Source organism: Larus michahellis, chromosome 3, assembly GCF_964199755.1.
Source record: "Larus michahellis chromosome 3, bLarMic1.1, whole genome shotgun sequence".
In the NCBI taxonomy this organism is placed as follows: domain Eukaryota; kingdom Metazoa; phylum Chordata; class Aves; order Charadriiformes; family Laridae; genus Larus; species Larus michahellis.
The window spans coordinates 42,168,681-42,457,038 of NC_133898.1; positions in this window are offsets into that span (position 1 = coordinate 42,168,681).

A 288,358-nucleotide genomic window follows, 5' to 3' on the forward strand; every position below is an offset into this window, starting at 1 on the left:
AATATTAGGTTGAATACTCTGGGAAGAATTCCTACCAATGAGTTTTATGGAATACGGTCTTCAGAGATAGTGGCAGGATCCCCAATACTTGAGTTGTCTAAAGTCAAATTCACCCTCCCCCCAACTCTGAAAACCTGTAGGAAACAGTCCGGCAGCCTTTCCATCCGTAATTGCCTTGATTTATGTACAGCTAGCCTCCATCTTCCAGAGCCACAGAGCTCAAAACAAGCAGAGGCTCTTTTATGCTTACCTCGACTCTGCACAATACAAAAGGCCCTTTGTAGGAAGACACTGTGCAGTACTATATATCCTAAGGCACTCAGGAGCTGCTAAAGAAGCAAAATGTCAACGTAAAATTCAAGAGGAGATTTTTCTTTGGGCCACCCCTATCTCCATAATAACAGTAATTCAGCAAAACACATTTTCATAAACTAAAGAATACCTTGTGGCAGAATGCTTTACTTTCAAGCTCCCTCTAACTTAATTTTTAGAAGGATCAGAAGAGCCAAAGTGAGTGCTTTCAGCATTCCTTTAAATGACAGGCATTTCCCTCAACCGAAAGTGACATAGATGTCTCCTACTACTGAGGACAAGGCTAAAGGAATGACATGTTCCTCTATTTGTACAAAACATACTTCGTCTGTGGTTGGCACATCTGTATTTATTTTAGGCAAAGATGTAGCAGTCTGGATGGCTTTTCCTTTCCTTCATCCCAGAGATAAATGTTCTTTAACTGAAACTTTACCGGCAGAAGCAAACTGATTAATGAAACGGCATTACCAGAATCTAAACCAGAGATCTGCATTTGAGCTGCAATCACTTAGCCAGGGACAGTTTATTTTGGATTTAGCATGGTACAGTAAGTTTTTTAAGCTCTCAGCTGAGCTAGGAGATCTTTGCATGCATAAAGTGGCCTATAAGTGCACTGTTGAGTCTGCTCTGAAGGAAATTAAATAAATGACTTGTTTAGAAGTCAATCTAGCGTACTGTGAAAGGTGAAACACACACTGTTCAGGTTAAGTGTGTGATTTATTGTCATGCCAGGATATGAGGTTTGTTGTTTTGTTTTGTTGTTTTTTTTTAATACTGTCATTTATCTAATGGTAATTATACAGAAAAATATTATTAGCTTTTGCCTTTAAATCATCCTGAACAAGGCATCTCTCTTCATACTTGACACCAGGAAAAACAGTAGCATGCCATAATACACAGGCATTTTTGTTCCCTACTGGAAGCAATGACAGTAACTGCCCCATTGTTTTGTTGTGTTTAGCACAATTAGAGAAGAAAAAGAAAAGTTAAGTATCCAAAAATGCCACATCCACTTGAAAAGGAAAAAAGGAAAAAGGACCTTCTCTTCTACTAATTACTGTTTTCTAAATTTGGCCAGAGCAGCATCATAAGTAGTACAACTGGAGAAAATGGAAAAATCCCAGATGTATATCCAGTGTTCAATTACATGGCAACTCCAGTAGCTTCATTAACACAGCTGTGTCAATACTGGGGGGAAAGTTGGGAGAAGTATCTTTTGGCAATGCTAGTCTCCTGGAAAACTCTGAGAATCTTTTAATATCTAGATGAAAAAGATATGCTAGATTTAAAAACGGTGAAGCGATATTTTAAAATAATTCCTCTTTAAATACTCGAAGGATCTTGAAAACAGTGCAACATCACATATCATGGTATGAAAAGCGGTCATTTAGGTTTCTGAAAGAGCTGTGGCGTCAGTTCATCAATAGTTAAAAGGGTTACACTTTAATGTATCTTTAATTTCTGAGATTCAATGTAATATCAGAGATGGCAAGATGAGACAGAATCTTGGGTTTGGAAGTATGCAAGCACATTCATTCCTCTTAAATATAGTCTTTAACGCCATTCCTTTTCTCTCCCCATCTGGATTACTCCAAAATAAGACACATGCTAGAAATGGGAGTAAACTCTGTGCCTGAATATTTTTCTGTGTCTGATTCAGTCACTAAATGCCACTGCCATGGACAAAGAGTAAAATTTAAGTAAGAAAAAAGTCCACCTATAAATAAGGACTATAAATTTTGTGGTTAATCCTACTCAAGACAGCGTGAACACCCATTCTGTGCTCTATGCCCTTTATGGGAACATATATCATAAGAGCAAGGAGAATCAACGTCAAACTCCGTTCCAATGGATGTGTGTTGCACAGCATAGTGGAGAGGCAACACCCAGAGGTTTTGGCTTCATTTCATTGCAAGTCTCAAGAATTAACTGAGTTGCACGGCCAAGCCCTATGAGCTCTAGGAAGAACCCAGCAAGTTTCCTGAGTCCTCTTCCTTCTCTATGGGGATTTTATCATGGGTGAACACATCATAATTTTTGAAAATCTTTTCCCTAATATCCCAAATAAGTGTAAACTACAAAGCAGTTCAAGTTAAACACATGGATTAGATTCCTTATCAATAGGAGGAATACCACTCGGCTGGCACAGACCCTTTTCCACACTCATTTGGACTAGCTGCACAAAGATAGTCCAATGCAATTACTCAACCTTCAGAGTTGAGATTTTTATTATTGCCTAACTGCATTTCAAGTGTTAGAACGAGCTCAACAGAATATATCTAACTTGAAAACACGTTTTAGACTCCAGGAAGATCAGACTTATTTAAAGAAGTATCTCTTTCTTCTTTCTTTCAAGTCCGAGAAAGTGCAAACTAGATAAATCTTAGAAAAAAAGAATAGCATAAGGATTCTGAAATACCATGGAAGGAGAAGGTTGGCTTGGACATCCTCTGAGAGACACCCCTTAGTACCATTTCTACTCCATCGTCATGGAAATAATTTCAAGGACAGTAAAGGCTTGAGATGACTGAATTGTTAGGTTTGTGACTGCAGCCCTGGATGAAGACAATGTTGCATCCTGGCCAAAATGAATGCACTCTCAGTTACCTGATGGTGGATGGTCAGAGCATGGATGTGTACAACTGCAACTCAAACCACAGTCCAAACGAAGCCTAGAAGGAGAACTAATCTACAAAGAAGCAGTGTCTGTCACAGCCCTAACCCCACTAGGCTGGAAACAACACAGAATAAAGACGAAACTGCCAGCTTTCAGTAAACCCCTGCAGATTATGGATCCTGAAGGAAACTGATAAAAATGAAGAAATCACCAAATCCCTGGGGAAGTGTGGGATTCAAAACACTTTATTCTCAGTATTGCCCTATTGATTAATAGGGCAGCAGATGTAGCTGCTTCTCTCATTAGGGGCTTGAATTTTCAGAAGCTCTTTTTAATTTTTTCATATATCGTGCAGCGAACTCAAGCACCTGGACATCATTCCAGCATAACTCCAAGGAGCAAATGTCTAAAAGACAGGAGTTTCAAGAGTGCTGCTATGCCAGTCCTTTTCTTTTCTGCCTGCAGACCTAGCCCTTGACAGCCTTGAGGTCTGTACGTTAGAGTGAGCATACAGTTTTTACACAGTGGTCATTTCAACTTAAAGTCTCCCACTGCCTTCATTTGTATTTAGTTAAGAGCTTGCGGCTGCAAACAAAACATTGTCTTGGACCTTCTTTTCTCCCTTGTCCTTTCAAAATACAGAGGGGGAATAAAACCTCTGATTTTAATAAATAGTCAATAATTGCCCAGATTACAAAGAAACATAAAAAACCTAAATAATAGAATTTGAACCCATTATAATAATTGTTCTAGTTACAAACATCACTTTATTCATTTGTAACTCTCAGTTGTTTTTCACTTGCAGTGTTGCTCAGTAGTAACACTCAAATGACGCTTTTCAAATACATTGGAATGATAATTTAATGGCACTGCAATTAAACACTTCCAACATATTTAACAACTATTGAAATGGCTTATACACGTACTTTACCTGCTCATAGATGACAGTAAGTCATGTCACAACATCTCATTTCAAAGCAGGAAGCATTTTTAATGGATGATAATACTATGGTAGGAACAAACAATAGTAATGGATTTAAATATCTTAATTATAAAAATTGAAATTTTAAAGCTATGTCCTTGGAAAATTTGCATTCATTTATATTATGCAATGCTTTCACAATAGCCTGCATTTACAGCTAAAACTTATCTAAAAATAAAAAGAATCCTAATTTTATAGCATATTTCACCCACCTGTCACAGCCTTTATAGAGAAGAGGAAAAAAAAATACTTTCCTATTTTTTTCAGCATCCCTTTAATCTCTTTTCTATTGTATTGACATAATTAATTAAAAATTTTGTTTTCAACAAGCTGAACAGGGCCGATCTACTATCCGTAACAACTCAAACCCATTTTAAAAGTAGACATGTATCACCTTTCCTTCTCTCCTCCTATGAGAAGAAACGTAGACAATCTCACTGAGGAACAAAGAAATTAGGCCTACGATAAAAACAAGGCAACACCAACCCATTTCTTTCATTTCTATATTGAAACTATGTTGTAAAAAGTAGGGAAATAATACATTGAAAACAGGAATAATTTGATTTGTCAGCAAGAAGTCTGACATGAGCCCGAACCTTTATTGTTATGACAGACACTAATGACCTCTATGAGAATGAACAGAGATTCAGGCCAGTATCCACAGAAGATAAAAGTGAAAGCCATTGGTCAATGGGATAGTAGAATACTCGACTAATCATAGTTATATACGAAAATACTTTGCTGTACAGGAGCTTAAAATGCATTAAACGGAAACTCATCAGGAATAGGTAGGTTGTTTGTTCTAAAGCAATAATTAATTGTCTTTCATTATAAAGATATTGGAAGTGCTTGTAACCCCAATCATTCTTTGTTCAGCATGTAAACTAAAAGAAGTATTCCTGATTTCAGCTGCAGCCCATTTCTCAAATGGTTGTCTTTCTTTGAAGTACCTGCAGCTGGAGATGAAGCAGCTCTCCAAAGAGAGAAACAGAATGTTTGAAAACAAATAACCTTTAAATCTATTTGCAGTTTAGCTGCTTGGGCAGCAGCATCCTCCTAGATGTAAGCAGATTTAAAAGGTATTTTTAAAACTAATAAAAATATGGTTTTATGGTAATTCAAAGGCAAAAGATGTTATGAGAAGTGTGAAGCATGTCTTATCTTTGATGTGTTTGATTCTTCTCTGGGACTTGTTCTTAAGAACTCCCAACACTAAAAATGAATTATATTTTCTTTTGACTTGATGGGAAGATAAACTATTGTAAACTAGTATTACCATAACTTTGACAGAGGACAGGGTATCGGGCAATATTATAGACAATTTCCTTTATAGTCTGAAACAATTACTGCTGTATTTGCAAAAGTAATAATAGGGTATCTTTGGTATATAAAAATACAAGAAAAAAGGATATAATTTGTTGGTTACCAAAGTATTTGAATTCTGAATCTCAGAGAACAGCTTCCAACAAATCAATTGTTCATTTGGTGGTTGCAGTTGTTTTAAAGGAGAACAATATCACAGCTGTGAAAGACTGGTGGATTAACAGAAGGGTTTTTCATCAAGGGTGAAATTAAGTGGCCAGAAGTAGCTTTGCAAGGTACTGTTTACCCTTTTGTTTGTCTTTTCTGGAGTCATTGTCACTGCAAGTTTCCTAGCTCGTAGGTGTTAATATCAACCCCTTCCTAAAACCTACATTTGCATCGAAAATTACATTTAACTCTTTGTAGTAGAGGATAAGAAGAGAAAATAACCATAGCATTCTTGGCTTTAGTAAGATTTAATTAGAAACAGAAAGTTGAAGGTTTTTGTACACATTTCCCAACTGACTGGCAAGTCATGGGTGTGGTAGCCATGTAATGGGGCATTGGAGGGATGTCCCCACGTGTGTGTGTCTGTATCTCAAGCAGTGAGACCTGACAATGGCCTGTGCAGCTCACTTGTCCCTTCCCAGTGGGGAAGCATGAACTGTTTCTCAAATGTTACATTGCTAAAGTACAGCTGCACAGAGCTCATCAAGCAGCATTCAGTCCAATGTTTTGAATTGTATTTAGATCAAGATGGAAGATATCATTCTCATTTTCTATGTGTCCTTTGTATATGATCATGGTAAGCACCTTTTTATTTATCCATTTGTCTTCTTTTATTATGCTGGTTTAATTCTGTCACTGCCAGATGTACAGCTTAAGCGATACTAAACTCAGAGACACACAGACCCTTTCATTAGCAGAGCTGCAGAGGCCAGAGTATACAAACTGCTTACAGCTTTTAAAGCTGGTCCCATTACCAGGAGAGCTGAGGAGTCCAGGTTACACCTGGATTATGGTGATCTTAAAGGAATATATCATCATTATGGAGGGCAGCCTAAAACTGCAGGGTGACAGAATGTCTTGTCAGCAATACTTCAATGCAGCTTGCAAAGGCTTCAGTTGGGAATGAACTTGATGAGAATGCACTCAATTTTCAAAGGCATCATGTTGTTAATGGAAGCAAAAGTCTCGGGGATAAGCACAGAGATAATAGGAGGCAGGAAGTGCTGGCTCTTCAATATCGGCATTTGCAACACGACTTGCAGCTTCTTCTGGAAAACAGCTCTTAAAGACCCCAGGACAGTGCAAAGGAGAGCTCTGCATAAGTAGTCTTCCTTGTTTCTAAATATAACAGATGACTTTGGGAAAGAATAAGGGCAGAGATGATCCACAAGAGTTTGGCTTGATATATAGCAGGCTGAACTGTCAATTTTAGACTAAAAGAGTGGAAATTATCTTAAAAGCCTGCAGATGGACATTGGCTGGACTAAACATAAGCAGTAAAATAATCTCACAGAAATTAGGAATGGATAATATCCACCTGTCTGAAGTGTCATAAATTTATTCATGTACTCTTTCAGGGGACAAATTCAGAGCTCTACTACTCTCCACACCTATTAGCTCCAGCATATATATTTATTTGTACCTGAAGGATGGAACTGGCCTCTCTGCTGGATGCCAGATGTGTTTGGATGGCTGCTTATAGTTCATAATTTCTCCCCATTTCAGATCTGAATTCCAGGTTTAAGACAGGCTGTCTATACCGATGATCTGGAGAGACTTTTTTAAAGTTTGACTTTCAGGGCCAAATCAGTTTATAGTAGCCTCCTTGTAAAAACCATCTCTGCCCTACTGTGAGTGACATCCCAGGGCTGATGTGCCAGGGCCTGTGTGCACCCATGGGTCCTGACTACCCTGACCAGTGCCACCAGGGCACCCCACCCCCCGGGAACCATCTGCCCCTCACCTGGAAGCTGTGGTGGGGTTTGAGCTGGGTCATGTGTATGCCTGTGGCCTGACCTGTTCTTTGACTGTTGACAGGGCTTTCCAGATTGACATAGTACCTGAGGTACCACCTTGCCTTCATTTGAGAACGGCTGGGCTGTTGATGGGAACTGTCACCCAGAACATTGAGCCATTCTGCTGCACGATGGTAGCCGTCCATGAGGAACTTTCAGTGGCCCATGTTGTGGCCATCCTCAACCACCGGATTGGATCCCTGCCTGGGGTAGCCCTATGGACATATGCCAACTCCAGAGAACCTAGGGTCCTTCCCTCCATCACAAAAACATCCATTCTCTACTAAAATAAACCGCAGCGTCTGGTTGTTTGGCTGCCATAGTGGGTCTTTCCTCAAAGGGTGACATTAAATAAATTAATCGTAGCATTGCTTACCATATGGTCACTGCCACTCTCCAATGCCACAGCAGGCTGTGGGGAATGTGCAGAAACTCTTTGTTAGCAGAGAAGACAATGTCAGGAAACAATGAAATCACTGATGAGTCTCAATGATAACACATCACTTCGCTTGCCTTACTTTTCCTTCTCTTTCTCAAATAAAAATTGTGCTAGATATTTTGAGTGATTGTGTCTGGTCTCCTAAGGTCAAGGGCTTTGAGAATAGATGGCATGCAGGCAACTGTAAATTCTTAAACAAAAAAACCCAAATATTTTTGAGTTATGAGCAGTTTTCTGAGCTGGCTGCACAAACTTTCCACGGCATAAGAGAATACGTGCTTCTCATCTATATTAATTTAAAATGGATTTATTATGTGTTATCCTTGTCACAATGGCTTCCATATATTTACCATTTTTCATACTACCCGCCGAAATATTTATGTAATAGATCATTGTCTTCCAGTCAAGGACTTTGCATTTGAAAAAGAAAATAAAAATACTTATAAATAATTGGGGTTGTGGAGACGACTTGCAGCTCTACATAATGCATTGTAGCAACTCACTTTGTTTTGGGAACAAAAAAACAAACATCAAGGTTTGCTTTTCAGAAACATTTGGCAGAAAATAACCCTTCATTCCCAAAACAATAGAGAGTTATGATTTTAATTTAGTTCTTCTGTTTTACTTCTCTTTCAAAGCAGATATCCGGAAAATAGAGTATTCCTAAAATATATTTAATATTTTAAACTGAAAATGTATACTGGAATATTGGAAGAATGTGGACTCAGTTCTCACACCTGCACACCTCAGAAACCTCAGCTGAGACTCTCTCAGAAGTTGAATTCTACTTCCAGTGGAATGGCTGAAATGAAAACTCACCTCTGAACGTCTCCCTTAGATACTGCATACATCACCGTGCTCGCTAACCCTCCTCAGTGCTATTCGTTGGATTCCCACCAGTATTGTGTAATGCACTTCCCACAGTGTCTACTGTGTTCTCTACTTTTCTGACAGTTTTCCTGCTGAAGTTTTTTTTTTTTTCTTTTCTCAGTAACTCTTTATAAACCCGATCTCCAAAGTAACATGGTTCTCATGTGCTTTCTAAACCTGTTCTTATGTCCTCCCTCTGACTGTGTCAATGTCCAGGATATATTAGCTTCCCATAGTAAGCAGGCTAATATCTTGACCTAGTGATCTGTGGATTATGGGGTTTTTTTGTTGTTGGTTTTTGGTTTTTTTTTGTTTATGAAACCTAATAAATGCCTGTAGACTTGAGAGAGCTGTGCTGATATAGACTGTATGTATTTGGTCTAAAAAGAGTCATTTTCTTGTTCATTTTCTCAAAAGGCAAAATCCTTTGGGGGTTCGCTGTACGCACCATACATGCAATGGCAGATAAACAAATCTTCCTTCAGTATTTCCATCTTTCTACATGCTTCTCCTGTGCGCTTGTCCCAGCTGAACACACTTGTTCAGCAACATGAAATACGTCTCTTCTGGTGGAGGAAGCTCTAGCAGATAGTTTGCTGTGGCACAGGTAATTACCGGGGAGATGCAGGCAGGAGCTTCTCTAACTCCTTGCTGAATTCAATGTTTCATCGTCTACACATCTCACACTTAATTATGCCTTGGTTTTCCCTTTTACTACCAAAGAATTGCAAAACAATTTTTGAGGAGCTGCTAGTTAACCATATGCAAGGACTGCCTACCTCCTTCACTTTATTAGTTTTGCAGACTGAGTTTATCGTGTGATCATTAGTGCTATACCGGATTACGTAAAATCTAGACACTTATGGACTTTTGAGGTGCTTCACCTGTGGAAAAATGGCCTTCATAATTATTTCATCAAGCTTTAGCGATTTCTCTATCCTGGACAACCTTGCAGCAATTTGCCCCCTAAAATGGGCAGTTAGAGCAAAGTATTTGTTGAGCACTTTATGAAAAGTATTTCTTAATAAAGTGCAAGCACTTTTCTACTGCACATCAGGGCCAGAGTGAGAAGCTGTTACGAGGAAAATGCAGCTGCCTTTAGATTTTTTCTTTAAATTGGGAAATTATTCTCATTTTATGTTTAGGTTGTAATTCAAGTTTTATCTAAAAACAGGAGTTAATTGAGGTTAGATGTTCGATATGTAAAATTACTCACACTGATCAGTAGTTAACTGGTTGCATGTGGTAAGTATGTAAGATAAAACAGTGAATAGGTGCCTAGCTTTCACTAATTTTTTTTTTTTGAAGGAATCTTAGAAGTACGGACAGTGTTGTATACACAACTACAATTAAGCAGGTCATTTTTGTAATTGTCTAACTGAAAATCTTTTGTCTCAGAGGATTCTGCAAAAAGTGACCTTTCAAGCTCTCTTTTATCATCCATACTTCTAGCAATGACATTACTTCACTCACCTCAGTGGCACTGGGCTCTTAAAGGTGATTTTGAAATTATTTTCCTAAACACAATCCACGCTCCTAGGTGAAATCAAAGCTGTAGTAAATCAACCTGTTTGCCTGAAACTGGCACATATCACAAGGTACACTGTGAAACACTGGCTTCTCACAGAACGTTTTACTCAAACTTGTTGATCCAGCTGGGGAAACCACATTAAAACATTTACCGTGTTTATGCTTTTCTAGCTTTGTCAATCAGCGCATTGGCTTCAGCACCTTTTTATTCCAAATTACATCAGTTAGTGTACAACAAGGAAGTTTTTATTTGGCCTGATCAAAATCAAGGACGATCAGAGGCGATTTCTGATCATCTGTATTACATTAAGGGCAAATAAAGCTGTTTTCCCCAAAGTGGTGTCTTGCTGAAGCGGTTGATTGATTGAAACTTCCTCCTCACACCTTGGAAAGTGTAGCTTTACAGGATCCTGAAGACAGATGAAAATTACAGAATTGTCTGGTATGCCATTAAAACTATGATTGCCAGTATGTATGATAAACTTATTTTCCTGACATTTTAACAAGAATTTATTATCAAGTTTGACTCATTTAAAACCAGTATAAAAAGCTCAAAACCAAAAATCATAACCCATACCTATGAATTTGATTATCTGAGGAAAATGGATATATAGATTTATATTAAAAGCAGAATTTCAGTTTATAATACACTATATTCACATTTTCTTATGTAAAATAGAGAAAGACATCTTAATATGATTAAAAATCAAAGGTAAAGGAAGTCTTGCAGTTTTTATGCAAAGGAAAAGAAACGAAAGAAACACATCTTCCTTAACCTTCGAAAAGCTAAAAGCAGAGTGGAGAGTTCTTCAGCCAGCTTTTACATGCACTGATACCAGCTGTATATGGCTTTAAAATTACCCTTCTTTCTCAAGATGTTATTGTCTACTGTAGATGGAAGTACTGTATTGCCTTAGAGCTCCAGAAAGAAAAGAGCGAAAATTCCACAACGACTTCTCTCATCTCCAAGAAATTGTTCACAACAGAGTGAGTTTATCATCCACGATACTTTCCTGGGACCTTTTTCCTCTTCCAGACATTTCTGCACACCGTCATTATTTGGGCATTGTGCTCAGCCTTACAGCCTCTTCAGCCCAGTGACCCTTGGGCTGGGGTCAGGTACAATTCCTGGTGGCAGCACTTAGGCATAACCTAAGCTAAACAGATTTACCTTACCTAAAGAAAGATTTACCTTCTGAAAATCAGAGCATGTGACAAATATGAGCGATTACACAGAGCAATTACAAGAAACTGTGAAACACAAGCTGGCTGACAGCCCTTCTCCAAGCAGGCTTCAGGAGACCAGATAGCACTCATTTTTCCCTACATTGGGATGACAGCAGGAAGAGATCCCACAAAATCACCAAGGCAGGAGCCATCATCTAAGAGCCGTCATCCAAGGTTTCCAGGCTGATTAGAATGTATGGCCCAAATTGTGATACATCAGAAAAGTGAATAATAGTCTTCTGTCTGACCCATGATTAAATTGAAGCCATAGAAAGCAGATTGTAGATTTGTGATATAATCTGGATGAGAAAGGAGAGAAATGCTGAAAATAATAAAAGGTGAAGAAGGAAATAGGGCAATAGGAGAATATTTGAAGTAAGTGCAATTATTTTAAAACGTCACTAAAATATTAAATCTACCATCCACAGAGAGCAAAAAAAAAAAAAAAAGATCACTTATTATAACTGGGCTAGGCAGTACATACTTTTAATCTACCTCTCCAGTCACATACTGCCTATCTTTTCAGAAGTGAAAAAGAGCAGCAGCATATTTCAGGGTTTGTGAAGGCCATATTAATAACATTCACTACTCAGTAACTAAATAATGCTTCCTGTGCAGATGTGATTTTAGACCTAATTTTCACATTTAAATGAGAAGACAAATGTTGCCTTCAACAAAAAGCTCAGTTGCCAGACAAGCTACCAGAGTAAACAAACTCGACTTTGTCTAAAAAAGGTTCTGGGAAAACAAACTCTACTGAAGCACAAGGCTGTATATGTAATATCTACACCTCTAATACAGTTATAAGGGGTGTATTATTGTCCACTGAAAACAAGCAGAGGAGGTAAGGAAAAGGGGCCAGATGAAAAACACTGAGAATGGATTTACTAATATAGTCCTAGGGCCAAGAAGACGTAATAAGGTCTTTGCAAGGTCACCCTGAAGCTCTCTGATGTGCCTTTTGTAGGAACATCTCTCACTGACCCTTCAGGGATTGTGATCACTCCAAATTAAGTTTTTGGGTGCTTCAGCTATTAATACCAATACCCTCCCTAACCTACCTCCTAGTGCATTTTTTTTTTGTTGGTTTTACCACTGAGCTTCAGCTTCACAAACCTCTTGTTGCTCTTAACTCTTCACCTTGCCCACGAAGATTGTATTTGAGTACAACCTAGAAAAAGAGGGCTCCAATCCTTCATAGGCCTTGTAGGCGTTACTGCAATAACCATTAAAGAAACTCAACAAAATTATTTCTGATTTATACAAGTGAAATAAGACCCCATAGATTTGTAGGCTAGCTAAGGCTTTTGGGAGGTGAAAAAGCACTCTTAATTCTATCCCACTTATTTCATTGATTTCAGTTGGGAATCCGACAGTTGCATATGTTTTGTGCCAGAGAGAAATGCTATGCCTGGCATATTACTCCACATCCATTATTTATTTTAATTGAACTAAAGTCTTGTATTTCTTTTGGGACATTAGATTTAGAAAAAAGGACTAATTGAAGGATACATGAACTATGAAATGTCAGGACTAGCTGTACAAAATGATAGGAAGTAGAACATTGGGTATTAGCACTAAAACATATGTTAGAAAGAGATAAGATAATACAATATGTACCAGAACACAGCTGATCCAATAAGTTCCACTTGAAATTTCATTGTGATATTTACATACGATGTAAAGTTGAAAACTTATTCTTTTTGCTTATTGATATCTCTAATGCTGTGAAACTGGACATTGGGTGTTTTTCTCTGAAAACACTTAAGAAGTCAAGAGATTATATATGAGCTATATGAGCCAGACGTCTAGCCTTTTGCATCTCTTAGGCTTTCCTCTGATTTAGGCCACTTTTCTCTCCAAACTCTGTTTCTCAGAATTTTTCTAAACTTTTGATTATTTTTATCTTTTGCACAGAAATATAATGCATTCCTTATTTATCTAGTTAAACTGTTGCACATCATGGCCTAAATCAAAGCAAATAGTGATGCAGAGCTGTCAGAAAATGGCCCTGACCAATACAGGTTATACCAATTGTCTGTTCCACGGCCAGACAACGAGGATTCGTTTAAACCTAAATGGTGGGAAAAATCTTGTTAGGAAAGGGTCTTCCCGGCTACGGTGGGATACAGTACAGCTTGATACAGACCCACTGCAGGGTCTTCTCTGTGAAATTTGTGCTCATTTGCTGGACTCGTAATTTAGAGAAATTTCAGGACTCCTGCAAAGCAATGTTTAGCTTCTTTCTGACAGGTGGATACTCCATGAATTTCAGAGATTCGTGCACAAGAACATCAGGTGGCATTAAAGCCTACAGCCGTAAGCCATGAAAGGCTATTTGCTGTGCTGCCAGGATCTTCCACTAACACAGTGGCACATAGAAGCTTTGTCCCTTTGGAAAACCACACCTTCTCTGTGTATAATGCTACTAACCATCTTTTACACTCCACTCTCTATTTAGTGTAGGTCCAGCTGTTTTATTTCATGAAAAATTTTCTTCCCCTTCTATAGCCAAAATGTTTCTGCCTCTGTATTACTGCTAAATCTAGTTTGGTATCTCACAGAGATTTATTTATAAAACTAATAAAGGTTTGGTTTTGTTTTGTTTTATTGCAGAAGACATGCAGTTCTAAACATTTGCATGATAATTCTCTTTTAAAATAATCAATACATGCATACTACTGCATGTAGTAAGCTCCTTTACTATTCTGTTATGGATGTTGCTATATATACATCTCAAGTTTATTCTATAATTATGAATTAAAGTTATGTTAGTGAAATGATGTCTTTTGCTAGTTAGGAATGCATAAGATAGGAAAGGGCAGAATTAAGTTTGGCTGACTGGCCTTGGTGCATGCATTCTCATATGCTCTGTAATTACACGCATAGCTGATATTTTTCCCACAGTATCTCTGCCTTAGCCAGTGGCACAGGCGGTTACACCTGTGCTCATGGATGCAAAATCCAGCGTCAGTCTCCATCCTTCCATACTCCTTGTTTCTGTCTGTTCTCTGGTTCTTCTGTAAATTGTCTCCTTCTCTTATGCTCTGCAGCTCCATTTATCCTCCCTCTCTGCCCACCTTCACAGCAGCTTTAGTTCTCCTTCCTGCATTACAGAATCATTGCTAGGTTGTTGGCATATGTGCTTGACCCATTTCAGTCTATGGTTCTCAGAACACCTTTTTCCTTACCCATCAGTTGCAGATGTTACAGTCATTTTAGTTTACACTATAATTTATAAGCATATAGAGATGCAAAAATCTACATCTTTCAGTACAGAAATCTTCCCAAAGTTATAATTGCTTATAATTCCATGTGAACACTGAAAGGACAGGAAACAAAGAATATTTCTTTGCAAAATATGAAACCCTTGATGAAAAGCCTTCAGAACTATGTACTGGAATACAAAAGTTATCTAATTTTACTTGATTTGACTTAAAATTGGCGAAATAACAAGTTGTTCTCATAATGTTTTTCTGAGAAACGTTCTCAGTTTTGTCTGAAGTTTTTCTCAAAAAGTACAAAAATTGCAGCTTGAAGTGGCACAAAGGGTGAGAATTTGTCAAAATCAAAAGAAAGAGTATCTAACGGTGGAAGGAATAGCTTTATAACAAGCGGTGCCAACACTGCAACTTGTAATACGTTTTCTTATAATCACATATATGTTGAATGTGCCCCAAGTATTCATATATAGAATAGGGGGATAACAATAATATTCAATATTTAGCAGCAATAGTTGAAAAGTAATAAAATAAAAAAAATCTTGTTGGAACTGTTCTCACAACTGTTTAAAAATCTCTCTGCCATTCAGTTATCTATCATTGTTTGGGGTTTTTTTGTTGTTGTTTTTGTTATGAGTATGCTAGGAAGAACCTAATCTCGCCCTGGAGTGATTATTGCTTTACATTCATAACGTTTGAAAAGCCTGTCATGCAAAATGTTGAATACATACATGAATGATGATAGGATTTTTTTTCCCTGGCATGAATGAGAAAGCATAAATCTGGTCAGTCATATATTTGTGCCATGCACATTTTTTAATTGCATGAAAAATAGCTGTAGCTTAAATCATAAGGTAGCTTTAATGATTCACTTAAGCTGATAGACACAGCTTTTGCAACACTGCAGCAATAACAATTTAAATGTATATTGCTCTGCTCATGACTAGGCTCCAAAAGCAGTAGGTAATGGAAAAGAAGAACTGAGTAAATGAACGCTGAGAGAAGAAACAATTTAAAACTCTGTCTTTAAACAGGACTGTAGCTACAAGCTCCCCAGGCAGCCTATTTGACAGTATGCACTGAGAAGTAAAAGAATTTACAACAGCTCAGACCCGAACACCTAACCAATAAGACAGCAAACAAGTCCAAGGTAGCTGACCGCAGTACATACCACCTACCCACGTGTACGATATATGATCTAAATTTAGTAAAGCATATTGCAGTCAGTTGGTTACCACACTGTTTTGCCCTACATAATCACTCAACTGTTGCTGTGTGTTCTCTGTTTATTGGTATAGTCCACTTTAATTGGACTCATTTTCAGTTTTTATACATGCCACTGAGAGAGAATATTTCCAAGCGGGAAAGCAGGATTAGTCATACGCCCTCCCACTCCTGCTTGCAGACGCTGTGCCCATAGCCTACCCAGAGGACAGACGTGGGCTGGGCATCATCTGGGGTACTGCAAGAAAAGTTCATCTTATCTCCTCTGAGACGAAATGAGTGGTATGAAGAAAAACAGCTAAATTCATATCTTCAAAATAAGGAACATCAGGAAATTAAAGAAAGACCTTTTCTGTGCCCTATATGGAAGATATGATGAATACATAACGTACTCCATGCTCTGTTTTGCTATTCTATACCTTTCTATTGTTTAGGATGTGCCTATACATTCTTTTACAAGATAGCCCTGAAGTAACGCTGAGGTTAGATCACGTGCGTAATCCTGCAGCTATTCATGGTGTTGAGTGTAAGCGTAAGTGCTACCCAAAACTGAATACAGTTTCTTGGCTCAGTTGCTGCAAAGAGACAGTTATCTGTATGATCAGAGATCACTTCAAACTCCAGAATGATAACATCACAGAATCACAGAATGGTAGGGGTTGGAAGGGACCTTCAGAGATCATCTGGTCCAACCCCCCTGCTAAAGCAGGGTCACCTACAGCAGGTTGGACAGGAATGCATCCAGGTGTGTTCTGAATATCTCCAGAGAAGGAGACACCACAGTCTCTCCGGGCAGCCTGTTCCAATGCTCAGACACCCTCAAAGAAGTTCCTCCTTATGTTTAGATGGAACTTCCTGTGTTCCGTTTGTGCCCACTGCCCCTTGTCCTTTCACCAGGCACCACTGAGTCCAGCCCCATACTCTAGACACCTGCCCTTTGGATATTGATAAGCATTGATAAGATCCTGTCTCAGTCTTGTCTCCTCCAGGCTAAACAGACCCAGGTCTCTCAGCCTTCTCTCATGAGAGAGGTGCTCCAGTCCCTTGATCACCTTTGTAGCCCTCCACTGGACCCTCTCCAGCAGTTCCCTCTCCTTCCTGAACAGGGAAGCCCAGAACTGGACACAGTACTCCAGAGGTGGCCTCACCAGGGCAGAGTAAAGTGTGTATGCTAACAAATAATAACAAAACACAAGCCAATCAGAAATACCACTGGAAACCTAGTATTACTTTTAAACAGCTAATTTACACCCCACCAAAAATGAAGACAAATTATCACAAAATAGCTCCATAGCAAACATTTTCTAAAATTAAGCATTGGGGTGGCTGACGGGAGTTTGGATAGTGTTTATTTGGAATGTAATTAAAGTATGAAATAAGCAGCAAGGACAATTAAAAAATTTAGCAGAACTAGTTGAAATAAATGAACTCTCAGTATGGCAACAATGTGCTTTAGCTTCAGAAACTAACTCTTTTTTTTATCAATGATTTTAAATTCTTAGTCCTCAAAACCTATTACCTTGACCCTTGTCTTGAATATATTTGTTGTCACACCATTTGTTTAATACGTAATTTAAATTACCTAAGCATATCCATTTCATATAGGGAAAACAAGGTCATCAATTTATTTATTGATCTCCTCTTCTAACAAAACAGGCATTTGTATAACACAATCCAATAAAGCTGTCCAATTACAATTGATTAATATTATACAGTAAATATTCAAACAAGATTACATAAAAAATTATTCTTTTCCACACATGCATGTCTCTATGCTTTACAGATGGGATCAATGCTGCTCAGCCTGAGCAAGAAGCTGCCACAAGGGCAGGATCACCTGGAAAGATAGAAAAGGGATCTCATACCCAAGTTTCATCCAGCTTTGGGCAAAGAAGCCTGAGATTTGTCAGGGGACATGCATCCATTTGCGACCTTGGAGATCGATTACAAATACACATGACCTCTGACACCCTGCAGAGATTTTCTAAAGATCGTGAGTGCACATGGCTTTTTGAAGGTACTGTTTTGGATTGATATCTCAGACAGTAAAGAAGGACAGCTTCTTTGTCGCTCTTCCCCCTTCGAAGAGGAAACAGGAGATTCTTCACATGGCTATTACGTTTTGAGTTTGAGAGCTAAGGCAGTATAGGCTTAAGGTGAAGGCAGAAAATGTCTTACTCTTGTAATCCTCTGGCACTGTAGCTTGCTTTCTTTCACACCTGCTCTTAAACCTTAGTTCAAGAAACCTGTATAATTTAACACTTTGATGCAAGAAAAATGAGCCCCAAAGCACTTTCTGTTAATAAAAGCTATTGGGAGCCGGGAGAGGGATTCAAGATCTTTAATTAGCTTCTCACCATGTTCCTTCTGGGATATCCAATCTGCAATATATTAAACAGGATGATATTCAGATACATGGCACAAGTTGAGTACATAGCTATGCAGACTACTCACCAAACAACCACACACCTGAAAGATGTTTTAGGAAGAAGCGGTGTTAAAGAGTTGACCATGGAAGACATGTTTTCTTTGCTACAGGGAAATTCCCAAACTGTGCTCTTCCTTCCTTCTTGGTGCTTCCACAACAGAGCAAACAAGGGAGCATGGGAGACTGCATTTCTCTCAGTACAGTTAGCAGAGTCTGACTCTGCCTTGACAGTACCAGGCTGGCGATATTTATAATGCAATATAAAAATATTGCTCTTATCATCTAGTGTTCAGCATTGCAAACCTCCCCAGAAATCATCTGACAAGAAAATGAGCAAAATTGTGACAGGCCTGGAGGGAACAAAAGTTTATATGGATGACGTTTAGTTTAAAGGAAATCAGAGAAAGAAAAGAAATAAAGCAAAAAATTCAATGCATTTCTCACAGATTCAGTCTACGTTTTGAGATCAATAGCAAACATGGATGATTATAAGCCATCTGACCATTTGCATTTGAAAAACAATTTTACCAGTTGACGTATCCATGACTTCCATACCCAGCTCTTTTCTTTGCTAAAATCTGTACCAGTAATTGGTGCCACACCTCAAGGATTCAGTGTATTCTCTGCAAGATTACAAAAGGCGCCTTCTCTGTTTATATAAAAGAACGAATCAGAAAAAATCAAATGGCTAAGCATTATGAGGTAGGTTAAATTTTTTTCAATACTTTTTCTACAGAAACTTGGAGGAAAATTCTGATCTATGTAGCATGCAATGAGGTCTTTAACTGTGTTTTCTGAAGTTGCTGGAAAACAGCATTTATGTACTCGTCCAATTACCTCCTATTCAGTTCTCTAACATACAACAACTGTTTATTTACACCATCCCAGTAAGCATCCATTTCAAAGCCATAGCTAGGGTATGGAAACCTGATCAGCTTCTATAGCAGGAAAATGATCTAGGAGCAGACACATCTGCCCTCTGTTTCTCAAATGGCTTCATAGAGTTTGAAACAAAGCTCAAATGTGAGCATCAGATCCACACATGTGGGCAGGGTGGTCAGATTTTCATAAATGATACCATACAACAAACATTTTGGAAACAAAAAATAGTTATGCTAATCCATAATACGTGTTATGGTATATAATAGTTAGGACAAGATGAAAACTCATAATGTCTATCCGAAGACAATGCGAGTAAACAACAACGAAATTATATGGGAAAGTAAGTTAAGAGGAAAATTACATATTTTCTTTCAGTTTTTCTGTATGGCACATTTTCTTGTTCTTGTAGTTATCTTTGATCTGAATTATCTATCTTCAGAATGTAGTTAAGGTTATTGTATTTATTAAACTTGATGCTTAAAACCAGAAAACCAGCACGTATTATTCTAAATTGATGCTGAAGTATAACAGATGTTATATGATTTACACACCATTTCAATTGCAGAGCTTTTTTTTTTAAATCTGGTTATTTTATTTTGCATATAAAGAGTGATTCATTTTATCCAGGGAAGTTACAGGCCCAGAAGAGATTAGCATACTATGTTAAAGAGAGCTTCTTTGAAAAGCCTTTTTTTTCTTTGAAAAGCTAAATAGGTAGGAGCAACAAGGGTTGGAAAGAGGAGCAGGTATGGAAGAAGCTTGATCAAGGTCTCAATTTCAAAGGCAGGATTCAGAATAACACATATATATTGTAATATACTGTTTTGCCCTGTACTCTATACAAGGCAACCCTTTCTTCCCCATAAGACTACAAATACCCTATATGCATCTGAACCCACCAAAGGAATAGGCCTTGCAGTCGGTCTCCCGTATCAGCTTTTTTCCTCTAGCTGCCTTGCTCATCTCATACAGTTTCCATCTCCTTTGAGACAGCCCAGTATATCACCACACCAGTTTGATTTAGACTGTAAGCTCCCTGGGGCAATGATTGCATTTGTGCAGCTGGGGATACAGGGCTTGGGCTTATTGGGATCCTAGCCTAGCTACGATTTTCAGGATGATCAGTATTACTGTTCCATAAAAACAATTATAATTTTTTTCTTAGTTTCTATGGAGTGACCTTGGCATTTCCCATGCCTTGCCTATGGAGATAATATTAATTTCTCTTGCCTAGTTGTTTCACTTCCCACCTTCCCTGTTGTACCTTTGCAAGTTAATGAAGGTCAGAGGCAGATGCAGAGCCAGCGTAAGTGAAGAGGGTTCACTGCAAAGGGGTGTGGTGGTGGGTCAGGACATCAGAATGGACAGCTGGAAGATGGTTAAGGCAGTAACTTAGGAGTTGCTGAGCATCACAAGGAAGGAGCAAGAGATGGTGGATGGTAACACTGGGACTCAGCTACCCTCAATCCTCTCCTTTTTCCCCCTCAGTAAAACCACTCCTAAATGGCCTCAAAAATGGTTCACATCCTTATTACATGTTTCTCTAGGTAAGCATGTCTAGCTCTAAGCAAGCAAATCTAACATTGCTTTCTAAGACACAACTATCTCTACTAGTGTGCTCTGGTCCTTACAGTATATCCTGAATTCCACTCAGTACAAAGAAAAAGGATTATTTTGTTTGTCAGAGTTCCTTCTGCAGCAAGATATTTGTGCTGCATCTTCAACAAACCCAGACTCTTTCTGAGTCATAGAGGATAAACACAGACACAATCCTCCCTTTCTACTGCATTTAAAAGTTGCTGATTCTCATGACATTTCATGAACCTAGGCACATTTAGTAGGGTAGTGTTTTGGCATTTTCTTGTTTGTTTTTTTTTTAAGCTATAAACTCCTGGATGCATGTGAGCATCCATATTAATTAAAAAAGAGCAAAACAAACCAAAACTCTCACAATTACTGGAGGAAAAATGGGCCAAATAAATATAGTTCAAAATCCAAGAGACAGTAAGAAAAAAATCTAAAAAGTTGTTTCTTATTGATGACTTTAAGTCAGTTCTTAGGAATTTTTAAGGTCTGTCTTATATACTTTAAACTATTGGAGTTGTCAGTACTACCTATTTGTCAAATTTGCATCCTTGATAATTTTAAAGTATGGCTTCTGGGTCTGGTCCTACTATAAGCAAGGAAAGTGTCCATTTGCCCTTATGTCATATGCCTGCATGTCAGTTAGCTCACTATGCCTTGCTTACAATTACTAGTTTGGTTTTTTTTAAAAATAAGATGATCACTGTGGGTAAGGTGAATGCTAAAACTGTATTAATGCTGGAAGTAACCTGTGACTGGCCCAATACTGACATCTAAGAGAGGGGGGACACAGAACATTTGGAGATCTTTCAACTGTATTTACAAAATGATGACTGATATTAGCATTGATAGAGGATGAGCGTTCACAAAACTCAGTAAACCTTCTTCATGCTAGTATTTTCTACTAATATACCTCTGTCTTGGTTTTGGCTGGATTGGCTAAGCAGAACGACAGATGGCCTTTCTCTCCTCTCCTCAGAGAGGAGAGGAAGAGATAAGGAGATTTACGAGTTTAGAAAAAGAACTAAACTACTTTAATGAAAATAATAATAAATAAGAAAATAGTAAATAATAATAGAATAATTAAAATTAAAGAAAAAAGTATACAATATATATAAAACTGTATTCAGCTCCCAGGATGATGATCATGTCACCAGCAGACACAGGAAAAGTCCCAGACTGGAGTCAGTGACGGACAGGAGCTGAATTCTGGAACTAGAGTCAGGAGTGCTCGGCTCGGGATCAAAGGCAGACGAACAGACAGGGTCCTCCTCAGATGCCGGCCATTGAAGAAAAAACGAGTCAGAGCCTCTTTGCCCCTTTGATCCTTCAGCTTTTACACTGAGCGTGATGCCTATGGGATGGTATACCCTGTTGGTCAGTTTTGGGTCACCTGTCCCGTCTGCTCTTCCTTATGGGTGGGACTTCTCTGCGCTTCTCCGCTTCCGACCCTCTAACAGGGCAAAACAGTGAAGTTAGCTGACCTTGGTTGTTATAGCAATAAGTCTAAGCAAGAGCCTTTGTGCACACCGTTCCTTGGTATAATCAGGTCTTATCACTCTGAGAGTGAACAGTGTCTGAACAATATGCTGGTAATTTCAGACTTTAGTCAGTTAGAAGAGGCCCAGCTAAAAAGTAAAATTACAAATCAGAAAATTGGTTCTGTTTTACCTCAAACCAGGACAACATCTAATTTTTTTCCCCTGTCTATCAACAAATTGCTCCATAATATAGCACTTTCTTGAGATTTTTACTTAGAGTACTTGTTAGTATCTGTTCTCGAAGGGATTGGCTTCTTACACTTGCCAGTTTTACTTAAAACGAACCTTTTTATACTTATTATTTGATATGGCTTACAGTCTGCTTAAAAGAATTAATTATTTCGATTTTTTTTCCACAGAATTTTCTTATCCTTTTCCCCCATCTATTTAAGGATGCTTTCAAGGTTTGATCCAGTCCCATATCCTCAGGTATTTAACCTAATCAAAGTCTGTACTTTTATGCATTTGGAGTCACTGAATTAATAAGGGAGGCAACGAAGCACATCTGCCTGTTGGAGGATGAGACGAACAACTGAACCGTTAATGTTCACTTTTCATTAGACACAGAAATAAATGTTTTAGTCCCCTTTTTTTTCCCTTCACTGGACTTTTTGTCTTTTCCGACACATGGGCCACCTTGTTGACTCATTTGTGTAGCTACCATTTACTGCTGTTTACTCTGTTCCTAATTGCCCTTTCCAGATCTTCAGTAATAATGTGTAATGAGCAAAGAATAACTTAATTAATTCAGATTAACCAAAGTCCAGATCAATTAGAAGACTGTAACAAGACTGTAAGACTGTCTTGTTCTTCCATCACCCATGACTAGCGTTGAACAACAGAAAAGACCACACCGCTGTTTTCAAGTCAGGGGTGGTCCTTTATGATTTACATAACTGCTTGAATCGAGTGGTCATCTTTGTGCACACTTCACAGTAACCTCACTTCACCACCCACCCCGCTCCTCTTCTCTAGGGCTAGTGTATTAATAATTCACTTCTCACTGAGATGAAAGCTCTTGTAACTTAACTTCAAATGCTGTTTGGTTGAATGTTACAGCAAAAGCTGTAAAACAGCAAAAGCTGCTGAGGAGCAGACTTACTGTGTCCCAGAAAGCAGCTTCACTCCCCACCTTCCACGTCTTGTAAATGGCAGACAGGACTGTCAAGGATGCGTGTAAATATGGTTTCAAATCTCCAGCAAGGGAGATGGGGGAGTTGGAAAGAAGCACCAGAGAAAATCTGATGGTGATTTCTGATAAAGCACTCTACTTGAATTTTGAACTTTGCTGCCCACAAAATCCACTAACCACTCATATGAGGCTTCCCAAGGAAAAATCCTTGCCCAGAATAGCAAGCAAGGCAAGTCGGAAAAGTTTGCATGAGTGAAAAAAGGAGGAAAATCAAGCCTTTTAGTTTTTTAGGCCTCTGACAAAAATGAGATGGTTATACTGCAATTGGAGATAATATCTGGCTGATCAGTTTTCAGATAGTGGTGTAAACTGGCAGCCTTGTCAACACCCTTGCTACAGCAGAACCCAGATGCATGGATCCGAGCCCTACTGTACCTCCCTCTCCTGGCTGTGAGCTGGACTCAGATCAGAAGAGACATATTGATCCTTTAGAGAGATGGGTACGCTACTGTCTCAGAGACTTTTATGTACCCAAGGGCCTTCAAGCACAGAAATAATAAAATCACGATGCATTTAAAGATTAATTGAATGTGCTACATCTGTACAGATTTCATAGATAAATATTGCAAATAAGTTCTTATTTTTAATGCACAGTTCGACCTACGCAGCCTAGGAGACAGTGGAATAATGTATGTAATTCACCACAGAATACAAATTTAACAGCAGAAAACCATGTAAAATAGATGTGGCTGATAGGGGTATTCTAACTGTTGCATCTGTGGGAAACACATCTCTAATATGATCCCACTGTCTGTGGGTCTAGGCACTGTGGAAGTGGGTTCAATAGTCTCATCAGTCCAGCTCCAGGACTTGGGGAGCAATGTGAACCTGATCCATGTTTTCTCAGATGCAGAAATATGAGCCTTCACAGGACCACTGCCTCCAAGAGATGATGCTGCATTAGTGTACATTTGGTTCTGTTTCCAAAACGTTCTCCCCACAAAGACAGCTGGCTAGTGTGGCACCCAACCCCACAGCAACACCGTCAGCACTCCCAGCTGGGACGTATCTGCTCTCATACTGCAGTCACCTGGGGCAAGGACTTGCCATTTAAAACTGGGGTGTGCAATCCTGGAGAGGAACTATGTCTAATTAATAATAAATTGATGACTTATGTGGCTACGTTGGGTAGGGAAATTTTCTCTCACCCATTAAAACCTGTGATGACATTTTTCAAGCTGTATTTGTAGAACTACTGACTGTGATTTTCTAAGCATTGGTTTATTCCGCCTTTTATTTCTTTCTCATTATTTGTAATTTTTTCTCTTCAAGCTGTAACTTAACTGACTTGAAAGCTGTATGCAGCCTTGTATAGTCCATAATGAAAAATGCTGTGTTTGAATCAATGTAGTAATGCTTCCTCCTCCAGCTAAGTAAACTTTCCAGTTTCTTTGGCTCTAAAATTCTCGTTTTATTAAGACTGCACTTAGCATCAGTTGGAAAGTTTTGATCGCACTTAAAGTACCGTCATTCATTTCCTTCAACAGGAGGCCATTGCTGGTAAAATCACTGTTTATCCATCATAACTGTGTTACATTATAATATTTTATTGCATATACATATGCAATATTTTGTGGTTTTTTTTTTTTTCCTAGGAGAAAGGTGTTTATTATTCAGTGAGTATACAGAGTCTGAAGTTAAATAGGCAGCCCAATTCCCTGCTTTTGGTGAATACTTTAACATGGTTGCAAGCCATGAACAATTTTGTAATGCTTGTCATAGAGGCAGTACAGGCATTATCTCGACCCAAACTCATTTGCTTTTTCCCTTCTGCAGCATTAAAGATATTTTTGACCCGTTTGTGAAGACCAAGGAAATAAATTTACTGTCTGTGAAGCTTGAAGGTCTAGATGAACAAATCATAAATCAAATGCCAGCACATGCCAAAACTAGGCATGCTCAAACCTAAAAATGCAGACACTACACTGATGTGTAAACAGTAATTCTCAGGGAGAAAACTACTAGATGGAGGAAAAGAGAGAAAAGGAATGAAAGCAGATCTTTTGGAACATGAATAAAATCAAACCTGAGGGGTTTACAGGTTCATTTGAAGTACAGTATGGTATTTCTGAATATTAATTGAAAATTTCCCAGCCAACAGAAAAAAACAATGAAGGTCCATCTTCAAGTTCATGCATAGAAACATACCTCCTTAAAGCCAGTAGGACTCCTAAGGGTAAGCACATGTATAAGTAGTTGGGTGAGATTGCAGTTTACCTTCCAAATCTCTTCCTAAGACTGATTTCAAGGCCCAGCTTAAAAAAAAAGATGAAGCCTTGTTCCTTGCAATGAATTTTGGGTCAGAGCTTAGGGGGTGGTTATTAATACCTTTTTTTTTTTTTTTGAGGGTTATGGAACCCTTAAAATACCCTACCCAGGGGCAGGGGTATCACGCCGCTGAGCCCAGAGCCTCTTTAGTCATTTACACTAGATCAGCTTGAAGCTCAAGTGCAAAGACTACACAAATACTGGCATTCCAGAGTTGGAAACATTTTACATGCACTTTGCAGAGATAGGAACAGAAAAAAGCAACAGAGATTGGAGTAATTTGTGTTTTTTGGAGTATTGTTTAACGTATTCATCAATGACCTGGACGAGGGGACAGAGTGTATGCTCAGCAAGTTCGCTGATGATACCAAACTGGGTGGGGTGGCTGACACCCCAGAGGGCCGTGCTGCCATCCAGCATGACCTAGAGAGGCTGGAGAGCTGGGCAGAGAAGAACACAATGACGTTCAACAAGGACAAGCGTAGGGTCCTGCACCTGGTGAGGAAGAATGTCAGGCACCAGTATAGGTTAGGGGTGGACCTGCTGGAAAGCATCTCTGAAGAAAAGGATCTGGGGGTCCTGGTAGACAGTAGATTATCCATGAGCCAACAATGTGCCCTTGTTGCCAAGAAGGCCAATGGAATCCTGGGCTGCATAGGGAAGAGTGTGGCCAGTATGTCGAAGGAGGTCATTCTCCCCTTCTACTCTGCACTGGTGAGGCCACAACTGGAATACTGCGTCCAGTTCCGGGCTCCCCAGTTCAAGAGGGACAGGGAACTACTGGAGCAAGTCCAGCATCGGGCAACAAAGATGACTGAGGGACTGGAGCATCTCCCTTATAAGGAAAGGCTGAGAGAGCTGTGACTCTTCAGCCTGGAGAAGAGAAGGCTGAGGGGAGACCTTATTATGGCAGACAAGTATCTAAAGGGTGGGTTTAAGGAGGATGGAGCCAGAGTCTTTTCAGTGGTTCCCAGTAACAGTACAAGGGGTAATGGGCACAAGCTGGAACATAGGAAGTTCCGATCAAATATGAGAAAAAACTTCTTTATGGTGAGAGTGACAGACCACAGGAACAGGCTGCCCAGGGAGGTTGTGGAGTCCCCGTCTCTGGAAACTTTCAAGACCCGCCTGGATGCAGTCCTGAGTAGTGTGCTCTAGGCAATCCTGCTTTAGCAGGGGAGTTAGATTAGATGATCTCTAGAGGTTCCTTCCAATTCTGAAAAATTCCGTGATTCTGTGATTCCATGTTTTTTAATATCTTCTGATTTACGCCTTAATATTAAGAAACTGCATCAGGAAATTGTAATTTTGTTAATGCAAGAAGCAAGATGATTAGTTTGAAAAAGTATGAGCCTTTTAAAATTATTACAAAGTGAAAATTACATGTTCATTATCAAAGATAAGTAGTAAATTCTTAAGAACAGGAATGGTTTAAGTGTGACTTCAGAACAGGAAATAGGTATAGAATAGTTCTCTGTGTGAGGTTGCTCAGAGTCCATCCAACCTGACCTTGAATGTTTCCAGGGATGACACAGCTACCACCTCTCTGGGCAACCTGTTCCAGTGTTTCACCATCCTTACTGTAAAAAATTTCTTCCTTATATCTAGTCTAAATCTTCCCTCTTTTAGCTTAAAGCCATTACCCCTTGTCCTATCACAACAGGTCCTGCTAAAAAGTTTGTACCTGTCTTTATTATAAGCCCCCTTTAAGTACTGGAAGGCTGCAATAAGGTCTGCCTGGAGCTTTCTCTTCTCCAGGCTGAACAACCCCAACTCTCTCAGCCTGTCTTCATAGGAGAGGTACTCCAGATCTCTGATCATTTTTGTGGCACTCCACTGGACCCACTCCAACAGGTCCATGTCCTTCTTGTGCTGAGGACTCCAGAGCTGGACGCAGTACTCCAGGTGGGGTCTCACCAGAGCAAAGTAGAGGGGCAGAATCACCTCCCTCGACCTGCTGGCCAAATGCCTTTTGATGCAGCCCAGGATGCGGTTGGCTTTTTTCCCTTAGAATCAAAACAAGCCTCAAATGACACCTTGTGTACTTAAAGTTTACAAGTCAATAGGAGACTTGCAGCTTCCAAATTCATAATAATATCTCATAGCTAATTGTTTGGCACAATTATCTCTCTGAGCAAGGTGTTCTGTTACCAAGCAAGATCTTGGAAGTCAGGGAAAGCAGAAGGATTGACTCGCCAAATAAAAGTTGCTCCATTCTTAAAAACAAACCAACCAACCAACCAAACAAACCAACCAACCAACCAACCAAAACCCGTCTGAAATCACTTTCACTGCAAAAGTCCTTAGTTTTCTAGCCAGTTTTTCTGGGAGTGGGACAATGAGTTTGGGGGATTACAGATAAAAAAAGAAAGATTGATTATGAGGAAGAATTAAACCTCTCGGGAAAGATTGGATGGGTAGCTAGCTTCTTTAACAGATTCAAGCTTTGTTTCTCAGACATTTACAAGAAAAATGTTATCAAAGAGATCCCCAAGAGCTAAGGCATTGCCAAAAAAGATTTTACCCAGCTGTCTGGAAAGGCTTAGTTTCAACATTAAAATCTCAGGTCTGTACGTTGCTTATACTACTTTACATTAATATTGGGACTATTAAAAATTATCAGTAAAGCAGTGCTCAGAGTCAGCAGACATGGATAAATCTCTCTTCTTTCCAAAAGCTGGCTTTACACTGTGTGGTGCATAAGCCTTGCAAGAATGCATCGTACGTGCTCCAGTCTCAGAGGGTCTCAGGCAGTGCATTAGTACACAAAGTGTAGTTTAAGCTAGAGAGAAAGAAGATTAAAGTTAAATAAGATGAGTTGTCCCTGTCAGAAATCATCTCCAGTGGCCATTTAGGTTCAGCCTTTTGAACTTATAGCAGATAAATATTCCTCAGGATGTGTGGAGACCTATTAAGTCAACTGCTTCATGTAACTCAATGGAACTACACTACCCTGCCCAACAGCATGTGCTGTCAGCATTGAGATAAACAGTCTGCTGCTGGTACGATGTTGTAAAGACATTATTAAAGTCATAATTGAAGCCTGATTGCCTTAAACAATTGAGTAATTCTTGAGAATTGTTTAACAGAAATGATGAGACATGAAGAAAATTGCAACAAAAAATAGAGAGACCATTTTTGGTAGAAAATTCAATTTTCCATCAAAACACATACACAGTAAAATGAAAAAGAAAGTACCTTGTGGTTCATTGAAAAAATCAGAGGGAGCAGTCTCAGTAAGACAAAAGTTCCAAGGTAAACACATTTATCTCAATATTTGGGATATTTCAGAGAAAAATAATCAGTATTGCTAAGAAGTAGGTCATTGTAACTGAAGAACTTTCCAGGATAATACGAAACCCATGAGAAGTATCTTGCTGGGTTAAGCTAATACTCCATCTAGAACAGGATGTGGTTTCTGACGGTTGCAAAACCTGGCCCTTTTCTTCTGTCCATTCTTCCTGTTCCCTAGGACCCACCACCACTGAATTAAGAATAATGGAGGCCACATTCCTGATGTTCCATTTGATACATATTCTTTCAAATTTTTAACCTGCTGATACAATCTGCTATCCTCAGTCTCCAGTGGCAAAAAGTTTCCAGTTTACTACTGTGGTAGGTTGAGCCTGGCTGGACACCAGGTGCCCACAAAAGCTGCTCTATCGTTCTCTGCCTCAGCTGGACAGGGTAGTTGAAATATAGCGAAAGGCTTATGGGTCAAGATAAGGATAGGGAGATATCATTCGCCAGTTACCATCATGGGCAAAACAGACTTGACCTGTTCCAGCGTGGGCTCCTCTCTTCATGAGTCCACAGGTCCTGCCAGGAGCCTGCTCCAGCGCAGATCCCCTTGGGGCCACAGTCTCCTTTGGGTGCATCCACTCGCTCTGGCGTGGGGTCCTCCACAGGCTGCAGGTGGATATCTGCTCCACAGTGGACCTCCATGGGCTGCAGGGGACAGCCTGCCTCACCATGGTCTTCATCACGGGCTCTGCTCTGGCACCTGCAGCACCTCCTCCCCCTCCTTCTTCACTGACCTCACTGTCTGCAGAGTTGTTTCACATATTCTCACTCCTCTCTCTGGCTGCAATTGCGCAGTTTTTCCCCCTGTCCTCCCTCTTCTTAAATATGTTACCATGGAGGCACTACCACCATCGCTGATGGGCTAGCCTTGGCCAGCAGCGGGTCCATCTTGGAGTGGGCTGGCATTGGCTCTATCAGGCATGGGGGAAGCTTCTAGCAGCTTCTCACAGAAGCCACCCCTGTAGCCCCACTGCTATCAAAACCTTGCCATGCAAACCCAATACAACCATCTATTACGTAAAGTACTTTTAAATGTTTTTAAACTGATTTCAGTACCATCCAGTGTCCTCAGGTTTCTGTATTGTGGTGTTTGGTGAATCGTAGATCTGCATTCAGCTTACCATCACCTGCGTGATTTTCTTGGTCATGCCTTCCCTCAGTCTTCTCCGCTCCAAACTAAATAATCCAGACTTTCTAGCCTTTTCTTCTAAGGCAGCTTGTGCATGCCTTGAATTATTTGCACATTTTGTAGTACCTCTACATCTGTCTTGAGATGTAGAGACCAGAACTGCACAGAGGCTCAAGATGTGACTATACCACAGAGGGTCTATAGTGGCAAACTGACACCTTGTTTCTTTTCCCAGTGCTCTCAATCCTTTTTTTTTTGTGTACAATAGAGGTATCTGATATAATTTAATGTAATTTTGCCACATAATTAGAGAAAAGATTGTCATCTTGCCTCAAAAGTCACTGCTGAATTATCTTCTCAAATGAGTACCTAAACTTGCTTAATTCAAAACTAAAACATGGCATGTCCAAGGAAACCCCACACATCAGTTTCAGAATAGTTCTCTGGGGTCCAAACTGTTTTTTCTCTGCATGATGCCTGAATAAATAGATTTTGTACGAAATGTGAATATCAAGCAAGTAAGATGAAAAAAGTCTTCACCAACCCTAAAGGCAGGTTGTGGCGTAGCTTTGTAGCCAATCCACAGTTTCTGCTGGGAACAACCAGGCCAGATAAATGGCCAAGGGCTGCTATACATCTTCCTTACCCAATGGCTTTCACACATGAAATCACATGCTGCCAGTTCAAAACATCACTTACAACATATTCATGCTCAAATCAAATAAATTCACATGGGAATAGACAACGATATTAATCTTTTGCCTGTTGGAGCTTGTTGCCTCTGTTTTTTCAATGAGTGAGAAAATGGCCAGAGAACTACCTCATTCTGAATGGCAGAAAAAAAAATATAAAAGGGAACTGAGCCTTAGATATGATCATTACATTTTGGCAAACTTTTTTGGATCTGGGAGTGAAGAACCATCCTTCGTCTCAGTACTGGCCAGATGAAAATGCAATTCCTGAGCTCAAGCATAGACTTGTTTCTTCACATTTCATCAAGGTGAACAGGGATGAAAAGAAGAACAGACAAAAACAGGATTTACCTGAATCATTCCAGCCATGCAGGGGGAAAAGTGTGCTGCTGCTACCCCCTGAAGTGGAGTAACTTTGGGCTTTTCCCTTCTGTATCTTCCAAAGGCATTTGTGCTTCCCCAAGGCACAATGCGCTCAGGGATGGAGGGCAGAATGTGGAACAGAGCCGTGTTGTCCTCACAGCCCCATTGCAAGACATAACCCATCCCTAAATCATTTATCCATCTCCAAAAATGTAGGTGAAGAACAAGGACACACTGAAAACTTAATCATATGTAAAGTGACTAACTATTTTCTTTTCTCATCCTTGTTATGTAGCCTAGCAAAAGGAAGGTGTATATCTAATTGATCTTACCAGGGCAGAAATTACCCTGATACAATTAGTTGTTTCTATTTCTGCCAACATTCTCTGCACGTTAATATTTTAATCTCTGTAATTTTCACAAGAGAAGGATGTGCAACATGCTTTCTCATCTCCCACAGACTCAAATCCTCTCCTTCCTTCACGTACTGCCTTCGTGCACTCCCCGACAATAGAGATTTCTCTGAATATGGTAGTGTGAATCACTGTTGATGAACAGAAGGCAGAAGCAGTGACTGTTATTTTATTAGTGTCCTGAGGATGTGGTTTGTCAACTGGGTAAGAGAATGTGGGGGAGAAAGATGTAAAAATCATAGTGCTGAGCGTGCCAAAGACAAAAAAATAAGGCAAAATCTGGAAAAAAAAAATCTGAGGAAGTCCAAATATCCTATCAACATAGCAACAACCCACGCTGTCAAATTAGGGAACAAAAGTATATTCATTTCTTCACGTTCTCTCCACGCTTGTGGCTACATATGTCGTACTGCTGCATTGTGCTAACCACCCATATGGCTCTAGTCATGGTAAGGTCTCCTTACCAGCATCCTTAGTCCTAGCGGATCACATCTTCTCAAAAGATAATTTGATTTCACTAATGTGGTTCCATTTTATAATTACATGTTTACTTACAGTAACTAGGGTGAATGAGGGTGATTCCAGCAAAATAATGATACTTGCATCTTTTGAATATCAATGAAATAAAAAAGAAGTTTGGAATCTAAATAGAAATGAAGACTATAATTATGTGGTTGACACATCTCTATAGTAGGCAGCGTTTTCTGACAGTATATGGTCTGTGATTAACAGGGGCATAAATATGGAAATCACCTATTTTTTTAAAAAAAAAAATTCATTTTTGGCATCTATGTGTCCTACCGTATATGCTTCCAAGGAGGCTGTCATTCAAGCTTCAATGAATGTCATTCAAAATTACAGGAAACACAAGATATGGATGTAAACTTTGCACTTCTATAAAACAGGGCAGAAACAAGCAACCAAAATCAGTGCTGAAGGTTTCAAAGCATAAATCCAGCTGTGAATCAGCATTTATTCAGTATTTGAGAAGAACAGGCTGCATTTTTACATGAGCAACTATTAGCTTCAAATATATATACAAGGTTAGGTAGTTCAAACACTACTAGTTTTTCGGATTTTTTTTTTTTTTCAAACCAGCAGACTAGCATAAATTGGTACATATTGAATAGATATGGATTACTGAAAACAGAAAACTCCTCTATAAAAAAAAACAAAACAACAAAACAAAACCAAAAACCAACAGAAAACCTTAATTTTCCAGTTTGAGGAGTTCTGTTCCAAAATCTATGTGAATTCATTTTGGAAATGATAATTTTGCAGTTAAAATGCAAAGGTAAATTGCCTACCTAATGCAGGTAAGCTTACCTATAGAGAGAACATGCCAGAGTAACAATTTTATAAGTGCACTTAATATAAAGCATGGTAAAGGTGTTTTTTTTATGTTGTAGTTTTCTGGGAATTTTATCTGTTTATTTATTTATTTAACTTATTCTATTAATAAGTCACCATGCTGCTTGATGATGGTTTTTCACATAACTTTTCAGATGAACAGAAACATATTCAACGTGATATTTATTCACTAGAACTTTGTTTGTTTTCTGAATCTCATTTTGAAAATGAAAATTTCTCTTACGTACTTGTAACATTAAAAAAAAAGAGCTTAATTTTCTTTTCAAACTTGTCAGCAAAATGTCAGTTTGTCTAGATGACAAGCATTATTTTATTTAGAGTGAAAAATAAAGGCAAAACTAAAATGCATTCCATTTATTCACAGCTTTTACACAAAGGCTGTAATAATGTGCTTCTGAAATTATTGTATTAATGCAGAAAGCATAAATGTTATAGGCAGTTTAAGAAGCAGCAGGTATTGTGCCGATTCAGAATTACTTCTTACCTTCAAAATAATGTTCTTTTGGAATCTAATGCAATGTTCATTGGAATCAAAATGAGTGTCTGAAATGCAATTTTATTTCTTCCGTAGTAAGTGGATGTAGAGTGTCTACGGAAAAGCATGCAAACTAACACTTGAAAAAAAGCAGTCTTCCCTTTCACAGACTTTCCAGTAGTAAATATAAATATGTTTTATGATTTTTTTTAACCTGAATGCATTTTTTTCTCATCAGTTGATAACACTTTCATGTTTGTTCTATACACTCTTTTCTGAAGTTGGAAATGTCTGATCCTCTAGATATTTGATTATCAAGGAGACATTAATTTTCTCATAACATGGATATTTTTTCCTGAACAAAAGTATACAAGTGTGTAACTAGTTTGATACTACTATACAAAACATTGTTTTAGGGGAAAAAAAATAATCTGCTATACTTAGTCCCAGAAAAATTGAATATTCTTAAATATCTTTCCCAATTCCTCCCTCTGCCATATAAACTTCTAATAGCTTAACAGTATTTTACTTACTTCATGTTACCTTTGAACAGGGTTTGGGTTTAGTTTTGGGTTTGTTTGGGTTTCGTTTTGTTTCATTTGCTTTTAAAAAAAGAATAAAAATAAAGAGATGCAGGCCCTGATCCAACAAAGCACTTACTTATACATATAATTAACTGTTGCGATGTCTGTGGCTCCAGGAAAATCAGCGGATGGCTCACCCATGCCTAAATGCTTTGTGGAGCCTGGTCTTACAGTACATTTGGCAGTAAAATATCTGCACTAAGGGAGCTTTATCCAGGGTAAGAATAGGATTTTTTAATACCATTGTGAAGGATGAACCAGGGAACCAGGAGCTTGAGACCATCATGTGCATATCAGACTTCTTCCAGAAAACAGTCACTCACTGTTGAATGGCACTCAAATACCATTTGGTTCAGTTGTGAGCTTAAACGAGACCTAAAAAAATATTACACGGTTACTGGAAGCTAATATGATGTCTACATCTTGATGTCCATTAGAGAGTAGGTCTTGCTGGTGAAAAAGAGTGGTGCTTTTTACACAGTGAGATTCATCAACACAAGCAAGAAACCCTGGCACCTACGCTTACCTGTGATAAAAGCTCAGTGGGGACTCTATGATGAAAACCAACATAGTTCATCAAAAAGCTTTCCTGATTTCCAACCTACAGCAGACATTGTTCTAGCTGCCTAACACTAATTCAGGCTAACCAGCTTCATTGTGAACCTCATCCCAAAACTCTCCTCTACTTTCCTGTAAGGCAGGTATCAGCTTCCCCAAAGGGTACCAGGGAGGAAGAGCTGGGAGCCCCTTGCAGGCAAGAAAACGGCTCCAATGGGGCTCACTGCTCCACTGTAGGGCAAAACTGCGTAGGGCATGCTGCCAGTGAGCTCCTCTCCAGGCACTTTATTATCTCAGTTTCCTTCACAAGGTCTCCCAGATTACTCTAGCTCTTTTTTGGACAACAAAGGTAACACAACATCACATTGCTGGTAATGTGATATGAGCAGCACAAGTCCTGGGGTTAACAGCTGCATCCAGCTCATGGCCCTGGGATGGCCACTCAGACTCCCTGGAGATGTTTCATACCACAAGCCAAGCCGCGTGGCTGTGGTGATCTCAAAATTCCTGCTGAACTCTACAGGGGTCCTGGATCAAGAAAAATGTCCTCGATTGAAAGACAAAAGGCGGCAAATTAACAAATGCCTGTTGTGCATCCTTAAAGAGAAATTTTGGTGAGATGTGACCTCGTGATGCTGCAGTGAACACCCAAGGGCGCTATTAAAAATGTTGACAGTTACCTCATTTTTCAGGCAAGGCTAAAGGTTTTACCTCAAGGCTACATTTTTAGACATTTGGTCTGCTTTATTAATTCTGTTTGCCTTATATACTTGTTATTAGGTATCTTTGTTTAGCCTTTATATGCTGTCTTGAGTACTTTTTTATGGGAAGAGAAGACGTTATCACTATATTTTCATAGACTCGTCATAAGTTTTCACAAGAAATTCCATGCAATTCCAATGGCTACTTGCCTTGTTTTCCATACATGCCTTTTACCTTAAATTATTTTTCAAGTTTTAGAGAAGCAAGAGAATAAGTATCTTCACGTTACAGATACACTCCTTTCACATCCCTCAAAGTTTTAATATGATGCACTTAAATGTGCTTACAGCCAACACTGTAATTAGGAATTTATTTTTTAACTTATTTGTCAGATTTCATAGATTTGAATTTCTTTCCCTTGGGGGAAAAAAACCCAACTCAAACAACAACAAAACCCCAATAATTGTATGAATTTTAAGGTATTTTATAACATAGATAGGAATAAGTATTGTGCATTACTTAACATACAATTAAGTTGGGGGCAGAGAAAAAATACATTCACATATGCTTGTGCCCCCAAGGATAGAAAATTTATATTACTTTAAAACAGATATAGGAAAACAATAGAAAGAATCTGTTGGATTGCAGGATGAACCAGATGTAATTTCTGAGTATGTGGGCCCCCTGACTTGATTTGTTTATTTAACCAGAAAATTCAATAAGCATTAAGGAATAAGGAAAGACAAGGATAACAGCAAAGCATTCGTATGCTAAGAGGGGTTAGTATGTGCATATATATATTTTCTGAATCTTGCAAAGCTAGTTTGCACATACGGGGATAAGGATTTGTGATACAGCTTTCATTAGTAAATTAATTAATTAATGTATCATAACAAAAAGGAGTTTAAGGCAGGATTTGAAGAAGGAGGTTGTTGCAGCCTTGTAGATTAATCCAGTGCAATGAAAATATGCACAGAGTAATGGCACGGAAGAGTGTGAAGCCAGTAACAGAAGGCAGGCACCAAATTCAAAGTTTGACATGCTGGCAGAATGGGTAAGAATGAAAGTTCACGCAAGAAGCTGACACCAGCAGCTGAGCAGCAAGAAACGGACATGTACAACGTCTTGAAGGTTAGTAGAAACACCTAGGATTTTACCAGAAACACAGAAGTGGTTAAAGGGAAGGAGATTTGCCAGCAAGACCGATAAGAAAGAATTTGTACAAATGGGAATGTATGTGGACAGGAAAAGAATTTATGACAGAAGTTTTAGGTTCCATTAATTAATGAATTAATTAGTTGCAGTAATCATGTTCTTAGCTTGAAACCCATGAATACAGAGTATTACAGCAGGGAGACAGGTCATGGAGAACTAGACAAAACCGTCTGTATAGGCGACAGGGAAGAAAGTGCTGGGCTAGGGATGGGAAGCGAGGGTAGGGGGTGGAGACAGTTAAAGCCCTGGAGGTGGCACAAGAGGAAAGCCAAAACACATAAATCAACTGATCTTTCTGGTCTATATGATATTTTAAATGGCTGACATGCTTTCAGAGGAAAGAGAGAGAGACTGCAGTGTATCTGGAGAGGTGAACATGGGTAAGTCCTCAAAGGTAATTGTATGAAGACTATAGTGAAGTTGCAGGAAAGACTGGCCTGTTAAAAAGCAAATGCAAATTGTCAGGAAGAGAAAAGGTGGAAGATCTCACGGAGAGCTGAAGAAGCAGAACTAATGTATGCTCAGTGATGACTGAATGATCCTATTTAGATCAAGACAAGGGAAATACAAGATGTCAAGGAGATGTAAAAGTGTTCCTACCGCAAATGAAAAGTACGTGCTGAGATGACTTGCACAATACTGTAAATACTCAGAGCCAAATTATGGGGCAAAAATATACTGAATAATCTCCGCTTTATTTTTTTAATTGAAATTTATGTGTCCTCACAAAGAACATATTCAGAAATGCAACACTTTCCGCAATCAAGAAAATAAAAGAGGAAAGGACCTCATCATTCTATACCAGGAGTAGGTCTTTCTGCAAAATTTTTGTGCTAATTATGTTTTACCCAGGAAGATTAGAGGCCTTGGCTGAATGGGAAACAAAGCTTGTCTGACTTACATACTTTCACTTCCCATTTCTCCTCTGCTGTGACCTGCCAAAAATATTAACAACACTTGTATGTTCATGGAAAAATAATTCAACCACTACATTGTTGGAGCATTGATATTTATAAACTAAGTGGATGGAACACTACTATTAAAAATATTACTGTACTGAACATGATGGACTATTGGGTTTAGAAGCAGCTTGTAACAAACAATACATTTAAGACAAAGAGGCTAAAACACACTTAGAACAGTGGTTTCAGGGGCTTCTTGGACTAAGACCTAGTGAGGTACAATTTAGTGCAAAGAAAAACTGCAAGGCTTTGAAAGATTAGGGAGTGCTCACCTGTGTTAGGAAATTCCACACTGGTTTTAAGCCAACCCGTATTTCTCATTCACCTTTTCAGCTTCAGTCTTAAATCATTCAGACTGACTTTATAGCATTTAGTTGCACTCTCCAGGGATGGGGTACAATACAGAATGCAAAGTTTTCCCTTTGCCAGCTGTTTTCCAGGCACTCCTGGCCCCTAGGGAAGAGATGTGGACCAAGGGATCCCTACCTGTAGGACCCGTGCCGTAGGCTAGGAGTCCCAAATCCCTCAGCAGCTTGGCAACTGCACTGTACCAGGGTGCAGGACAGAGGCCTGCCCTCACCCCTGGCACCTATACTGGCTTTGGCAGCATTTTCTTTCCCTTTACTGCAGGAACAGGCAACATACCAGGGTAACAGACTCATTCAGACATCTTTGCATCCACAACAGCTGATTCAGATCCCATGACAAAAGTTTGAGCTAAAAAAGAAAGCTTACTTTTTTTTTTTTTAAATTTTATTTTAAAAAAAGCATACACTCCTCTTTGTTGCCTGTTTCCTGTTTCTGGGGTGGCTCCACAACTGTACCCCATCAGCATGAATAAGTTTCCCTTTGGGAGCAATCTAGGGAAGCTCCTGGATGGTTCTTGCTCTAAGAAACCAGAAAGACTCCCACCTTTGAATACCGTTCACAGAAAAGTTAGATGTAGAGACTGAGGCTTAGCATCAGTGTGGTGTCTCAGAGTTGTTTTTAGATAGAAGCACTGACACCAGGAAACCCCTGATTAAAAAAAGAATCGGGTTTAATATGTTTTTTTAAAGCAAGCCTTTGACCTTTATACTCACAGACCAAAGGCTGAAAATAACGCCAGGACAGATGCTAAGGATGCAGTGAAAACAGGACACTCTGAATGAAGTTTTAGGACAAGAGCTCTCCTGCAGCAGCTGTAAAGAATTAGAAAGCATTTCTTGAGCACTCTCAAAGATCGTTATTAGAATACAGAAAACTATTATTGGCCCTAAAGCCTCTCTTCCTTCATTTAATGTACTGCCATGTTTTCCCCAGGGCTCCTACTGCTGGTTTCCTTCTACAGCTTTTAAAGAAATAGCACACGTCTCCACAGATGCCCTCTTTAAACTAGCTCTGTCACTGCTTATGTGTTACAGCTTCAGAGGCTCGCCACCACGGCCCTGGGTTTGGGAAGATATCTGATTTTAAATTGTTCCAGTTCAGTTGTTGCAAACTTCTCTTTATATATTCATGTGCCCCCTTTTAAGCTTTGATTAAAACTTTCTCATCTTGCATCAGAGGATTACTAAATATTGCAAATTGACTAAGCAGGACGTAAACCAGCTTAACCAGGACTGTCTTTCAGTGGCCCTAAGTAGACCAATTCAAAATCAATTTAGATAGATAGCTACAATATTTCAAAGAAGAGGAGCACAAGTAAGGATCCATAGAATTCTTTTAATTTGAGGTTAAATTGCAAGGGGACTGCTAGATGCCTTACTTGTCCAAGTACGGACACAAAGAATATTCTCATATTAGCCTCCTTTAAATAACAGATATGTATAATTCCTTAACTAACCCTTTGAAAATTTTCTTGCATGTACCAGACGCAAGAAAGTCTTCACTTGCCTGTATTTATCACACTGTGACATATAGTATATATTGAAAGGATGCTGTAGTGATTATGGATTAAAAAAAGAAGAAAAAGGGTTCTTGAAATTAGAGCTGACAAAAGATATTGGGAGAGGTGTTAAGGACATACATTGCTGAAGGAAAAGAGCAAGCCCCTGAGTTGAATAGAGCCTTTTATGGAGAGGGTATAACAACAGTGACTGGTAAAAAGAAATGGAGAAGTATTACAATGGATCTCTGGGATAAGGTAATACATATTTTTGCATCATATATTGGTATCTTAATGTGTCAATATATTACTAATTACATTACATGTCTCAACTGAAAAAAAAAAAAGAGACAGGGTAAAAGACTTCCTTGTACAAAAGTAAATTTATAATCTCTCTGACATTTAAGCTTCCAGTACTACATAGCAGACACTCATGGTGGACTCCGCCTTTAATATTATGAAGCAGTGTGCATAAGGAAAGAACTGATGAAGTTCTGAGTGGATCAGCTTGTTTCAGAGAAAAAAAATTGTTTTTTTTTTCCTGTTTACATGATGTCACTTTGAATATGAAATTAATACAGCTTATAGCACCTATTTACATGTTTTCGTATAACTGTGAAATTAATGATTACAGCAGGGAAAGTTTAGTTCTTGAGATAAACCGTATAAATCTTTAAGTAACAGGACTTGGACATTTGTTGGTTGGTTTTGTTGTTTTTTTTTTAAATAATGAAAAAAATACCTCGTGGATATAATTCATTCACATGGCCTACAATCTAAAGAGAAGTTGTGATAAGAGCATTCCAGTACCTATCTGTTTAAAATTGAGTCCCAAACACTGGAAGAGTGATATTTCACCATCTGGTACTGAGTGGCTCGTATCAATGTCTTGTTCAACATCTTTAGACTGTTACACTGCAAAAATTTATAGCGCGAGAGTCAAACACCATCATCAGCAACCAGAATTCCTTTCAAAACACTGGGAAAATTTCACACAGCAGTTCTTCAGTAACTCATGCTGTTCATGGAAAGGACTTTGTTTAAATGCAGTGTTGGTGTTGTTTACGAGATGATCCAAACTTTGTGTCTGGTCATTATGGCCAGCAGATGATCTCCAGTGATTTCACTGGGTTTTCAGCTGTCGGCTGCCAGGAGGCCCCCCACAGTCATATTGCATCAGCATATTGCGTGTAGCTTTCACAGAAGTTTCTTCACCCAGTCTACATCCTTCAACTGCCTCACGCAAAATACCTAACAGTGCCAGCTACAAACTCCTGAAATCAACAGGTGACTAAATCAGGAGGTCAAAGAGACTGCCTTTTTTCCACAAAGTGCAAGTTTGACCTCACAGCATTTTGCTTCGCTGCCAGCTCTACGGGTGCAGATGGTTTGGATGGACGCCCAGCAATAGGCTAAAAGCTGGAACATGCTCACAGCGACTGAGCAGGAAAACACAATGGCCACTGGCACATCTTTGCTTTGTTTTACCAGGTATCGTCTGGTACAGCATCCTGTCAGTCCAACAATGCAGCTTGCAAGGGACCTTTTACATCACACCTTACGTGACAATTTTTCTGAATTTGCAGCACACACTTCAATGCAATGTATGAATCTGTGATCACTGTGAGGTAGAAAACATCTTCTGACAAATACCAATGCTATTTTTTGTTGGCACTACACAGGATACATTTCACTTATCTCTGTAGGTGAGTAATAATAAACGGTGACATAATATTTTTATGATTTTTATTACCTGCTGAATTTTATGCTTTCCTAATATATTGCTATACCTGAAATTTGAGAATTGGAGGTATTTGAGATCTATGAAAAATAGCAGCTTCGGTGTATCACAAGCCCGACTTTTTCATTTGAAATGTGAGCTAAGTGAGCACTGTTCTGTCCTCTTTCTTGTACCTGGGGTGATCCCCGCTGATTTCTGCAGAATTTCATGTTATTGTCACTGTAGCACCCAGCACCTCAGTGAACATCAAAGACCAGCTATTACAGCCAAGGCAAAGCAAGCTTGTGATATTGCCACGCACATACTTCTAGATTGAGAACCAGAAATGTCAGGGAATCACCTGGGACTTCCTTGTTGTACAATATTTCACTCACATTAAAATTACCAGAGAGGAGGGATCCACGAGAAATAAAATGTTTTCTTCAAGGCCTATGAAATGCTTTCCTCTGGCTTCTTTTTTTTTGCGTTTTGTTTTCCTAAAGGACTGAAGGCAATCACGTTAAAATTTAAATTGGGATTGCTTAACTTTGTACGTGCCTTTACATTACTGTATCCTTCAGTCTTGGCTGCTCAAAGGCAGTTAGGAGCATAAATCACATTGATTTCAAAGAAAGATGGACAGCGAAATAACTTAGCAGATCTGGACCTCAGTACCTTTTCAGCAATGCTGTTTGAAGTGGATGGAAAGGGGTGGAAAAGGCCACAACAAAAACCAGAATTTCAGATGGATTAAATGAGCAGTGCTAAACTGTTGTCAATTCCCTTACACCAGAAGAAAATCTGATCCTTTGAACATGAGCTGAGTCTTTAACACTAAGCAGAACTTACTGCTTTCACTACAGAGAGTAATAGCAAAAAAGCCACAGAGAATGAGTTTAGAAGAAAAAAAAATAATCTTGTTTTCAAGTAGCACATACTTCATTGTAAGAAAACAAGTCTTATATTATTGGTTGCTCTCATTAACAGTTTCCAAAACAAATCAACGGAATTAGACCACTAACAATCAGTCATTTTTAAGAGGCATGACTCTTTATATGTTGTATTCCGTATCAGATGCTTAAACTTTTAAAAATACTTTTCAAAGAAACATTCAAAAATATGTATTTTGTTATCTATGGAAAGTTTCAAACATTACAGCCAGTGAAACAGTAAACTATTGTTTATCACTCAACTTAATCTACATGTTAAGAAAAAAGTGGAAATTATATTGAATTAGGAAGCAGTCAGTATGCGTGTGAGAGTGGCAAAAAAATAATTAAAAAAAATAATCACACAATCCTATTCCATTGTTTACGCTTTTCCCCACAAAGTAACAGTTTCAATTATACCACACAATTGAAAGTATGTTTTCTGTTTTTTTCCACATGTAATGAATTTAAATAACCATTTTGTTAGCCTCCAGTTAGCACCTAAAAACCTATTTCAGTGAGGACCCCGAGATTAAATTGTAAATGAGTGGTTGAACAGTCCACAGCACTTCTCTGGGAAAGGGTGATCTTCAGTAATTACTTTTTTATCCCCTATGAGACAGTATGCGTAGAGCTCCCAGTCGAGAGGGAACGCAGCATTCTGCAGACTTCACCAATTTTAAAATGAGCTAATTTATAACAGATAATTCAGCAGACCTGTTGTAGAAGCGAGATTTGCACTGCAAATTGTTTTGCGAATTCTTTTTTTACTAGGGTGGGTATTTTCTTTTTGTCATGACACTTTCATAAACAATGATGTGTTAATATCACAGAAATCTTTCACCCACCATCCCGTACGCTAGGGGGATTGCCCTAGCGTTATGGGGAAGCTGTATATTTTCTCACAGAGAGGATGGGGGCTTGATTTAAAAGCTGCTAAATCTAACAAGATCATTAGCTTCAGTGGATTCCAGGTAAGGAAAAACACGTATTAGAAAATCACGTTACAAAATGACTCCTGCAGACAGAGGCACTAGGAGAAAGCAGTCCTACAGGTTCTCCATGTTCTGCAGCAGGACCTACAGCTGCTTCTGTCCAAGGAGTACAGGCAGTGCAAGGAGAGCTCCTGCTCCTTTTTTCTAAAGGCAGTGGTCAATACCTAACAGAAATAAAATATTCTGCTTCGAGTTCATTTTTGTAACTAATACAGTGAGGAAACCTTGTAAGAGAACCACACTCTGTGCAAGTTATATTTACAGCCAGGTACATCTGCAAGTAAAGGTCTCTGGCCAAGAATCTCCAGGCAAATCCCCTCCGAGTCCCACTCCTTCAGGCCTCTGGCAGCATGCTGATGTCTGATTTCTATCCTCTTTGACACCACTTCTGAATTTGGCATTGTGAGTTGAAGGTGACATAATGTATGCACCAGGGGATAAGTGAAAAGAATTTAACAGTAGAAGAAGCTTGGAGATAATATAAATGGGAGCCAGTAATCTAGCCCAAAGGAAACAGCAATCGTTTCACGGGTATTTGCATCAGTACATTATCTTCAGCATCCTGGAGTTTAAATTCTCCCCCGCAGGTTGCAAATTGCATTAGGAACTCCCCCGCCACAATATACTGTGGCTTCCCCCAGGTGGCTGCCACTGCTAACAAAAGCAGTGCCATGCCTTTTGTGTACTTTTGAAGATTTAAAAATAAAATAAAATAAAATAAAATAAAATAAAATAAAATAAAATAAAATAAAATAAAATAAAATAAATATAATATAATAAAATAAAATAAAATCTCAAAATTAGAAACCATCAAATACTTACTGCGATTACATGTGATTGGGAAGTTGGTGGGACACAGTGCGTTGTGAATGAAGGCAGTAACTCCAGACCATACCTCTGCAGTGACTAGCTCCCATCTCAGCCGTGCTCCCCCACAGCCAGTCTAAGAGACTGTCATCAGTCTTGCCTCTAAATCCTTTGAGGCTCTCAACTTTGACTATTTCCCTTGACAGCCTATTTCCTAGGACTGCATCACTTTACATGGCAATAGAGACTTCTGAATATCAAGCCTACATCCCTTTCCTCAATTTTCACTGCCTTATCCTGCACTGAAGAAAGGTTAATTCCCTAATTCTCTATGAGTTGTCACACACACAGTATTTGTATGCCATTGCTAAGCTTCCTTCCAGGTGCCTTTGCTTCCAAAGTGTCACTGCCAGAAGATACGGAAAAGATCTTTAAGTTCATCTTACTTATCCCTTTGGCCATACAAAAGTACTCCCTGTAGTATATATGCCAGTGCTCCGTTCAGTTCAATTTAAATTGTTTCACACAAAAGGATTTCTGTTCCTTCCCTTGGGAAGCTATTTCACAGCCTAACAGAGCAGTATCTCCCTTGGACCTCCCGAGGAAAAGTTTCTGTTTTAAATGAGTGAACCAGTCCCTCATTATGGCCAGGCAGGGTTTGCGTTTTCCAGTTCGGTTTGTTCCCTGGTCAGTTCTTTCAGGGAAAGAGCAGAAGGAACTCTATGGGAACGCAAGAAAAAGATGCCCTGCAGAGTTGCCCCTGCCCAGATGCCCTCCTATCCGAGGGTGCCTGGAAAGGGCAAAACAACACAAACAATGAGAAGATGTCCAAACGGCAGCTCTCCCTAACCATCCTCTTCTACAAAGCAGTGTTTCAGGAACAAAGCAAACTAAAACCCAAACACGAAACAGGAAATGTGAATTATGAATGCAACTCTAAGCTGTATCTCCTTGAGCAGTGAAGCAGCCTCCTACCTTTCCTGTACCAGGACAGCCCAGGAACATCTCCAATTTACTCTTTAGCTGTAACCACCACTAACAGGTTACAAAGACACCTTAGCTACTCCTCCAGCTGGCCAAGTAACTGGACATTCGTGTCTGAACTGGATGTCCCCACAACAGGATGTTTTGTCACTCAGGAGCTTTTCCTCCAGACCACTCTGGTTTCACTCTCCTCCTGTCCACAGTATCTCCTCCCAGGTCACAGGCACTACCCCTCTCTGCAGCACTCCCATTTTTCCCAGCCCTCATTTCCATGTTGCAACAACTGCTCTTGCCAGCCCAGCCTGCCCTAAAGTCCCTCTCCCACAGCTTTTGCAGCAGCAGCTCCACCACCGCTAGCAGGACTCGCCATGTTGCTTCGGTGTAGCTGTGGTTTTGGAGCGGCTAAACAGGGCTCACAGAGGGATTATGCCAGCAACCAAAGGGCCTGCATTTGGGTATATCCGTGCAGGAAGAGAATTGCTATAGCTAAGGACATTATGATTATGAAGTATCAGTTCTAAAGCTATATACAGACACATATACATTTATATGTAAAATAATGCTAAACAACCATTTAAGTAGGAAAGTTAATTTGACAGTCCCATATCCCAACTAGCTAGATCCGTACGTGTTTTGAAAAAGCCTGAGTTCTTCACCTTCATCAGATTAACCATCCCCTTACTGAATGATGAAATTCAGTGCTGTGTTACGAGAAATACGAGTTAAATCTCGGCTCCCAAATTAGGCGTACATCAAGGTGATAGGTGTAGTCATAGGTAACCCACACAAGAATTACAGTTTTCTGATATAAGTAACTCTAAGTTTATGTCAGTAAATGCGAGAACTGTACTGAAAAAAATATTATAGCTCATCTCTAACTTATACGGCTGACTATCCCTTGTATTCAGCTGTTCTTCTAGATCTACAATATATATATCAGCTTTGAATAGGCAAGTGAAACTTCAGTTTTTGTCATATATATACATATAAAGTTATTCATGTTTCTCTAGAAGTCTGGTCTAAGAACAAGGATATTTTTTTCTCTTTGTCTTGCAGATTCAGGCACAACAATCTTCTCGGTTTTCCTAATTAATCTTGCCCCATCACCTGACTCCACAGGTGATGAGACTCTCCACTTGTCACCTAGGAAATACAGCTTTTGTAATGGAGAAAAGTTTCCATCTGTGAGAGTCTTAAAACTTACATTGAAAGGTTTAAAAGAAGTTCTGTGGACCTTGCCCGTGTAATTGAAGAATATTGGAACTGTGAAGTTTTGAAGTATAAACTACTACAAGCTTTTTTTTTTTAATTTTAATCCAGCCTCATTTTCAAACCAATGTAGCAACAGCTGCTTGAAAAATAACTTTTTTGCCACATGCCATGCAGTCATTTACCTGCAGCATCAGAGTTTTCAGTTAGCAAACTGTCCAGCTTCCTGGAAAAAAGATTGCTTTCTTGCTATCTCCTAATTGAACAGTATGTAATGAAAATGGCTGCATTACTAGACATTTGTTATTTTTCCTATAGCAACCAGAGGGAATGTTCTCCTCAGGGAAATACTGTAAGGATTATTTGCTACAATTATGGTGAAAAGAGAGAGTACGTGGAGATTCATACCCAGCAAGATAAGTTGATGATGAAGCTCAAATAAACCTTTGTGACATTTTGCCAGTATTGATAGGATGTTTTCATTTATCTTCCACCTACGTTGTTCATTAGGAATTGATTTCTAGCAAACGCAACTTGAGAAAGCAGTCTGAATTACCCACAGTTGGAGTGAGCAGTATTGCTGGGGTTTATTATAAGCAGTCCATAAGGTCAGCGTGTTTATTCCATCAGCTGCTTGCTTTGATCAGGGACAGTAACACAATCTGACTGAATCTCTGAAGACCTGACAGTGACAGGGCTGCTGGTGGGTGGTGGAAGCTGTTTATTACACTGTCCGTAGCTGCAATCCTCAAATAGGTTCTTCTTCCTCCCAGTTGTAGCTGTCCCTTCTCCCACCCCTCATGTTGTTTCTCATATTCAGTCCAAACTGCTGTGCCCCCTGGCCTTTGATTCTACCACCCTGGGACAAGGGGCCGAGGGTGCTGTAATATCACTGGTGACAGCCTGGCTTTGCCTTTCTGCTTTAGCACTGCTTGACAGTTTGGTTTTGCGAGCTGAATTCTTGCATGCTCAAGCAGAATCAAACCAAGGAGGAAATGGGAGCAATTATTCTTAGTTAAATTTGGAGGTTTTGGATTCTGAAAACGTTTTTTTTTTTTTTTTTTTTGAGGGTAACTAGGATAATTAGAGGATAACTGTGGTAACCTTATTGGAGCCAGAGTTAAAAATCCAAGGTAGTCAAGAGCAGCTCAATGACTGATCTAAATGAGTCTACAGTTGCTATGTAGAGGACTTGACATTTGCTTGGAGGTCTACGAAGACACCATGCTGTTGCCTATGCTAATAGATACAACAGGGTATGGGCTGTTCAAACCCTGAAGAAAAGGGCAGGGCAGAACTGTGCTCCTCTGCCTGAGCTCTTTACTGTCTCCTCCTACAGACCCCAGGACAAGGTGGCCTTGTATATTCAGCTGGCTGGGAACAATCCCTGGGGCAAACTTATGCCTCAGACGATGCCTTGGCATCACCAAAACTATGCCAAGGCTCATGCCAATAACTAAGCAAAGTGGATGGTCACATATCAAGACTTGAGCCCATGCCCCTTCCATATTTAATTAGTGTGTGTGTTTAGTAATTCAGGCATAGAGTCCTTGACACAGAGGCACTGGGGTAAGAATAGGTAGTTTCTTGGAATACTAAAGGTGGAAGAGTGCTTGAAAAGTTGTTTGGTCCATTTCTGTGCCCCAGGACAGACTGGATACCTACGTGTTGGGGTCTGGGCTAGGCTGGCCACTAAACAAATGGCAGAAGCTCTCTTTAACCTCATTCCCTTCAGAGAAGGGAGATCATCTCCCTTCAGAGGAGAGGAGATACAATGAGAGAAAGAGAACTTATGGGTTGAAAAAGAAAATAAACTACTTATATGAAATATTAATAATAAAATAATTAAAACCATAAGGAGTTCCCAGGATGATGACCACATCACCAGCAAGAACTGGAAAAGTCCCAGACTGAACTCAGCAATGGCCAGGAACCGGATTATGGATCTGGATTCAGAAAGGCAGATGGGCGGAGTCCTCCTCAGATGACGGCCATTGAAGAAAGAGGGTTGACCCCTTTGATCCCTCAGCTTTGTACTGAGCATGATGTAGATGGGATGGAATACCTTTTTGGTCAGTTCTGGGTCTCCTGTCCTGTCTGCTCCTCCCTGCAGGTGCGACCACTCTACAGTCTTCTTCTTCTGACCCTCCAATGTGGCACACAACAAATTAGCTGACCTTGGCTGTTATAGGAATACGTATAAGCAAGAGCCTGTCTGCTACAAGCAGACGCTGTCTGAAAAATATGCCATTAATTTCAGAGAGTTCAGTTAGTTAGAAGAGACTTAAATGAAAAGTAAAATTACTGAAAAGGAAACAGGTTCTGTTTTACCTCAAACCAGGACACTATGTTATTCTCCACCTCTACTTGTCAAATTTGCTCTCAGGAACAAGATCTTTAGTGGTGTCATTACCCCTGAAAGGTTTAGAAGGTATAACCGTTCTTGTTGTTTTCCTTCTTTAATTGGTGCAAGTCCTCAAATTGCAGTACCCAAAATTGTCTGCAGTGCTCCAGCCGAAGTCTTACCGTGCTGAGCAGAGAAAAATTATTTCAGTGGTTTTTTTATACTGCATTCCTGTTTATGCATTCAAGCAGATTTCTTGCCTTTCTCACAAATGCAACAATATTGAGTCCTGTTGAGTTTCTTATTCAGCCCCCTAGATCTCTTTCTGCAGAGCTGATACCCCACCAGTTAATCCTTTACCTGTTTTTGCCCAGCAGATTATAGGTTTCTAAGTGAGGTGTCTCTCTCTTGTCCATATTGAGAAGTATATGACTTTTTTTCAAAGCGAGTTATCAAGATTTATTTGAATTCTAATTCTGTTCAGTGTAGAGAAGTTCTGAAAAATGCACCCAGAAAGCAGTTATCAATGGATTGTTGTTTAAATCAAAGGAGACATTGAGTACAAAACTTCAAGAAAGGTTGTGTGTGTTAAATGTTTACAGTAGTTAACATAGATAATAAAAAGAAAGATGATGGAAACAACACTTTTGAACTGATCTTACCCATATAATCATGAAGAACACGTGTCCTTATTTGCTTATAACAACATCATGTGCGGTTCTCCTGCCCATGAGCACTCAATGCTCTGCTTTCAGTTGAAATTAGACCCGTTCAACGTGGTTTGTGCACAAATCTGTTTGGCTTTTACCCATCTCCTTATTTGCTTTTCAGTGCTTCTAAATGGTCAGTTTGATTATTTATTCCAGAACTTTTCTGGGGAATTAAGCTTACTTGTATGCATAATTCCCTGGCTTCTCCTTTGCTGCTTATACTGTTTTGCGTGTTGGCAAAACGATACCAGATAAACAATCATGTTTTCTACTCCAGAATAAGACTGATCTTTGAAAAAGCTCATCAAGCACAAGAATAAACTTAAAATTAATGAAAATCTAATGGGTGAACCATCTACCCCTGTTCATTTGGGATTAGTTTTAAACATGGGCAGTAATTGAACTAACTAGAAGGGTGTTTTTTGTCTCTCTCTTAAAAATGTTCCCAAATATGACACAGGAATCCAAACACTGTGCCTGCTGCATGTGACTGACATAGAAGATTTACAAGAGGATGCTGCTATAAAGCAAAATCCAGTTCCCTTTGGCAAAAGCAATAATTCAAAATAACCTAAGAAATTAAATTATTTTCTGGATTCTGAATTAAAATGATGAAATAACATGAAATATACTGTCAAAAGATGCAAAAGCAGTAATTAAAAATTGTGGCAGATCTTCCAGCCGTACAGGAGAACAGATTGAAGGCACAGGTATTTTAGAAGAATTGATCATACTACATTTGAAAACTTCATAAAAACAAAAGCAAGTAGAACCTGTAGGAAGAGACTGTTACTTTAAGAGGAAAGCTTAAATGCGCTGCTTAGAAGATATCACTGGTCTTAATGAAAAGCACAAGTTGGAGATTCTATGGAGAAAATAGCAATAAACCTGATAGAATAATACCCCATTGGCTTAGCAAGTGCGCCCGAAGGAACACTGACCAAGCTAACTGAAATTACAGCAGCCATTAAACATTTTTTTCCAGTGTTATGTATTACTCCCAGATAAACAGAGCTCATATCGATGACATCAACTGCAAATTAGAGTTCCCTGTTTTCGTATCATGATTGTAAATCTTTTTTTTTTTTTTTTTTTTTTTTCCCCGATTCTACCGCCGCTTCCTATTTATTCGGGATTCCAGGAAAGGCAAGTCTTCAGGGCTAGATGGGTATCAGATCCATTTCAATAAAGCAGCAAAGCAGTTAAAAGGCAATTGCTCTGTTTCTGACTTTTTTTAAAACCTACATAATGACATTTCTTATATATTATATAAAAATATCTGGCCTGCTGGAGAAAGTTATCTTTAATGTATCATGTAGTGACAGTCAAACCTCATAAGGGTAACGTGTCCAGTTCTTATCAATTCCCCTGTGGCTGGAGTTGAATTTCCTGCACCTAAATTCATTATAGAAGCATTTTTAATTAAAAACAATATAACAAAAACTATTGCCTGATACAAAAACAAGCTGGAAGGGGAAAAGAACAATTCCATATTAAAAAATCGGTCAACATTTAAAATCAATCAGTTTGAAAGACAAGAGTACCAGTTCACAGTAAGGGAATGAGACAAGCATAATTTGACCAGATGGTCATATTTCAGCAGCAGAAATAATTGGATTCTTTATCTGAGTTTTAGTACACTCACAGGATGTGCAGATTTGGGTGATGTGAATAAACATAGGAAAAATAGCAGAGGTTTATTTGTACAAGCAGTGATTTAAGTGTCATAGACCTTTTCATTCTCCCATGCTAGACCCTTAAACCTATTACAGGTTGAAAAGAGAATATAACCTGTGTAGACCATCAGGCCACAATGAAGAACAGCTTGGGCTGACAGGTGAGAGAGGGCAGGGAGAGCCTTTTCAGATGCATATATAGAGATTGTCATGGCCCCAAAAGGATGGGAAATGGCAAGCATCAGCAGCTGGTAGAAACTGTGAGAACCCATAGGAATTTTTCCTTTTTTTTTTTTCTTCAGGAAACTTGGTTAATTAATCCTGATAATTGTTTATTTTCACAAATAAGTTCAATATTTTTTTTCGTTTGCCAAGCCAAAAGCACATTTTCCAAGATTCTTTACCCCTCATGAGAGATTGTGAGCCTCATGTTATTTGACTACTGAAAATATTGATCAATTGTCAGTTTTTTAGCACAGTAAGACAGATACAGCATGAAATATTTCTTCTAAAGAAATAAATAGAAAGAAATAGAGAAAACATCAGAAATACCAAAAGTAAAAATTTTGATAAATCTTGCACTAGGAACTTAGATTCCTTCTGAGAAGCAATGAGGACTATGCACTTCACTTTGCAAATCACCTGGTGCTTCTGAGACTTTCTCTTAAGCATTATCTGTCTGTCTTTTTCTTACCTTTCCTATTAGCACAAGGAGGCATAAGGATGAGAGGAAATGGCTAGAAAAATCTGAAGATTGTTTTTTAGAGATCCAAGGGGGTCCTTACAAAAGGAAAAGACGATGCATGGGAGCGATCACCTTCCATCCACTGCTCACTGCTCCTGTTAGTAATTTCTTACTAGCACGAGCAAAGCTGTCTGCTGGGGAGGGAAATTATTAGGTATTGGGCACTTAGTACTCCCCTCCTTACCTCCCCCCTCTTCTATTATGTGGACCTCAGAAATATTCTCTGTGGTCCACATAAGATATGTGCGTCTTAAGAGATTTTTTTTTTTTTTTGCATTATCTCTCCCTAAAAGCATAAACACATTTAGCATGCTCCCTTCGACATTCCCTTGGAGCTTTTCAATTATCAGTTTCACATTTGGTAGTTTGCCATTGCAAATGAGAATGGCACGTGCTCATTAATGCCTTAAAATAGCTCTCCATTATTTCAGGCCCAACACTGATACCAAAATTGTAGTTACACATTAAAACAATCCATTAATTATTGTTTATTCACTGGCAACTCTATAGTGGAGTATAATTACTTCATATACCACCATTCCCGTGGAATACATAACAGAGCTCTAATTTCCCATTAGCATTTTTTCCCCAATTCAAGTAGCACTGCAAATGTAAGAATACAGATGGGATGACACTCTGGACATTGCAAATACTATATACTTTCCCTGTGTGAGCACAGCCCTGACTGCTGTGAAGAAGTGGCATCGTCTGTTGCTCACTCCTGCACCTAACCTGCTCTCTGCAGTTAAGCTTGAGATGGAATCAGACAAGTGCTTTGACAGACCCTGTGTGCTGACCAAGAGCTGAGCCTGGCAGGAGCCTTCCCTTTTCACCTCCCAAGAGTTTGTGTCGTTTTACCAGACAGGCAACAGAAGTTTGAAATGAAGAGGAAAGGAGAGCAGGCACGATGAGTTCTTCAAACTTCTTTTTCCTTCTGACCAAAATCACTCCAGCCTTTTCAAGGCTGAGATTCAGTCTTTAATAATTTCTTTTAAGAGAGCAGGGGAAATGACCTAGCACATATTTCACGAGGATATGTTCTCTAACAATGTATGTGGAATTGTAATGCATTTCCACTAAGTGCCTCAAAGTATGAGGACAGAAGAGACCTCTGTGGAAACTCCAAGGCTAACGTTTTTGAGAGCTGTGGAAGCTAATTACTGCATGGCATTTTCGTTCTCCTCTGTATTTATTTCAAGGAGTAAGGACCTTGTTGAACATAAGGAGCAGAGAGTACAGGAGAGACATAAGCAGGTAGCTACAAGCGTGCTACTGCCACCCATAAAAACAGGTGGGAGTATACTTGCTTGTTAAAATACTGAAAGTGAGTGGTGGTGTATGGGCAAGATTGATCATGGGACCGGCACTATGCAAGAAAGTTCTCTCCTGAAAAAGTGGAGGTTCGAGATTGATGTTTTCCAGTTGCACCACTGTGCAGATTTTCGTTTTCTGGTAGGACCTTAGAATATGCTGCCTTGGTTTACCTCGGTGATTTTACTTAACGTTCTGCTCAGAAGAGGAACCAGAATGATCCTGGAACTAGTTGTTCCTCACCCAGGATATAACCCTTTTTCTCAAACTGCCCACAGCTGAGAATGCACCTAAAATGCACCAGCCAAAAGTTTCGGCAGCTGTCATTTCTTCTTACCCAAAACCACGTTTCCTCCATCTCCAGGACAAATACAACACATGGAGCATGGGTGGGAAAGCCCCATTTCTGAACTTATTATGCCATGTAACATGGATTTGCCTGCAACATGGAGCCAGGTGGTGGTGATCACTCTTGCTGAAGCTACACGATTCCTAGAACCTGCTGAAATTCATTAAGGAGAAGGCTAATCTGCTCTGCCTGTCTCTTAATACTATTTTCTTGTAAACTGAGCTGAACAGAGTCAGATGATAAAAACAGTCTCCTGTGTAGGTTTTTGTGAGAGGAATGATTTCTATCTAAAATCATTATTTTTGTGCTTTGTTGGAAGTGGTTTGCCTGCTCTGACAATTAAATGTAAAGTGGACTTCTGTACATGCTTTATAGTTTAGAAATGTGTTTCTATAATGGCTTTGGCTCATGCACTTAAAATCTGTATGAAGATTGAATCACGCTCCTATTTTATTAAGATATTTTGTTAAAAAGAAAAGTTCTGCAGCAAATATTCATTTTCTAAAGCATTAAATTGGCATTTTAAAGAGATGGTTTCAGGTCAAAGAAATGTATTTGTAACCTACTACAAAACCACCTCCTTAATTGACTAAGAAGGCAGTATTTTAAAAATCTATCACTGTGTAGCCCAAGTACGATCACTGAAATTTTATGGGTGTAACTATAGTCAGAATTTGGTCTCTCATTTATTTCTCTGCCATACATATGTTTTGCATTTCTCTTAGCTTGGATAACAAGCTTAGACTTCTGAGTTTCATATTCTCATTTGCTGATTTAGTCCAACAATTTTGTGCTTACATTGCAAGACAATTTTTCTCTTAATTCTCTTTCCATTAGAATATCTAAAAAAATGAAATACTTCTGTTGGTTCTAGAGTCCATTATAGGCTAAATTTATCCAAATGGTTAACCAAAACTGACCTTATGTTCCCATTCAAGGTTTAAACATGCTCCTAGGATTGTTTACATTTATGATTCACTTGCTCCCTTATTTGTACATCTTAGAGTTCTCCAGGTTCTAATGGTTGCCTCAATATTGAAATGAATAGAAAGGTTAGCATGGTTCTATTAAGTAATAATTTCCTGAAACGCCTCCCCCTCCTAATATGAATAGTGCTGTAATGTGTTTAGGTGGTGATTAACAGGAACTTTGTCTGGCATTTTAAAAATGATATCAGGTAAGTCCTTAGGAGAAAGTCAGGGTATTTGTATATCCTCTAGTCAGGTTTTCACACGGACATTAATTACTTTTAAGTAGAACCTTCATGGGTTATTGCATTTCCAACTGAGCTCCTTTAAGGGTAAGTTGCCTTCACACAGTCCAGATCCCATTATGGTTTTTAAACCAAGTTAATGTTCTCAGAATTTGAGAAAAAACTCCATTCAAAATACCACCAACACAAAAAACCTGCTTGACGCCCTTCTCCTTTCTTTTCCAGGAGATTCCTCTTCCAGGTACTTGCCTCACCCTTCTTTATGTAACGCCCTCTACATTTCATGCAGTTGCACTCATGCTCTCTACTTTCCCTTCCCAATCATCCAGCCCCTACTGGCTGGGGCCCCATTTTAGCTGCCAGTGTCTGGGATTGGTAAGGAGCAAGGTTTATTCCCGTTGTCTTTGCAACAAAGGTGAAAATAAGCTCATCGCTTTGGCCTCTGAATTAGTCCCATTTATAATACTGCAACTAGACGTGGGTGTTTTTCATAGCATCTATCATGATAGCATGAAAGCGTTTCACAATATTAAAGATATATCAAATGTATTGCTAGGAGGAAGATCTGTCTTTGCTTGTTCTTTTAATCCAGTTTTTTCAAATAAAATAAGCTGCTGGCAGATTCGCTTGTGTTCCATTTGGCTATTAGTTGGCACATACCTGGTTCAGTAGAAGAGTTTTGTTGCGTACACTAAAACTGCGAAGATTCAGGCTCAACCAGATCTGTTGTGGAACTCTGTTCCATACGAATTCTGGTGTTTGTTTTTTTTCCCTCCCCAAAAATTGTCCTCTTGTCTCTCAGTAGGATACAAGCTGGACTCCATCAGACCCTGTTTTTAGTGATGAATAGGAAACATGGATGGGAAGACAGAAAGAGAAATAATTATCCACAGAGATCATAATAAAGAGTTTGACTGGCTTAAAAATCTGATTGGCAGCCAAGGCGGGTGCCAAGCATTTGTATCACAAGCTCGTGCTGGTTAGCATAAGCCTGCATTTGTTGGGAGAAGGCTCTGTATTATGCACCAGACACAGCTAGTGCCCATCCCTGGATGGAGGTCAGTCAAACACTTCCTTACCGTTTCTCATGGGAAAACACAAACGCTTGAAAACTCGAGACAAACAACGGGAAATTACTGGATCAAAAGGCACAAGAAATCTAATTGTACAGAAATGAGCACTCAGTTTCCTCTGGTCCTGGAGTTTCAGAGTGAACTGGGATATAACCTAGCCGCTTTTTTAGGCAGTGATTGCAAGCAGCCATGGGAGTCTGTTCTTCCTCACAAATGCCTTTGCTATGTGCACCCAATGTTTTCATGTGGAATGTCAGAAAGATGTTTACGACAGCACAAAGATACTATGAGGTACTGTTATCTTGTTATAGTAGACAAGCCTCTAAAGGACACATCCCTCTTAAAAATAAAGCTTTTCAATTTGGTTTTCAAGATTGATCTAGGAATTTAATGAAACCTAGTGATCATCACTTTGGTTGCTTTTTATAGCTGATTTAGCTGGAACCAACAAATGAATAGCACATTACTTGTGTGTTTTAAAAACAATAATAGTAAAGTAAAAATATCATCAAGGATATAAATGCAATACAGAAGTCAGAGAAAAGGAGCTACTTTAATTCTGAAGAGAACTGACTAATTTCATTCTCTAATGAACAAATAAATAAAAAAAGCAGGGGCATATGTAGGGTTTGTACTAACCTGTAATTTCTGAAGATTAAAATACTTTAATGTCCAAATGTTTGAATTTTTGTTTAACTTTTATTAGGCTGGTATGTACTTGGAAAGAAGCTGGTGCGCCACCTCAAGGAAACCAGCATTTTTCTAAAAATAAAGATATTTATTCCATCCTCTGAGTTGTTTTCCTTTTTATTTCTAGTTATTCGTTAAAAAAGCTATTTTTCTTTTTCTCTCATCAGATATTTAGGCTTTGAAATACGATGTTAAGAAGCAACAATATTCACTTTTCTGCTAATTCTCCTCTACAAGGGAAAGGCACATCAACTGATCTCTTTCCAGATTTCCAGTTTTTAGTCGTGCATTGGATCAGCTCCTGCTTTACTAAAACTTTTATATTATCATATAAGAAACTGTAGCAACTCCTTTTGGTTCAGGATGGTAACTACAGAAATACAAGGTTTGCAAGGGAGGATTAGACGCTGCATTATTGAACACTGAGATGCTCAAAATTTTGGCCCCTCACTGCCCAGGGAAATTTGTAACCCCAGATTTGGCAACCCATCTGTTGCCTGGAGATTGGTGTGGACTTATAGAAGCAGATACACAGAAGCCAACAAGCTGGCTGCAGAATCAGGTAGTGCTAGCCCATAGGAAATTGGAGAAGAACAGGGACTCAGGGATTTTTCCTCCAAAATGTACTATGTTTCTAATTTTGGACTGGATAGAAATACAGTTCTTTCACAGCTATGAATGCCTTCTTGAACTGAGGTTTCTAAGTTGAGTCAATCTTAATTTTTTTTTCCAGAAACAGAGGAAATTATAGTGGCTGTTGTCCTCCTTTCCCCAAGCATAAGTTTAAAAAGAGAGTTGAAAGTGTTTCAAAAACACGATGGCCTTCATATTAACCTGTGATCCTTAGATGCACATCCCTCCTGCGGTGAATATAGAAATATATTAACAAAGACGAGAAACAGAAGAGGCAAAATTTACCCATCTCACTTCTTAAGAGCAAGGGAAACTTTCTGAGGGATGAAGTTTCCATGTTCAGGTTCCAGCTGCAGACTGGGCAAAGGGGTGTCCCTGACCAGGGGGCTCTGATGCCCTTGCTTTCTCCTCTCCTCTGTTGTGCAGAAGGCTTGGCATGCTGGGGATGGGAGACCCCAGGGCTGGGGTTTGCTGTCAGGATCCCACTAAGGTGGAGCTGCCTGGAAAGTTCAAACATCCAGAGCAGGTTGAGAGGATCAAGCCCAAATATGGCAAAAGCTGGAAAATGCTCCTTTGTGAATCATGGAAATGAGATAAATATTGCCAGTGACAGTTTGTGCAGCATTGAGGTGTCTGTGTAAGTGTTCAAAGGTGAAAGTAAAGTTGCTGGACAAAGTGCTGATGAAAAACGAGCTATCTGTGCACTTAAGTGGCAGAAGTGCGGAGTTTAGCAATTGAACACCTACGATGCCTAATGTTGCATTTAGGGATTAAGGGTCGTGTTTAGAATCTCAAATTCCCCATTTTCTTTTAGTTTTGTTTTTTTTTTTTTTTTAAATGAGCATATAAATCACTCTAAGTAGGTCAAGAGTGAGGTTTTCAGAAATGCCCCGCACTTACTTGGAAAAAAATGAAAAATATCCCACCAAACAACACAAATGGAGTAGGGTCATTGGCCTTTCTGAAAATCCCATCTTCAGCAAACCACAGAGCCCTGGTTTTGATAATACTCCGTATTTCTGTGTCTAACAAGCACACCTGTGAAACATAAATGAAAATGCCTTCCTTTTTGTTTTGTTTAAGAGCAATATATCCATATTTCAATATGCTTTTTCTTCCAGTTTTCATGTAACTTAAAGTCTGACTCGGGAACTTCTTGTCACATTAAACATTAAAAACTATTACTCACCCAACGACCATTAGGACGAGAATATATATCATTAATTATGAAAATTAATCCTTCTGCCTTCTGGGTGCTGAGCTGTTATGTTTTCCAGTGTTGCCACAAAGGGCTGAAAGTGAAGATTCTCATAGGGACAGAGTGGACCACGTTTTGGAATTATAGATTGGAAAAGACAGTCAAAATCAAAGCTGGCAACACTGGGAATATAAACTGGAGAAATTAATTCAGTTATGGGACTGCAGGTCACAATGGATCTTCTTCCAGTAAAATAAATAAATAAATAAAGTGTATTTTGTTTTTTTTTTTTTTTAGTTGGGAGGGAGATCTGCAGTCTATAAGAAGTTAAAAGATAAAGACTATCAAGATATGGAGGCAGAAAATCCCATGTCTCCTCCATTCAAGCATTTTAACCTCTTGTTTGTGGCATGAGAGAGTAAAAAAGAAATCAATGCATGTTTCATTCTCATATCCAAATGGGCAAGTAAGTTCTTCCCCAAAATGGATTGTTAAACCCCAGGAAAGCAGTCTGCGGGACAGAAGAGGTGCTGCCTCTAGCAACTCAGTGAAACATCCTGGGATTCAGTACAAATAAGGTGGAAAAATCCAGTCCACAAGCAGGGGGCAGACAGAGCCAGTTCAGGCTGCACAAAGGGTGAGTCTAGGCAAATGCACCTCCCACCACAGGCCAAATCATTCAGTTTTAAAAAACAACATGTGAGAACAAAAAAGACAACACAGAAAACTGGGCTATTTTTCCCATATCCCTACAGAGTGGACAGTTTCCAATCGTTCCTTCTGGGGAAGGACCTTCTCCATTGCCCCTTGGGGAGAGAAGTTACTTCAGCTACTTACAAAATTATTTTTATTGTTTGCATATTTCTTTATATATACTATATTCTATAAATTCATATTTTAATATTACTTTGGTTTTGACAGCCACTGGAAAATGTCCTCTGCTCTGAAAGAGGGGCCAGTTTTAGAACATTATTTGCCTGAGCTGAGGCAATTCTGGCTAAGTTTGTAGGGCCATTCGGGATAAGAAGCAAGCTCCTTTTTTTCTAGGGCTACTTAGAAACCATAACTACCTACCAAACCTATCTGACGTCCCATCAGATGACTTGAGTCACCAGTTGTGTGAAAGTTTTGGCCACCAACAGTAGCGGTATGTAGCTTTCATTACAGAAAAGGGTGTTGGAAGTAATTCTTTACAAAGGCCCCAGATCCCAAGAAATTCCACCCAATCTCATGAGATCGGCTTAAAAAAGCAAGCAGCTAGTTGTTTTCGTTGACGTAGTCCACAATTTTTGTAATTCTTGTGTTGGCAATGTTGCATTTTAGCAGTTCATGACAGAACAGACATGAATTTATATACTTCTCTCCTTTCACGTACATGTGACACTAAGCTCAGGAGCTGCAGCGTAGCAAAGTGAGGGGTTATTTTCACGATAGTCCTGCAGTCAGCTTATCTTGGGCTGTTAAAACTCTCCAACCTGGAATTCAGGGTTTATTTCCTTTACACATTGTGGACTTGGAGTTTATTCAGTCCCTGGCTGAATTAGTTCCTTTTTAAAAATGAAGCTCTCTTGGCTAATCATTTAAATAAGGAAAGGGCCACTTGAGTGTACAGAATGAATTTCCAGCAGGAAAGCTGATGACAGTTATTTTTTCTGCATGTCTCTTAAGAAGATGACTCAGAAGATAAAGAAGCGCTACGAACCTGCCTGTGCAAAAGGCGGGTAGCAGAGACCTTTTTATTAACAGCATTTACTTCTGCATGGGACCAAAGGAAGGCTCCAAACTGGAGGACTGGGATGTTGCTATGAGATCCCCTTCCACCTCCCCTGCCCTGTTCCTGACTAGATTATTGCAAGGTATTACGGCTAAAAGGCTAATAGTGACACCAAAGCAATTAATGAAGTAGGTTCTTAAATTATTTTTTTTAAAGGTAAGTTGTTTATTCAGGCAGATAAAATGATATTTTTTTTCATTAAAAACCTGTCCAGGTCGGCTATGTTGCAGCTGCGCCATGCTTCGTTTTGTCTGGAGGACCACAAAGACAAGAAGATAAGCAGGAGGTAGGGTGAGGAGTGAACAAACAGCAAAACACCACAAAGACAAAATATAATTATAAGAGCTTGATCCTGAAGCCACAGAAATGAAGAGACTGCAGCATCTTGACCTGTCAATGTACTTCTACTGCCAAAGCCTTATAGTGTTGGCATGTCATACACATGAAATTTGACATTTCTGAAGTAAAAACCTTCAGTGCTTTATTTGTAGATAAGGCACTTGCTGCTCTTTCATAGTGTTCCAGTACAGGCTTCTGACTGATATTTTTTAAATGCTTTGTTTTGAAATTTTAAGAGACCTTCCAACTGGACTTTGGGAAAATGAACCGAGTTACGCTAATTCCCTGTATTTACCAGCTGACAGCTGAATGCCCACTTGATCGTATCATAGAATATACCTCATTTTCTTCCTCTGAGCAATTTATTTGGTTGTCAAAGTCATTAGAATACGCCTGCTAGTAAAAGATGTATTCTCTAGTGTATATGCAATCCTATTGTTTAAAGTTAATACAAGCCTGTTTGAAAACAGCAGTTTCCATAGGAACAGTTTTTCCAAATAAATCTTACATGGAGAAGTATGTCATAAATAATTGGTCCTGCCCTGAGGGAACCGTTAAACACCCTAAGAAAATGCATGGGTAGAGAGAGAGGAAAGAAAAGCTATCAGAAAGGCATAAAATGATGGCAAATTGGGAAAGGTATATATATTTTTTGCCTATTCAGAATTCTTTTCAAAGTAAAAAAAGTGAACGTGCCTTGTTTTCCGAACTCTGCTGACATAGATTAGGAGTCCGTATTTTACCTCTTAGGACCTTAGCTGTGTTCAGGTTACACTCCATGCAAATCTCCTTGAATTATAGTGTGGCATTATTTCGGTTTTTGTTCATCCATTTATATGGCACACTGCCTCTTTAACCAACAAGAAGAATATGTACATGCTTGCAGTATATTTTTAGAATGTAAATTTTAGAATGTATAAATCGTATGTAACATCTTACAGAACGGATCAAAATTATGTCGTAACATCCTCTCAGACTACAATACCTCAGGAAAAAAAATTTGCTTGCATCTAATAAATAACTAGTCCCCCTGGAGAACATGATATAATGGGCATTTTCACTGCCTAAGGCTGTCCGAGGAAAACTGGAAAACATAAGTTTGCTCTCCTTTTAAAGTCAAGGAGAGTTCAGTGGACAAGTACCAAAATCGGAGAAACACCAGCATTTGATCATGCCTGTAATATAACAGGGGCCCTCACTGCTCAGCTAGCAGATGTTAGGTGCCATTTACGGGTAGGGATATAAAGGAAGGGCCTCAGGCACCTGTTTCAAGTGATGCTTCAGGAGTTGTGACTTTGGTTACTTCATTTTATATATACGAATGGAGGTAGTTGAATGTTCTTCTCCTCAGCAACAGGCTTGAAAAGCCTTATCCGAGTCACAGTTTCCAAACTATAAAAAAACTCTGAGCATATGTTTAAGTAATTGTTTGCTTTGAATTATATTTTAATCCTGGTTAGTTTTTGACAGTTAATTATAAGCTTGGTCTGGAAGCCTCGGCAGCGATGGCCAAGGCAAAGAGCTGCCAGCTTGACTAAAAAGCACTGGATAGGATCCAGATCCAGCTAACTTCTGTAGGTAAGTGATTTAATTTCCTGAGCTTTTGTCCTCTGCCACAACTTCAGGGTGGACAACACAAGGGTATCGCTTTGTAAAGATGTGCATCTTGCAGGATTCCCTGTCCGGAGAAAAGGGCATCTCCATTATATGTGAAAAGCTGAGTTTTCTGTTTCTTAGTGATGAGCTAAATTAGGTAGCAAATAATTGAGAAGGAGATTAAACAGGAGTAAAAGTACCATTTACCACAATATCTTTCAGGGCCAGCTGCCAAGGAAATGACTTTTATCATGCTGCCATTTATAATAGTGGGTCAGCTGGCTAAGCTGTCTGGGTAGGTGAAAGAAATTCAGCAGCTCAGTTAAAATATATAACTAGAGTGTAAAGTATCTGAAGGGATCTGTTACTTCTTCCTGAAAACCTTTCCCTTATGACAATGAGTAATGACCATAAATTGTTGAATGTCTCCTCTACTTATGCAGCTGAGGCCTGCAATTATATTCTTTTTCATTTGGAAACTTGACACATTTGGTTAGCCAAAGCTCTAAAAAAAAGTTATATCCAATATAAGGTTGAATTATGTGCTATTCAGTAAAGAATTGGCCTCCAAGATCCTCATTCCATGCCCCTCCACACTGGAGCCTTCACTTGTACAAGGCCAGATTGACTTCATTGGGTTTACACTGATTTGCACCACACAAGAATTTGTTTCCACCTGCTAAAAGCTGTCAGCACCTTTTGGTGCAAAAATATCAAGATAAGCCCCAGGGCAGACTGGAGGAATAGGACACAGGATGTGTGATGTTGGTGGTGAACCCTAGATGGTGGTGCATAAGATGGTCAATGACTGTGCACTCAGAATGGAGTTCGGATCAGCAGAAATATGCCTTTAATATCTTACATTCTCACCCCTGTATACTTCACTGTGACATTAAAAAGAAATTGTTGTGGGTTTTTTTTGCAAACACTGAATTGCTTGCAAGCCCACATACACAGACGAACATGACAAAAACTTCTTTACATACTATGACTGGTTTGTAGCAGGGAGATACAACACCAGCTCCAGAGAACAACACTGGAATGCACTTAAGAAGCCACGCATGGCTATCTGGCACTATGTTACGGTTATTTCTTGTACATATCTAATTTTAAACAAAGAGATTAGGTTTGAGAGCGTAGCATCTGCTTCTGGGAGTGCCACCATCATGGTAGTCCTCCCCAAGATTTACGTGTGTTACGTAGGACATTTATAGGTAGAGATAAGACATGCAGCCTACACAAAATCTGGCAGAAAGATGGTGTTTACAGCTGTAGGTGTCCATGTTTCAGCACTGCAGAATCAGATTCACCACTAAAATCATGCAAGCCTGTGAAAGCAAGGAGATCTCGTGGTACCAGATGATCGTAATGAGCGCAAGAAGTGGTGCTATCACCTGTAATTTGATATAAAAGCAGCACAAACTCTTATCTAGATTCTATTATAGTCTTTCCAGATTATGGGCTGTGAAATTGCTATCTCATAAGCAATGCTGGAGAAAGTGTAACAGAGATGGAATTTAAAACAGACGATTTGGTTCTGTCCCAAAACACAGAATTGCTTATAGGAAACAATAACAGTTGCTAAAAAATGCTACTCGAATGAGAATGATAGCATTTCCTCTACAGGAAATTTTCTGAGGAGTAGAAAATACCTAAGTAGTAAACGACAAAACCCAAAAGCCTGTAAAAATGTTGTTTCTGACAGGGAAACATTCCATAATTAAGATAGACAACATTCCCATAGTCACTAATGAAGCAGTGTACTGTGTGCACACCTAATGAAGGTTCAGACATGAATTTGCTCTTTTTGAAACAAAAATTATGAAAAATGAAGTTGCATGGTCTTTCTTTCTTTTTGCCTGCTCCTTGATTCCCTTCCTCAAAATCTTTCTCTTTTCCTCTGAAGTCACAATCCTTTCACATCCTGCTACCCTCAAATGTGGTTAATTAGTGCTGTGACTCAAACAGTAACTGCAACGTTCAGAAAAAGCACTGAAGATATCCTGCTTCTCCAATTCAAATGTTGCCATCCCTAAAAGCACTTAAAAATCATGAGTCACACTCTTTTCCTCTCCCAGCAGTGATGGTTAAATAATAATGCTTTAGGGATTTCTTATTATTTGCCTTTTGGTTCCTTACCTTGGACTCGCTTCACACGAGAAGCCTTTTTTCTCTATAGCCACAAAAGTTAAAAACTTTCTTTAAAATTGAAAAGCAGGGTCTACTGTAAGATCCTGATTCCAGGAACGGGGACTGTGAGAACTGCCCTGAAGTTGTGAAATCACAATAAAACCACAAGAGTTGGCAACAGCGCTATTCCTCCATGAGGATGCTTTAGTTTTATTGTTAGTTTCCTCACCGTAGGGCTCAGCGTGTGGAAGAGGGGACTGTGGAAAGGGGCTTCCTCCTCTCAAGCCTGGAAAAGCAGGAAAGGTGCCTGGTAGATCCTGTCCCTGCCCTCTCGTTCCTACGTAGGTGGGTGACTAGAGCTATTCCTGGGGAACTTTTCACCCAAAGGTGACGGAGGTGAAGAGCGCAGGGAGGTGGAAGGGGGACTGACGCTTTAAAATGTGAGGGGAAAGGCATCTCAGGTTTCTTACTCCTGGAGGAGGGAGGCGAGAGGAGATGGGTAGTCGAAGGTGAATTCCCTGCGACTTGATCAACCCAGGGAGAAGCCGAGGTCCCACACAGGCCTCGTGCTTCAGAAATGAAGGACTCGGGAAGATGCTTTTTTCCTCCTCTTCAAAGAACAGGTAGTCTAATTCAGCTTCCCTGGCGTAATTGCTAAACATGAAAATTATCTATAAAAAAGTGTGACCTAACCTTTGTTTGCATTTTTTAACAAAGCAGTAAGGGTGAGAGCATACATTTTTATCATTTCTGTATTATTTTTTTTTTCAGCAATAATGGCTCAATAATAACTTAGTACAATTGGCCAGTACTAATGTTGTGACTATAGAGGTGGTTTTATTGTGTAATAGGAGAAAATATACAACCACTTGCAACTTCACTCCCTACTCCTCTCCTGTTTCTTGCTAGACTGAGTTATCTGATGATCTTATTTACCTTGAATGGTAAAGTTGCTGTTGAGCTGTCGTCACTTCTTCTCAGTCAGACAAGACAGACTTTATGTTCTTCAAAGCTATTTAAACTCTTTTGTCTGGAAAGTTCAATTATGTACAGTGTCGTCAACAACTAAACAGAAATATTCTGTCAGTTAATTTTGCCCACTAAAAATCCAGATGTTTATATTTAAACACCATTTTTTACAGGATTTTTTTTTATAATATTATCACTAAGCAGAATCTTTAATTCCTTTTTAGTACTGAGGCAAAAGTAAGAAAAAGGAAAAATAGAATACGTGTTTTTTGACAATACTGTGACTTTCTAGTGACACTACAGGGAATAAAAAAAATATAGAAAGAAAGAAAAAAAGAAACTGAAAAAAGTAATCTGATAGCCTAAATCTCTGCCTAGATCAGAGAGCAGTGGATTTGGCAGTGAAGAATAAATTCACCTAAAGCAGTAGTTTCAGGAGACTGTAATTTTTTGTGAATTTGGGGGATAGCTTTAGCCCTTCTGGAACGGTAGCTGGAATGTGGGGGAAGAAGAAAAGGGTGACAGGACAACTTCTATTTGGATGTTTTCCAAAGGAATAATTTAAACTTTTTTCATTTCAAAATGACTTTTAAATTTTAAAGTCAAGTGTTTTGATATCTTGTGTTAAGGACTGAAGTGATCATGAAGTGAAACAGTTTGTGGTTCAGGTGAAGGGGTTCCAATTTTACATCATCTTTTCCAAACTTTTTTTTTTAAAAAGTAAAACAGTGGGGGAGGGATGGGGATTTGACCAACCAGCCAAAATAGTCCGTTGCTTGCTCACGTCTAGCTATGTCAATACAAGTGTTTTCATTAATCTTATTTTGATATCACAGCCCTATGTAAATTTGTTTATGCTCTGTTCTAGGGGAAAAAGAGGTGATGGTAAGCTGTTTGCTCAGTGGCCTGTGATCTGTTCCCAGCTGTCTGGAAAGCAAGGTAGGGACGCCTTTTCCCCACCCCTTATCCCCCTAGTATAAGGTGAACGTCTTGCCAGACTTCTATAAAAGTGACAATATGTTGAATTCCCCAATTAAAAAGAAAAAAAAAATCACTTAAGGTGGGATCATACTGTTCAGGGAATCATGCCAACATTTCACTTGCATCTGTTCCCTGAAGACTGGGGACAGCTGCAAGATGTGAAATGGTTTTGACTTTCGAGGAATTGACAACTGCCCTTGACGTACTAAATGGCAGGGGAGCAGGTGGCAATGCAATCGCCATGAATGGTTTTATAAGGCACGCTTGTGTGACTGGTTCATGATCCTAATTCTCTAGGTCAGCATCAAGGAGGAAGAGTGGCTTCTCTCCATCGCCACCAGGCTGTCATCACGTTATAACCTAAGTGGTGGAAGGAGGTCAACAGCTAATAAATCTTGTGAGCAGGCTCACCACTTTCAGAATGCAGTCCCTTTAGAGATTGCTGCTGTCTTTTTCCCTTTTCTTCTTTTAGCCCCACTGAACCTTTACATCCTCAGAAGCATTTGGCTTTTTCTGGCCTCTTGCAAGTGGAAAATACTAGACTTTGAATCGGGAGCTGTTGCCAGTTAGTCTTTGAGAGAACCAGAGAAAATACGTTGCCAGATTTTTCTTTTTCTTAAGAGCTCTGAGATAAAGGCTCAGATTAAAGACAGGGCTGTGCAATTACATGAACTTTTTGAAGGGCATTTTTTCTCAGTAGCTTTGATTAAATTATTGAAAGGTTATTACATTAAGAAAATGGTGCCATTTAGCTGTCCTCTCTGTGCTTTAGAGCTAGTTGTGAAAGAGCTGTATTACAGAGTCTGTTATAGTATTGATGGATATGTTCATAGTGTCAGGTTCACCAGTAACTCTGCTAAGACTCAGCAGAAAAGACAGCCTAGAGACTATCACTTTATTCGTTCCTCTCTTGCGCAAAAAAATGATGAGGAAAGTGTAAACAAGAGGTTGCACAGGGGATAATTAGCACAAAGATGTCTGTGAAATCTGAATCCTGAGTTGTTTATGTCTTGAAGCACTTCATAGTAATGCATTATGTTTTATAGTTGCTTAGATTTCATGCTGTATTGCTTGAATATTTCCACTTCATTTTGCTATTTGTACTGCAGAGGCGGTGTTAGGCTGTTTCTTGTTCCAAAACAAAGACCAAACAGAGACCCTGAGACAGCTGGATTGAGTGGTGACAGCCCAAGAAACCACTGTTTTCCCCAGAAACATGTGTAGCCAAGTGACATCCACCTACTGTAGATACAGTACTGCTGCCTTCTGGAGACTAGTGGTGACAGGACAGGACGAGACGTCTGTGCTTCAGACAGAGCCCCACAAGAAACAGGTATCTGGGTGGCTGGAAACATGACTGCTGCATCTGCTAGGGCAATGCCTTGTACTACATACAAAGCCTGAAGGCTGACTTAAGCAGCCATGCTCGTTATTGAATAGGAGATGTACTGAATGTATACTATTAATTGTAGCTATCTAAATCTCATATTTTCCAGTATTTCCTATTATTTCTGGAGCACAGAGCCTCTGTGATGTGCTGTAGCTCGAATATGGGTAACAGTATACTTGCTTTCTGAATAAATGTATTTCTGAGCCTGAAGTAAAAATGTCTCAAAACCAGCTCCAGGTGGCCTCACGCAGCAGCTGTAGGTGGCACGACACAGACTGAGGGCAGGGAGGAGAGAAGAGCACAGTACTCTGTGTCTTTGTTCACCTCAGCACAATCACCCTCCATAAGAACTGCAGTTCTGACATCAGCAGATTAAGAAAGACAGTGCAGAAGCTCTGGTGGTTTGATGCTATGTCTACAAAAAATAAATAAAGCTGGGGAAAGTTAACATTTATTCCATTCACTTCTCTAATGGAAGTAAAACATTCTCTTCTCAGTCCCACGCCACATATGTTCTTGGTCCATTCCTTAAAGGTACATAAACATTAGCGAGCATTAATGTACAGCTCTCTTCTTCAATATTTTTTGAGGATTCCTCCCGTTTGTCATCACAGAAAAAAAATGTCTGTGTCTGTGGGGCCCAGCCAAAGCTCTTCACCAAGACCCTCGAAGCCAAACCCATTAGCGGTTTACACTGTGTAGTATCAGGAATAGCTTTCAGGGCACTCACAGAATTTCAGCTGCTAAAAATACTGAAATGCATCAAGCCTGTAGATATTGAAACTTGTGAGCTGTGGTGACTTCATTGTTTTCTGCTGTCAGGGCAAGCCGGTCACTGGTGCTCAAGAAGTGCAGCTTTAGCTGTCTCAAGGGTAACTTCTGCCTAGGCAGACTTCTTCACCACAGCTTCAGCTGTGGAGATCAGCAGATCAAAATAATAGTATGGGAAAGTAAAGGCACCTTTATGAGGAATAGATATTTCTCATCTCGTTCCAGCATTTGCTCGGGAAGCACAAGTTGTTGCAAGAGAGCAGCAGAACTGTGCAGTAGTAGCAGCAGTAGTCTGGGAGTTTGTGAAGCTATGTGGCTCCTTTCTGTGGGTCCTCTCTTCCCTGGTTAAACATCCAGGAGGCAGAAACCTCCCAGGTTACTTTGTCATTGGTATCTAACTCATTTCCACAGGACTGTGGAGGGTGCAAGCAACAAGAATGAGGGAGGCGCACCAGGAAGACCTTCAGCATCTGTGTTGGGCAACCTCATCCTGTGGCCATCAGCTGAAAAGTGGTAAGTCAAGGGGGCAAATGAGCTGCTTGGCCTAGGGTTTGACAGAGGAGGCATGAAGGACATCTGAGGGCCATGGAGAGGGAGGAACAGACTATAGTCACTTCCGGTTCAGAGTACAAGTTGTGAAGGTGGCCTTTAACACCAAGGTACAACAGTGATCATGCCTATATCTGAAGACCAGTGAGATCTACCGCTGTCTTCAGAAGCCTTACCCCAGGCTTTTTCCCAAAATCCTGCTGTTCAAAGTTACAGGGTTATTGAAGCTTTCTGCTGCAACAAAGCTCATCTGGATGCTGCAGGGCCAAGGCAGGAGAGTCCCCGCAGAGGCTGGCATATGGGAGGAGAAGAGACCACAGCGGGAGTCCGGAGTGAACACCCTCTAATCTAAAGTATGCTTCAACACTTCAAGTTTCAGCAATTTGTCTGTACACAAGGTAATGAAGTTTTATTGGTATGCTGCACCAAAGGGATGAATCCAGCGCCCATTTGGTGGGTGACAGATTAAGGACAATATTATTAATTCCCTTGCTAAAAAGCCATGCAGGGCTTTTAAGTATACTTTCTGCTTCTTCTGTTGTTCTTTAATGGAACTTTAATAACTTAAATTTAAATATTAGGAATGTTATGTTAACCTTGTCCATATATGCTGCGCAGTTTGGATTGTGTATAATTCCTTGCTTAAGTTTTAGGCAAACTCACTGCTGGTTTATAAATACTTACCTCCTAGCTGAAATCTGCTTTAGCTTGGAAAAGATGATGAAAGAAACTAAGACTGTAGCTTCAGAGGCTGTAGGCAGAACCCAGTGCAATGAGTGCCTCAGGATATTGCAGAAGAAGAACAAGCAATGACAACAGCAATTCTCAATACTGCCAGCCTCAGGGGCTCCAAAATGAGTGAGTGTCTGCTGCGTAAATGGGATAGTCCTTGGTCTAGGGCAAGGATTAGCTAAGCTCTCTGGAGAAGGCGAGGCTGGCTTCGGATGTTTCCAATCAGCTTGACTGTTTCAGGCTTTGTATTCATCGCAACCCCATTGTTTTTAGCATTCCCATCTTTCCCTGACTCCATGAGTCTGTACATGTGCGTTGCTTGCATAAGCCCCTGGGTGAACCTCAAGTCAGACCCACGAGAATATACCTGGTGTAACTCTGGATTCACAAACATAACCCCAGTTATAGAGTTGAGTGCACAAATGACCCCTTTATTTGCATACCGTGTAGGCTAATGGCAGATAACACTGTGATATACGGGCATGAGGCTTTAAGAAATTATCCCAGTGCTCTTGGATATTCTGTGTTTTTCTGTTATTTGGTACTAGATGTGACCAAATCCTTAAAATAAATAAAAGATGTGTCCATTAAATGACAATTGACTGCAGAAGCAACTGAAAGTATCGTCGGTACCCTTCTCTTCTGCTGAGTGCTTTATAAAATGTTCCTGTGGCACCATTCAGACCCCAGAAGGATGTGATGTATATGACAAGTAGCTCATTGTGAACAATGGGTCAGGTAGAGTTGAGAGCTCTGAATCCATTACCTTTCAGGGTCGCAAAACACCTTGCACATCATACCACTGGAATTATAATAGGAATGAACAGAGGTGGAAAAGATATATACAAAACAAACAGATACAGTATCCAAGTATTAAACCTCTTGCTGAACAGGAAAAACAGAACAAGAATATCAAAGCCACACTCTGGAAGTTCTTTTACCACTAAAAGCATATGGTTCTTTGAATCACTGTTGTCTGAGGCAGCAGAGGAAAATCTGCAGATAGGAGGAAGAACAAACAACCACAACTGAAAAAAAGAAGAATCCATGTGTCCTTTGATTTACGTACTTTATGGTTCACAGAGCACACTGCACTATCTCCAAGACCATGACTTACATTTCCTAATTTCTACCCCAGACTGCAGGCCAAGGAAGAGTGAGTCAAGCCTGAGCAGGGGATAACAATAACCAGAACACATCAGCTGTGAAAATCTTTAGCCACGAGCAGGCAGGCACGTGGTTTGCAACCAAGAAACATTGGTGCCTTGATAAGGAGTGTTATTCTCTGCACAGTCACCGTCAGAGAGCATTTACTGGGTTGAGGTAGTGCTCAATATGTGCCGTCAACTCTGGTTGGGCAGTGGAGCAGGGCTCTAGCAGCTGCTGCTCTGTATTTTTCTGTCAGAAACATAGTACCAAGAAGGTAGCTGGCTATCTCTGCTCCTCTGCTGTTAATGGAGGTCTCGGAGTTTTTTAACTGATTAGATTTCAGTTCACCATACCTAATTTTAGGCACCTAAATAACGTGCCTAGCAGTCCCCAATATAATCAAAGCCTCTGAGTCACTTTCTGGGGTGCCTCAAAACTGAGTGATCTCTTGCAATATCTATCCCTCCCTACTGATTATAGAAGGCAGACAGTGCAAATAGGGTCCAAATGTAAAAACTTTATTTTAGATCCCTTAAGGTAAACTTCTTGCTCTCTTCTACTTCAGGATATTACCTTGACAAAAGTTTCTGTGATGTCCTACTCCTATTCTTACTTGCTTATTCATAAAAGAGCAGCTCCTCTGTCTGGGGTCCTACACTCTTAAGGATAATAGAAAAGCTGTAGTTGCACTTCGAAGTTAAGCAAGATATATTCCCCTTTCTCTGCTTTCAGTGAGTGATTATGAAAACTTTTTCTTAGTGTCAAAGGATTAATAGATGGGGGCATCAGATACTGAACTGGCTTTAGCTGAAAGCCACACATGTGAAAGATAAGGCCAAAATCACGGAATTATTTACAGTACAAACTTTTACCCACAACACTTTAATAGGTGATCAAGTTATTCTAAAAACAGGCAAAACATAACAGACACACTTGAGAGCACACTCAGACACACTTGAGCATTCCTTCCATTATTACATGCCCCATCTTCTGATACCCAAGCACGCACCACCACAGGTAGGTACTGAAATGACTTTCTGCTCTATCCTTTTCTTAGGTCCCTACAACTCCTTCTCACATCCCTCTCTTTCACTGCTCACAGTGTGTGTCACCTTAACTTGTAGCTTGTCACAGTTCCTGACGCTCTCCTCTCCTGAGCAAAACAGCGGGTGCCAAATTCCCCCCAGTGCTCTGCTGCCTGCTTCCCGGGCTGTGCCTGCCGCGTCTGTCAGCGCGCCCAGTTGAGCTCGGGCAGAGTGGCAGTAGGTAGGAGTACTGGAGGGCAGCAGGGCAGCTCACACCACCTCTGCGGTGCGAACCGTTGCCTTTGCACACCAGAAACTCAATGGCTGTCTCTCAGCATTAGCTTCCCACCATAATACACACATCCCGGGGAGCGCTCTGAGAGATCTGAATTAACTCCTGATCTCTGAAAGAAAAAAATGGTATTACTAAGAAAAAACCCCAAAACCAAAACCCAAAAAGACTAGTTTCCTAATCCAATACAGTTTCTAATAACATCTTTCTGTAGCAGTTCAGGAGCACCCATATTTGCATCTGACTTGTGACATGGGGTCTACCAAGGAGGGTAACTCGCTTAGCCCTGAGGGCAAATGGAGCTCCCCTAGAATACCTGGGAGACAGACAGGGAAGCAAACAGAAGCATTATATGACAATCCTCAGACAAAAGGTAAGGAGTAAAACTAGACTTGGTTTTTTGGTTGACTGTGTTTTATATTTAGAGTCCTATGTATGTTGCCACTGACTGTCCATAACTTGTGATTGTCACTGCTAGATAAAAGGATCTTCAATGAGTGATGCTCACTTGTTATAATGAGGGACATTCAGAAAATCTCTGCTACAGCTACATTTTGACACAAAACACAGATAAAGTCACAGCTTGTGCTTCCTACTTTCCAGGGAACCCGAGGCGCTGTTTCACCAAGTTGGCTGTGACACAGTAAGAGCTGCTCAGATTAGTCTAAGCAGCCTCATCTCGTGGGCCAAAGGTAGTAAACTTCCATGACTGGAGGCACACAATCAGACAACCTTTTGCAAGTAGCTCTTCAACAACCTTATGTACAACACAAGGAAAACTCTTTAATGCACTATTTTTTCTTTTAGTATGATTTATTTTCATTTAGGAAGCATTAAAATATTCCCATTGCAATATTCTGAGAGCACATGCAACGCAATTAGTGTTGTTGCTGTGCCTCTGAACAGGGAAAAAAATACTAATTTTACAGAGCAGTGTGAATATATTTTCAGCAAGGTAAAATTATATCGGTATATTTTGGGGGGAATTCAATACTAATCCCATTTGGACCTGATGTTTTACTGAAATGAGACCATCAATTACTGTCTGTGTTTCCTCATGAGGTAATGTTTTATTTAAATTGTTCCTGATTTCTTCTGACAGTTTAGGCAAATGTAATTTTCATAAAAAGGACTTTTACTGCTTTCAGCTTTTTTCCTCAATATATAATTTCTAATAGAATTTTTGAGGCAGTAGTGATTTCTCTATTTTTATCTCTCTCTGATGTGGTTGCATGCATAATATGGCACCTCAAACCTTTACTTTCTTGAGTTGTGATTAAATGTGGTATTAGTCATCTAGATTACTGCAAATTCAGGAAGTCTTTTTAGATATATCTATATAATTATGTATATATCTCTACCAGAATTCCTCCTTCACTTCTTTGGCAAGAAAAACAAATTACTGTTTTGTTTCCCAGCTTTAGAAGTAAAGGATAGCTCTGTCAGTTATCATCACCAATCTCCTCAAAGAATGGCTTGCTTATAAACAAAGTTGAGCGTCCCCTTGCAGTTGCTTTCTCTGGTACTCTATCTTGTGTAGCGTCCACAAAATTTGTGCAAAGTGTGTGCACACCCAAAGCTTGAAGAGGCAAAATTCAAGAGGAAATGTTTCTGCGCTGGTTATACTTGGTTTACAAGTGAGAACAGGTGATCGAAATGCAGTAATTTCTATGCTGAAAGCAAAATACAGGCAGACCTAGAACAAGTGATTTACGTATGATTTTCCTGTCAGCATCAAAACATCACTTCAGCAATAGATTTTATCACAGAGCGAGTACAAGAAACTCATGAGTGAATGCAAGAAACTGTGCCTTCCAATAGGTTATGTTCCAGAAACGGCCAGAATTCAGGGCTATTAAAGACCTACTTATCATATTTTGGTTATATCATATGGTTATAAGGCAGGAAAACACTATCCTAGTATACTGTAGCATAGTTGAAACTTTCACTGGAGATAACACTCGTAATAATCAGAACTAAGGAAAAATGATACAATAAAAGAAGACGGAAGTACGGAGTCAATCTGGTGGTATCATCTATAAAATTCCCTCTTGGTGCAGGAGCAAGGAGACAAGCACGAAAATTGGAAGGCAGCTGATATAGAAGCAACACAGATCAGTGATACAGATCATCTCCTGATGACCAAATGTGTTCTGCAGCACCCATTGTCACACCTTTTAGTTACAATGAAAGTCACCTTCATCAAGCTTGAACTCTCTGACACCCAGAGGAGAAGGCCTCCATCTTTAATAATTTTCTTAGATGCTGGCTGAAATCAGGGCTGCAACATGCTTTCATGATATGCCCTCTACAATTCCCAAACTTTTTCTGCACTTTCCGTACTTCTGTATCACTTTTCATGCATTCATAAACTCCCTCTCACAAAATAGCCTTGGAATTGCAGTTGCTCTTTCCACTTCTCCTGTCCTGCATATATAGCAAAACTCAGGAAAAAAATTACACCAAGGATCAGTTCTTCTCAGCCTATGTGGAAAACAGAAACACAAATTATTGTCTCTGAAATTGCTAGGCAAAGTCCACAGTGTCACTTGTTTGACCACCTCTGTTTTTCCAGACTTGAAATTAGAGGACATTTAGGAGGGAAATGCTTTCTAAATAAGCAGGATATATATTGATCCTATATCCTTATCCACTACTGTCTGGCCATCATTCATTCATACAGGAGCCAAATTACCAATCAGTTCTGCATCCTGGCTTCCATCATGAATTCTTCACCAGGCACCCTGAGTACACATGGTAGAAGGGTGCTCCACTAATCAAATAGGAACCTTACACTTAAAGTTCACCTTAACCTTACACTTAAAGCTTAACACTAAAAGTTCACCAACCTAATAAAAATAATACAAAATGTCTCAACTACACTTTTATTCACTATTAGCTGAATAAACTGAAGCCACTTGAAGCCCTTTTTGAGGCCTGGAAGAGGTAGTTTTGGGACATATATGAAAAAACACAACTTGAAGTCACACTTCATGAAGACAAGTATGTACCTCTCTGGAGGTACTGCAAAGCACCCTCAGACTGAGGATGTTACTGCCAGGAGAGCTCCAGGTCCCAAAACCCAATTTTATCACAACTGAAGTATTCCTCAACAGGAGTATGAGGGTGTTTGAAGGGTGAGACTGAGAAAGTAGATGGATATAAACCCGGTGGGACCACAAAGGGGAGACAATGTTTGGCATCTAGCACCGAGGACTGGCCAGAAGAGGAGAGGGTGCTGCGGCACAGAGCCAAACACGGAGCCATCTGAAGCTGAAATGTGAGCTGAGGTTGAACTCTGGTCAAATCACAGTGACTTCTAGGGAAGGTATTGCAGGTGTCACACTTCGAACACCGCAAAATTGTTCAGAGCACTGCAGTGTTGAACCACTACTACTCCATGTATTTTTTGCCCAGGAGGCCAAATAATCTCAAGCTCAGCATAATGTACCAAGCCTTATGACTTTGTTTCAGACCTGCTTAACTGTATAAAATGGCAGTGACACAGCTGGTGTTGAACATGATGGCTACCTCAAAAGCAGTACTGCCTTTTTGCCCTTAACATCCTTCCCACTCTGAAAGGTTCAGGAGGTTCCACTCAGCAGGTTACAGGAGATGATAGGAAATGAGGAATGAAGTGAGCAATAACGATTGATCCCCTAAAACCCACCCATATGTCTAAGTTAGAGGAGACATTTCCCAGTTAGATATCTTCTGGATGTCCTCCTCTTGTTTTCTAATTTCACTATTAGGTAAGATTTGAAATTATTGTAACTAATAGTGAAATTGATGTTTTCATGGCAAATTGAATTATGGCGTACTAAATCTCTGACACTGAAACTATCTTACTGTCTTACATTTGCTTTGTCAACCAACGCAATGTCTATTTTTTTTGTGAAGTACACAAGCAAAGATTTATAAAGATGATAAACACATTTAAATGTCCACAGATGTCAGAAAGCATTCAAACTAGTTCCCATGCTAGCTCAGCAAATCAAATAACTTTAAATACCCACAGATGTCAGCGTGTTGCAACAAGTTCTCATGCCTTATCAGCAAATAAAATTTAAACAGTTGTTTTGCAATGGATGTTTCAGTATAATTAGTGCCTCTGTCATGTTTTCATGAACTCTCCTCAAGCAGGAAGCCCAACATGCACAAGCTCCTCTACCAGTTCCCTGCTGGCCTCTGTCTTAGCTGCTCCATTACAAATATATTTCCTTCTCAGAGATGTTTGGGACAAAATAGATATTGACGTATTAAGGGGGGGTGGGGTGGGTGGGTGCCTTTCTAAATCAACTCCAAACATTCTTCCAGTGATAATTTACTTGTCGTTACTATTATATACTATTCATTTGGTGAATTTAATCTATTTGCCAGTTAAGCAATTACCTCAGGGGCTTTACTTCAGTAGTGCCTAGCTGAAACAGACGTGGTTTTAGAAGCTAAAATTAAGGGGCCTGAAAAATACACTGACTTATATAAGATGGGGAACATACCTTGGGGATTATAGCTCTCTAGATTGTTCTGACAGCCCGTAGGTGGCATATACAAAGGAGGAAATTTAATATCTTTCAGTGCATAGATGTCTGAATGCAGCCACCAAGACATAACATGTGAATGTAGTGTGTATGCGGACAGGGAGAGCAAAGAGTCAAGACCACTAGATGTTAATTGGAAGTAAAATTCATCACACCCTCCATCCCTGGAAATATTTAAATGACATGCAGACATCGTGCTCAGGGACACGGTTTAGTGGTGGACTTGGCAGTGTTAGGTTTACAGTTAGACTCAGTAATCCTAAGGGTCTTTTCCAATCTAAATCATTCTATGATTCTATGAATGTATGATTCTATGATTCTGTGATTCTATGATTCTATGCAATGTGCATAGGTACTTAGGTTAGGTGTTCGGTAATATAAATTAAATAAATAAATTGTAAGACTTACACCTTTAAGTTAGAAATAATGAAAAACTAGTTTTCATCTGAGGAATACCAGCATCTTGAATGAACAAATCAAACCAATAAATTCCACTACCAGGAAGAGCTACAGTGGTTTCCTAATGAATATGTAATGCCTATATTAACATTTTTATTAGGCACATGTCATCATTTTTTTCATATCCATAAACACAGTGGACCATGCATGAAATTACTACTTTTCAAGACAGTGAGTTGTGTTTCCTGTTGTAAAGACTTGTAAACCATCACTTAACTGCTCTGTGGTTTCCGCTAACAAGGTTCTTTGGGATATCTTTTCGCTTCTGTTGGTCAGGAACCATATGGCAATGACAGAACCACATTTTTAGATAACTCATTTGTTTAACTAACAACAAAAAATAACTAATAGAGTAATCTAGCCTGGAGGAACTGTCATGCCCCTATTCAACAGCTTGTTTCCTTCTTAAGAGGTCTGGAAAAATGTAGAGTCCTGTCTCATCCACAGTATGTGGAAGCTTAAAATTTTTTTCCTGAGATTTTGAATCCAAGAGAGAGCAACTATTCATGTCTTCTCATGATCTATCAGAATGCAATTGGTGGTTTTGTTCATTTTCAGTAAAATTTTATGACTAATTCAGTTTAGCTCATGTGTTGAAAATAAATTAACTATATTAGTATGAGTCAAAAGGAGAAGAAATAATTTGTAACTAAATGAAGGGCCTTGTTGCAATTTCTTTTTTATAAGTTAGAGCCCAAAGTTACGCTAAATATTTCTCCTGAGGTAAGTATTCCCATTTACTCATGATTCATCTAATCCTCCATTAACATGGGTAGCAATTTAGAAATGCAGATCATCATGTGAAGTGCAGTCACCACAAAAGCTCAGCTGGATATCCACCACACGACACGAGCCAGCTGACCAAGAGAACCTTTCCTTCAGCCTTGCCTTGACATGTACTCCCACCCTATGTTTCTCCTCTGCCCCTTGTGAAAAGTTCACGGTTGCACCTGTTGCCTCCCTGCATGCTGTTCTCACCTCTCACTGGTGCTCACACAGGAACCAAAAACCCCACAAGACAAAGGTGAAGTAAGGGGTGCAGATTCCTGTGCAGTGGAAAGACCCGTCAGGTTACGAAGGGAGAAAATTAGAAGGGACAGAGCCCAACTAGACCTTAATCTGCCTACTGCCATAAAAGACAAAAAGTGTTTCTATAAAGACATCAGCAATAAAAGGAGGACTAAGGAGAATCTCCATCCTTTATTGGATGTGGGGGAAAACATAGTGACTAAGTATCAATAAAAGGCTGAGGGACTTAATGCCTTCTTTGCCTTAGCCTGTAATAGCAAGACCAGCTGTTCTCAGGGTACCCAGCCCCCTGAGCCTGAAGACAGGGACAGGGAGCAGGCTGAAGCTCCCATAATCCAAGGGGAAATGGTTAATGACCTGTTACACTGCTCAGACACACACAAGTCTATGGGGACGGATGGGATCCACCTCAGGGTACTGAGGGAGCTGGCTGAAGTGCTCACCAAGCCACTTTTCATTTACCAGCAGTCCTGGATAGCCGGGGAGGTCCCAGTTGACTGGAGGCTAGCAAACGTGATGTCCATCTACAAGAAGGGCTATAAGGAGGATCTAAGGGATTACAGGCCTGTCAGTCTGACCTCAGTGCTGTGGAAGGTTATGGAGCGGATCATCTTGAGCGCCATCACACAGCACATACAGGACAACCAGACAATCAGGCCCAGTCAGCAGGGGTTTATGAAAGGCAGAACCTGCTTGACTAACCTGATCTCCTTCTATGACAAGGTGACCCCCTTAGTGGATGAAGGAAAGGCTGTGGATGTTGTCTGCCTAGTCTTTAGTAAAGCCTCTGACACCGTTTCCCACAGCATACTCCTGGAGAAACTGGCTGTTCATGGCTTGGACAGGTGTACTCTTCGCTGGGTGAAAAACTGGCTGGATGTCTAGGCCCAAAGAGTGGTGGTGAATGGAGTTACATTCAGTTGTGGTTGGTCACAAGTGGTGTTCCCCAGGGCTCAGTATTGGGGCCAGTTCGGTTTAATATCTTTATCAATGATCTGGATGAGGGGATCGAGTGCACCCTCAGTAAGTATGCAGATGACACCAAGTCATGTGAGAATGTTGATCTGCTTGAGGGTAGGAAGGCTCTACAGAGGGATCTGGACAGGCTGGATCAGTGGGCCAAGGCCAATGGTATGAAGTTCAACAAAGGCAAGTACCAGGTCCTGCACTTGGGTCACAACAACCCCATGTAACGCTACAGGCTTGGGAAGAGTGGCTGCAAAGCAGAAAATGACCTGTCGGTGTTGGTCGAGAGCTGGCTGAATATGAGCCAGCAGTGTGCCCAGGTGGCCAAGGAGGCCAACAGCATTCTGGCTTGTATCAGAAATAGTGTGGCCAGCAGGACTAGGGAAGTGACTGTCCCCCTGTACTCGGCACTGGTGAGGCCGCACCTTGAGTACTGTGTCCAGTTTTGGGCCCCTCATTACAAGAAAGACATTGAGGTGCTGGAGCGTGTCCAGAGAAGAGTAACAGAACTGGTGAGGGGTCTAGAGCACAAGTCTTATGATGAATGTGTGAGGGAACTGGGGTTGTTTAGCCTGGAAAAAAGGAGGCTGAGGGAAGACCTTATCACTCTCTACAACTACCTGAAAGGAGGTGGTAGCAAGATGGGTGTCAGTGTCTTTTCCCAAGTAGTTGGTGATAGGACAAGAGGAAACACTTCAAGTTGCACCAGGGGAAGTTTAGATTAGATAGTAAGAAAAATTTTTTTAGGAAAATTTTTTACACTGAAAGGGTTATCAACCATTGGAACAGGCTGCCCAGGGAAGTGGTTGAGTCGCCATCCCTGGAGGCATTTAAAAGACATGTGGATGTGGTGCATAAGGACATGGTTTAGTGGTGGACTTGGCAGTGCTAGGTTAACGGTTGGACTAGACAATCTTAAAGGTCTTTTCCAACCTAAACAATTCTATGATTCTATGACACGGCAGAGAGTGGAGGCATCACAGCAGCTCTGAGATAAACACCAGCCCCTGGCGATGGCTGGCAAGGGGGGACACAGAGTGATCCAACTGAGACACTGACCTCTTCAGGGGAGACTTGTACAGCTCTCCATGCCCCATGTCTGCCCAAACTGTCCCAAAGCGACATCCCTGGAAATAAATGTTCTTCTCGTGGAGCAGCCATGGGATTATACAGTTAATTTTTAATTTTTTTTTACTGAAAATGGGAGGCAGGTATACATCTGTGCAGAGAGCTGATTATGTAAATCTGAGGGATGTGCTGTTTTACAGTCAGTGAAGAGTCTTTGGTGAGCTTAGCAGTACCTGTGAAATTTGACATGGTATCAAGTCGATCAGCTCTGATTCTGGAAGATTTTAATAACTGCAAATATACCGTGACTGAATCTATTGTAACAAGGTTAATTTCACAACCACTTACTCTGTGGTAAGTGCAATAAATTCTTATAAAAAATTATTTGAGGCATGAGGTGGTTTTCAGAACTGACATTCTTTCTTTAGGGAAAGAGATCACAAGCCTTTGGGAGCATATTTTATTGCTATTGTGAGATAGTTTTATTCAATATCTTACAAATACAATTTACAGGCAGTGCATGGGAAAGAAATTGATTAATGTATTAACACTATCAAGGTTTTAAATAAGACCATACAAACCATTTGGGAAAAGTTCAAAAGAAAAAAAAAAGCAAAAGCCAAAACATTAGAATTTAAGTCACAATAAAAGAAAACCAGTGCCTTCACTCCTATTCAATGTTACTACTTGATCAAGTATCTTTAGGCATAAATTATTGTTTTGATCAGACCAGAGAGATGACTCATCCCCTGCAATACAATTTGGTCTGACTGAGCATTTCCTGCAATGATACAGAAGAAGTGTAGAAACATTATACAGCCTTCTTGTGTTCTCCTGAGATTACAAAACTCAAGCTAAAAAATGCTGTGGCTTTTATGTTAGTGCTGCATGTGACTCCTGCACTGTAAGGAGCTGTAAAGCACAGACACTAAGCTCTGTGGGACTGAATATGATTGCTGAGAATGATCTGAACAAATCTGACAATTATCTGTGTATAGTGATACACCCATAAACTGGACTTGTAAAACCAGATTTTATTTCACATCAGTTGGACCACTTAAACCATGCCAGAAACCTGAATATATATTTATCAAATTTTTACATTTAACCTATGCAAAAGGCAGATTTATTTTGCTATCAGGAGTGACTGAAGAGTAGCATCTTTTCTTAGGTTGTACCTAAGAAAAGTTCTTAGGTTGTACCTAAGCTCTGAGGATGGTGATTTGGGCACACAAAGACCCATCGGAATTATTTCCTCTACTGGGGCTTAGGCAGGTATATCAGTTAGCCTATCGTGACTTCCTCATGAGTCATCTGATATTTCAGGAAGGATGCGCAGAAAAGCAATGCAAGAAATTCTGGATTTGGGCAGAAAGTAAAGGAAACAAGCAAAAAATCTCAGATATTTTTCACTGGATGCTATCTTTGAAAACGCCATTTTTAACATGCAAGTACTGTGGTGTTCCAAATGAGCCAGAGATAGCCTCTTGCTGTATGATTAACCACCCTAAGATCTACCTTTAGAGAACATTGTATATCACATCTGAAAAAGACTCTTAAAGCAAAGTCATGAGAAAATGTAAGGTAGTAAAAACTGAATTAAAAATCAAAGTGTATCCCTGGAAAAACATTTTTTTTCCTGGAACTTTTTGCTAAAGTTTTCCTTAAAACAGACTTTTTGGATGATGGTAGATACCCATGACTGTGAAAAGTAGCTATTACCCAGAAGAACAGTAAACGCTCTCATATTGTGGATATTGTCCAGCTCTTCAGATTATATCAACAGACAAAGCAAATTATGTTTACTTCAGGCTGATGAAGCCAATAGAATACAGTGAATGATTCATGAAAAATTGCGCTTTTGAAATTATAATAAAAAGCTTGAAAAGCCCTAACCGTTTTTCTATGTTATTCTTTTTAAGGATGCTGGTGCTAGGGCAATCAGTGTTCAGTATTTGTATAATATAATATCATTTGTACACAAGCCTAACATGCTTTCTGTGGGTTGAAAAGGATTCAGAATATCAAAATTTAATATCTTAAACAGTGGAACTAACATTGGTCATGGCAGCTATTTTTTTGGTCTTTCTATTGTGGCCAAAGGAAAATGATATGACCCTACCTATCTTTTATGTAGGTTTTTGACACCTGGTTTCTGGGAATTTGTACAAGGATAGACTTGCTTAACAAGACTATTTAGCTAGAGGGCTATACTGTACTCCCCAGATAATCTCAAATTGTATTACAAACCAGGGAGAACAAAATCCGTTGTAACCTTAATATTTTTATTTTATAGTATTTTGGCTCTTTGTGCATTTTAACCTTGCCATTTTTATTATTATGGCTTGTGTGTGTGTGTACTTCAGATTATTTCCTGTTCTTTGTGTTTTGCTAATTTTTTTTCTGTCTTGGGATTTTTATAATGTTAAAATAGATTAATCTATTCATCACAACAGTTTTGGTGGAAGGGTCACAAGAACTATTTTCACTAATTTTTGAAAAGTTCCCCATCAGGGATTCGTAAGTAGCCAAACGCCGTAACTAGCCAAACATATAATCTCTGGAGTATTAGTATCTTAGTATTATTGTAGACCTTTGACATTTCTGGAGGGATAGATTGAAATACGGATGCTGGAAGGCAGATGAAATAAATACACTGCTAAGACCGTGGTGCAGGAGGAAAAAGCAGCAGCATTACTGCACTGCCAAAGACAGATATCTGCTTTCCCAAATCATGGAAGGAGGAAGTGGCGGAGAAACCTGATTCCCTCTTCCCACAGGAGTGAAAAGTATCCATATTTCCATCACAATTGCAATCAAGGAAAAAGAGAGAAAATACAGGTTCCTTATTGTGGGCTAAAATAAGCTCTGCTTCTGTTGGTCAACAGGCTTAAATATGATGGGCCTTAAGCCAGAATGGAAAGGACATTAACACAGTCCTCAGTGACCCGTTGAGTCACCTGGCAGTCACTACACAGCAGAGTTTTGGTTTGTTAATACCTATCAATAATCATGTGGAATATGAGCACCCAAATTTAGCTGACTGAAAAGAGGTGTGTGAAACGCATTCTATATGTATTTTAGAAGTGATATTCAACATTGGTATCTTCTCAGTTTCAAAGAAAAATGTCTGTAATCCTTTCTTTCCCCCCTATTCTTCTGCTTATGAAGAAAAATGTGAGATGTAGGAAGTGCTTTTTCTGATTAAGAAAAATACTGTGAGAAAATTAAAACAACAATCAAAAGTAAAACATATTTTTTAAAAAACCTCAAAACCTTAAATAGTTTTCACTCTTTTTTCAGATCATCGAATTTAAAGGAAAATTTTAATCAAACTTTTTGACTGGGTTGAAAACTGTTATGATTTGAGAAACTCGCAACGATTTATTGTCATTTAGACAATTATTCTACCACCCAATGACCCCTCCCCACTCGGGACGGGGAATCAGGGAAAAATGGGATCCTGCAAGTATTGATCTTTTTTTAATACGCTAATAAAATGCACAGACACCTCGTGTCCACTTTGCCTACCTTTATTCCATTGACAACAGCCCTGTTCTTCAGAGTGATGGCGGTGAGCGTGTTAGCAAGCACAGCAAGTATCCATAATTGTCAGATCACCTCATGCCATCAGCAAGCATTGGAGACAATTAATATTTAATCGTTCACTAGGAACACACAGAGACAAAAAAGAATATGACTTGCCTTTAAATGCATTGGCACAGAGTATAGGGAAAGCTGTGTGGAAAAGCAGCTCACAACTCTAGTAAATATGTTGTAGGGGTGCTATTATAGAACACCATATATCTTTATATTTATATGTACGCATCCTGTTAGGAGCATCTTGTCTACAGTGTAAAAAGCCAGCATACTAGTAAAACCAAAGATCTATGGGGCTGATTACGGAGCATATCCTAGAAATGAAACAAACCTCAATTTTATAGCTTGTAATGGCTGCTACCAGACTTTGTACTTCACTGTTTATGTTCACAGTTTCAGTCCTTACACATTGACATCTACATGTGGGACTTAATTAATATCACTATAACTTCCCATTTATACACACAAAAGCCAACTCCATTCAAAACACAATAAACGGAGCTCCGCAGAGCTTGGTGGGCTGCCAGTGACTGTGTTGCTGCAAATAGGAACATTGAATGGTTAGTTTTCCCAAAAGGTGTAATATACAATCCCTTTGGTGATATTTCCAGTGTCCTTTCAGTAGATCTGTGATACTGGAAGCTCACTGAGAACATTCAGAAAAATTCCCCACAACCCACACATCTGAGATTGCCAGGGTGCGCATGTGAAAAATACATCAGTCAAAGAACTGGCATAGCAAAACAGTAGGCTTCGAAGCACAGACTGCCTCTGTGACCACGTCTTTAGGAAGGGAGCATGCAGAAAGATTCCGATCTGTATCAGAGACCTGGACTGCAGCTATACTGAACGCTTACCTCCCCACAGAACAGCAAGCTCATTCACACAACAGCACGTGCTCATCCTGACAGCAAAGTCATTGACTACACCTATTTCATATTTGAATCATATTTGTCTCCTTGAGACTGGTTGACCTTTATCATGTGAGTGTCAGTGATTTTGCATTTGGCTTCTCACTGTGGACTTCTGCTAGGAGCCCAATGCAGAACCATGCTTTTATGCTTTACCATCAGCATCGTGGTTACTCAACATTGACACTTAAAGGGCATCGGGATGTTATGCGTGTGGGAAGTCAGCTTCATAATTTTTGCAGAGTGCTTTTCCAGGTTAGGATAAGTCACATTTGTTTTTAATTTCTCGGAATGAAAAAGAAATTCCTATTTGCCTTCAAAAGGATTTGGGTTTCTAAAATGAGAATGGTTGTAAGTGGTGGAGTCTCTGTGTGGTGACTGTGTGATTACAAGCGATACAATGGTTGTCAGCCAAAACATCCACCAACACCTGTTTTGGGAGCGGAGGAGCTCACCAAGACTTCATACGTGACATTGCGTTCCCACTGCAATATCTCCATCTTATCAAATGCAATGCGTAACAAAGAATTTGAATTCTGCAGAAAGGGGTAGGGGCAGATCAGTCAGCGAATACCCTGCTGTTTCCCTTTTGCTTTTATTTCAATGCACCTAATGTTTACAGTCTGTTTTCACGACACAAATTGTATTGAGGAACGTGACATCAAAGTCACTAAACTGCAGAACCCTCGTGAGAGAGCTGACTCCCCACCTTAGGGTGCTGTTGTTTTGGGGATTTCACAGTGGGAAGCTGTATCAGCCTTTTTTCAAGCCTTGCATTTTCCATAGCTGGGAAATTTCAAACAGCTTGTTCTCTGCATTTATTGAGTCTTGCCTTGCTTTTGCATGTGAGTTCAGGTTCTTCCGTCACTTTTGCTCATTAACTGTGCTCTTAGGCACCGTGCTGCTGCACAATTTCCGAAGTTACCTATGCCACTTTCTCTTTGCACCTGGATGATTCCTAATTTCTTTTCACCTGCTTTGTGGATTTGAATTGGAACTGATTTATCACTTCCTTCTCAGAAATGTTCCATTCCTGTGGTTACCAAGAGCTGGTCCTTGCTTGCATTATTTTTTGCTTTCAAATACACCCCAGGTGCATTCCTGTGATGTAAAGTTAGTCACTAAATGAATACCAAGTAGCTATTTAGCCACATCATACTCACTAGGATCCTCCACCTGGAGCTGGAAAACAGCATATACTGGAGCTTATATAGTTGGCAAACTGTGAGGGGTAGTCATCATGCAAGAAAACTAACTGCAGAATTTGAACTACAGCCAAACTAACTTAAGAAGCCATTAAATTTGAAGGCAAGAAGGGAAAGGAATGGGGCAGGACAGGTGCACTTCTGTTAGAAAAGCAGCTTGATAAAAAGACTCTGAAATGACTTTAATTGGTATGGTGTTACATACTTCAGTCAAACTTGTCTGCTTTAAGAAAATGAGTCATATCAACTTGACACCATAAAAAAGAAAGAGAAAACAGCTTTATTTCTCTAAGTAATGCTGCTCTTAATTTCTGAACCTAGTTACCGCTATCCCAACTTGTCCTGAATCATCTGTCATACGTTTCTATTTGCTTCTGTGCAGCAGTACTACTATTAAATAGTAAATATTAAGTACTACAACATATGCAGCTGAACATCCTACTGACAGTAGTCAAAGTTGGCTTGCACGAGGTAGCACGAGAATGCGTCTTCTGTGATATGAAATAAAACATGGCTGATCAACACAGTAAGACCTCATTTCACAGCAAGGATAGACAGTCCTCCAACTACATCTCATAGCTTTCTAGTTGGTGTTATTTATTTACTCTGCTAAATGCAGGTGAAGGAGGTAACAGTTTACTTACTGCTTTTCCAGGCAATATGCTGGCCTTTAATATGTGCACTGGATGAGGCCAAACAGAAGTGCCAACAGAGGTGTCTGTTGCAGGGCTCAGGAAGTCATTACGGATCTTTGCATCCTCTGGAGATCTCAGCTGGAAAGCCAGACTAATCACACACACACAGAGTCACACCAACAGAAAACCTCAGTTCTTACTGCTCTGTCTAGTCTTGCCCCTGGCTCATGCCAGAGTGTCAGCAGAGATCTCTTACTCATGTCTCCAACATCAAGTCAACTGGAATGATTAAAGACACCTTATTTGTCCATGCTGAGGGTTATGTGCTTCCCAAGGAGCACAGAACTATTACATGATGTCAAGGGCTTTTTTTTTTTTTTTTTTTAAATGGCTATTATATGCCTAGATCTAGGCCCCTCATCTGGAACAGATATGTGTGCATGGGAAAGAAAAAAAAAACAACCAAAAAACAAAAACCCCATAAGGTAGTTATAGAACATTGCCTATGAAGTGTCACACATATCTTTGTTTGTAAAAATCACATCAAGGGTCTTCTTACTATTTTAACAGACCTGTTTTACATGAAAAAGAGCCCCGCCTTTAAAAAGAGGAAATCTCAGAAGTTATTTGCTGAAGTCGATGTTTCATTATGAGTAGCTATGCTTGTACACAGCAGATGAAACTGATTCCATTATAATTTTTCAGGCACATGGTAATGGGAGTCGGTGATTGCAAAAAGACGAGAAGGCAAAGCTCTGGGAGAAAGACTAAACTCCTAAACCAGTGAGACATCCTTGTTTCTGAGATGCTGTGCGCATTAACACTATCCCCATAAATTAGCAAGTGAAAACAGTTGTAACTAGTGGTCCTCTACAGGGTTTTCTATGCTGTCCTCCTTGCAGTTTACTCATGTATACGGCATACTTCTCTCTACAGTGGCCTTTGACTCATCAAAAATTTGCTTGTATTTATTGCATACATTATGAAGGAGATATCTCCTTTACCAGCTTTTTGTTGTTTTCCATTGGCATTTTTGCTTATGAAAGCCACTTAAACCTCCAAGCTAGTAAGAAGAGCAATTCTCTCATGTTGGTCTACCTTCTCTACTTTTAGAGGAAAACACTTTCTAGGGAAACACTCTCCTACTACTATTACCTAGTAGCGATGAGAATTTTTAGCCAAACCAATTTCACATGAGTTTCTCTTGCTCCAGTGAAGCACTCATTGTTTTTCACTCTATCTTGAGTGAAAAACTAGGTCCTTTCTACAGTTCACAAATTGCATCAAGACATCTGCACAAATTGTGCGTGTTATACCTGTACCCTCACAAAGTTCCAATTTAAAACCATCTTAAGTACAATCACAAAGGGATGAGATGCTCTCCTTTTAAAGCCCCTTAACTGAAGTTTTTCTAGCATTTCTTGCTAAACAGTACAATGTAACAGAACAGAAACATGAAACACAGGTATACATTTCTAACTCACCTCCTATGCTTCTACAAAATTTAGCAGTAGACGTTTACACAGCACAGGGACAAAGCAGCCTTTTACAGTGGCTTTAAACTCATTTTAAAGGCCAACACACAAAGCTTTCTGCCTCTAGTGAGTGTCCTTCTATGGAGACGACACTCTATAGAAGTTCAAAATGGTTCAAAACCACCATTTCTCAGCCAAAGTTTGCCTTTGCTGAAATGAAACGGCCATTCAGTTCATTTAACGGGGAAACGAAACAGGCCAGTTTAAGACAGAACGCAGTCTCACTACCTTATGCTATGTATTCTGACTGAACGGGTATGCCACATCTCAGAGTTTAAATTATTGCACTGAATCTCAAGAGATGTGACTAGTTCCCAGTCCTGCTACTTGATATTTCAATTGTTTTGGGCAATTTGCTACAAATCTCCATGCCTTAGAACTTACAGCCCAAAATACGATCACCCAATCTCTTACAAAATGCAAAACTACCAGGGCTTTTCAGAGGATGCTAAGTAACAGAAGAGAGTAACTTAACTCCACACTGCACCCCGCGCAGGGTGACCTATGATCACTGGGGCAGGCCGTGAAGAAGCAACCACTGTGCAAATAGTTGAGGGAGTGAAGGAGGAAGCTTAAAAGGAGACGTTGCAAAAACGTCCAGTCTACAGCCAAGAAATTTTTGCTCCTAAAGGACACTTCTTAGCGATTTGTATCACACAACCTTCAAGATCTCAAAAAGTACACAAAGAATTTTAACAAATGAATTTAACATGCAAAGTATTATTATTGTTAATATTTTTTACTCTCACCTTTGTCGTCAATATAATTGGATAGTGAAAGAATTTGGCAGACCAAAAAAGCAGTTGAAGGTCACAGAGTTCCCTCTATTTTTCCTTTAAATAAATACATTGAATTAAGTGTCCTTTTTCCAAACAGCTTACAATTATCTGTGCATCTACAAAATCAAAACACTTGTACCCCATTTTTAACATTACTCTGTTTAGCATAAAACTTTGGCAAGATTCTAGTTACGTGTAGGAAAGGTATCTTAGAAAATGTTAGGATGTCTTTTTTCTTCTGTTCTTCTCCAAAATATTTTTTAAAACCTTCTTGTTCAAGGTGTAGTAATGTTGTCTTTAGCTACTGACAACAGTATTATCTGTCCAGACCAGAGGGAGTTTGGTGGTTGGAGTTCAATGCACATATATTTCTCCTAATTCCCTCTCAAAATGTGGCACCAAAAAAAAATAATCCTGTCCTGGGGCCATAACTCTGATGCTGAAAGACAGTGGATTCTGAGTGTAGCGATTAATGGCTGAGAAATCTCCGTACAAAAAGCTACACTGAATGAAGCTAAAAGGCATTTCACTCCCAGGAGGCAATTAATAGATGGCTAGAATACTGTTCGTTTACAAGGTTATGTTTAACTGGTAGTGATGTCACAGAGCTGGGTAAATGGTAGAACTGCATTAATGGTCCCCAAACCCCAAATCTCAGCACTCATTAAGCCTGAGTCATAGATTAATGAAGAGACATTTATACTTTCAGTCTGTGCCATAAATAACTATACAGCATTAAAGTCAGCTAATAAGGAGGCAGAAGATGTTGTCTTATGGATACAAGCACATTTTACAGATGTTTATTTCAAAAGAGATTTTTTCTTGAAGGATGCCTTGCAAGTCACACAGAGGAACTACACAAAGCTGTCAACAGAGTTTCTTCTGGGAAACTATCACGTACACTGCAAACAACAAAAGTCTTCAAACGCAGAAGTTTGGCAGAACATATGTTCTTTTAATAAGTGACACACTTTTAAGTACGTAGAAAACTCAACAGCAAACATAACCTTTGACCAGAAAGAACCTTTCAAGTTCAGCTGTTTTCATTGGCAAATTGGCAAAGAGACGATTACGGTGTACCCTATTGGAGTCATTATTCTTCGGTTATACTTAGTAATAAGCCATCAGGTACCCTTTTAACTCTTAGTTGAAGATGTTGGGGTTTTAACTATTTCTATGCAAGGATTAGCATCAAAAGTTTCTGGGGCTTAGAATAATGATTTTGCACTTAAAGCACCCCCAAAAGGCTCTGCTACTCCAGTACTGCAATATTTGCAGTGGCTATCACCAAAATAAGTCTAGCAATGAACTGCAGCAGCTATGCATACCTCATTATTTTCACTATATTTTTAACTATGTGAAGTTTTGATGTTAATACTGATGCTGTGAAGAACTTAATTAGAGTAAGAGCTGTCATTTATTAATCTCAAGCTATTTTTAATAAATCACAGATTTACTGGAGTGACAAAATTATGGCTAAAAAAAAACAAAACCAAAAAAACACGTCAATTAATTAAGAAAGAATAAAAAAATTGATTGGATTATAAATAGCCACTACTTATTTTACACAAATATATCCAAATGTGAGTTTCATTAATAGAATTTTATTTGCAGGCAAGGAATTCAAACAAATTATTTGATTGTTGAACAGAATTTTTCAGCGTTTATAGTGTTTGGTGTGATTTGCTAGCATTTCCAATGTCTGATCAATTGGCTTCCATGATTAATTAACTGTGAATGTCATTCTATAATTTAAGATGAATTGAATTTTTGCTTTACTTATATGTAAATAAAGATTATTTTAATATCTTTCATCCCAGAAGGGAGGACTTCGAAAACACTGCACTTTCCTGTATTTTGTATTTAGTGTGATTTTTCCTGTTTTAGTATTGTTAGTCAAATATCCTTAGGAGAGACAACCTGAATTTGTACATACAGCAAAGAAATATATTATCATTACTTTTAGGCAGAGGCATATTCCTGAACAGTTTTACCACGGAGAGTCGTCTAAACCCACTAAGACTACAGTTGTCAGTAATTGTGGCTTGTGCACCCGTCAGGGGCTGAAGAAGCAGAGTTTCACCTGATGAAGTGGTTTATAAAATACAGGTGGGGGTGAGACTGGTTACTGAGACAGTGTCTGGAGAAACTGAGAAGTGTATAATTTATGGAGAATTTTATAACCACAAACCATGAAGTGGGCAAGACAGAGAAAAGAATAGTCCCTGACACAAAATACAACTTCAGGAACAGCAGACACATAGTACCTTGCCTGACTGACTTGCACCCATCTAGACGGCATCTTGATATCAGGTCAGGAGCAGAGACAGAACGATTACAGGTTTAATGTGATCCCTGCCCTTCTGCCACTCTGAAAAAGTTGGATCCATCCAACTAAGTACTGCGCCAGAAGGATTTATCTCCACAAGAAGTCTGGACATTTGTTTTGCTCCTCATATGGCCAGCTTGCTCATACCCCAGGAACACCAGCCTCCATGGAGTACTAACAAAGCTGTCATCCAAGAACTGAATATCCGTCTGGAAATGAGGTGACAGGCTGTGCCTCCTGGGTGTCATTAGCCTTTGTACAGATTTGCCCACTGAAGAGCGGAGGGGTTCCAGTATTTTTGCCACTTGACTGGTATACATCGACATGCCAAGAATGAATGCCAAGAAGGCATTCCAAAACATGCACATCCTCTATTACTCAGAGCCACTTACCTTGCACTTGGTAACTAGTGAGATTGATGAACAGGAGACAAAGTTTAGATGCAAGAGTTAGACGTCTGCTGGGACTAATGTTTTTAAGACAGGACTATGAAAGTCTTTAAGTTACTTCTCTGAAAAGGACAATTGGAATTGACAACACAAATATTTACAAAGAGGATCTGTAGGGAGATACAAAAGCAAGGTTGAGGAAAGAAATTAGGAAAGGACAGTTTATCTGAGAGTTTCAAACAAGCTTTCAGGACGAAGTTACACCACCTTAACGTTTTCTAATTCTAAGCAAGGAGTCATGTTTCTTTCTTTGCTGTAAAGAAGTTACCATTATTAACCTCCGTATTTCTGTCACACTCGAAGTTTGGTGAGAGGTTGGCAGAGGGGCTTGGGAGCTTCGATATCTGACATAGATTTCTAGTTCTGTCTAGAAATTGATCAAGAGTGGCTATTACTGTTCTAACAGTTGCATGCCAGCTTTCAGAGTGCTTGCTTACGAACCAGCTGATTAAATACTCTTACTATCAGACCTCAGTCTACACAGCTATCTAGGTGGCAAAGACATTTTGAAATTGCTAATACTGGTTTAATAGATCACTTTACTTGACCTACCAGGAAAGTGCAAAAGAACCTGCCAAGGCAAGATCACAGCTGTATAAAAATCAAAGAACTGAAAGCTTGGAAGAAAATGAAACTAATTTTGATAGTGCCTTCTGCATGAAATGGTAGCAAAGACAGTAAATAACCCTCTGTGCCATGACAGCAGAAAAAAATGCCAAGTTCTTGTATGAACACTGAGTCGAAGAACTTTAATTAAACTGAGCTATATTTTCCTTCCCACCTATACGAATCAGTTTCATACATATTAAAGTGATTGGTGCAGTTCCAAGACCACATATTAGGGGTCTGGTTCAGTCCAGAAGAGATCAGAAATTCTTCTTGGAAAAGGGAAGAGCTATAGGCAGAGCCATAGCCCAGCACTGTATGCACATATTGTCAGTATGTACCTATGGTCCAGTAAAATGCCTTGTAACACGTTCAAAAATTGAAGGTCCTTGACCAAGATGGTTTTTTGTTTTATCATTTGTTGATGTCTACAAGCACCTTTCAGATGAAAAAACTCTACTCCCAGTGGGTCAAAAATTGAACTGCAAGAATTGAGCATCATGCTTTGCATAGCATCAGTCAGCAACTTTGTTTTATGATGAGGGAGAGCATCAGGGTAACAGGGAAGGGTCATGGCTATTAGTTTAACCGAGGCAGGGAGAACCGTAAGGGCAGAACCATTAGACATACTAAGTAAACATAGCCAGGAAGAACAATTCACAACATTAATAGCAAATTACCAAACACGCTATTTTGGAAAACTGCTAAGATTATTGCTATTAGTTACGGTATCACATTACCCATCTCATTTCAATATGCATGAAGCAAGAGACATATTACTTGTTGCTTCTACTTTTTTCTTCCCAGCACAAATCGGGGAGAGTCAATCTCCTGAAAGAACAGGTGGAATTGATGATGCAAACCACTGCTTATGAAAAAGGGTCACGATGCAGACAAGAAGGTCACAGAAAACAATTTGAAACATGGAACCCAATTTTATGGTTACTGAATTTATATTATTTATAAATTACCACAGCAACCTGTGGCATCTGGGACAATATCCAAAAATAATTCAAATAGAACTAAGCCTTGTGGATGAAAGGGAAAAGAACAGAAAATATGTGTAAATGACTAAAAGATTTTTTGAAAACTCAAAGTAGTTGTGTGTTTGTGTGTAGGAAATAACATACAAAGCCTTCATGTAATTTCCCCTGTAAATACAAAACACTGCACACTTAATCCACATCCATACTAAATATCCGCTAATGTCATTACAACCTTAGCATCGTTATTGTCTTGTACTAGAAGGAAAATCAGTGCATTGTGCATAGCATTTTCTTATCTTTTGGGAGCAGAAGCATGCTGTTTGCGGAGCTGTAGAATCTGTTCCTGCCAGCTAAAGACGTTACATGGAGTAAATGTAAGGTTAAGCTATTTTATAAAACCTGGCACTTCCTCCCCCTGATTGTGTACTAGAAGACAGACCACACTTAACAAACTTTGCTCTCATTATAAACTATTGTTGGAGTTGAGATAATGCATTTCTCCTTCCTGCAAGGTTTGTGATACAGAATGATAGCATCTAAAAAACCTGCCTTTGGTGGTGACGAACAGCATGATACGCCAGGTTGTTTTAAGTTCAGAGTCAAGCTTTTCCTCTTTTACTAAACCAGAAAGGCCGTAGGCACTCCGTAGTCTCACGGTGGTAACAGATTGTGTGTCACTTCTTCTATGGAGCAAGAAATGGCCAGAAGGAGTTTTCTAGAATTTCATCCAATCTTCCCATATTTCCAAGAAGAACCTGATGACTGCAAATTGAGTTTAACAGCGGCAGTGAAAGTTGATGAACTTATTAATTGTGGCTGCTGTTCAAGAAAAAATGTACAGACAAATGCCAACACATTTAATTGAATAACACTGACTCCTCGACCAAAAAGACAACACTTGCTGGTGATTTTTTTTTTCTGCTTAAAAAACTGTAACGCGACAGTCTTTTTGAAACAGCTGGTAACCTAAAATTAGTGTAGTAAACAACCACATATGTTAGAAGTATTTCATTCTAATTTCTGATCTGGATAGAAAATGATAATTATATAAATATTGGCAGTTATCTAAATATTACAGAAAATGTCAGAAAACATCAGGATGAAGGGTTGTTTCTGCTGACTTTTGTCATTCATTGCTGCCCATGACATGACACCCATGAAGTCCTGTTGACAACTCCAAGGCCAGCACAGAACAGACTGAAAAGAATACTGTTGACATATCTTTTCCATTCCTTAAGAAAGAAGGCAGTTTTGGATCACTCGCATCAGGAGTTTCAAATATCATTTTGACTTGTATTTATAGACTGACCAGTGACACTCAGTTCCAGATGTTGGTACCAAACAATGCAGTTACAGACTCACAGAATCTCTTTCTTTTTTTCTTATTTCTGAAACACAAAACAAAACAAAATTAAATAAAGAAAACCCACAAGAAGTCCCCAGCAGTACTGCTTGTTTACAGAAGGAAGTCAGGCTTCAGCAGGACATATCTAGAAGACAGCATGTTATGGTAGAACAGCCCTGAAAGAACATGTCCAAAACATGTTATCACCTAAGTAGCTCGGAAAACACTTGTCCTCTTGATGACCAAACAGTACCATGCAAAGGTCTGGCTGCCTTCTGCACTTTAAGAAGCTATTACATGAGACCTTATAGTTCAAAGATTTGAGTACCAATATTACACCCCACAACCCCAGGTTAGTTCCAGAGAGCTTGGGAAAGAAAATGAAAATGAGCATACAAGTCTCCCCACAGTCCAGCTCCATAGATCTGCTACGAACATCAGCAGTGAGATGTTACTGTGCTGTTATTGAAGACTCAGCTTCTTACAGCCCTGCCTAGCTATCAGACCTTCCTCACATGCAAGATAAAACAGAAACTTAATGCTTGCTTTCACACAGCTAGAAACAAACCCTCTTAGTCCTTCTGTTTTTTCTGTTTTCCTGAAAAGAGAGAAGTTACTGACTCCTTCTCCCCACCATCCATAAAAACAAAGTGAGCATCACCTGTTCTTTCATTTTTGTAGTGAAGCAAATTTGGCCCGAAGGGGAAATCACCAGCGTGGGGGACCGAGATCCTTTTCACCCCTGCAGGGTCTCGTCAGTGTGTTCGCAGGAAGACCTGTTGGCAGCTTCCTGCATGAGCTCTTGCCCTGGGGTTTTAACTCTCCTTCCTCCTCCCTCCCCTACCCAAACAACTTAATTTTGGTGAAACTTCCCTTGTTTCTTGGTTTCACACATCTACAGCCTGAAGTTAAGATAGCTTTTCAGCTAGAAGCATGAAGTGCAACAGGGAATTAAGGTAGAGTGAATTTTCTTTTTAGCTTTGAGTGACAGCTGAAAGGTTTTCCTGGGCTAGAAAAGGAAGATAGGAAAAGAGAAATGTGAAATTTTACATTACCAATATTCAGAGAAATAGCATGCTATAAAATGCTTATGTCAAAACAAATTGTCTAACTTCAGCCAGGCAAACTGGGATGGATGGCTGAAACTCCCCACACTCCCCAATTTACTTATTTTAGGTTCACTGAGTCACAAGACTGTAAGTTCTTCCTTTCAAGCAAGTTTTCCAGCAATATCTGAATAATGCATTCATTCTTAACGAAACACTTTATCTTATATTGTATAGCTTGTTTCCTCATTAAAGCCATTTCCTCCTGGTGCTGGTAACCACATAAACCTTAAAAACTCATTTGCATTAAGATGTGACACCAATATTCTCCCTCCTCTACCCCTATCCAGAAAAACATATTCTTGCTGTGAACATACTGGAGCTGTTTAAAAGCCAAAGCAGAATAATCAGTAAGTTAAATCATTGTTCTTATTGTCTATTAACAAAAGCTATCTGAAAAGGCTGATCTTGGTGAAATACGAACAGCAGGAAAGAAAACAACAGGCAGACAGGGACATGGCTGGGAAGTCTGTTTTCATTGATTTTACCTGCGTGGTCTATTGGGAAAGTAGTTAAACTTGTTGGGAAAGTTCTAGCTAGATATTGAGCAAAATGGGAAGGAATTTACAAAGTGCTCCTGCTTTTTTTTTTTTCTTTTTTTTCTTTCCTTTTTTTTTCTTTACCCCCCCCCGACCTATTCACTGCAGCAGGAGGCAATACACAGGGTTGGCATGAATGGTCTAGAAAGGAGAGAACAATTGGTTGTGGCATCTTTTTAAATTAAAGATCCTAACTACAGTACAAATTATATTTTTTTGAGATTTAATTAGGTCAGCATGGTGTGTTAACTATGAGGCTGTTGATTGTTCTCAAAATACTTTCTGAGGTTAGGAACCGAAACTATTATTCTGGTTCTAGGCTGAGAATACCATGTTGCAAAGAGCTTACTATGTGTTAGCCAGGTAAATGATGCAGGGGATACAATGAGGGTCCAGACCTTCAGTAACAAACATGAGGAAGAATGGAAATAAATCACAACAAGAAATAAGTTTCTAGAGGGGTTTGAAAGAGACAATAGATAATGAAATGTGTCTGAAAAGAAAGACTATATATTTCTCTGGATCTATTACCTGGACTTGAATCCAAGCTTTCGTATCACAAATCCTACATGTGCATGAAAAGATCTGGATCTCTCAAGAGGGAAGCTAAAAAAGCCTTTAATCTCTCTAGGAAAGCCAACGGACCTATTTAGCACATAATGCTGAACACAGGTACTATTTAAATTTGGTTTTCTTCTCTGGAACCTAATACCCAAGTCAGAGTCACTTTCTGTCCCACACAAGGTCAGAGTCTGCCCCTCCTGGAAGGTAACTTTATAGGAAATACTGTATAGGAATACTTTATTCAGAGAGGAGGTATTGGAGGCGCACACTTTAACACATGGTGATTTTAACATTCAACCAAGTGGGGGAGTTGATCTTCCCAGCTTAGCAGGTTGACAGCCACCGCTATTGCAACTGTTTCCTACCTAGCAGGCTAAAAATACAGCTGTCTGAGGCTGGGCTGAGCCTTTCTCCAGTCTTGTCAACACTGAGTTACTGGACAGACGTCAGTGCAAGAGTCACAGGCAAAGACTATAACAGGCAGCCTTCTCGGAGTCCTTACTTCTGGTCCCCTTTTCCAACACAATTCCTTTTTGTTTCTACATCTAGTGAACAGTAAAACAACAAAGCTGAGAAAAGCCCTCAGTAGGTACCCAAGCCTGTCAGTGCTTCAGGTGAAGACTGTCCCCACTCAGCTAGGTTTGGGCTCGTCCTATGCTGGGTTGCAAGGTAGTATCATGTGGTCATCATAGAAATAGCTTTGTAAATAATTCCAGATTTGGACCTTGTTTGGTTGATTACCAAGTTTTTAGCTGATCTAGTGAAATAAAAGTGAAGTACATCCTCCATCCTCCTATGCATATCTGGATAAAATTAACTGGTTTTGTAAATCACTAACCTGGACCACTAACTTGGAGAACTAAAAGAACACAACCAGTTTGCAACGAAATATTTTTGCAGGTTGTGCCCTGTTTGACATAGTGATCTACGGCAAGCTGTAACATAATTTCACAATTTAATTAGAAGTTTTTTCCTCATTTTTCACATGTACAAATAAGCAAGATTGCTTATTTAAGGGATTGTAAAAGATAAGCTGAACTTCTAGATAAGAAGGAAGAAGGATGAGACTGATGATATACTTAGTGAACTTGTCCTTGGAATTTCTGATAGGGCTCTCTTTATAGGATATTCTGAAGGCAGTATGAAAGGAACAAGAAAAAGAAACAGGAATATGTTGTTAGATTAGAAATGGATGACAGGAGAATTACTAGAATGTCCAAAATGCTGGTAAACTCAGGTGATATCCTTAATTATTTTTAGTAGTGAGATGCTCATAATACAACATCAAGTCCAAACACATTTGAAAGCTGTGACATTCCAGGAAGGATAATGCTCTGAGCAGAAGGCAGTTTCCATATCTAAATGCCAAGTAACAAAGACATCCTCTGGAGTTTTCATATCATACAGCAGTTGACTGGACAAAGATATAAACTGGGTATTGGAGCAGAGAACAGACTGAGCTGCTAGATAAGAAAAACAGCAAGCACAAAGTGCGCCACACCTGGTCCTCAGTTCCTGAGACAATGTCTAAGCATCTTACTACACTTTTTATTTTGCCTAATCATGAACTTCTTCAAGAAGCTACATGAGAGACATGAATAATTATGGATTTTTTTCTTTTCCTACTGAACTAGGGGAAGTTGAGAGTAAACAAACCTAAAAAATGGGCAAAAATTGGAGGAAGGAGGAAAGAATAAATTGTTCTGAGTAGGAAAAGGGCATTTTGCATGCAGCAAAGAGCTGTTCACTAGGCAGTAAGCCCACATACCAAGCCCTTACACAGTACTCCTGTGTTACTCCTGACTGTGGGCTGCCTGAAGTTGAGGCTACGGTTTCACGCACTAAATTTCCTCATCTTGGTGTCTGCTGTTTAATGCTACATTTCTTCTTCTTTTATGAAAAAAGCTGGGAACAGGCCAAGCCCTCAGTCACTTCTTAGTGCATGTTCATGTGGGCTACTTCTCTGCACTAGCCCAGTTGTTGGGGTTGTCCAGTTGTCTACAACTACGCGTTGTCTTGCAGTACATGACAGAACCCGCATGTGACTGGGAGCCCCGTGACCCCACTGCAGCAAGACACTGTGATGTTCAAAATGGAGAATCCATCTTGGCTGGTACAGCAATAGCCAGGCCTGTCCTATCTGTAATGCAGCTACTCAAGAATATGTTTTTATACCTTGGTGTAGCTGAAGGTGGACACACTGCTTGCATATCCTTCTGGGAGCTGTGGATGTAATGCTGGTCTGGACTTGTGACAGTCTCAAATTTATGTTTGAAAAACAAAGCAAATGGGGATGAAAAGGTGGTGTGGCTGCTATTCTTCCATTAAAGCCCACGTTCCTTCCTTATTATCACAGAGATCCAGTCACGGCAGGATGGCTGAGAGTCCAGCCAAGACCCTGAGCCCTCTCATCTTTGATGCTAACCCCGCTTTGAGCGAAGGCTAAAATTTTTAACGTCTTTTTTTGGCCTAAATTTTTCTATCATTCAGTGACCCTATGGTCACATGAATGGTTGGTCATTAAGTTATGATCTCCACTATGGCACAACAAAATGCTGAAATCCTGATTTTTTTTAATCAGCTGATGGGTTCCACATGGTCACATTGTGGTCAATATTATCTGAAATCAGACCAAGTGCCTCCACCTGTGCGCTCCAAATGATTGACTGCAGTGTGAAAGTGTCTGAACTCACAAGAGAAACAAAATTGCAGAGAGGAGCTTCTAGCAGATGTCACTTCAAGGGGAACCACCAATCTCCAAAACAATAGGAAATAAATTATTACATGAGCCAGCCAATACACACGACATGTTGATTAAAGAGACATTATCTAGCATAACAATCGATAGTATCTGTGAATTAAATCCAATATGAAGACTAACTTCGGCTCCCCCTCTGTGGGAAATTAACATTGTAAGAACTTAATGTAAACAGATGAATAGCAGATGAAAGCAATAGAACATTTCACAGACCTGTTTAAAGTAACCTATTTTTCAAGGATTATTTGGTCTTTAGTACTGTACGTCCTTTAGCATCACCATTAACTATTTGCTAAAAGATTTCATTGTTTTTTCTTCAAGAGCTTTCCTTGCCAATCCAGTCATTCATTCTTATTTGGCTGGGATCTTGCTTTCCAATGTTTAAAGTTTCTGTTGCTTTCTTTTACCCTAGTATTTTGTTTTTCATTTAGAATTATCTAAGACTAATATGTCACTATAAATAACACAGAATCACAGAATGATTCTGTGTTATTTATAGTGGCACACTGGTTTCATGACCTTCTGTCTGGTAATTTCTTAGGCTCTGGGATGCTTAATTATTGTATTTTGTTTTTAACTTGTCTTATTTTTGTATTATTATTTTTTAAAAACAGTGAGGAAAAATACCAGAGCAGTTTCCATTACAAACACAAACCGTTAGCACAAGTGTTTTGCATCTTGGTAAACCCTTCTGTTTCAAATGCTGTCTGACAAAAAGCAAATAATCACGCAGATGATCAATCAGAGTACGCAGGGTAAATTTTGAGGATGTGCAGAGATGAGAAGAATCAGGTATATATTCCGAGCACGTGTAATTGTGCTTTAGGGTGGGTGTCTGAAGTTTATTTCTATGTCAAACCTTCACTACTAACCTGAGCAGAAAAAAACTAATGGCACTACAGTCATTGGCACTTTTGATTGCGTTACTGTTGATACCAAGAAATAATAACAATAAAAAAGACTGGTTTGGTTTTTGTATTGTTTTGAAAATAGTTAGAGGGCAAATTCAGTCCTGTGTGGATGATGTAATTTCATTACATAACAGTGTAGGGGTGAAAAACCTTGGGAGAATTGTTTGTTGACTGAATTGTTGTTGGTCCACTCAGCTTTAGTTTTAGTTCATTTCATATTGTAAATAACACTAACAGACAAATACGCACAAACCCCCCATATAGATATATATAAAAATATAAATATATACATATATGTATATTTATCTATGAAGCAGATAGATAGACTGGCAGTTGCCTGGAGTAACAGACTGCCATGGGCATAAAGCTTCTGCCAGAGTCCTGGAAGCTGAGGGCTGGTGGCTGCTGCTAGTGCCAAAGGCAGAGTAGAGGCATGTGGGATGGTTCCTGCTGCTCCAGGACTGCCTGGTGACGGCCGAGCCAGTCCTGACTTCCCGCAGCTCGCATCTGGTCCCCGGTGCTGCACCCCTCCTGTAGCAGGAGGCTGAGCCAGGGACCTCAGTAAAGCCTGGTGTGCTCCTTGGCACAGCTCCGGATGTCCACTTACAGAGCTGGCAGCTACACGAAAGTCTGTCGCCTCAGTGCCCGTAGCTCCCGTGTTGCCTTGCAGATTCAGCTGGACAGTCACGGCCCTAACTTCCCTCCACAATTTTATTCCTCTGGTGAGTTCTGACACTTCCAAATTATAGTCAGTCATTCGGAGCACACAGATGGAAGGAAATTTAACCAAATTTATTTTCAGGCGTACACGCCATAAAGGCATTCCCCATTAGGAAGGAAGCTTCAGGGTTTCAAGCTCTCATTTTGTAATAACTGGGACCGCAATCTACTGACCATGCATTTCAAATAACATCCCAGCTCTCTCCTTCCTTCCTGCCTCTTTTCTTCCTACGGCAGGACCTGCCCAGCCACAACCCAGACCAGAAACATCATTTGAGGGAGGTGGAAAATTCATTTTGCCTACATTTCTGAGAAGTCTTAAGCCATCTCTGAATTCATCATTCAACATACCTTTTGGTATAGAAGGCAATTGATGGCCAGTGACGAAACTGGTCGTGTTGTGAATAAGCCATTCTAACACAAAACATTGCAGAAGCAAAACATCTACTTTTTACTCCTACTAATAAAGTCCCTCTGTTTAGCGGATAAGCCCAGCTTGATGAGGCATACCATATACAAATAGTGTAGAAATGATATTTTAGCAGGGTTTATTTCTTGGAGACAACTTTTTCTAAATGAGCATAAGAAATGTAAATCAGGTAATGTCTCAGCGTCACAAGAAGACTTGCTTTCCCAGGCTTAACAGATTTCCTTGACTTCATCACCAATGCTGTGCTAAGCAGTCTCTCTTGGTAACCTCCACCTTTCCAGACTAACCTCATCCTTTCAGCACAAGCCACCTGCTACACTGTGGGGGAAGTCTCAGGAGAGACCAGCCACCGCAGTGCTCTACAGGACACTTGCCTCCTTCCTGAAGATGTGAAGCAAGACAGGGAAGGAAGAAGCAGCAGACAGATAGAAAGGCTGAGTTCATCAGCTTGACAGAAAGCACTGCAGGTTCCACCAAAGGTTTTAGAAGAGTGATCTTCTATCCTGTGGTACTTTTGCGTGCACCAGCATTTGCGCTACCGTGCTATCAGTACGTCAGCTACAAGCAGCATGGAAAAAACAAACAGGGCACAAAACCGTCACTAAAAGGATGGTGCTAGGGATCTGAATAGATGTTACGCCCAAGGCAAGGTATGTCAGGGTGACGATATACCTGGACTGACTGGGAGAAGGGGCCATGAGGCATGGAAAGAGGACATATAGTGTGGCACCCTGTGTGTCTACCCCACAGCTTAGGCTACCTATGCAGCCCACAAAAAAGAGGAGTTAGCCTTCCTGGGGGTAGAAGATGACAACAGGAAAAGTGAGGACAATTTTCAGAAGGTTTTCTAGCTAAGTGGTGTTCGGAGCAAGTGGATACTTCAGAGAGAGGTTGGAGAGCTCACAGGCATGATGAAATCTTTATGTACTTAAAAGTTTTGTACAGAAAAAAGGTCTTAAAGGTGTGGTTTGGACAGGTGCTCTTTGCTTCTGATGCTAAAAGCAGCTCCTTACTTTTCCTCCCTTTGTTCCCTGTACTCCCTGTAGTCCTGTGGTTCCCTGTCCCTTTAGGCACTAGCTAAGCCTCAACGGCAGGGAATCTCATACAAAAAATGTAAATGAAAAGAACAACAGACAAAGGCCAAAGGCTCTTAAATGAGTTATCCTTCATGATGTTTTTCTGTCATGTGTAATAAAGTCAGTTGCATTCCTTCTCATCTGGATGTGTTCCAGGGAAATGCAAGTTGTCACAACAAATAGAATAACTGGGCAAGAAAATGGTCTTTCCAGGCCATTTCCTCTTGGGGTGTTTCATTCAGTTGTTTCTTCACGTATTCACTTTCAGGTAGGTGTATGAAAATTCACCTCGCTCATCCCAGTATTATATCTCACTGCTATAAAGAAGTGAGATATGACACGGGAGATCCACTGGGAAAATTACTGCTTCTAAAACAGTATGAGGTACTTCATGTTAAGTGATGGATTTTAACTCATAAGAAGCTGAGAGATGGTATCTGTGCAACTGGGAGGCAGAGCAGACTTGGTCCTCCCAGCTAAGGCAAGGCATTTGCATCCAGCTTCCAACTCTGGTCCATCCCTGTCTGTGGTCCTGGGAAAGACACTTTGCTTTCCATGACCAGAGCTCTCTTACAATCCCTGTTTCTGGGAGTGGCATAAGGGGATTTCAAGCTCAGAGATGATCTAATCACAGCTGTGTATAGCACTTAGCTCTGTGGGTCTTCAGACCTATCCAGGGTCTCTTGACATTGCCATAGCACAAAACATAAAACAAAAAATCACATGGAGCAGATAGTGGTAATTAATTTGATGACTGAACAAGTTGGCATTGCACCTAGTAGACAAACCTGTGGGTTTATGAACCTGAATTGAAAATGTGTTTTCTTATGCAGCTGAGAAGTTGGATGTATTGAAGTTCTTTCTGTGTTTCAGATGAAAGCTTTTGTCCTGGATGTGGTTACTCTGCATTCTCTTCTGACCACTTATTGTTACTTGTCAGGCATTTCTGAGGTGCTCTGTAGTTTGTAACAGCCCAAGTCATGGAAAATGACGATGCTTGCCCAGCATGTATAGCCACAGAAAAGCTGAACAAAAGAGGGCACCTGCTGTTACAAAGCCTATGCCTTATGAGCACAGAGCGATGCAGACACCATCTAAGGGAGCCCAAAGTCAGTGTGGGTCAGCAAGGCAGGCAATGGTCTAAGTTAATCTTGTCTCTGGGAAAGAGAAGAGAATCTGTCTGACAGCAGCCACCTTAAAAAGGGTCACTGGTGCCTAAGGACTAGTGCCAAGGCCAGACTTCTCATTTCCCCTCCCCTGCCTAGGTATCTCCCCTTCAAGAAACCATGAGGAAGGTTTTGTGTGAAGTTTTCTTCTGCACTTTCTTTTTTATTTCAAATGCTTTCATAGCCCATGAAGCCTCAAATAGGGTGTGTGTGGTCTTGCAACACGCCAGGAAGATCACTGCTTCATAACAGAGACCCGTTACACTACTTTTGCTGTTCCAGTTGTCGGTGGCTTGGCAAATCAAGAAACCCAGAAAGCCTCAAGCCATGGTGGACAAATGCCTGAAGATCCAAATGCTAATATTGCTTGTGAGTTACTTGATTAAATCGCTGGTGTGACTTTCAGGGGCTTTTGAAGGGGCCTTGACATCTTCCACAAATCAGGTTTAACAACAAGGAGAGGTGTATGGCTGCCATGAAAGCAGAGGCCAGGGAGTATATTACCTAGAGTGAAGTAAATTAAGATAATAGCCGTAATACTGTTTAAGAGAAAGCTATTGCAATTTCCTATTCTGACTTGCACAACACAAACCACGGAATCTGATATAATCACTCCCGCACCAGGTTAACCCTTTACTTAATGCTCATGGGAACAGAAGTGGTTAAGTGGTAGCCTGTCTAGACCAACTGTTAACCTACAGGTATAACTCAAGTCAGATCCATCTGTGAACAGACCACACCATTTTTCACAAGCTTTACAAGGAGGTCACTAGACTGGGATTTATAAACTGCAAAAACATAGTTATGCCATGATGAAGAGGGAAATCAAACATGGGAGAGAAAAATGAATACAGTACAAATATGGAAGACAAAAAAAATAAATAGAAATGCAGAAAAAAATCAGAATTTGTTTGATAACATATTCAGACGGCTAATTATCCTGACAGTCAAAATTTTTCCATTATTTCCACTTTGATTTTACTGATGTCAACTGTCAGCCATAAGCTGTTGAGTTTTGCTTTCAGACAAAATGTAGGATTGGGGTTTTTTCTGTTTTTTTTTTTTTTGCTGTTAATTGTGAATAATGGTATTGCATGAAAGCCTCTATCAGAGAATTATCTAGAGATGCAGACTTCCTTGACAGAGGGACAGAGGAGACATCATGTTATTAAAAACATGGACCTTCGTTTTAAGCTTGACATAAATGATTTGGTAAACTGTCATTGAAAGACAATGAATAACTCTGCAATGTCCTTCAGAAGGGTAATAGTGATGAAACCAAACCCCATGGAAACCTTGTAAAGAAAGAAGAACAAACAAGCTCTTGTGGAACTAGACAAGGGGTTAATCATGCTCCAGACTTGGTTGGCCCAGGAGCTGTGGTGGTCCTGCTGCAAATCCTCCTTGGCAGGAGCCTGCCCTTTTCCCCTGGGATGCAGAAAGAGCCCAGGCTCTTGCTGGTTAGGTGCCACTCTGATGTTCCAAAAGCTGCTGTGGTGTGAACTCCGATCCTGTGGTTGTTCAGGGCTGGCCCAAGCTCTAGGAAAGCCCAGGAACATCTGTACAAGCATCAGTTCAGAGCTGGAGACAGGGCAGGGGAGGGAAGGGACAGGAGGACGCAGGAAAGCTGTTGTGGGCCTTCAGCTTTGAAGCTATTTAAAATATAGAGACTTTGCAATGTAAAGGTCTGGCTCGGGTACGGTAAACTGCTCATGGCTGCCATAGACTGTCCACCATGACCTGTGGTCTTGTCTTTGTTTTCATTTCCTAGATATACCCCTACATCACTTATAGCTATATCTTCAGTGAGGTTTAAAAGAAAGGCAATTACCAGAGGAAGTGCAAGGAGAAAAAAAAAATATCGACATTCCAGATCTGTCATTATTTGCATTCAGAAAGAGAAAGGCTCAGACACTTGTTATTTCACACTGAGACTTCTAATTTAAAATACCTTTTCCCCATAAAACTCAAGACCCTGCCACCGAGCTGTGCCGAGGTGGTGAAGTCCTTAACGAAAGAATCACCGAGAAGAGAAAGATGAGGCTAACTAGGCTTTGCTGGTCAGTGGTCAGCGACTCAAGTCCTGCTGGATCAATTTAACAGAGCAAGAATATTAAATTCAAAAACTGTAGTGAAAAAAATCAACATAAAGAGGAAGATAAAAGGGAAAAGAAAAGATGCTATCTAGATTGTTGAGGAATGTATTAGGTGGATGCGTAATGTAAAATTACAAGATTAATAAGTTAATCATCACAAAACCAATGGCATCTGATTTGGGAGGAAGCACTCAATAAGCCGTGGGGCTCCTCTCTCCAAGCAGACCGTGGAAGCAGGTGCTAGGTAGGGGCGATGTGGGCTTTGCCTGCCCGCTCATGGCCACAGGCTTGGGCTGGGCTCAGGTGCCAGCCCATTGCCCCAGCTGCCTGGGCACGCCAAGAACGGTCCGAGAGAAAAGGGAATTATGTTTTATATTATTTCGGATGCGTTAGCGATCTCCCTCCCCGAGGGTCTCTGTTCCGGGGTTGTCGCTCCCCACCTAGTGACCTGCAGCAGAATTACAGGAGGTTCTGTTTTTTTCCTGGAGGAGGGTGCATGAACCCTACATAAACTCTGGCACTTATTTTGCACCCATAAATATAGTAAGTGAATAACATGCCCTGAACTAAGTAATCTGAAATTTATCAAGCCATAAACAGATCTGAAGAAATATCCTTCTTGTACACTCCTGTTTGTTTGTCCTCTGCTTCTGCCATCTATTGAAATGGAACATAGGTTTCTTCTCGGCCAAGTCTAACACTGAATAGTTACAGTTCCTATTGAATGGAGCCCGACCTTTTGCCATAATGGATCATAAAGAAGGTACGGATCAAGTTTCCAACTAGGCTGCGACTCATCATTCATCTTTGTGAAAACACCTGTGCAGTGGAAAGCATGTTTGGCTAATTTTCTTTGAAGACGTGATTATCCAATAAATTTGAGGCATGATGGCAAACTGGGTTTCCGATGTCTAACTACCACATTCATTTAAAATGCCATTCATGTGCAGGACTGCTGGTGCAGCCATCTGAGTGTGCAAGTCACTTACACTTAAATAGAAGTTGTGCTCGAAAGCCTGAACCTCCATTTGGCATTTGCTGCTTCATAAAATAATTCAACATACCTTAGATATCTGCTTTGCTGCTTTCGAGGTATAATAAGTATTATTTTTCAGGCCATTAAGATCTCATGGGCCTAGAAGAATATGCTTTAAGTCTTCTGATGGCTTACATAAGGGTTACTTATGTTTTAGTTGTTTAAACTCAACTTACTCGTTTGACACTAGTTACTCCCTATTCATCTACACAGAGAGATTTTTATTACTTCCATTCTTCTCTCTCACCCTGAATCTCAAGTTAAATATTCAAGCAAAGTTATTCGGAAGGAGTTAGTGATAAATCTACATACCACAAATACATGCAGTAGAAAGTATATACTATTCCTTTCCTTTTGGATGCTTAATATTGTATATTCCAGAAGGCAAAGATATGTGGCTCAAGGGGTTAAAGTCATGAAGGGTCCATGAAGGCTATATGTCTGTTGAATACTCATTTTTTGTTGGGTTGGCTAAGGATGGCCTTGCCCATTGGACTGGGGCAATGCTCAGACTCAGTTTGTGAGCCTCAACTACTTTATCTGTACCACAAGATCCATCAAAAGCAGCAATATTTTTAGGTATGAACTGCCCTTAATGCTCTTAAGATTAATTTATTTGAGTCAGAATGGTTTTGATACACAAAAAAAAACCCAAACAAAAACAACACAAAAAAGAGAAAGGAAAGGAGGCTTTCCAGCCAGCGTGCTTTCCTTTCTGATGTAACATGAGGAAGAAAAGGTCCTTTCTGGGGTTAGACTTGCACACCTTTTAAGTGAAATGGCAATTTCCTTAAGAGTGTGAAAACTAAATTCGCACTTCGAAGATTCTTGTTATTAATTTTTTCTTCCTCATTGGTTTCCCAGACTTGGTAAATGAGAACAGAAAACATCAGAAATGATCAAACCTGAGCCTAAAAGAAAATTTCTCACATGCTTAGAAAATGGGGGTTAAAAACCTAGTCCTACCAGTAACAGCAGCAAAGCTATAAAATTTGACTCCAGTTAGGGTCAAGGTTCAGGATTTTATCCGCCCCATAGTGAAGGTATTTGAAATTAAATCATTAGGATGTTAAATATGTTGGCAAATGACCCCATCAAATACAATGCAATTTAAACTTCGGCACCCTTAAACTAAGCCAGACTAAGCCTAACTTCTCTGCTTTTTCAAGGGAAGCTGTTTTTTAGATGATGTCAATTCAAACTTTCTCAGGGTAGGCGACTTTTAGACTGATGTCAGTTTGACACCTGGACCGTTTGCAAGCATTTATCGAGCATGACCTCAGCATTCCAGTGAATGAGGACTCGCTCATCAGGTACATCCACTGCCACTAATTTGCCCCACTTGCTCTCTAGTTTTGAGCTAAGGCTCCAAGCAACTAACTAGTTACACGGTAACATCAGCAGCTGCATAGGTTTGCAAAAACATTCAGGAGAAAAACAGATATCTGAAGGACTTAGAGATCTGTGAGCTACGTATCAGCTGAACAGACAGACTCGTGAATGCTGGTATTTTATTAGGCGTCTAACTGAGCATACAGACTTATGGCCAAAGACGTAAAGAGACAGGCCTTGGAAGCTGGGGTCTAGCCAGGTTCCTTGTAGGAAAAATTGAGAGGGGAAATAGTATGTGGTTTTAAAATACAAGTAAAAAACCACAGGCCACCGATGGCAGAGATATAGGGGGACAGATTGATGCTTCCTATCATCGGCATGCCAAGGAATTTAGGGGCTGGTACGGGCTCTGACACAACATCCCTGATGAAACAGAAACAATATTCACTTACTTTCTAAGACACGCGCATTTTAGTTACAATAATATTACTTTTCTGTGCATCAGGACACATTTACAACGTTAATGATATGTCAAAGTAATATTTGAATATTCAAATGTGTCCAATAATGCATATAATACACATTTTTCAAGGTATGTCTATATTTTTTTACCATTTTTTTTTTACACTCAAATATATTATTTTCTTCATGCAAGAAAGATGTTTAAATCATAGACATATACCCAGCAATTAAGAAGTGAGGTAGACCGTTGGGGATATTAGTAGAATGGGAATGTAGTTCACGTTCTATATATAAAATAGATATTAATGTCTCTGAAAACCTGAAGCTTTTTTATTTCTGCTATTAAAAGACAGCAGAACAGATAATATATTAAAAGACCCCAGAATAGAAACTACATAACTAAGGTTGGAATACCATTTTGTAAAATGTAGGACTGAATGGCAGAAGGTATTTTGAATATTCAAAGAGTTGCTGTAGGTACCAGAACAGGTAACAATTTACTTAGCACTTTAAAAGGTAGACTGCCCTGACTTTGATACAGGATGAGGCAACACTTAGAAACATATAATTAGAAAAGGGGCAGCCACTGTATATTGACAAAGGGAAAATTATAGATAACAAAATCCATTGGAATATATTGCTGAAGTGGAAGACTAAGTAGAACCAGCTGAAATTCTTGGGCTTCTTGGAAGTTTCTGACATTGGAACAAAGAGAAAGATCCTCTCCCAGGTCAGTCAACACAGTCAATAGAACAGGAGTATTGCCAAGAGATTAACCACAGCATACCTGCAAACTGCCAGTATAAAGACAGAGGAGAGCAGATTTGCTCTGTAATGATCATTTGTGTGCAAGCTTGAAGAAGCTCTGCTTTCAAAATGAATTCAATAAACACCAGCAATTTAATTTCAGTCGGCGGTGCTTCTAAGTGAATACCTGATTTATGTAATTGTATGAAAGTGGGAAATAGAAAGTACGAAGCCTAGGAATCAAAAAAAGTAACGGCGTTACAGTGAGATTGAAGTGAAATACAAAACATCAGTGACAACTGGAATTACTTCATTTTGTTTTCTACTTTTGTGACAAAAATGTGGTGAAAGAAAAATCTGTTATAAAGAGAGGTGACGTCTAGTAATACTGTGTGTATACGTTGATAGTTTGATGAAATACATTACTCATGGAGTACACTATATGAACAAAGAAACATCTAGTTCAATATTCCTGATAGATAAAATTATGAAGAATGTATAAAAGTACAAGCATTTTCAGTAATGATGACAAAAATCTGTTATCAGCTTGTCACGTAAATTAAAAAGAGATAGGTGAAACTAATAGTTATAGATGATAAACTCCAATCTTTTACAAAGTGACAGATACCATTTCTCCTGGCTAAATTAGAAAAAATACTTGAATGTCCTAAGAATGTGAGAATGACCATTTTCGTCCCTTCATTCTCCTTTCATCAGTAAAATTAGAGAAAATCCGTTGCATTTAAAACTTCTTCTGGGTTAAAGACTGAGATAAAGACGGGGAGATTGCTTTTCAGCTAGCATCAGGGACCTCCCCTGTAGCCCCCCCACTGCCAACGCCTGGCCACAGACATGCAGTACACCTTCCCTGGTCTTGGGCAGCTGCTGTGTCAATGCTGTCCTCGCTGCTTCTCTGCCCTCCAGTCCCAGGCCTGGTGCGTAATGGGGGTGTCTCCTCCTGCTCATGTCCCAAGGTCAGGGTAGAGAGCCAGAGACGAAAAGCTTTCCCTGAGCACTTGCTGGCTGCCATTCCTAGCACCTGAATTTAGGTATTGAAATACTTTCTGAAGGTTTGGCTCTAGGTAATTTTGGAAATGTAACCCTTACTAAGAAATTAAAAATTATACCCTCTAATGAGCTTTGGTTCACTCAGGCCTAGGGACCTCTCCTTTCCATTTTAATAGGGGCTTGCCCAAGTACAAGGAAAAACCTCAATATATGACCCTATTCTTTCAAAATTCCCAGTGAAGTGTCCTCATTAGTAACCCTAGCAAAGGATATTATTGTCTCTCTGTTGTTAAACTGAGAGGAGAAGCCTGAGAAGTGCCTTTCATTTACTTACTCATTTCAGTTGCAGAGAATAGTGAAGACTCGGATGACTCAGACTAGTATTAGGTTAAACATCTTTGATCTTCTTTGTTTCCTTTTTCTTTAGTTCTTGCATTTAAAAAATAAAAAGCCAAAGAGAACCAATCAGAAAACCCATCTATTTCTGAGTCTAATGGACAAAGGATTTGAGAATAAAGTGGAAATATATTCAGAATTACTTGAAATGTCATGGGCTTAAAAATAAAAAATACTATGATAATTCCCACTCCGTATCAAAAGTCAAAACAAAGTTGTTTTTCAGTGGATCCCACTGTGATACTACGACTGCTCTTTATGGGCTGAAAGGTATAGCAAAGCATTATTCCATCGCAGCTTTGCTATGTATAACCTTTTTTTTTTTCTTTTTTCTTCCTTTGATTGATTCCACAGCACCACGGGTAAGAGACATGATTCAGAAATCTTGAAATTCTAAGTGTTGGAGGGGTTATTCTTGTTGCATGAACACAGTAAGCGCAGAGCTCATAGTTTGGAAGTGGAGCATAAGGAGCCGCCAGTGGTAAAGACCCAGAAGTATGTGGTAATAAAAGTGTACTGCAGTCTAGGGCACTGCAGTGTCAAAGAGAAGAATCAAAGGCCCTGAATTAGGTGCCTGTAGCCTTGTGATTAAGGCAGGCTTCTAGAGCACAGCAAGCATGGAGCTTAATCTCTTCTATTTGGTGGGGAAATTTAACCCAGGTCTCCCACCTGCTGAGAAAGCATTTTATATAAAATCAGTTATTTTCTATGCTGTGTTCTTTGTAAGAAGTGTTCCTGGCTTCCAGATAGACAGAACCACCTGCATGATGCCTCAAGAGAGATGTCAAAAGTCTAGGGAAAGAAGAGGAAAGGGAGGTTGTGAAGTCTGCTTTCCATGAAGGTTTTTTTTGGTTACCTAAGTGGTTTTTAATCTTGGTTTTTAAAGATTGCTATTGTAACACACCCATTGCATTGCACTGGGGTGCATGGCTCTGGCATCTGCATGAGTAACCAGAAGGGAGCAGGCAACGGTGGGAGGAGGAGGAACAGGGAAAGCAGGTACCTAAAAGCTCTCTCCTGTAACTGACAGAGAAGGTCAGTCTTATGGTTGAGAAATGGCCAAAGAGAGGGATCTGAACCATCCCTGGGAGCCTGCTACCACCTCATGGGCTGGACTCCATTCACAGAGGAGGGATTGCTCATCTCCCTCTTGTTGGCTCTGTCTCATGTTTCTTAAAACACTCGCCACACTGAGAACAGAGAGCAAAATGAGTGATGTCTCCCTGGCACAACAACTGCAGGGAGGGACCCGATTCCCTGTTTCCTGCTCCTGAAGTCATATTGTTGATTTATCCCATTACTGTTTCATGTAAAATGCACACAAAATCCATGTTCAGTAAGCAGAGGTCAGACTATACTTCATCCAACATTTCAAAAACATTGCTCTTCCTTTTGCATTCCCCTCCCCTGCTATTAATCCATGAAACATGGCTTTGTTTCCATAGAAGGGAAGAAGAACTTTCTCTCCTTCTCTTCCATCTGCTTTTCCTTGTAGATGGCTTTTCTGCTTGGGCGCTTTTCTGGGAGATGGGAGATGTGATTTAAAGCACTTCTGAAATTTGGAGAGAAATTCTCTAAGTGTTACTTCACAGCCCGAAGACGTGATGCTGCCACCTCCTCCAGCGACTGCTGGTGTGCAGAGCTGCGCCTGTCAGAGCAGATCCTAAGAGAAAGCAGTAAGTTTGTGGCCTCCAGCGTAAGATGGGCCGCTTAACCTTGAAAAGACTAAGGAGGCTTCAGATATATGAAGAATCAAAAAGAGGTGACAGGGACATTAAGACTAAAAATACAGATGTCTACAGGCGCTGGATGCCTCAAAAGATAGTTGGCAGATTTTGTCATGATTTTGAGAACTGAAATTTTGGATTTAGGCATATAGACCCCACTAAAGTCCCACCTTAAGCATCTAAATCCACTGGGGTCTGGAACAAAGGGCACAAATTATGCAAACCATGTAGCTGACATTTGACTTGGTGGTAAGTGCAGAGAGAAGCATAAGAGAACGGAAGCTTGAAATAATGCCAATTACCTGCTTTGAACATTAAGATGAAGGAAACGCAAGCTTCACTGTTTGAGCTTTTATATTTTATTTAAAAGTTTCATTCTATTATGTCTTTTAAAAAGTGGCAGTGAGAACAGTAAATGTATGAGTAAAAAAAAAAAAGGTGGTAAAAAATTAAACATATATGCCCAGAGTCTAAATCAGAAGTGCCTATTACTGCTGTCTATAACTTGTAGACTTGTGTGTATAAAAGGTAGCTAGGTGCACAACTGCACTGAACTAAATGTGCTTGTAGAGATATAAATACATAAATACAGATGCATTTGTCAGAATCTGCACTTTGAATTTCTTAACTGTGAAGCTGTTACTTCATTTACTTTCCTTTGTTGCATGTTTAGCTACAAGCCAGGACTGTTTGCTCTATGTGTTATATTACTTGTCAGTCACTGTCATTATGGAGCTCTGAATGGGGGAAGAGTCCATGGAATATTATAAAGAAAAAGTACTAATGAATACAGTTCGGTGTAAGCAGCACAGCTGCCCTGGCAGCTAAGCAGCAGCATGTTCATTAAGTCTCTGGGTTATACGTTCCCTGCTTCTTCAAAGTAAATGCAACAATTACCAAACATGTATTTCTGCCCTAGCCATGCCCCAGCCACAACTAAGGCATAAGTTTCAAGTGACACACGTTCCTTTAACAAAGTCCATTTCTGGATCGGCTGGGTGGCATCCCCCCAGTCTACATGCAGTGGTGATAAGAGGACCACCCTTTTAGGTACAAACCATTTAGGCAGGGCATAGCTAGAAGAAATCAAGAACCTAGGGAAAGCCAGCATACCGCCATAGTGAACAGGTATGGCAGTGAACAGGTCAGTCCCACCAAAAGAAAGCAAAGGACAAAGAGGGAAACATGGCTGAAAGTAATGGAGTAGAAAATAATACTATAGGTATAATAATGCCTTTGTGCTCAGGTGGAACATTGTGTCCAGTTCTGGACAATAACAGCATGACAGGTTCATGGTTAGGAAAATGAAATGCTGAGAGAAGAAAGATTTTTCAATAAGATGTAAGTCATTTTAGAAAAGAGAGGTGTTTGAGGTCAGAGATGAATAACATGGGTACATTGTGAGTAGGACTGAGGTGCTTGTTTTTCTTTACCCTACCTGGAGAGCAGCTCTGGAATTTTCCATGTTGTCTAAAGGCACTGTGTTGAGAGGAAATACTTGTTTTCACACCATGCATAATCAACTCCTTGCTGAAAAACAGCATTATGCCCAAGAGATTTGTAAGACTCAAAGTACACATTGATACAGCTAATGAGAAACACCATTGTTGCTGAACATAGCTTCACAAAAAAAAAAAAGGAATAAAAACCTTCATGCTCCAGTGCAGAAGACAAAGACTAACAAGCAGAAGCCAGAGAGAACTTTCCTTAAAATATAAGGACAGAAACTAGAATATGAATTTTTACAACTCTGAGAGAGAGAGGTTACTAACCTCTATGGAGCAGTGGTCTAAGTTCCTACATAAAGATGACGAGGGTTGTGAAGGGCTTTCTAGTTAAAGAAAATACATTAGTAGATGATCAGCCTTCAACATACCAGACTACCCCTTAAACTCCCGGATCTGATGCACAATTAAGGTTCAGCAGTGCTTGAGCAATGGCTTTACCCCACCAACAAAGAGGAAAGAGCTCTGGTGCCGGAACAAGGAAATGATGTTCTGATCAGCTGGTTTTGCATTGTCATCGTTTGTGTTGGCTCTAAATCAAGAGGTTTTGCAGCAACAGATATGTAAAAGAAATTTATAAATAGATGGCATTGGTTTTGTTAAATATTGCTGTCGTGTTTCATCAGATCTGCCAGACCTCAGGTAGAGGAATCAACCAGGCAATTTGGCATAAGGAAGGAAGTGGACCATGATGTGTTTAAAATTTGTCTTCCAAAAGTTACCAAGCCAGCATTGCTAGTCCTATTGAAAAGTTCTTATTTCATGCTCAATAGACATGAAAAGCATAAAGGTAAATGAGATCTGGTGGAAAAATGTAAATTTTTATAACAAAAACTTCTACTATCTCTATTTTTAATGGTGGGGGTTTTTTTCATTTTTGTCTATTGCCTTCTTACAACATAAGTCATATATCAAGGATTTTTAATTATGGTTATTTTGAAATAAAAATGCTAAATTACTTTTCTGAGCAGCTAAAAACTAACAAACTCTTTAGCAGTAATTTAAGCTTCAAATTGAAGTAATTTCTAGCAATGCAATACATATTCTGGTTTTTATATAGAGAAGACATTTTCAATACAAAATAATATTCCACATTTCAGAGTTTAGAGTATTTCAAGACTGGAGTTCAGGCTAGAAATCTCATTACCAGGGGCTGCCATCTCTTCACTATTCATTTTTCTTTCACGGTCTCAGTCAAATCATCCTTAACAGGTATCCAAACAAGGGAAAATAATATCCCCTCATGCAGTCCTAGAGCAGTCCTTAATGACAACTCTGACTGCATTCTCATGAGACTGGTCGTCCTCTCCTGAGCGATGTATTTGGACAGTCCAAAAGCCGTGCACATAGTTATGTCCCTAGCATAAGCAGAATTTACTTGCCCATCAGACTGGTCTTTTCTACATACAGACTCATTTACTAGGGAGGAGTAAAGGTCTTTTTATGTACTCCTGTAGTTTTGGAGTAACCCATCAGTTTTCTCACGAAAAAGACCACGAGCAGTCCTGATACCAAAAGAAAATCTTTTTAAAAGAATAGGTCTTTGGAATAACTTCAAGTGAATAATTAGCATGTTAAAAAGTACTGATGCTTTCTCTTTTATTTCTTCTACTCACCCCTCTCCTTTGTTCATATTATCGTTGAGAAGAACTGCATTACTTACGAAGTTAGTTACCTTAGGGGTTTCTTTTTCTAGATAAAATTTTTACCACTTAATAACTCTTCGTGCTTCCTTTCTAGTTACCTTCAAAGATTTCTTAGCAGGTGTCCTGGTTGCGGCGGGGACAGGGTTAATTCTCCCTGGTGCCCCACACCGTGTGAGCCGTGCCCGCCCGCAGCTGCCGGGGGAGGGGCGGGAAGTCGCCGCCTGAGGCGGGCTGGGGCGTCCCGGCTCCGGGCGGGGAGCGGCGGTTCCGTAGCCGTGTTTGTATGTTCCTCTGCCCGTGTTACTGTTGTTGTTTTCTCGATCCCTTTGCTGTTCTGTTAAACTGCCTTTGTCTCAACACACGAGTTTTGCCTTTTTCCTCTGATTCGTCCCGTATTGGGAAGGCCCGCGCGAGCGGCACGTGGCTCTTTGTTGCCGTCTGAGGCCAAACCACCACAGCAGGACTGAGCTGAACAGAAGGTTTGGGACGTGACAGTGTTTTCTTTCTTTCTACATGAAGGATGTGATTCTAAAGCAATTCCATTTGTTGGTTACATGTTTTTCTCTGTTGCAGCCTTTTATCAAGTCTGTGTGCGTTTGCAGAAAGAAACGTAGGCTTGTTTTATTGTCGTCGTATGTTCGGATGCTTTTTTCCTTTCACTTTTTAAAAATAGATTCCTCAAATCAATTTTCTTCAACCTTTTCTCAGCATGTGAATGAGCGTAAAGCTCTAAATTGCTTTTCATTTATGTTAACATCTTTTCTCTCTGAGTGTGCTTCAGTCTCAGAAACTAAACTCTGGGATCTGTATTTTCTTCACACTTCATTCCGTATGTTATTCTGGTAGCCTCTGCATTGTTTTGGAATAACCCAAAAGTTTCTCCCAGCAGAATAAATCACAGGACAGTTTCCCTTGCTTTCTGAAGGATGATTATCGGAACATGCTCAGTAATCTGCGTGTCAGGCTCATAAGACCTTTACTTGCTCATTTAAAGGATACAGTAAACCAGGAATTTCTCTTAACGGCTTTTTAAATGGCAGATACATTCTTCAAATTAGACATTTCTCTTTCAATGAGAACATAAATCTCTGACACAACTATCCAGAATGTCTTTTCTGAACCGGGTGCTGATTTTTCTTAGTTATTTTTTCTGTTATGATACGGTGATGACAGGAAGGTCATTTCTGCAACTTTCCTTGAAAGTGGGATACAGAAAGTTTTTTTATATTTTTTTCTTTTTATCATTCTTCACATTTAAGTTATCATTTTAAACAAGAAAGTGAACGCATTCACTTTCATAGCTAATCAAAATTTTACATCAGTACACTATTTACTGTTATATAGCCACACATACTTAAGGAATGTGAAAAGACAGGAATAGAAAAATTGGTTTGGATGAATTGTTCTTCCAGCCCAGCATCCTGCCTCTCACAGCTCACAGGCTTTTAGGAAAATTCCTTAATGAAGTGCAGGAATATTTAGAGTGGGCAATTATGAAAAACCTTGCCCACAGTGAGAAGTTTGGCTTCGTTATTTAATAAGTTAGCTTGTGACAGGAGACACGCTGATTTTATAAGGTACTCACTATTTTTACTGCGATAGATGTGACATTTCTGGTGTCTACATTTACATGCTTTCAAACAGTTGTGCTTGAGCTTCAGGATGGAGCATTATCAGTTTATATCCCAACCTTACATCTTCGTACGCTAAAACTGTCTTAATAGGAAGTGATAACAATTTACTTCCCTTCCTTCTCCCTGTCTCTACAATAAATTTGCCTGCCTGACTCTCATCTGAACGAAGCACTGCCTGTCAGGAGCTATATCTCATATCTGGCCAGCACTGATGGGGGATAACGGCAACAGGGCTACGGGAGGACCCGCTGCCCCAAGGACACAGATGAGGTCCCAGGCTCCAGGTGCTGGGCACCACGGGAGGGACAGCAAAGACAACCGAGGCCTCTCTGTAGTCTGAGAGCTGCCTAAACCATCACAGAAATGGTGCCTTTTCTGCTTACTTATGTAAGTACTTACATGGTGTCAACATAGAGCTGAACCTTGAAGCTCAGTGGCAGTGAGATCTACTACTAAGTTTTGCATATTTTTCCCCCCTCAAGGTTATGTTGATTGACTTTCAGTTTCACTGAAGACTTGCTTTTCAGAGAAATGTAACTTTAAAGAAAAATACCTGCATTTTTTTCATATAGCATTCAGTATTTTATGTAGTCTTGTGATATCCTTTTAAATTCATCTCTTTCCCGAGCTAGACAATCTCAGTCTTGGCAATCTCTCATCATAGAAATTGTGCCATGCTCTTAGCAATTTTCATCACCTATTTCTACATCTCTTTTATCTCTTTTTCAAATAGATTGACCAGGATTGTGCGCATACAGTAGCTGAGGGCACGTCACTGACATTATAATACTTTCAGAAAGCCAGTCTGTCCCATCCTTTTACACGATAATATCTTATTTGTTGCTTTGGGGTTTTTTTGACCACTGCTGTTAGATCTTCATTCCACAGCATTCACTGTAAATTAGGAAAGCGGAATCCATCTGACTTGTTCAAATAGCTGCTTAGGATCTGCAGTATCACCTTATAGACAATACAGTATTTCATCTGTCATCATATTGCTCATTTGACTCCCTGGCATTCCATGCCCTTTCATTTACCTTAGGATTTATCTTATTTTATAAAATGCTGTTTTGTTCTTCGTCTCTGTTTCAGAAGCGTGCTCCACACCATTAGTGTAAAAACCAGCCTGCTTCCAGACTGTTTGTTAAAGGAGATGGTCAACGTGGACAGAGATACTACAGGAATTTGTTGTTCAACATTGCCCATCATAAACTTATTTTAAGCTTTATTTGAGTGGTTCAGGTGTGAAAATCTGATGCCATCCAGACACCTAGCAGCTTGCCAGACCCTGTCAGCTTAGTACAGCACTTGTATACCCAGAGGGATAGCCTGGAGATGTGTGAAGGTATAGGTGACAGTGCCAGCTAGCGCATCTGCTTTTCATGTCACTGTGAGAAGGTATTCCTGGCGCAATGATAACCCACGCAGGACTACCTGCAATTTTTTTTTTCTATTCAGTGTTTGATACAGTGTCTTTGATTCACATGTTGCAAGTTTTGAAAGCTGCTATCAGGATGGTTCTTTCACTTCAAACACTTTTTGAGCTGTCAATTCTTTCTCGAAAGCAATCAATTGTTAACAAAAATTCTCCTCATAAGAAAACAAAATAAAAGAAACAAAATGTCTCTCTTCCTTTGCTTCTTAAAAGAAAAACTTCTGTGTGTGTGTGTATTTCCATGTATACCATTTTTGGTCTTCATTTTTGTTTCGAAGAAATAAAATTGCATTTGTTTTGTTTTGGGTTTTTTGTGTTTGTTTTTTTTTTTTTTGTAGGGACAGTTGGTATTAAGGTTTTGGCTATACAGCAATGAATTCTAATAAAAGAATCTGACAATGTTCTGAGTTTCTAGGAAATGTATTGTCATCTTCATGCTTGGATGCCTGAGACTAGGTATTTTCTACGTGTTGCTATTATCCATCCTAAGGGGGGTTCTGTTGTGAGCTTTGACATCTCACTCTTGTAAGTGCAGTTCTGAATCAATGGGTCTTAACATCTTACCCATGTTTTGGGATGGTTTGACATACCTGATGATTTCTGCAGCCAAACCCAAAATTTAGCCTTCGGTCATATGCTTTCTTGGATGCTACAGATAGGCATGTAGTTTTGACATCCATGTTTGCAAAAAGGCAAAACCCCATGAAACCAAAAGTTTATGGTAAGTCTGCCTTTGCACTGAGCAGATTTCATTTAGACACAGTGTTTGTCATGCAGTAAATTTACAGTTCTAAATTCCTTAAAGGGAATAGGAAATTTTATATAGGAGACAGAAAGAAATAAAAACCCCCTCTATATTGATAAATAATCCTAATTTCTAGTGCCACCTTCAAACAGCAAGGTTAAAAAAGAGCATCATAGAAATGGTCTAGACCATGTAGGCAACCTTTGCACTCCTTTAATTCCTAAAGCATGCCTTGGCTTTGCTAAGGCTGAGATTGGTAAAGATCGTCCAGTCTTGAACATTTAACTCTGACTTGCTGATAAAACCCTGATTTCCCCTATAAGGCTATAAGATGCTTAAAGATATTCAACCAAAAAAAAGTCCATACCTTCTATCGTGCTTCCAAGATGTCCTTGTTCCAAGATGTCCCCTATTCCATCTAGCAAAGTTTCATGATCAAAATACAAACAATTTTAAAAATGAGCAAGTAATGGTGCTGAAATATGTCTTGGATTGAGAAAAACTGGCATTTAGAAGAGAAAATCAGGTTTTAATTTCACTTGTGGTAGAATCAATGGAAGTTTTTTTTCTGCTGTGTTCTTTGTGCTGTCTTTCCTGATGCGAACCACTGAAAAGAGAACAAAACAAGGCCCAAAGAATAGACAAGAGTAAGTTTTAGGAGAAATGCTTTAAGTGCTGAGAATGGGGAGGGCAGTCAGTCTTGTTCTTCTGTGATGACATTTCAAAACCTGTTCAATAGGCAGTCTGCCGTTTCTTTTTGACACAAGTTTTACCAGCAACTGGAGCAGCACTGCTGGTGCTCCATCCCCTCTGACGCTATGGAGATCAAATTATAGGTATCCTTTCATTGATTCTATTAATCAAATACAGCTATAAACCAGATATTAAGAATAAAGGCTCTTTTTCTCTGAGTTTCATGGATAGCCAAGTGTTAAATGTGAAAACCCTTTTGATATTTTTTTCAGTCAGGATTAAAATTCAAGTGAAAGAATTAACCTATCTGCCTCTATGCTCCACAGGGATTTTTATTATTCAGATTTATTCATTAGAAGACTTGCTATTCATGTTTGCTCTATTTGCTTTCATTAAATGTTTGGCATTAAATGCCTTCCTATTCATTGCTAACTAAAAAATAAAATAAAAAAGTCTGAGTACTGTGATATAAAATTCATATATCCTGACCAATATAAATGATGTATTCTTTTAATAGAAAACAGTAGGGAGTAAACAATAGCAGGCAAATACAATTTAAAAAGAAACCAAAAACTATAGTGAAATGTTTATGGTCACCAAAGCGTAAATTTCTACTTACGGAAACACATATGCTGCACCTGCATCATGATTTGTGTTTTGAAATAGTGCAATTCTACTGTTTTTCATTCATTAAGCGCATTTACAAAAACCACAGTTAATTCAGAGATATAAATGTACGCTGCTTCTTTCACGGGCAACAGAGTAAGTGTGGCTCCCAGTATGGTGTAAAAACAACCTACTCGACGCTTCTATGGACCGATTAAAAAAATCATGGAAAACAGTTGTTAGTGAAAAAAATCCTCCAGCTGTTGTTCCTTCAGTGTGAAACTAGTTCTCTAAGAGTCACCTGAAATTTTGTTGTTCTTTTCGATTGGACTAATTCCCGCCTGGCAGGGCGGCTCTCCCAGAACAAGATCACTGGCTTCTCCTGGGCTGGCTGTGGCGGTCTGTCAGTCCGTGTGCTCAGGTGACCCCTCTTTCAGCTGAGGTTAATCCTTAAGCAAGCGCTTGGTCTCAAACTATGCAGGTTTGGGTCTGGCTGCTGTATGGCATAGACTGTAAGGCAGCCTCCACGTCTCCTTTTCTGCCAGGGCCTCCTGGATGCTGGTCTGAGTGAATCGGCTGGCGTCCCTGTGGAAAGTCTTGGGTAACTCCGAATTTTCAAATATCTTTTACCTGGCCCTGTGGGCTGTCGCCAGCTCTCTGTACTCAGCAAAGCCGCCTTCCTCAAAAGAGACCCATTTTTTCCTGCAGCAAGGGAAGGTAGGACTTGCTGGCAGCGATATGGACAAAAAGGTCCAGGTCCCAGGACAAACCTGTGCTACCAGCCATTTCTAGGGTCACTTGGCAACAGTCACAGTTGCGGCCTCTGTATTGTCTTGCCTCATCTTGGACTGAATGGAGCAGAGCAACTGTCACGAAATAATGAATTATAATAATCTAATTTCTGTGACAGTGATATCCCTCCCTCAGCCCAGGAGGTTCAGTGATCTCAGTAGTTATCTATCCCTGCATCGCCACACCATTCTCCCCTCAGACTTTTCTCCTATCATCCACAGCCTCACAGTGCCATCCTGTCAGCATAATTAGATGTTCTCAGTCAATCACAGACGATGCTTGAACTCCAGTGGCCAGTCGGTGCACTCGAATAACCACTGGTAAGCGAATGCATGTGGGGTGAAGTTTAAAGCGCTATTCAGTGAGAGGAGATGTATTGAGGTGAAGCTGCTTAACCCCCATTAACCCCACAGCGATCTCCAGGCCGAGTTTGTTCTCGTAAAACATAGGTCAAACCATTTCTAAACAGCTTTGTACATACAAAGGCTGTGTGTGGGGAGCAGCCAGCCCTTGGGTGCAGCCCTGCTGGCACTGCGGCAGTGGCAATGGCTCGCTGGGACAGGGCTCTGAGCAACCGCTCACCGTCCATTTCATCTTAATACACTTGGGTTTAAACAGCACTAAATTGGATGGGCTGTGCGTCTGTCTTTGGAGTTCGTATTTCCCTAATCCTTTGCCCTGGTGCTTTCTTATGTTTACTCACTCGCCGGTGAGATATAAGTGAGGGCAGCACCGTCCAAAGACTTTAAACTGCTTTTCCAGGACAAAGAAGGCAGTAATGAATCGAGCAGCATTAATGAAGGGCAGGGAAATGGCGTTCAACCACCCTCCCCCCCACAATGCCATGGTAGTCATTAATGGTAATAGGAGTGTCCTCCGTGCCCCTCTCCTCCACGCGCAGAGGGCTCATGTCACGGGAAGCATCAGGACACCGTTCCTCGGGGAACCCCCGGTCAGCTTCAGCTCTTTCAACATATTCCCAGCAGATCAAAGGTCAGTGAAAATAGAAAATCTCAATTAGTTACTTCTTAAGCATATATTCACAACCGTTATTGCCACCTATTTTGGTTCAGTAGCATGAACCCCGAAAGGCCAGCTAAAATGAGGACCTTCTGTTAAAAAAAAACAAAAAAACAAATAAACAAAAAAACCCATAAAGAAAGAAAAGCCAAATAATTTTAAAACCAACAATGACAACAGTGTATTTCCTCAAAATAAATGTTTTAGTGTTTTTATATAATTAAATGAAAAGAAACAATCCCTGCATTCTCTAAGTATTTGGTTAAGAGAGGTCAGATATTTTGGTCACTTCATTTGTGTTATTTTGTCACCCTTTTTTTTTTTTTCTATGTTAAACAGGATTAAGGGAAACTCCTACACTAGTGATTACAGAAATGGGAGTCGGTTAGGCAAGAGATGATTACTCCAGTCACATACTCAGTTATTATTTTCTAGGAAATTTTACATATGAAAATATGAGGTTGCCTAAATGCCAGGACAACCTCAGTTACTGTCTGTTGCAGTTCCTCTGAATTATTGCCAGCTTTTGAACAAAAAACCCCATAAGCGAAGTCCAGAATGAGGAAGAAACCCACATACAGGCCAAGGCCATTTTCCTGCGGAGCTGAGGCAACTCAGAGCCCGATGCAGCTCCCAAGAGGAGCCGAGCAAACCTCCGGCCCGGAGCAGCCAATGGTGCTGACGTGTTTCAGATCAGGAGCCAGGTGAAGGTTTCTCTGCTTGAGCCATTGCCACGCATGAACGTTAATTCCTGAAAAGCACAAATGTTTGCTTTTAACTTATTGATCAGAGGTCACCAGAGACATTAATGCAGATGCCAAGGACTTGTATTTTAGCTCAAGTTCAGTCTTGTGTCAATATTAATTGAATTGTTGCCTTTTTTATTTTGATAGTTGTACTAGGATTCTTGGCAAAGTGTGAAATGATTTATATTTATGTGTAATTTATAAGATAAATTATATATTTTTTGAGAAAATCACAGTGATTTGGAACAGTACATGCATTAGTAGAATCCAAATTTGCTTGACAGAACACATACGTAAATTGGATAGTGGGAGGTGTCCCTGCCCATGGCAGGGGTTTGGAACTAGGTGATCTTTAAGGTCCCTTCCAACTCTAACCATTCTATGATTCTATGATACTTCCCATCTTATTATAGTGTTTCTTCAAATATCATCTAAAGGTTTTATATGAGGGAAGTTTATTACTTCCCAACAGAGGAGATATATCAGACCTGTCAAGACATTCACGAAGCATCTCTATATACTAATACTGTATGTGTGCTTGGTCTGTGTTTTGTAGCAGAGAGAATCAGGAAGAAAATGGTGGAGTGAGTAAGGTACCAAAGGGTCAGGAAGGAAGAAGGAGAGAGGACTCTTGGCAGTAAGTGTAAAATGCAAATTGTGACAAGGAAACACAGAGCAGAAGCAAAGAATGGGAAAATTAGATACCAATGCCTAATGTGAGGAAAAGGAAGAGGTGCCTTACGGGCCTGCAGCTGGCATAACAGAAAAACAGAAAAGGTGACACCACAACTCAGAAGTGTACTAGAGGGCAGGTATCCAAGCAGAGGAAGCTTAGAAGAGAGGAAGAAAAACAAAATAAAAAGTCGAACAGGCAGATGGAAGTTGAGGACCCAAAAATAAAAAAAAAAGTAAAAAAAAAAAAAGAAGTGTTGGAATCACAGGGGAGAAGGAGGAAAGTAAAAATAACAGTGACAAATGGCCAATCAGTATCAGCAGAATCATGAATCACGGGAGCTGCAAACTGGTGCGGTACCAAATCTGTCAGGTGATTGCACAATCAGTAGGCATCTCAAGAAAAGTACTGGCAGGAGATCAGTATGCCAGAGGAGCCAGGTTCATCTTTTAGATGACTCCAGTGAACTCGCTAGATTCGTATTCGGGATGAAATGTGCCCCAGGAGATCAACTGCTCAGGAGATTTCAGATCAATAAGCAAGAGGGTGGATAATTGATATGGCAGTTAATAAATGGGGATTTTATGGTAATAACAATGATCTCTAGGTAATGAAATCATCTGTATGGCAGCAAATCAACAGCAGCAGATGACTGTAGCAAACCACAATGGATTATCTGAGAATGAAATATAAGAAATTCATATTCCTTTCAAATTCTATTAGCCACAAACAATTAAAATGACCCCAGATAGAAACTGGACACAGATGTTTAAAACAAATTAAATGGCAGGGCAATTAAAAGTGAGTGGATGTAGCAGTTGCCAGGTTATCAAAAGTGACAGACTGGACAAATGGTGTAATATGAAGCTTGAACGGTTCACAACAGGGGAGAGGTCAGAAGAGCGAGGGATGCGGCACAGCGCATCCTGAAGAAGGGCCGATCCCACAGCACAGCCTGCCCAGCATGGGCCCCACAGGCTCGTGTGCCGAGGGCTGTGGGAAAAAGATCATTTTGTTGCCCTGCAAACTGACAAAAATCAGGTTGGAACAATTTTTTCGCATCATGTGTGTAACGGTGGAGTCTGCTGACTGTTTCCAAGTCACTCTGTTGAGTGCTGGGGGAGTGTGCAAAAGTAAGGGGTTTTGTCACCTCCTAGCAGGGGTATTTGTCCCAGAAGGATTGCCAGCGAGGGTGATGAGGCTGGCAAGGGCCTGGGGACCTGCTGCAGCTCCCCCTGAAATGCTACCATCCAGCTGGGTGATGAGTGCCACATGGTGCCACCACTGGCAAACCTAAAAGCATTTCTGGGAGGGTGGGGAAAACACTGATCTCCTCCCTCCCTTTGTCACTGAGTTAAGCTACTGCTAGGGCAGCTTTAGCAACCTGTTGTTCCCAGTTAACGATTTTGCTAAGAATATTTTCTGAGATATCTCTCTCTACTAGAGAATCTACTACTGAGATTCTGTGCTCTACTTCCTCAGCATGGCTAACAGTGAAAACGCGTGAATAGATCCTTGGCTGTCCCCTGTGCAGTTCCTACGCGCTGGTTTTCAGGCGGCAGGCTGCCGCAGGGGGACACAGATGGGCTCTGGGGGCAGTGGATGCTCAGCACCAGCCCCGGCTCCACGCTGAAGCTGCCCGCACCCACCTTCAGTTGGAGCAGAAGCAACCATCCTGCGGTGTCCTCCTCTTTAAAACGGAGTCAAGGTTTCACTTCCAGCATCCCGAAAATGTGCCCAGTCACCAACTAACTGACAACTGTGACAGACACTTTCATTGCTCTAGTTAGTACCATCCTTGCGTGGGATGGAGAGCCATTCCTAACTCTCTTCTTCATCCCAGTGATTGCTGAAAGGCATTAAAATGCCATCAGCAGCAGACACCAGTGTTAAAATACCTCCAGGTAAAGAGAATCATTTGAGATTCAGAAGATAAAAGTTACCTTTGTCTCATTCAGAGTAGGTTTTTTTGCTGAAAGTTTTACTACCATTTCAATCAGGACAGTGCCCTCACCACGTGTGCGAGGGTGGGTATCGAACCTGTATTTTCCACATTCTCAGAGAAACTCAAGTCACGATGGGACTGGGTAAAAGAGGGAGAGCTATTCCTTTTCTCCTGGCTAACACGTGAACTGAATTGCAACTGATTCATAAAATGAAATAAATGATTTAAAGCTACCTGCAGTGTTTTATACTGCTCATACTATTCCTTTTCGAGATGACAGAGAGGGAAGGGTCAAGGCTTGGCAGGGGGGGACAAGGTGGGAGGAGGAGGGAAACCACCACAAATATCTACTGTTGGCTTCATCCAAAGAGTGTTTACTGAGGTAGCAGCCATACTGAAACGTTTCTTTGCATTTTCCTGTGTGTATGTTTTTCTTCCACAACACAGGTTGAAATTGATAACCGTATCGATACAACATGTAATAAATTTTTTATAAAATGAAGGGCCTAGCATTTTTCATGAAAAATAGAAACATCTCTAACACTGGACATTTTTCAATTCACATTTTTTGTCTTGCTCTAGTGCTTCCCAAGGAACGCTTCCATATTTCTTTCAGCTTTTTCATCATCTGAACCCAGAAGTGAGCTCCCACCAGCCTAAGGAGCCACAGACCACCTCGCATGCATGCTGCAGGGCTTCCCGCACTTGGGGTGCTCCTGTGGCAGACCCTGCAGGTCACCACCGGCTGCCTCTGCTGCCGCCCATGTGTGCTGCTCCCAGCCATGGGGTATTTGTGGCTGCAGGCAGTCAGGTGTTTGTCACAGTGCAGAGCCACGGTCCTCCAGGGATTCGGACTGGGACTGAAAAACAGGAAAAGAGGGCAGCCAGATGGTGGATGCCGGGGTCTGCTCCCAGTCCAGAGCGTGGTCCAGCTGCCCAAGCATCCTGCCTCTGAGAGCTGTTTGATGCCTCCTGGTCTAGAGGGTTTAGGCACAGACTGTGAGCAATAAGATACACTAATAAAGATAAATTTTTTAAGCATTTTTTCCACAGTCCCTGTATTTCAGTCCTTTTCTGCTGACTATTCATGCAATACACTCCTGTCATGGGCGGTTCTCACTGATGCTCTCACCCGCTCCACAGAAAACTTCCTGGAGTCCTAATCCCCCAGTTTGACTGTGCATTGCCTTTATGGAGCGTTGTTGCCTTGATGGAAGGCAATATAGAAGCAGCACTACCTGGAAGAAATAAAGGCAAATAAACTGCTCACAGGAGCAATGAAGGAACCTTTTACTCAAATCTGAAGAAAATTCCAGCAAAGGATGGGTCTGTCCTTGCCATAATAGCACACCGTATTTCACAAAGACAGCGAAGAAACAAAGCTGACAGGCTAAATATTTCTCTGGTATCTTTAGTAGCTCCAAGCCTGATGGCACGTTTTGATTTCAGATCCCTAGAACACACACAGACTCCCTGCCAATTGATTTTTGTAACGATAAAGGGAGAAGAATCAGGCAGTTTAGGTGCTTGCAATTAAGTATCAGATCTGTTAGAACAAAAAATCAAAAGTGTTAGTCCGGTAGGACCCTCTGATAGGTTAAGTTTAAGAGTCAAACCTGGAAAGATAATTTTTGAAACTTTTAATATTCGGACGTGACCTTCAAACTTGCCCCGTGACATCTGGGTTTTGCTCCCACTGGTCAGTAGCAATAATCTCATTGTGTAAGACGCTTCTGAAAACTTGCAGCCCCCTTGCTGCTTTCCCAATAAAGACAAGCAAATTTAAAGTAAGTTTTAAAAATCGTTCCCATTTAATTTAATAGGAAAGGATGACCTTTCTGGAAGCAACCTAAAGAATCCACAGTAGATGCACAATTCTGCAGGGCTTCCTGTAAAACTTCATAAGCAAGACTGTCACTGTTTTTATTTAATTAAATCTTACTACTCTCTTCTATACGGACATAAAGCACTACAAGAATCCCCAGACTCCACAGCTGAGAATAATTTAATTTCCTCAGATAAAGGCTGCCTTTTCTGGATTTCCTCTGAAAGCTTAAGAATCACAGACACCACTAATGCTGAAAGAAGCCTGTTGACTCTCTCACAAAGGGATTCACATAAATCTAGTGCTGGGTGCAGTCATACGGATCTCCAAATCACACAGCTTTTCCTTCCTTATGTGACAGACACCTCACACCAGGCAATGTTAATGGGAAAGTGAAAGAAGGATTAAAACCTCGTTTGGTCCTCCTTTGCTATTAAATCCATTACTGTAGCTCCCGTTGAATTTACAAGTATTTGAATATTGCATAATGGAGAGTCCTAATAGTTTCAGCTCTGCTTGTTCAAACTAGAACTCCGCTGTGTCCTGTTTCTAGGACTGATGGGTACAACAAAGGAGGAAATAAAACTCATTGCTAATAAAAGGGCTCTCCTTATCTGGTCCAGTGGAGTCCATTTTGTTGAATCTGATTATTTTGAAAATGCCAAGTGCAATTTTTTCATCTGAAGTGATAAAAGGAATATTTTATAAACCTGGTATGAGAAGAAAAGTAAAAATACAATACTAGAAACATACAGAAAACTATAGTAATTCCTTATTAGTATTTTTTTGTATTATACTTGCACCTGGTGGATTCAGCCAAGCTCAAGGTCACATCATATGCTGTTCAAAAGCATGGACACTAGTTCAAGATTATCAGGTCTTAGTAGAGAAGATGGCTCAATACAGGCTGTGTAAATCAGGTGCAGAAATTTGATCAACTATGTCTATAATCCCACAGCAGATTACTAGTGTTGTGAGGAATAGACCACAGGTTTTGTGAGTTTGAGTTCAAGGGTCTTCCCATATTACTTGGTTCCCATTTTCACTTTAATGTACCTGTTTGTTGTTGGAATTTCCCACCCCCCATTTCTTCTCTTCAGTCTCAAACTATGTCTTTGCTTTTTTTCTCATGTGTATACCTGTTTCTGCCTCCTGTACTGTTACAGCTTTTACACCTTTCTTTCAAGGGAGATTTGATTTCACACCTCGGTGAAACACAGAAGACTTTTCTTTGTGTTCCATTTTTAAGCATGAATCTTCAGTTTGATTATAACAACTTCTTAAATTATACGTGCATTAGCAGCAAGAAAGTTCCTCAACTAAAACCTGAAGAAGTGAATAAAGGATCAGTAGCTGTCAGACATAAATGGTATAAGATAGAGACCCAGTAAATTCCCTACACATACACGCACACACACACAAACTAATAATAATAACAGCAATAACAACAACTTGGCTGAACACGTAATTTTCTCATTTGTGATTCAAAACTCAGTCACCGAATGAATGATGCAGATGTAAAAGGGCAAATCTCAGAGGAAGGATCTTGATAGGACTTACAGCCATACTTAACAGGCTGTGCATCCGTGGTACAACAGAGGATTTAAAGCTTCATAAAAATATTTGTGAGACTGAGGCCTTATTATGCAAGTTGGCGATTACCAAGATATTTATAGATGTTAAAAAGTCAGAGCTGAGCAATTTGGTATACTATTTCTGTTCATAAAGAACAATTATGATTGTTTTTGCAAAGCTACTTAATGTTTTAATGTGGCTTTAAATCCTTGGAGAAGCATCAAAATACCATATGCTATTCCTTGTTGAATTTAAGCTGGTTCTAAATCTCCAGTCAATTGGCGGGACTATTCCAGGGACAAATTTCAGGCCATCTTTCTTTTATGAAAAATTAAGCTCAAAATGTTCCACTTCAGAGAAGCACTGTGGAAAACTCCTTTACTGGTTAACTGTTCACATTACTAGGTTCCATTCTTTTAACTACAGACTGCTCTTTTAAAGGTCTTCAACACATACTTGAAGCTGATTATATTGTTATGTGATTTCTTAATGAAGAATGTTTTCCCGAGTAAGGATTTATAAAAGGATAAAAGAAATGCAGCTTTCTTAAAGATAGTTTTCTTGTTATGTAAATAATATAAATATATTCTAACTGAATTGTTGATCAGCAACGCAGTGCTGCAAAAGTGGAATGTGACCAAACCAGCTCTACTTCTTGAAGGGATCTGTCCATCTTTTTGTAGATAATTTATATAATTTTTATATTAAATTTAGTCACCAAACCAATGAAAATGTGAAGTACCTGTGTGATATTTGCAGAAAACAAGTATGAGCTACGAATACTAGGTGACATTATGCAGTACTGCTATCAATATTGCTGCATGATTAATGCCCCCCTCTAGATTTGTATGAATTTACCTGCATTAGCAGCAATTATCTTTGCAAACTTGTTGCCAAGGGGGAAGATCTCAGAAAAATGAAAGGGGAAAAAGAAGGAGCCCATCCTCATTCAAACCAAACTCAAAAGCAAAGAAAAATGCTAGAACAAGTAAATAAGAGCTATTTTGAATCATCTGCAATATAATAAAGTGATAAAAATAGTCACCATGAATTTTTGAAGACAAATGTTGCCCAAGCAGTCACATTCATTTTGGCAAAGTAACTGTCCTATTTGAAAGATGAGAAGGCCAATGTGACATATCTGTGCTTAGTAAGGCTTTCGACATAACCTGCATGACAGTTCCGCAAACGGAGTAAATATTATCTAGATGTAAGAGCATGTGTTAATGGGTAGTGGAACCACTCTGCTTATTAAATAGACAGCTATGGGTCTCTGTCAAAATGCCAGAACATTTCTCTTGGGATTCCACATGTGACTTACTCTGGTTTGGCATGGTCTTTTTCTTAGTCTGGATGACATTTTTACATGACACCAAACTGCAGAGGTGGAAGAAATGTAATGTTCCTTTTGGAGAACTGGGCCTGACTTTAAAACTGTCTTTATGAACTAGAGACATTTTTCCAAATCAAAAAGTTGTAAGGATAAAACGCTGCACGTAGGAAATAGAAACATGGAGGAATACCCAACAGGGAGTTATGGCATGGCAGCACTGTGTCAGAAAAGAGCATGGTCATGCTATTGAAGCATCAAAAAGGTATGACTCAGGAATGTGAAACTGTTGCAAAAGAAGACAGATCTTGTTCTTGCATATATTAATGGGCAGCGTCGTATGGAAGAGAAAAGAAGGGATTATATTATGATGCAGCTGAAGGTGTAGTCTGATGTCTAGTTCTGAATATCATACTTTAGGAAAGAGGGAGTTGGATCAGAGATACTCTAGGAGAGAGACACAGACATTACATGAGGTCTAATAATTCCAAGGGAAAACAGAAGGAACTGGGTTTATTTAGTTGAAGAAGAAAGAAGGATCAAAGCAGACCATCAGAACAATCATCAGTCATCAGACATATAAGAGGAAGAGATTGATAGATTGTTCTTTTTGTATAGTTGGGACCTGAGAAAAATCTTCATTTCCAGGATACAATTTTGGCCTTCAGGAGAGGGGTGCACCAAAACAGGAACTGTGGGTTCACCTGAACTGAACATTTTCTCCAGTTGAAACCATTGATCACGACTAATGTACGTGTACTCAATCTTTCCTGAGAAGGATGGACTAGCTGATCTTTCACAGTTCCTTACAATTATACTTTACAGTGAAATATTTCAGATTTTACTATGTTAATTCTGACTCATATCTTCTTTTTTTCCCCCCTTTACTCTGATTTCCTAATGAAATGAGGGTCACGTGGCCATGCTCCCTGTTTGCCCATCTACCCATCTTTGAGTTCTTCCCTTCTCAATGACTTTCTGAACTCTATTGACCACTTTAAAACAGATTGGAAAGAGGAGAAGAAATCAATAGCTGGACAGGAGTTAAAGATCAAAGCCAGGAAGGACTCAGCTGCCGGTTGCTCCACATGGCAATGCCTGGCTATCCAGTTACTTGTGTTTACCAGTTAACCGTTTACCATGCACATTGCTCCAGGGCAGCTCTATCATGTCCCTCATGTTTGGTGATGGCACCACAGAGAAGAGGGAGGTGGGAGAGAACCAGGGAAGTCAAGTCACTGCAGGGTGAAGGACGAAATTTTAGCAGTCATGCCTAAGAACACAGGTTTCATGGTTCACACCATTCTTCCCACCCAAAAACCTCCAAATTCTCTGACGTGGCCCAAGGGGCTGGCATCGGGCTCTGTGCCTGCTGGAGAGGCAGATGCCTGGGGCAGTGAACAGTGCCACAGGCCGCCATGGGAAGGCAGAAACACTCTGAACAGTGCAGAAAGTGGCGAAAGATTTCCGTTCTCTGGCACCCTTAGTAAATAACTGTGGTCCAGCTGGCAAGAAATGCATTTGTGATTAAAAAGAGTGGGATCTTTACAGAAAATTACTAATTCCATTTCTCAGAATTCAAACATATTAGTGGAGCTGGATTCCTGGTTTTGTGACAATGATGAGAACATTGAATCTCTACTAAGGGGGATCAAAGAAACAACCAAGTCTAACAAGAGAATGATACAGGAAAACCACTGCATGCATAAAAACAGGCCAATTATTATAGCAGAAAATTGTTTAGAGAAGTACTGTCTCAGCAGCTTAAATAATCACTTTGGAAAAACTAGCTTTACAGTATGTAAGAAGTATTCTTCTCTCAGTCCAAAATGACACAGAGACGTTGATTCAAGAAGCAATTACAGATGAAATCAAGAGTTTGCTTGAATTTTGGGACAGAAAAGAATAAGCTAAACTATATCACTGGTGTAATTCTAGTCCTGGACACGGGGAGGCAAAAAGGGAGAAAAGTAATTGTAACAGACAAAATACAAAACAACATTTAACTGTATTCTTGAGACTTATTGTGGGAATTGCATAAGAAGAAAAGTCTAGATTTAGGGAAGATGCATATCCAGTTTCATGGGAAAAGCATAGGAAAAGCTGAAAAAAGATTAGAAACCATCCAGAAAGCCTCAAAAAACTAGGCACAGGATTGAAACTTGGTTAAATCCATTCAGAAATCCAGACTAGGAAGGGCCACAGATGAGTGTAAACAGGAGTAAAGTGCAACAGAAAAGCAGGAAAGGTAGGAAGGAATTTGTAGAGGAGAGACTGAAAGTGATAAAACAATTACAAAATAGTTTAATATATGAGAAGCTGATAGCCTGAGGGAGAGTACGTGGGTCTTATGAACAACTCAAGAGTAACAGTGGAGAGAGGGTGAGGGCAAAACAAAGAAACTAATTATTTTTTTGCATCAATCTTTGCCTCACATTATGTGAAGAAATGTCTTCCATTAACTCCTTTTCTTAGGAAATGAGGTTAAACCGTTATTACAGTTTTAGGCATCAGTAGAAAAGGTGCCAAAACAAACTTTATCTAGAGAAGAACATGTCACTACACCGTATAATATAGGCTCAACAATTTTTAAATAAGTTTTAATTAAGCAGTTTATCTACAAGTAAACTTTGCCAGACAGCCATTTAAATCACCTACATTATTTTACTTGAATCAAATTACAATATGTTATTTGTATATGGGTCTCCTTAGAAAGTTATAAATCTCTGTGAAGTTTTACAAACAAACTAAAATCTCTGTATTCCTTTGCATACTTCATGCAAAAAATCATTTACTTTTGTACTAGCTCTAAGTAAGGTAAAGTATATTGCTAGGGTTTCTCAGAAAACAAAATTTCCTTGAGAAACATTTTGAAGAAAAAAGTTGCATTTTGTGGAATTTCATTGTGCACATCTTCAAGGTTTTGCCCACACAACTTGGGGGGGGGGGGGGGCGGGTTTAGTAGAAATACAAAGTTTTCCATAAACTCTGTAAGGTACTCTGTCTCTGTATCCCCCTGAATAATCTTGTATTCTGCCAAAAAGCAACTTCTAATTAAAAAAAAAAAAAAACAAAAAAAAAACAAACAAAAAAAAAACAAAGCCACCAAAAAACCACAATTAAACATTTCTACTATACTTGCTATTTCCTTGTCAATACAAAATAAATGACACATTTTTAAAGCGTAATACGGTTCTGTAAACATAGAAAGTTACATGGGTGTTTGTCATGAGTATCAGCTCACAGAGCTCCTTCACAACCAAATTAAATTATTGGAAGTACTCCAATTGATCTTAATTCATTCTGAAACAAGGCTTACTAATAGATGTTAAAAATACATTCCTTTTTAAGCTTTTCCATTCCCGTGATAGGGCTAAAAGTTTGATTCTGCATTTCCTAATTGAGGACTCTCATGCACAAACTTGAGCGCTAGATATGCTGGGGCTAGAATGTTCCAAAGGGAATTTAGTCACACGAAGTTGCTGTTATAGATAGTGTGAGTACAAAAGAATAAAAAAAACCCTGATTCACAGCTAGAAAGCAGATTACCCTATAAAATGTCATATTTTAAAGTGTGCAATCCATAGAGAGTTTTGTTTTCAGAAATTAAGACAGACATCAGAGTTCCCAGACTTCTTTTTTTGTCATACCCTACATGCTTCAGACTAGACTTCTTCCATAAAGTGTCATTCCATGATTCTCAAGGAATCAAGAGGATATAATTCCATGATCATAATTTTGAGTTTTCCCCCATGAAGGCTTTCCTACAATAGAAAATATATCTGGGTCGTATTATACATAACTGATTCCTGTATTAAATCACTAATAATCACTAAATCTTGGTACTAGGCTGGTCTTTCTAACAGGCAATTTACTGGAATGTAGTGATAACACCAAATTTAGGTTTAACAGAAAACTAGCTATAATGGTAAGAAAATCCTTCACATGAAAGCAGAATTATCAGCTTCATTAAAAAACATTTGATCTGTACAAATAAGTCTCTATATCACTGTGCAAAAAAGGATTCTTTCAGTTTGATACCCAAAACCATATGATTACAATGGAATGAAGATATTTCCGTTTTCTTACCAACCCAAATACTTGAAGAAAATGGGGTTTTTGGTTAAATTAAACATGTTTTGAAACTCAAAAGAAAAAGTTTCCGTTTAAGACATTTTTCTTTTACCTTAGGACGTTAAATTTAGGCAAATTTAGTCTTAAAATAAGAAATGAAAAATCAGAATATTTCACTTTTAAAATGTAGGAACAAATAGTTCCATACTAGGTTATACAAGTATTTCTTTATTTGCATAGTTCTATTTGACTTAAAATACACTTTCATGTGAGCAGACAATAGAAATAAAAAATTTCACTGAGAATTACTACTGCAGTGATGAAAACTTTTACATAAACTAGTTTTTTAATAAATATTCGTGAAGCTGATCAAGTGCTTCCGCATAAAGATTAAGGGATGATATACATGGATATTTTCACAATGCAGGAATTTCAGTGACGGTTTTTCCAGCTCAAAAGTCATAACTTATTTTAAAACAACTGAAGTATAATTGCACTAAACAAACTTCATGCAAATGCTTGCATGCAATTTTTTCAAACAAATGGAGTGTAATGGCTATAATTAAATTCAATGCAGCGTAAATTGGAGATAAAAATCAATAAGCGACTCTGAAATCTCGTCACTTATTGATTCATGAGCCATTCATCTCCTTCTGCATTTCGCATCAAAAGCAATTATCAGTTAATGAAATCACACAGATGCAAATCAGAAACAGGAAAAATTATTAAGAGTGCCCCCAAACTGCTGCAAATATATATTTCTTTACAATCTACACAAATTAGCTTAGTCAGAAAAAATGTGATCTTGTTGAGACTAGCTCTGACTAGGAATTTTTTGATTAAATATTTAGAAGTTTTTTCCTGTTTAAAAAAAAAAAAAAGTTAACTCACTCAACCAAAGCTTCCTTTGTCAGAATAGAGAGACTTCCATTAAACATTCTGCCCAGAGAGGTGGTGGAGTCTCCGTCTCTGGAGACATTCAAAACCCGCCTGGACGCGTTCCTGTGCAACCTGCTCTAGGCGACCCTGCTCTGGCAGAGGGGTTGGACTAGATGATCTCCAGAGGTCCCTTCCACCCCCTACCATTCTGTGATTCTGTGATTCTTTAAGAAAGAGCCCTCTACCCTGTCAATGATTTTCCAGCTAAAGCAGTAGAAATATATAACTGTCAAAACCAACCAGGCAGAGCAGGAGCTGCTCTGGTTCCCTCTGTCCTCCTCCCAGTGGGGGTGCAGGGAAATGGGGGCCGTGCCAGGTCAGCAGGCGGCTAGCTGAGCCTCTTTCTCCTGCCTTGATGTGCAACGGGAACATTTTCTGAAGCCTTGAACCTCGTTAGGAAAACCCAGGGCCAGTGGTGGCAGATGGGGGTGGTAGTCCTGGTAGCATCAGCAGCCCTTCTGCCCGGTAGCGAGGGAAGAACTGGGAACTGGCTGGAGGCCCCCGGACAGTCTGTACTGGGACTGGTTCACGCTGGAGCAATGAAGCTGCTTCCTGCTCTTTGCAGTTTGCTCATCGAAGGCTAAGTGTGACCCAGAGGGTCGAATTCTTTCTAGCTCTGTAGGAGACAGGACTGTAAGAGGCTGAGCGATATGTGATAAAAATGTCATATGAAATTCAGTGTAAATAAACATGAAATGACGTTCAGGAGAAAAATCAGAGGGAATGCATAAATGTAATCTGTCTGAAAAGGAAACAAAAATGATAACATTTTTTCCCCAGGAGGAATATGACTTCTCCATTTCTATACACGTGGTACAGCCCTGAGACCATTAGTGGGAAGAGTATTTGTGGTCCCAGCCAAAACTCCTGAAATGCGACGGAAAGTGGATGCTTTCTGCTGCTCTCGGTGTGGGGTTGCAGACTCAGTCTGCACTCCTCACGCGGTACCACACTTCCACGGCTGGTCCCTCGAGGCTATGTCTGACCTGGAAGATACCTGGGTGTCCACCCGGTGCATAAGTACTATATAATGTATAAGGTATTCCATTTATAAACATAGAGTCAATATTACTTGCCTAGTTATGACTGCGTTTCAAAACTTGTGTCTTTTGCAGACAGAAATACATTAAGGCAAGCAACCAAATGCATAGTTCAACCAAAATGAATTCAGTGATAACATTTTTGTATATTTTCTAGGGTTTATGGCATCTAATAATAAGTTGTTACTGCAATTACAAAAAAACAAACCCAGCAAACCTTCAACCTGATAAGCTTTTAAGCATCTTTAAACTTGTCAAGATGCTTTTTTCTGCATATTGTTGCATGCCTCCTGAACCAGAAAGAGGGAACTTAACCCTGACATTTACGATATACCCTTAAGATATTCCAGGTATATGCATGACAAGAATAGGAAAGGAGAGAAAAAACTCACCAAAGTCTTGATCTTCATTCTATGTCAGTGTTTGCCTCTGGTCTAAACATACACAGATGATGGTTCTCTTTTTGTTTCATATTTAAATCCCACATGGTTACTTTTTATGAAAAAACAAACTAAATCCCACCCTGTAACAAGTTAGGCTTAGCTATTGTCTGTTATATGGTAGCATGAATTATTATTAGTAGTACAGGTTAAAAAAAAATTAATCTAAATTTCAATCAATTTGAAAAACACAGCTTTAGAATTAATATTTGAAAGCTGGGTGTACATCACATGGAGATCGTAGTATAGTTTTAACTTGTATCAAAAGCTAACGTTGCACATCACTGGCAGGTGTGTATGGCAAATATAGTTTTGTGGTGAGGTCAAGAAAAAGAAAAAGAGAATCTTTGAGGGGGAGACAGAAATTGGAGGGCTTACGTCTAGCAATGGCCCTGAAGTAAGAAGTATAACTAGAGCTATTCCCTCTGGCCTAATTTGAAGATACAAGTTTACCTCTGCAAGCACCCCCACAGAGGTAGCACTTCTGAAAAATAGATGGATCGTATAAATATATGCTTGTGTACATCCAGCTTGACATACGCTCCTCTGGCCTTGGCTTCGCAGCTGTTTATAGCACAGGACAGCAGCCGCATGCAAAAAAGGGAGGTTTTCAGGTCATGCGGTGCATGATCCTACTTTGTAGGAAATAGGTTTGGAAATGCTCGTGAAAATGTATCCTCACTGAAAACATTCGTAAATGCTTTTAGAGGCTGGAAAATAATATTCCAAGGCCATCCACACTAGGAAGGTCCCAGCTCTTGCCTATGTAAGTGTCTGTTTCTGTAACATTTTATGACACTGTGCTCTGAAGTGGAGATTGTGTTTATCTAAAACGTAAGAGAGGATGCCATAGGTACAAAAGCATGAACAAAATACATCTGCATGACAGATAAATACGGCTGTCATTTACAGAGGCAAAAGTGTAACCTTTGAGTAGATTCAGTACTCGTATATGCCAGCTCTCAGGAAACACAAAAATTCAGTTGATGGACAGAGGGTCCATTTTGTGCCTGAGAAGCAAAGAGAAGGTGTGAGTGTATCTCCCTGGGACAACTCCACAGCATTTCCAGTTATATCTTGCTACAGTGAAAGGAAGGAAAATGGCAAATTATGTATATGAGCTTCAGTATCAGCTCCAGGGCAAAGCTGGTCAATCTGTCCTAGCTATGGGACCCGCAGCCCTAAATCAAGGCAGTCACGCACATGGAATTTGAGAGTATTCAACACATCACTGAGGGTAAGGATAAACAACGGGCAAAAATGTTACATTCGTGTTAATCTGGAGTAACCCCAGTGGAACTGACACAGAATCAGCCAAATATTTAATGCCCCATGCATCTGAATAAGGCCAGGTACTATGTGTGACTGTATTTCTGCATGTGGCTTTTTCAAAACAAAGTGATTACTGTTATCATCTCTGCTTCCAGACAAAAAGAATAAATAGATAGTTCTGTCAGGTTAGGTGTCCAGAACAAAATGATAAGCAAACATGGTGGATCAATGAGGCTTCTGTTCAACTGAATTTATTTTTTTTTTGTGCCTTCAAAAAAAGTCACAGTCTTTAGTCAGAGAAAAAAACAACAGAGAAACCCAAGGTGAGTGGATGGCAGCAGAGACGTGAGGCAAGGCTCTGAGGGGTCTGGACTTCTAGACCTGGGTTTGTACTTGGTGTTGCTGCTGCGTAGACCCCCCCCTACCCTACATGGGAGCACCCAGACCCAGACTGACCCTTCAGAGAGCAGCTGGGAGGATGGCATCCTTCAGGAGCTTGTAAAGGATTGTCTGACAAAATGCTTAGAAAGGAGTCCCAAGAGAAGCAAGACTTTGACAGCCCTGTTACCTGCTCTGATACCAGGAGTGGAAGCAGGGAATCTCACTGCCTCCCTCTGCCTCCCCTTAACCCCTCGCCTTAGGTGTTTCCAACTAAAAAACCCCAAACTGTGTCAAGTCCTTCTTTTAAAACCTGAGTTTAGCTGAATAACAAATTTAGAATTGCTCTCTTTAGACAAGCAATGACTAGAAAGCTGTAAAACGGAGAAAAAATTATTTTCCATTCAGACTTAAAACAATAAAAAGATGCTGCTCTCAAGTTTTACATACTCTGCCACCATTAACGCCTCACTGTCAGTCAGACCTATGACAAAAGTACTTCCATGTCTTTGGGAAGTGTACTGTAATCTGGTTTATAAAAATGTCCTTAAACATTTACCCATTTTGCCATGCATGGAATGCAATTGTCACCAAGAGGGTTTAGGGGACAGAGAAACATTTCATTATTGTACCATCTGACCTGACTACCTCGACAATTCCATGATTCCACGACTATGTGCTGAACCGACAGATTCAAGCATTTCTATAAACCCTCGTAGTTTAAGAGCATGGAAACTCCTCCCCCTCCCCCCACCTCACACACGAGTAATTTTTGATTTATTTTTTTTTTTACAGTTGGCATTTGATAAGGAGGGATATAAGAGAAATTAAATCAAGCTCTTTTTTCACTATTATGCTTTGGCATTATAAAATCAAAAAAATAGTAAAAATCCAGCACATGAAAGTACTTAACATGAGAAATATCTGCTTAGTTTCTTGAGCTTATGCCAATAATTAATTAAGGTCTTGACTTTAGCAATATTTATCAAAAATATATTAGGCATGTATATTTGTCCATGCTACAGATTTTAACACTTTCTTGTGAAACATCTGGCGTTGGTCAGACCCGGAGACAGGCTACTGGGCCAGACACATCGCTGATCTGATCTGGTCTGGCAATTCCTCTGTTACCACACTATCTTTTTGATATAAACTAACCGGTAAGAATTTCACAATATTTGGTCTCCACGGCAAAAGATATCTCCAGCAGAGGAAGCAGCGGCCCGTCCCCTTGGTTCCTTTTCCCTTTTCCACACACCCTGAGCCAACAGCTTGTCCAGAAAGAGAGGTGTTAGATTTAACTGACAAGCCAGCAGGAACAGGAGTACATTGCTTGTGAAACTCGGAAGTTTTTGCTCAGAGTTTCTGATACATTTTAAATCCTTCTCTGTATGCACCGGTATCTGAAGTAAATTCGTTTTTGCCGTCTACATGCTGCAGATTGTGACTTCTGCAAATTGTTCTGTTTCTTGATGTCTTTATTGCAGATTTCATACTTAAAAAGAAACCATTCAGACCATGATTTGATTACAGAATTACAGAAATAAGTTGATTAAATGTTGCACACTTTATTAATCTTTAGGGACATTTACACTACATTATGATCCACTGTTTAAAAATGCGATTTTAGAATAGTACTCAGAAATGAATACTTTAGGATGTAGAATTAATTAATGCAAAGAGTAGGCTTTCTCTCTAAGACACTCATTGCTTTTTATTGACTGTAGAAGCAACCTAGAAAATTATGTTAGATCAAGCTAACTCTTGGGTTGCAAGAGTAAAGGGAGATGAACTGCTCTGAAAGGGAATTGCATGCATAACATCAGTCACAAAATGGGGACCCAAAGGAACAATCCTGTATTGTTGTTAATTACACGAATCAAGGTTATCAACAGAGGCCATTGGTCTGAATCCTCAGCTGGCTTGTGAGCATCAGTGGCGCTCCGATGATTTCTGGCGTTATGCGCCTTGCATGTGTTGCAGTTAAATCTTGGTCCAGCAAGGGGCTTAAACAAGCGCCTGAGCTTGGTTGTGAAAGTATCTTAGGGCAAGGTGCTGGAGTCTCTGAAGTTAGGTACATGTTTAAGTACTGCATTGAACTGGGACCATATGCAGACTTGCACGCTATGAAATAGTTTGTTTCCATTGGATCTAAAGAAGTCTTAAACAAAAATAGAAATTAACAGGACACAGGCAGGTTCAGCGATCAAATAGTTGATTAAAAAGTTTTACAATTTGAAACACTAAGTATGCCATAACTCCTAAAAGAAAAGCAGGGACTTTCTTCAGATGAAAAAAAAACACCCTAGTGAAACGGCTGAAATTGTCTTAACTGAGGATGAGGCAATAAAGATCAAGTAGGTAAGGAGACATGAAAATCAACCCCAGCAGAAACTATCTGGTAAAGGAGCAGGGAGAAAGGCCTATAGCTACCAGCAATTTAAAGAATGTTACAGTCACATTAAAAGCATTTAAGGGAAAGAATTGAAGAGGTAGATGCTGAATCATTGACTGTTTCAAATTCGTTGTTTGGCAAGTTATTGTGTGCTGAGCCATTTCTCTTACTTACAATTTATGACACTGTATTGAGAAGACAGATGAAGCTAAACATGGTAATGTGCTGCAAATACATTACTAATTGCTTAGATATGCTCTAGGCGCAGTGTTTTTTGATGGAGTGAGTGCAGAATTTGCCATTGTGTTGGTATGTTATTTTACTTTTTCAAAAGAGAAGATGAATACTTAAGCGTTTCAGAAGCCAGTACTTACAAAAATATTTGTACACGTGTTCATAACTTACCACATAGAACTGTAAACAGTCATAAACTGGCAATCTGCCACTCTGATGATTAATACAAGAAACAAATTAATAGTTGTCCCAGAACATCCAGCAGTTCTGTTTCTCTTCTATTCTTGTTTTTGCCTTTTTATATGTTGTGGATAGCCTTAGATCTATTCAGCTATGCACAGTTCTTTTGCCCTCTAATTCTTCAAAAACCTTGAAAAAGTAAACTAAACTAAATAAAAGAGTTCACACAGGTGCGTCTATTGAAAATGTTGAGCTTTGGATGAAAAAAAAATATTTCAGAATATATTTAAAACAAGCTTCTTATTATCTAGACTTATCAGTTTGCAAAAAACAGAGAGTATAAAATGACATGGTTACAATTAAAAGCCATTGACCCTCCCCTCCCCTCCCCTCCCCTCCATACATTATAGGGGACAGGAAATAGGAAAGATTGTCATTTCATCTGTTCCATCTGTGTATTACAGACTTTCGCTCTACAACTAACCTTCAAGTACATTAAAATTTCTGATTTTAATCCTACACTAGTAAGAGAACTCTAGCCAAAACTCTGAACCAGAACCTCTTCAGGAGTTGTGAGGTATGGAAAATAATTGTCATGTTTGGCCTCTTGTGTTATATAATGAGACCAACCAAATTCCCCAAGCTCATGGAAAGCACAGAATTTAGATGAAGGGTTTTTTGATTTGAACCCAGCCTCTTATATAATTCCTAACCCCAACCAAGCTACTCTAAGTGTCCCCATTTAGAAAGTAGAATAGCAGCCCTTACCTTTAGAGGCTTCCCTACTCACCTTCCTATTGGCAGGATATTCTACTGTTAGATAAATTTCTATAGCAAAAATAACGTTTTGTAGCATATAAAAAATAATAATAATAAAAAAAATTAGCATTTTGTTCCTCTACTTTGTAACCAAGTTTCCTCAGAATAATCCTCCAGTTACAGAGGGGCTTCGAAACAGAATATATTAAAACTCAAGAAAAAAGTAACTAAAATATAATTTGATTAAACTCAAAGTAGATTCAAGTTTTTCCCTCTATCCTTAACAAAAAGCTTAACAAGCTCTTTAGTACGAGAAGTCCTGTTAAAAAGGCATTCTAGGTATGCCATGTGAGAATGAATTTAATGTTAAAAAATAATTAGAACAACTTAATTGCCTTTAGCATATCAGCTGTCAGAACTGTTGTTGGTATGCCTAACCCTTAATTAGTAATGAGTTATGATTGATTAATGGAACCAAAAGAGGTTTAATCTCGGGCTATGTAAAGTGTATTAAAAAAAATGAAAGGGGCCTGTACTTTCACAGACTAGTTAACCTTTTAGAGATACAGCATTCATTTTGTTGTCCTCAGAGGTCAAAAGACATCCCAGCTGCTTTTATGCAGAGCTCTTCATTTAGACAGCCAACAACAAGCAAAGATTAGGGAAAAGTTTTATTAGAACCTAGTAATTAACAAACCCTGCATATATGCATTCTCATTAGACTGAAAATTAATGTGTTGCTGAGTCACGTTGCCATAGTTAACATTAGATAAAATTTCAAATGCTTTAAGATTTTTGCTCTTTTTTTTTTTTGCCCCTGCTCTTTCATTTAGAGTTAGCTTTCTGAAGGATGCATTTTTTCAGTAGGTTCAGAAGTATCAATTACAAGGTTTCCACATATAGATAAATTTGATCATTAAGCTACTGACATTAGCAGGCTGTGCTGCCAAGCCCTTTGTCCAGTCTGGCAGTACTTGTTCTTCAAGGCCAGAAGAGGATTCAGAAGGACAATGTCAGAGGTGGTCAGTCTATCTCAAAAAGAAGGTGGCAGCAACAAAAGAGGGTATGCGAGTAGGTAATAGAAATGAACAGAAGCACTAATATAGTATTTGTTTGAGTAGAAAATGCCTAGGCTTTTCAGCAAGATACCAATGGCCTGGTAATGTCAATCAAACGGAGACTGCTAGACTCAGTTTAAGGATTTACAGACAATTTCACAAACAACTTTTCACGTATAAATCTAGGGTGCCACCTCTTTGGATGTTCCAAAGAATGAATAAACAAAATGGGGATTTGCTATACTTGCAAGTTCTTCTGATCATTACCTGTAAGTGGAAGGGATCTACCTGTAAAGGAGAAGAGATGGGGGAATACTTACAATTTAATATTTTTTCGTAACCTTAGCAAATAGATCATACAACCAATTTTAAAATCATCATGTAAATAAAAGAAAAAAAACCCCAAACATTCAGCAAGTTAGCTTGCTTGGGTAAATAGGTTGCTCTCAGTGTTTGCAACATCCTACAAATATTATATCATAAAACATATTGCAACTGCAGTAGAAGTGAAAAATCAGACCCGTGAAAATATGGCTCATGACTTTGAATATTCATTGTTTCAGGCTTCTTACAACCTCAAAGTCTATCTGCTTAAAAATCTTAGCAGAAAAATGAGTCCCTGTAGAAAGTAATGTTAAAACAGCAAGAAGGAAGAGTCAAATCCATGTAATTATGGATTGGTCTGCTTTTATTCAGCCATCAACCTTTTCACTGTCCCATCACTTAAGATAACAAAGCATTCACTATCTCCGTCTGATTTCATCACTCTTTTTCTTGGTTCCCTGGAGCTTGGTGATTTTCATCTTTCATCAGTGAGTTGACATTGACCCTCAGTTTTGGTTATAATTGCTTCCATGGCTAGCTTCCATGGGAGCCCTGAATATGAGGCAGCATGATTAGCATTTTGTCCTTCAACTGGGAATACTTTCAAAGGCCCAGGTGGCGGAAACATATTCAATTCCTGCCATAAATATATTTTAATATATAAATTCAAGACAAAAGATAAAATTGCAGAAGGTGTCTCTGGGCAGTACCATCATTCACGCTGTTGCCACAGAACCCTGCCTCATTTGTATTGGTGTTTTGTCAAAACTAACTAATTTCCAGATGATTTTTTGACCTCTGATGGATGACTATTATTCAGTGGCAAAATTTTTTATGACCATAGTTCTGTGAGTTATTTCAAAGTCATTTAGGCTTTGAGAATACCATCCACTAGAACCTAAGATCAACTATTTTCACATTTCCAAATGACTTAGGCAAGTTTGCAAAACTGTTTTGTCTAATAATTTAGCAACTTTTGCACTACATTTTCTTTTACATTCTGATTGAGCTAAGGAGCAGAATTATGAAGAAAATTTTCCTGTCAGTGATTTTCTGTGTATGACAGAAATGGGGAAAGATTCAGTTATTAAATGCACAAAATGCTGAAATATGTCCAGTTCTGTAAGAGAAATGTTAAAGTACAAGACTTTCGATTTTATTTTGCTGTGGTTGTAAAAGAAAATTCCAAATGCTCTAACAAATGTACCACCAAACAAAGTAAACAAAGCTAGATGTTTTCTTTAATGAGGAAATCAGACTGCATAAGAGAATATTGTATTGATTTATGAGAGGATATTACATTGATTTATAGCTGTTAAAATACAGATAGCAAACCATGGCCACACATCATCAGTCAATCAGTCCTAAATTGAAGGTGTTCTTAAGGCCTGAACGTGGGTTTTTTTAATTTTATTTTTAAATTAGGCAAGATCCTGAATAAAGAAATAGAGTCATTGTCTTTCACCTTGCATTTATCTAGAAAGTGGCTGCATTTACACGATATTCAACAAGGATGGGCACTAACTTTTTGTACTACAAGAGCAGACTTAGGCTGGCTGTCTTCTTACCCTTAGAGAAAAGCTTAATAAACTCCAGCTTCTGTCATTCATTCATTTTGAAGATGAAGAATAAAAATAAGGAGGCTAAACAACAGCATCCAATCATGTAGCCAAATTAGCATTTTTATTGGAAAGCAAAAGCTTTCATTTTTGTTTTAAACCCGGTTTTTCCAGAGTTACGGGCTATAGTTGTGGATGTATGTGGAAAATAAATATGGCCAAATTCTGACCTCAGTTACACTTGTACAGTCCCATTAAACTTAATAGTTCTCTATGGGTGTAAGTGATGGCAGGGTCTAGATTGTAACCGTAATCCTTGTCAGAGATCCTCAGCTGGCAGGGAGCGAACTATGGAATGTCTCGATGCTAGAGTTTCCTGTGTTCAGTGAAAACTTCAAGGACCAATTTTATGAAACAATGCATGTCTGGAAAAACAAATCCCACAGATCATTTATAATCCATACCTCGCACAGGCTTAAGCATGTCATTCTCTCTGCCTCCGTCCCCAGCCCTGCGGAGCCGAGGAGGAGTGTCCTGGGACCACTGCTGGTTCCACATCGGTGCTCAGGCAGAGCCGCTATTTGTGGAGCATCTCAAAACTACATTTTCAAAAACATTTGTTTCCCTTTGTCAGAGCACTTTCCACTGAGCAAATTACATCTCTATAAAGCACGTTAAGCTATGGATATCCTGTGGGATTTGGGAGTGTTTTTCAATTCCAAGGTCTGGATAGTCGGTGGTTTCGGTGTGGGAGGAGACATGGGTATTCATGTCACTTCCCACCGCTCACTGTCTTCTATGGGCAGAAACTCCACATGAGTCACAGTGTACTCCAGCAGGCCTTTTCCCAATCCTCTAGAAGTAAGATGTGCAAGACAAAGCAAGGCTGCCCCACAGATGAGGCATAGACTAAGTTGAATTGCTGTCATAAATATGAAAACTTTCCCACAAATATTTGCGCATGATTGGTGTTGGGGGCTCTCAGTTGCAAGGTTTTGTCAGCTGCACCTGTAATTCATTTTAGCAGTGCGGCTGTTACAGGGTGTAGATGTACAGTCAGAAAGCTACTCTTCCCACCTCCCCCCCCAGCAATTAGAGTCGTGCACGTTTGGGTGAGATACTCTAGAGCAGCAGCTTTGCCTGATGTTTCGTTCATACCCTTATTGGCTTGCTTGTCTTTGGTGAAGTCTGTGCAGCTGTATCGGTTCCGGTTTCTGGTTGGTAATTCTGGATGACACCTGATCCAGCTGGAGTCACTCCTCCCTGTCAGCTTGAAAAATGACAAGAGAAGGTGGAGGCTCCCGACTGTCATTCAAGGAAAAACATGGCATCTGCTTTTGTTTATACTCTTATTTCTGTTTGGTATTTGTATATCCGTTGGTTTCTGCGCAATGTTGATATTGTATTTTCTAGTACAATTCTAGTACTGATCTCCATTCCGTATCTGACCTAGTAATATGTGCATTTTTTAGTAGATGTGGTTATACATTTGACGTACATGGTGTGATGTGCCATCTATGTATGATATAGGTGCATAGATGTGTCGAGGAGGCTCAGCTATATCTTAACAGTTCTATCTTAACTAACCCTTTCAATTTGGTTAAGGACAATTAGTCAGTCCTCTCCATCCAAGTTGAATTCAAGCAAAACTGAAAATACAGAGTGTCCTTTAACAAATTCGGAAATATCTGAAATTTGTCCTGCTCCAAAAAGCATTTTAGGTTTTCGAAAACTTGTCTCTCAGAATGTTAGATAGGTATATCTTCCTGGCATTTTGAGTACAGCAGCTGACAAATTAAGCCTTTGTTTACTCAGAAACTTGTATATATTTGCTTTGTTTTCTGCTACTCTAATATATATGTATATACATTTCTTCTCATATTCTGTCATTCAATTTTTATTTATTGTTCTCTTTTCAAAAACGAAATATTCAAATATATTTGACATGTCCACCAGAAGAAAAGCAGTTTCTCTGAAACTTGCTTCAAATCCAGACTTGTCTATGAACGATCTTTCTATTTTGGTAAGCCGCTTAATTTCTCAGTTCTTTGCATGTAAATAAACCCGGCATATCTTTCCTTCTTTCACACTGTATCTTGTTTATTTAAAATCTCAGGGACAACAAGTACATTTTATTAGGGATTTGTATAGCCCGTGGTGCAAGGGGCTATGACATTGGCCATGACCTCTAGGTAGTCTTATAATGCAGTACTTAGTAATAAATAAAATGTATAACAGTTGTTATAAACTACTCTAGGTTTTCATTACTGTACAGCTCAGGAGTCCAATACAAAAGCTGGAGAAAGCTGCAAAGCAAATGCCGGAGGAAAAAGCTGTTCCGGCAAAGCTGGTACGCTGTTGAGAGAGGAATCTCTGAGGGTGTGAGCGTGGCTCTCAGCTGTGCCATCATTAGTATCATTCCCATTTGAAGACAAAGGACATTAGAATGACTGTATATATAAGAATATATATGTATGTAGTTAGTGCCCTAAAGTAAATTTAAAGAGGGTTATTTTTATGTCAAATTGCTCCCAAGTCTCTTCACACGTCTGTAGGGTTAATGTGGACAGACCGTACGGTGGTTGGATCAGGCTGCTGATACTGATATTTTGTTTGGTGAAGTCCCACTGCCAAAGGGCTGGATTTGACCCCACCTTCTGTTTCTTTTTTTTGGGGGGAAGGGGGCAGGGGGGCAATTTGTGTGTGCATGCGTGTGCGTGTGCATGTGTGTGATACATTGCACGCTGTGCTGAAAAGCAGCCCACGCAGAGACTGGGTATAGCAATGGCAACATCAGAGAAAAGAGATACATAACACAGAGACTGAAAGGATGTCTAATTGGAAGGAGGATGAAGAATGATAACAAGAAAGGCAATTCCACATATGCGTGGAATACATATGTGGAATACAGCCACAAAACTCACCTGGAAAGGTGGGGAGAAATAGCAAATCAAGGGATAAGATATATTTGAGCCTCAAGAGTTCAAGTACGCTTAGCTACTGTGGATCCTGAGCACCAAAAAAAAAGCAGGAGTGATATGGAGGAAAGAATTCAGCAGCTGTTTACCTCTCTAGCTGTCTTGGGAACTGAGATGTCAATACGAAGAGAAATGCGGCAGAGGCATGGAGAGCCCTGCTGCTCCATCTTCCCCCAGAAAGCATGGGACGGATTCTGCAGCCGCAGGGGCAGGAGGCAGCAGAGCTGCACGGGCTCACTCTTTGGCAAAACAAAATGATACAGAGCAATGCAAAGGGGGTAGTATAAATGCTATTTACAGCTATTTAACAAACTGCTCCCCCAAATGATATTCCTCTCATGCAGATGTAAATAAAACGCTGACTTTTATTATGCTGCACTGAAGAAGGCAATGCGAACAATCCCATCTAATAGCTAACTGTAAGTTGAAACACTCTCTACCATAAATTCTGTCCATTTTTACTGCAGTTTTGGGTGTGCTGATGCTGACCACAACATTTTCCAGGGTTCTGTTTGTGTTAAGGATCCCCGATGGATTTCAATGAGTTATGCGGCTAGCACAGCTTTGAGAGCACCATTACTTGAATGCTTGGAGGCATCAGTTAATTTTTGAAGGCTGTCATAGGGATAAAATAGACCACTAAATAATCACAGGAAAATTCTATTTGGTTTTAAGAAAGTATTTTTCCTTTCTATGATACAATCTGCTTGTCTTGCTGTCTTTTGTTAAACAAATAAATGACTTCTCCCAGGTTGATGCTCATTAGATTTCTTTAATATTCACGGTAAAACCCCTGATGCCATATGCTTCGCTGCTCAGCAGTTCCATAGCCAGGCCTCTGGGTACCAGTGCTGAGGAAACTTTGCCCATCAGGATCAGAACACAGTCCTGGGATTTACTGGGCTGATCCTAAAGAGCTCTGAGCACCCTCAGCTCCTGGGGGCATCCCTGGGCCTCGCAGAAGCAGCCTGCTGCGTCTACCCCTCTAGATTCAGGGTCTTATTCTGCAAAACACACTGAAGTCAGTGTGTGCGATTTGCAGCCATACTGAAAGCCCGTTTCTTCACTTAATTACCGGATAACAAATTGTAAGGTACCACACTGAAGTTTGTAAGTTACTTGAACTTAAAGCTAGTCTAAGTGGGTAGAAGTGTGATTCAGGGGACCATAACCAAGAATAAATAAGGATAGAATCATAGAATGTGTTGGGTTGGAAGGGGCCTTAAAAAGTCATCTAGTCCAACCCCCCTGCAGTAAGCAGGGACATCTTCAACTAGATGAGGTTGCTCAGAGCCTCATCAAGCCTGGCCTTGAATGTCTCCAGGGATGGGGCCTCCACCACCTCTCTGGGCAACCTGTTCCAGTGCCTCACCACCCTCATTGTAAAGAACGTCGTCCTAATGTCTAATCTAAACCTACCCTGCTCTAGCTTAAAACCATTGCCCCTCGTCCTGTCACTACATGCCTTTGCAAACAACCCCTCCCCAGCTTTCTCGTAGGCCCCCTTCAGGTACTGGAAGGCTGCTATAAGGTCTCCCAGAGCCTCCTCTTCTCCAGGCTGAACAACCCCAGCTCTCTCAGCCTGTCCTCATAGCAGAGGTGCTCCAGCCCTCTGATCATCCTTGTGGCCCTCCTCTGGATCCGCTCCAACAGGTCCGTGTCCTTGTGCTGAGGACTCCAGAACTGGACACAGTACTCCAGGTGGCGTCTCATGAGAGCAGAGTAGAGGGGGAGAATCACCTCTCTTGATCTGCTGGCCACGGTTCTTTTGATGCAACCCAGGATGTGATTGGCCTTCTGGGCTGCAAGTGCACATTGTTGGTTCATGTCCAGCTTTTTATCCACCAGTACCCCCAAGTCCTTTTCCACAGGGTTACTCTCTATCACATCATCCCCCAGCCTGTATTGATAATGAGGATTGTCCCGACCCAAGTGCAGGACCCTGCACTTGGCCTTGTTGAACTTCATGAAGTTTGCACGGGCCCACCTCTCTAGCTTGTCCAGGTCCCTCTGGATGACATCCATCCCTCTGGCATGTTGACCGTACCACGCAGCTTGCTGTCATCTGCAAACTTGCTGAGGGTGCACTTGATCCCACTGTCTATATCATTGATGAAGATATTAAACAGCACCAGTTCCAGTACGGATCCCTGAGGGACACCACTTGTCGCCCCTCTCCATCTGGACATCAAGCCATTGACCACTACGCTCTGGATGCGACCATCCAGACAGTTCCTTATCCACCCAACAGTCCACCCATCAAATACGTATCTTTCCAACTTAGAGAGATGGATATTGTGGGGGACCACGTCAAAGGCCTTGCAGAAGTCCAGATAGGTGATATCAATTGCTCTTCCCTTGTCCACTGATGTAGTCACTTCATTGCAGAAAGCCACTAGGTTGGTCATTGTTCTTAAAATCAGACCCAGTATTTATGTACTTATTTCAGGTCAAATGTACAATAACGAAGGAAAAGTAAGTTCTGTTACTATGGAAAAAATACTTTGAAGTGCTGTATCTTCCGTCTTCTGTATGTCTGATAACAGTGCCAATTTTTTGATTTTTGTTTGCTTCCAGCAGTGTATACAGACATTAAGGCATTTCTCTCTCATTTAGCAATGATATGTGAAATTGTTCGTGGTGATTAACCGCTGCAGGGACTTCAGCGAACAGAAGTACTGCAACTTGCAGGATTCTTTTGACTTCCCATGGAAATTTGCTGCCCCCAAAGTTTTGCTGAGGTATATTGCCTGATGAACGACATATCTTGTAGAGTATGCTCACACCGCCAAACGAACATCTTTGTCACTATAACAATGGAATATAAAACTTTCTGTACGTACTGTAATCAGTGTAATTAATTTATGTCACAAAATGATGCTGATTTATAGCTGTTGAGTATCTGACATTTTTCTTTTGTACAAATATTGTGGAGTTTCAATTAACTTTAATAACTTTCCAGTTGCTTCCCCTGTTTCATTTTCTTTTGGCATCTTTCCTCTTCCTTCTCCCCTGTGGAAAACAAACATACATCTCAACAAACGAATACTGTGCTTTTTGTATATGGAACATAGACTTCTGTGTCACAGAGCTCTGACACATCCAATAGATGTTCTCCAGTAGCTGTTTATGTCCTGAATGTTCCCTTCTTAAAAGCACATGTACAGAAATGGTTTTTTACAATTTACAGAAATGTGTATTTTTACAGAATAATGTAAAACAGTATTTACATAAAAATAAAAGACTTAAGTAAAAAACCAAAGAATATTACGGACTTATATTACTTGAGGATACTGTTATCAGATATAGTGAAGTGTAATCAAGGCTATCGCCACAGCAAGATCTTAGTGTATTTATTAACATCTCTGCATCTTTCCATGTATGAATTTTACCACAAGTAAATATTTACAGGAGTCAGTTTCAAAGAGTGCCTATTTCCTCCTGTAAACTACTTACCCCTTTTCACTAGCAGCACCTGTAGCAAAACATAAAGGATACTTTCAAAATGCAATCTAACATTCTAATAAAAGGGCAGTATTTCTACAGAACATACCTGAAGTTTAAAAATAACTATGCTGAGTAGTATAAAAAACCCAGAAAAAGGTCTCAGAACAACAGCACTGATATTATAGTTACTGCCATAGCAACTGCCTTTTAATGATCACTTTCTGAAGAGTAAGTCTGAGGTAGATAATTGGATTAGCAACTTTTTAATAAGTTTCTGGAAGCAGGACATAAGGAAATGCTGCCTTATGAATATCAACCAACTGCCCCCTCCCAACCTAATATCTCCGGCAATGGAAACAAAAATGTTATTTTTTAGATGCTCTCCCCATGCATCGGCCTCATGACTCAGAACTTCAATGTTTCACCATCTTGTGTTTGTTCAAATGTAAAGCAGATCTTTGGACTAGTTCACTGACATCCTACTGGCTTTTTAGGAGAATGAACTTGAAACACGTATAGTATCCTCCACATCCGTGACTTAGTGAAAGACTGAGCAGAAAATTGCTAATAGAAAGTCTGATGGACAACAGTGCACCGCGGGATCCATATTTCCATTAATATCAGTATTTCTAAGCCATCAGTAGGCTTCTTAAAAAAACTGTAGGGTCACTTTGGCATCCAAACTAATTGTACGAGAACATTGATGGATGTAAATTGGCGGTGAAAATGGAGATAAATATCTTCATTTCTATACAAACAGAGATAAAACAACTTCCAACACCTCGTCTTCAGTGCACTTCACTCCCTCACCCTCCCAGTCAAAGACAGAACAGAAGCATGCTTGCACCAAAGGCATGAAAGGATTTTTAAGGCATCCCCCAAACCGTTTGTTGTCTCAGTAATGATGACACTGATTCATAATCTGTCATTACATTTCAAAACTCTGTAAACATGAGATGAATCATCTGCACAATGCAAAGAACTCCACTCCGCTTTCTCCAAATCTACGACAGTCACATGTTCAATTAGCTAGTGCTATTTACAAATGCACCAATCAGATTCATAAGCTCACTAAGCAGAGCTAGAAGCAAAGACCTTACAGCACCCACTAAACTCATAAAAGGAAACAGCTGTGTCCAAATCAAAGAGTAATTTGCTCCATAGTGGAGATGAAAAATTCTTAACAGGATGAACAGCAGCTATAACAAATAGGGCAATCTGGATTTATTAGGCGATTGATTTAATTTGCTGAAAAAGTGTTTTGTAGCACCCATAAAATGCAAATATTAAAACCTATTTCCTTGAAGAATGTATCCGAATTTCAGATATATGAAATGACCATTTTTACTGGAAAATTAAGGTGATCTAAGGCTAAAAATCAACACTGAACAAATACATGGAGAAAATTTTTTAAAAAATTAGGCAAAGAAATTATTATACGACAAACATTTCCCCTACTTTACGTACAGAAATAGAAGACAAAATGGCCTTAAATGCTCAGATTTATATATGAACCCAAAGTTAATAATATATCGAGGTCTTTAACGTAGTTTTTCAGAGGTGGTATAATCCTGAGTTCATCACAATTTCATATCTTGTTTTCATTTGAGCCTAAGGTCGGCCTAGATAGTTTCAGCATTTACTTGTGTTTACCATGTACAGGTTCTGCTTGATTGATGAGTGACAGGCAGTGTCCCTGCAGGCTGCTAAGTGGATACACACCTGAAGATACCTGCAAAAATGGCTGTGAGGTAGAGGTAGGAAGCAGTGCATCCTGAAGGGATGGAAGATTATCTTACAAATACAGGTAAGAGTTGTATATCAACAGATGCACAGGTTCCCAAAAGAAAAATCCCCCAGTGAGTTAGCAGATTTTATTTTAATGACATTCTTTTTCTTTACTTGAAAATATTGTGTCATCACAATTCTCTCATGAAATGTTTCATTTTAATGGTATTGATATGAAATTAATTTATCAGAGTTTTTGTGTTGATAAAGAATCTCCAAGCGTTCTAGCTTTTTGTTTAGAAAACCTTTTTGTTCTGAAATTTGACTTTTCTCTAGTTGGTTTTGAAATAACACAGAAATTAGTGTTTTAAAAGTATTTGAAGTGCATCATTTGAACATGTATATACATTTTTACCATATTCACAAATATATGAAATTATTAGTTGTATAAATGAAACATTTTTATGTTTCACCCTTGGGTTAGATAGAAATAAAACTGGATTACTTCAAAATCTAATGGGACCAGAAAACAGAAATGATCCCAAGAGATAGATGTAAATAAGTGAAGTACATAGCAGGAATGTTGGTTTTTTTCTATGAAGAAAAGGCTAATATAATTGTCTTCTTAATGTAGAAAATTACTTAAGATATGTTTCATTTAATTGCTTTTAATATTGATAGAAATGTCTGATTGGAAAGCTTCTTCAAACAAAAAAAAGCCATCTGAAGATTGTGTAGAAAGAAAATAAACTGTTTCAAGAAATATGAAACTTGCTGTTTTTCATAATCTTTAAAAAAGAAACAGTTTTATGTTCTTCATGTTTTGCTTAAATCTGTTTTCAAGGAGCTTGTAAAGCTAAAATATTGCTCTAAAGGTGAAGAATATTTTCATTTGTTCCAAGATTTTGTTTTATTCAACTTACCATTTTGTTGCTGAATTTTTCCTTTCGTATATACAGAAGTAATACAAAGATGATATAAAAAGCTATCAAATCAAAACAGAAAATGTAAAAAGTGTTTACTTAAGTATTTTGAATTGTAACAAATGTCTATAGAAGATGCATGTTACTATAAGAAAGAGAGCATTATTCTGCTGTGCCTGCCTCTTTTATGCCATCAGAGAGCCTATGCCCCTGAAATTTGTATTATCTGCAACATTTGCAAATTGATCGTCACTGTCCAGAAAATGCTTGGGTATAGAACTTAGAAAGATAGTTTTCTATTGCTTTTAATGCATCCTAGCATAATAACCTGTTACTTGTTATAATTCCATCAGACCAAATCCTTCATCTATTATTGATGCCAGCATAATTCCTAACTTCTGTACATTTCTTTGCCCTTCTTTAAAATTTGAAAGAAAATTTGCCTAACTTGCAACACCACAATCAAATTATTAGGTAATATTAACTCGGTAATATTAGTGCTGCCATAATACTCTGGTTGAAGATACAGAAATAAGAACTGAGGTACAGTTACAAATCAGAAAAAAAAATTTACTACTACCACCACCAAAAATTTACAATAATCCATCTGAAAAACAGTTGATGAGACGGAGTTTTAAATATATTCCTTCATCTATTTTAACTGGGGTTCTTGAAGTAAGTCTCTGATCTCTTTCAGTTACCATTGTATAAAGTTTGCCCAGCAAGACAAACAGATACTAAATATAGTTTTTGTAGGGGAAAAAAAACCCACCATAAACCAACTTTTACCAAAAATCCAATTGACTCCATAAATATTTCCATTTTATTTTATTTATCAACAGCCTTGTCTTTAAAAACACATCTAACAATTATGATTTTGTTTAATCCTATTTGTGGAAATGTTAGACTAACTTATCTATACACACGAAATCAAATACTTCAAAACACTACTCTGTAAAATTAATTTCATCTCTTTTGAGACTGTGTATCATGGAAGAGACGTTTTTCTAAGAAAGATATTGAACAGCTGGGATACCTTTGTGACCATACTCTGCCTAGGTCAAATATGCAGTTGCTAATGGTGACAAGAAGAATGCCTGGTGGCACAGTGTATGGTTCCATTATTAGAAAGAAAATGTAGGGAAAACTGTTCTCTGCAGGAAGGTAGTTTACTTTATTCCCTGCGTTATATTATAAATATATGAATCTCTTGTCATGGAGGATTCATCCTTGCAGGTGATTTCACTGTATGCTTAAATCTCTACTCTTTGTGCGGAGAAATTGAAAGTACCTTTCTACATACCACAGGACAAATACTTAAATTCCTTAGTCTGGTTTTGTTCAGTTCTTGCTCGGGCATATCTCCAATTTAAATTGATTTTGTTGAGTGAGTGACTACAATTGACTAAAGAATTTAAGATATTTCTATCACAGAGCAGCTTTCAGTTTGGAATGCTGTTAAATTAAAGAGAAACTGGTTAAATAACATCATAGACTATGGGTTTTCAATATCATTGGTGCAAAATGAATGGAAGTATGTATGGATACGAGGGGACAGTTGTAAAATAAAAGCCAGTTCCATGTGACTGAGATGGAAATATTCTTTTTTCACCAATGGGAAAGTAGCTTGGATCAACATAAACAACAATATGGAATCCTCCACTTGCCTGCTGCTACTGAGTGAATGTGAACACCCAATGAATCTGTTGTTCCTTTTACATTTCCACGCTTAATGCAGTGCTGGGTGAAAGCTAAGACTAAAGAAATCTAGGTACTGATGAAATAAGATGATAAAATTTCTATGAAAATGAAAGGCAAGAAAATACAAAAAATAAATAAACAAACAAAAAACCCCAAACAAACTGAAACCATGACCTTTTTATTTATTTATTTTAGTGATGCTCTGTGACTATTTGTGGTGATGACATAAAACTCATCATTTTGCAGCCTGTTAATGGAATGTGCTGGAATCTTAACCTCTCTGACTGCCATTTTTATAGAGGATTCCGAGGATAGAGAATGAATGGACAAAATGAATGATTAGAAAATAATAGCCTTGATAGTCTCACATTAGCAGACTTTAGTACCAAAACAACTGTCCTTGAGGGCTCTTTTCCTAACTTACCACTTCAGCTACCATTCAACCCTCAAACCATTCAAGACAGTGACAACGCAATACAGTGTGAGTTGCTCCTGCAAATACAACTTCAAAGAGAATCTAGCAGCAGTGTCAAAAACAACTGGTATGAATAGAACTTGCAAACCTGATGCTTAAATAAGAAAATAATATGGTGCATTTGATCAAATTGCTCTGGGTAAGTTTCATTCTGCAGTAGCACTTTGAGATAGCTTCAGAAGTTTCTAACCAGAACAAAGCTTTCTAAACCAAGCAGGATTTTTTTCATCAACTGGAGAAACACTGTACTTGTGTTTTACAGGAGTGTTTTGTATGTTGCTACCCCATTATACAGTTTTATAACTTTACTTTTATTTACATCAAACATTACCTTAAATATTATAGATTGCAGTAAAATATTGATATTAAATGGATTTTTCGATCCAACAATTCTGTTTTGTTGAAAAAGCTATTTTTTTCAGGAAAAAGCTATAACGTATTTTATGAGAACACACTATGTCAGCTTATACATAAGTTCCAAAGTCGGTCTATTTAAAGCTCTGGATATGGACTGAGATGCAGCAGGTGTACTTTGCAAAAACGATAGGCCTACTCACTTCTTTAGGTTTACTTGTAAATGATGTATCTCCTAGCAATCTGAGATGTTCAGCCTTTGATTTAACTGAAAAAAAATGCCAAAGAAATACGTTTGGTTCTGCTTAATCCACAACTAACCCATACTGACCTCAGAAAGGGTAATATTCCTAAATTAAACATTCGTGTTTAGACTAGCAATAGGTGTGCCATAATAACATCAGTATGGAGTAGAGAGCGTGAATCTGATTCCAAGGAAATATCTTATAACTAGAGAGAATTTACCCAAATGCATTTAGTGACAAAGCAAAACCGTAATTCTCATGTTTCTCTTATAAAAGCCCAGTGTAACTGGTCTGTGCCTGTACCTTCCAGGAATAAATGAGAATTAATCCAACATTCAGTTATACAGTATGTGCAATGTAGTCAGGGATGTTCAAATTGATTCAGTCAGGTGTAATGAAAGAGAAGAACTGCATAAAATGAAGTGATTGGCCAAATAATCAGGTCTCCTTTGCCAGTTTGTACGATGTCGACTGAATCCAAAATAAATGTCATTCTACACTGAGAAGGGACAAAATCTTAAAAAAGGTATGCCACTGGACTAAATATGTGGCATACTGGTGCATTATCATGAACTGCGCCTGTCTGAAGCCTGCCAGATTACATTGCAGGAATGTTTGCAGGTGCATGCCTGTATGTAAAAGCAAATTTAATTTGGCATTTATGTATCATGCAGCATTAAATAAGCAATGTTCATGATTGGTCTACTCAATTGCCCCATTTGAAATGCAAAATAACAATTGAAGCAAATTTTCTCTATTGTTTTTAACATCTGCTTGCTATTTAATAAAAGTTTCAGATAAAAAAAAAAAACAACAAACAACACCCAAGGGAAAAAACGCTTCTATGCACATAGTCCTGTTACATACACGGCTGCTGAAATAACACCATAATGGTGTTAATATTGCAGCTATTACAATTGAAAACACCACTTGTGCTTTGGAAGTATTTACTTCTCCTGAGTATATTGGCAAAGTTACAGCAGACTGAAAGGTTTAATGTAGGCTTGTCAGGGATACGTTAATTTTTCTTAAAGTTTTATATGTTTGGAGGGTGGGGGCGGGATTCCAGAAAGCTTTTATTGAAGTCAACAAGAATACTGTCATTGGCTTTAAGCTGGACTACATACTTCAAGCTCTACAGGGTGTCTAATGCAGACTTGGTCCATGACTCATATTTGATTGAAGACTAGGAAGCAATTCAGAACTCACTACTGGACTAAGTAAGGAAGCTATACATTATGTATCAAGGACTCAAAATGGGAGCAAGAAGCTGCTAGACATCAAAGGGGAAAAAGAATCCAGTTATCTAATCACTGAAAAGATGAATCTGTATCTTGCGTGTCAGGCATGTTAGAGAGATGTCGCTGAGGTTGCTCAGAAGTGCATTTTTGGTTTATTTTTATGTCACATTGCCTGAAATACTACTGAAGTGCGAAACATTAAGGAAGTTACCTTCATGATGTCCATTCCGGGCAGGAGTGCAAGAGAGGGATAGAATGCATTATCCTAGTGTTTCTCATCAGTTTTAAGAGCAGTTATTGTACATGTTCCTTTAGGCCAGCATAATGTTCTGTATGGATTTTTCAGGTTTTTGGCTCAAGAAGAGTCTGCGATAAATTTTTTGTTACACACAGGCAGAAGGCGTAGCCTGAAGACAGTCTGGGGCTGCAATATATGCGTGTGTATTCTGCAAGGCAGAAGAAAGAAAACTCTCTCCCTGTTCATCCATACAAACCCATAGCAGATTGGATTCCTCTGCAACAAGAGCATCTGTGTGGCCATTTCTTCTATCTGTGCTAGCATTCATGGCTGGGAGAGACTTAAGATAGATACATGGGGACAGGCTAACGTGAATGCCTGAGGACAGAAAGGATCACAAACTTTACTCTCTTTAAAGCTGACGCCCTGGCTCTGTATCTTGGGAGATCTGGAAGAGCCTATTTTTTTTAAGACTCTGTTCTGAGTCAACATCCTTTCTTCAATATAAGGATGTTGAAGAAAAGTATTTTCACAGAGCTTAAAGCTTAATTTATCTAAGCTTAATTAAAGTTCTAAAACATCGAAAGAGACTTGGCATCCAGACTCCTGCAGAGCATGTAAAAATGCCAGCCTGATACCCTTCTGCCCATTTTCCATAGTTTCAAAATATTTTTGTTTTCTTCAGTCTGTTTCTACCCCATGCCCTGTGAAAAGGCATCTCAAATGCCTCAGCATGTCTTCTGTATTCCCTCCATTTAAATATTCCCCAGAATATTTACGTCTATGTAAATATTTCTCAGAAATGACAGTAGGTATCACTCTAACTGTCTTTTCCTAAATTTCACTGCGGTCAGTTTTCCAAAGCACCATTTTATATATTATAAATTGAAGAGACCCAGTAGATTTTCACGTCTTCCAGCCAATAACCTACCCATCCCTGGATGGGGACTTTTTTGTACATCTAACTCTTTCACTTTGGTCCTGAAGAATGTGCCTCTCTTGGCTTGAATCTGTGCAGTTCTCTTCAAGCAATAATATTGTACAAATTTGTGAAATTTCAGGTTTAAGGCTTACAGAAATAAGACTAACAGAGAGTGAAGCCAAGATAAAAGCCCCGCAGGGTAGCAACTTGGAAAGACTGCTAAATGGCCTCATTATCTCCCATAGCTCTAGCTAACCAGACAATTAGAAACAGCCTCCATGGTGGCTTAAAACCAAGAGAAAAAGATTGTGTGGTAAAGAGGATGGAGAACATTGCAGAGCAATTTCAGGCCTATAGCAGCAGTAATGCTGCTAGTCATCAGAAAGCACCCTGTGGCACCCATAAAGAAATGTATTCTGAAAACAGGAAGAAGTGAGCTGAGACCTCATTTTCTTCTCCTAAAGGAGAGGTGGATACAAACCGCCTGACAGGGAAGAAGCTCAGCCCAAAGCTGGCCACTGGCCTGCTCAGTGCAGGGAATTTGAGTTGCTACCTCTGAGGGGAGACAACTGCGTGAAACGAGAGGATAAGCTTCATTAAAAGCACCTTTTCACCAAACGTATGCAAGGGTCGGAGAAAAGCAACAGAGAGCCTGGCCAAGCTCCTTTGGCAGAGTAGCTGTTGGTACAGGGTCCTCCTGAAGGAGTTTGTCCCAGGCATGGACAAGGAAAGTTGTGGAAAGAAACCCTGGAAGTGTAAATACATGAAGATGGAAACGTTCTGCATTAATATGTCTCATGTCCTTCAGCAGTCTGTCATCAGATATTTTTTTTCTCCAATTTCAGGAGATCTGTGGGTTGAGAATAAGCCACCTGTTCTGCACAGGGCAGATCTTATTTTCTCATTGGGACAATTGTAGAACTTGGAACTGTAATTTCTGCCTAACTTTTAGCTCCCAGAGGTTTTTCTACTTTAAATTTGTCTTTTTTTTTTTTTTTTTTTTTTTTCCTCCGGTACACATTTTAACATTTCCTGCTTTCTGAATTCCAATCCTCTGATCATCCAGGTCTATTTAGTAAGGAGAGCTACTGCCAACAGATGGATCACAAAAGCTTATGTACCTTCTAATGAAACCGATCTTTCTAATTTACTTTTCCCTGCAGAATGTTTTTATGCTTTCCTCATTTCCTTAGAGTGCAACTCTCAAAATCATCTGTTTGACCATGTTCCCAGGGTGGTATTTGTGATATAATAAAATATAAACATAAAAGAAGATAGCTATGTTTAGTTTAAAGTCAGGCAGGTTTCACAGGTGTTGCAGAAGAGGCTTTAATTACTTAGAAGTGACACAATATCATCACAATTAGTTACCTTGGATGAATATTCATGAATGGATTAGATATTGTAGTAGCACTGAGTGAACTTCAAAAGGCTTAGAGCTAAGTTCTGATGCAGAGGAGTATTCAAAGGTTTGGATGGTTATCTGAAATAGCTAACTAGCCCCAAGGTATGACTGTCAGGCATGAATCTGAGAAGTTTGAAATCAGTGCAAGTTACACCTCTGACACAAAGATCTAGGGCTAAGTCACTGACTTATGAAAAAAAAAATTGGCTGTAAAGCGTAGGTCCCCTAAAATGAGATAGCCCTGTGAAGGACACTACACCCATTTTCAACCCTTCACAGTACTATCATTCAAAGATATACCTATGGCCTTCAAGTATAAAGAAGTTTCCCACCATGAAGATGATAGTGCTTTCTGGGGGCCTCTTCCCTCCTGTCTCTTCCCAAGAACTTGTGAGTATGTTCCCTCCCTGCTGCCTGGAAGAGACAAGGCAATAACCTATATTTCTTCATCTCTAGGCAGCATTGAGTTGTTTGTCTGGACTTGATGGAACTGAAGATCTGCTTTACCCAGAAAAATCAGTTCATAAAAGACCTGCAATAGGATGACTAGAAAAAAATTAATTCAAATTGCACCTGTTTGATGCAACTTAATTGCAATGTTATTTGTCTTTGAAGCAACATCAATAAAGTTATAATCCCCCTTAAATGTCCTCATCTCAGACTTGCCTGGGAGGTATTGCGGAATGAGTCCTGGTTCTGGTCAGTGCATCTGAATGTCAGTGGGGTCAATGAGGATGTTATATCCCTCTTCAGTGCAAGCCATCCCCAGGACAAACAGGAAAGCAGCTGTGCTTCCACTGAAACCACATCACCCTTCAGGTTTCACAATAGGAAGCTCTAGGAGATACCGTAGCTCAGTAGAGCTAAGTCCTTGCTGATGTTTCCTGTATTAATCAACTTTGTGAGGTGTGTTTCTGGGCCACGCCAGGCTGTCTTGAAACATTTAATTAATTCAGTAGAGTACGGTGACTGAACATTAGCCAAAGGTTTTTATCTCCATTCTTGGATTGCAGTCATATTTCTTTGATTGTGCCCAGAATTTTTCCAGAAGTTGTTGGATCTCCCTTGTTTACCCTGGATGGATATTAAAGAGACACCAACCTCTTCTAATACTATTTTCTTTCTAAAGAAAAAGCACATTTCTTTTGTCAGGCAGGACTTTATTCATGTATCCATTTTACCCCATGAAAGCAGACAATCATGGAATTTACTGTACTTGAGTAAGACCATTGGTGTTGGTGTCCTGTTTCTGAGGATGGTTAGGAACTGATTCTTCAGAAAGCCGTGGAACAAAAATAGTTATAATGATCTCGGTTTTGCAGCTTAGGAAAGGAAAAAGTTCAGAATTATTTCCTATCTTTAAGTAATTGACATCCTTAAATATTGTTTAGATTTTTAGTCTCAAAAGTACCAGCTGACAACTTCTCTACTGGCCATATGTAAGATTAGACATGTAAAGAAGAGTTCACTGCTAAAAGGAGTACCTTAGACTTTCCAAAAACAGTGAAGGAATGGGGAACTGGTCAGGGCTTTTTTGGATACGTGAATATTCAAGTACATACACTCAACAACAAGAAAAATATCAAATTACCACTCTTGTGGCAATATTTTCTTCTCAGTCTTTTATCTATTAAAAAAAAATATTAAAGGTAAAATAAAAGGTCAGGCTTTTGTTGATGCACAGATAGGCAAACAAAAAAATCTGTGCAAACTGGTGAGGATAGAGTCTGAATTTCCTCGCAGTAGCACAGTGTCACAGTGGCTTCATCACAGTCAAAAGAACAGCACTGCACCGACACACAGGGAAAGCGAGATCAGGATATCACCCGTGATGAATGATGCATTTTCAACATGGAGAGCTGCAGTATAAATTGACAGCAGTTTTCCCAGATGAAAATAGATAAACTCATTGAACTTTCTGGCAAGTCTCCACTGTTTCATCAGTTACGCAAATCATTGTTTTATTCATTGGAAAACAATGAGATGTTCCAAAATGAAAAAATTCCAGCTCCCCAATGAAAATTTAATGTGCTACACATGTATTCACAAGCAGCAGAATCATTATCAGGTTTTAGGTTTCCTTCCAATGGCTTTTGCTGTTTTGATGAGGTGCTAGACTGTCACTAACTGTCTGAAGTTTATGCATCACAAGTCCAGTGAGGAATTTGAACCTTATGTTCCCGTGAGTTCCAGGATTCCTTGTGAGAATCCCTCAGCTAAGGAGAGGCTGCATGTGTGAGTCACTTATGCATCTTGTCCTAAAGGAATTTTCTTATAATTTCAAGCCTGCATAACACTCTTTCTACTGAATCTGCCCTTCAAATAAGAGCCTTGACTTTTTCATGCCCTACCCTGACTTCATTTTGTAGCTGTATTTTTCATCCAAATGCTCCATTTTACAGTTCCTTGGACACAGCGACACTGAATTCTACGCTCTTCTATCTTATACTTTTTTTTTTTTTTACCACTGAGAATAAGCACATACCTGCTATTCAACACTTTCATTGCAGTCTCTCTCAAATTGAACCACTGTTTCCTACTGTTCTTTATATTTCACTGTCTTTCCATACCCTGTCTTGGGCATTGTGTGCGTGTCACGGCACTGCTGGAGTGCCTGGTAAATTCAGAGATTCTCATGTGGGATGAAAAAGGGCCCCTTTCCTCCCAGGCCAAGGAAGAAGCCTCACAGCTTGCATTTCTCCGTTGCATTCACTGGAGTCACCGTGGCAGGGCTCGGTTTGGAAGCTATTGACATTTCACAAAATATTGAAGTCTCACTGTACCCTCTCAGATAAGACAGCAGAGGAGTGACACCTGCAGACTAATATTTTGCTTCCTTATGTGCGTTCAGTTTGAAGAGGGATGTGAAAAAGATTTGTGGGGTACAGACCATTCCAGGTCGAGGCAGAAGAACGAGAGAATGTTAGTGGTTGCATTTGAAAAGAAAATAGGTGGAAGCTAAAGTTGAAATGACAATACCACCTCAGTCAGAGAACAAGACAGAAAATACTTTGCATGTAATCTTTCAGAACTAAGGTCCAGTGTTTGGTTTAAAGCCATGATTTTGATTTGTAAACCATTTTCTTTGACTCCAAGAGGTTCATGAGCTACTTCTAAGAAACAATGAAGAAAAAAGAGCCCAAGTCAGTGAGCTTAACTTTACTATAGAAAAGTCTGCAGTTTCACTGGAAATTTTTTTTGGAGGCAAACTAGAGATTGAAAATCAGTAGTTCAGTGACACCTTTTTGAATTTCAAAACTATGGTGTTACATTGGTTTAGTACTACAGCACTACCTTGAGGAGAAGTTATGTAAATCGTGCCATTTCAATTGTGTTAGACAGCTGTACATCTCAGTCCCCACCCTAAACACTTTGCATCTCATGGAGAAGAGTGCTGGTGAAGAGTCCCTTTGGTCTTCATCCAGTAAGCATAGCAAAGTGTATTCTTTCAGAAGAAAGGAAAGGGGAAGGGAAGACAAATGACAAGGGAGGAATTGGTGGTGTAGGGTTTTTTTGGTTTTTTTTTTTTTGTGGGATTGTTTCATTTGCTTTGTTTTGCTTTCTCCTCAACAATTTATAAGGTAGATGGAGATACTCTTCAGCTGAATTCATGGCTGTCTGTGAATAAGGAGTTGTAATTATCAAAAAAAGTCACCAGAAACATGCCTGTTTGTTGTATTTCACCTGGAGTAATTTTAAAGTGATTTATAAGTGCTTTGAACCTGAAATTTCCTGGTGAAATCATAGATCTTTCTGCAGTGATTAGCCGAGTGTGCCTCTCTGATCTCAGATTGAGACCTTTAGGTCTTCTGAGTTAAATGCAAATTACTCATCTAGCTCCAGATGAAGGTACTACAGAGCACTGAAACATTATTAGATGACAAAAAGCATATTTAGAGTAGAGATGTACATGTATCTAGTGATTCTGCAGAAAGAATACTAACTGTTTGCAGAGTTGGTTTGGGTGGGATTTTTGGTGGGTTTTTTTTGTTTGTTTGTTTGTTTTTCCTTTAAGAAGGAACAGTAATCAAGGCAGCTTTTCTTTGTCTTCCTACCAAAAGATGCACTGTTAGGGAAGACAAGGGAGTAGGAAGAGAGTGGTTCCACACCTAGATCTCTGCAAGGTCTGTTTTCTTTCCCATCCAAAGTAAAATAGGGCCCTTCAAAATCATACATCCAAACCAAACTAACCCCAAAACTAAGATACTAGAGTCAGAGAGTAGCCAACTACTGTTTTGAGCTATGTGATGACTAGGAGACAGATTATGAATATGGGTTTCCTACAATGTCACCATTTCCAAGATATTGGTGAGAGTATAGTGCCTCTCCCTCCAGGAACTCTGTTGTGATCTCAGGAACTCTTTTGATGAAATTCCTGTTAAAAAAAAATAAAAATTAAAAAATCAGTTTCAATGCTACATAAAAAATTTATGTGTGAAAAAGATGATTTCTTTTGAACTAGTCCCATGAGACTAGTATGCTAAAAAATCGACAAAAGCTCACTACAGAGGTAGTAGTAGGAAACTGCTCGGAAAGACTGTGTTTAATGCAGCCTCATAGAAAAGAAGGGCAACTATTTCCAGAGCAGTTATTTAGGTTTCTAAGTTCCCAGCCATATCTCTTCATATTCAGCAGAGAACACAAAATATGACAAGACAGTTGTGTTTGCACATATACAAATCCAGTTCTGGATCCGGAAGAAGAGGAAGGGATGCAACACCAAGGACATAGCTCAGCCTGACTCTAAAGAGAAATCAAGGCTATTTTTCTTTCATTTCAGGAATCAGGTCTTCAAAGCACAGCTTTGGGGTGAGCTCACGTCACCAGCCACCATCCCGCACTTCATAGAGCCTGATTCTAAAAAGGGACTGAAAAGAAAATATCCAGAGTGCCTAAATTACTTAGATCTCATAGTCCTTTTGAAAACCAATGAGAGGAAGACTTTTGGGTCACTTAAGTCTATTTTAAATCCCAACTCTATGCCTAATGCTCTTTAAATACATGGACATGATATGTTTTACACATATAGACTTGTGTCCTTATATATACTTTAATGAAGAGCAATGAAAAAAAGAGTATCAAGTAATAATGAGCCTCCAACCTTGAGGTTAAATATTCATTTTCTGCTCAAGAGAGAGAAGAACAAATATGGGCTTTCATATTTGAATATTTGTCTTTGCACTTCTGTATCCTCAGCCTGGGCACTGTTATGAAATGCTTATGCAAGTACATTAAATTTTAATGGTAATTGAACACTATTTTTCCTTGGTTACATGTTTTAAATTAATATGTAATTCCACTGGAGGCAAAGGAAATCTGTGTCTTCATGTACCTTGGTGCACCCAGGCTGAGAGGTAAGGCACATTAAACAGTAGCTGGGACAAATTTTCAGAAATTGAAGCTAGTCTCTTAATCGAAGTCCATTACAGATGCAATACAAGTTAATCCATAGTAATAAATATCACCATTCTCATGGAATTAAATCAGGAAAGAAACTGTATTTAGCAAATAATGTATATGTTTTCTGTATTTAGGATTTTTTAAAAAAATTTCTATTTCCAAACACATGTTTACACAGTTACACATGTGTAACTCCTGCCGTAGGAAGCGTAAACATCATTATAAATTCCCGATAGAGAAATTCCAGAATAACCCCCAGCAGACAGAGGTGTCAGGGCAGGGAAGGGGATGGAAGGGCAAAAAGTGGTTAGGGTTGGGGGCTTTTGCAAGATTTGGAATCAGGGACCAGGAAAACATCAGGGAAGAAGGGGATCTTGGGAGCACTTCCACCCAGATGAAGCTCACATACAGAACCTCATTAATACTTCATATTTCCTCTGTTTGCTTGCATACAACAGCCATGTGATACACATACCAAAACATGGTTTATTTTGGTACATATACTTGGCTAAACCTTCAATAAAAATGTTGCTTACATCATCCAGACAGATCACAGTGGTGGTGTTTATGGGATCTGGTGGGAGGGAAGATGGTAACTAAGGTTGTGGCAGAGTGAAGGATACAGAAACATTTCTAACACTAATATCTGCGGATTTCTCAAATTGTCTTTAAACTCTGTGTGTCTCCTGGGCCTGCTTTCCTTTTTCTCAGAGCAGAAGGGAAAAGAAATCCATGCTTCAAATTTCACGATATTTTTTAGACATAAATCAAAATATTTGCCATAGGTGAATAAAGTCCCTTTTCATTAGGTCCCTTCTCGTTTGTAACCCATTGTCTTCAGATGGGAACATAGTACCTATAATATAGTACCTATATAGTAGTAATATATAGTATACATAGTATACATAGTATATATATAGTGTATATAAATAGTATATATAGTACCTATATAGTACCTATAATATAGTACCTATATTTATAGACAAATGGACATCTGTTTTGATTCTGATTAAACATCCTATTGCTAATTTTTGAGGGCAAGCGCTGCCTAATAGGGTGGTTCAATTGCATTGTCACTTCTTCTATAGGGATAAGGAATCCTCTTAACAGATGGGCAGAGTTCAGTCTGTCAGGGACTCGATAATATACAATTTAACAGTTTAACAGCTGTGTAGTGGCTTATGTTAATTATTTGCATGAACAGTTTATCAACAAGGTAGCCTATGAGATTTAGTGAAATTTCTTACAGTAATGTTTAGGAAAGTTTTTGCATTATTAATTTCAAAAATTATTAATTAGTAATGCTTACTTTTGCCACAATTTTCTGACACAAGCAACACATTGGACTGTAATTATGTCACATATTTATCCAGCTGTTCTTTAACAGCATCTTCACATAGAAAACTTGGCAGGAGAAGGCTGTCTTTCTTTCAGGCTGCTGTGTGGAAGGGTACCCCTAGAAAGAGCCAGTTCAGGAATGTTGGGCTCTAACCCCAGCCATCAACTAAGCCCCGCACAGTTACTCACTCATCCCTCTCAGGGTGGGATAGGTGAGATAATTGGAAGAGTAAAAGTGAGAAAACTCATGGGTTGAGATAAAGCGCAAAACAAGGAATTCATTCACTGCTTCCCATCGGCAGGCAGGTGTTCAGCCATTCCCAGGAAAGCAGGGCTCATCACGCGTAACGGTTACTTGGGAAGACAAACGCCATCACCCCAAACCTCTCCCCTTTCCTCTTCTTCTCCCAGCTTTATATGCCGAGCATGATGACATATGATATGGAAAATCCCTTTGGTTAGATGGGGTCAGCTGTCCTGGCTGTGTCCTCTCCCAGCTTCTTGTGCTCTCCCAGCCTACTCACTGGTGGGGTGGGGTGAGAAGTAGTAAAGGCCTTGACTCTGTGTAAGCACTGCTCAGCAGCAGAAAATTAACTCTATCCCAACCAAAACTAGGAAAAGGAAGCTACTTTTGGCCTGCTGAGAAGCAGCTCATCAGGATACAAGATCTGAAATCCTTGCTCCATTGAAATAAATTATAATATCTCCATTGATACCAGTGGTGTTAGAATTTCACTCACAACACTTTCTCATGCATACAAAAATGTGGTAAGTTTGCTAATGTTTTCTAGTGAAATGGAAGTGCTTAGGTGTACAGAGGACCAGACTGGTGTCTTTCAAGTAATATTTGTCATAAATAGAGGTGGATGCTTTGTTCTTGTTTGCCTTCTGTTACAACTCTTGCCACACACTGAAGAGTAGAATTCAATAGCAGTAATTGGTGAAAATCTGAGGATGGTATCCTACTTTTCACTGTAAGTCTGCAGTTTTTTGTTGTTTTTTTCTTTTCTTTTTTTTTTATTTAGCCAGTTGAGACTATAGCAAAAAAAATTCAGCTTTTATACTAAGGTGTCATTTTTAAATAGTAAGAAGCCTTTGCAGCCATGGCACAGGGGAATGTATTGCAATCTGGCAGGGTAAATATCTTCCACAAGAACTAATCTTTTTCTTGTCTTAAAAAAGAGACTTTATGAGATCCAGGTAGAACAAGTCTTGCAGATGACATGACATTAATTCTTGAGCTCATTCAGACACACCACCATCTCACTTTTATATAGTGAAATACAAAACAAATCTGCAAAAATCAAATTATGAGCCTCACCTGAGTCACCATTGATCTGTGCCACAGGGAGTGTTCTGTAGATTACTCTAAAGCAGCAACTTCTCACAGTGATGTGGGAAAATACAAGAGGAATAGTAATGCGGCGCGGTCCTTCTCCACACCCAACAACCTACCACAGCCTCACCCACCCTTCACGAGTATTGGAATGAGGCAATGTATGCTGAAAATCATATATTACTGCTTCTTTAAAGCCAAAGAAAATAAGAGATCTCCTGCGGTTCCCAAGCCATCCTGAGGTCTTACTCAGGATCTGAACTCTGTTGATTCATGATTCATGACACCAGAGCTCCTCTCTGTTCTCACTGGATGTAAGTACCTAGAATCATAGAATCGTCTTTGTTAGAAGGAACCTTTAAGATCATCAAGTCCAACCATTAACCTAACACTGCCAAAACCACCATTAAACCATGTCCCTAAGCACCATGTCTACCCATCTTTTAAATACCTCCAGGGATGGTGATTTCCCCCACTTCCCCAGGCAGCCTATTCCAATGCTTGACAACCCTTTCAATGAAGAAATTTTTCCTAATATCCAATCTAAACCTTCCCTGGCACAACTTGAGACCATTTTGTCTTGTCCTATCACCTTGTCCTATTACTTGGGAGAAGAAACCGACCCCCACCTCACTACAACTTCCTTTCAGGTAGTTGTAGAGAGCAAGAAGGTCTCCCCTCACCCTCCTTTTCTCCACGCTAGACAATCACAGCTCCCTTAGCCCCTGCTCATAAGACTTGTTCTCCAGATCCCTCACCAACTCTGCTGTCCTTCTCTGAACACACTCCAGTACCTCAATGATTTTCTTGTAGTGAGGGGCCCAAAACTGGACACAGTACTACAGGTGGGGCCTCACCAGAGCCACGTGCAGTGGGACAATCTCTTCCTTAGTCCTGCTCAACACCCTGTTCCTCATACAGGCCAGGATACTGTTGGTCTTCTTGGACACCTGGGCACACTGCTGGCTCATATTCAGCTGCCTGTCAATCAACACACCCAGGTTCTTTTCTGCCAGGCAGCTTTTCAGACACTCTTCCCCAAGCCTGTAGCACTGCATGGGATTGTTATGACCCAAGTGCAAAACCTGGCACTTGGCCTCAGAGGAAAATGGTAACATCTTCCTAGAGCATCATGGTCATCACAGTCTGGTGGAGATTGATGAGACAATACATGGTGCAGCCACCACTGTCAAAATCTCTGGGTGCTATCTAGCTACCTTTTACACAACTGGACTTCCATGCCTGTAAGTGAGGCTGCCCATTTCTCCTGAGTACTTCTCCAGACAGGGACTCAGGGTAGGCTGAATGACCTAGAAATGTCATTAGCAATACGGTTAAAAAATCAGTGCCATTTCATCCAGACTAAGCTGTGGTTTGCTTTTTCTCTGCCTCACCTTTCCACCAAGGTTCTTCCACTTGACGTTTATTTCTGTTTTTCCACCTGGCTCTTCTTTCCCAGATATGTCCCATCTCACGCCGGCCCATCCCCCTTTTCTCTGTGCATCCTTCTGCCCTCCCTCCTGCCTTCTCATCTGCTTTTCCTTCTGCTGAGCCACTTGGAGAGGTTGAGTTGGGGCTGTGTAACCTTCCTGGTCTTAGACAACCTGAAATGATCTTACATGTCTCCTATGCCCTGCTGTACATGAGGGAAACTCTCACCAAAAGAAGAAACGGGGAGAGGCTGGGACAATTTCTGGAAAGAAGCCCCCATAGCGTTCTTGCAGAGGTTTTCCGCATGGGCAAAACCAGGGATGTCCAACCCTTTACTCCCACTTCCCCATGCACCATGCCAGTGTGGTTAATGAGCTAGGTCTGAGGTAACCAATGGCAGATTTCAGTCTATTGTTTTTCTAATATTTAATATAATGAACTGTGTTTCCGTGTGTTGCATCAGAGTTTATTTTGTTTCTGCTGATACGCAATATCCATAGATATTAGAGAGCAGAGCTAGGATAGTCTCTTGGGTAATTTACTCTATCTGCCTGCACTACTAAAATTTGGTATTCATAGATTCCTACACAATCCCCATTAGTTTACCCTGATTACATGCAATGATAGTGATTTGGTACCTTCCTTCACCTGACTTTATTATAATGTATTATTTATAAGATTGCTTCAGTACCCATGGCGTGGTATAATCAAAGCAAGGATACAGCGCTGCCACAAAAAGCCCTAATAAACACAGCAGGTGCCTCGGTGATGCCTCGGCACAGCAGGAGAAAACCAAGGTGCTCAAATTCCACACCAGTTTGAGCCCACTCCTTTCACAAGCTGTAAAGAATACCTGCACATAGCTTTGCGGTTTCAGGTAGTAGCTTGATCAATTAGCCTGACTTTATTGTATTTATTTATTTTTTCCCATCTGCCTGGTTTCACCCCCTAAATCTCTCTTTTCATTCTGGGTTCAAACACAGGACATAGCCCAAAAGCAAAACCTACTGACAGTCCAAATCACAGGTGCGCACAAGTCTGAAGACTACATAAAGAGGGCTGGTGACAGGCATTCCCCTGAAACAGTGGGTTGGGAATCCCCTGTCAGATCCAAAACTGTCTGTCTCCACAGAGGCATTTTGAAGCTGAGCCTGCCTTCCTCCTCAGATCTTGTGTGTCAGGCTGGGCCTCAGCCTAGAGCTGGCTCAAATTTGTCCCAGGTGCCTCTCCAGAGCTGGGATCCTGTTTCTGATGCTGAGCCAAATGTCATGCTCTTGGTAAAGCATCAAGACCCAATGTATGTTTTGTACAGCTGTGTTATATACCTGATTGATTCCTAGGTGATAAGAGCAAAATTCAGGGAATTCCCCTCTTACCAAATCATCTGAATTCCCCTACATATATCACTATCACATTTTTCCAACCATTGTCTCTGTGAAAGGAAGGTTAAAATTCCTTTCTTCAGCTCTTATGTAGCAGTAGTAAGTCCTATCACAGTGAAAATATGATGGACTGCTGACAAGGCCAGAAACTTCTTTAACTTTGGAAACTATTTGCTCAGGAATCAGTTTGAGAGACCTGTGGAGGCATGCTGAACATGTAAGTTACCTGTTTCAAACTCAGGCAGCCCTAAGGTAGGTTTAGGGTATGCCTGTCGTGGAAAGCAAAGCAATAGGGACAGAAAGACAACCAGACTTAATAAGAAGTAGGATAGAGGTAAGGAAAACACAAGCATATACTTGTATCCTGATCTAGAAAGAACTTTATCATTGAGGCCAGATTTCAGATTAAGGTCTTCATTCTTCAGAGGAGTTACTCCCTGCGTTGACTAGATGTGTTCACTAACTGCATCTAAGAATTTGTGCTTTCAGGCACTGATTTGCACATGCTTTGTGTACTGCTCATGAAGGCGGTGTTGATACACTAAAGCTGGCTAAAAACCTCATAGCCATTATGAAACTTGTCTGGATTAACATCAGCAAAAACTTGTTCCTGATTACCTTACAGAATTCCTCATTACCTTACAGAATCAGCAATCTCAAATGTAACATTAATTACCTTTTCCCCATAGTTTTTAACAAATGAAATATATAAGTAATAAGATTAGATGATGATTCCTTGTTTCTGACACCTCCCTCTGGCATTTCTTACCTCTTTCTAAGTGCTTTCCAGGTTTAACTAGTAATTATTCTAAATGCTTAAGAGTTTTGAAATGCCTAGGCTCAGCATTCCCTCAATTTATTTGCTCATCCAGACCTCACAAGCTGTATATTTTATAAGCATTTAAATAATTAAAGTTTGAACCTGCAGGGCTTTCCTTACTGAATTTTGAAAAGGGGGAGAATTTAATGGAAAATCAACTTTAATTGCATTATCTTAAATGGAAAAATGATTTGTCAATGTGCATTACCAGATTTTATTTGGCAACACAAACTCTTCCAATGAAAAGCTTGTGTTGACTGATTTAACTAGGCATACTGCAGCAAACATTAATAATTTCAGAACCAGATAACGTAATCATCTTGTGTTATTGACACAACAGGTTTTCATGCTTTGTTGAGACTAAAGAGGCAAATGTAAATCCAGCACTCTCAACTATCATTAATTTGTAAAATTTTTGTCAGACAGAATCCCATTGTTATTTTGGTTTCACCTACACCAACCTAGCAACCCAGGTAATTAGACCTCTAATGTGTTTTCACTGAAGTCTCAACTGAAAATCTAATCCTGTGGGCTTTTGTAAAAGCATTTTGCATTTTTTAACTTCACTGCTTTGTTTTGATAACATCATCATGCTTATGATAAAATGTAAACTGAAGCCCCTGTAGAGTTCATTTTACAAAATGCAGTTTTTGGTCTATCCTATTGCTGAAAGGGAATAGTTGGACAGGAATTATATATCCTAGAAGACATTAACTCCTGGAAAATTAATAGAAAAAGACCGTCTCTGTCATTGCAATGAAGGAGAAACCAAGTATTGTCATCCCATGGTGTAAGGCCATATAAAACCAGCAAAAGATGCAATTCTGTAAATTCATATGCTGAGGATTAAAGAGGGACATGAAAAAAAAAAAAAAACCAACAGAAAACAGATCAAAGCTGGAAGAAAAGAAGAGAATATCAAGGCAATTTTTTTTAAAGAAAAGACAAGCACCATCATGTTAATTCCTCATACATGCCATGTATAGGAAATCGCCACAAGCTACTCTCCATTGTTATTTTCTATCAGTGAGAACTTCCCTGCAAAAAAATCAGCAAAGCTACACTGATGTCATTGGATACACTCCGATTTGTGTCGGCCAAGAACATGGCTGTGCCTTTAATTATGTGGCCATGTTTGTAAATCTTACCATCTCCTCCTGAAGTACTTTATTGTCTGTAATGAAATTACCCAACCTAAGTGTATGGAATATCTCTTACACCATTGTAATCTTCAAAGTAAAACCAATATTTAGAATATAACGGGCATAGATAGTTTTATAAAGAACTTGTTCCCCATTAAAAAAATTAAATTTCAGTCTTAATGAAGGCAGGACGGGTTTTACACTGACACAGAAGCAGCAGAGATTTCACCAATTTAATTTAGAAGGGACCATCATGTTGATCAAACATATATTTTTTCATTTAATTTTCAAAAGAAAGGAACAAGGAAGAGGAAATTCATGAAGATAAAAGTCAAGAAATCTGTGTTTTTATATTGCAATCTGTCCCAGAAGAATACTCTTGTATCATAGTGGGATTGCAGTTATAGAAAAAAACCCACCTCTTTCCTTACTAATGTTTCTGAACTTCTGCTTTAGCAGTAAATCACATCTTCTGGCATAGAGTCTGTTTTTAACTGCATATAAATGATTCACTCAAGTGCTTATGCTAGAAGATAACTTTCCTTAAGCTTGCAAATTGCCTGAAAGCTATATTATGAGGTGGTTTTTGTCGGCATAGATAGTTAGAAAATGTGTAGCTATAAAATATACTGGCAGACATGATTCTGTATGAACACTTTGTATGAAAGCACATCTGACACAAATCAGATCTCTGTCACATCAGAAGGGCACTTGTGCCCTGTCAATGATACAAACACAACAGGACAGAGATGTAAGGGATGGCTGTCCTTAGTTCACTGTGCGCTAGGACAAGATGATTAGGGAAATTTATAGAAGGGCTTTACTTCTGCCAGTGCTCTGGAAAGTATTGCAAATATAAACATGAAGCGAGGGGACATAAACTATCACTAAAGTGCTAATGCTGTGGAGGTATATTTTTCAAAATCTGATTGAGTTCCATTTATTTAATCAAACATTTTTCTCTCTGGAAGGGATGAGCTTAGAAAAGACTCAAGAGCTCTGATTGATTCCCCCCCCCCCCCCCAAAAGGGGCTAAAAGTTTGGAAAAAGCTGACTGACAAAATCCAAATGTGATACATTTTGCTGTGCCCAAGAGAGTGATACAGGAAACCGACCTGCTAACACTGCATAATTCTTAATGCCTGAAAAGTAGCATGAGAGTTTTCTAGGCACCTAGGAGTAGCTATTCAGGTAGACTCAGTCGCACAATGCCCATGGCACATAGGCCCTAAACTCAAGCCAAGTTTGATGTGATCCAGAGTTCAGGTAATGCTCTGTCTAAACTCTTTGAAGGTCCCAAGCTGGGTCTTATGCTATGTGTGTTTATCCACCAAGTATAACACGGCGGTCATTTCATATTCTTTCATGCACATGCAAGCAAAAGATGGGTACAAGATGGCTGTCTGCTCAGCATATAAAAAAATTTCTTGGATTACCTTTTGGGGAAGCCCTGCTCTATCTGCTAAATGCACTGGGAATCCAAGTGATCAGCTCAGGCAGTCCAGACTGGCCCCGCGAGGTCAGGCGCCTGTATTTTACACCTTGTTACACCTAAACAGAGAGGCACTGATATATATGTTTGTCTGAAATATTTGCTGTTGACATTGCAAACTTAGATGAAGGGTTAGAATGAACTTCTCTTTTTAAATTAATGTTAATTTACAGTTTAAAAAACCCCACATAATCATTTTTAGGCTCCAATAAAAAAAAAAAAAATTAGATAGAAAAAGGAAAGATGCTTTATTTACTGATACATCTTAGAGGAGGAACTGTGAAGGTGGATTTTTAATCCGACGTGTTTTCAGTTTCCCACACATTCGTATACACACTAGGAAGAACAAGACTTTATTGTAAACAGGCGTTGAACCCACTATCAGTCTATTAACTCTTATTTGACACCAGTGATGCTCAGATGCATAGTACAAGTGCCAATTCCCAGTGCTTTTGGGGCACTTGTTTATAGGGGAGCAAAATTCCAGGACAACAGGTTACATTGGATGTGCTACTTATTTTGGAGCAATCTCCTTCACTCCGCACAAAACACAGAACTCTTCCCTAAAACCAGAAGGTGCTAAACAGCTCACAATACAAAACTAATGTGAAAAAGGATCAAACTAAATAATTCACTCCAGATACTAAGTTCCCTCTGGCCCTGGGCAGTGTTTCAAACGTCTGTTTGGGCTTCAGGCACGTACTTAAGAACCCGTGTTTGTCCTAAAGGTTTGAGCAGCCAAACCAGGACAAGAAGTTATATGGCCTGATGAGAAGCTCATCAAAGAAAATTCAGAATTATTTTTATTTTTATTTCAAGGAAAAAACAATGATATGGCTTTAATAATGTTATGACCACACTAGTTAGATGCATCCAATCAGTAAATTCAGTCCTCCACTGGTTCATTTAAGCATTTAATCATTAGCTTTGATTCAGCCTGTATTTCTGTGTTTGGGTGCTGAAATGGTTGCAAATTCAGTATAAATTGCAAATGTCAAATACTTTAGGCAATACAGAACATATACAAGAAGCCGACATGAAAAAGGATGCGCTATCTGTATTGTTTAATCCACATCTCCTGGCTCATTTGCTAAGCTATATCAGTTTAATCTTCAACACATAGTTTTCCACTGCCATGATGTTTATCTTCAGAATCCAGCTGGCAATGAGGAAGACATAAGAATTTTATAAATGCAGGATTTTCTGCTGGTATGTTTTCTGGAAGTATCTCTATGTTGTGGAAATTCCTAGTTCGGGAATTCATAAAGCACTTCTGGTATCTTCCTGCTCCTCTCTGGGAAGTTCAAGTAAAGGATCCAGGGGAACTGGTATGATTCTTTCTTTCCTTTCCCAGCTAAACTCGTTGTTACACTATACCAATTTTTTTTATACTTTTAGTGGAATAAAACACTAGTTCCGTGTAGGTTTACAAAATAAGCAAAGAAAGGCAGAGTTATCCTTATATCAAAATCATAGTAATAATCATGATTTTTCTTTCTGCCTCTGACTTCGTCTGCCTCTGACTTCATCTGCCCCCGACGCAAGAGCAATTGATGTGTCAATGCGAAGGACAAAAGAGTCTCTTGAAGGCAAGAGCTTGCGTGCATCTCTTCCAGCTGCCTCACTAGCTCTGAAGCAGAGTTTGGGATTCTGCGTAGGGGCATAATGAGCTTGAGAAGTTTGTACTGAGAGTTCACGCTGTCAGCCATGCTTGGTTCTCAGTAATGCCCCATTGAAACCTGCTGAGGCTCGCAAAGTGCTATTTACTTCAGATTTAAATAGTGATCTCCTAGCAGCAGTGGAGGTTACATAGTACTTGAAATAACTCTGCTGCCGAGCAGTGACAGTAGAAGAACAGATGATGAACATTATCTTGACAACTCTGCCAATACTTAGGCCAAAATGTTGTTGACGGCGCCTCTTTACAAGGCTCCTTCTGAGTTATGAGGAACAAATCCTGTTCTCATTTACACCTCTGCAGCTTCCCTGAAGCTAGCAACCTGAAACTGCGTTTACTCAATATTTAATCACAACCTCACAGCAGTGGCAAGGGTTATACTCTCCTTGGTTGCAAATGAGCTGGTCTGCTGAGGAGTGACAGCAGCAGACGGGCTGCGGAGTAGCGCCTTGACACCCCTCAATACGGGGCTAAACAAGAGTCGACAGCTTTTCTCCCCAAGACGTTTTTTGTTTTTCAGGGCCAAATTCTGCCCTCGCGTATACCTCTTCGCCCAGTGAAGGTAAACAGAGCAGAATTCAGTCCTTAATATACTGAGCAAGTGACTCAAATGGGAGTTGTCAACTCTGTTTTACCAGATGGAGTTAAAACTGTTCAGCCAACAGAGTTATCAGCTGGCTCAGCTGAGAAGAAAAGGAGAAGGTGTCTGAGTGCTAATGAAGCACAATAGTCATTCAGAGCACATCAGGAGATGGCAGCAAGCTAGGCTGGTGCTGTTTGGGAGGAACCATGAGCCCCAGGCAGCACATTTTCCAACTGGAGATAGAAGTAGTAAGTATTAAATTGCTACAACAGAATTATAAGGTAGTTAAGACACGCAGTTATCATTAAAGTAGTCCTTTTGTCTTTTGCCTTTAGAAAAATCATAAGATAAGGTATCTAGGGAAGATGCCTACATCAGTGTTAAGGGCTCAGTTTTATCCCGTGTGGTTTAAAACACTTCAAGTGAAATCATCTATAACCTTGCATCAGTACAGATGTAGAGATAGAAGGAGGAGTTTACATTTTTAAGGTAAGTAGCACGTATTTAACTAAACTGTTTTAAACAGATTCCTTTATCTACTAATGTAATAGTCACTCCCCTGAGTTTTGTGAATAATTTCTTCAGAATGTATCCCACAGATTTAAAGTGGATGAATTTAATTTTAACATTTCCACAGCAGCCACTGTCTTTCTGTAACAACATATACCTGAACAAATACTAGTAAGAACAGGCCACTTTTCAAATCAAATTATATAAGCAAGTAGAGCTTGAAAGAGCAAGCAAATGTGCTCTTGTGAATACAAGAACAAGATTAAAACAAAATTTTATATATGTATGTCCCGGCCTTATCTGCTTTCTGAAAATCGTATACTACAGTAATAGGTTGAATATTAAAAGTTAGTAACTTCACCTTTGACTATCAATTAGTAGTCAATTAAACATCATATAAGGCACAGCACACCTCAGCTAGTGGGTTCAAGAAATTAAGTTTAATCCCTTATAGTTAAATTAATTTTGGTTTCTATTTTTTTCCTTGTTGATTTCATTTTAAAATGGGAGAGTCTAAAGAAAAATAGAAAGACTTATTTTGGCAAAGAAACAGCTCTGAAAAACTCTGAATTTTCAGGTTAAATCTCAGGACCCCTTGTCCAATTGATTCTATGTTTTTTGGGGTTTTATGGTTTTTTGGGGTTTTTTTCCTGTAGATGTTTGAACAGAGGCAAAGATTGGATTTTTTCTAATTATAGAAATTAATTCAGAATTTCAAATTATTTTGTAGCACCCATTCTATGAATTATCCTGATCCTGTTTGATAGGAAAGCACGACATCTCATCAATAATTGTTGAAGAAGCCTCAATAACAGCAAAGGGTAAAAAGCATATTTACCTCAGCAGACTTTCCAAAACATTTCACAGAGATATTATCTGTGGTGCAGTTCATACCAAATGCTCAGTGAGACTGTAACTCCGGGAATCCCTGCAAACACTGAACAGAAGAGCGTGCATAGGACTTATTCTTAGAAAGGAACACCACCTATTCCTTGAGATAAGGGAATGTTTTTGTTTCCCCATTGCTTAGTGGCTTGTTTGGTTGTAGCTTGAAGGTGAGTGGTTTGGCAGTAGCTTACAAAGCTTGCTTTAGTCTGTGTTTTCTGAGTAGCCCAAGAGCTAAACGTACGTTAAAAATTTCTTGTCTCTAATCACAGCAAATGGGTAATTGCTAAATCATATACAGGATGGGACTGAAAGAGGCAAAAGCCTTAGAAAGCTGAGCAGTACAAGAAACAGAGGACAATAAACAAGGGAGATTGTAGGAAGAGAAGTGTATAAAGACATCTATATAGCCTACAGTGGGATATTTAGCTTCTTTTATTAGCAAAATGAAGGATGAGAGAAGTTCTAATTGCTCTGTATGAAAAATCAGGGGAACGGGAATGATTCAAGCTAAAGGTTGCTGTTCAACTAATGGGCACAAATGGCCCATGAATACATTTGTGCTGGAAACTAGGGTGAAGACCTTGTCTGAATATTGTAGCAGTCCTTCCTAGTCTCAGCTGCCATGGAATAGCTTTTCCATGTGCATTGAGGACAAGAGAATAACTGTAATTTTAAGATTAAGTTTGAGCAGGTTGCGATAGAAATTATTTAGTTTGGTTGCATGTAATAGCAAGATGATGGACTGGATGGGAAAGAGGGTCACTTTTGAACAAGGAGACCACCATATCTGTATGGTTCATGCACACCTGTACATCAGCTGAAGAGTCTAAGAGAGACATGCAGCTTAATTTATTCACAACATTGCTTTATGGTCATATGTATTCTCTGTTGCTGGAGAGTATTAAAATAGTGTATCTCTCTTTACGTGGCATATCTAAATTACTCATTCAGTCCTTTGCCCGTTCTCTTGCTTATGGGCCTAAAGCCATCAACGAATTTTTCTCTTAATGTTGTTAATGTATTTGGTTTGGCTTGTCAAGTACAGTACAACTCACTAGTGACTATTTGTCTCTGCTACCTGAAAAGAGATTTTAATTTTAAAGGGGTAGTCCGTCCCATTCAAAAACAATTAAGTAAATCACATACTTAATGCATTTCATTCCTTCTTCACATTATCATGCTACCCAAAAGATGCCTGCACTTTGTTGTACATAGCTTACAATAGGTTGTGCTGTCAGCTGCTGAAAATACTTTACATTTGTAATTAAAGTGCAGTTACTTATTCTTTGCCATTTTTGCATGTTCTGTTTTCCTCTCCCAAAAGAAGCTGGCAATTTTTTCTGTGTTGCACGACCCAGTACAGCTGCCCTGTTCAGTAAGTGCAATGTTAACCCGAGAGTGATCAGTGTGACGCAGTGGATTGTCCCGTTTATACTGCAGAGCAGTTCCTCCAAATTCACTCTGATTTCTTCATAAAACCAGGAAGAAAATCTGGCTATTTGCTGTACAGCAGGCTGATCCCCTGCCTTACCTTCTCCTTAGCACAAGCAGCTTAATTTAAAAACACATGCACTATAACAGCAATCACTCCTGTTTCCTTGGAGGGGATTACAGGCTAATCTTCCTGCAAATGCTCACTGAAATTCTACCCTTCTCTCACTGGGGACAAAATTATGGCACGATTAATGCAAAAAGGAGTTTTGCCATAGAGTTCAGTGGAGCAGGGCGTTCTAACTTCATTGTGCCCTACTCACAGTACTGCCAGTAAGTCTCATGATTCATTTTAACGATGGATTACATTAAACTGTGAGGATAAGTGGTACAATCTGGCTTCTTGGTGCATGAGTTTTGTGCCGGAAACATCTCCAGATGGACACATCCTGTAAGGAAGAACAGACAAATATTCTCGCATAAGAAAGAGAAGTCAAAAAGCTCCATGGATAGCAAAATTCATGAAGACAATTAGGGTTTCCTGGTGATTGTTGCTATTGTAAATTCACCAATGTTTAGGGTAATATCAGAGGCTCCTCATGTATGTGGTTTCCACTTTGTGCCTTACCTCAGGTAGAATTTTCCAGAAACTCACGAGCAGTTTTAGGATCTAGCTACTATGTCAAATTTGGTTAACCCTGGCTAATAGCTTCAAAAGCTTTTTTTCTGTCTGTTTCATGCGCAGAGGAATGATCATATAAGCTTTACTCCCTTAAGAAACCAAACTTTGTAACTACAAAACTCTTGCAAAAAATTCATTTTAATTCTAATTTATCTGGTTAAAACTGTAGGATTTCAGAAAACCATTCACGCAAGAAAAGTAAACAAGGTACTTTAACGGATAAAAAAAGAAATAATACTTTAAAGCATATAAGAGAAAAAACAAGATCAATTTATTTCAGTACAGGTTTGAAAATAGTCAATGTTGTACACTCTGTCTGGTAGGCATAACACAATATTTATAGTGGTTTCAGAGTTCTGCAAATAGACAAGGAAACAACAGAGATCAAAATATATTATAGGCCAAGGTCATAATCACCGTAAAATTCTCTTTGCCTCTGTAAATTTAATTCGGCTAATCCACTGCCTTGTCCCCAAGTGAATTAGCAACTCCACTGAAATATAAAATATTTTTTGATCAGAGAGGCCCAAGTTCTTCTCTCAGTCACATAAATAAAACACAGCAACTCCTGTTTTGGGGGATAAGGTATCAGTGAAGGAGTAGATTTGTAGTGATGAAAGACAGGATAGAACTTGATCCTAAACTTACTCTGAACAAAAATGAATCAGGAAAGTATTGCTTTGCTGTCTGTCTTTCTGGTTTTCCTTTCTTTTTCCTTTAATATTTGTTTTGTGGATACAATCGATAAGAAGGCTGGTGCATTGCCTGGAGATACTTCGAGAGGAATAATCTCTCTGAAGCTTCTGTGATACGCAGGGATTGTGCACATTAACTGCCCCGCGCCTTTATGGCCTCACCTCTTCCTGACCATGAATGAGTTGGAAAGGAAATCGCAGAGTGCATGAGCTGCAATTGTATCTGTTCTTTGCAAAGAGTAAAGCCCATCATCTTCTCCATGCCAAAATGCACACCAGCTTAAGATCCAGGCAGGAAATAGCCCTTAGAAGAAATACCATGATTAAATCTCCTGGAGCAGAATTTGGAATGAGTACAGAAAAAGGTATTTGTAAAAGGAGGGCCAATTAGGTATCCAAAGGCAAATCTGAATCTAAATTTTGCATCTTGATTGTGACCTGTGTGCCATATCTGGGATCCAACACTGTAACAGGCAGCATGTTCCTTCCCCATTGGCACGCTCGCATTAAGTCCTGGGCTACCTGGAGCTTCAGAGCTGGCCCCAAATGGTAATTCCCATGCCCATGATACAAGTTCTGCATCTCTGATTCGTCTGTTTTGTTAGGTGTGATAGTAGCACGTCAGACAACCACTGAAGCTGGACAAAATCCCTTGAATGAAGAAAAATTTATTTGGAAAATAAGGCTTCTTCCATGTGGAAATATTACATGGAAAAATGTCAAATACCACTCTTCGCTTACTCCCCACACCCCTATTAGGATCAGGAAAGATAATTTGTTTTTTCAAGAAACTTCAAAATGACATTTTTAAATGGTTGCAAATAGCTCCAGAAGCCTCACAAGACCAGAGACACCCCAGCTGAGCCTCCTGTGATGCCACTATTGCCAAACTTAGCAAGCCTGCTTTCCCAGCTGCAGGGCTCCCTGCACTGTATCATCCCCTGCAGCTTTAGAAAGGTGGCAGGGATGTGCTGTTATGAGTGGAGACAATGACAAATGTGTGCTTTGTTTTATTTTACTGTCATTCTTGCAGTTCACAGGTTTGAGGGAAATGAAGAGTAAGTGGAAACAATGAAGAAATCCAATGCCAGTGGTCTTTAAAAGACAAACTGCTTTCACAAAATCCACAGCATGTCCAGCATAGTAAGGTAGGGATCTGTTTATTATAATTTTTTTTTTGCATTTATTAGTAACTTTGTATGGATTATTACTTTCTTGCTCATCAGCTATATGTCTCTGAAAGTAATTGCCCAAAGGAAACGTACCTGTGGTTCCTGAGTGGATGCAGAATCTCAGAGGATGAGACAGAGCAAAGACAAGAGCAAAATGAACAAAATGCCCACAGAATAACACGGAAAAATGCATTCCCAAGTACCAATAGGTCCAGTTCTTCTAAATAGTGAACGACCACACCGCTTAAAGAAGTTATGTCCAGAGGTACTTCAGGCTTTTATAATGCAGACACCAATACAGGAGGATATACTGCATTTCTAATAATCTGAAAAATAACTGGGTACTGGATATTTAAGTATTCAAGAAGCTGGATCCTGTTGCTCGGGTTCTGCATAGTAAAATGCAATATCAGAGAAATTTGCTTTTCCACAACATATGCTTAAGAGAAAAGGAAGAAGAAAGGAAGATAAAGCAGTTAGAGTAGTATTTCTTATCTGCAAATACCTTCCAGTCTAGGGAAATAATTCTCCTACAGGCATTAGATCAAACTCACACATAAGCAAAGAAATAGAAAGAATCTTTGCTGAAAGAATAAATTATAGACCATCAAATATGATTTGTGTTACCTAATGGGAAGACAGGATTTTTGTTTGTTTATTTGCTGTTCTTTCTTAAATACAAGAACATTTTAAACTAAGGAAAAAAAGCAGCAGACTATCCCTTTCCTCTGGGGTAAATACATACATTGCTTAGCAACCTTTTATGATTCAAAGACCAAAATATCTTAATATATGAAATACCATAATGAAAAATGGTCAGTGTGAAAAAAGAGCCAGCAGCCAAGTGGCTGGATGATTTGAATGATTCATTAGATTAAGATTTATTAACTGGCTTTCTTGTTTGAAATCCAACTGCAAAATGAGTAATGAAGCAGAGCAATCATATAGGGATCATATAGGCAAATAGGCAATGATAGTTGTCTCTGAAAAGAGGAGGAATCAGCACTACTATTGTCAGGGGCTTTCTGTACATGAGATCAGAAGAAATTGCTGCGTAGCTATTATGTGACGAGGGTGCTAACTGTGGTTGAAACAGCCCTGGCAAGAATTACTGATGGTGGGGAAGCAGAAGCGTGAGGGAGCTCACTCGCCTTTGTTCTCACTTGCATCTGTCATCTGCAAACTTACTGAGGGTGCACTCGATCCCCTCACCCAGATCATTGATAAAGATATTAGAGAGAACTGGCCCCAATACCAGAAGCAGCTGCATTTCTTCTGTCACCTGAGAGATATTCAGGACTAACCCTAGATAATATGATTCATACTGTGACTTAACACTTGCAGAGATGGATAATTTTTCATCAGGACAATCCAGGTAGTTGCACATGTGTAAATGTATCTTTCTTTTTATTTTGAAAGGTTCTTCCATTTATATGTTGAATTCTGCATTCGAGTTATTTTGCTATGTACAAAGGACATTCATGTTTGTGACTTCCTAGAAGACACTGATCAAACCCCTGGAGCCTAAATGTTAAGATGTGAGTGAAGGCACAGACCAAAGCATCAATCGGTGTGGTAAAAAGGTGCCAGACCAAGAACTTCACCGCACACCGAACACCACAAAAATGCTCTCATCAGCCTCTGTGAGACTCTCAGCTATAGAAGTAGATCTGGCATTTTAAGGATTTTATTTGTCGTCTTCTAAAGATTGCTGCCCACAAAGCTAAGCCGTCTGTCTGGCCTTATGCCCTGGATCTCCATGGGCTTTCTGAAGGGACTTGGATGCTACTCCCCACTCTTCTTCTTAAAAAGGCAGGAGGAACCTTAATGCAGTACACAAGAGCTGTCTCACAAGATAGCATTGACTTTTTTTCATTGGTTTTCTTCATAAGATAAAACAATCAGGGAAAGATTTGTCCACAAAACATTCAGACATTGCCATAGTACCTTGATTGCTTCTTTTCATATGGGAAAAATTATCCTCAGAACACCTTAATTTCTAATGAGTCCTAAGATCATGGGGACATTGGCAGTACCCCTTAGCGACACTTCAGCCTGACAACGAGACTGGACATTTCCTTGAGAAATTGCCAGATTCATCAAATGAAAATTAAATTCTCTATGGTTGCCTAGGGACTGCAACATTGTTTCCAGATTTGTGTTTAGGGCTGGAGGATGGTAGTCATGAGCTAGATGCAAGCAGCACAGTACAAAGAAAGACTGAAAGCACAGTTAGGGTTTTAATTCACTTTCTGAGTAGCTTCCACTAAAGTCACCACTTTGTCACCAATGTGGCTAGCCTCCCCAGGGAAGTCACTGCAGGGAGCAGAAGCAAGCCCAAGGATTAATTTAAAGGAATCCTTCATCTTTATTTTCATTTGAAGATTGTCGAAAAGGTAGAATCTGGTGTTGAATTATCACGAGTATTTATGACTAGATATGGCAGAGGAGACTGCAGGAGTGGTGGTGGGGGGGTGAGTTTTGTGAGTTTTTTAAATTCAGTTTTAATATCTGTTACCAGATGTTTTGCTGGTGTCAATGAGAGCTAAGTCTGCTTGCCGTAGTGCAGGATGAGCTGCCAGAGAAGTGTCCAATCCAAAGGGAGGAGTAGGGCATTTCACTCCTCACTTTTGATGGTGAGCCTGAATTATGGGTCCAGCTCAGGTACAGATCCTATTCTTAATATATTAACAGTATGCACAGTTTTGGTTGCATAAAAAGGATCCGTTATCTGAGATGTGTTAACTGGCACGTGTTACTCTCAATATGTCAGGGTGCAGTTTCTTAGCTCCTGTGGTAAATACACTAAAATCTAACAATATACTCTGGCAGTCCTTCACATCTACCTCCGCATTAATCTTTTATTGAAAATAAGTCTGAAGGACAGGCAAAAATGTTTTAAAACTCTTCAAAATAGTAATATCTAACTTTTTTAGTGCATATCAACTTAATGTTTTCAAAAATATGGTGTATCAGACACAATTAGCGTCCCATATTGAACAATTCTCATATTGAAAACTTACCTAGAAACTCAGACAACTTATCCAACGCGTAGAGAAATCAGCAAGACTCTCTCTTGATTTTGATGTGTTTTCTGGTAGGCCTTTAGCCTAACAACAGACATATCCTTTTTTCTCTGGTGGTTTTGCTAAATCCATTTTCATTTTTGACATCAACTGCAAGTGTCCAGACTTGTGAAATCAGAAGTGCTCTGTGTATTATTTCAAGTACAAAATATGAACTAAGTGGACAGATAACTTTTTTTTTTTTTTAAGGAAAGCATAGTGTGAGTATCAAAACCTTTAAAATGAAAACTGACACTGCTGCTGAACTAATGGGAGTATATAAACAAAACAAACACAACTAATAACTTTTGGATTAACATTTGATGCAACCTTAGATCAAAGATAGTTTTGGTATACCTTGAAATACATTGTATACACCTTGAAAAATATAGTATACCTTGAAATTGAGAGGTTATTCGTACTTTGGTCTTCACTTCCACCAGTATAAAACACTAACTAACACAAGGAGGTCCTTACAGCTTTTCTTTTATAAGAGTGATGTGACTGAGAGTCTCGTTGTCTTAGGTACAACAGAAGGACCTAGAGTAAGTGTGAAAGGGAGATCACTGAACAGCAAAGTCTTTTGGACTCAAAGGACTCAAAAGTGAGATGACTGGATTGTCAGGTGGTCTCTTAAAGATGTCTGGCATTATTTCTCTTTCCAATAGAATTTGCAGAGTTGGGAGGCCTTATTGTAGATTATAAAGACACTCATTGAATCTCTAACGGAAGGTGAAGAAGGAGGTAGTGCAGAGATGTCACACATTGGCTTTTTTTGAAGACACAACCAGGTCAAGATGGAGACATGCTAGACCCTGACTTGCTTTGTTGGTGGTCAGGTGCCTTTCAGAAAGGCAACAATCCTCCTCCCCCTCTCCTCTTTTTCCAAGTAGAAAAAATTCTTCACCAGTCAAATACAACCTTTAAATAAAGGTGTTTACCGCAGAGTGTGCATGTGGGTGCTTGATATCAACAGCATCATCTTCTGGGACACAATATTGTTAAGGCTGGCATTGTCACAGCTGTGGGGGCATAGCTGCACAAAGATGGAAAGGTGTCACCTTAGTAGAAAAATAAGCACCAAATCGCACATTTTCATAAGGGAGGTTGTAAGGAGGCAGAGATGGCAAAGTTGAGATGCCTTGTTGAAGTAGAATTTAGTAACATCTAATACCGGAGGAAAAGAGTTATGGAGATGGAGTAGCCTAGAGATGTTTGCATATTCATTACTTGATTTTTCAGTATAATCAATGAACAAATAAATAATTATTTTTCAATATTTTCACTAAATGGAAATACCACAAATAAACTGTAGATTTCAATGTCACTTAAGAATCATGGAGTCATTAACACAAGTGTGGTTTTGGGTTAGGACTTTGACTTCCAGGGATGCTAGTTCAAGTGTTGAAAATGTTGCATTTCATCTCTAATAATAAGTGAATTAAATGAAGATGCCTTCTAATATCCTCTGCCTGGTGAGTAGCAACTGTACGCTAGGAAAATACAGAAATATTCCTGGTATAAACATTTTCTCTTCACTTGTCACTGCCAATAAAATAGAGCTGGTTCCTTAAGTATTTCTAAACTTTCCTGGGGAATGACAATCTTCCCATTGCATTTCTGTATGCTGTTTTGACATTGACACAGATTTGCACAGCTGCTCGAGTGAAGGTGGTGAAGACATTTTTTGGATTAAGAGTAAGGAAGGCCAAAGATTGCTAGCCATTTCATATACTCTCTTCTATAAAGTACAACTACTCTTTGGTAGAGAAGAAGTGTCTGTGTGGACCAGAGTTCCTTTAGCCTACAGATCCATCCTTTTCTTGCCCTATGTTGTCATCTGAAAACATATACCAAAAATTACAGAATCGGGAAAGCTTCCTTTTCTCTTTAGATCTTCAACAACTAAGGAGTCCAAGCAGTGAGGAACTGCAATTATTTAATTCCAAGCCTGTCTCTGCATTTGACCTATTACAGTGACTGAACTATCCACGAAGAATCAGATTTTCAAAAGGAAAATCTATTTGATGTTTTATTCCATTCACTTATGGAACTGTGTGAATTTTTACATTTTTTTTCCCAAAACCCAAACAGATTAGCTGTTTGCCTATATAAAAAAGAATGTTTATGATTGCCCGAGCTGGTTTTGAAAATTAGTCACATATTAAGTTTTCCACATACATTTCCATATACATTGTTTTATAAGAGACCCTCAGCTTTGAGTGTCAGAGTACCTAATTCACGGGGGAGTTGTGGAAACCACTTAATAAATGTTCCTTTAAATACGCGTGTGTATGTACATATATATATTCATATAAGCAGTAGGCTGGGGAAAGTTCCCATGTTTTCTTCTTTCGTCTCATTTTTCTATTCTTTATCTCTTTAGTGAGTGAAGAAGGTATGAAATACAGTGTGAGGAGATAGGACTAACAGACCTATTGGCTTCCTCAGAGAGACCTACACTTCACAATTTCTTCTCAGAAGAGCGAAGTCTTAATTTTTACCTTAACTGTCATTTCGTTCTAATGAAAACAACAGTGATCCTCCTGTCAACCTCCACAAGAATCTTATGTAATGAAAAGTCGTGCAATAAAATCTGTGTTGAAAAGGTAAATAGCGACAGCATAAGAAAATACCTAGCTCTGTGGTTAGTCACGTAGGACGCGGTTACTACATCTCTGTTATCCCATATGGCTTTAAATGCTTGCAAACTTCTGAAGTGTGTGAATCAGAGTATCCATATATTCTGTTCCACTTAATAAAAAGATGGCACCAGTTGGCTTTGCACTATTCCATATGTGCATGACTTTTTATGGCCTTTGGCTTTTATATCAAGTCACTTGCAAATACAGCTGGTGAAAGCTGCCAGATGTTCTTTCTAAGAACTACATGGTCTTGATAAGAAAATAAGTGCACAGTGTAGAAAATCGCATCTGAAATCTTCAGCAAATCTATTTTATTTTCCCTCTTTTTTTGTTTAAAGGAATTTCACTCTGAAACACCAGCCTGAGCAAACCCCCCCCCCAAAATTAAAATGTCTATAATTCCTCTGTCTTGCTTATTTACCAATTCTCCTGCAGACCGCTGATACCTCATGGGTTTAACAAAGTTCTTGTCTGGGACCTTGAACCCACTCCCACTGAAGTAAAATTGGAAGGCTCCTGATTCCTTAGTGATGACTTAATTAGGTTTTATAAAAGATGTATTAATGCAACCAGAATTCCTCTGTGTAACTTACATTACTAGCTATAACCACAAAGCAAAAACAGCTTAAAAACTGAACTTCTAGTACAAGATACTGACTCGGATTTGTCAGCAATCACACCTTTAAGAACAAAAGCTCTTTCAATATCCATTTACCAAATTTGAATACATTATTGAAAGAAATCATTATGTGTCATAGATCAGGAAAAAGAAATGTAAGTAAGGAGAAATATTTCTAAAGCCAATGTGAATCCGACAGAAAAAAATACCAAATGGTCAGGTCTGACGAAGTTCTTTTAACTTTGATTATAAGTGTAAATGGCAAGCAGTATGAAGAAAACTTAGAGTACCAAGCGTTGTAGTAAGTCCACAAATCTAGAAGAACACACTCTCTAAGGCTATCAGTCTATAGGTTATTATAACAAGCACAGTGATAAAAGAAAATTAAAATCCCACAGAGCTAAGGGAAAGCAGGAAAGAGACAATTATTTCTCATGTGTTATGAACACCTGAATAGCAAATTATCTTTTGTTTGTTTCTGACTTTTTTTTTCTTGTCTTTATGGGATTAAGATTGAATGCCTGGAAAAAAATATTTTAACCAAGTATGTCTCCTTTCTGGATTTCATAACAAGAGACATTTAATGGGCATCATGAAATTTGTAAACACGCTGTGTCAGTGCAGGAAGGAGTTTTTCTGTTTTTAAAGTGTAGATTTTTACTGACATAAAACTGCAGAAGGAATGTGTGAATACTTGTGAATAGCCTTAAGAAACAAAATCTGATAGGCAGTTGTGAGAGTTAAGAAGCAGAGATACATCCACAAGTATTCACAGATCAACTTTATACCTTCTTCAATGTAACTACCTTCATTTTTCTAATTTCAGTCTAGATGAGACATGCCTTGTGTACTTAACTGGGGTCAAACCATGGTATTACACATGGACCATTTCCAACAGGAATCTTTACACTGGCATCCTCTTCATAACCTGGCCCTGACTAAACACAGCTCCTCCCTTCCTCCAAACACAGTAAAACAACCAGTTCTTCTCTCCCTCCTCAGACTGCTCAACTATCAAAAAGGGCTTAAAAATGAATATTCACCTGTTTTCCATGATAAAGGATCAAACCAGATTATTAGCTGTTCTAAAGAATGCACTGAACCGTGATGAGTGGTAACTCCACCATGAAAAGCAACTAATAAATATTAAATGAGTTCCATCTAAAAGCTCAAGGCACAAAGTTATGTACTGTACTTGCTGGACATTTAGCGAAGTGGAAAAGGCTGCAGGTTAACTTTTAATGTGTGCATAAGATGAAAATTGGTTTTGGCCTTTGTACTGCATTTATTACAGCCACATCGCAAATCGAGTTATGCTGATACACTTACTAACTGAAGTTTAACTTCTCATAAAAATAGCACTCTTCCCCATGGACAAGAAAACAAGAACAGTTAGCAAGAAAACAGGCATAACTAGCTCACATCTCATTACTAAAATGTTCATTCCTCAGTACTCAGAACTGGGGGTTTTAACAGTCGCTGTAATCAATTATGCAAATGTCTTTGAAGGCATCTCCACAAGTCTGACAAATTACAAAACTGCAACATGAAGCTGAAGGTTTCACAGCCACATGGAAACTTAGAAATGAGGAGAGGCAACAGTACAGAGACTGAAAGATGAATGAAAAAAGAATCAAAACTTTAAGTCCTCACTGTGCCAACTTAGGCCTCAGTTCTTGGAGGGCTGCATATTCAGTTCAATTTGAATTGCTTAGAAGTGTTTTCCATATACAAATACATTTTTTTTCTAATTTTAATTATACATAAATATATTAATTAGTAACGCCCCATGTTGCAGAAATGAGTGGTAAGCAGACAAAGAACCACTAGTGAGCCATAGAAGTTCTTTCCTGCTACTTGAAAGAGCAATTTTCTGTCACTGGAAATTATACATTTGTTCAAAGGACCAAACTGGACTTGATTTTCCTTTGATTCTCCTTTGATTCTTACTGCTTTGGTGGTGTGCTGACTCTCTTCACACACTGTGACTTCCTTGGCGTTTGCAAGCACTTCACTATGAGAGGGTGAGATGCCATTGGCCCCGTTTAGACTAGATGGTTGTCGTAGGTCTCTTCTAGCTGAACTGTTTATTCAATTCTATTCTACTCTACTTTACTCTACTCTACTCTGCTCTATTTATCTCTTCCAGTATCCACTTGGAAAGCTTTGGCTGAGCCTGCTCATGGTGGTGAAGTAGCTGCACCATCCTTCAGACTACATTTACTTTAGCAACAACATAAATTATAGAATAGCAAATTCACAGCCTTCGTTGCCATAGCACATGAAAGGTAAAATGCCTGGCAGAGTTGCACGAGAGCTTATCTACTTCAGGCTTCTTATTCTTACCCCCTTCCTGTGATGATGTTTCCTGACTACAGACCTGTGGGCCAGCTTGACTAGAAAATCCCTGATTGCCTTCCCAGGGAGGAGAACTACTGTTCTGTAGGCTACTCAGTCCCTATTAGGTTGGCAAGTCACATGCCTAGTGCGTGGGGGACCTTCCTCCACGAGGGGAGAAATGGAACAAAGAAGGAAATTCACCACTCCCAGGAGGGCCACACAAGGTTTATTCCCCTCTGATCTCCTGAAAACAGATCAGAACCTGACTGCAGGCTCTGCAGAGGCCACTGCATGATGACAAATGTCACTTTACAGGACTGAGAAATAAATTTTTTCTGGCCTGTTAAACAGTGCAATCCTCTGTATTCATTTTCATTTGCAAATCCTGATAAATCTGTTCATTAGACAGAAATGTTTATTGCATATCAATAAAGTGAAAAGCCTAAGGAGGGAAGGTGAAACAATTCCTTCAATATCTGTTCTGGGAAGAAAGCTTTCAGATAACAACCCATCACTGGAATCACAGAAAATGTCTTTTTTTGAGCTTCCTGTTTTTCAGACTGAGATGGTAAATATGCTCAGCACCATTTTAATCAAATAAAAACACATTTTTCTTCTTTCCCTTCAGCAATTAATCATATACTAGCTGAACGGAAATGTTAAAATAAAAAAAAAAGCAACCCAAAAAAATCCCCACCGCCCTGAAGCAGTCATGCTAAAGGAAGCAAACCCAGCTTTGAGAATCATAAGCTTCTTTGTTCAGGCTTGTTTTGCCTTAGTGAAATCTGGAGAAACATGTATTTTCCCCTAGATATGAAATACTTCCTTTACACTTCCTGATTTCGTTCATAATGTGGTCCTTATCACCATCTGAGAAAAACAGAAGGATTAGAAAATAACAAAGCCTGCTTCTTTGGGAAAAAATCTGCAGACAATAAAGATGGGAGTAAGCTCGGTAAGCGATTCTAAATTCCTCTGCTATCTGAAGTGGCAGATCAAGGTTTTTCCGCAGGTGAAACTTTTTCATATTGAAAGTGAAATATTGCCTTTCTAGCCCATTCAGATCCCAGCTGTAGCCTTCAGGAAAATTCAGTATTCAACTATTACATCTCTTAATATTTTATTTTCTCCTTATCTTTAATAAGATCTCTGCCAAGAGTTTTGGAGAGTCCCACTTGAAACTATAATTTTCTCTCCTCAAAATATTTTCATATCCAGCTGCAGAAATTAGGGTTCCTCACACTTCTCAATGAGAAGCCTGCTGTGCATGCTTATCCTACTGGATTGCTCCAATATTGCTTTTGTTTTTTTGTTTGAAGCATGGTAACATGGAAAGCAGAGTGGTGAATCTGGGACTTTAAATAAGGAGACAATCATATTTAATATGGTCTGTTACCAAGAACTAAGCCGGGAAATCTAGCTTGATGAAAACCCCTCTACTGCTGCAGCGCTGACTGGTAGTCACCAGGATAGAATAAAAAGGCTTTCTATTTTTCCAAGTCCAAGACGAGAAGTTACTCAAGAACTATGAACATTAAAAAGTCTCTGATAAGCAAAATTTAGCATAGAGAATCAAGTTTAATGTTTGTTTATGTTGTGGGGTAAAATAAACCATGATTAATATGAGATGTGATTTACATACTGGGTTATAAATACATTGGACATTAAACAGTAAAGCCATGTAGTTCACACTGCTCGGGGCATTCATTGGTTACCCAAAGCAAGTATAATTCATGCATGACAGACATGATTTATCACTCCACTACTTTTGCATTTAAGTCCATGTATTATAGCTAAGTTCCACACAGTAGAAAGCTAGAGTAGAACGGTGGCGAGTCAGTACTTATGGGAATTAGATAGTGAGAGAGAACAGAAAAAGCTTAAATACCACCAGTGTGAGGGATGAATAGCTAAGAGGAATGCTTGGGATAAAATGTATAATGAAGTGAAGCAATGGAGATAAGATTACATGTCTGTACACACCTAGTTAATACATCCCAAGGAACATTCACCCCCGTTTGAATCAGTTAGCCATGTTGGAAAGAGAGCTTTGAATTAGAAGAAAGACTACGGGGTCTGAAATACGTTTGAGAACAACCCTAAATTTTTACCCATCTAGACCTTGAAGAAGCGGATTGTGGCTCTGCTCTCCCGTGCCAGCATGATATTGGTGTAACTGCACCGAGGGGAATAGCCTGTGCTGTAAAGCTAATGTAATGCAGAGCTGTACCAACCCAATGGACTTCAGCCATGAACTTGCTAACTGCTTTTTAATTGTTCCTAATGACTACTGCTACGGTTCGGCATTTAATTTACATTTGTGAAAATGTTAAAAAGGATGATTCATACCAGATTCAGGTCATGGGGAAGAAGTACAATGTCACTTTTTTAATGATAAATCTATTTAAGTGGTTTTGCCTAAAGGCAAAGCTTGTGATATTCACATCTACAAAAGCTTCAAACTCCACAAAAAATATGCACGTTTTCATTTGTAAATGTATCAGGACAGCCTCTGAAAACAAGATTTCATGTGCATATATACCACTGGCCAAACGTTATAGAAAACTTTTGTTTTCCTTATATGCTTATAAGAATTAGTGACAAAGACTTTCATTCCTCCTCCGCTTCCCCACAGTTAGAAAATTTCTCATTCAGAAGTCACATAGTTTTTAAAAGGCATTTTCTACTGGTGTAATGTTCAAAAGTACACTTTGTTTGACTGGAAATGGCTAAAAGGTCATAACTTGTCTGATTATGGATGCAATACATTTACAAATTCCTCTGCTTTTTTCAGTGGCTCATACATCTTCCATAAAGCACTCATTAAACACTCCCAGACCAAAGGTAATTTATTTATTGATGTTAGATAGTCCCAAAGTTTCCAAATTCGAGGAGGCTAAGTTATTAAAGGTTAAAGTTCCTGTAAGGGTGTGATGACTTACACAAGTATCTGAATAGAAATTTAAGTATCTAGCTTTAGAGTTGAGGGCTGGTTTTTTAAGTATTATTGAAAAAAAGCCTGTGCACAGTAGCTACTTCTCAGAAACAAATGCAAAAAATCACTTTTTTACGTGAAAACAAAATGCCTGTCACATACTTTGAATCCGCCCACTTGGAGACCCATCTTGACTTTCTCTATATTAAAAAACATCTCCATTTTCTTATTTTTCTATTTAGTGCCCCTCACTTTCTTCCTCCTCTGAAGAACAGGTGACGAGGTGATAGCATTACTCTCAGAAGACTATTCCAGAATAAGAAAAGATATGATGCTTGTACTTCTTACAGCTGAATTCTCTTCTCCAGACAATTTGCTTTATTCTCAGAGGTTCCCTGGTGCCGTGGCACACTGTATCTAACATCACATCTAACTGTGTCTAATCTGTAATCTTATAAAATAACACAGAAGCCCATTTTCCTTCCACACTCAAAATCTTTGACTTCCAGTAAAAGAGACAGACTACTGAGCTAAGCATTCCTCTGCTCTGCCCCAAACACTGGCAGTTCTTCCAGTATTAGGCAAGTCTGTTACGAATGTTAAGTTATCACTACTACAGTTGTCACTCCTACAGTTAATACTTAAAGAATTCAGTACTTATAAGAAACTAGGAGTTGTTGAAGCCTTTTAGTAATTGGGTTTGGCATTTATCAGCAAAATATTCGTGTTATATTTGAAACACGAGTCTGGATGTGTACGCTCTGTTCCGGTCTTTTCAGGGGGTTCTCTACACGCAGGCTCTCTGCTTCCTCGCTGAATAGTGTGAATAGCACAGACGAACAAAGCACAGTGACGATTTATGGTGACTGCTCGGCCTTCCGCATTGTGCCAACCCATCAGTAGCTGACCTCTGCCAGCAGCAAACTCCTCTTACTTAGAAATCTTAGAATCACTCAAATGGCTGATAAGGGAACCTATTATAACCCTGTGTTTCTATGTAAACAGCAGACTCGGTGTTCAGAAATAGCCTTCTGTACTGGAAAAACAAGGAGTGGTCATGCACTGATTACGTAACAAAACTGCTGGAAAGAGTGCAGAAATAAATAAATTCTGGTTAGGATAATCTTATGCGTAACAATCACATGTAATTTAAATAGTCTTAAAGGGGAAGGTGGGAAGGGGATCTCCTGGGTCAGCCCCTCAGTGGCTGACCTCAGTCAGGTTTGTGCAATTCTCCTTGCAGGGGAGGACAACCATGGGCGTACAGGCCATCAAGCCCAAAAGCTTTTGGTAAAGTACCATTAAAGAAAAGAAAACATGATTTGAGTGAACTGTCTGTGAGGAAATCTCAGTCTTTACCTGGAGTTTATGATATACTCTACTTTTTCTTTTTTTTTTTTTTTTCTTTTCTTTTTCAACACACTTCCTGGAGAATAAATATCCTTTTTTGCTTTTGTGGATTTATGTCTTTTAAACCAACACAATTATATGATCCTTTGAACAGATTTTCTTTGCAGTCAGTTGGCAAAATGAAAGTTCCCTGCAAGAGATGATATTGTAATGCCTTCCTCATCACAACAGGCTACAAGGAAAATATAGACAAGCAGTTCCCCTGCTGCCTTACATATACCAGGCTTACCAGAAACACTAAACAATCAACTAAATAATAAGTCAAAAAATGTGCTGTAACGGTCTGTATCTGTGTGTGTGTGTGGATAATAGAATCAATAGTGCCTGGAAAATAGCCTTCTGTGTTGGAAAAACAATGACAGTTTATACACAGATTATGAAAGAAAACCACAGGAAGAAGCACAGAAAAAATGACTTCCAGTTAAGATAATCATATTGATATAAATTATGTCTAATTTGCTTAGTCTAAAAATAGGAGGGTAAAAAATGAGAGGGGGAGTTCTTCTTCCCATTTAACTGCCTTAATGAAGTCCCTGAAGGTATATGAGAAATATAGATTCGACCGTGCAATTCTTTTAAATTAAAGGCTCTGCCTTTTATGAAGAGATTATTTACTGTTCATTACTTGTGTCTCCTTCAAGAGAACCACTGTGATGGAAAGATTTTGTCTGTATGAGGTATGCATTTTCTTAATCTAAAGCCTGTTGGTGTCCCTCAGTTCCAACAATTTGTCAGGCTGCTGGTCAGGCATTTGCAGTTTAGAATGAGAAACTTCATCTGAAATTCACAAGCAAAATGTATTAAAACATCTGTTGCATAACAGAAGAAAAAAAAAAGAAAAAGATAAAAAGAAAAAGAGAAAGAGAATGAAAAAATAAAAAATAAAAATAAAAATATCAAATAAAAATAAAAAGAAAATAAAAATAAGAGAAAAAAGCTTTTCTGTCTTGAAGTCCACAAGTGTTGTAGAACATAAATAGCTGTTCTCTCATTTCTAAGACTAAATATATGGTAGAAAAAATGTCCTCCTTTTTCTTATTCTTCCTTAAAAACCATGACAAGATATTTTTCCTGCTTTCCTAAGTCTCTGATTTACTAGCAAAACACCTTCTTTTTTTTTTTCTTGTATGAGATTGTGAGTCCAGAATGAAACACTTAGATCACTGACACAGCAGCGATTGGATCACTTATTGTGACTTTGAATAACACACATAATATGAAACTATGAGGAAATGCAATAGCTGATAATCAGACTTCAGTCACAGAGTAAACGTGCAGAAGATAAGAAAATCATCATTTTGGCAGGACCATTTTGCTCTAAACCTTCTAAGACTCTTACTTCCTTATCATTCATAGTAACAGGAAAAAAAGAATTGAATCTCATCTTCATAAAGTATATCCTGCCTCATCCAGTGTAGTTCCAGCAATGTTTTCATTTTCTACCTTGTCAGTTTTCTTAATTTAATTACGGTATCTGTGATTTTCCTCTTATTTTGGTATTAACTTCAGGAAATTTGCCATATAGGAAATATGCTTTTGTACTATTGTGTCTAGATATGTTAAATATGTTTAAAAAAATCTAAATTAGATCAAAAAATACTTAATATCTGAGTACCCCCAAAAATAGCTCATAGGATTCAGTGTTATTATAACAATAATTGCGATGCTTTTAGTCATCTGACCTGTGAAGGTCATAATCTGCATATTTAGAAATGAATATGTAAAAATATATTAGAAAATTAAATTTTTTCTCAGTTTTTCTCACACATCGGTGGGAAGTGACAGGATGTATCTAATAAGTGGCTCAGTCACAGAGGGAGTCAGAAATGCAACCTGGAAAGGGTCACTCAGGCAAGGTGCTGACCCACGTGGGGAGAGGGAAGCAGGAGTTGCAGAGGGTAATTTCATTCCTGAGCAGAGGTGATTGGAATGTTTTTCTTCCAAGGAAGAGTTTGAAAAAGATTGAAATTATTTTTAAGGGGCAATATGCAGAATCACTGAGAGTACCATTAGGTCCTTGAACGTTATATGAATTACTCACTTAGACTATTCTTGGCATTAAAAACAATAAGCAGGCAAGAAAGAGTGAGAGGGAAACAAACACAATTTAGAACCCTTTTTTCTTCATGGATTCCTAGGTGCTTTACAGAGGAGTATAATATCATCCCCATGGAAGAGATGACCAGGCTAAGACATGGAAAGGTGCGAAACTTCCCAAAGGTCATCCAAGGGATCAGCGTACGACTATGGAATATAACCTAAGTCTCTTGAGTCTCAGCATGGTGCATCACCAATCAAGTTATACATCATGCCGTCAAATTACCTCAGCTAAACAGACAGATTCTGACACAAGAGAACAAAGAAACCAAACACATGAGTTTCTTAGAAGGAGTAAACTTTGGAACTTGAATAACAAAATATTTGGGTTTCATTAATAATTTTGCAGAGCATTTCCACTGTGATGCATTATCAGGACTGGGAAACTTCTAGCAATAGCATGTTTTCATAGAAATTAAATTCATATCACATATCTTGGCATTCTTATTCTACTGGCAGAATTTGGCATCCAATTTCTAGAGCTGATTGGTTGCTTATTAGTTGGTCTAATTCCAGTTCCTGGGATTCTCTTGATTTCTTTTTTTTTTTTTAGGGCCTGCCTTAGATTAGCTGTTGCTCCCGTGGGTGTGGAGCACAGAGAACCAGCAGAGAAGTTATCTTCAGACTTTTTCATGCTCTCTTTCCTCGATCCTAGAAAAGGGACACACACAGCTTACAGAAATGAAAACAGCTTTATTAAAAACCCTTCTCTTGATTAACTTTCAGCTTTCTGTCCTTCAGCAGCTGCTTTCCAAAGGAGGCTGTGCAGGAAACCAGAGAGGGGCGTAGGCTCCCGAGGATCCTGGAAGGTCCAGGGGCCAAGCAGCACCCAGGCCAAGGAGCCTGGGTCAACCAGCCCAACGAGCTGCTGCTTGGTTTGGGCCACTAAGTGATCTGGGACAGAGCTGTCCTTCAGCAAGGTGGCGTGTGCTCACACATGCAGACCAGCCTGCAGCATAGGGTTAAACTGCTCTGCCAAACGGTGGAGAACACAAGAGAAGTCCTCCCTTGAACATAAAGCCCTCCCTGAGTGAACTGCACCTGAAAGCAGGATATTGTTTCCTAGCAATGATGGAAAGGCATTGATGAACTCTTCTGTCAATAATGACAAACACTGTGACCTTTGTGAAGAGGTTCTGAATCTTTGGACAAGGAAGAATTTATTTTACAGGTGCAGTTTTCCAATGAAAATGCGCACTTAATAGATCTGGTGCAAGAAAATGGTATAAGCAACTAAGAATAAGTTACCCCAATATACTATTTATTTGTATATTAAAAAAAAAAAAAAAGGTATAAAAAATACATTCAGAGGTATCAAACAGAGAAATTACCAATAACAAAGTAGCGCATCCACCATGAGCTGTCTCTAGGGTCTATTGCTTTATGTGTTCATGTAGAGCCATAGAAATCAAAGTGACAGTTCATAGGAACGTGCCAAATTCAAACCGTTATTCATTATTTACATTCTGCATGTGAAGCAGGTAAGTCACTATGCAAGGCAGTACATTGCTAAATTTTCAATATGTCAACTATGCTCCTGCATTAAGCCGTTTAATCTAATAGCAGTTTAGCAAATTCATTACATTTTTCTTCAGCATTGGCTCTTATCTGCAATTATAGAAGAAGCTGAGAGGTCACAGAGGTTAATTTCAAACTCACTTTCCCGCCAAAATTCAACCTTCGTATGTGTCCCATCTACCTGCTCCCATTCCTTCCCTAACACAGAAAGTCGTTAAGGGTCACCCCGGAGATGTCATTTTTCATATCCATTTTTTTCCCTGTCTGGGTCAGTTAATGTCCTTCCTTCCATTCGCACAGGCTTTGCATGGGACCCTGAGTCACTTCAGGCTTTTTGTCACACGCTTCATCCGCCACCTGAGATTTGAAATTTCTCACACAGTTTAATTGGCCTGACAGTGTGCTCTCAGGGCCTTTTTCAACCAGAGCACAATTTCAGTCTCATCTGTTTTGCAGGACTCTTCTCGTAAGAGCTGAATAACAGCTATTGGGATAAAAGTCCTGAAGTTTAATGAGATTTCTTTTTATTTTTTTGGGGGGAGGAACATCTCTAAGAGTAAGATTTGTTGAAAACATGACAGGTCGTTAGCTTAAAGCTGTTGAGTTTTGCTTCATGCTAGTTTCCTCTGGCGAGTCATCGCGATACTGATGAAAATACTCTGTGTCTGCACCGGTACTCTGTTATCCATGGGTGGATCTGATCAACAAAGTCAGAGACCCTGCTTGTTTCAGCAGAGTAGCAGCAATCCTACAGAGCTGAATAGCTAACACAGGGAAGAAGTTCCTGGATACAACTTGCATTGTTCAAAGTAACATATGAATATATGTGCCTGAAAGACTTTCTAGCTTGCTGACCCTTCTGGGGAGTGGGGGAGCCTCAGGCTGCTTGATGGGATTTGACATGCTCTACAAAGTAGTTGGTTGGGTTTTTTATCACAATTTTTTTCACTTACATAGATACTTGGAGCATTGCTCCTTTGCGCTGTTTGCATGTTGCCACTCTCTTGTTCATGATACTTTTCTCTCATGTCTTGAAAGCTCAAGGTTCTCCTCACCTTACACATCTCCTGAGGCTCTCCTGGCCCCACCACAATGTGTTTTTTAAAAGGACCTGGAGACGGGAGTTGTTACAGCAGGGCAGATAGCTATCCTGGCAACCACGAGACATCAAAGCAGAGTCACAGGCTCTGTTGCTAGCTGTCAAAATATGACTTTATTGCCAGCCCACCTTCATGGTATATTAAATTAACGGTGCATTGACTGTAAATGAGCAGCGATGGTGAGATGCTTTATGGGATGGTGAAGCAAGGTTTGATGAGACCTTACCTGTTACCGCAGGGCAGTCTGGGTGCCTGCAGTATTTCCCGGGTCCTGGTGCTGTTCCTTGGTGGGACTCTGTCTCTGCTCCCTTCTGTCTGCTACACTGTCCCCTACTCCCCTCCAGAGGCTCCGCTGGGCTCTGCAGAACTGATTTCTCCTGTTCAGACAAGGGCTTCAGTCTTCTTTCACCTTGTACATCCTTCTGCTTACTGCAGAACAGAAACTGTCTGAATATAGTTTATGTTATCCCTCATTTCAATGCAAATAGAACAACCTTTGTTACAAAGTCTACAGTGTCTTCATATTTCTTTGCTTGCCATCCAAGCAGCGTGTGTGGGCACAGGATGAAAATGGAGCTAGTTTGTATTTTCCAATTTATTTTACATTTTCCACCAAAACATTGAGATTCTTAATTTACTTAATTTACTTTCACTATTGCAATCTAGTTTCTTTCTATCACAATGTCATCTTTCCAGTCTTTATATTCTTTCAGTAAAATAGCCACAGTCTTGTTTGGGCTGAAAACAGGAATTAATGAGATGATAGACTACTGAAAAGGTCCACAGTTTCCCTCTATGAACATTTGCTTGAAGAAACCTAACTTTAGCTCATATTTAGCTGGTTACAAAATAGCTGATATCGATTAACAATTTATCTTTCTAACACTATTCTCTTATGCCACTGCTTTCCTGCAACTGTAGATGTTTTATCATTGGCAATAAAGCACATGTAAGTGATATTACCTATGTGTCTTGTACTGTCTTCAAGGACTTAAAGCACTGCGAAGAAAGCACAGTTCTGTGCTTTCCAGATAGTTCTTTATCCACAATTAATAAATAAAAGGTTGATCAAGAAGGTGTTCTTTCATATTTTCTTTTTCCATCACAGGAAGATGCAAGTTGCCATCCAGACACCTAGCTGCAGGGTTTAATAAGACTGTTTCCAGTTTTAGCATAAAAAGCTCTGTATGTTTTATTGCAAGATATGAAATCGCAAGTCTTGGCCCCTATCTGATTTAAGTTGAAATAAGAAGTTCAGCCCCTTTCCACTGAGAGTCATCAAGCCTCCCTATATTGCAGTGCTAATTAGAGCAGGATGAATTCTTCAAACTAAACAAACTTGTGAAATTTAAAAACTTAGTGTTCAATTATTTTTCTTTGTGAAACTGTGAGAGTCTGAGTTCTTTTAAAACTCCTTTCCCCCATGAATATCTTTTCAGACACCTGTTCGTGAAATAGCCTTTAATCTTTTAAAGTATATGGCTATACCTTTCTCTATTGCAAAACTCGTAAGTGTATGGGGTAGTATTGGTACTGCATACTAATTTTTCACACACTGGATATTCTTTTTATTTCCCCAAGAAAAAAATTGAAATATTTGTGCTCAGAAATCTTGAAACAACCTGCAGATGAAACTCTAGTTTTGCATGGAATGGAATTTTAATGTCATTTTTAATAATTTAATTATTTACCCTTAATTTTAAGTAATATATTTGACATATATACGTACATAAAATATTTCCAGGCCACAGACCAAAATGAACTAAAACCAAGGGAGGTTTCTGCTCCAACTGGTGAAGAAAAGGAGAATATACACTACTGGAAGCACGAACGTGCACTAGAATTTGATTCTGGTACAATTCTGTATAAATTTTTCAGTTGTATCATTTTGCATTTCTTTGAAGTCTGCTTTTATTAGGGATAGAAACGTTCACACAAACATATGTACAGGCAGGTGGGAGGGTAGTGAGAAAGGAGCGTTAAATGGGCAACCTCAACAAAACATGTTATCTTGTCCTTGAAAGACTGTGGGAAGCAAGAAGGATCATAGCAGGTATTTTGAATCTAGCCACCAAATGCACCAGTGTGCATCCTTCTGTCATCCTAGTGCTGTGGTGTCTGGTCTCACAGTGTGGCCATTGCCCCTTCTGCCTTCGCTCCCTGGACACTGTGTCCTGACAGCCTGGGAATCACGTGTTTTGGTCCACAGACAGAGTAAAGAATTCACGTACCAAAGAAGGGTGTACCCTCAGCAAGTTTGCTGATGATATAAAACTGGGAGGGGTGGCTGATACACCAGAATGCTGTGCCACCATACAGCGAGACCTGGACAGGCTGGAGAGTTGGGCAGAGAGGAATTTTATGAAATTAAATAAGGGCAAGTGTAGGGTCCTGCACCTGGGGAGGAATAACCCCATGCATCAGTACAGGGTGAAGGCTGTTCTGCTGGAGAGCAGCTCTGGGAAAAAGACCTGGGAGTCCTGGTAGACAACAGGATGACCATGAGCCAGCAATGTGCCCTTGTAGCCCTTTTCAATCTGGAAAAAAGACAACTGAGGGGGTGTCTTATCAACACTTATAAATACTTAAAGGGTGGGTGTCAGGAGGATGGGGCCAGGATCTTTTCAGTGGTGCCCAGTGACAGGACAAGAGGTAATGGGCACAAACTTGAGCATGGGAAGTTCCACCTAAACATGAGGAGGAATTTCTTTACCCTGAGGGTGGCAGAGCACTGGAACGGGCTGCCCAGAGAGGTGGTGGAGTCTCCATCTCTGGAGACATTCAAAACCCGCCTGGACACGTTCCTGTGCGACCTGCTCTAGGTGACCCTGCTCTGGCAGGGGGGTTGGACTAGATGATCTCCAGAGGTCCCTTCCATCCCCTATCATTCTGTGATTCTGTGAAGCAGTTAAAGTGGGAAACTCTCAAAACGTCCTTCTGTTCACTTTAAAAATGCACTTTTGTTCACTTTTGAAAACATAGACCTCTATCTCTTTCTTTGTTTCTGGCAATAATAATCCCAAATTTAGACAGAAGATGAGTTCCCAAGAGAGTACGATACAAGCCTCTCTGGCTTTCATTCACCAGCCCCACAGCTCTGGGAAGCATGTGGAGCTGACTTCAGAGACTGGAAATGTTGATATCTGGATGATATAAATTCAATCCAGATTTGGCAAAGCTGACTTTAATATCCCACTGGAGGCAGCCTCTGTTGTGGTGCTGTGAATCCCTCATAAGATGGACGAAGTGCCCAGAGTTTTCAGCTCACACCTCCGTGGGAGAGCATCTGGAAATTCAGAAACATCCTTCCTCCCTTCATCCCTTCTTCCTCCTCCTCTGCTCCCCCAGCTCCCAGCAGCTTGTTCCCACAGGGTGGTCCTGGCAGCCTCATGGACCCTAAACCCAAGACAGCGGTAAAACTGGGCTGCCTCACAGCTCCATGGTTGTTGCAGTCCCAGAAGTGTAGACAAAGGCTGGCTGCCCAAGGGCGAATGCTCAACAGAAAAGAAGTGAGACCTGAAACTTTACTTGATCAGAAGTTTCATCCAAAACTATATAGTCTGGCATGGTTCTGACAAGCTGGCCCTTCAAAATGAAAATTTCTCAAGTGATTTTTTTTATTTCCCCAATCCGTTATAATTTGCTGCACTGTGTTTTTGAAGAATAAGTCACCTGGAAAAGCTCAAAAAAAATAGGTTCCCAAAGAGAAGTCTTGATGACCTAACTCCTTGCAACTTAAATGCAACTGAGGGAACTCAGTCAGACAGGTCCTCTCTAAGCATCAACAGCACTATAAAAATATGGGCAAGTGGAAAGCTGTCATCACTGTGGATGTGTTGGATGGATATTCTGGGAGGGGAAAAGGGTACTTTTTAAAGGTTTTCTGTATATCCAGCATTGTATTTACTTGATCATTTGTGAAAAGAGCAAACCACTGTTGACATTCATACATAGAGAAAAGTTTAAATTTTATACACTACTGCGCCCATTTTAGCTCAAGCAAAGTTCATGCTCTCAAGGCTATCCTTCTACAAAATTCAGTCAACAAAATCTTTTTTTTTCCTTGCTTTTCTGTCATTGCTTTTTTTAGTAGAGCTCAGAATTGGTATAGCAAATGTGGCTACAGGCATGAATTAACATAGTAACTTGCTCTTTCTCTTGCTCAAGAAAAAAGGTGTAGAGATGGGAAAGATTAAATGGAAGGGCTAACGTGGATGAAATTGCTCATTTTCATAAGAAATTAGATATTTGTGAGACCAGCTCTTTTTCCTTAGCATGAGCCTTAAGTAACAACCCTTAACACCTCAAGCAACAAACGCTACTGCTATCTCATTTACAAGTCTGCTCATTAAAAAATAGATTGTATTTCCAAAAGTAGCCAGTAACTGTTATCTTGTCTCTTAAATGTGGACACTGATTTTCAAAAAACAACACCCTGAGACTTCAAAGATTTTAGCACTTTAGAAGGCCTTGTCTACAGTAAAGTATTATTTTTTTCCTCTGTTGTATTCTTATTTTGGTAGTCCATAAGTTATTTAATGACTATCAGAAAAAAATAACAATATGAACATAATAGTTCACCTTATCATAAACAAAGGTTATTTATGAGGGAAAATTAAGGCATAAAATAGGCAGAGCTTGCTTAAATTATTTGGTAATAGCTGACAAATGCAAAACTGGTGTAAAAGCAAAGGAAAGATAGGAATTGCTCAAGATACTATAACAAGCTAAGCTGAAATCCAGCAGAGTATTATATAAAAGTAGATTTTGTGGAAATTATCTTAATAATGCAGATTGATTAGACTGAGAAATAGCACCCTAGCAGAAGTAAGAGCAACCCTGAAAAAGCATTGGAGAACTTACTGCAGAGACACATCCTTGCCAGCGTGATAGTAAACGTTCGCCAGTAGCTTTTTTCCTCTCTACACCTTTTGTGATCCTGCTTCCTGTGAGCCTTTGATATATTAATTGATGTTTCTTACCAAGTGCAGTTTAAAAGGATTGCGAAGTTTCACCATCCTGCCTTTAACATTTGCACAAATGTTCTCCACCCGACCAATTACATCTCAAGCTAACTTTCTAATCAAAAGGCACTGAGCCGGAGTCTGCTATCTGGACCAGCAGACACACTTGCGCCTTGGGGAAGGCTTTCTCAGGAGCATCCTTAAGGCCTCTTTAACTCAGCATCCAGACTCTGTGGAGTAGTGGTTCTGGGGGGCCAGCAACAGGCAGTGCAATAAAGCAGCCCATCTTCCGAGTACACAATTTCGTGTTTGGGGGTTTCGGGAGAATGAGTAGGATGAATAGAAAGTCAATTAGACTTCAATTTTTCCCTATACAAATTCGTAACACAAAACTTCCTGGGAAGGGCTTTTGACATGGTCTGATGGGGCACTACTCACCATGACTGTCCCAGGTAAACACAAAAACCTGCTGTTCATTGCAAGTCTTCTTAGGAAGGAGAGGTTGCAGGCTAGTTATGTCAAAGAAACTACCTGCAAATGACAGCTATATAACTCCAGTAAAAAGGCAAATAAATGGAGTCATGATTGCCCAAAACGAAAATAATTAATTTGTACTTTGCTACAGATCAGTACTGACTGCAGCAAGCAAAAAAATAGGATAGATAATATGACCCTAAAAGGGACAAAATAGGCATTTGCTAATATAAGATTAAATCTATCATGGTATAAAAAGAGATAGATTCAACAGAATAAATAGGAATAGGGTTAACTACATGTTTTCTCCTCAGAGAAATCAAAACCTGAAGACATTAACAAAATTCTATTAGGACTGAAAGACTTACATTTATGTGAACAAGATTTGTACTAGGCTTTTATAGCGCCAAATAAAAACAGAGATATTGTGGATATATAATTTTGCCTCTTCGGTTAAGGCTTCCGCCAACTTCTTTATTTCAGATAACCTTTAATGCCTGAATATGCCCAGAATTATTTTCGAGGCAAAACTTCTTTTAAAAACTCTTCTTAAAAATAGCTATTTTGTGGTTACCAGTTGTTAAAAAGTTGTGCTGATAGTCTCACTCTAACAATGTTTGTAACTGGACTTTCACTGAGGGTGTCATTTTAAACTACTCCAATACTGTAAAACTAGGGAAAAAAAAAAGTAAGTTTGTGAGAATTTTCCCAAGAGACACCTTTGATTAGATATTTCTTACTTCAACAAAATTGTCCAGTAAAATTTTAAGAACTGAAAAATATGCAAAAATATGTTCTTCTTTCTTATTGAATTATTAATTTTGGCAGTTTGAAAACAGTAACTTATTGCATGGGATTTCTCTCACTTCACATTTTTATGAGACTGCTTGTTTTTACGTCCTCTCAATTTTGAGAGTAGGTTTACGGGATCCTTTTAAAGTTACTTTGTCCAAGGTGAAGACAGAAAAAATTGAAAAGCATGAAGTTTTTCTGCTATAAGAAAAGGGAGATCAAACTTACATTCCATGCTGCCAATTTGTTAAGAGGAGGATAATGAAAAAGAGAACATAGAAGGTCTCTGAAAATAATTATGGTTATTCTGTTAATATTTTGTATATATTTTTTCACATAAACATACTTTCAAAAAGCTTCAAAACATCAGACCAAAACAATCCTTATAGACAGGCAACATTTTTTGAACATTAAAAGTAAAAGAAAAAATGAGCTTGAATCCTCTTCAGTAATTTGACAAACTAAAATACTAAAGCTTAGAAGGATTTCCTTCTCAACGTGTAAAACTTAATTTGAAAGGGATAAGATTCAAAGCAAATTTTCAGAACCAAAACTGAAAATATTTTAAATCTCTTGCAAATACTCCGTGCCTAAGAGAGCATTTGCAGCTGCAGAAGCAGCCCCCAGGGCCCTGATGTGCTGCTCGCCCTACGAAGCCCCGCTGGGACGGGGAGCAGGGGGCGAAGCCTCCCTTCTCGACACCTCGCGCTGCTGCTCTCACCTTCACTCCCTTCTTTGTACCCAGCGCTGGCTTTGCGCCTGGTTTGGTCTCATTGTTTCGGAAGCTAGCTCAGGAACAGAGGGAAGCAAAGTGTTTGTGCTTGTTTGTTTTTCCAGATGAGAAATGAAGGTTGAATTGCAGTGGCCTTTTCCTCGTGAGAGCTCAAATCAGAGCAAGACGTGCCAGCATTACGTCCAGTTACATCCTCAACCTCCCTCTTCAAAAGTCCGGCCCAGTGTCTGATAATGGTGGGGGAAAAAGTGGACTGATTTAACTGAGTCTTATAGCTGCCAGTAAGAACAGACCCTTTCTGCCATTTGCTTGATGTTCCGTTTTCGGCACATCCACATCACCTTTGTTTGAGGCGCACTTTGCTGCGCTGCCTTCAGTCCCGCACACCCTGATTTGAACATTGAAGGCAGAGGCAACAGCACCTATTGCAGGAGCTGCTTGACACTTTCCATCCTATGCCTCTGTTTTCTGCTGCTCATAACTTCATAAAAATTACAGATTTAGGCTGAACTTTCCATGCCTGGTATCTGCCTCAGGCTGTGTTTTGTTTTTGTTTTCTTTTTCAAATGTTTCAGCCAAAATAAAGTGGCTGTTTCCAAGAATACAAGAATACATTTAAGGAAAAAGTACCTCACTCTGTCCACACTGAAAGAAAAAAAAAAACAACCAACAACAAAACAAACAAAAAATCCAAAACAACAACAAAAAGTCTAAACCAAACCCTTGTGACTATTTTATTGGTTATATTTTGACCACACTGGAAAAACAAACAAACAGACAAACCACGCACATGTGAAAACAGACCCTGTTTGTAACTATTTTGCTGAAGCTAAAGCATTGCTGTATTTTGGAGAAGGAGTGTCAGGCATGCTTGTCCTTCTAAATTTTGTGGGGTGGATCCACAACAGACAAAAATCAAGTCTTGCTTTTGAATGAAAACTTGTCACTCTGCTCAAGCCAAGAGATTTTAGCTCTCACACATATTCCATCAGTAACATGACTACGGAGTTAGGGATATCTTGGGGTCCATCAGTATACCTGGAGGAACAGAAGATGGGGGATAACCCAAAAGGAGCGGGGAGCCAGGGTGGTTGGGTCTGACTCTTCCTGGGGACTGCCACAGTGAGGCTAAACTGGGAAAATACCCCAAGATTGCAGATGTGGGCAGGTGGCTGCTTTGTAGGCGAGGGGGTTAGGCTGGACCGGGCAGGTACATCCCCAGGGGGTCCCTGAGTGAGGATGGTGCAATGAGCCCAGTGGTTCCTGCCACAGTGGGGCCTGGGCGGGAGTCAGGGCGGTGTTTCAGGTCTCGTGTTGGGTTGAATGATTACATGGTCAAGGAGAAGCTTATTGAGCCTACAGGCAGTACGTCTCACAGGGTCTCACACGCGCACCTGTGCGCACATGCACGCACGAGTGGGCGTACGCACACCGACACACACAGAGTCCAAGGTGGAGAGGCAGGGAGGGAGGGAAGGTGAACCAGGGATGTGGTGCCAGCAGCAATCACCTCTCCTGGACAGACGCTTGCTGTCCCCAGCCGGGGGCCCCTGCAGATGAAAAAGCTGACGGCTTGGGCAGAGCAGCAGGAGCAGCAGCACACCTTCCTGCCCAAACCTCATCGGGAGCTGAGTGTGCCTGCCTTGGGCTGCCGGGCATTCAGCTCTACAAGGCCCAGACAAGCCTTGCAGCATGCAGGCAGTGTCTGCTGAGACCCACAGCCCTGAGGAAGGCATGCTCAGAGGACCAGACCCTTCCTGAATCCTGAAAGTTGAAGAGCAACAATGGAATAATATATGGTGCGTTTCAGTGGGGCACATCATGCATAAATGCAAACTAAAGGGGTCAAAATTTGGGGCTGAAAAGGCAAATTCTCAAAAATTAGAAGTGATCCTAACAAAGGCAGCCTATACATCTGTATTGCAGCTCTTTTACGCTTACCAGTTCTTTGATGTAAGCAGTATCACATCCAGCCACAACAACATGACAAAGTCCATTCAGTTCTCCCGGGGCTCAGGTGAGATTACCAACCCCAGGATCTCTAAGAAAAGGATAACGTTGAAGTACAGTGAATTCTCCACTTGAACACAGAGAACGCAATTTACCATTTTGCAGTGGATTCGACTGGCAGGCTGAAAAATCCTACTCTGCATGCCTTAGAGGAGCAGTAAGTGACACAGAGGGAAGATGCTCAAGCCACTGCTTCGCCAGAAAGCAACATAGAGATATAGTTTCAGTTCCCTTCTCCTCAGCCATGAACAGTAGGGGACTCTGACTTCACAGTGCTAATTAAAGAGCTGGACCTCAGCTGTATTTTCAGACTTTGGGGATTCCTTCATCGCATGGATCAGTCGTTGCTGAGTTGCCCAGGTTGTTGCTTCTTTTCACCATGCTCTCTGTTCGGGTTTTCAGGCTCTTTGATCCGAACCTTCAACTGGTATAAATTGGTACTGCTCCCTAGGGACTTAGTTTTTAAAGATGAAAGAAAAGTGCTATTTAAAAGCACTGCTTTGTCAGTCTGACTGTGAAAAGATGAATAAAAACGGTTGCTGCTTGCGGTACACAACTGGTTGCCTTAGTAATAAAGTCACAATCAGGTTGAAGGGACCCTGTATAGGACAACTAATATCATTGGAGAAGTGGAAAGATAACCCTGGCAGAAAGGTTCATGGCAATTAGATTGAAAATGAGCATCGCAAGAACAATTAATGTGCTCTTTTGCTGCTCTCCAATTATGATTGAACAAGCACAACTCTGGCATTTTATATTGGGCTTGCTGAGTAAATCCACTATACTCGTAACAAGAATCATCTGATCGGATAAAGTTACTGCCACTTTGTGCAGAAGGGAATGCAGCCTGGATGGGTTAATCTCAATACCTATGGCAGCTTAAATTGGAATCCCTTTTCCTTGTCATGGTGTAACCACAGTCCTTACCAGTACCGTAACAGCATGTTTCCCTCCGTTAAACATGAAAACATGCTGTGAATCATTTTTTGCAGGAAAAAAACAACAACAACAAAAAACGGTAAGATTTTATTGTATAGTTTCCAGTAGAATTGTTTACTTATTGATGCTATGTGAAGGCACGGTCACTGATATATTTTCCCTCTGGTGTAACCTTTGTCATTTGCTATATACCTTCTACATACACTTAGGCAGTCAGGACTAGCAGTGTTGGCTGTACAAATATACTTACAAATCCAGAGAGGACAGGTAAGCCAGGATATTCAAATTGAGGATAGCGAAAAGCCTACTTGCTGTGGTGTAGTAGGAATCTGTGTTGCAGATTCCCGAGCAGAAAATTTTTAGGAAATTTACATTCTGTGGCAAATGCATAGCCCAAATGGTGACCTTAGAGAGATTTTGTTTATCAATTTAAATATATGCAAGTGTCAGGCTTCTTTCTTGATCCCCACATTTCCCTGTCCATAGATTTGCCCTGCCAGGGTCACTGTGTGCCTATGACTCCTCCTTCTCTAGTGAGGGCTCCAGTCCTTTCAAAGGCTCCCAAACACCATTTTTTGTTATTAAAAAGAAAAATTTCTATCTCCATCTGAAGTGTTGATCTAAAACATCAGCCATAGTGTGCTCTAGCACCTTCCCCACCTGGAGTCCTCCCTCTTCTTCTTGCAGTCCAAGTTGCTCCCTTGGAGGGTTCCTCCTGGAGCCACCCTGTTGGCTCTTTCAGCAGCAGAGTCACGTGGCTAACCAGCAAACAGCTTCTGGAGAAAGAAAGCTTGCCCTCATCCATCCCCATGTTGTGAAAAAGGAGAATGCTGTCAGTAGCTTTGCTAAGGTTCAAATAACGAGCTGGGAATACAAAGAGAGAATGAACAGGGGCAGGGTGGGAGAAGGGTGTGTGTGTGGGGGGGGGGAGGTGTATGGATGGAGGGAATAAGACTAAATCAGCCACACTAATGCTCTCAAGAGGTGGAGTGCTGCAGAGAGCGCTGCAGACTAACAGCAAACTGAGCACTTCTATGAAATGCATTTTTTCTCACCTTAGGTCACAGAGAGTCCCCTTTTTGAACAGGTGCCTGATACACCTTGTGCAAGAGCAAACAGGTATTATGTGGCCTCCTTCAAAAATAAAAGCAACCTTTGCTAATTTTCTGTCCGAGTACTGAGTTTTGTTTGCCTTTTCCTATAGTGTCTCAGTCAAGGGAACAGAAACTAGTCAGAAAGAACAATTATATAAAAATAGTGCTGACAGTTGCAAACACACAGTACACATGTATTCCCGGGGTACCAGTGCAGAGTTTTTCCTGGCTTAGAGATGTTCTAGACAGGGATTAAACCAAAGCAGTTCCGAGGCACAATCGATAATAATTAAATGTTGTATCAATTTCTCAATTAAAAATGATGTTTTAATGCAAAATATTTATGAGTTTATGCTAAAAATGATGGCTAAAATACAAATCGTCCTGGGCACGGCGGGTAGAATCCAATTATTCCCACCTGCTTCTGTGTGTCCTCTACAGCTGGTCTTCAACTTCCTTGCTCTCCCTTTGATTTGGTGAAGTTTTCCTTTCTTGGCCCAGACACAACACGGAAGGAGAGAGTTCTCCCACCTCGCAGTGCCGTAGCCCACAAGACCTGAAGCAGTAGGTTTCAGCCCTACAAGGGTCTTCACATCCTGACCACAGGTGCTTACAATTTTATTATCCAGCAGTGAACCTACTGTTCTTTTGAAAAAGACCAAAAATCAAACTCTATACTGAAGAACATAAACTACAGATTTTGGTTGTCTTGTGCCTCGGATCATAGCATTCTTTTACTATGTCACACATTTCCATTTTGAATCTCCGGCTAGAAGCGGGGGCTTCTTCAAAATAGGCTTATCCAAACTGAAGGACATGTTCATTTAATTCATAAATGAATCAACACATTCCCACATGTCTTCCTAATAGACAATCTTATATTAGGAACCAATAATAAAGTACATCTGGGAAGATTTAGCCACCATATGGCTTGGCATAATTTGAATAAATATCAAAAAACTGTGTGTATTCTGGAATTTAATGGACACTGTGTGTTTCCATTAAATAAAAACAGTACTTCCCAGTTATCCTGTTTTATTAATAAAGTCCCCTCCAGGCCGGAAATTTATTTTATAAAGGAGCTATTTAAATAGGTAAAACTGTTGTGCTTATAAGTGTGTGTAAGTTAACCAATTCCTATATATATATAATGAGGAATATCATTCATATATAGTGCCTGGAATACATTATTACAGAAGTACTCAGAAAAAAAAATCTTATTTTTTACTAAGAGTATTTCCAAAAACAAATTCCATTAAAAAAAAATATCAAAGAATACCTTCTTTAACAGACGTTTCTCTCTGCTTTATTTGGAAAGATTAACTCCTACATGTTCCATTTTATTGCACCATCCTAACACACAGGAAAACGTATCAACTATTTTAACTTTAGTTATCATGAAATTAGCTCTCTAAGGAGCAGGTAACAGCATTAAAATATCATGTTTTAAAATCATCTTCACTTTCTGCTGTTATCCCAGCAATAATAATATCATATTAAACCTGTTTTTCAAGTATCCATTAGAATCAGAATGTCAAGCGAGTCATTCTTTCAACACAATGGGAAAATTCTGTTATTTTTATTTGTTGAAATTATAATTATTTGCATATACAACCCTATCACTAGTAGTTCAAGAAAAATGACTTAAGATGTGATGGTGATTTTAGACAGAGTGATTAAACACGTCATTATAGCAGAGTCAGTCAGTCAGAGCAATGTTCTCTAGATGATGAAAATCTTGTTCTAATTATGTAGTATTTGCAACAAGAAAAATAGATGGCATTGCTCATGACTGTACACAGTAATTTCAGTTTACAGATGGTTCAGTTTTATGAGTCAGGTGACAGCTTCTCAGCAGGCCCAATGGATCCCCTGAGAGGTACCAGTGAAGCTCATATCATTTTTTCCCCGTTCTTCTGAAGATTACTAATTCAGGTAAGATTGTACTTGCCTCTGAAAGTGATGATGATACTGTAGCTGCTGACGGTAAGGAAGTCAGGAGCAGAAACCCCACTGCCTCCAGTCATTAAATTGATACTAGTTTACTGCTGTAAGTGACCTATTATGTAGTTGCATGACAGGGACCCTATTAGCTTCATACTGTTTTTTCAGTGCTTTTAATGGAAAGAAAAAATACTATCATAAATTTGAATTATCCCAAACATACATAGTCATTTTTTTCATGGAGTTGTGGGGCGCAGCAGAAATAAAAGGCACAAAACCTTGTTGACATGCTTTTGCTTACATGTGAGTTTTAGGTATCCATAGTCTATTCTATTAGAAAAAGTAAGCTAACAGTAATCATTTTCCTGCATTATAGGTAACATGCCAACCATTGCACATCAATGCCCCTTCCAGCGTTTCTTGTTATATTTGGGGATTAGGGGAGGAGTTAGGTGCCTTCTATGAATTCATACATTATTAAACAAGTGTGCATGATAGGCTAGTATTTTTTAGATTAGTGTTTTTAGTCAAGACTTTGGTGAAGAACATCATTGGAATAGTCTAGGAGCAGAAGGCAGATGTGTTAAAAGTATCTCCCTCAGATAAAAGAAAAGACTTCTTTTCGCAATACGTAATTTTAACAAACTTTATTGACATGTAAGAAACTGCCTTGTCATTATTAAAAAAAAAGAGGGAGAAATTTAATCTCTTACAGGTCACATTAAAACACCAAAAAGAAAAATTCCCAAACAGAAAGCATGCCTGTATCACAGTGTTGTGCAATGGAAAATGGTGTTTTTCTATTGCTCACGAGACCCAGGTTTCTGCACTGTGCTTCGAGCCGGTGAGCCTTCCCCTGCCCTGAGAGGCAGGGGCTGGTGTCCACGGCGGCGCAGCAGGCAGCAGGAGGGAGGTTGGCAGCACCTTTGGCTTTTGCTCTTTGGATGTGGCTCACCTCCCCCCCGCATAGCATCATGTAGTGGTTGCTTTCACCTCCAAAGCACTTTGCAGGCATTAGTTTAAATGATCTTTTGCACGAATTCAGAAAAAAGAGTATTTTATCAGTGTTGCCTGAACATAACTAAAAGTTCCTCTCTCTGATAAACTGAGATTTATTTAACTGAATATTTCTGAGATTTTCTGCTCTCAAATATTTTCCTAGCTTGCGTACATAATGATAGCTTTCAAGGACTTACTCAAAATATTAGAATCTTAAATATGAATTGCAGATTGTATTGATTTTCATGGGCTTGTTCCTGGCTGTGTGGTTTTCATAGCTCTGATATTTGTTCTCTCTACCTATTTATATTCACAGCTGATTCTTTGGATAGCTCAGGTGGAGTTGCAAATTATTTTTAAAGATTTTGTTTTAAGAGATCATGTCCTAATATCAAGTAAGAGCATACAGTCTAGCCTAAAGATTCTGTGACTGCTGAGCTATCAAATTCACTGCGGCATATACTACCTCTGTCAAAAAATGAACCGTATGCCCATTGTCCAGGTGACTACATGTGTAAGCTTCAGCTACTCAGTGGGAGTGTGCTTGCTAATCTTTAAGAGCTCCACATGAAACACAGTGGCATCTGTTCCTATCTTTATGAACTTCTAGTAAAAGTGATGTTCTACGCAAGTATTGTAGAAATACCCATAATTTAAAAAAATAAATAATGGCAGAAATTACCATAATGAGGATTTAAAAAGTAGTTGATATCCATAAAGTGTGTATTGAGATTCCTCTGTTATTTCCTAATCAAGGAGATACATTGTCCCATTTCCTATATCTAGGAGAATAGTAGTTCCTATGGCATTGCTGTTACTGTTTGTGTTACTGTAGAATTAAAAGGCTGGGGTTTCAGGCTACAAAACTTCATCATGTAAAAACACACAATAAAGCAAAGCTGCCTGTCCTAAATAATTTACCATATGGGAAATAACAGGTAGATGAACCAAAATGACAGAAACATAACAAGATAGCAAGGTTTTTGCATACCACAGTAAATAACGGTCATCACATGTGCCACCTTTTAGGAGAGTTATTAGATATTTTATTAATAGGGTTCATATTCATATCATATTTCTCCATTAATGTAATATTTCAGATCCTCAGTAAATTCATATTTCTCAATTAACTGAATATTTAGTTCTCCTTTTCAGTCCTTCAGAGTTTGGGGAAATGGACTGCTAAGGAATTTTACAGAGAAGTAACCACACACATTTCTAATACTGATCTAATTTCTGATACTGAACTTCTTGCTTGCCCAAATTACAGATGCAGATGGGAAATGACTGTGTGTGAGACCTATAGGGAAATTCCAATATATCTGTAAACCAAACATCCTAAATATGAACACAAAAGAAATACATAGATGAAAAATAAAAATTACTGGAACCAGTGCCTAAAAATCACCGCTCCTTCTGAACATCAGCAAATGCTCTGCCTACCTAAACAATGTAGCTTAGTGTCTGAAGACGTTATATTCTAGCTAGATCGTTTTTTCTGTTCTCTAGTCTTAACATGTGTTTATTTTGTTCTATTTAATAGACACAGGCAAAATCAAGATTAGTGAGCTGGTTTCATATGCTACCAATAGTCTTTTCTTATGTTGTCTTTTTAAAAGCGATACAAAGATACAGTGAACAATGCCTGATTGATACTCTGAAATGTATTCTTATTTAGATGAAGCCTTTTGTTATGCAAATTGCATGCTACTGCTCTTCAAACCGAGAAGTAATCATGGATAGTGAAATGAAGAAGAAAGAAAGATGGACAGCAAAAGAAACAAAAAGATGGACAGCAAACGAATGGTCATTTGACAAAAGGCTGAAAATGCACAAAGACAAGTAGATACAAGCCTGACATTTCAGATCAACACAGGCTGAAAGTATGAAAAAGTAAAAGCGAAACAAGTAAAACCATTAATCAGCACAGTGTACACAGAACATATTAAAGAGTTTGGCTTTTTTTTTTTTTTTTTTTTTTTAAATCAGACAAGTCTTCCTGTTGGTAACATAATAAGACAGTGATAGGAAACTTTTTTGCCTTTCCTTCATTAATTGTTTCAACTGGTTCTGAAGCATTTGCCCTCCTTCACTACAATGTCATCTAAGTCTTAATAACTTGGTAATTGCTGATTTTCTTGGTTGCCTAAGAATAAATTATTACTTCTATTTGAATGCATTGTCTATTTCTACTCATAAATAATGACTAGTATTGCTGAATTTATTATTCTAATTATTATGTTTATGTAGAACGTAATAATCACCAGCCTCTGAAAAACAACTTTTTTAGTGTTTTACTGATTTTCTTTGTCATAGATCTCCTCATCCCAGGTATCTGTGAGAAATTTGCAATCCACTGTGAAATGCTAAGTCTTTCTGACCTTTTGCAGGATATTCAGTGGAACATTGGACACTAAACTGATCCACATGTGAGATGCACAGGGAGAAAATTACAGACAGAAGCAAAGTATGAGTCTTTCAGTTTAAGGCCTGATGACCGTTTTCCTAAGATGCCCCTGCTACAAAGATTACCTTGTTAATATTTACAGTGCGATAATGATTATATCATTCCTGACAGTGCGGGGGGAATCTATCAAGCTATTTGTTCCGTGAATAGTTCCAGGCACTACAGCCTCCTAAAACAGAGAGTCTATGGAGAAAATTCAGTTCCCTCAATGATACAGAATTAACATAAACCTTTTTTTTTTCTCCTGTATTTTCAGATCTGCTTCTTGCAAGCATAACATGTACGTACATATCCTTTGCAAAAGAAACACCATCAGGCTTGCATAATTGATCTGAAGTTACTAGTTCTCACTTTTTTCTGTTCAATATTCACTTCAAATCCCATTGCTCCAGCCTGTGCCAGCCAGCATACAAGAATGCAGTAGGGCAAATAGATCCCCTGATTTCACTGTAAAATCCTCACTGTTCCTCCATGAGATTTCTAGTCACCCCAAATGGAGTTGCACCCTTGGCAGTGTGGAAACAGCCAATAGGCTCATTAACATAATCTCACCAATAATTATTGCACTACAGAAGGTAATCTAGGAGCAACACTCCTAAGAAAATTTTATTTAGCTACTAGATTCAATACTGGTATATCCAAGTGAATATCTATTGAAATGAACTTCAATGGTCTGGGTCATTTACAGAGTGACACCAAAAGACCTAAAAATCATTTTTGGCCGTAAAGGTCTCTGAATCTATGGCATTACTCAGAGAACTCTTAGCAGTCAATCTTGACAAAATAAAATGCCATGTCACTGTTTTCTGCTTCTTCTACAGCCTTTTGCACCTCCAAAAAAATTCAGAAGGGAGGATGGACGTCATTGTCCAGAGCTCATCTATAATGTGTCGTTCTCTCAAACCCTCCGCATCCACACCTTACCTTGTTATTAGTTTCCTGAACAAATTGGTCTCGTTGCTGAACTTCTAACACAGACCTGTATTTTCACATAAAGCCAGGTCTCTTAAGACAGCTAGAATTTTGAGACATTTGTGAATTGGATGTCTTCTGCATCCACTGCTTGCCTTCTGCTTTTACGTTCTTTCACTTTCCACTGAAAGATAATATCTTTCAGCTAAGATACTTCCTTAAGTGAATATCAGCTTCACCACAATTCAGTAAAAAGATTAAACTCAACTTCACCTTGTTTTTCCAGTGCTACGAGGCTCCACAGCTAAGTGAACATCTGCTGTCCAAGCACAACTAACATCAACTCTACAGGAAAAAGCCTGCAAAATCCCAAGTAAACTCAGTCCTGAAAGAAGACAAACAAAAAAAGCCCACCACATTCTCATTTGATTTTTTCTAGGGCATGTTTTATACTCCTTCCTGCAGAGTGTCAGCTGTCCTGAACTTATTGCCACAGTGTAGTTTCTTGAAGAGGTTTATGTACTGTGTCCAACTCTGGAGCTCTCAGCACAAGAAGGACATGGACCTGTTGGAGCGGATCCAGAGGAGGGCCACATGGATGATCAGAGGGCTGGAGCACCCCACCTGTGAGGACAGGCTGAGAGAGTTGGGGTTGTTCAGCCTGGAGAAGAGAAAGCTCTGGGGAGACCTTATAGCGGTCTTCCAGTACCTGAAGGGGGCCTACAAGAAAGCTGGGGAAGGACTGTTTGCAAGGGCACGTAGCGATAGGGCGAGGGGCAATGGTTTTAAACTGGAGCAGGGTAGGTTTAGATTAGACAGTAGGAAGAAGTTCTTTACAATGAGGGTGGTGAGGCACTGGAACACGTTGCCCAGAGAGGTTGTGGACGCCCCATCCCTGGAGACATTCAAGGCCAGGCTTGATGAGGCTCTGAGCTACCTGATCTAGTTAAAGATGTCCCTGCTTACTGCAGGGGAGGTTGGACTAGATGACCTTTGAAGGTCCCTTCCAACCCAACGCATTCTATGATTCTACGTTTCTATGATCGCTCAGTGTGAGCATAATGGAATTGAAATTAGTGGAGGTCTGCTCATATACATCAGCTGAGGTTATATATAACCTGGAGTATTATGGAATATTACAATGCGCAGACATGCTCTATTATAGAGTATGCTTCTCTGCAGTTTTGCTGAAAACACTGTAGATAGATGGGGAAATATGTAAATGAGAAGTTTCTGACACTGCAGCTTCAGATTAAAATGTATAGAAACAAAATTAGAAACACTCCGGCATGAACACTACAAAAATGGGTAGGCAACATTTCAACATGTCTATTCGTACACTTGAAGTTTGAAAAGTACGTTAGAAAGGCAGCATCTAAGGGTAGATTACGTTTTATTCGCACTTTTCCTATAATGGCATAAAATCTCTGCCACAAAATAAAAAAAAAGAAAAAGAGAAAGCCTTTCTTCATTAACAACAAAATGTTTCTGATAGGATTCAACTATCCTAATTTAGTATGAATTGTTTATAGACCCGCATTCAAATTGGCTGTATTATTGTGCATGAGTTCTCCTAGTAATATTGTTGGTGATATTTTAAATCATGGGTCATGTTGTAAACCATGGCTCATACAAACATTCACATAAACTTCTTTTTCAATCAGTGATTTAGATTCATTCTGAAACATCTTCTCCCGGTGTGGAATCTGAAGGAAGGTTTATAATATTTCCAGGTACATTTTAATATAAGTCTACTTGAGAGATTTCTACAGTTCTCATAATATTCTATTTTTGTGTAAGTTCTTATGTCACATCCCTCACCTGAATATCTGAGTGCTTCTCAGCTGCACATAGAGCAACATCACTAGCATCAGTATTATGCTATCTGTTCTCATGTGCTCTCTCCAGAGGGAGAATAGTGTGCATTGGAGCATCTTAGCTTGGTTTGTTCTTGAGTGCTGATGCTTTCTGATGTATTTAGTGGAGTGTTATGCGGTGTGAAAATATATTCAACCTTATGGCATAGGAGGCTGCTGGGTGAGACATCTAAGGGCTTTCTCATCCAAACTGGTCCCCCTGTAGAAAGAACCTGTAAAAAGGCTGAAGTTAGAAATGGGTTAATTTCATTCATGTGTGGCATATCCGAGCCTCTAGATCACAGGGTCAAAGTACAATACTGAAAAACAAGTGTCATTAGATATTTATTTTAAGTTTTTCTTTAAGTTGAAGCTTCTCTCTTTGATGAGCAATTAACTTACCTTTTCCCTCTTGAATCCTTGTCTACCACGTCACATATTTCTGAAATTGTTTTTTGTTGGTATTGCAGTTTGAAGTTTATCTTTTAAGTCAAGGAGAGCATAAGATACCTTCTTCTAACACTATGCTTGATTCTCTTAGACTCACGGCTTCTGAGCAAGCCTTGCTCACAACTGAAAGTTCATTAGGCCCAAGGCAGAAGTATATAATGTAGTGCTTGGGGTAAGTGTGAAAATCCAGTGGAATCCAAATTACGCTTTTTGTCTGTTTAGCTTATCTCACACATTCCTTGCAGCTCTGATAGCCCTTAGTCTTTACTCTGAATTTTTGATGGGTTTGAATCTTCTACCCTTTTATTCTTTATTGCCTTTCACTTGCTTTCTTTTATATGGTTTCTCAGGAAAAATTAGTAGTGATGATCAATGGCTGGGTTGTTTTGAATAATTCTGCACCATGCAAGTCATCAGATGTGGGATTTCAATAGGATGCTCATTAGGCCAACATGAGTCAATTTAACAAAAAGTAAGAATTATTAGGTACATACTGAGAGAAGCTGGCAGATCTAAGCACTCCCTAGACAGAGGAGAATGATATTTTCTGTGTGCTGTTGTGCACTAACAACAAAACTAAAGCTGGCGTTTTTGGAAAAACTTAGGATCCACAGGAGTAACGAACAGCAAAAAACTTAATAGGATCTACTTTGCAGTCATCTGAAATGGTTGACAGAGTTTTGAGGTTTGATCTTCAGATACATGCAAAATGAAGCCTGCTTTTAACTAGAGACAAAGCAGAGTTTGTCTGCCTGTATTTTGTTCACGGACAGAAGTCTTTTCCAGTGAATAGCTAGAAGCTTTTAGACTTCATGTGGACATAGGCAGATACTCACAGCCTCATCACCAGAAACACTGTTCCTGCTTCATTTAAATTTTTTCATAGAAGTAAAATAGTGTTTCCCTGTACCACAGATTTCTTTCACTTAGATGTGATCAGAAAGATCATTTTATCAAAAATCTCTTCTCAATGTAGTAAGTAGACTTTATACTCTCTGTAGTTTTCCTGAATTAAGTTTTTTCCCTTGAGTTTTATATGGTAAAATTCCCATAGTGGATTTCTCTAGAATGGTTCAAAATCCTATTTAAAAAACACATATCAAGTGGAAGTTATAAAATGCTATCTAGTATGAGAGAGGAAAAGGAATAAGAGAGTCTGATGTTAAGTGCATACTTACCTTTAAGCATGAGCTTCCGCATTTTGGTCTTCTAATTTGTTTTTCCTCTCAGTATCGCAGAAACAGACACATGACACAGAAATCATAGCTTTTAATTTCTTGAAGGTAAAATGGTCATGATTTAAAATTAATAATCATCAGGATTTGGTTCTTTTTTTTCAATAATACCTACCATCAAGTCTCTGTTAAAAAAAAAAAAAAGTAAAAAAGTCTGGTTTTCTGAAATAGCTCTGTTCTGGGACTGGAATTACGGCTCCACAGTAAAATCTAAGAACAAAACAAGCTTAAGGTTAGAAGGGCTCCCAGCCTCCCAAGCCACAGCAAGGAGCTATGGTCTTGCTGAATCAGGCTCCTGGTTCCACCTGACGAGTACAAGGAGATCAAGAGTCCTTCAGCTGTGGGATGCCTGGCACTGGAGCTGCCTCTGCACTGCCCAGGGTGTTGGGAAGCAGGGATTGCTGTTTCTCAAACTGCAGTTCCACAAAGACCTGCAGTGCCTCGTCCTGGGGAAGATGGCTCAGCCAGAAATTTCAAGGAGAATTGGACAACTAAATCCCTGGAGGCTCCTTCCCCCTGGAGTAGAGGAAGGAAATAAAAGATGGTTATTTCTACTCTATGCATTAAAAAAAAACCCAAAACACTAATGGTTACTTAACACACTGTGACATTTTGAATGAATCGGTATTGCTTCTAAGATACCATACACACAAATCTATAAAATGTCTGTATTTCTGGAAGACAGAGAACTATAACTGATCTTGGGAGATTACCTGAAGAACAATGGAGAAAAGAAAGGACATCAGTGCACAGACAATACGTCAAAATCTCTTGTTTTTTTCAGAAGGCACACATGATTATGAACCACAGACTTCATTATTTCACCTTGCCCTCAGGGCTCAGCAGTGGGACTGGTCTGTTCTCTAGAGAGCACGGAGATGGGGTCCAATCTGACTGGTGTTCAACCAGCAGGTGATACCTATCCACACCTTTATGACCTCTGGCCCATCCCTTCCTGACCAAGCTGGCCAAGTGTCCTTGGCCAAGCTGGGCTGGAGGGACCTGTCTCCTCTGGGGCGTCTTTGGATGTCACTCAGGCATGTGCTTTGGATTCACTGGAGAGCTGGCATGTGTTACCCCTTTAGGAATGTTTCAGTCACGTTTCCAAGCTCTTGCATGCAAACAGCAATTCCGGGAACTCTTTTCTTTTTAATGAGAATTTCACTCCTGAATAAAGCAAATATTGCAATGAATTTGAGACCCTAGACACGGGCTTATAGTGCTTCTGCTGCAGTCCAGTCCTGTGAATGTTTGTAGATACATTAGCAATGAACATTTTACCAAACCTTGCCTGGGGGTTCTCAATGAGATCCAAGGACATAAAAACTAGGTTAATCTAAAGCCCAATTTATCTGAACTTCAGGGCACATAAGTCCATAAAATAGGCAAGCCAAATAAGAAAAAAAAAAAAAAAAGAAAAACAAACCCCAAACTAAACTACTGCTTCTAATGGGGAAAAAAATCTGTGACCAAGTTGATCTTCATCTAACTTTGAAGGAGCAGAAGTGCACTTGTGCCTTCAGCCCTAGCAGAACTAAGCCTCATACCATTAATAATAAAAATATAGCTTTATCTCATTTTTCAGTTTTGTATTTAAAATGAGGAAGCCCTGCAACAAAGAGCAGAGGCTAAACAGCTTCGCCTATTTATTCAGTTTTAATAGAGATTGTTATGTACTGTAGCATTATTCCCTGTGCACACTGATGTTCCTGTTTTCTCTCCACTTCTTTCCTTAGTGTGAAAGCTGTCTCTTCTCACTAATTAAATTTCATTACCTCCCACTGAAGTGAAGAGACTGAGAGATTGCTGGCTGACTGCCTTTGACATACTTAATCAATCCACAAATAATGACCCTTTTTTTGGTTTCTTTTTAACTTGTAACCCTTTTTCCCATCCTGAGACACAGTTTCCCCAGTCATTTGAATTTATGTCCATCTTCAGTTTCAGAACCCTAACGATAAGTAATTCTGTGGTCATGTAAGTAATCAATAAGAGGATAGTTATTTGTCTCATCTTTGGCATGAATATTAAACTTGCAATGTCATTTTGACCCTAAAAACTTGCTTTATTATTATTCATGGCAAACCTTGGAATCTTGCTACCTGGGGACACCACCAACGCTGTATTCACCCAGCCTTATCTACAACGTTATTTACATAAAAGTTGGACTTCAGTTATAGAGTTTCTATTAATTGTACCTCATTTTTTAATTATGAGGACAAATCAATATACAGTGGAGCTCTACTGATTTAGAAGTGACATCACACACGAACTTTACTGTAATTCTTAATTTATGCCAAACACGTGAAAGACTGGAACTTTAAAATAATTGTCTCAAAGCTTGCTTAAGCTTCTGCAAATCGACATCAGGCTTGCAGGCTGATAAGAAGCTTGCTTGTATCTATTTAGCACCTTCTGCAGACCATCCTCCTGCTTGCCAGTCATCACCCAAGATTGCCATCAGCTGAGGAGGGTGTGATGTTCCCCCCCAGCTGGAGAGGGTGCAGGCCTCTGGCTATCAGAGCGACCAGACCCTGCCTAGCCCCGGGCCCACCTGAGCCTGTGTTGTTAACTACAAAATTGCTGAAGCACAATGACTGTGCCAAGCACTGCCCAAACAGCAAGGGGGCAGGAAAAGCTTATACGGCAACTGTGTAAAATGACAATTAGCTTGGCAAAGGCCACCGTCATGCTGATTGGTCAAGCTACGGACAAACCTGGGCTACCTGGACTGTAACTGGCGCAGCAACCCGCCACAATTTGGGAATCGGGACTGAGACCCCCACCACCATCAACCACAGATCAACGGGACGCCGCTGAAATTCTGGAGGACCACCAAGACGTCGTCGGGCCTGTGGTGGTGACTATATTCTTGCTACGCTCCATAATACTGCTTCTCTTTTCTGCCTTTCCTCTACTTCTGCCTTTACTCTATCGCTTGTCTTAGTGACTTTTGCTGGGGAATAACAATAAACCTGCAGTGAGCGGTATCTGACTTCGTTTGCATCTTAATTTCACACTTGGAATCACTGCGAACCTCTCCCGGGCCCGATGTAGTTGGACTGGGACGTAACACAAACAGAACTGGGTGCTAAGGACACTTGTTATCAAGTAGTAAATCTGACCAGTTCAGAAAGACCAAGTGAAAGAAATAAGTTAACCTCTAAGAAATAATTGTCTTGATCACATTCGCTTTTAGGGGGTGTGTGTAACGGAGAGGGCACACGCATCACTTTTTTCCCATTCAGATAGAGCACAGCTTCTACCTTCAGATAAGAAGTGGTGAAAGAACAAAGATTAATTTTTTTCCTAAGTAAGTAGTATTTCAGCTGCAACGTAAACTGTGACAGCTCTAACCTAGTGAATCAGGATTACAGCTTTATTTGTACTTCAAAGCATCAATACACAAAACATTTACATACATGCCAGTATAGGTATGGGTCATTTTTGGCCCCTGAAGTCATTTCTTTCTGTCCCTGATTGACTTCCAAAATGAAGTCTCTAAAAAATGTCACTTTGTCTGCTGACTGCATGAGAATCCATCCCTGTGGTGGGACTTCGTGAGACTCCATTACATTTATGTGAGCACTTAACATATGTGAGAATGTACTTATCCACTGTCATAAATTATCCAAATGTCTAAGTCACCAAAGTATACAATTTGTCATGATAGGACTAAGGGAAAGGTTTATGTGTCTTTCTTGATATACAAAACTAATGCTTTACCGCTCTTTTCAGACTTATTTTTTGGTTTAGAGCAGCTTTCCCTCTCTAGTCCACTTTCTTTGCTGGGATATATACTTTGCACACAAGAGATCAGTTCTGTTGCTATGGAAATCAGTGTGTTATAACTGGTGGAGTTTTAGTTTTGTTTTGGTGTTTTTGTTGGTTTTTTTTTTTAATGCTTGTTTAATGGATTAACTAACTACCTGCTGGTTTATGGAAGTCTCAGTTGTGCAGATCTTTCCGTGGTTTAATGAGAAAAGTATCAGCATATTTTGATTTCTGGAGATGTCTAAATCCTCCTCTTATGGTGACAGGTGTTATCCACACAGTATGAACCACACTCCAATTAATTGTAAGGTAGCTATGTAACCTGATAATTAGAAGTAGCAAACATTAATTTAGAGGGTTTCAGAAGACAAAAACACTCACTTTCAAGACTATGTAAAGTTCCAAAAATAAGAAGCAAAACCTGAAATCTTTTATCCACCATAAAAGGGGTAAATGAAAAAAGTGTATTGTTTGTGGTTTTTTTTTTTTTTAAATAAGCTAATATGAAAAGATTGATGAAGTGAACTATGCAATATTGGTCCTACTGTTTGGAATAACAGCTTGCTTATATTACGCGATGAGTTAGAAGAAACCATGTGAATCCATTCTTTCAAACCCATAGTTATTGAGGACAACACAAGGTTGTCCACAAGCAAGATTTTAGTTTTCGGTCTCTTCCACAGACTTCTGAATAAATTAAGTCAAGCTTCTTCTTAATGTCTCTTTAGCTCTTTTTTGTCATCTGAACATGGATATTTACAACCAAAAAATGTTCCAACCATCTCGCAGTGTATTGCAAGCATAAGAGACAATGCAAAGTTAAATACCTAAGTTGTTTAAGAGATATGCAGGTATTGTCTGCCTAAAATAGAATTGAGTATTCTTCCTCCCATGAAAATTCTAGGGTATTTCTTTTGTCTTCATAATCAGACCTGCCTATGAAATCCATATAAACTACTAATTTTGCCTATTAATACAGCACATTATCCTAAAGTGCATGCTAACCTTATGCAAAGGGAGAACACAACTTCCCAATAGAAAAAGCAAAGCTGCATGCATATTTTTGTTTCTCCCACACATACATAACCAGTTATTTTTTTATTGTTTTGTATCAAAGAATTCAAAAGTTTGTTTAGGTATGAAACACTCTTCTTGGTTTGTTGGATCCCCACATAATGTAATTGGATCTGGGTGTTCAGGTATGTATATCTTTTACATTTAGAGTCATAGAACCATTTAGGTTGGAAAAGACCTTTAAGAACATCAAGTCCAACTGTAAATCTAGCACTGTCAAGTCCATCACTAAACCATGTCCCTGAGCGCCACATCTACAGGTCTTTTAAATACCTTCGGGGATGGTGACACAACCACTTCTCTGGGTAGCCTGCTCAAAATCTTGACAACACTTTCTGTGAAGAAATTTTTCCTAATATCTAAACCTCCCCTGGTACAACTTGAGGCCATTTCCTCTTGTCCTATCGTTTGTTATTTGGGAGAAGAGACCGACACCAACCTTGCTACACCTCCTTTCAGGTAGTGAAAGAGAAGAGAGAGCGAGAAGATCTCCCCTGAGTCTCCTGTTCTCCAAAATAAAGGATCCCAGTTCCCTCAGCCACTCCTCATAAGACTTCTTCTCTACACCCTTCATTTATTTCAGAATTTATTTTTTATATCTCTATTTTCTGAACTGAATCAAGTCAGTTCAAGGTGATTTGTTTTCAGCATGCACTAGAAGAGCAATTGCGCTGCCAGTCTCTGTGCTGATAACTGCAGAGCACTATGGAGAGAAGGTAAGGGTCCTTCACTCCATGCAACACGACATCACGAGATATTCCCAAGACTAAATGAGGATAGTGGTTTCTGGAGCACCTGCTGGGTGATCTTCTGGATGAACAAAAAGAACAGAAGCACTACAGGAGCATAAGTCAGCCCATCTTCCCTCCCTTCTCCACCCACTCAGCTGCCCTCACCAGCACCTGCACAGACAAAAGTGGTGAAATGCAGACTAGGGCACGGAAACACAGTCCTCCCTGTGCTGCTACAGCCTCTAGAAAGTCATAGTAGTAAGCATGGATATAAACATGGATATAAAATGGACATAAATAAATGCATGCCTGGTTGTTCACAACATGTTGTCACAAACAGCTCATTTTTCTTTTAGAAGTTAAAGAGCAATTAAGAAAAGGCATAGCAATGCTCCTGATGGGCTTTTCTTCAGAACAATACAGGGATCTCATCTTTTTGGACAGTGAAATCAACTTCATGTTCCATTCCTAACCAGTCTGCATCCAAAACTACTGCAAGTATGAGGTCCATAGCAAATGTCTTATTTTAAGAAAAATTATAAAAGAAAACATTTCAAATTCTTTTAAAGGTCTAATTAATTGTAGCTTAAGTAGAGAAACCCTTGGAATCTTTTTATAAATGTTACTCTCTGAATGTCTGAGGTAAAAATGTGACACAACACCCCCACTCCTCTGCTTAAGTCAGTGGCAAAATACAGGTGAACATCAGCAGATTTGAGGTTTTACTTTAATTGCTTGTTCATTTTTACCCACTAATCTCTACACCATTACTATGCTACATCATTACTTCTTTCAGACCAGTTACAATACTTGTTATTTAATACTCCTTTCAATATTCATTAAACATAAATTGGAAAGGAAAGCATCTGTTTTATACAGTGACTAAATTATACCAGTTAGCCAAGTAATTTTGAGCAAAATCTGCCTGTTTATGTCCACTTGCTGTTGTCAGTCATATTCGTAGGTGGAAAGAAAGATCCATTCTTTCCTTGGTTAAAGCTGCATATGAGCAGTTCTTGGCAACTGTGATCAAAATTTGCTGTTTGATGATGCTTGAAAAATTATTATCTTTTATTTTAAAGTCTTGTTTTACACTAGCATCGTAAGGCTGTATTTCACTTTCATTAGGTTTCTGGAATAGGAAGAAAATGCAGTAACATGTAATAGCACATTTTGACTCATATGCCCAAGGAGATTCAACAAATCATATGACAAATTAAAAACAAAGAAAATTCAAATCCATAACAATACCAATTCAGTTTAGCATTCATATTTGAAAGAAAAATAGAATGTAGAGTTTCTGGGGTCTGTTTTGTTTTTATTGGCATGGCACGACTTTAAAATAACTGGTGCAAATCACTTTGAGATTGTCATTGACTATGGCAATGGATAAAACTAGGCAAAGGATAAAACCCTGTAGCGATATGTAAATACTGAACACAGATCCATGGTCCCAGATCAGACAAAAGATCCGTTCAATTCATAAGAGGTATTTGGTTGGGGAGGAACTGGAAAAGCACTACCCTGGCTTGTAATAGTTCCTGGTTGTAAACTCTAATTATGTATACACCTGCAGAAGAGAAAGGAAACAATCATACTGCAGAGCTGACAGATATAGGTATTTTACTATTAGCTACTTTCTCCTTTATGCTTATATTATTCCGTGCATTGCAGTTTTGTGTATATAGTTTTTAAGTCTTTTGTAACCCAAAGTGGTGACTCATTTAAGCTAACCTCGAACTTCTAATTACAGACGTCAACACCAGCGCTGCTTGTCTAGACTTTCTAGGTGTCTGGTGGAAAAAACAGGCAATTTTGAGATACAAATCATCTCAACTTCAGGCAGATACCTGAATTAGATAATATCAATCACACATAAAATGTTTCTTTCTCTTCACTCATCATAAAGAGCCTAGACGACAGTTTCAGATATAGATAAAGGCATTATAGGTTGGTCAGTTAAATCTCCCCCCCCCCGATGTGAATGGAAAACATTTATTACAACAGCAGATGACAGACTTTAATACTGCAATCCCCCCAAAAAGGAGGAAAGAAATAAACTATTTAGCCTTTTGGACAGTAAATATTTCTATTGCTATCACTTCTTACTGCATTTCCCAAGCTACAGAGGACAAGGCAAGGATAGGTCTAGAAAGACCACATGGTTAGACCTTGTAAGCACTATATGTGACAGCAGTGAGTAGTGAAAGTGTCAGAAATAATTATAGCTGTTTCACTTTGTTGTACCTGGAACTTAGACATGGCACTGCACTCCTGGGGCTGATTATGCAAGTGCTTGCCTGGAGAGCAGCTCCATTGCAGCATCTGCATAGCAGGTGGGCTGGGAATCCCTCTGCTCTCAGTGGTGAACAGCTAATGGCATACATGCAGGTACGTGGCCAGAATTAGCTGTGGTGAGCAACACTGGAACGACTTGGTTTTGATTCTGATTTCATCTTGCCAAAAGGATTTTTCCCGCTCTTGTAACTGTGGCACCACTAGTGGTGTCGTTTCTTTCAACTGTCCTCACAAACTCTCTGCTCTTGGCAGGTGCAGACATTTGAAATGGGATTTTCCAATTTCTTTCCTCTTGAGTTAGAAAAAAAAGTCTTTAAAGCAGCATATAAAATAAATACTAGCTTTAAATGACTTAAAATGCAGTGTTCAGCTATACAAAAAGATTCTTGCGATAAACATAGAATCACATGAGGTTATCTCAGGACTGTCAGGTCATATCATGTTATGTCAGTGGTGATGTAATATCTTTGAGCTACTATAATCCAGAATGATTTGATAAAACATGGCACACATCATAACTGAACAATGTTATTAGGAAGGGAAAGATTTAGAATCAAACTGTAGCTGTATTAGCATGTGACTAGTTCACATGTACTTGTACCGCATAAGTACTGAATGCTGTATATAAAATTTCTGTGATTTTCCTCTCTGTTGCTTTAAAAAGTGACTGCTACTTGCCCATGGACTGCCTGTCTACAAATTTTTACAAAACGTGATCTGCAAATGTTGAAATACAGCTCTCAAACCACCATTTGGCAAGTAATATCTATTTATGGTTCCTTATAGTCAGATCTTCTTTTGTAGGTTTTGTTTCTTGTTGAAAGAGAGCAGCTTAATCCATCTGGCACCAAGATGCTGTCTAGTCAACCATTCTGTGAGAGTTTTTTCTATAAGCACTATTTTGAAGGGACTGAGAATCAACACCTTTAGCTAGCTCAAATTTCTGGTTGTCAATTAATTCTAAAGACAAGGCTAAGAAACAATAAATTCAGTCTGGATGCACTCAGTGCAAGAACTTGAGCCTTTGAGGAAAAATCTTGTTTCCTGTAGGTCTGGCATCCAGTTATTCAGGCTGTTGTTTCACCCTGTCTAAAATTATAACTTGAACCGATAAGATAGTTTGTACACAGGCTAAATCCATTTCACCAGACATTATGTTCAACCACGGACCCCAGAGCCAGTCTTTGGCCCCAGAGAGCTTACAGCTTTTTCTCTATCATAAATGTGACATAAAGAAAAAAAACAGCTGTGTAATTTCCACAAATCATGGTAACAACACAAAGTTTCCCTAGGTAGATGCTCAAGTAGCACAAGCCACTGTAGCCATCATCATTGCTGCGATGACTTTGACACAAGTCAGAAGAGGCACCAGTCACAGCCAGCCACTTCTATAATGACCAGCCCTGCACATTCTTACATTATACAACCTCAGCTGCATGTAAAGATAGATGAGCAGAAGAAAGAGGAAAGTGTTAAGGAACCACAACATGTTACCTCCCTTCAAAGATTTCCTAAAATTAGGAAATCCAAATCTGCCACATTCATATTGTCTACAATTTTGAAACAACCTAAAATAGAAGAATTGGGCACTTAACTCTCCATGGCTTCTGTGGAAATACATCCATTAACTAGTTACTCTAGTCTCAGTTTAACAATACAACTATATAATCTTTTTACATTGAGAAGTATTATTCAGCATAAATAAAGGTAACACCACAAAAAAATCCACAGATTTTGCTATCCAACTGGACCATGGAGTAAACACACTGTATTTTAATCCTTATCCGAGCCCTGGAGCCAACAACCACTTCTGGTAGCACGGAGGAACACAAAGTGTCCCTGGTGGTCATACCCTGAGGGTTTTTCTGTTCCTTGTTGTAAAATTTGGCTCAGAAGCACTGCAAAGTCCCAGAAAGCAGTGCAATGTATGATGCTAAACAGCTTGTCATAAGGGCTTGATTTTGAGGTAGACATTTCAGGTAGAGATAAAGATCACAAGTTTATTATGGATAGATAAATAAGGACAAAGGTCAGTTGATGAATAAAGCAGCTTCTATGTCTCTTTCCCAGTTGTGGCTACACTCCACATTGTTAAAACAAAGCTTGTGAAAGCAACACACTTTTGCACCTTTTCTGAAGAATGAGATGTTTTTTACTAAGTTTTATATATGTTAGTACTAAAGGTGTAGTTTTAACTGAGATGATCTAAAGCATAGAAAGTTTTGATGTTATAATAATTCACATTTTTATTATAAGAACAACTTATATACATGGATGTGGTGGGTTGACCTTGGCTGGATGCCAGGTGCTCACCAAGCCATTCTACCATTCCCTTCTTCATCAGGACAGGGTAGGGAGAAAATGAGATGGAAAAAGAAATTGTGGGTCAACATGAAGGCAATTTAATAAAGTAAAAGCAAAGGCTGCATATGGAAGCAAAAGGAAAACAAAAGATTTATTCTCTACTTATCAGCAGGCGATGTCCAGCCACTTCCCGGGAAGCAGGGCTTCAGCGTGCATAGCAGTTGTTCCTGAAGACAAACATTGTAAATAACTAATGCTCCTCACCCCCAGCTCCTTTCTCTTAGCTTTTATTGCAGAGCAGATGACATAGGGTTTGGAACATCCCTTTGGTCAGCTGTCAGCTATGTTTGGGTCAGCTGTCCTGGCTACGTCCCCTCACAGGATCGTGCCCACCCCCAGCCTACTGGTGAGAGGGGTGATGTTGGAGAGCGAGCCTGGGTGCTGTGCGAGCACTGCTCAGCAGTAGCCAAAACACCGGTGTGTTATCAACACCTTCCTAGCACCCAATACAAACCACAGCACTAGGACGGCTGCTACGGGGAAAATTAACTCCACCTCAGCCAGACCCAATACAGTGGAAAACACACAAGATGTCAGGGCCGTAAGGTTTTCTATGAGATATCATCAGTGTGTGGAAACTTGGTGGTTTTTTTCCTTCGACTCATATCAATTATCTACTAGGAGATACTACACCTCTTTACAAATTTTGACATGCTTAAAATTAATTTGGAATGCCCATGTGCACATAGATATTTTGCCATGCAGTACAACATTTTAAAATTCATCAAGAAAACCTTCCTAGGAATTTGTTGCAGGATATCTCAGCAATTGTGCTGGCTGTCATCATCCTCTGCTATGGTAAAGTTATTTAATGTAACTCTTTTATCTAGTGAAATAAATGGCTTTAGCGTGGGGACCAGTCCATTCTTTATGTCTCATCTGAGGCCCATTCAGTGACTATTTGGAAAATATTTAGTGGATGTGGTCTTATTAGTGAGGTAGCTGTAGAAATTTCTTATTTGGACTTTTCCTGGAAATTTGGAGCATCAGCTCAGTACTTTCACATCAGCAAGACTAGATTGTCTTTGGTTATGCAATGACTGCACATATTTCTGTAATTTACTGAGTGGCAGATCAAGCAGGTAAGTAATTTAGGACTACAGAACAGGGAAAGTGGAGTTTACAGAGCCTAAATGTGGACCTAAATCCCAAGAGGGTCCTGGCTATCACCCCCTTTATATCTTCTGCCTCCAACAGAAAGGTGCATGACCAGCAGGAAGCAACGTAAGAGAAAGTATATGCCTGAGACAGCGTTTTACAGATTTCTTGCCATTTTTTTCAAAGACTAAGTTAATGGTTTATTGTGGAGGCAAAATTTTATGATATGCTGTAAAAATTAGGGATTATTTTTGGTGGTAGGATGAAAACTAGAGCAAAGTGTTTTCCCATCAACCTCCAAGAACAGGGAACGAATGGGAAAAACATAGGACTGTCTCACAGTGTCATTATATATGGTTAACAAAAAAGTTTGTAAAACGAATGCCAGAGTGGTCTATAAAACACACTATAGTAAAAGCTATGATAGAGTTACAGTAAAATAAAATGATGCGACAAGGAAGGTGAAGTTTTATATCAAATTCTCTAACAGTGTATAAGAGCTGGTTTCTTGTTCTCTTCAAAACTTCAACCAGGGACAATTTTTTCCTTATTATGTTATTTTCAAAGAATAAAACTTTCAGAGTCCCTACACCTGACAAATGATCATTTTTATTGTGTAATTATTTCAAAGTTAATGCTCTAGGGAAATCCTTCGGTTTGTGATTATAGAATTAAGTCCATTTTGGGTGTATCCTTTGTGTGCTTTTGTATGTTTAGAACAGTGTCAGTAGCAATTATTAAAAAAAAAAAGTCCAATGAAACTGTATATTCCCCTAAATGTCCAGAGTGCTGATGTGTAGGGTCACAGTTGATTCACATGATCAGTATCATGAAAAAGGTTCTGTCTAATTTCTGTTCGATTCAACTTTTAAATCATATTTGTGCCAAGAGTATCCTTAAGACACTTACTGTGTCACTTGCACTCTCTTCTCTTGTACGTGCTTACAGTTTGTTTGTTTGGGCACTAATGAATCTTCCGAGTTTCAGGATGAATTAGCCTGTGTAGAGCCTAATATCTGGGGAGGAGAAGTGTTGCAGATATGCCAGACTGAGCTTCTTAAAGGGTAGAAAAGATAATAAACAAGTTTAATTGCCTTAAATTCCTAAGCCTGGAATAGAAAACATAAACTGGTTTCACAGTCAGTGGTATCCTACATGGCGAGAAGGATCTAACACCAGGAAATCTATCTGCAGATCTCAGTTTCTAGACTAATTATAACTAAATCTAGAGTGGCTTCTATTTATAGACATTCAAAGTTGGCATAGTAACACATTTTAGCAGATAAGTGTTTGAACACTGCTAATAAAAACATTGTGGCTGCCCATGATCAACAGTGTTTTTATTTTTTTTTGAGGGAAAACTACGTCCTCATTAAACTATGCCCTCCATAGTGCAAAACTTTGTGGAGTGGGAGCTTGCAAGGTATATTGTCCATTAGTCCATATATCCAGCAGGTAGATAAAAGCTGCCATTCACCGTCCCTCTTCAGCCCCACAGTACAACCCACCTGGGGAAGGCATCCTCCCTCCTTTGGGTGGCATGAACATTACAGCTACACTGCAGAAGCATTTGCAAGATAGGAGCCAGCCCACAGTTTGCTTCACATTACCAGGTTGTCAGCTGGAGAAGGAATGTGTGAATCCACCTAGGAAGAGGCACCTAAATTTCTTCTGGTAGGCAGAACAAGCAAATTTGTATTTGTCCTGGTTTGACAAAATTGAAAATAAAATCCTTTTAAACGACTTTGGAAATAAAAAGACTGTTGGTGGGGTTTCTGCCGTGAAGAGCTTTGCAAATGGGTTGTAGGTGACACAGTAACTTGGATACTTCTGAAAATTTTTTTCTTGGTGTGAAAAGTCTTTCTTCCTACTACTTATTGGCATACATGCATCCATCTATTCTGCTTAAGTGTTGGAGACCTAATGGAGAAAGGTTCCCTTGGGCAGTTACAAAAATATTTTAAAGAAGAGGAGAAAATAATCGCCTTCTGTGAGAGAAAGAAGGGCTCACACAGCCCTGCTCTCTCAGGAAGGATATTTAGCAATGCCTTTAGAAGAAGGATAATCATAGCACAACCGCATAGGCACAGTCTCAAAACCATCCCTTCACAAAAATGCTTCTGTGAGAAGTGTCTTTTGTGCTAATGTTGACAGCATTCTTGTTTTCTTCTTGAAGCAATTATTAATTCCGATGCCCTGGTGACAGGATTGTTCCTGAATGGAAAAATCCCATGCCAAGGCCACCTCTCCCCTCAGTGCCCACCTACTACTTGGAGACGCCCCTGCTGCCTTGGGTACAAAGATTAGAAAGAGGCAGCTGCCAACTCATCTTCCGGTCTGCCCTTGCCCACTGGCCCCACTGGTTTTTGCTATTCCTGAAGGCTCAGCAAAAGAAGGGGAGGAGACCTGAAGGACTATTGTGTCCCTGTAAAAAGTCATGAAGACAAAGGGAACTTGCTCATTTGGTCTGCTGCTTGCAGAATGACTTGTTTCCATCTTTCTTATCCTCCTTCAGTTAGTCCCCACTGTAAAACACAGGGCTAATGCATTTTCTGTAATTGCACTGTTTTGTCTGCTTGTCCCACTTCTGTACCTACCCTGTCTAAGTAGACCATAAGTCATAAAGAGCAAGGCCAGTGTACAGCAGGGCAGGCGTGCAGTGCCTAAGACAGGCTCTATCCTTAGGTATTGCATTAATAAATATGAGTAGTATAATAATGATGATGAAAGCTATGTAGTTCATTATCCTACTTAAAATATGCCACAGAATTTGCAAAAGCATCGTCCAGAGACTTTGTCTTTACAAATGCCTTAGATTACATTCTTGAAATTAAGCTTTTAGAATAAAATAAAAATATCCTGAAAGGGGAAGCTTGTGTGCAAGCTAGGGAGAGAATATGAGTTTTGCCCTTAGAGAATCTGAAATTCTCAATTTTATTGCTATGCATCAGAGTGAAGAAAATGTAAACATTTTAAGTATATTTTCAACTTTTGAGAAAAGTCACATTAAAAATCATATTTAAAATCCACTCCTAGTTTGTAACAGGAAGAAAACGGATATATCTAGAACAGTTTGTTGAGCAGAGGGATAATTATTCAGATTAATGCTATTTAAAGCACTTCAGTTAGTTGTTTTCTATAAAACTTTTACCTCTAATTTCCACTTTTTTGATTAGGATAAAAAAACCCACAACCATAAAGCATTTTTTCTGAACCTATTAAGCTTGTATGCTTTCTGAATAAATTTTACTTCATTACACATTTTATCACATTGGTATAGTCAGGTTTCCAAAAATACAGATATTTTTGAACACATACATATGATATAAACTTCAAGAAACAATAGCACATTATTTTATTACAAACGATAATACAATGGCTCAAGTGACAGAAATATTAACTGATTTATTCTGCAATTTGAACTGGATTGGGGTTCAGTCCTGTAAGACACATAATGACATTTATGAAAGTAAGTTGTCTCACCGAATCTGCATTTCAGAGGGTATAGCCATGTTGTAAAACCTACCCATTGAGATAATGATATTCTTTTTGACAAGAACCTTTCAACTGCATTTCTCCAAAATGAGTAGTTAAAAAAACTAAACTTCAGTTGTTTTGCTCAGTTATTGTTTGCCTGATCCGGTATTTCCATAAAGACGCAACCATGGGAAAACATTAATATCTAATAGAAAGAGAATTAAATGCCTTAATGAAAATTTTCATGGATGAATTCACATACAAAGGATGGCCTTAATAAAATGTATCAATAGAATACATTACTGTCCCAAAGGGCCTGCTATAGTGTTTTTAATTTTATTCTGGAAGCATAGAAAGCATGCATACTTTCAAATAATGTTATAAAATCTCTAAACAATGTCTCTTGTTTATGTTTAACACAAATTACCACTTGCTGTGCAAATGAAAATATTTGTATCTGAAAGATTTTGGTTTTAGTTTACATATATTCCAGTCAGATAAATAAATCTCAAGGATTATCTTTCAACAAATAAATTCATTGTAAACATAGTTTCAGAAAGGCTCTTATGGTTAGCTCTTTCCACACTGTAGCATGTTGCGTGACTGTGAAATCTTTAAGCTCTATATATTCACTAATAGACAATGGAAATAGAGGGTGATTTTGTAGCCTGTGACAAAAAACCAGGGAGTTCATTTCCTGTTTGTTTTGCTCTGACCTTCATTAAGCTTTACATGAATCAGCCATTTGTTTCAGACACAGGATGCTTTCTGAAAATCCAGTTCAGAATATATGAATATCAATGACTGGAAAAAACATGATGGTCTAACTTTCGCATGTATGGTTATTGGCAATATACCCGTGCCATTCAGTTTTTATTACTGTGTATCTCTAGCCCCTAGCAGGTTACCCAGTTAGCTAAATCCCTGCTAAATATTTATTTTGATCCAAATCTTGTTTACATGTGTGAATCCTGACTATACAAAATTTTGCATATGGCATCTCTGCAGTATTTGGGAGACAAAAATCTCTGCATGCGAGTCCAGCGTCTCATGGCCCTGCAGCTGTTCTCCCCTGCAGGCTGGCAGCATGGTGGCTGCCCTGGGGTTGCTGGATTGCAAAGAGCTATCAACACCCACCGCCCTCAGGGAAAAGAATTGCACATCAACAGCAGATGCAGCTGGGAGAAACTGGGAAGGGGAAGTGGCTATCAGAAATGAGGACCTTCGGCATGCTCAAAAATCTCATTCCAGATCTGTAGATTGCCATCTTGATTCACCAGAGCTACACTTGCTTATGATAGCCAGGGAGCTTGCCCCCAGCATGAAAATGCCCTTCATTTATTTGCTGATTTTATCTTAGTCAAATAAATGTTGCTGATATTAAAGCAGTCAACTGCTGCTGCAGATGAAGCTCCCAGCCCTCCTTCAGCACCCCCTTGGGCACCAAGAGTCTGGGCTAAGGACCATGGTATGGATCCAGATCTGCTAGACACGGAGATTTCCTAGGTGTAAAGACTGTCTAAAAGTCCATTAGTATATTGTTCTTTAAAACAAAAATTAAAATTGTTATGAGAAAGACATGCAAATTACTGGTGGAAAGTGAGTATATATACAACATGGTCGAGCTGCAGTGAGCTTACGAGTTTGAAGATCTTTTGTGCTACATAAGAATAGCTAATTTGTATAATGTCAGAAGGAAAAATCAAGCTGTGACTCTCGAAGTGATTTTTTTTTTTTTTTATTTCAGTTGGCTTCTTCAGCTTTTTCTTTAATTGAAGCTGAGAAGAATAAAAATTAAACAAATGTCAAACTCTATATGAAGCTGTTACAGCTAATAGGCATAGCAGGAAACTTTGGAATAGTAATACTTTAAATCAAACTTATTGGCAGAAAGCAAGTAATCAGTGTCATTTGAGAACTTTCCACGAGAATGACTTCCCAATGGAAAAATACTCTTTTCGGGAATGTGAAATTTTCCTAAGGAAAATTTTATTTTTTTCAAAAAAAAGCATTATTATCCTTCAGAAAAATTATAATATCTGCATCCAACTATGTATGTAGCCTTTCAAGTATCTCATGACTCTGTGCGTTAGAGGCAGAAAACTTTCCAGGTGTAAAATTACACACCACTGTTGTTTACGTTAGATTTTTCTATTGCTTTTTTTTTCCTACCTGACAAGAGATGAAACTACATTTCAAATTCCGAAATTTTTGTGAGAAGAAAGAATCTTCTAATCAGATTCAACTCTCTCTCTGGAAATTGTAAATTTCATGATAATTATTATTCATTGGAAATTTTTTTGTTATTACTTTAATATTTTTGCAATTTTAATACTGTCTATCAAAAACATCTGTCAACATTTTAGCTTCATTTTAGTTTTTCTCTTTTTCTGTTTTTCCTTTTCCCATTCTGCCTTTGCTGAAAAAGAAAGGGGGGGGAAGGTGAATGCTATATTGTGTTTTATGAAAAGCAAAAGACTACAAACCCTTAAAATATACATGCTTTCTGAAATGTGAATAAAAATACGATCTTTAAAAATTTTTGTAACACCTTTGTTTTTTGATTACGGAGAATTGAAAGAAAACCCACTGTTTTCCAGAAGAATGGAAAAGTACAAAAACAACTTTAAAAATATCAATCTTTTGCCATTTCTCCAGCTCCACCTTGACTTGGAGTGGAACTCTATTCCCATTTAAGTCAACATCAACTACTCTGACAATTACATTCTTGTTCCAAGAACTTCTTTCTTATCCCAGAGCTATTTCCAAAAAGGTAGGCCATCCTTTGACTTTCATGGGGTCCAACATACACAACGGTTCACTCAGCACACCTTCATCCTAAACAATAAAATACCTTACTAGTTTGAACAGCACAGTGAGGCTTCATTATAAAATTTAGTGAAAACCTGAGCCTTTGAGCATCTTCAAAGGATTCTTCTTTTTCTATTCAGTAAACACTTTCATAACAAGCAATAATCCTGCCTTTAGCACAAGCTTTACTGAAGAAATTAATACCTCAAAAAATATTGTGTGTGTGTATTTCGAGTTTTATCATCTGAAGTAAGCAACAAATGTGAATTTGGCAGTTGCCATCTGGTTAATTTGATTACAATCGGTAATGAAATAATGTGTAAAAAAGTATGAAGAGGAAGAAACCTATGAGCATCTTGACTAATGGAAGTCTGAATACAAATGACATCAGCCATGTCCTTAGTTAAGTTGCAACATCTGCAGTCTCAATAAATAGGATGTAATTTTGCTGGGTGTAAATCAGCATAAAAATACCTGCATTTTTGAAAAGAAAGCATAATAAACTAATTTAATTGCTTTTCTGGATAGAAACGCAAAGTAGAGGAGAAAGAGACCTGCACAGAGTTCAGATCAATTTTGGCAAAGCTTTTGCCACAGTATCTCATGAAGTATTCTATGAAGGATTTATTTAAACTGTTTTGGATACAAATGTGCAAGAAAAAAAGAAACTGGGACCTCCTATGCATGCACAGGGTGTGCTTTGTACTTTATTATAAAATTTGTTGCTTGTGTGTTGCCAACATATTTCCAAAAGCAATATCCACCCAGACTGGTGCCTGCTTTGCCCTTGATAATGCATTTGAAATAAATCCTTGTCACACTCTGGGAGGTACTTTAGACCAAGTACATGCTGCCCTGCTAGGCTGATGGTGGCAGTTTTGTTGCTGTTTATAATGTCTGCTTTGGTTTCCTGCTTTGAATTAAGCATCACCATCTTTCCTCTCTTAAATTCCCACATTTTCTGTCACCAATGTGCAGGAAACTATTGTGCGTGTTGACCACAAGTGCTAGCAAATTGATTATGAATTGGCCAAGGGACCAAACACTGAATGGTAATGAAAACTGTGACACCAGCCTGAGCTGTCTGTGAACGCTCCATATTATTTATAAAGATGTTAAACAAAACTGACTGCCTTTTGCAGCATTGCCCATGGGAGCACCACCGCGAAGAGTGCTAGATCCAATCTGACTGTTTCTGTTAATTATCACATGAAGGAGAAACACAGAGCTCTTTTAACATATAGGTGACAGCAAGGAAGGAAAACTTCACTGGATCTGGAGAAAGAGCAGCAACTTTTACAACCGCATTTATCTGCCTCCGTCACCTCCTTTTCTCTGCCCAAACCTGCCTCAAGTCGACGCAGCTTCCAACACCCAGTCAGTGCCTGGGAGCACGGCAGGGGCCAGACACCACCAGCACCAACATCGTTGTGACCCCGGGATGTGTCCAGCTGCAGCGGCAGCACCCTCATGGCTTCCTCAGCTCTGCACCACTGAGACACACCACCAGCCCAGGAGAGGCACAGGCACCTGCACAGCTACCCCTGTACATCATATATACACCCTGCAGAAGGCCTATTTTAATATTTCAAAGGAGATAGGGTATATCTGAGCCCCTGTCTCACTCTCTGGCTGCCCACTCTTTATTATTTTATGTGCACCCCTTTGCAATCCCTAGAATTTGCTAGAGCTCGGTTTTCAAAGTGGAATCTAGCATCAGTCACTGGTCAGCATAAGCATAAGTGTCATTTACTGTGAGTGTACAATTTTTTGACACTGCCTCTTAAACTATTTATTAAGAGCTCATTAATTTACCTTTTCTCTAGCAAGAATGGTTTATTTCTTTACGCTGGTGAGCTGCATGCAGCCTGGCAGAACAACAAGGCCTGAAATTCTGTTTGATTATATCTGTTAACAAACAAAATAAGCACCATTTTCTAAAAGGCTTTTTCAGCTTAGAAACATTTCAATTTTCTGCTGGCTGATTTCAGACTGTGAAACTTTGGCGTTTCAGTGAAGCTTCTAGACTCCCAAACCTGAATTTTTGCAACTCTTTATGAATTGTGGAGATGACCTGTAATTATGTCAGCAGGTTCAGATAAGAGATTATTCCACTATTAAAATGTTTTTCTTATCCTTTTCTTTGTCCTTTGGCTATGCATTATTTGCATCCTTTTCACTTGAGGATTTCCACATAAAAGGAGGAAAAAATCCCTCCCTTCTTCACTGGCAGATTTTCAGCTGAATTAGTGATCAAACATTTTTAGACTTAGATTTTCTTACGACATAAACTTAGGCACAAAATCTCCTCTTGATGATGAAACTCTCAATCTGTCATCTTCCTGCATAAGAAGTCTAAATCTGGACCCTCATGAGGTGGACAGCAGTGAGCCAGACAGTGAAGACTGGCTTTTCCACGTATATAAACTAAATGTTTCCTGCGTCCAGCTCTGGTCCCCCAGCATAAGAAGGACATGGACCTGTTGGAGCAAGTCCAGAGGAGGGCCACAAAGATGATCAGAGGGCTGGAGCACCTCTCCTATGAAGACAGGCTGAAAGAGTTGGGGTGGTTCAGCGTGGAGAAGAGAAGGCTCCAGCCAGACCTTATAGCAGCCTTCCAGTGCCTAAAAGGGGCCTACAGGAAGGATGGGGAGGGACTCTTTATCAGGGAGTGTAGCGATAGGACAAGGAGTAATGATTTTAAACTGAAGGAGGGTAGATTTAGATTAGATATTAGGAAGAAATTCTTTACTCAGAGGGTGGTGAGGCATTGGAACAGGTTGCCCAGAGAAGCTGTGGATGCCCCATCCCTGGAAGTGTTCAAGGCCAGGCTGGATGGGGCTTTGAGCAGCCTGGTCTAGTGGGAGGTGTCCCTGCCCAGGGCAGGGGGGTTGGAACAAGATGATCTTTAAGGTCCCTTCCAACCCAAACCGTTCTATGATTCCGTGATTCTGTGAAACATGTTTGTAATATTGCCAGTATCTATCTTCATCAAAGTATTGACCACACAGAGAGGCAAGGTAATCTTTGGAAAAGATTTCTGTAAATTTTATCTTCAAAGTAGAGAACATAGAAAAGGTTTTACCTGGAGCAAATCAACATCTGCTTTGATTTTGGAAAAGCTTCACTGATGTAGCTGAGCCCTTTCACCCACACACATAACACACCTTTGTTAGGATGTCGGGTGCATTGCTATCTGTTTAACCCTAAATAAGCAGAACTCTGGACCTTCTGCATGTCAGATATAATTTCCAAAACGACTGTGCTTTGGGTGCATAAATGTGTCCTGGTGTAGATTAGAAGGTCCTCCACAGACCTCTGAATGGTGTAGCCATGCTCCCCTAGAGCTTCCAGTCAGTCGCTAAACCTACTAGGTGCTAATCCCTCAACATTTCTTGACTTCTTTGTGTGTATTTACTCATAGTATTTCTCCAAGACAGTCCTCATTAGGCTGTTCAATGGGAAAGGAATATCCCTGAAACTCTCAGTGAAACAGAAGAGTTCAGCAGAGGGCACGATCCACATCTGGGTGGTGGTAGCAATGCAGGAAATGCAATATTGCTTGTTGCACTATTCTGGATTATACTGAGGCAGATCAAACAGAGAGTGAATGCCTTTAAATTCCTTCTTGGTTTTAGTCATTTTGCAGTAGCTCTGCATTAGGGGAAAAAAAAAAAGTATTTAACCCTCAGGCTAGAAATCTTGGTACACAACGAATACCATTTTAGAAAGACTTGGCTTGCTGTCAGTTCACGCAGGAGAAAGCTAGACTGAAATACACTTTAGAACTGAAATTCACAGGATTTTGGTCATTTAGTAAATATTTTCTTAGATATTGTAGATATCTCTTACTGGGTCAATATTTTATATTCAGTCTGTTTGAAAATACTAAAAGCCACAGAAACATAGCTAAAAATTTCAGTTTTCACTTCTCATCTTCTTGCCCTTATCAGGTTACGAGAAACATGAGGCCACGTCCTCATCGCCCAGTCTGCACAGATCCTGTGGACACTGGCAAGCAGAGCACAACTGGTCTGCTGAAGTGTCTGAGATCCTCCCTGTACGTCAATAGCAGCAGGCCCAGCTCCTACCCTTTAATGTGCATTGCCTCTGGACAAAAGCCTCCAAAATACCAATGCGGGAAACAAATGAGCTCCCACCACAAAGGAGAACCACCATCATTTCTTTACGAAAAACTTTCTCTTCTGCTTGTTGCTTTCAGTATTTACTGTTGGTCCACGATATTGAAGGACATCATTAAAATTCAAGACAGCACATAATTGGTGGTGATACCCATGCCCTAAATTGAGCAGCTGTATAATAAAATGACTGAACCTTTGCTCACACCTCCACTTCCTGACCACTAACCCACCTCTCCTGGGATTGTCTTGATGTCCCAGATCCCAGGGCAGCTTTGCACAGCTGCAGCACCATAATACATTAAATACAAAATAAAATTAAAAAAAATTATGAAGACCAGCCTGCAAGGGCACATTTTGAACTTTTTCCCAGGTGTGGTAGGTGCTTACCCAAAATTATGCAGGCCTTATGTCTGGGGGGGGCAATATGCTGGAGCTAAGTTTAGTCTCTGGGATTTTACAGCCCATGAAGGAAAGGAAAGGTTATGCTTAGAAAAAGTGGATAAACTTTTTTATTTCAGTGTATTTGCTCCCCATTAGGAATTGAATTAGCTACAAAGTGTGTAAAGTGTGTGTATATAAATGCATACACATGTATACAAAAATACACACGCGCATACATAGAGTCCCCTGCTCAGGAGCGTCCTGCTGTTTTACAGACACTGGGCATACTTCTGGGATATCTGCCAGGTCACACTTTGTTTAAATACTTTCCGGAGGAAAAACCTTGACCTGTGGCTGCAAGCTGGAAGCTAAGGAGCTTCCCCATGCTCCTGTCTGCCAGGGCTGTGGTGGCAGAGGGTTGGAGCCCTGGGCTTTGAGCCACAAAGGAATGCATCGCATTGCACAGGCTGTGCTCACCATGCTCTTCCCCATCTTTACAGCACAATTTCAGCCCCTGGGAGCCTGTCAGCACGTGCAATGGCCACTCCTGAGGGTTGCCTATGAAGCACATTGTCATAGATCTCTGGTACTCGTATATGTCCCCTGCTCACCCAGCTTGATTTTAGGCCTTTTATTTTGCTGGTTTGAAGAGGGTGTGTGCTATTGTTTTTTCTCAAATGGTCAGCGGAGGGACTTTGCAGCATGCATATGCCCCCAGACTGGTGCAGAGTAACCCCATCAAAGCGGGGGGACCCTCCTACCAGTCCTGCATGAGCAAAGGACTATCATTAGGGCAAAAAAAACTATTTGCAGCATTACTAAATGTATACCCATGACACTACTCTTACAGCCTGATTTTTAGAAATGTGTTTGCTATTTGGAGTGATTGAGTTAAGACTCTTTGGAAGCCTATTTCAAACTATGAGACACTTGCAAACCCTTTTCTCCACTTATTGCTTGCAGTGTTTCTCCTTTGTAACTGCTCCGTTCTTCACCTCGTGCTATCCATTGCCACAGTCATATACTCTTGTTTCCATCTCTGTGTGAATGGGCCCAGGACCACAAAGAGCTTTGAAGATAGTTGTGTGAACATTCTCAGAGGGAATCTGCATGCAAAAAAATATTTTTTTCCCAGTCTAACAGTGTACACTGTTATCCCTTCACAGGAAAGTTCTCAAGAAAAAAAGTTCCTTCCAGGAACATGTGCAAGGCATAAATAAAAGGGGCCAGAAATACCACTGGAGTGTATTTTATATTCTGCATTTGAATGAGGTAATTCTTTTTAGTGTTACCCTAGTTTCAATGTTTGTATCATTATGAAAACAGTTCTCAGATTTTAGACAATCCTTTTTTTCAGACAGTTCTCCATTGTCTGAAACCCATACCCACTCTAGCCTTCCAGCAAGTCATTTTCTGTTCTCCAAAGCGGCTAACTTAGGCTGCCTGCCCAAACTGTGTTGCTTATCTCCAATAGTATTTCTATGAAGATAAGAATTCTGTTGTTCCATGGGTTTTTCCAAAGAAACTCTTCCACAAAACTAGCACAAATTTCAGAAAAAGAACATTTACATGTGGGGTTTTTTTTTTGTTCTTCTTAAACTGACAAAATAAAGCATAAGTTGTTATTAAGTGATTCATCCTCTGCAGAGGTTGTATTTTGCGCTCTGTGCATGAAGAGCATATTCTATTATACCTGATAATTCTTTTGCTACACTCATTGTCTGGAAACCCACATTCAATCAGTCTTTTTCCAGGGGGACATGTACTGCTGACTAATTTTACACAAGTTCCTACTGTAGTGTGTATCTGCTGTTTCATTTCCTTCTTGCTAATGCCTACAAATATGGCTCTCTCTATCTGCAGCTCTCTGGGAATGCTTGTGAAATTCAGCTTCTGAAAAGGATTTGTGGCATAATATCTCAGCTGGAGATATTGTAAGATAGTACTTTTTTCTATAGCAACACGGAAGAAATTAGTCTATATATCCTGTGGGATGTTGTGAAAGCAGTTGAGAGGGACAAACTAATTACACTATCTCCTCAGCAGAAAACAGACAGATTAGAAGAGCTATATCAGTCTAACATTGTCTGGAAAGCTCACACATGATTATATCCTTCTTGTAAATATGAATATAATATCTTCAGTTAAATTGATAAACCTAAAATCATCGTGCTTAGAATCAATAAATCAGGAAAGGACTCAGGTGGAATTTTTAAAAGGTATATAAATAATTTGGTCTATTTATTTTGCTTGGAAATCACTTAAAGGCTTCTTGGAAATTTCCAACCTAAATTACAAATACTACTGCTCAGGTTGTAGTAGTCAGTAGATTCTTTCAATTATGATTATACTGAGTATCTTCAAGTCTGATGCATTCACAATCACTAGATCTGAAGTGACATCTGACAAGTAAGTGCTTGACAGAATTACTTAAAAGGCAAGTATCTGAAGTATTGCAGGGTAACTACTGACACGCATTGGATTTTATATGTATTTTCATTCTCCCTATAGATCTGCTTTCTCTCTCTGTGTAAATATATGTGTTTGCATAGATAAATAGATACAGATATTAGGAACATATCAAATTTTTGTACATAGAATCTTGCAGGTATCTCTTTCTTGCAGTTCCCAGAAGCCTTACTTGTTACAGAAGATTTTAATTTGGTGAAGTAAGTCTCTGCATGATCTTGTGAGCTCGCTCATTTCTTCTCGGTTAAACACATGCAAACAAATTTTCAATAGACACATGAAAAGATAATCATGTCTGAGCACTGCTGCATTTCTCCACCTCAGTATCTTTTACTTGTAGTGAATGACTGCTACAAAAAGAGAGATTAGAGCATTTGCTGCAATTAATCCCACTGAATTCTGTCTAAGTAGAAGGAATAGACATGTTTTCATTACTGTCCACGTACCTGGTGTTACTTTAAAAATACTGCCATTGATTTCAGTGGAACCCCAGCATTACTATGTATGAAGCCCAAAATATCAGTGGCAGAAGTTGGGGTGCTCTATGTATCTCTATTTCATGAGCTTCTCGTCTAGATTGCTTCTGCATACCATGGGATCACAGAGTAATCTAGGTTGGGAGAGACCCATAGAGGTCACCTGGGTCAACTTCCAAGTTAGATCCAACTCATAAGTTAGACCAGCTTGCACAGGGTCTTTGGGCCACGTGTAGATGAGAGGACCTTGTCCAGTTAAGATCCGTTCAGGCAGCTTTCGTGGTTCTCATTATTAAAACACAGGAGTACTTCGGTATCATCTATTTAGCACAAATGAACACTGTTAAGATCTGAAACTGAGCTACAGGTTAAAGAAGCAACTTTTCCAAGATCACACAAGATGCCTTGACATGATATAGTAAAGATGATCCAAAGCTTATTCATTTATATGCGCTATTTTACTTTAAATGCATTAAAGGCAGAAAACTTTTTAAGGACAAGCCATGCCTATATTTAATTCCTTGGCAGTGAATCAGAAGAGTCGTGCCTGCGGCCTGCAGTCCCCATCTTTTAACGCTATGGCACTAATGTTTCTTCAGTTCTTCAGGCTATCCCTGTCCTGCATCTGCAATTTTTCCTTCATACCATTATCTGTACTGGAAGAATCAATGTCCTTTCTCTTCTGTGTTAATGGTCTCCTCCAGCAGTTTTTTGTTATGGATACGAACTTCAGCCTTCTTTATCTGAAGAAGAAGAAGAAACCATCAAAGGGAAGAAGATGAACAATGAGATAAAAGTTGTCAGTGTAAGCCACAGTGGCTTTGCCACAGGAGCAGATGCTGGTGTGTTGTGGCAGTGGAAGGAGTGGTGGGATAGAGAGGCAGATCCACCCTGGTGCTGAAAAAGGTGCTCATATTTGCTGGAAAATTTCAGAAATGGTGGAAGTTGTTGGTGTCACAAACTGTGCTAGGCAAAGATCAGTCCAGCAAGTGGAGTATTGGACAGGGTATTAAAAGTGAAGCCAAGCACTACAGGAATCAGGAACAGACATGACATGCTCAGAGCAAGATAGTGGTAAAATTATCTCCCTTGCTATTTCTTCAAGTGTATCCCTAAATATAATGTTTTTCTTTATATTCTATTTTTCTTTATTCTCTCCACTTTCTATTGTCCCAAGAACAAAATTTTTGCTTTAAAATTAAATGTGTTAAAAAACTGTATTCATACAGTTCACACAGAGAAGAGAAAAATTATTCATCCTCTTCCATACCTCAATCTCCTATGAGCTGAAGCTGCCTGAAAGGACCAATAGCAGTTTCCACTTCTTCCTTTTGATCCAGAAAAAGTCTGGATCTGCAAAACCGACAGTTACTTCCTGATAACAGGAGCTTTGACAACAGTCCAGGCCAGCTGGGACTAATTTAAACAGTTTTAAGGAGGCAATTATCAACTAACACAAGATGCTGTATAGAAAGCCAGGAGCAGAGTAGCTGCAGTTGGCTTCGGGGCTTTGGTTTAGGTGGTAGTTAAAATATACTCAGAAACTTTGGGTGGCTGCCCTAACAAGGCTTGAACTTTTTGGTTGTGTTTCAGTTGTATTGTTCTTGAGATACAATGAGAGAGAGCACAAGGCAAGGTTCACAGTGGCCATTTTTATACTACCCTGCAACAGCATCCCTGGTAATGTTGTTCATTTCAAATTCCTTGATGTACCTTGATATGTACCTTGATGGTACATATTGTCTGGTCCTACAAGTTCCCTACTGGGCATCCTGAACGTGCCCCAGTTGTAGTACCTGAGGAAAAAACTCATGTTTCCTGGGCTTCAGAGAGCCCCCCAGTGCCACCACCACTCGCCAGCTGAGACAACAACTCTGGGGAACGTTTCTGGCCCGCTCATAAAATAGCTCCCAAATCCATTTATTTGCATCTGTGTCGATACTGCTTAGGACAGTTTTCTGCCAAAGAAGAAACAACATTTTTGTAGCCCACTTCCATGAAGGTTGGTGCAGGAATAGCATGAGGACCGTGCACACATCTGCTGACACAGGCACCGGCAGGCTCCACCGCAGGCAAAGCGTCCTCTGGGATGAAAAGTAGTGTAGTTCACAACATGGTAGTCCCACAGTGTAGCCTTTCCACAAATGTGAAGTACATGGGAAGAATTTCTAAACTTGCTAAAGGCTCACAGACAAACAGGTTGTTCAGGCGATAAGAAGTGGGAAAAACTATGGGAGGTCCTATGCCAGAAGGTACTGAAACACTCCCTGTCTTCACTGGAAATACAGATTGTTTTGAAAATATGGAGAAAATTGACATCAGACAAAAGGCAGCTGTCAAATGTTACTTGTTGTGAAGTGACAGTCTTGGTCCTCTGTTCAGGCGCCCTCACAGCTCGCTCTCAGCTGAGCAGCTGAGCACTACAACTATTTCCAGCTCAGTACACTGCCATGGCCCATCTTTCCCTATGGCCTAGCTCCTGCCTGCCTTAGGTGAAACTGGTCACTGGCCAGACGGACAGTGTCTATACACAGTTCCCTGGGACAGGAGAGGGGCTGTGCCACAATGTCATGAGCGTACAAGAGCCTGGCGTTGCAACAGGAGACCGTGATGCAGGAGTCAAAAGTATGAGTCTCACTCAGTGGGTCTGAGACTTGGCAGACTTGGGCAAGCAGGGGCGAGCTTTTGGGGAAAGGAAGGTTGGACAGTATCCACTGCCCTATAAATCAGTAAACGTCAGGAGGACAAGAATCCTTCTCACAGCAGCTCTGCTACCTGTTTGGGATCTGGCTCAGAGGTATTGGTATCTTTCCTGAACAGTGGGAAATGTTCTATTTCAGTTCATTGATTGAGCTCCCAAATATTCCAGATCCTTGATAACCGACTAATGAGTTTAAAACTGCAGAAAAAGTTTGGTTCTTTTACATTTAAGCAGCTCCTGCTGAGAAAACATCCCCTTTGGCATGCAGGCACCAGCTGCTCTGACAACAAGCAGCCATGGGAGAATCTGGATTTAAGGACGCCAGTTTGTTAGATTAATTTCTCCCTTCATGGCACGCAGCATGCCTCAAAACACTGATGGAAGAAATTTTATTTTGTTCGAGTTTTGGGCTTGGCAGTTTTTATTTTTCTTCCTTGGTGCTCCTTGCATCGCCACTGCTGTCCAGTTGACTGGCAGCATTCCTCCAGTTCCAGCACCGCCTGCCCCATAACCCCGTGTTGCAAGCAACTTTCACATCTGGAGGAGGTAGGAAACTCATTTCTGCTTCTGGCCTGCCTCCTAATTTGTTGAAAGCATCCATCCCTTCTGACTCCTCTGCACTGTTAGCCTTTTCTCTCCCAGGAGGCTGTACTCTGGCACAGCGACCTCAGCTGTCACTGCCCTGAAGCAAGACTCCTTTGGCAGCGACTGTGACGCTGCTCTTCCCTGGGTACCACTCAGCAACACAGCTGTGTGACGACAGGTGAGAGAAGAAGGAGCAGCATGTGCAAACACCCTATGTGATGCAGGCATCAATAACACAGGGAGTTCCCAAATTCCAGGGAGAAAGCCAATTCTTACCAAGAAAGCTGTGAGTGACGGGCTTTTGGCAAACGTATTGTGGAATTTCTGCTGGAGCCTATTGCACTTTCTCCCTGTGTCCTCTATGAAAGATTGTCACAAACATTAATATCATCCTACCTGAACAAGGACCACATCATGTTTAAGAAACAAATAGCTAATTGACTGTCTTGAAACAACGGGGCAACTACTAAATTTCATATGAAAGGGAAACTGGTTCTGAGAGCTAGGCAGGTGCTCAAAACTATTAAGTTCTGTTGCTCTCTTCATTAATAAAAAAAGTGAAATAAAAATATGAGTATATTTATGTGACTATCTTTCTCTGTCAACTAGCTTTAATAATTTTTCACAACGCAAAATAGGGGAAAAAAGAGACATCTTTCTAGAACCTCTCCTATTGTAATTTTAGGTTGCTATTTAAACTGAGAAACATATAAAGGTGTTTGGACAGTGTATATAATTATTCAAAGTTTGCCAAGCTGAAATCCAACACAGTGCTAGAAGCAACATACTTGTAAAAAAATAAGGCAGATTTCAGGGATACTGGTTTGAATTTGTACCTTACAGTGTCCTAAGGTGCAAACTCTGCCCCAGTATCTCAGAACTTAGAAGGACAGAGTCCTTTTCCCATGCGTTCCCACTGACATTTTTCTTGACCCAACACAGAACCCTAATGTCTTCCTTTTCTCACCAAAAAGTGTAGGAATGAGATATGCCTGAACAGAGCTGTGGTACAGGTTCTAACCATAGCACAGCACTGTTACTTAACATGAACGAAAAAAAATGATCTGCTTTGTTTGGATAAATTCCAAAGCCATTCAAATCATTAAGTCTTTTAAGCCAATTATTCTTTTAAAGTTCAATTAGTTATATTCTGACCTTTCCATAAATATATTTTGCTTAAGGAAAGAGTGTAAAGCACCTTGATTGCCTGAATGATCGAAAACTTTCCAGTATTCTGAGGTGACAACAATGTTGTAAAATTAAAAGAATAATCTAGAGGACTACTTGTCTGCATATTTGCAGAGAGGAAATCTGAAAAATAAATATGTATTGTATTGTATTTATTCTTATGTCACCCATTCTGTTAGCCCAAAGACCAATTCCCATGCCATATTCACGTTTTCCACTCTGAAATTCCACAGTAATAATCAGCTTCCAGGGCACTGTTCTTGAGACTATCATTGTGAAGATTTAGAAATGTAGTCACTTTCTTAAAAGTATTCTCCCTTTTTATCTGTTGTGATGTGAAATGGCCTTCATGCAGACAAAAATCTGTCTTCTAGCATATAGCCTACCAGATCTATTGCTCTTCTGTTGACTCCATCATGTGCCATTAGGAGTTGTGAAAATCCATGGAGATTCCCAGATTAAAGCCAAGGAAATAAGTTATTGAGTTCCATATAAATCTGTAGAAAAAAAACCAAAACCTGATTAATTTACTCTAATTTGCTACTTCAAGCTTTCTCTTTTTGTCTCCTTCTGTGTTGTTGTCACAGCAGTGTCGTGCATTACAGCATTGCTCTGCTGAATTTTTATACAAGTTTGCAGTTGTACTGTATGTTTCACTGGCTTTGCCTATCAAACCAATGCAGTTAACCATCATTATTCCCATTCACAGCTGCATTAATCTCTTCTAATAACAAGTTCAGAATAGGGCCAGATTCATGACTAAAACCACCATCAAAACCTCCTGGGAGTTGCTGACACACATTGCCTTCTGGATATTTATGGACTGAAAAAAACCATACCCTAATTACGGCATTTTTCTACTTTGGTTGGGTTAATGTAGTGTGATGTAAAAATTAAAACTAGATAATCAGTTGTTCCTGTTTAATGTTTGCAAGAAAAACTGAAAATACTGTGGGGCAACACCTCATCAGGCAGAAAGTAATTTGGTATGTTCCTATTTGATTATGCCAACCACCTGATTTTTTGTTTCTTTCATATTTTGTTCTTCTCCTCTTTGAAATCCTCTCTCTCCTGTCCCCCTTGCTTCTGAAGAGTGAAAGTATCCTTGAGCTTAAAAGCCAGACTTATCACATGAACTGGTTGATTGCAAAGTATTTAATTTTGCTAAACTTTCTGCTAATGAGTAACTCTGCTATTCAGCTGGGTTTTCATGTGTAAAGTCATTTCCCCATCTGACAGACCAGTTTTCAACTTTTTCTTCTTTAAAACCAGGATTTCTCAGCATCAGTCTTGGTGAGGAATGTTTTCTCCTGACAAAACACGAAAAACTTTGCACGTAACAAAAAAAAAAAAAAAAAAAAGAAATGCTGATGCCTGAAATACAAAAACCAATCATTTATGTTTTCAGCACCTTTGTGTTAACACCTGCCTAGACATCCTGCTACATTTTTACATTCTTGTTTTTGCTCTATGCAATCAGCTGCAATGCAAAGAAATCTGTAATGAATATAAATACGTATACCAAGAGTGATAAACAAATCTTAAGTGATTTTGCAACCATGTCAACATATAAATTCAAATAATAACAGAGCTCTACGAAGTGTTTATTTCTGATTAACGTGGGCACAAGTATATCACCAGCTCATGAACACTACGGATTTTGCAGTTTCATCAGTGCCTTTATGTAATTTGCTTGCATTTCTAGATTGCATTTTAAGATGTAAGTGTCTTATTTTTTCTTTTTCGAGTTGATCTGACAGTTCAAATCAAGGAAGTGTTGTTTTGAGTCTCAATAAAGGAGTCTCCAACTAAACAAAGATTGTAGGTATTTGTGTGTAGGGCCATCAGAGAAGTTGATTTACTAATACATATTCCATCATGATAGGATATTTGATAAAATGCTTGAATTATGTCACCAGAAAGTTTAGAGATTAGGTATGAGAAAGAATTCTAATAGAGTTGCACCAGGAATAAAGTTATTCCTTTATGTCAAAATAAATAATCATCAGGGTTTTTTTAATGGAAAGATCTTTGGTAGGGACGTTCTTTTCTGTGATGACATTGCAACCAGCTTGTTTCACTACCGAACAGTATATTAATCTGTAATATAAATATAATCCTGCCTATTGCTACCTGAGTATTACGGCTTTGCTCATTCCTGTATGCAGCAGCCTTCATTATCTTGTTCTTTTATGCATTATCCAATTTTCCAATAGAGCCTAATAGCTATAAAACTTGTCCCCACAATTTTGTCCTGAAATAATTAAAACATATAAATAATTTTAGATATACAGTTTCATTTTATGGCTAAATCAGTAAGTTCTGGTCCATTCTGTGTTTTTTTTATGCCCATAGTTAACACATAGATTTAAAGCCCTATTTTCTTGTCTCTTGGTATCCTGCATCTCAGATTTTGCACTGTTGTAAGTAACAAAGGTACCTTGCCTTTTCAAACTAGAAGGGAACTTGAACACTTGGCCAAAAAAACATGCTTACTTTTGGTGTTCACTTGAGTTTTGTGGAAAGAAAAGGGGGAAATATCTACAAAAAAAAAGGATAGGCTGTGAGAAAAGTCTTCAGTTCTAACGCAGTCTGTGAAAGTATACTTTTGCACAGCTGTGTAAAAGAGAGGCAGGGTACCCTTTCCATTACCCCCATGCAGGACTGTGAGGTCCACAACTCTCAGCTGAAAAGGGTAAAAAAATGCCCCTTTCCAATGCTGCACCTTTGTTTAATTGTCTGAGAGATGAGGAGGGAGCAAAGCATGGCAGCCACGGTTGCACAGCTCTTCTGTGGCATGAGAGCAGGGTTGGCTTTGGGTGCTGCAAGGGTAATAGTTTGCTTCCAAAGGGATGATTTTCCTTGATGTGGCCTCCCCTTGGAGACACACTTTCTTCCTTGTGGTCATTCCTGGGGCAATGCCACCATCAGATGTTGTCTTTGTGCCAGGCCAGCAAGGAAAGCAAGATTAAGTCTTTCCAGAGAAGGCAATCAAAGCATCCTTTCCTGTGTGACTATAAAAACAACTGAATGAAAGGCAAATTAAATTTTAGGCAAATCAATCATTCAGAGAAGTCCTAAGCTTTCACCAGGAAAATTTCACCGACATGCCACACTTGAGATGATAAAGTTGGCTGTGTCTCATCTCCCAGATGAGAAAGTCATCTGTCTGCATCCACGCAGCCACTAGTGAGGAATGCAAAGGAGGCCCATTTCAAGAAACATGAGACTTCTTCCTACAGTTTTTGTATGTTAAAAGTGATGTTTCAAGAATCATGGCCCCATGTATGCTTGGCAGCCCTGTCAGAGATGTGATCTGTGGTATGAACCAGTGGCTCCCTACCCGGGCGGTTCGACGTGGTTCCTGTCCCACCCTTGCATGGTCTCCATTTTGGAGAAGGCATGACCCTCCATGGGGATGTATGTGCCTTTCCAGCAGCAGAGCGAGGATCAGAGAACTTCGGTCAGGCGAAATGGCAACTTGAAAATGTACTAACCCACAGCCTTCAACAAAAGCAAACCTTGTTTACTGCACAATTACCTTTTGTTTTCCTGCTTTTCAGAAGCATTGTTTTCCACGTTAGCAAATCTAACAGTTTCACACTAGCCATGTTCAGTCTTGTTTGAATAGTGGTTGCTATTCTGCTCAGATTCCCCATCCACGAACAAAGCTAAGAAACCAGTTAAGCTATGCAGGAGTCAGGGAGAGAAAAGGACATAAGAAGAGCACGATAGAGCTCATCCAGCCCTCATGGCTGTACAGAAAACCTTGGCTATCTCAATTGTAGTGGCTCGTAACTGAGAGAACCCTGAAGAGATTATTTTAAAAATTATATTTTCAAGTCCACTTCATTTTTCAGGGAGCCTGAGACCTGACGTCTGAACAATAGCAATGAACCTGTGCTCCCAAACACACACTGGTGTTTTAAATTGCAGCTGTGGGTCTGACTGTTTCCTTCAGATTTCTCAATCTGTCATGGCACAAAACTGAAATAGGTGTGTGACAGAGGCCCTGATTAGAAATACAGACGGTGACACAGGCAGGAAGCTTAAAACACAGCAGAATTCATTCCTTTCTGAAACCACTATGTAATTATTTATTTCTGCTGACATTGGGAATTTTCTGTAATAATAGTAATGAAGACATCAAATACGTGAGGAAAAAATGGTCAGCTTTGAGTCTATAGTAAATGACTGATAACTTTTGCCAAGGGAAAGCATTTCTCATTTTTTAAAATGTAGCCTTTAGCATGTCCTTAGTTTTCAATCCATTTCATTATAATCTATATGCTTACCCCTGCTATCGTCCAGTCCTCTTTAATATAGTGTCAGATCCTATCCCAAATATTGATGTTTATGCCTCCTCACATTGCTTATAAGACACCAAAATGATATTACTGTCAAGGGGAAATAGAGTTTAAGGGCTGGCAAGCAGCTGCTAGAGCAACCCACAATGCATATGTATGTATATATTCCTCCCTATCTATGTATGTATTCCCACTAGCAGAACTTCACCCTGAACTGCCAAAGAGGGGAGGAAGATGAGGGCATTGGTGCTGTTTGTGTTTGTGTGAGTGCTCTGTGTGTCTGCCTGCGTCGATCTGTGTGTGTATGTGTCACACACCTGCACCCAAGTGCCTGTGCCTACTGGGAATATGTGGTCTTGCTACTGGTTGGACCTGGGACATTGAGCCTCTGCCAGAAGGCTGTCAGATTCAGCCCTGCTTAGCACAACTAACTCTTTTTAATCTTACAAATTGAAAATATTTGAATGGAAGTGTCACATATGACTTAATGAACAGAGTATAATTATCAACAATATAAATATTTGTATAGAAAGATCTTCATGTTTGTATTTACTGGAGTACCATTAAAATCAATATTATTTTTTCACATAATTCAGCAGTACAAATTTTACCCAGTCACTTTTTATTTATATTTTTAAATGCATTCATGGAGGAGAGGCTCACAAATCAATGATCCAAAGCCAACGATCCAAATAGGTAAGAGGCGGAGAACAGAAGTTCAGCAGAGCGGTTTTGAAAAGGATATATTGCATTGATGCTTCTGTCATTTCTTTTGCTCATAACTTATATTTATGAATGAGGTGGATCAAGGATAATTGGCTTTTGGTCTTAATTTGAGCTTAGAAGAAGAATCAAGGGCAGCTAAACATGTGGCTGTATATTTGAGAAAGCAAACTGCGTAGACAGCGTGGTGGATTTTATATAATTCACATAAAAAGCTTTCTGACACCGTGAAGGTTGTTGGCTGAGTTCCTTACAATTGGTCAGCCAAAACAGAAATATTAAATACTCTGCTGTGGTTCATCAGAGTAAAAGTACAAATTAATAGGGTGTGTGCTCTAGAGCACTTTGTGTGGCATTACGTTAATGCCTTAAAACACCCCCTCTGTGGTGTTCTGATATTTTATCTTTTGAAAAAAATTACATGTATAACTGCTCCAAGGACTATCTACTGTTTCTCCAAATTGTCATCCTTAATTTGTTTCACTCCACTTTCTCCCAGTCCCCACCAAATGTCCAGGCGAAAATACGGGCCACATTCTCAGCTTGTGGAAACTGATACCCCTCCACTAATGTCTGTCATACACCCCACAGGGGTGACTGGAGTTTCTGGGCACTCTCAGCTCTACTTTGGACCCTGCTGAATTTGCTTTTCTCTAGAAGACTTCTTCACACTTGGCTTTGTCCCCTGCTTTTCCAATCAGACGGTCTATAGCAGAGCAGGGGCTGACATGGTTTTAGCTTGATCTCATTACAAATTTTTCAATGCTCCTTACTCACACACTTATAGTTCAAACACCCATTGACAGGTGACAAACTCCCCGCTGACACTTTAAGATTTACCCTTTTACCTTCAAGTGCCTCTGTTTTTTCTTAGTGTGACTTTCACTGTTCCCAGCATCTTTGTCCGCCTTAAAATAGTTGGTGCTCCACTTCTTTTCAAGCCAATAATCAGACCAGCTGCTTCTCTGGGGACGAATTCCTCTGAGCTAAGAGCTTTGCTGCCGTCCTTCAACACCTACTGTGCACACACTGCTGGTGAGTACACACGTGCCAAGAGATGCCCTCCATCTTCACTCATGTGTCTCTTCCCCAGTGCTCCCAGGGGCACATACTGCTCCCCCCACTGCTTTCTACAGGCCCCAGCACTGACTTCTGTGTGCCTTCAACCCCCAAGTCTCCCCCTGCGGTGTTTTGGGTTCCCTGTCACACCTGGGGGGTTAGGGCACTGTCTGCCTTTCCTCGGTGTCCATCTGGAGAGAGGACTTTGCTCAGTAGATGTTACTGGCTAAACTCCAGGGCTCTCAGTCCTATGCCCGTGGCTTTTTGCCCCTCAGATGTTAGGAGCACTCTTGTCTTTTTTTGGAGGCTTCATCGCTGCTCCTCCCCATGACAGTGACATTGCAGCTTTACTTGTGACAGCAGAATTAAACTCTTCCAGGATTTCTTTTAGTTTGCACTTTACTTAATAACAGATTCCAAGTACCCATGCATTCTGCAGACATTGCTGTGTTTCTCAGATTGCAGCGGTAGAGGTTCATAGTTCACCTGTTCATCCAGAGTTAATTGAAAAGTGTTATGTCCTTAGAGCTGGCCATTGTCAGGAAAAAGGACACCTCTGAGGTTTTTCCACTCCACTGGCAGTCACTGCTCATGGATACAATATGAAGCTCTGATTAAACCACATTTCTGGAGTTTAAGCTCTGCTGAGTGTTTAGTCTGTTCTTTTTTTTTCACTCAAGCTATTTTCATAGTTCATTTTACTTCTGGTACCAGGTGTAATTCAGTAACCATTAAAAAAGGAGGGCTGATGGTGTTCTGCCTCATTAGGTGCCTGGAGCGGTGGCAGTCCGTGGCAAGCCTGCTCGTGCCAGCTGCAGAGCCTGGGGAGCCCCACACAACGCCCCTTCCATGGTGGTAGTACAGCGGTTCATGCAGCCACCCAATTACCTGAATTGGGGAACAGACCCAGTTGAAAAATAACCTTGCAAGAGAAAATTGTTTTATTTCCAGCTGGATCAGTATCCTGAGCCTGGCCGGCGGGGGTGTGGGGTGGTTTCCATAGCCCTCCGATATCTGTCCTAGCAAAGTGGTGGTACAGCGCGGGGACAAAGAACTATGGGAAGGACCTGCTTTAGAAAGGATTTCCTCCAAAGAAATCCCTCTGGGACCGCAGCCCCAGGGCTGAGCTCTGCCTGGCCTGAATCCCTGCAAAACACAAGAGACAGCTACCATTGTATTAACTTATGTTAGGGCCTCTTCCCTGTAGGAAAGAGGGCTTGGTGGGGTTCTCTAACGGTGCATGACTTCAATATTGCATGCCTTGAATCTGGGGAGGGAGGCAGAGTTGGGGGCATCCACTGGGGCACACATGCCAAGATTTTTGTGGCCACGATTAAGCTTGCCAACAGATCCTTAGGACCACACAATTTGAGGGTCTTATTTCCAGCATGTAGCTATTACCTAGTATCTTGGAAGCTTCATGAAATCATTTGGGTAAGTTTGCCTATTTCGGGGGATTTCTGTGTGGAACAGGCACGATCAGGCTTTACAATCCTTGTGAAAAGCCAGGTGCAGTATTTTACAAATACGTATTCAAACACAAAGCTATTTCATGTTTTTACCTATGACTATGGTGAATTTTAACTTTCAGAAACTTTAAATGAGAAAGGTACAGTTGCTGAAAAAGCAATGAATCACTCAGGCTGAACTTTAACACCCATTCAACATCTAATTAGTTGAATTAGAGCCACTTTGCAAGAGAGTCAATCAATTCTCTAGCTTTAGCTGCCCCAATGGTTCTGAAATTTGATGATGTTATCATTACTTCAGAGGAGACACTCAGTTAGCATTTTAATAAGTGCATTTTCCCCCAGCACTTTAGCTCCAAACCAGGAACTATCATAAGTTAAAATATTATCTGCAAAATGCAGACTCTCCTAGGCCAGCAATGTGTCCACATCTGAAAACTTTTTCTGGTCGAGCTTTCTTATTACTTTCACATGGATCAAGAGAATTACCATCAACCAGAATTTCGTGATGTGCAGAATGAGAAGGTAATTAACAGGACAGAATTTGAACTGAAGTAATACCTTTGCAGAAGAAGCTCAAAATGAATTATTAAAATTCACTATTCACATATGAATAAATGGTGAGACGAAAGTACCTCCAGAAGGTTTAAACTAGCCTTTAAATAAAAACCAGATGAATACTATGCTACCAGCTTCCTCCAAGTTAAGCAAATACATTTGATGTTTCACAGGAGCACTGTCAAGTGAAGGCTGAAGATTTCTCTAAAATTTGAAGCATACCAGATAAAAGGATATATGCACATACAGAAAGCCTAGATTGGCTTCATTTCTTGACTATTTGCATTATCCCTCAGGAAGGGTTGAAGGGGCTCTCATAGCTCTAAAATTGCTTGGTTTGACTTCCAGTCTCGATATCTTGCTGAGAAATGGTATGTGGGCTGCTGGATCCCTGCTTCTGCTGTAGGACATTAAGAAATGGCTCAGGAGGTAACATCCTTCAAGAAGTTGTGTGATTTATGTTGGAAGATTTCTCGCGATGCAGGCCAGTTCTAGGAGGAACCTAGAAAAGGCTGATGTCTATATCACCTCTGAGGCTCTAGATTAGCTGTCTTTGAACAGGCTGGCTTTACAAGGAGGGAAAGATGTGACTCTACTAAGGCATCTTGTAGAAACGCAGTAAACTGGGTGGAGGGAATGGTACTTCAGCCCCCCAGTCTGTCCCTTTGCCCTCAGCTGATGCTGTCCCCCCTTCTCTCAGGTATGCTGGTGGCCTTCCAGCTTGAGTTTACTCTTCGTTATTTTCTTTTAAAATATTACCCTATTTCTTCTGCTTTCTTGGATAAGTACTCTTGCCAAAAGATGGCATAGTTCAAACGCACTTGAAAGCTTCTCCACAATGTTTTTAAACCCTTCGAGTGCACAGCCACCATGGACAAATTCACTTTTAAAAGTGAAAGTTTCAGAAAAATTGAATGAATGAAAACAAAGATTTAGAATGAAATTGCTGTGTGACCAACAACTTCATTTGTTGGACTGTTGCAGTGCTCTGCCTTCTTTTTCATGCTTACTGTTTGAGTTTTTTTGTATGTGATATAGCATTGCATAAATGTCCCTACCACAGTCATTTCAAACGCACCCTCTCTCTGAAAGTTCATTTTCCACACAAATCTCACTAAACTTCAGAGCTCTTGGAAAACAAAACAACACGGCATTTCTCAAAGGTGATAATTATCAGAGAACACCATCACTCTCACCTCATGTCCCCGTCTGCTTTAACAGTTCGCTGGTCTTAAGGTTTAGGCAGACGTTAAGAGAGAAGAGTGAGAATAAATAAGGAAAATGGAAATGTGATGGGCCATCCCTGAAACATCACAGTGGTGGTGAGAAACAGTTCAGTTCTCGGCAGCTGCCTGCAGAGGGACAGATCGGGGCTGGTTTTGATGCACGTGCATTCCAGTCGCTGTCAGTGCAATTACTGCAACAAAAAGGGAGTTACAGAACTGTGGACCTCAAGAGACCAAAATATAGTGCAAAATGGGCTGGAAGATTTGCATGGAAATTTGAAAAGGAAAAAAAAAAAAAATTAGGTCATGCAGCCAGCAGGGAACTGTGCTGAGAACAGAGCAACCAGACAAGGACAGAGGTTGTAGCTTTTGTCACTCTTTTGAAGGTAATGGTATTCTCTTAATTACCACAAAGATATCATTAGCTTTTACCTGGTTAATTACAGTACTAACTTAATTATAACTTTGCTTATGCATCCTGGAAGTGTTAATATTTCCTTAGACGTAAGGACCAAATCTTACACAGCTCTCGTTGCCATTTCCATTCATGGAAATGACAGACTATGTGATATAGTTTTACAACGTACCCATGTAGCAGTCATGAAACTGCTATTTCTCTTTTCATTTGTCAAATTGAATTTAAGCAAAATTTCCTGTTGAATTTTTAGAAGTTTTAGATGTACAGTTAGTCGTTTAGGCCTAAGATGATGCCAGCCACCTACTGCAGAGCAGGCGTTTGAATTCAGGATCCTGAGTTTTTAAGTAACTCCCCTAACTCCTGAGCCATGTCTGGTTTTTATAGTGCTTATGCAAAAGGTTACAAATCCCAATAAGCCACGATAAGGTAATACACAGTTGGTTTTTGGCCTCCCTTATGTTGATCAGGTGCACCCACCTCTTCTTTGCTATGTGTCCCCTCAATATCAGGGTCTACCAGGTATTTTATATTAAATAAGCCAGCCTTCTGACAATCCTATAAGACAAACATGAAAAAAGGAGATGAGACCATGAAAATGAAGGGAGAGCTCTCTCTCACTACAAAATCAGCTCTTCAGTCACAGCTCTGGGCAAAACTATGCATTTAGATCTGATCTTCTATACAGATTTTTTGCTTCCCCTCCCAGAAAATGCTCTGATATCAGCACAGTGACCCTGCACATGCTAAAGCAAAGTCCCATTGAGACCTCATGGTAAAATATACCTATCTCTGGAGAGGAATGAGGACAACAAGCCACGGACATGGTTCAGCAGAAAATCTAATTCTCCATGTTAAGCATCTTTATGAATTGTGCCTCACTCAGCTTATTGCATTTGTCCTTCGCATTCATGGACACCACTTTTTAAAGAAGAGAAATGAAAGATAACAAATGAAAAAGAATATGCAAGATACTGGAACAGCTAATCTGTTTTCTCTCTCAGTGTTAAGTATAAGACAGAAGAAAACAACATGACTGACATAAGTTAATTTCCTTTCCCTTCTCTTCCTGTTAAAGATTATGAAATAGTGAATTATAAAACAGCACATTCATAGTAGACTAAAATAATTTTTCATGCAGAGAATAATAAGTGTGTTGAATAGTTTACTATTTTAAAAGATTTAGATGTAACTCTGGAGAAAATATTTGTACTTGAAGGTATGAGCAAAAGCAATTAAAGTAATAGTTTTTCACTCCTTTTTTACATTCCTGTCACTTTAGGATGTTTATATGCTGTGGCAGCCAGGCAGAAGTCAATGGGCCAGATTTAGAATTTGTAAGAATCAATGCAGAAGTTAGCAGGACCTACCCACTTCAAACTTGCTGGACATCTGACGAAGGATCAGTTATGAATGTCCCATGTTTCCTTCTCTTTGCTTATATACAAACATTTCAGCTCTGCTTTCAGCAGAGTTTTCCTGGTGTCCCTTGACTACGCCAGGTCTGTCTCCTCCCAGGAGGAGACGGTGGGGAATTTGACCCAAGGACTTGTTGAACGCAGCCTGCTCCAAAGCCTGGGCTGGTGGCTGTGGCGGTGGTACACTAGGGAGGAGAACCATAACCCCCAGGAAAGGCCATTTTAGTCGCAGGATGTTTAAACGCAGTTTTCCCAAGGGAGAGGTGTGGAGCAGTCACTCTGCACCGGCCCAGTGGCCTAAGCCTCCCTAGCGAGGGATGGAGTCCCCAGATCCCCAGCCAGGCTGCAGAGCAAGGACTTGTTCAACTTTGTTTAATATGACATTTTGAGCTGCCTGAACAGCCTGAAAAGCATCACGGGCAGCTGTTCCCCAGCTCACCCTCTCTCCCCAACCCAAATCCCAGATAACCCCACTTTGTTCTGGTTTAAAACTCCTTCAGATCCCTCTACTAGGCACTCAGCTCCTGCCCTGAGATCTTAAAGGGCTCATAGCTCCCTCCCAAGCTTTTCAACAGTTGGCCTATATAAGCATAGGTCTGTATGGACTTTAGCCTTTAACGTATAAGCCTATATATACATAGTGCAATACAGTGCAGAGAAAGAGGAAGCTATATTTTATCAGTGTGACTTTTGGAGACTTACAGTCTCCAGAAATTAGTGTTATAAACTTGTCAGCAGGTGATGTGTGGCACAGAATTATCCCAGCGCTACGTCTCGTGTCCTTTGGATGAAACGTTAAAGAAGAATGGACGTTAACTATGCATGAGATGCACTAAAACTATATGCTTAAATAACACCTATCCACTGTATTTTCCTATTTCATTTCAGGTCACTTTTTTCCAGAATGGAAATTCATAACCAGGCAAACAAGTATTTTCTTCCTGATTATTTTATTTAAATGCTTGCACCTTGAGTCTTCTGAGCCTTGAAGGAGGAGAACAGCTTTTTACATCGTTGTAACAGGACCGAAACATGGAAAGGGCAACCATTTTATGCTTACACTGCAGAAGACCATCAACTGCAAAATATGCCGGGTAATGGAGAACACTTCCCTTCTGGGCTTGATTCAAATCTCAAAGCAGGGTGATTTCATCGCGACCTCCCTTCTCACGTTCCCCACAGTAACTCCATGGCATTACAGCGGTTTACCCAGGGGTATCTAAGCCACATGCACAACCCACTGAAACAAATGGAAAGCTGTCCTTTTCTTACAGCACACAGGCAGAAAAGTATCTCAAGACAGATCAAAATACAAAATGTTTCTGCCCGATTTTTATTGTTTATCACAATTCCACATAAAATAAATGCAGAGCTTTGCCCATTGGGGAAAAAAAGTAATAGTCAAGATGATAGTTTCTATTGATTTAGCTGGAATATGCAGCAAAATGCAGAGTAACACAGGTTTCTGTTTTTGAGAGTTTCCATAAGAAATATTAGATATAGTTTATACTTTACTGTTTTTCTGGTTTGGTATTGCTTTAAACTTATTGGCAAAGAGACCCCATAAAAAAAAAAAAATATCAGATCGAACCTGGAAGGGTATCTTTTTAATTTGAGGGCATATTTTTAATTGGGCATTTGAAAATGCATAGGTGTTCAGTGAGAAAGTTAACCTTGATAACAAAAACTAAAAGCAGTGAATGCAGTATTAATGCAGTATTAAACATCTTTATCATTTTGAGAATGGTGTCAAGATCATAGATAGCTCCTCTTTGGTGAAATGATTCACTTCTCTGACACTGTAGTTTTCAGGTAGGGGGGAAAAATGATGTTTGAATTAGCACGTAAGGACTTTGCAACTTATAAAAAGTCATAAAAGGGATGAATCTTATGTTTTGTGACACAAATGTCTTCAGCTTTTTCTGTGAGTTATGTTCCATTTCCTGCTCAATAGCAATGCAACAGTATACCTGCAGCACATATTTGTAACTTAATAAGATTTCATGTACAAATCAGAGCCAGGCAAAGCCACAGAGGTGAATTCAGGCTGACGGCTATCTCAAAGCTCGGCCTAGAGAAAACATAAACTTCACATATATGCTATTCAGAGTCATACTGAACACACTGGTAGTGTAGGATATGTGTGAAAGGCCAATTTTTGTTCCCAGGGCAGGGTCAAGAGATTTTCAGTGTAAATGAGCATCAAGCTCATCCATTTAAAAACCTTTCTCAAATGGACAACAACACACCTTATTGTCTGTCAGCTGTGTCAGTCAAGAACCATTCCATTAAGGCTGATAGCCGTGCACTGAAGATGCAGTAAAACTGATAACAACGGGTAAACCAAACCTGGACCACTTGTTTGGAGCTACGTGTGGGTCTATTTTTATTCTGGAAAGAACAAGAAGCGGTGTGGAAAAGTGAGGAACAATGGTAACAGCTTGATTTTTAAAGGAAAAAGTACTGATCTGATCTGATCTGAAATTAGTACAGAAGACGCATTCTCGGGTTTTCTCCTTTATTGAAAGTCTTTCAGAAACAAATGTCATCTTGCAGCTGGAGGTGAAGGGAAATTACTTCTACAGCTACACTACCTTTTGTGCCCAGGGGCAACATTTTCATATCTTCATAACACCCGTACATCATGGGAGAGATTCTTACCTGGTATAATTGGCATAAATCCATAACATTCCCTTGAGGATGAGCATGATAGCTCTTTCTCTGCACATTACTGGTTCTTGTGCTATGACAGATCAGTGTACCTAACATTAATAGACTGACTTCTGTACCAATGTTAATGACAATATATATCGAAAACATCCTTGGAATGATGTTTAATTGCCTACAGAAACAAAATGTTGGTTGGTCTTATATTAAGTGGACATTATCTCCAAGAATGTTAGATGGATTAAAAATGCTTTCAGCCTTCTTAATACAGCCTATCAAATGCAAACACAAGTTTGTTTTTCTGTAAACAAACTGTCATCCTGTTTTATGATGACACCTACATGCACTGCCAGAACAAATGACAGTAACATAAGTTCTATGGCTATCTGCTCACAGCCGTCAGGAGCGCATTTTTGAAGGAATCCATATATCGGCTGTGGAGATTTGCTGGAAATAGTAGAAAAGCACAATGCAAAATAAAATAATTTACTCACAGTTTGGCTAGTGGAAAGACAGACATATGTGCTATAAGTACTACTTTTCACGCCATTCTTCTCCTATCCAGGAATATGTCAAATCCTCCCATAGGAAATTTGACTCCATTGGCCTTAAACAGGGCTTATTGTCATTTATAAATGTATATAACCTACTGTCAGCAGAATCCACCTTTAATAATATAGATTACTATTATTATTATAGAAGCAGCATTCCCATGTACAAAGAAAATTACCATTTATGGGAGACACCTTGGCCTATCAGCTGTCAAAAGGCTTTTGTTATATTCACAGATATCAAAGCCCAACAGTTTTTGTCATTATTTTCTTATCCCTTTTTTCTCCCAACATTTAACAATGGACAATTGTTCCAAAGAGCTTGGAGGGAGGTGTGCTGAACTCTGTGGTCATTGTATATATCCACGGGTATTAGTAGAGGTTTATTTGGGGAAGGACTGTAGATTTGCATATTTGAATAGGAGTTACCTTGTAAGCTCTCTGAAGCAAATTGTGGTTTTGTAGTTTGGAAGCAGAAGCCCAAGGAGCTACAACAAGAACTGCCCACAGAAATGAAAACAGGACCAAAAGGAAAAGTATACATATACAAAAAAAAATGCTTTGAAAATGTAGTTATATTTTTATCTTCAAATTTCTGGGGCATATGTAAATCACATTAGTTCTGCTGTGGGTTTTGGTATCAGAAAGATCCTATCCTAAGTTGTAGCCCTGTAAGTCATAGGACATGTTGCCATTTCATAATATAATTCTGAATACTTACATGTTGTTCTACCAGAAATTCACAAACCAAATGTAGGGTGGATTTTTAAGCCCAAGTTCTGGAAATAAAGACGAATGTCTTTGGCAGTCCTTTAGATTCCATTGTATTTTGTCAAAGTTATCAGCTTAAATTCACCCTCAGAATAAGTCAGCTGAAGTCAGCAGCATTGTAACAGAATGAACTTGGCTTAAAGCAATTGAGGTCAGGGTACTATTTAGTTCATGTTGTATGTGGTACAGCATAAAACTGAAGTTTTTCAAATGTGTTTCAATCCTACTTGCCAAACACTGCCATTTCAGAAGTGTGTCCTTGTGTGTCATAAACTTAGACTTTTTTCTTGACCAGTTAAACAAAATTCTGCTTATTACTTAAGTTACTCACCTGTAACACAACGGATTAGAAATAGTTACATCCCAAGATGATTTTGACTTAGAAGTTTATATGTAGAAGTAGTAGTCCAAGAAAATGTTGATACAAGCTAAAGCATACCGCTTTCTTCTAATTTAGTGGGTTCGAAAATAAGCCCAGGACTTCCACTGAGCAGCGAATCAGTAGGTTTCTTATTGGTGCGTCTCCATTAGCGTTTTAGTTCAGAACAAGTGTGCATCTCCCAAACATCTCCTATTTACCACATTTTCATTGGCGTTGTGGAGTAATTTCAGAGAGCAGGCCTGGAGTCTATTTCGATGAGATCAACTGGAAAATGTATTCTGGGAGTGCACCTCAACAGCCCCAGTCATGAACGGACTTCAGTCCACGAGCTCAGACAATGGTTACCACAATGTAAAACTCCCTGAATCTGTGTAGTGTGGATATCATGTCCTTATCACGAACTATGAATCTTCTCCTACTGGTCATCATAATTTACTAATAAAGGCATAGCCTCTGATCACATTAATAATGTAATAAAGATAGCTACAGAGGGAAGGGAATCCCCATCCCTAATTTTTTATGACCTTAAACGTTTTCATGTGAAGCATCACTTTGAAGAATAGTACCCTATGGTTCTTCATTCCTAGAAGTATCAACAGAGAGACTGGAGAGAACGTTTTTGATGTACGTCATCAAAATAATGAAAAATAAGGCTGCACTTCTCACAGTGCAGTGCTGTTAAGAGATATTGTCTGACTTCAGGGTTAAAAATGTCCAACTTCAGAACATTAAATGCTTTTTGCATTTGCCAGATTGCCCTAACACCCATGGAAACATAGGTTCTCTCCCTCAAAGCAAGCATTGCAGTAACAGGATAACCTGTCGTGGACTCAGGTGGCAGAGATTGTCTTACCTTCCTGTTTCAGTAGAGTTAGGCCTAAGCAATGTGGAGCAATGCTTCTGTGTCACTTTCCTTGACAACAACCTCAGCTCTTCCTTCAATGCTCCTGTGGGAGTGTGAGCTGCCTCCCTGGAGTTTTCCATATGACCTCATGATCAGTCTCATGGTCTCACTCACGGACCTTAAGTAGCATCCAGCCTTCTTAACCCATCTAGCCTCATTAGTACCCTCTCACACAGCACAGGCTGCCTAGTGTCCAGCATGGGCGAGGATCTCACAGGTCATATACATCCCTAACTCATAACACAACTCACAAACAACCTATTGTGCCTGATGCAGGGCATCAGCTATGATTTCCTAAAATGCCCTTTTGACTAAAGTTCCTCCGCTACCTCGAAAATCGCCAGAGCTTAGGTATCTAAGAAACAGTGTTTCCGAAAGAGATCATTATGCAAGGTCAGTGCCTTGACACGCTTATTGCAGGAATAAGATGGACCCTTGGACCCAGAAGTATTTAAACCTGGGATCTTGTTTTAATCTATGGAGGAAACCTGCTATACGATTGTAATTCTGATTGAATTTGCCCCTATCTGTCACTAAGGCTCAGCTAATACATGAAATTTAAGAAACAGTTGCAGTATTTTGAAGAAGCTGTTCAACAAGAGTAAGAAATTATTGCAAAATAGAGCTGCTGCCTTTGCTTTCCAGAGATAGAGTATGCTAATGTGTTTAATCTCAAAGTCTGACAAGGAGATGGGGAAGGAAGACGATATAGTCTGTTGAAATGTAAATGTTAATAATGTTTTCTAAATGAAGCAAAACCAACACAAATTTTCATTCACTGTTTGGATTAATTAGAAATGTTACATTTCTGCAACCTGATTGCTAATTTTTCATTAACAATATTCTATTGCTTAACACTTTATTGCATGTTATGAGCTCCAGCCACCATCCTGTATATCTTTCCACAGCCCAACTTAACATTTGGGCCAAACCACAGATTTTGGGGACTCTTAAGAAGTTATCTTAAGATAACTTCTTAAATGTAAAATGAGAACAAATTTTTGTAAAATTAGAACAAATAGATTTTAAAAGTTCTACATCAGCTCTAAAAATAGAACACCTACCAGATTCATAGAATACATCTGGCACAAGAATAAAATACTAGATGTGATATCTGTAATACTGTAAAAGACTTTTAAGCAAAAACAGTTAGTAAATCACATTCCTCATGAGGGTCTCCATGCTATTCTCTTATTACATGCATTTAAACATGCGGCTTCAACTTAACACTTACATTTCTCATTTTAGTACTCATATAGAAAACTATTCCCTCTGATCCTCTCTAAGAAACAGTTTATCAAACTTAATTATGTGAATTGTGTAGTGCATTTCATTTGGTATTTGCAGACTTCTAAAGGAACGGCACAAGCCAGTAGCTCGTGATGGGATTCATATAACTTAATCTGAGCTGTTTAAAATCTAGAGATCTAGCCTAAGTCAGTTGACTGTGTTCTCTCCCTGACCATGTTTTCACGCCAGTATGAGAGATCAGATAAGATCCTGGAGGTAGGTGGAATCAGTTGTCAGCTGGAAATATCTTTCCTTTCTCCATTGACTATCAAGTGAGCCCAGATCACATTAGAAACGTGGAGATTTTAAATGGTGAGAGCATATAAAATGTATCCTACGTAAAGGAATGAGGAGGAAAAGTCAGATTCAGTGACTCATCAAACCTCTACCATAGTTATTCCAACCCTGGTGCTCTGGTATTTCAGGCTCAAAACTGTACTTTACTTCATGTTATGTCAAAGTTATGATTATATAACAAAATCCAACATTCCGTGACCAGAATTAGAAGTGAGATAAGTAGAATAAAAAAAAAAATGCAGTTTAAGAATAAAATTACCAAGAAATCCCGCCCAGTTATTTCTTTTATCCATTCTAATTTGAATAGTCTTTTGTCATATGAATAAATGTACTGACTCTACAATTTACAACAATATATCCAATCTGTCTTCATCCACACACTGTGGACACTTTTTCAACCTCCCAAACCAATGCATTCAGTAAAAGAAAAGATCTCTGCCAGCGATTTTGACAGGTTGATAAGTGAATTCTCTTTCTAGTCCTCTAGGTGAGTTGACATTTTCTTCTGCCCTCAAACTGCAAGGAAAATTCTTTTTAAACCACCTATGAGGGCAAACTCAGCCATTTACTTCATAGTCAAAATGTTGTTGTATAATTCTAATCCCACAAATTGGTCAAGCTTTAGCTTCACATAGGGTTATAAACCTATCATCTGATGTATTGTCACCTATCATCAATATCAGTTTCTAGTTTCCTGGTCAAGGGTGCATTAATGTTGGTTTTTTATTAGCTGAAGAACATAGAATTCCAAAGGAAACTGCATTATTTTCCGATCCAAGCACGTAAGTTGAGCCACTGCCGTTATATTGCTAAAAGCTGATGCAAACTCAAAATTACAAGGTGATTGGAAGTCTTTATAGTGAAGCTTAGAAGTAAAAGTATCACTATTTCAGGAATTAAATTTGTTTAGCTGTCATAAAATATTGAACTTCTTTTTGCAGCTCCTTGTCATATTCAGAGATGCATTGCTTTAATATACCTTTGTCAAATCAATTCTCTCTCTAGCAGGATGTAGCAAAGTATTTGTATTTAATTTGGATAGCTGGTGAACCATAATATCCCGTAATTACAGTGTTTACATTTATTCGCTACATTATCCAAAATGTTTTGCTGGAGTGTATCTTGGCACAGCAACCTCAAGGAAGTAAAATCTCCATAGCAGAAAGTGATGGTTTTTTAGGTTTACCATGAATTGGTTTTCAGAGAGTTATAACCATGTGCAAACATTAAAACTATAAACCAGTTTAAGGCAAGTCTTAAAAACTTATTCTGGCGATCTTTAATATAAACAAAAAGGTAATAATGTTACTCATAAAAAATAACAATACTTACCTAACTATCTAGAAATCTTGTACTTACAAAACCCTTTCTTTAAGTTTTTCATCCTTTTCCACCATGTCTGCCCTTTCATCTGTGTCACAGAGCACCAAAAGTCCCCTCTCAAATACTTGGAAGAAGTCTCATCTGGTAGTTTTGGGCAACAATGAAGAAAAAATGAATGTAATAAAACTGGAGGAGAAGTGGAGCCTTCCTGAAGGAGTATTCATTTGCATCAATTCCAGTGAAATAAGGTCTCCTACATCACAAGTCTGATTTTTGGTCTGTTTTGGTGAATGAACAACACAGTATCTAAATGTCTTTCAATACACAGACTTTCTTTTTTTCTTATTTAGGACAGGCATAGGAAGATCTGATATATGGGAAGCTTAGGAGTCCAAAATGCACCATAACCAGGAATGCAGAAAGAACCTCCAACAGTGGCAGGATTCAGCCATCACTCCACATCAGGGCAAGGAATAGGTCTGTATGCTGATGTGTAGGCAATTACTGTTTGATATTTAGTGCTACATCCCAGAAGGTTCTACAGCATCTCCCATTCTTATTCAAAATCTGAATGAGCTTTTGTCATTCAGCTAAAATGTGAAATGAAACCATCTGAAGGTCCTTCCATGCATAGACACCTCCTGCAATACAAACATGTGGAGAAACCCAGACCTTTGAAGATTTTGTATCTGGCAAGGAAGTTGAAATGAGTTCCCATTTCAGCTGGTCTAAGTTAACTATTTGATTCTGCTACCATTTGATGACAGTCTTGGAGGCAAGGACTCTTGAAGAGCTGGAAGCGTTTACTGGAAGGGACAGAAACAGTCTGACATCACACACAGTTGTCTGTCTGGCCAAATGAAGCGCTTTTGAGCTGTTTGTTAACTGCTCTTTATGGTTAAATATCAGCATCTCTCTCTCAGTGGAACAACAGAAATAGAGCAATATTAAGTAATCACCACCAACAAAATGAGGCCTCTACACCCAGCTTGTTGTACTCTCCACCTGATTTCTACTGGAGGTAGATTTCAGAGAATTGTCCCTGGTACAACAATGCCACAAGGCAGCAACCGCTGCTAAAGGAACTCCATACAGGGGCCATTAAGTATTCTGAAATAATGCATGGGAGATACGGTCAGGGAGACGAGGTTAGAGTTCAGGTGGGTCTGGTTTATGGATGGATGGGCTAAAGGAGATAGCAGGAGCTGCTGAAGAGTCTGAGAGGGGTGGAGGATGCATGCTGTTTTACAGTATATAATGACTTCAGGCTGCCTAAGTGACAAATAGGCATTGCCTTCTTTAATTCTGCCATGCTCTCAAGAGCAGAGGATGTTTTATTAAGCATTCATAGCTGTTATAGGACAACTTCTTCAGCTAAAGTGACAGTAGTTTTTGGTTTGTGGGTGGGGAATGTTTTGTCTCCACTTCTCTGAGAATGACTTTCACTGTTTATGATAAAAATTCCTGACACCTACAGGAAATCTTATAAGAACTTGGTTTCCTGACAAAATGATCTTATTCTTGAGGGTGAGTTGAAAAAAAAAACCCATGAAAACTGCTTTTACTTGTGGCATCTCCTCCCGTTTGTTGCCTAAAACAGGTAGAGTTAGGAAGTACCCAGCATGTAAAAATGAAGATTGTTTTGAAAAAAAAGGGTACTGAAATGAGGGGCACGAAAGTGCATTTCCTTAGATGCTCTCTGAGCAGCTGTGCTCTGGGATCCTGCTAGCTTTTTGTTCTGACTGAACATTGTGTTGCCTGTGTGGATAAGCATGTGCTGTGCTTCATTTCACTTGAGTTTCAGGCTAGGAGAACAAAATAATACAAATCAAACCTTTTATCCCTGAGATGTTCCCTCACTTTATCAAAATGACACCATGTTTTCAATGAACCCCAGCTTTACCCAGATAAAACAGCCTTTGGTTTCTCATATTTGTGTTCATATTGGATGCTTTTATAAGTATTGGGGGTTTTGCCTTGGAATCAAGGAAAATAAAACAGTAATTGACCTTGGAGTCTGACCTCTAAGCTAGCTACATCCTAGAGCAGCAGAATAAATGTAACTCAGAGGTTCTCTCGAACTCTCTGAGAATCCCTTAATATGCATCGTTCTGCCTGGTGCACTTTCCATGTCATTCATTTTTTGGTTTTTTATAAGTTTCATTTGTTTGAGTTAGTTATTTCAGAAGCCTTAGACTCAATATTTTCCAGATCAGCTGCTCAGTGACCATTTATGCACGTTCCCTGTGCAGACTTGGAAATTACGTTTGTTTCCATTAATTTCATCTCACATCCTTCTGCTGCAGTTTATTGTTTCTACTAAACAATGTATTTCTAACATATTCCCCTTTCGCATTGCTGTAGGAGATGTCAGGAAAGTTCCTTGTTACATTTGGCTCTTTGGCTCATATTCCATTTTGCCTTTCAACAGTGCTTGCATCCTGAACGTAAAAGAAAGCCTTTTCCATTAGTACCACATAATCCTTTTTCTTGTTGCCTCCAAGGCATGAAGCATGCACTCTTATTCCGTTTTCTCACCTTTTGGTCTCTGCACATTCATAGTCCTGCTTTCCGCATCACTAAACCTTCTCTTGCATCTGCATTTCACAATTTCTGGGAAAAAAAGCTTTAAAGTATATCCTTAACTTAATGTATATGTATAAACATTTGTATATGTCTTAACAAAACCAAAGGAGAATCCTTTATAATGGAATAGCTATAAGAAAATTTTAGCGTGATGAAGGCCTTGCTCCCATTTCCCTGAATTGTGTTGCAAGAGACTAGCAGGACCTTCAAAATGGAGCATGTTGCCTGGTATAGGAAAATACCCAGAGCCTCCAGTATGTAACAAAACGCATACACTGTCCACAGAGAGACTGCCCAGACTGCCACAGTCTAGTCTGGAAACACCGACACACAATGAAGCAGACAATGTGAAATCTGAGATTCAGAGGAGACAACTCACTATCCACGTTCCACCATCATGCTATCTGAATGACTCCGGGGAGTCCATTCACTTTCCGTTTCCCGACTCATTTTCCAGTCTTTCCTCATAACAGTTAGAGCTCAGGATTCTTGAGAGACACTGTTTCATTGCGACTGTCCTGGGTGTCTCACAATTTGATCCATAATTTCACATACAGTGACAGGGTGAGATCCCCAGCATTGTCCCCTGCCTGCCTCTCACACTGGCTTTATTCTTCAACCTGCCAGCGTAGCAGATGCCATTGCGGCAGAGCACTGCCCCTGCCAGGGGCTGGCCAATTTTAAAGAAGGCACCCACCAGAGTGGCATACGCTGTGTGCCCCAGCATCATTGGGATGTGTGGCTCCTGCTGTATTAATAAAATCTGATTTATACAATTGCAGATCATTCTGCCCAGTAATGATCCAGTCAAGCATAGAGGGAATGGGAGAAACTCAGCAAAAGTAATTTGAGTTTTCGCTCCTAAGCCTCTCCCACCCATCTGAAAATCCTACCTTCTGTCTTTCCAGAGAAACTGCTGAACTCAAAAAGCCTGCTAATGATGTGTTAATATGTGCATATTAATGAGCTCCTTCTGACACACCTTGTAGTACGTAGGGTGTCTGAGGTGTACTGGCTTTCTACTGCTTAAACACTGAAGGTTTGTTCTAAGCAACAGGAGAGGCAGTGCAGCTTCTCATTACAGATGCCCAACTCATTTTAACAGTAACAGCTGCTTAAATTTTTAAATGAAATTATTAACCTTTAAATTCCTTTGCAAATTTGTGAGTTTATCAAGAGAAGAACAGGTTGGAAACTTATTTCTGCTTCCTTACACAATGAAGTGTTAGCTGCATGCTAAGCTTCTGTGTGATCTGAAGAGGAAAACACATTGAGTGAACATTCCCTGGTGGGTCTGTCCCAGTATTGCTCACATTGTTGATCCGGCTGGTTTTGACAGGCTGGAGACTTGTCACAAGTGCTGCCTTGTTCCCAGAGGGAACCCTCCTGCAAAAAAACGCCACAAGGAAATGTGTCTCTGTTCCTGTGCCATTATGTTAAACTGTCAGAAAACTCACAATTCAGCCTGAATTGTGTATCTGAAGATACACAAGAATCTGGAATTAAAATATTGGCCATGGTCCTTTTAACGTGCATTTTTCACTAAGGACACAAATGAAGGATGTCACATCTTTAACTGTGGCCAGACATGTCAGATACAGGAGACATGGTGACATCTCAGCCACAATGCTGCAGCATCTCCCCTCTCTTTCAGATCTAGACTTACCAAGGCACTAAGAGGACTGTAACTGCCCTTTCTGCTATGTGTTACCACAAAACACACTGTATGCGTTCCCGGTTATTTGGATCATACACATCTGTATCCACTCCTTTCCATCCTGCTATCTTTGAAGTCTCCTAGTTCTCCTAACTCTATGGATGTGATGGAAAGCACCTGGTCCCAGTTACACCATCTGACTCCTCACCTTGTAACTTTGGCTGAGTTTCACGTTCCTGAGCCTTGCATTGCTTTTCCCCCGGTGTCCCTGATTGCTTTTCCCCTAGTCTCACCATGCTTTTCCCCAATACTATGCACTTTCCATGGGGATCAGCCTAAACTCCCTCTTGGTGTTCCTGCTTGTCATGCTATTAGCGCTGGCTGGAGCACGCTATTGAGGCATTGGGGATACCTATTTATCAGCTGTTAAATCTCCATGCACATGTATTTCAGTGTAGTGTTTATCAAGCATTTAAATGACTGTAACCTACTTTGTTGTGCACTATACTTTGTTTTCCCTAGCATAAACTAAAATCGGCAAAACAAGAGCAAAGGGGGGGTAAGCAGGAATGTTTCTCACGCCAGTGGCAGTCCCTTCCCATGAGAACCTGCATAGCAACAGCATCGGGGTCTGCAGGTGCGGGGACATGAGACTAACGGCACCAGAATAAAAGCATGGGAATGCAAGGGAAAACAGCCTGTGAGGCTCCAGGCAGCTGGGGTGAAAGGTTACAGAGCTGCAAATAGCAGACCTGTAGCATTACAGATCCTGAAGCACTAAGGCACCTCAGGCACCGTGCAACATCATTTTCTGTTTACCTTCTTCACCCCACGTGTGATTTCACAGATGTCTGACATACCACCCCTCTTCATCTCTCTTCCATCAGGGAAGTCTAGTTATTTTTCATGCAGGGTCTGTCCGGTATCTGTGATCATCCTCATCATACTTTTCGGTGTTATTTTCAATTCTGCTACAATCTTTTGAGAAGGTTGCACTGGAATTACACATAATTTTCAAGACGCGGTGCCTGAAAGTATTATAGAGTGGCCTGGTGATGTTTTCTGCTTCGTTCTTCCTCTCCTAATGTTGTATTTGTTTTTTCACTGCAACGGAATAATGCAGTAACCTTTTCATTTTTATAACCCCTGAATCTTGTTCACAGCGAGAAGAACCAGCCAAATAGTTCTGATACACAGTGAATCTTTATGTTTTGCAGGTTTTCTACATAAATTACACTAACTGAAGTTGGATCACTGCAAGAATGTGGGGACTCTGAAGGTCAAAAATCTATATGTATACAGACATGCAAAAAGTCAGGTTGAAGAAAGTTTATTCAAATAATTAGACACAGGATATTTTACCTGGGTTGAGTGATATACGCACAATTTTGTAGTTATTTACTCTGTTTGGGGAGAGGACTTTTCAGGTTTTAGAATTCTTAAAACTCTTATTTAACTTTCAATAAAGCTCCTGAAACATAGGCCTCTCTTCAGAAATACCTGGAAGTGCTGTTTTCACATTGTAAGCAACCAACCCTGTGTGCAATTGACTTAGAGTCAATCATAAAAAACATTTTCAAATGAACATTCATTATTGAACCTTTTTTTTGGATCACTGCAGAACTAAACAGAGGCACCGGGTCAATGTCACTATTTGTATATAAAGCGAATAAACAGAGTCTGTTCATCACATCTGAACGATGTTGATTCTTCTTGGGCTGCCACTTCTGGTGTGGAAGCTAGAGAACTGTGGCAAAAATTCACCCGTCCCTGCTTGGGGGTGGAGAATCACAGCATTAACAACATCAGCCCAGTGCTAAGGAATTTCACGTACCAAAAGCCATTGAGGACCTGATCTGAAGGTCTGGCTCCCAGGCACTTCAGGGATTTGAATCTGCTTCTCAATGCAATGCGAAACTCATTTGCATATAAATTCCCATTGTAGTAAAATGTTTTATGCTTCCCATGCAGCTGAGATGGAGTAGAATGGGTCACTGAGGAGAACGGAAAATATTTTAATCTTTTCAAGACTTTGGGGTGACCCCCATCACCTCCTCCCCTGCTTCACTCCCAAGCAGCATCTTGGAGTCCAAAGTGCCCCTTTGCCGGAGGGGCGGTTTCTCATGGCAGGCTGCAGCACAGAGAGTGGGAACGGAGCACGCAGATCCTGAAGCCCCATACCCCGATTCTATGTGGCAAACTGTCCTCTGTGCGGCATGCCAGCTGTTTGTCTGTCCCCAGAAACGCATTTTGTCCAACAGGACTAGCCACAAAGACCCTGCAATAAAGTATCATCGCAGTCAATCTCAGCTCCTCAGTAACATTTGCCGCCTTGATTGTTTTCAAAAGGAAATATCAGAGATTCAGCTGACAGAGAATGCAGAGATAGAATAAGTAATAACATCAAAGCAAGGGAATAAAAAAATTCAGAGGGTAGTGTTATCACAATGTAACCCATTTATGCTAACGTGTTTTTTAGTAAATATTTGTATCTGTTAATATTTATTCTTTCTGATTCTTTTCTGTTACTTCTTAATCTGAAAAGGTTTTCCATCTTCTCTCAAAATTTGAGTTCTTTTCTGCTGAATAAAAAAAAAAAAGCTTGTAAAAACTGTTGAGCAAATCTAGTTATCAGAAGTACATGGTTAATTTGTATTGCAGCATAAAGACATTCTAAGCTATATTTTTTCATTAAAGCCTTGGGTCAGCAAGACATTTTTGGCAGATATGTAAACTTTTTTCATTCTACAAAGTCCTTAAAAATCTGCTTAAAATTATCTGTTTTTCTTAAAATTGAGTTAAAATCTATTTTAAACTTCTTCACAATGTAAAACACAGGTAATCCACTTCACAGCTAATTCACTTCCTCAGAACTGTAAAGCTCATCTCTAATTATATAAAATTAATGCAGGCAGGGCAGAAACCTTAAACCTTTCATTTGTTGAAAAATGCATGGAATTTGTGAATTCAGGCAAATGTAACAAATGATTTTGTCAGTAAAAAAAGCAGTTGTTCCTTAAGTTGGAACACTTTGTTCTGACTTATTTAAATAACACATTTCATCTTTTTTACTTTGAGACAGCCTTTTGTTTCAAACCTGGCAGAGCCTGGGTGGGCCAAGGTACTTGCCAGAGATGCTATTCTTCTCTGTTAAATATGTGAGATGTGCTCTCTGCAGCTCTCTGTTTAGATGGCTCCATCAGGTGGCTCATACTAGCTGTCATGAACTTGCTACGCCCTTTCTTTGGAGATAAAATTAAAGAAAATCACAAAGTCCTTTGAAAAAGAAAATAAGCAAACAACAGTGCTGTTAATAGAGTAGCCAAAGGGAATTACCTAGAGGATCCCACAGAAGACGTGAGCTGGGACTTCAGGAGCACATAACAGCATCCATATTCACACTGCAGAAAAACAGACTAGTCTAACACTTAGGTGATCTGATTGCTGAAAATAAAAACAGAGAGTTTGTGGTATTTCCATCCTTGGAGATACTCAATACTCAAATTAATTAAGCCTTGATCAACCCCGCCTGAGGCTGAAAATAGCTCTGCTGTGAGCCCAGGTGGGATGAGATGACTCCCTGAGGTCCCTACCAACCCTAACTATTCTAGAAGTGTAATTCTCAAAACGGTTCTATGCTACTGTAAAAACTATGAGGAACAATTTGTACAAAGGCAAATTCCCTCTGCCCTCCCATCCTCCAGTCTGTTAAGATACACTTCGGCAAAGCTACCCTCATCAGTGAGCACTGTCCCAGGTCAGGATTAAACTTTGCTTGCTCCATTAAACGGCACACCAAAGATGAACACCACCTCTGAAACCGGCTGTGACTGAAAAACTTCAGTCCTTTTCCTAAGCAAAGTACTGTTCCTCTGCTTCCTTGTCACAGAGACTTTCTCTTGAATGAGGGGGGAAAAAACACAGTAAAACAGAGAGCACCCCATTTTGAAGGCACCTAGGAGCCTTCAAAAAATAGAGAACTGGCCTGGAAGACTGAACATTATTTATATTTGTTTGTTTGCTTGTTCATTTTCATCATGTGATACAAAGCTGATGGAGATCTTGATCCTGATTTTCATGAGGGCAACCGAGTTTAAATACAGAAGCATTAGCAGGAGAACAGAAATAAGTGATCAGACCAACATCCAGGAAAACCTTCCAGCTAAATGGATAGACCAGAAGCTGTAATTAATCTGGAACATTACATTTAAATTAAAGCAAGCATTAATAAAGGAACTGTTCAGAGATTTCTTTGCACAATTGCAAATAACAGAGAAATGAAGCAAAAGACTGTGTGAGAGAAGCTACTATTCAGTAGAAATAGCTGATGGGACAGTCACAGAAGGCACTATGGAGTCATAAATTATAAACTTGCTTAAAGTTACAGACAGAAGGAATTTTATAATGTTATAAGTACAGAGCATTAGAAGATCAACTGGTCTAGCAACTTAAAACTGTTGGAACTCATGACAAAGAAAGATTCATACCTTACTCAAACAACTAGAATGTACTGCACAAAATTGTCAATAACTTATTTTTGTTCTATGCAAGCAAAAGTCCCAAGATACCAACACAATCTTGTCTAGTACACCAAAAAGTCTATGGAAGAAATGTTAACCTTAAGATCATCCTATATCTATCCTGTAATCCCCTGCCACATTTATTAGATATCTTTCAATTTCTGCAGCAAAATCTTCTTTCTTCAATTAAATCTGATTTTTCCCCAGAGCAAATATATTGGATATGTTGTATAGATGGGTCAAAAAAATATAAAATGTGATTGTTATGTATGCACCTGAAGGCTGATTTCCCATTTTTGGCACTTCTATACATCTGAGTGCTTGCAGTGGTTATAATGTGACTTTTACTGATTTGGGCTTTGAACGTGTCCATGAGTGGGTGTGTGTCGGGGCACAGGGGTGGGCGTGTATGTGTACATGTGCATTCTCTTTGGCTTCTATTACCTGTCCCTGTTGTTCATCAATAGGGCTCAAATCTTAATTCAGCCACTTCTGAATATTTACTTGTCAGGCTTCGAACTCATGACAATACACTATTTTTCTCAAGAATCCTGACTCATTCAATGCGCTGGCTGCAACCCTCTTCTGGGAAATGCTTCCTGCCTTTTATGAAGTACTGTAAAATGAATGTAGATAGAACAAAGAGTGAAGTGTAAAAGATGTAAAATCATGTAGAAAGAAATCATTCATCCAGCAGCTTTGCAGCCCGGCACTTAACATAGTCATGAGCGAGCTATTAATTCACAGATACTATGACCCTACATGTGAAAAAGAGACACCAAGAGAAACTGTGAACAACCCACCACAGGGGATCTTCAAATCCAGCTATAAAAACTTCATATCCATGGAAGTAGGTTTAAACTGTCCCAAAAGAGAAGAAAGTTACACCTGGGTTTCCAGCAGACTGAAGTACTAAGATGTGTCATAAAAGTAGAACATAAATGTCTCTGAAATCTAGACTTTCGATTTCTGGTCTTGAAGAGGCAGCATTACATTTTGGATTAAGCATGTCTGGGCCCAAAAATTGCTTAATGTCTTTTTGCATCAAGCTAGAAGATTTACTTCATGTGTGTTTACTTTACAGGGTGTGTCTGAATGTGAAGGTCATCTCATTCCAACCACATAGTTCACTAAGGCTACCCATTTCATGTCATTATGCAAAATATGACAGAAAGCCAGAGTATTGCACAACTCCCAGGCTCAGAGGGAAAAACAATCAGATAGATCTTCCTAAAAAAAATGTAAAATGTTACTGTTACTAACATATGTTTTGACTGACAAACCAGTCGTATCCAGGGCAGCATGTGTGCTTCAGCCTAAATCTAAGTAGGTGTCTTAAGTCCAGTGTGGTTGATGGGGCTTAAGCACTCAAAAGTAAACAACATTGCTTAGAAATTTTCATCTAAAAAATCTGAGTGGTACAAAGGCAGTAGCAGGAGCACACGCCTGAGCCAGATGGAACATCAAATATTCACTCAAAGGGTGCTACGGACATCCGTTTTGGAATAAAAAAATCAAAGTATCTGGGAAGTCAATGGATGTGACAGATGTTCAGTTGCCATAGAAAATCAAATCCTCTGTACTAAGGTGATTAAATATGTCTGTGGGTGGCTGGTTTTATTGAAAATGTCTGCTTTAGAATCAATGAAGCTTATTTTGCTATATTCTGTATTTGATGTAACCAGATTATTCAGCTTTGTTTACCTAAAATGGTCTTGCTGTTTTCCTGGCCATAACATGTCTTCCTGAAAATAACCTGTTCACTGAAGTCCTATTAAAATACTGAGAAAAAAGGTGGTCAATATTGAACAGAGACCCAAACTTAGAAACTACTTGTAAAGGTTCTGGTAGAATCTGTTTAAATATAGTTACATGATGATACCTTTTCATGTCAGAATAGCAGCTAGATCAGGACCCTGATGCTCACAGAAAGTATATAGGTCCTCAAAAAAAATCCTGAAAAAATCCACCTAGAGTGTTGAATCAAGCGTACAATACAATTTACTGGGATTACCAAACTCATAACATTGGAAATGAGATGGACCCTTGTGCTGTGTTTTTCTACTCCTTGATCAAAACTTCTCAAATTAATGTCAAAGATTCATGTTTCAACAGAGACGTTACCATAGTGTGTTAACTGTAATGACACGCAATGCAAAAGTACTGCTGTGTATAGAGAATAGGGGTTCATGAAGAAAGATTCATTTTATTTGGCCTTTGTGAGGAACATCAAGATTTGTACACTTCCGATAAATAATTCTAACAGTGTTCAGACTGTGTGCCTGCAACGCTGGGATCAGAGCAATCCTTATCCCAAATTTGTATCACAAAGTTGCCATAAAATCTATAGATTTGGGACATAAAGTATTGGCACACTGAGAGGTAACAGAGTTCGCAAGTTGTGAACAAATGATCTGTACCGTGAACAAACTGTACCGTTTGAAAATGCATCAATACTTCTTGAGCCTGGAGAATAATTAATTCTTTAGTAACTAAATGAACTAAATAAACTAAAACCAGCTTGTTCTCCGTGGTGGTGACCAGAGCACAGGATGCACAAGGATGTATAAGAAAGCAGAGGGCACAGAGCACTTCCTACAGGAAAAGTCTCCCTGGAAATGTTCCTGTAAATTTTGCTTGAATTTCTGTGCAAATTGAATTCTTTCCTTATTGCTCACTGATGAAATCTAAACATAATTTGCTTTTGTTAAGGACCCTCAGATTTTCTTCTGTTCCTGTTACCTCTACTGCTGCTCATTTGGGGAAATGAGCAACAGAAATATCAGTAAGTAGCCTGAGACCCTTTAGCTAGGTCTTGAGGTTTCTAAGAAATCTATTTTCCTGAAGTCTCATCTCAACAATACTCAGTAAAGCTCCTTACAAACCGCCCCATCTAAGGCGATCTAAAATTTCTCACATTTTCTACTTTACAAAGAAAACTGTCTTATATTTAAGCAGTTTTCAAATGGTGTCTGTAACTCAGGAGTTCAAGTCACATTTTGAAAAAAGCTGTCTCTCTAAGTGCCTTTAGCCATGACTGAAAGGAAGTTTTAGATTTCTAACTCACTTAAGCTTTTTTTTAAAATATGTCTGTCATCCATCTGAAACTAATTTACCCTGTGCTTTTCCTTGCTAACTCTGTAGGCATTCATTCCAAGATGTCATCACTCTGTTGTTAGTTTTAAAATAGCTCCGTGTACAAATTTTCTGAGCGCTTTAAAATTTTCTTTCCAGTTTTGAAATAAGCGATTTGTCAGTGCTTATTTCCAGTCATTCTCTTTCCATGGCTAAAACTTCAACAAGAAGAATAGAAAACATTCAGCTTTTTTTTTTTTTTTAAGCACACACATTTACACCCTAAGAAATATTTTGTAGTGTGAGGGTTAGAGACCTCTGTTTTCATGCCTGCTAGTAACATAGAAGCTGCTGTGGTTCAAGAAGCACCTTGCAGTTTGTCTTCAGGATCAGACAGAGGGATGAACGGCCAGGGAAGCCCTTTCTGCATGCTTCCCAAGATCCGCACAAAGGCCAGTGGTGCCGGCAGAAGCAATCGCATCCCTAGTCCTCCTCTTGTGGGTGATGATGTTTGTGACTGACGCCTGTGCAAAGCAGTTGGTGTAGGTGCTGGGCTTGGTTTGTCAACAGGGATTGGGAGAGAAAAACAAGCAGCAGTTCGTTCACCACCAGCGTAATTTTTTTGAAACACATTGGCACCTCTTTAGCAAGTAGGGAGGAGGAAGAGGATGAGAAAGAGCAAGTACAGCCCAGGTGAGGCATTCGGATGTGCAGCACTCATTCCTAGCAGAGGTTTGGCTCAATCCCCTGATAGGCACCGGTGATGCTTTGCATTCTGCTTTACAACATCCATCAGTAGCAAATGGGCCCAATCCTGGCCTCAGTCAGGACCTTTCTCCCTTTTGTTGACAAAATGGGGCTCCACCACACTTTCACTTTGATTTACCAGTGCAAAACAATGGTTCAAAGACATCTCCCCTTTTTATGGTTTCCCATATAGACCTGAATAGCTTCAGTACCAGCTCTCTCTTTCCCAACATGAAGTAAGGCCATGGGGAGCCAGGCCTTACCCCCCCGCTAAAACAGGCTGAGATTAAACTGGGCGATGTAGTTCCTAAAGATGTAGCAAGTGCAGAAATAACATAGCTGCCATCTGAAGTTTATCTGAAATGTTTCTTCAGTAGATAACAGCTCTCTCATGAATACTGTGACCATGAAGATCGCTGCTACTCAAAACACTTTGAAAAATAATGCAAAGCCCCATAGGTAAACTGCATGCAATTATCCATGTATTGGAAAAGTTTTGTTCTGCTTCAGCTGTGTAATTTTACAGAGGTCTCATGGCATTTGCAACTCTTTCTGACAATTCCCAATTAACAGTCCCAAGCTTAGCTTCAAGTGCAAAGCTCAATTTCTTTTAAAGGAACAAAGCAAAAAATACTCCACATATATCTCAGGTATACTATAAATCACTGTGATGCTGTGTTTTCACCCTTATCACCCGGTATACAGATGCTCTTCTACTTCCCATCTCCATCTTATCTCAAAAAGCACCTGAGGACATGCTGAAGAGCTGTCTGTCCACCAAAAATATTTTCATGGTTTGTACAGGGATGATTGAATGTAACGTTTTTGGGATGAGAGATAGAAAGCACTTAAACACTCATTCAAATCTGAACAATGAACTCCTTCTGGCAAAATGCCAAAGTATGATGCAAGCAATTTCTTCCTTATATTTTTTATACAAATAATGACGGGCAAATTGGACAAAATAGTGATTTTCTGTAATGTTTCACTCTGTGTTCCACTAACAACTTTTCAATTATCGTAAAACTACTCTGTAATTAGATAGAAAATATATAATAACTTTTACCATTAAAATTACGGGATAATTGTAATTTAATTAGGCTCCACATTCCACATTCCCATACATACATAAACTGCTTTAGAAAATACTTCATAGAATTAAGCAATAATACACTTTTTGCTCAGATGCCAAAGTAGGTAGTTTAGAAACAGATATGACAGACTGAGAGACAAGGACACAGAATGAAAATTTCTTCAACAAAAACACTTTATCCACATCTGACAAAACTTCTCTCGTCAGCTGAAAACCTATGTGCTGTATGGATATTGCCACTGCCAGACTGAGAACGTAATTGAAAAATGAGTAAGAAATGGAAGCCATCTGAGGGCAGCACCGTGGGGAACGGTGGTCTCCTCAGACCTCAGACTGATGTCCCGCCCCACTGGTGATAGCAGCCCTTTCCCTCTGTGGTGGATCACACTTACAAACAGGGAAGGAACTCAGCAGGGACTGACTTGTTCATGTACTTCAGGGAGCACTTTTGGGTTTTTTATGGTGCCAGCTTAGGGCGGAAGGACTGAGGGCCAAGGATGCGCCTGGAAGACAATAAAGTTGCTGCTGTCACGTCTGATCTATGGGTTTGCTGGGTGCTGACCATGGCAAATGGGCCGACTGCCCTCATTACGCACTCCTGCGGGAGCGCAGGTGGTTCCCTTCTGTCTCTTTCCAGTGACTGCTCCTACTCTCTCTGATTTTACCCCACTTTATTTTTCACTGAATCACTTTGCTTATTCTCCCATTTCTTTCTATCCTTTCTTTCCCACGTGCACTTCCAGATCTGCCTTGCTTTTCTGTCTCTTTTCTTGCCTCTTTTTCTTGTCACCAACCAGTTCCTCCTTGTTGTTGTCCCACTTCCCTGTTTTCTGTTCCCTTACGTTTGAGGGCACGCCACTGTGCAGGATGTAATACATTCGACAATGGAGACCACTCCATGGAGAAGCTACTTTTCATCCTTAGCTGTTAAAGTCATTCCTGCACTCACTGTCAACACGGTGACTGTCCTTTCCAAATGCTGTCAGTAATATTTTAGATCATCTAAGTTTTGTACACAACTGGCCAGAGTAGTCTATGACCAAAGCATCATGCTGCAGACCAGAGGCACGTGTCTGATCCTCCCCCCCAGTCTCTACATACCGTGGCCCCCCAGCCAGTCACCCACAAAGGGACCCCTCAGCCCTTTGTCCAGCCAAAGTTAGCCAGCAGCACCAGAGCTGGAGAACTGGTCTCCCAGCTGTCCCTGCCCAAGACCCAGGGGTCACCTTCTTCCAAACATGGCCACACCTGAGTAGAGGATACTGTATACCTCTCCCAAATATTTTGAAGGCAACTACTGCAATTAGATATGCAGAAAAGTAAGGTCACAAAAACATACATTGTACATTTAAGCATCTTTCAACCCCTTTGGCAACTGAAATAATTTGTCCTGGCAGAAGACATCAACTAATCTCTGCAGGCCACAGCTGGAGGACTGCCAAGTTTCTGAACCAAGGAGAGGAGGACTGCAGAGGTTGAATAAGCCTGAATAAGCCTGAAAAAAATTCAAGAGAACCTTTTCTGTTGCAGGGAGGGTACTTATTTTAATAATAGCAGTTACAAAGGGGAGCCTGAATGATTTCTGAGAATACCTTCATGATAACCCACAGAAGAAAAAAAGTCATCCTGTGAAAAACTGATGGAGAAACCTTGGAATGAAAATATGAGCTGAGGATCTGTGGAAATACTCCACTGTTTATTCCTTTTTTTATTTTTGTTTTTTTGGCATTCCATTGCTTGTTTTCTGAATGAACAACCAGCTCTGAAGATCCACCAATGATCATTTTCCCAAGGCATCTTAGGAATTAGATAATACAGAAACAGTAGATTTGTCTGATTATGCATATTTTACTCTTTACAGCAAACCCAACATAATTCTGCTCATGCTGGCAATAAGCATTTTTTCCCTTACTATCTCAAATATCAAAAAAATGATTGATTGAACATAGACTATAGTGGCACTGAGGATCAATTATTCAGTCCAGGGGTTTTATCTATACACTAGAAAACTAGGGACAGTTTATAATTTATTTTAACATTTAAAAATGCAGTATTTTTCTAAACATGATGCAGCCCTAATGAATCTTTGATAAAGTCTTCAAAAAATCACAGGAGGATGTGTAGAATGTTTCAGTGCTGCAAAAGCTAAAACGTTCACTCAGATTGTGAGATCTTTAAAACTCACTGCAAGATTAATATCATACTTTAACATAAGATAGCTCTAGAGGAAGTATTCCACCTCCATTATGTGCCAAGCCTGGCAGCTGTGCCAGGCTTTCCCTTTTAAACCCAGCTGTGTTTTCCCTGAACTGTCTTAATATAAGTTCTGTTCAAAGAGATATTAATCAGACTGGCTAGACTGCTGGGACTTAATGTTTCCACTACCTACTTTTTTATCTAGACTTATAAACTTTATATTGAGATATAAATTAAGACTTCAAGTGCTCTTATTTGCTTCTCCGACTCCTTGCCTGAGGCTCCCTTTAATTCTAAGCTGTCTGTTGAGCTATATAAATCATGCATGTGAGAACGCCATCAGCTTTGATATGATGTTTATTCCTTCCTGTTAATGAAAAGATTTTCCATTTTTTATGCATATTTCTGGTGGTTAAAGAAAATGCCATCTATGTAGTGCTTTAAGGTTCACTATGATGGAAAGGCTTTTTATTAAAACAATATTTTTCTCTAGTTTCAAGATTGGCACTTGCATCCTCTAATTCTGACAGTTTACATTATTTCTCTGCATAATAGGATTGAAGCAGTGGAAGATTAACAGGAGGCAATCTAATTTAATGGTTGCAATTATAGTTGATGAAGGAATGTGTTAATCAGGAAAAATATAACTCTGATGACTTCGTATGTGGAAAAAAAACAGAAAAGAAGGAAAAATGGAGATGAGAAATCTGTGCTGGGTGAGCTTGTTCATCTGTATATCCATTTTTGTTCTAGAATTATATTTTAGTGTAGATATTCTGGCATAAAATTGCGTCCTAAAGTACATAGGTTCTGTCAATCTGATGGCTCAGCCAATAGAAAATATTGAGGAGTTACTCAAACTTCACTAACACCTGGAGAGTTACTGATGGAAGAAAAACCCTTTACTTACGCTCATGCCTGCGTAGTAGAGATGATCTGTGGGACCACTTCTGCATCTCAGCTGCACTTTGACCCTCCAAGTGTGCACATACACATAACAACTTGAGAAAGCTGTACCAGGATATTGTTGGCCACTATTTCCTAAATAGATATAAACTGCAATCTTCCTGCTGATCTAATACATAATGTAGCAGGCAGTAGGGTATTGCGACCTCACAGACCAGCCACTCAAAAAGAGTTCAGAGAACTGCTGTCCCTCTTCCCTCCTTGGGAGTGGTTGAGGGGATGCATTTCCATAAGACAATGTATATGAGATTATTTAGTTATTATCAATATGACATGGCAGATAATTTAAAGAAATTTAGCAATTTAATCAAATAGAATTTGACAAGCGCAGAACACACTTCCCCATTTTTGTCGTCTATTTCAGGGGGTGAGGGAGAAGGCACTGCTCTTACCCAAAGGATGACTCTTCCTTCCCAGACGTCCTCAGTGTCCCTAGCCATTTGCTCCATTCCTCCAAACACAAAACACAGTGGTACTTCTTCTGCATCCACCACCCGGGGACAGCAAAGGTCTCGGTTCCTGCAGCGCTCCCACACGCAACTCAGTGGACCACTGCCTGGTGGACCAGCAGCTGCTGGCCTCATGTGAGACACCAACCTTCATCTCCCAGGGACGGGGCTGTGAATATGAGATGATTCTCAACTATAAAGCAAAACGCACTGCTTTACATCAGCTCTTTCCCGCCCACCCCCTTCTCCAAAAAAAAAACCTAAAAACCAAAACCAACCTTCATTCTGTATTCAGATACAGTTATACAAAGTCAATTTGGACAAAAATTTCATTTCTCTCTCAGGTGAAATTTCAGTGAGTGACATAAGAAAAAGAGAAACATACACTGTACACAAAATTAACACCTCACATAAATATTTACTGTAGGACTGCATATTTTTGAGTATTGATTTTATGACTATAAAAACATATTCTCCATGTGTTAGGTGTAGTCTGCTGCACACCTTCAGTGATGTATAACTCTACAGAGCTCTTTCACCAACTGATAGTCCTTGCTAACAGGAAGAGCATCCCTTCTCAGGACCACTCTCAGTTTCAGAAGCAATGTCGTGTAGATTTTGGTTCTCCCCCAGCTGCTGGCCTGTGGGCACAAGAGCAGGGACATGCAGCAGGCATGAGAGCATTGCTGTGGCATTGTTTCCTTTCTCTGCCAGCCATGTGGAGTGGTGAGTACATAGGATTGTTAATGGGAAGCATGCCAGAAGAAGGACAAAATGGGCCCAGAGCATTGCTCTTGGGAAGAAATTATTCCCCCCTACTTTTCTTTAGCACCTTAGCTTGGAAATGATACTGTCCTTCCACAGAAGAGGCCTGAAGACCAGAATTAACTTTTACCATCGCTTTGTGCTAGGGCTATATCTCTTTCTGTCAAAACCCAAGAAGCGTATTATAGTTATAATTATTACTATTATTATTGTTGTTGCTGTATTTTGAAGGATGCAGAGT